This window comes from Schistocerca cancellata, chromosome 1 (assembly GCF_023864275.1).
Source record: "Schistocerca cancellata isolate TAMUIC-IGC-003103 chromosome 1, iqSchCanc2.1, whole genome shotgun sequence".
Taxonomy (NCBI): domain Eukaryota; kingdom Metazoa; phylum Arthropoda; class Insecta; order Orthoptera; family Acrididae; genus Schistocerca; species Schistocerca cancellata.
In genome coordinates, this window is record NC_064626.1 from 911,972,734 (window position 1) to 912,261,091 (window position 288,358).

The 288,358-nt window shown below is 39.7% G+C and overlaps 1 protein-coding gene across 1 annotated transcript; it reads right to left on the reverse strand.

Annotated features, from left to right (window-relative positions):
• Positions 1-3,883: 3,883 nt before the first annotated feature.
• On the reverse strand, positions 3,884-205,791 carry LOC126191255 (venom carboxylesterase-6-like). The gene is made up of 10 exons (XM_049932068.1): positions 205,572-205,791; positions 150,086-150,235; positions 110,767-110,923; positions 61,488-61,673; positions 58,192-58,382; positions 49,115-49,280; positions 25,710-25,894; positions 15,172-15,322; positions 14,872-15,007; positions 3,884-4,220 (listed from the first exon to the last, which is right to left on the reverse strand). Exons 1-10 carry the CDS (start codon positions 205,779-205,781, stop codon positions 4,019-4,021), a joined length of 1,734 nt encoding a protein of 577 aa, XP_049788025.1. The 5' UTR covers positions 205,782-205,791; the 3' UTR covers positions 3,884-4,018.
• Positions 205,792-288,358: the final 82,567 nt, after the last annotated feature.

The following is a 288,358-nucleotide window of genomic DNA, read 5'->3' on the forward strand; positions in this document are numbered from 1 at the left end:
TTTCTGAGGCTGCATGTGGACAACTTCATTATTCAACAAGATGGGTCACAGCCTTATTGTAGTCGCCAAGTGCGTGAATATCTGAATGAAACTCTACCAAACATTTGGATTGGTCATCAAGGAGCTAGCGACTTAGTATGTATCAGCTGGGCTCCATGGTCATTGGATTTGACACACTCTGACTTCTTCCTGAGGGATTTCATTAAAGACAATGTTCATGTACCACCACTCCCACAGAACCTGGAAGACTTGAAGAACCGGATTCATACTGCCATAACATCAGTGATGAAGGATATGCTAGTCTGAGTATGGGAGGAATTTGAGTATCAATGTTACATTGTTCGTGTCACTGACAGAAGACACATTGAATATCTGTAATCTGAACTTGAGAGATTCGTAAATATGTGTATAAAGTTTCATATTCATATGTCATAAAGTTTAATAAATACATTAATTCAAAATATGTATATTCTTTTTGAAACATCCTGTATTAATCAGTTGCTTTGACAGGGCCATGATTTCCTAAAACCATGCCCTGAAATGAGATTTATTCTGTCTGCAATCTCACCCTCCCAATCTCTGCAGTAGTCTTGTCTTTCCCAACCCTCTCCCTACTATATGGCTCCTACACCTGTGACCATCCTCATTGCAAGACTTGCCCTATGCACCCTCCTACCACCACCTATAGCAGCCCTATATCTGGTAAAAAATATACTACAAAGGGAGAACCATATGTGAAACAACACATTATATACCAGCTGTTATGTAAACACTGTTTGGCCTTTTACATTGACATGACTCCCACCAAATTATCAATTAGGATAAATGGACACAGGCAGCAAGTATATACTGGCAACACCCAATATCCTGTTGCACAGCATGCTCTACAACATCATGATAACTGTGACCACAAGCATCATCTGGATTCCTCTCCCAGACACCCTTTTCTCAGAACTCTGCAGGTGGGAATTAGCTCTACAGCATGTTCTTGGTTCTTGCCACTCACCTGGCCTTAATTGATATTAATTTCGTTTGTTCTCAGCATTTCTTCACAGTAACTATTCTTTTCTTCACACCATTTTAGTTTTCTACATCTTTTATTGTCTTACCTATCTATTTTTCACTGCCCCTCCCACCTCTGTTATGTGCAATGCACTTAGCTTTTCACTCGTATTAACTCCTGCATGATGTTTAAGCAATAATATCTGTCTTGAATATTACCCTGTCTTCCACCTTTAAGTTCTCAGGTTTTCAAATCTCAACCGATGCAGTCCCCAACAATCAGTCTTTCCTTCTCATCCCAAGTGGTACGTTACTTCTGACCCGCAGTTCTGGGTGACTTTCCCAAAATCTACCCCTTTTCCTACACCTCTCCAGTCCATTTCCTTCACCCCTCTTCCTTTCCCTTCAACCCATCTGCCTGAAGAAGGAGCCAGTGGCTCTGAAAGCTTCCCTAATTTTAATCCTCTTTTATGCATGCATTCTGCTGCCGCTTGGTGAGTAAATTTTTTATCTATCCAATTAAATTACACCCAGGTATTTGGATGACTTGGCCTATACCAATAGTAACTCACTGATATTATAATCATAGGATAGTATGTTTCTTTTGTGAAGTGCACAGTTTTTCATTTTTAAACATTTAAAGCAATTTACCAATATTTGCACTGGTTTGAAATCTTATCAAGATATGATTGAATATTTAAGCAGCTTCTTTCAGACAGTACTTCATTGTAAATAATGTCATGATCCTCCAAATTTATGAGATTATTATTCATATTGTCTGCAAGGTCATTAATATACAACATGAACAACAAGGATCCCAAAACACTTCTCTGGGGGACAGCTGAAGTTACTTCTACATCTGATATGACTATCCAAGAAAGATAAAATGCTGCATCTTCCATACCATAAAGTTCTCAATCCAGTCACAAATTTCATTTGAGACACCATATGATCATATTTCTGACAATAAGATAGGTGTGATACTGAACCAAGTACTTTTGGGTAATAAAGAACTGCAGCATCTACCTGAATGGCCTTAATCCAAAGCTTTCAGTATGTCACATGAGAAAAATGCAAATTTGGATCCACATGATCAATGTTTTAAGAATCTGTGCTGTTTGGCACAGAGGATGATGATGATGATGATGATGATGATGATGATGATGATGTTTGGATTGTGGGGCACTCAACTGCATGGTTATCAGCGTCCCTACAAACTCCCAACCTTTACTCAGTCCATTATCACCACTTGCATGAATGATGATGAAATGATGAGGACAACACAAACACCTTGAGGCAGGCACAGAGGGGGTCATTCTGTTGAAGGTACCTTATTATGTTTGAGCTCAGAATATCTTCTAAGATTCTACAACCAATTGATGTTGAGGATACTGGACAGTAGTTTTGTGCATCACTTCCACTAACCTTCTTGTAGACAGATATGACTTGTGCTTTTTTCCAAGAACTGGACACAATTCCTTGTTGGAGGAATCTTTGACAGATTATAGTTAGAACAGGGGCTTACTCAGCCACAAATTCAGTATAGAATCTGACAGGGATTCTATCAGGCCATGGAGCTTTGATCAATTTTAGTGATTTCAGCTGTTCTTCAACACCACTGACACTCATGCTTATTCCACTCATCTTTTTAGTGGTATGAGGATTAAATCTGTCAATTTTCCTATATTTTTCTTTGTAAATGAAAATGTGAAAACAGAGTTAAGCATTTCAGCTTTTACTTCTCTACCCTCAATTTCAGTTCCTGTCTCATTCGCTACAGACTGGAAACTAACTTTGGTGCCTGTAATAGCCTTACATTTGACTAGAATTCCTTTGGGTTTTATGAAAGATCATGGGACAATACTCTGCTACAGTAGTTATTGAAGGCTTCATGCACATTTTTTTTGACAGCCAACTGTGTTTCATTCAGTGTCTCTCTTTCTATAGCCCTATGCTTTGTTTTACACCTATTATACAGTAGTCTCTGTTTCTTTAGTACACAGTGACTGTGTACCATGGAGATTCCCTCCAGTTATGAACTGTTCTGTTGGGTACGTATCTATCCAGTGCATAGTCCGTTATTCTTTTAAACTTGACCCATAGTTCCTCTACATGCTCCTGCTGAACTTTCATGCTGATCATGGAGATATGGCACAACTGATTTTTTTATCTAGTTTACTGAACATATATATCTTTTTGCTTGTTTTAGTTATCCTTCGTACTATGGTAATCACTGTTGTCACAACCAAGTCATGTTCAGTGAAACCAGTTTTGATTTGGATATCCTCAAAGAGGTCAGGTCTGTTTGGTGCCATTAGATCCAATATATTTCCGTAATGAGTGGGGTTCTGAACTATCTGTTCTAGGTAGTTTTCAGAGAAGGCATTTAGTAATGTTTCACAGGATGCCATATCATGCCCACCACTAACAAAACTGTAATTTTCCCAATTGATTGTTGGATGACTATAAAGTCTCCATCAATGATTACAGTATGATTTGGGAACTTAAGTACAAATGAACTGAAGTTTTACCAAAAGTTTTAGGTAGTATGAGGAGATTACTACTGGCTGATAGAAGGAACACAAGAGCAACACCTCTGAGAATCTTGAAGTGAGACCCACATGGTAAAATTATTATTAGGCAAATGTGTTTTGTGGCTTGTCCTTTACTGAGGTGAAAGAAGCCTATCAGTCAGGAAAGTAGCACTGCAAAACATTTGTTTGTGCACACATGCATGTACTCACAATACTGCCCCCTCTCATCTTTCCCACTGAACACACACACACACACACACACACACACACACACAGAGAGAGAGAGAGAGAGAGAGAGAGAGAGAGAGAGAGAGAGACGTGCATACAAGCAAAGGCTGCTCTGCCACTGAGTTTGTATGAAACACCTTTATTGCAAAATAACATGCTTACACATTTTTTTCAAATGTTTACACAGATATAATTAGAAGCTGTTAATATTTTTCACTTGCACTATTAATTAATGGAACATGCATGGCAAACATTCATAGTTCATCTTGTGGCTGTTTGATTTTAAGCTGTATTTGTGGTTCTTGGATACCAAGAGAGTCCCAGAACTCACGATTTCCAAGATCAGCACTTGAATCTGGAATAATACTTTCGCTGCTTGATATTCTGATGAAAGGAATGTTCTTGGAACCATGCTTAACAGTTGGCCATTTCAGATTCTTCACTGGAGCTGGATTTCTGTTCAGAGAGGTAACAAATTTAAAAAAATGAGTTACCAAACATACACTGTTTTTATAAAGTATGCAGTCCTTAGCATATAAATTACACTCTTTTTTAGAAAAATAAGGAAATAAAAATTACAAAACAAATGTTAGTTTCCATATGATATACAGATATCAGTATGCACTATATTAATCATGTATATGCAGTCAGACAGGATTTACACAGACAGGACATACTGCCTACACTGCCTTCAGGGAACACAGTGTAGCAATAGTGTAAATGAAACTCTTTTATTATGCATCTCAGACTTTGATTATGAAAATGTATCATAGCTGGTTTTGACTTCTCAGCATGTCACCATCATATGACCTGTCTAAAGAGAAATAAAAAGATGAATACTGAAATACTAGGGTAAAAATTACAAAGTCAAACAAACTTCTATTCACAGCTACACAGATTTGAATATGTTACAAAGTACAACTGAACACTCTAGTAGAGACCCTCAAATTGTAAACATGTGTGTGTTCTGATTGTTTGAATTAAAGTACACAGTTAACAGCGCAATAGAATAAGTTGTAAGGTCAGTATTGCATCACTTGGTCCTATGTTTCTCTGGAAATTAACCTGATCTTTCCTGAGGTTGGCTTCCCACAGTTTTCCCAGTTGTCAGTAAATAACTCATGTTACTACTCGCAACCATGATTTATTAATCTGATGGTTTAGTAATATTGATAGCTGTCAGCAAAAGCCATCTTCAAAATTGGAATTATTAGATTCTTTGTGAAGTTCAAGCGTATTTTGCCTGTCTTGTATACCTTGCATACTAATTGGAGTAGTTTTGTCATGGATGGCTCTCTCAAGTATCTCAATAATTTTCTGGGGGAATGTCATCTCCTCCAGGGACCTGGTTTCGACTTTGGTATTTCAGTGCATATCTCTCATCCCATCTTCATCTACTTTCTCTTCCCTGTGCACAACATTGGCTTCGAGTTTGTCTCCACTGCGTTGACTCTCTATGTATTCCTTCCACCTTCCACCTTTCATCAGCTAGTCACTTGAGCTCTGAGCTCTCGCTATTCATACAGCTGCTCCTCTTTTCTCCAACAGTTTCTTTAATTTTTCTAGAGGTGGCATCTATCTTAACAATTGTCATGGATGTTTCTACACTTTTCCATGTGTCTTATAGCTATTTCTACTTTGCACTTCCTCTCAATATCATTTTTCAGATGCCTACATTTCCTTTTGCCTGCTTCACTTGCTGTGTTTTTGTATTTCCTTCTATGATCAGTTAAATACAATATCTTGCAGATTATTTACAACAAGCTTAGAGAGAGAATAAATATACAAATTTATTAAGTCTGTGATTGTACTCATCCTGATGCTGAGATAAACTGTGAAATCTGTCAGTCATACACCACAAATGTGCTACTCACATTTTAGGTGCTGCATAGATTTCTGAATGATGGTAGCATTTTGTACATCTACATCTACATTTATACTCCGCAAGCCACCCAACGGTGTGTGGCGGAGGGCACTTTACGTGCCACTGTCATTACCTCCCTTTCCTGTTCCAGTCACGTATGGTTCGCGGGAAGAACAACTGTCTGAAAGCCTCCGTGCGTGCTCTAATCTCTCTAATTTTACATTCGTGATCTCCTCGGGAGGTATAAGTAGGGGGAAGCAATATATTCGATACCTCATCCAGAAACGCATCCTCTCGAAACCTGACGAGCAAGCTACACCGCGATGCTGAGCGCCTCTCTTGCAGAGTCTGCCACTTGAGTTTGTTAAACATCTCCGTAACGCTATCACGGTTACCAAATAACCCTGTGACGAAACGCGCCACTCTTCTTTGGATCTTCTCTATCTCCTCCATCAACCCGATCTGGTAGGGATCCCACACTGATGAGCAATACTCAAGTATAGGTCGAACGAGTGTTTTGTAAGCCACCTCCTTTGTTGATGGACTACATTTTCTAAGGACTCTCCCAATGAATCTCAACCTGGTACCCGCCTTACCAACAATTAATTTTATATGATCATTCCACTTCAAATCGTTCCGCATGCATACTCCCAGATATTTTACAGAAGTAACTGCTACCAGTGTTTGTCCCGCTATCATATAATCATACAATAAAGGATCCTTCTTTCTATGTATTCGCAATACATTACATTTGTCTATGTTAGGGGTCAGTTGCCACACCCTGCACCAAGTGCCTATCCGCTGCAGATCTTCCCGCATTTCGCTACAATTTTCTAATGCTGCAACTTCTCTGTATACTACAGCATCATCCGCGAAAAGCCGCATGGAACTTCTGACACTATCTTAATAGGTCATCTTACAGTAGACAGCAAACTTGTGTTTCACAATAAAATTCCGTTGACCACGCAAATATATTATTATTTTGCTTCATCAGCTTTGACAAATTAATTGTTGTCTTCAAAAGATTACTGAATTAGGGATGTTATAAATCTTTAGTGTATAAAATGCATGTTTGACTGTCAGCTGCTTTCATTTTAAACCCAAATATCAGCTGGTTTCCATCAAGAACCATCTTCAAGGATAAGGGTTAAAATGGTTCAAGCCACAATTTCACATTTGTCATTGCTTAAATAATGTGTAGAGCATGTCATATACTGATATTCATGACATGCTCTACACAGTATTTAAGTAATGATAAATGTAATATTGTGGCATGAACCATTTTAACCCTTATTTGTGAAGATGGTCCTTGACTGAAACACATTGATGCTTAGGTTTAAATTAAAAGCAGCTGATGGGCATGCATTTTATACATTACTTGACAGCTGTTGATAGTCACCTTCCAGAAATGTATAAATCTTTAGACCTTGGCTACACATTTACGTAAAGTCCAAAAATGTACATACTGTATGTGACTATTGTAAACATATATTGACAGAATAATAATTTACAGTAATGGAGTCATATCCATTTGTATGTCAAGCTGTTGTGTCAGCATGTGGAAAGTATACTAAGGTACATTAGGAAGAAATATGCTCATTTTGTCAGAAAATTTCCAGGACATGCTTTCTTAAAAATAAAAGATTTCACGCACCAAGTAATGATCCTAACTCCTATCGAGGCAGTCTCGTTGGCTATCTATGAACAGTTGCCAATGCTTCTGGAGGTGCTGGGAGCAAGCAGAGAAATTTCAGCTGTGATGGTTGTAAGCTCATTTGTCACAGCCCATTGGATGTCTGCAATATCTCAATGAAGCTTTCCTTCCAGTCGCATTTTCACTCACAGAAACAAGAAAACCTCACAAGATAAGAGGCTAGGCAAATGTGGTGGATATAGGATGGCAACAAAAGAGTGTTTGATCAGATACCAGTATTCAGTAACAGATAAAGCTGTGTGGGGTCTTGCATTGTCATGCAATAAGAAAAAGTCCTGAGAATGCACAAATCAGGACAGTGACACTGCATTGCTAGTCACAAACATTTCAAGTCTTTGATGTAAAGTGTTTGGTTCACTGTTCAACCTGGAGGAATATACTTATGAGGCCCTAATCTTTTACTCTCAAAGAATGTGGTCAAAATTGTCTTTGTTCTCAAAGGTTGTCATTTGACTTTTTTTGAGACTTGGGATCCAGGACTCCGCCATTCAGCACTTTGACACTTTGGGGGAGAGTCATACTGGTAGCATCAACTTTCATCCCCAACAATAATCTTTGACAGAAATGAGAGATCATGTCTGGCTGTATCCAGTAGTTCAGCAGAACTTCTTTGTCTTTCCTCTTTCTATTTGTCACTTAGTGTGTGAGGAATGAGTTTTGCATTAAGTTTCTATTTCCCTAAATCTCCTTGTAAAATCCTGTGACATAAATCATAATTGAAAATAAGTTCTTCTGATATCACATGCACAGTTACATAACAGTCTTCTTGCAGTAACTGGCTTAAGCACTACATGCTTGCACCAGTATGTGCTGTGACTGGTTACCAGCCAGTCAAAAAAATGACTTCTTCAAAGTTCCTCAGCTGCATATGCTTGCTGAATCACTACCCATGTTTCACTAGAGATTTTCCTGTGCTTAATATAGATCTTAATGTTCATTCTTTGCTAACAATCAGCAGCCATTGTGTCATCTTAACTAATGTGCTGAACAGGCTAAGCACAGCCCTGTCACCTAGTGAGTTTGCATGAAAACATGGCCAAGGTCATTTAAAAGATGCACACATACCAGGTAACATAAAAAACATTTGTTCTTTTTTATTATTGCAAACTCAGAAAAAAAACCTGCCCTGGAACTTTTCTGACAAAGGGAGTATAATACATCTGAGAAAAACAGGGCACATATTTCTAATATTTCTAGGGAATGGGCTAATTTCCACATTTTATAAGAGATGCTATTCAATCAAAATAGAGTCTGTTTTTTAATGCAAGTTGATCAAAATCCTCTAAAGCAGTCAACACAGTTTCTTTTAAAGAACTGTGCCTTCTGCAAAATCTCATTCATAAATGTGTGTCAGTTATGAAGAAATGTGTGTCTTTCTTGATTAATAATGAGCTTTAAGAACTACATATTAAGGAAGGCTCTGTTACCTGTAAAGCTAATCTGTCACATTCAAAACTTAGTAAATTATTACATGCCACACAATTTGACATTATTTTAAGAGGCATTTATGAGTGGTTAATTGTAGAGCAAGAGCTGATCATTCAATTACACCATGAAAAACTCTTAAAGCTTGAACATGCTCCAAAAGTCATTGTTATAAAAAGAAACCGATTTACAGTTCTCCTTGCTTTCCTTTCTATGAGTGCGTTATTAACAATATGAACATGTCCTTTGATGCAGCAGAACTTGGCATTTTAAATAAAGGCCTTTAATATAACATGAAAGTTTCTCTAGGTCAAAATATTGCCCTGAGCTGATTATTGATGTGAAAATTGCCAATGGTACTGCCAAACTTGACAGATGTGAATAATATAAGATAGGTTGTAAGGTTAATAAGATAATAACAAAAGAAACTACAAAGAAAAATTGTTATATTTTTACAGTAAAGTCTATTAACAGAAACTTGAAGAAGATACTGCTCTCATCATAAAATCAGGTGAAGGCAATTCTTTTGTTATCTTGTACAAAAAGACAATGTAAATAAAACATTAGAATTCTTTCCTGATAACAAAATTCATACCATTAGCAAGGACCCCACCACTAACTTCACCAAATAGCTTAAAGAGGCTATTGATTTCAGTAAGTCTCTCTTTCCTCCCAAAGACTGTGTTAGATTACAAAGCATGAATCCTAAGACACCAACTTTATGTTTGCAAGTTAAGATTCATAATAATATTTGGCCTATTCGTCCAATCATTAATGGAATTGGTAGCCTGGTGTCCAAGAAATTACTGGTCATTTTCATGAAATACTATACATACACAACATCATTCTCTGTGAAAAATAGGAGTGGGTTATTAAATCCTTAAAAAATGTCACTTTTCATCCTAGCCATATACTTGCATCTTTTGATATTACACGTTCTACCCCAACATTCCTGTAGACAAAACAACCCATATTATTGAAAACAATTTCAGTATGTACAAGAAATTGAATTCAAATTAAATTAAAGAATTTATATGATTTTTAAGAATCATTCTAAAGTGCAAATACTTCAGTTCCAATGGTCAGCTACAAAGACCTTGCTATGGGGAAGTGCCTTGCTGGATTTCTAGCAGCCATCTTCATTAGTAAATTTGAAATACATTTTTTTAATTCCCAACTCATCTAGCCAATAGCATTTCTTTCTTTGGACAATATGTTGATGATACCATCAATCTATTAAAACGAGATGTGAAGGGTATTAAATTGCTTAGTTAGTCACTGAACTGTTTTCACACTAAAATTAAATTTACTATGAAATAGAAAATCAGCATAATGAAGTTAGTTTCCTGGACCAGAAAAAATGTTTAGTAGGTGGTAAAATTAACTTCAACATTTACAGGAAACCTCACAATGGATAACATCATAATACCTCTTCTTGCTAACTCTTTAAGTGCTATTTGGCATTCTTTCACACTATGATCAACTGTATTATTGAGGTTCCCCTAGGACCCCTCTACTATTTTTGCTAAAGATTTGTACAAAAACTTTATAAAAATAAAACTAACGAGAATATATATTCCTCTACACTCAATAAAATGACCTTATTGCCAAGAAATACACTACAACCTTTCTCTTCACCTTTCTTTGTGCCATCGTTGCCCACGCAAGACTAGGTTCTGACATTACATATACCACATGAACACTATAAGATTCATGCCAGACAAGCAATACAGAAAGGAATACTCTTGTGGTATGTCTCGTTGGCAAAAATGGTAACATTTGCTGTAAGCAGAGACAGACACAGTGTCATCAAGGACTGACAGACTGCAGCATCTTAACTCAATGTAAATTAGCAGAATAAATATTATAATTAAAAAGAATACACTGGAGGGAAAGAATAATATTTTAGTGGGCTTCAATCTGTGAAGATAAAGGAAATGAACAATTTAATAAAAAATATATAGATATATTTATTGATTTTTAATGTAGAATGGATGAAGGTCTACATTTTGCCTTCTTATCTGGTGTAATATTATGAAGGAGGTATGTAATTATCAGTAGTAATTGAGTTTTAAAGAAAATATAAAAGAAGGAATTGAATAATGGTGTTTACATAAAACACACGCCTTCCTTATAGTGTTTGGTATGCTACTGATTTGCACAGTAGAGTTTGGAGAAATACCCTTCTGGAATTATTTTATGTTATGCTCTTGCAACCATTATTTAAGAAACAAGTGGTAATATGCATTAGCACTGGTCACAAAGATAATTTGTTTCAGATGACGATAGTACTACACCACGCCACTGCTCTGTTTTCTTTATTCCTAGCAGTAAAATCTTTCGACTTTATATGAAAAACAACCTTTCCACATTGCACATTCATGTGACTTAGGAGACACTCCCACCTGGAGTTGAGCCACAAATGTGAAATTACATGAACTGGTCTCACAATATCATCAAATGTCATTCACAACTCAGATGTAGTTACTAATAAATGAAATAAGAGTCCAGTTAAATAATAATGCATTCATCCACCAAAAGGCAAGAGGTTTATTAATCAGCACTAGTTTTCTTTCTACTGAGCCTAATACCATGCACAATGTAGCCAGCTTTAGCTTATATAATATTCTGTTCCTTGTTGCATAGGCAATATGTCAAACTTATAAATCTGCATGGCAGTTTGTGAGAATTCCGAATGGAATTTACATTCTCTAACTGAATATTTGAAGGAGTACTTAATGGAAGCACAAGAAATCGAAAGTATAGTACTCCCATAATTTAAACTAATAGACAATTTTTCAAGAAAAAATTACAAAAGTGGGGATAGTTTCATATTTGCAAGGGAATGCATTGCAGCTGATCCACTCCAAATATGCTGTTCTTGCAGTGTTTAAAAGGATATAGAATTACCTGGGATTTAACTTACTAACCTCAATTTACTCTTAATAACTGTCTATAGATCACCCTCTGGTAACATACGGTCATTCTTTAAAAACTTTACTTCCCTTCTTGAAACTCTAACAACGAGAAGCATTCCAAATATCTTACTCTGTGGCGATTTTAATACTGACTTGTTGAATGATAGCAGCACCCAGACAACCTTTATAAATTTGATGAATTCTTTCAACCTTCATTTGAAATTAAAATCTGCAACTAGAATCATATCCCATAGTAGTAGCTGTATTGACCAAGTAGCCACTAATATAGAATGTGTTGCAAACTCTGTACACTTACAGTTCTCAGGCCACAATGCTATAATTATAAATGCAAAGTTACCATATAGGGATGCCTTAGTCAAAAAAGTAGTAAGAGAAAGCAGAAACTTTTCAGAAAACAATATTCTAAATTTTATATCCCGCACAGTAAAGCAAACTGGCAGACAGTCTTCCAGTCACAAACAGTAGGTGATAAGTATGAAGCCTTCCTAAATATTTTCTCTTATTACTTCAATTACCATTTCCTTTTAAAACTGAAAAAAGTTGTTCCTGGTTATTCCAGAAAGTGGATCACTTCAGGCATTATTTTTCCTCCAAAAGAAAGAGGTAGCTTTTCTCGCTGAGCAAAACAAACATTGGCAGGAGTGTTCAGTTTAAGAAATACGTAAAAAGACATTCAGAAATGTTGTCAAGGCAGCCAAAAACCTTCATTATGACATACTTCTGAAAAACTCAACTAACAAAAATAAATGCGTTTGGCAGATATTTAACACTAATACAGGTAGGACTAAAAACATTACAAATAGCAGTAACCTAGAAATAAATGGAAGATTGATTACTAGCAAAAAGAAATGGCTCATGAAATAAACTTCTTCTACACAAATTCAGTTGAAAACCCTACTAGTCTCTTAAAGAATAACCCTATGCCAGCCTCTCTTGTGAGCAATCCTACTGCTTCACTGTTCTTTTCGCCAACCCCAGAAGCAGAAATCGAAAATCAGCCAAAAAATAAAAAAGGTTCCTTCTTCTGGACAGGATGAAATCCCTTGTTTCCTTGTTCACACATGTTCAAGGCCTCTATGACATATCATTAATTCTTCATTTATGGAAGGCATATTCACTAAATTACTTACCATAGCAAAAATTATACTGATACACAAAAAATACTATAAACAATATCCCAATAATTATCAGCCTTTAGCAGTCCTCTCTGTGTTTAGTATATTTGTAGTGGCTGACAGACTAAAAGCATTTCTGAATAGGTATAGTATCCTTTCTCCAGCTCAATAAGGATTCCAGGAGGGGAAAATAACAATAGATGCTGTTTATAAATTTCTAGATACCACTCTCACGCTTGACGATAAGAAACAGCCAGTTGTGTTGTTGTACCTTGATGTTATAGAGGCATTCTATATAGTAGACCACAGAATACTATTACAAAAACTATATAACTACCTACGATTGGTTTGTAAGCTACCTACTGAACAGAAAGCAGTATGTGCAGTTATGTGAGGTCGCCCCTTCAGGAAAATCCACAGTTTCATGTTCTGATATGCAAACTGTAAAACATGATGTTCCTCATGGATCAGTTTTAGGCCTCATCCTATTTCTCCTGTTTATTAATGACCTTCCTCTTCACTATCGACTTGCAACACCTTCCTTTTTGCCAATGACACTGATAGCTGACTCAAATGAACACAATGAAGCCGCAGACAACCAATGTACAGCTCTACTAGATTCATGGCTTGCAGCTAATAGGCTACTTCTTAATGCAAAAATGACTGTAGGCCTAATATTTCATGAAGTCCAGAACAGAAATCCCATTGTCCCAACTATACAAATAGGTAGAAATAGTATTGAACTGGAAAATGTAACTAAATTCCTTGGAATGCCTCTGACACTCTAGGCTGGAAAAGGCACACTCACAGCATAGCAACGAAGCTAAGTAAAGTATGTTTTATGCTTCTGTCAGTCAGGGAAGTGCCAAGTATAAATATGCAAACATCAGTGTACCATGCTCTTTTTCACTCAGTCGTATTCCGGGGCTACAGTTCTGAGTCCAAGAGAAAGCTGTCAGTATAAAAATTATTTAAAAAGCAGAGAGACTTGTGTAAACAACTATCCTAAAAACTAGGTATTCTTCCACTTCCATGCCAGTACATATTGGAGACACTAAGTTTTACCAAGCCAAATACTGGCAGCCTGAAGCAGAATTGGGACTGTCACCAGCACGACACTAGAGGGAAATAAATGTTGACACAGTTTCCCCATTCTACCAAATTATTTGCTGATAGTGTAAAATGCATGGGGATTAAACTTTACAATCATCTACCACTAAACATAAAAAACATCAACAATCCAGCACATTTAAAAAGAATGCCTAAATTGATATTATTGAAATACTCCTTTTATAACTTACATGAATATTTTGTATGTGATTTTTCTATGTAATATATTTGCACACTTATCTTTCTGTATCATAATTTATCTTCAAAATGTAAATTTCATACCGACTAATAAAAATTGATCTACTTGTATGTACTTATTATATTTATCTAGTAAATCTTAAACATTGTATAAATTATGTAATGCTTATCTGTACTTAACTTGATTTTAAATGTATCCACAAATTTTAATATTAATTAGGCCTTAGTGACCTGAATTTTGGACAACTTGTGAGTATACTAATACTATATCCTGTAATTTATAACTATCATAGAATTGTGTACATGTAGGTGTATTTAATTAAGTGTAATGTATTTTTTAAATGTTTAACTACTATAATGACTTGTCCCATATCATATAATGCTCTGTGTATGCAGAATGATGCAGTGGATCAGTAAAGAAAGAAAGAAAGAAAGAATGAATGAATGAATGAAGAGGGTAGCCAACAGAATGATACAAACACCAATAACTAATTAATCAATAGAGTGCACATCTAAAACCAAGATTATTTGCTGCCTAGGTATTCATATTTATTACCAAGATGTCTTCATTACTAAATGTATATGACTAGACACATGACAAATAAAAATATTTTATTTTTGTTTCCTTTTTAGAGTGTTATTTTTCAAACAAATTCGTGTGTAAGTTTCTCTCACTGAAACCATTGTCTGTATTTTGGACATACCAAGAACATTTTCAGAAAGATGCAATATTCAGACTCACCCAGTTTTGCTAAAATTGATGCACATATCCAGCATAATATTCATCATCTTTCTATCTTCTTCAGTTTCAAGTGGTGTTAAGCCAAACTTGTCATTGACATTCATAATATAAGCTGTGTCATCTGCATGAGATACTCCTAATAACCAGATATTGAAATAGGGATTACAAATGTAAAATTTGTGAACATATTGTTACAAATTACTTTGTAAATGTCATTTATGAACAATTAATTATTTCTGCTGATAGCATGTTTTGATGGCAATAAAATTTGCTTTGAAGAAGATGGATACAGCCACTTACCAAGGTTAACATCAGTTTCTGCCATACTTTCTGAGAAACTATATTTGCCACGGTACCCAAATACATAGAAATAAACAGGTGACTTATTGATACTAGCCTGAAATCTTGCTGCACGTTCAACTTCTACCACAAAAATTCGATCACCAAATAACTGAAAATTAAAAAAAGACAATATACATTACATGACACATACACTACCTGAGCCACAGATAAAGATACTCATAGTTCAAGCCTGGGAAAACCAACCAAAACTTAAAAGATTCGATTCTCTTGTGTATTACATATGGAACATGAAATGATGTATAAAGAGTTGTAAGAGTGAATTATTCTAGAACAGGTTGAAAAACAAATACAATTTGGGAAATATCAGATGAAGTAATTGTTCCAAAGTGAAATTAGAGATGAAGAACTGTATTTATCTGTTCAGAAAGTATAGATACAAAAATGTTGCCCACTATTAATTCAGAAAGGTTAACCTAAAAGAAAACATACTTTTTTAGTATTTTCTTCTACTTTCTTTGTAGTCATATGGAATTATCTTTTGGGAGACACAGCTAATGTTTAGAAAGCATTTGTTTGGAAAAAAAATGCCTTGAAAAAAAAAAAAAAAAAAAGGACCCTCTGTTTCACATTTCACAGTGTCTCCCAAAGAGAAGATTCTCAAAGTCAGCCTTGGAACAGAGTAGAGAACATAGAGTACAATCAAAGTTGTTGATCATGGAACATAGCATTAACACAGTAAGCAAGACTTTCATTACAAGTGTGTTGGGTCACTGCCATCTGTATTGCAGGTTCCCAGCATTTGGAATGGTGGGTAAGTATGCTGAGTCACTGCCTTCATGAGAGTTAGTTAGTTAGTTAGTTGGTTGCATGTTCCATTGATCAATTGCACGGTACAGTAGCCGATATGTTGTGGAATGTGTCAAGTGCACAAGAAATGCACATATGAAACAAATTTTTTTAAAGATTAATATTTCTATTATTTACCCCATTCCCTTAAATGGCACAAAATGTATATACTATATTTATAGATTTATTTATTCCTATTCAAGAATTCATCTATGGTCTAGAAGGAGTTGTCAAGGAGATATGATTTCAATTTATTTTTGAAGCTATTACTGCTGTCTGTCAGACACTTTATTTCATCTGGTAATTTGAGAATCATAATTCAACAATACTGACTCTAGTAACAACCTTCTTTCTGCTCATTGCACTGTATTATAACAGCTTTAATTTAATCTCAAAGTCACGCATACAAATCAACAGGACGTTTGAAAACAGCCATTCTACAATGGGCACCTTCAGGAAATTTCAACCCGTTTATAATCGGTCTTGAAGATTTATTGTCTTGTCTAAAACTAGAAGAACTAGTGGTTGCTGCTGATTTTAATATAGATGTCCTGAAAAACACTGACAGTGAACAATTACTGAAACCAGTTACATCGGCATTCAGTTTAATTTCTACTGTAAATTTCCCAACTAGGGTATACAAATGTTCTAAGTCTGCCATTGATAATATCTTTATAGACAATTCTATGCAACTAAGCCACATTACAAAACCAGTAGTAAATGGGCTATCTGACCATGACACGCAACACCTAACATTAAATTTTGAAAATTGCCAGGGTAAAACATCTATCAGAACTGAGTACAGAAGACCAGTAAAACAGTCAAAAACTGAGAAATTTAGAAGATTGCTCAAAGAAATTAATTAGATGGATATTTACAGCATCTAAGACACAAGTGGAAAATACAAAACATTCATTAATAAAGTTAGCATCTTATTTAAAAATTGTTTTCCTCTGAAGGTAACTCAAATTAAGCAGAAGTCTAATAAGAAACCATGGATCACACAAGGGATAAAGATATCATGTGAGACAAAAAGGAAACTCTATCTGATATGTAGGGACACCTTTGATACTAGCATTATAGCTCATTACCAAAATTACTGCAAAATATGGAAGAAGGTTACCCAGAAATCTAAACATCTGCATTATGAAAAGAAGATAAATACGTCCAGCAATAAAATAAAAACAATATGGGATATAGTTAAGTCAGAGACAGGTAGGACCATAAATGAGGAGGAACAAATAGCTCTAACAATAAATGAAACCCTGGTAACAAACACATGTTGTGTTGCAAACCATTTAAACAAGTATTTTGTCTCTGTTACCAATAGCATGGGGTTTCCAGGTTCAGTAAATAATGCAATGGAATATCTAAGACTAGTGCACACAAGCAATCTCAGTAAAATGGAATTGATGCTTACTTCACCCAAAGAAATAGAATCCATCATAAAGTCCTTGAAATCAAAGCAGTCTAGTGGTTATGATAACACATAAACAAAGTTAATAAAATAGTGTTCATGTGAGCTTAGTCATATCTTAAGTTATTTGTGTAATCAATCACTTATCACAGGAACATTCCCAGACGGACTTAAATATTCTGAAGTTATACCTCTCCACAAGAAAGGGGACAAAGTAATGCTGTAAAATTACTGACCAATCTCCACTTTTGCCAGCTTTTTCAAAAATCTTTGAAAAGGTTATGTTCAAGCATCTACTTAAACACCTTAGTGAAAATAACATACTGTCAAAGTCACAGTTTGGGTTGCTTAAGAGTTCTAATATTGAGAAGGTTATTTACACTTACAGTGAAAATGTCCTTAATTCATCAGACAAGAAATTAGAGGCAACTGCCATATTCTGTGACCTGTCAAAGGCTTTTAACTGTGTGAATCACAGCATTCTTTTAAGTAAATTAAAATATTATGGTATCACTGGTAGTGCTGCAAAGTGGTTTCAGTCATATCTTACTAATAGAAAACAAAGGGCATCATTAAGTAACACTTCAGCAGAATGCAGTCAGACATCATCTGACTGGGAAGAAATTACATATGATGCTCCCTAAGGTTCCATAGTATGTCCACTACTTTTTCTTGTGTATATCAATGACGTGTCATCTGTTACATTACCAGATGCCACGTTTGTCTTATTTGCAGATGATCCAAACATTGCAATAAATAGTAAATCAAATATAAATTTAGAAAGGGCAGCTAATCAATTTTTTACTGACATTAATAAGTGGTTCATAGCCAATTCACTGTCATTAAACTTGGAAAAGACCCACTATAAGCAGTTCAGTACTTCCAGGAGATTTCCTTCTAGTGTGTGCATAAAATATGATGACATGGAAATAGGAGAAGTTGAGAGTGTAAAATTCTTGGGATTACAACTTGATAATAAATTCAGTTGGGAGCGACATACTAACGAACTGCGAACTGCTAAAGCGCCTAAACACATCTGTGTTTGCAATGCGAATGATGTCAGACGTAGGAGATATAAACATAAAAAACTGGCATATTTTGCTCATTTTCACTCCATTATGTCATATAGTATCAGATTTTGGGATAACTCTACAAACTGAGAAAAAATTTTTAGAGTACAGAAGTGTATAATAAAAGTAATGTATAGTGTAAATCCAAGAACATCATGTCGAAACCTATTCAAAGAATTGGGCATACTAACCACAGCTTCTCAGTATATTTATTCCTTAATGAAGTTTGTTGTAAATAATACATATCTTTTTCCAACTAACTGCTTAGTACACAGTATCAATACTAGGAATAAGAACAATATACATAAAGATTTTAAATCACTTACTCTTGCTCAGAAAGGAGTCCAGTATTCAGCAACGCATATTTCCAGTAAGTTACCAGCAACCATTAAGAGTTTAGTTTCAGACAAGACACAATTTAAACCTAATGTAAAAGAAGTTTTGGTGGCAAATTCCTTCTATTCCATCCATGAATTTTTCAACAAGTGCAGTAGACCATTTTAATGAAAATTTATTATATTTTAATTTTTGACAATACTTGATTGTAACAGCCAAGTAGCTACCTACTGTGTGAATGATGGATGTATGGAAAGCAGATGTAAGTCTTAAGTCTGTAAATAGTGGAAGTTTAATTTTTAATCTTGTAAATAATTTGACTGTCTTAACTGAGGATCACTGAAATGAATAATTTACTTTAATTTTTGACGGTACTTGGCTGTAATGGCCAAGAAGCTAGCTACTGTGTGAATGATGGATTTAATGAAAGCAGATGTAAGTATTAAACCTGTAAATATTAGAAGTTTAAATTTAATTAATGTACATAATTTTACTGTTTATTGACTGAGGATAATTAAAATTAATGAAACTCAAGTTTTTTAAATTACATTTTTGTAATGTGTTTGTTTATCTGACATGTTCCACATCCAGGAGGATCTCCTATTATGTGGGTCTATGGAAAGAATAATTAATCTAATCTGATCTTATCTAATCTTTCACATGAAGTAAGCTAATCTGAACTAGGAACAGTCTTAGGTTGGTACAACCTGATGTCAGATGTAAACATTCCTCCTCAAGATGTTCCATAACATGCTGAAATTTTTGAACTCTTTCTCACCCAGGATGCTAACATACAAAGACATTTCCTTCTTTGTTCGAATCATATTCAATTGTGTAAATAAAACATGGGTGCAAAAGTGTTTTGAGAAACCATACTAAAAAGATATTTGTATTATAATGAGAGACTTATTGATAATTGTTATTAAATTATGGTAAATAAAACTTGCAACACAATATCAGTTGAAAAACTTAAGTTGGAATTCTGTCTTTGTAAGCAGAGAACAACAGGCACAAAATCTACAGCTTGTTGCCAACGAGGAGTCACTTGGCTCAGGAATGTCCTGGATAAGAAAGAGGGTGGAAATTGTCATCATTTTATGGAGCATGTCAAGGAGAAAGCCTATTATAGAGATAGTCATCTTCAAAAGCAGTGTTTATTTGCATAAATGACTCTGAATTTACATGAAAGCTGTTACAAAATGATGCAATGAGCAGAATGAAGGTTGCTGCTAGTGTCATTACCATCAGATTATTTACCATATTTACTCAAATCTAAGCCGCACTCGAATCTAAGCCGCACCTGAAAAATGAGACTCGAAATCAAGAAAAAAAATTTTCCCGTATCTAAGCCGCACCAGAAATTTGAGACTCGAAATTCAATGGGAGAGAAAAGTTTTAGGCCGCACCTCCAAATCGAAACAAAGTTGGTCCATTGTAATATGAGACACAATTTAGGTCGAATGAATGACGATACAGCTACAGTAGTTTGGTTCGAGTTGTAAGCTTAGCAGTTAAGCTTTACCAGGTAGCCATTGCTATGCATCAGGCGCTCCATCCGTATTTATACGGGTACCCTTCCTTTTACACTTGCTTTGTCTGGTTTGAATCGATTGCTTATTTTGCTTTGATCTGATAAGTGCCGTTTTCTCTCTTATAGGTGTTTACGTCACTCTAAGTTGAAAATGCATCACTGTACTGTGTCATGCATTGTTTGTCGCATTCTGATAGTGCGTGTTTACGGCCTGTCGCCGCTCACGGCATGGCTTGCTTTTGTGCACGCTAGCGCCGCTTACAACTAAAAAGAGGCGAATCGTCTCATTAGCGAAGCAATGTCAAGTTGTTACTTACACTGCTGCTTTCTTTGAGAATGATCAACAAAAACCAAATAATAGGCTGCGTATGATAGAACAAGTTCTGAACGAGAGTTAGGCGAAAATTTTTCTCCGTTTGAAAATCTTTGCGGGCGCTTCTTTAGTACATCAAATTCTGCACAGAAATTAGAGTCATCTTAGATTTAAAACCTAGTCAGTTGCCGTGCTTCATTTCTGACTGTATCACTATTAGGCATAAGAATAATACGAATATAAACATGACACGATACGTATATTCTTCCACGTTTGCCGTTGTCTCACTCTAGTTTCGTAGTTTATTAGGCAGACAGGATAGCAACAAACACGGAAGAATACATGGCAAAATGTTTATATTCGTATTATTCTTATGGTGAATGGTGAAGAGAATATGGCTTGTGATTCACATTACATCAGGTTATTATTAGCAACCATTTCTTCTCACAGTTAGGAAACAATTCAGAACGTAGAGATGGCCATATTGAAAAACATCCCAGTCTTGCCAGTTGGATTTTCGTAGTACATTGAAATTCTACTACATTCGGAGATGAACAATACGGAATTTGTATTTACTTCGTTGGATAATGTATGAAAATGCAGTGGTCTAAACTCGGGGTGGAGAAAAAAAAGCTATTCTTCCACTTTTTTATTTTTAACTGACGCAGAGGTTTTGGCACCAGTATTTATCTTTGTCCCTACAAAGCATGCCTGTGTAGCGCTACATATATTCGACGGCAGAAGTTAGTTGTGGCGGCACCTACCAACATTTTTCAGAACTTCCGCTTGCTTTGCACTCGATTCTAAGCCGCAGGCGGTTTTTTGGATTACAAAAACCAGAAAAAAAGTGCGGCTTAGATTCGAGTAAATACGGTAAGTTGCCAGAGCTGAAAAAAGAAGACAGTCAGCAGGAGATGTTCAAAATTGTGCCAACATATCATAAAAAGAGCTTCTTGCTGCTAAGCAATAAAAAGGATTACTGCATATTTAATTAAGAATTCTGAAACAAAATGTGCCATTAGGTTCAACTTCACTAACAGTAGTTGTAAAATTTATATTCTACCTTTTCCATATAGTCACTGCTTTACTGATAATACTGTACCAGTAATAATAAGCTCACAAATCTAGTGTAAAAGTCACATTGTAGTAGTTTGAATCATTGCCTATGTGTGAAATGATTGAATAAAATACAAATTTTTTTGAAAGAGTTTGTGAAACTTCAGCTGCCATTCTCTTTATTTCATGTACATTTTGTAAAATTTCAGCCTTAGGCCATTTACAAGTATCTAAATATCTATGTACAGGGTGTTTCAAAAATGACCGGTATATTTGAAACGGCAATAAAAACTAAACGAGCAGCGATAGAAATACACCGTTTGTTGCAATATGCTTGGGACAACAGTACATTTTCAGGCAGACAAACTTTCTAAATTACAGTAGTTACAATTTTCAACAACAGATGGCGCTGCAAGTGATGTGAAAGATATAGAAGACAACACAGTCTGTGGGTGCGCCATTCTGTACGTCGTCTTTCTGCTGTAAGCGTGTGCTGTTCACAACGTGCAAGTGTGCTGTAGACAACATGGTTTATTCCTTAGAACAGAGGATTTTTCTGGTGTTGGAATTCCACCGCCTAGAACACAGTGTTGTTGCAACAAGACGAAGTTTTCAACGGAGGTTTAATGTAACCAAAGGACCGAAAAGCGATACAATAAAGGATCTGTTTGAAAAATTTCAACGGACTGGGAACGTGACGGATGAACATGCTGGAAAGGTAGGGCGACCGCGTACGGCAACCACAGAGGGCAACGCGCAGCTAGTGCAGCAGGTGATCCATCAGCGGCCTCGGGTTTCCGTTCGCCATGTTGCAGCTGCGGTCCATATGACGCCAACGTCCACGTATCGTCTCATGTGCCAGAGTTTACACCTCTATCCATACATAATTCAAACGTGGCAACCCCTCAGCGCCGCTACCATTGCTGCACGAGAGACATTCGCTAACGATATAGTGCACAGGATTGATGACGGCGATATGCATGTGGGCAGCATTTGGTTTACTGACGAAGCTTATTTTTACCTGGACGGCTTTGTCAATAAACAGAACTGGTGCATATGGGGAACCGAAAAGCCCCATGTTGCAGTGCCATTGTCCCTGCATCCTCAAAAAGTACTGGTCTGGGCCGCCATTTCTTCCAAAGGAATCATTGGCCCATTTTTCAGATCCGAAACGATTACTGCATCACGCTATCTGGACATTCTTCGTGAATTTGTGGCGGTACAAACTGCCTTAGATGACACTGCGAACACCTCGTGGTTTATGCAAGATGGTGCCCGGCCACATCACACGGCCGACATCTTTAATTTCCTGAATCAATATTTCGATGATCGTGTGATTGCTTTGGGCTATCCGAAACATACAGAGAGGCGGCTTGGATTGGCCTCCCTATTCGCCAGACATGAACCCCTGTGACTTCTTTCTGTGGGGACACTTGAAAGACCAGTTGTACCGCCAGAATCCAGAAACAATTGAACAGCTGAAGCAGTACATCTCATCTGCATGTGAAGCCATTCCGCCAGACACGTTGTCAAAGGTTTCGGGTAATTTCATTCAGAGACTACGCCATATTATTGCTACGCATGGTGGATATGTGGAAAATATCATACTACAGAGTTTCCCAGACCGCAGCGCCATCTGTTGTTGAAAATTGTAACTACTGTAATTTCGAAAGTTTGTCTGCCTGAAAATGTACTGTTGTCCCAAGCATATTGCAACAAATGGTGTATTTCTATCACTGCTCGTTTAGATTTTATTGCCGTTTCAAATATACTGGTCATTTTTGAAACACCCTGTATCTAAACTGTACAATCACACATGAAATAAAGGGAATGGCAGCTCAAGACATCATGACATCTTTCAAAAAATTCTTCGCAGCTGCAAACCCTATCGCATTGAAAATTATAAAACAGGAAATGGAGTTCTAAATTATGATTCTTCAACATATAGATTTGCAAGTTCTAGTAGCAAAGGACCTAGAACTTTCACCTTACACTACGAACACAATTATAAGAACCTGGCCCAACATCAAAGCCTGGTTCCTTGGCAGAACGGCCTAATACATTTGGCCATCAGCATGTGATCATTTGGATAAACACACTGGAGAGTGGTTTGTTAGCACAAGAGCATTGGCAATTCCAACTTCAGTTTGCTGCAGAAATGGAGATCACCAACTTCATTGCGTTGAATGGTTGGATCGATCAATTTAAAACTCATCATAACATTGTTTACAACCAACTGTATGGTGAAAGTGCTGATGGTGGAATTGTGGAACAATGAAAAGAACAATGGCAAAATAAGTTTAAAAGATTGTGATCAAAATAATTTTTTTTTAATTTTGATGAAACTGGTCTTTTTTTTTATAACATATTACCAAGTAGGACCTTATGTTTTAAGAAATGCTGCAGTGGGAAACTGAATAAGCAGAGGATAACTGTTTTACTTATGGTCAATGCTGATGGGTCTGAAAAATTGCCTCCTTTGGTAATTGATAAATTTAAAAAGTCAAGATGTTTAAAAAAATGTGAGAACTTTGTCCACTAATTATGATTCCAGCAGCACTGCATGGATGACCAGCTGTAGAAGCTATGGGAGCTATTCACATTTTGATGCAGTACATTGGTAGTGTATCAAGTGATGATAATGCATTTGATGCTTCCTATATCATGTTGTGACAAGTAGAGCTAACTGTTGTTAGAAAAAAAATCATTTAATTATTTCAGTTTTTCACTTAGATAAAATTTAAATTGTTTTAATTTCTTATTTTGAACAATATAAAGAGAAGGACAGTAAGAGTAATTTATTCATTTTTGCTTATTGCATTTCTTATGCTTTCTGGGTATTTTACACTTTTCTGGATTTTACACTGTTGTGGGTAGATCTGCTAAAAAGTGTAAAAAAGAACTTTTACTGCAGCTACAGAATTTGCAATCGTGAATTTGTTACAATCATTGTAAAATCCTCTTAAGTCTTAATAGTATTTGCTGTTAATAATAGAAAACATAATTCAGATTGGGATTTTGTATTTTTGAGGAAATGTTTTCAGTGATACATAAAACAAGAAATTAAGAATATCTAAAGTTTTAAAAGATAATTAAAGATATACCTTACTAACCATGCATTCCATAAATTACTGAAATATTTAGAACAATGTTGGAAGCTGAAGAAGTGAATTAAAATTTGTGCTGCAGCTGGAACCCAAACCCAGGTCTTCTTGCAGATATGCTAGTAAGCAAGAAGACCTGGGTTCATGTCCTGGACACAGCACAAATTTTAATTCACTTCCTCAGCTTCCGTTATCATAGATAAATTAGAGACTTAAATGTCTCACGGAAAATTTAATTTAAGGTGAAATATTTAGATTCAAGACAAAACATTTCTGTTAGCTTGTAACAATCAGTGACAGTCATTTTTAAACGATACCTGTCCTTATGGCACATAAATAATGACTGATCTATAAAGAATGAATATCAATGTGACCATGCAGATATTATACTAGGCCTATCTGTACGGAAAAATGGATGAATTTAATTTAGCTTATAGGAACAGAAATAGTTCACAACAGCATCATGAAAGGTAATTGTCAATACTTTTAAACAGCTGCAGGAGGTAACAAAATATCTCCTGATTTTGGTAATTTAACTGAAGAAATAAAGTGTAAACTCAGAATGTAAATAACCTTCAGCCAACCTCTCCAAAAATACATGGAGACAAATGATTTGTCATGAATATCAAAATAAGTGGTGTTCTCATAAACAGTAACAATAATAAACAAACTACTGTAGCATGCAAAGTAAAAGTAGTTACTAATTTCCAACATGTTTATTATGAAGAAACAATTCTCAGCACACAGATGAAAAAATCAAACATTAAGGTTTGATGATATAAGGTATAATTAATTTAACTTAATTTTAATAATTCTCCAACACAGTTTTATACAAAAATAAACTCTCGTTGCTTCTTTTTACCTGTGTTACTTCAGCAGCAGTACTTGTTGATATTTTTTTCTCTCCCAAGTAATGTTTCCGAACTTTCTTCCCTATTTCATGGTGTATTTCTTGTGGCGCTGTATAATTGTAGTCCAAGAGGTATGCGGACACTTCCTCAAACCGAGCATCCAGTTCCTTCATTACATCATGTTTGGTCACAAAATCTATCATAATAAGAAGAATGAAAGTGAGACATATATCTGAGTACCCAGAGATATGGAATTGATATACAACTTGATTATAATTTATATTTTCATAAAAAATGTAACCAATTACACTTTAAGACTAATGACACAACTGGAAATTGTATATACTTTGGACCTATTGAAAAAATGGTACAAACTTTATGCAGGGCAGAAACATACAAGACTGTTGGAGGTATACAAATAGTCATTTTTTCCTTGCGCCACAGATATATTGAATAGGACAGTGAGTGGCAACAGATTCTGGGGAATGTATGTACATGTGCCATTGTTATCCAAATAGAAATGATATTGGAGGCCAAAACTGTATTTTTGCTTAATGAGTGAGATTTGGTGTATGTAGCATATTGCCACAGTCATATTACATTAGTGGTATATCTAATAATCAAAAGAAATTTGCATAGGTAGGCACACAGTAGAAAAAATTATTAACCCCCAGGAGACATCACATTAATACCATGAAACACTGCCTGCATCCTTTATAATGGCCTCAATGCATTAGAGAAGAGAGTTCACAAGTTTATTCTGATGTCCTAACAAAACCTGAGGATCTTAATTTCTATGTTTGACCTACTTTTCTAAATCCTGCTAGACATGTTCTATGGGATACTTATCAAGTGATTTGGCAGATCTGTCAAGTTGCAATAGGGTGCTTGAGTGACTGTAAATTGCATGCAGACCTTGGAGATGACTGATGCCACTTTGCATGATTGTAGTGTCCACAGCATACTCATTATGCATATGTAGGATAAAGGGCAACACTTGGTCATGGTGATTGTTGAAATAAATATCCTGATTCGTGACTCAGTAACCTGAATGAGTCATCCCACACCGTAGTACAAATAACAGACCCAAAACATCACAGTGAATCACTTATTGTCTGAACTACATTCTCCATACATTGCAGTTTAAAAGCCTCTTTGGGCCATTGGTGTACTTGACACCTTGCATCATTTGCAAACAGGCAGATCATAACTCATCAGAGCACACACCTGCAGTCAGCTAATGTCCAGTTTCTGTGTTGTTTGGTCCATGGAATACGTGCAGCTTTATTTGCCACTGTGAGAAATGGCTTTTTGTGAGGCACCCAATTCCATAAGTCCACTGCATGCAATTCTCTTCATAATGTTCCCTAAGAAACTGGTTGAGATGCAACTGAATTCACTGACAGCAGCAAATGCTGTTGATATATCAACAAATTGAATAACTTCAGTCATGGTGTGGTCATGAGTGCATCAAGAGGCAGTAGCTCCTGGTCATTCTCTCTCCCCTACACTTAAACACAAGTTTTTGTTTTCAAACAACTGACTGCCACATACACACTATTTCCGTTCCTTGACTTAACCCAGTGTTGGAGGATTATGTGACCATCTGGTATCAGTTCTACAGAATATACAGTACTCTAAAGCAGCCAGCATGCTCTTTTAAGGGGGTAATGAATGTTTTGTCAGGTAAGACTACACCAAACACACAACCTTTCCTGTTAAGTAGCAATTTCTATTCAGTAGCACACTTTTTGTTTCAAGAGAGACACAATAAAATGTAACACAATTCATTTTCTAACAACAGGAAGCCTCACAGCATGGACTCTCCACAACATAAATTTATCCACTATAATTTGATACCAAATAAGAAGAGTTATCTCAGCTGTTTCCAAGAGCAAAGCATTGCTCAGTATTGAAGGCACCTCTATGAGACAGATTTTAACACAGAAATACTGTATTTTGAGCACGAAGTTGATCCTACAGTGATAAAAGATTGCACCGTCAAAACAACAATCAAAAAATATTGTATCATGTCAATGAGCACTTAAAATGGATGAAACACATCTTGGAGTTTACACTTATTTAAATTACTTTTTCATAAAAGCTTGAATAATGGGGTAATTTTTTATTCCTGTTTATTGTTTCTTCTTATTTAGAAATGTGTAGCATAAGGAGTGTATAACCAGTATAAATTTTAGCATTTACTAAGCTCTAATACTTTTTCTTGATGTATTTACTTACACAATTATTTTATTGACCTTGAAGACTACATGCTGAGCTTACAGTCCACCTCCATTAACCCTTTGCATCAAGTTATCTTTGGCCTTTAACCGCCATAGATCTTTCAGGATTTCATTCTCTCGTTGCTTCCATGGTCCATCTAGCATGCATGTTCCATCATGCATTGCTACCATCACAGCTTTGGGTTGAAGGTGTTCAGGCATCTGAGGTACATGTTTAATCCTTTCAGATCTTTTTGCTTTCATTTTCTTACCAATATTAGATTGTTGCATCATTTCCAATATATTCTGGTCCTTCCTTCTTCTCTACCCATCAGTAGCATCTTGCCCTAGGCCAGAGGCCTTCCTGGAGATTTAGCAGGATACCAACATGAGTGGTGATGATGGATACAGACTCTTATCATCATGGTGCCAGCAGCACCCTCCCTACAAGCCAACAGCTTTCATGAGGTTGCACCATCAGGCACAGTGGCTGATGGCATATAACTCACTGAATTTTGATAGCTACCACTGGGCACCCCGGCGGCAAAACACTATCTTATTGTACTGGCTTGCCCTTCATTCATTGCCACCAGTTAATAACAATGAAAATAAAAACTGTTATCAATAAATGTTGTCAGTCCTCACCTCCCCACTCCTGTCATCCAATCAAAACAGAGTTCAGTGATGCCCCTAACAAAGTGTTACATGTAGTATGAAATTACATACTTGTATCAGTAGCCTAAACAGTGGTTTTATCTGCATTTACATACATACTCTGCAAGCCACTGTATGGTGCACATCCAGTGGAGGGTACATTGTACCACTATTAGTCATTTCCTTTTCTGTTCCACTCATAAATGGAGTAAGGGAAAAATGAATATCTATGTGATTCCACACAAACACAAATTGCTCTTGCCTTGTTTTCACAGTCCTTATACAAAATATACATTGGCAACAGTAGAATTGCTCAGCAGTCAGCTGAAGATGCTGGTTCTCTAAATTTTCTATCTGGCAGCACATCTCTGAATTGCTTCAATGTCTTCCTTTAATCTGACCTGGTGGGAATCCCAAGCACTCAAGCAGTCCTCAAGAATGGGTTGCACTAATGTTTTACATGTGGTCTGCTTTACAGATGAGCTACACTTTCCTAAAATTCTATCAGTAACCTCCATCCAATCACTTGCGTTTCCTACTGTGGTCCTCATATGCTAGTTCCATTCCATTTCATATCAGTATCCAAAGTTCTACCTAGATATTTAATTGACATTACTGTAGCGAGCAACATACCAGTAATATTGTATTCAAACATTAGAGGCTTGTTTTTCTCACTCATCTGCATTAACTTATTTTTTCTACATTTAGAGCAAGCTGCCATCTATCACAGCAAATAGAAATTACATGTAAGACATCCTATATCCTTCTACAGTAACTCAACAATGATACTTCCCTGTATAGAACAGTGTCATCAGCAAATGGTCACATATTGTAGCACACCTTTTCAGTCAGGTTATTTATGTATATAGAGAACATGAGGAGTCCTATCACCCTTCTACATCTACATTTATACTCCGCAAGCCACCCAACGGTGTGTGGCGGAGGGCACTCCTGATGATACCCTCATTACTGAGAATAATGTACTGCATTCTATTACTTAAAAACTCTGCAAGCCAGTCACATATGTGGGAAACTATTCTGTGTGCTTGGATCTTTGTTAACAGTCTGCCATAGGGCATTATGTCAAATGCTTCCTGTAAATCTTGGAAAATGGATTACACCTGTTGTCCTTCATTCATAGTTCACAGAACATAATAAGGAAAAAGGACAACCTGAGTTTTGCATGAGTAATGCTTTCTGAACCCTAGCTGACTTGTGGACAGAAGCTTTTTTGTCTGAATGAAATTTACTGTATTCAAACTTAGATTATGCTCAAGAACTTTGCGCTATATTGTTGTTAAGATATTGGTTTGTAATTTTGTGGGTCTGTTCTTTTACTCTTCTTATATACAGGAGTCAGCAGTGCTTTCTTCCAGTCACTTAGGAGTTTGTGCTGCATTGACGGATTCACAATAAATGCAAGGTACTAAGGGAACAAAGACATAGAGTACTCTATGTAGGACTGAGTTGAAATTCCATTTGCTCCTGACAACTTACATGTTTCCCACATTATGATTTAGTCACATAACCATCAACATGTACTGAAGGAACCAGTAAATGTTATCAAAGCAGATTTGTTAATCTCACTATACTACTCAGCTGCCACATAATAAACACCAGATCTATGACTGCTTTCCCTACCTGAAACTGTATCAGATAATTTCTGATTAGTTTAAAATTTCTTCAGTCACTCACTGATTTGAGAACAAAATCTTTTGCAGCAGCACTGTTGTATAAAACATTCTTGGACTTCTTCCTTTGTCAGTTCAGGGTAAAACCTCAAGCTTTCAATGATTATACTCATCATCTTCATCTTCATCAGGAGCAGCTAATCATCAAAACTGCTGCTGTGACGCCCCTATATAGCTCAAAGATGGCTTCTGATTGGTCTGTAATTACATCATGCTGTTGCAGATGGTGTCAATGTCTGCACTGGTGGTGCCACTGCTCCCACCATAGTGTAAACATTGCGACAAATATCTCTGGCTCTTCTCTGCATTGACAGCTTCCTTCCATGCCCCGCTAATGTTACACTACTAGCCATTAAAATTGCTACACCAAGAAGAAATGCAGATGATAAACGGGTATTCATTGGATAAATATATTATACTAGAACTGACATGTGATTACATTTTCATGCATTTTTGGGTGCATAGATCGTGAGAAATCAGTACCCAGAACAACCACTTCTGGCCGTAATAACGGTCTTGATACGCCTGGGCATTGAGTCAAACAGAGCTTGGATGGCATGTACAGGTACAGCATTCCATGCAGCTTCAACACGATACCACAGTTCATCAAGAGTAGTGACTGGCATATTGTGATGAGCCAGTTGCTCAGCCACCAGTGACCAGACGTTTTCAGTTGGTGAGAGATCTGGAGAATGTGCTCGCCAGGGCAGCAGTCAAACATTTTCCGTATCCAGAAAGGCCCATAAAGGACCTGCAACATATGGTCATGCATTATCCTGCTGAAATGTAGGGTTTCGCAGGGATCGAATGAAGTATAGAGCCATGGGTTGCACCACATCTGAAATGTAATGTCCACTGTTCAAAGTGCCATCAATGCGAACAAGAAGTGACCAACACGTGTAACCAGTGGCACCCCATACCATCACGCCGGGTGATACACCAGTACGGCAATGGCAAATATACGCGTCCAATGTGCGTTCACCACGATGTCGCCAAACACGGATGCTACCATCTTGATGCTGTAAACAGAACCTGGATTCATCCGAAAAAATGACGTTTTGCCATTCATGCACCCAGGTTCGTCATTGAGTACACCATCGCAGGCGCTCCTGTCTGTGATGCAGTGTCAAGGGTAATTGCAGCCATGGTCTCCAAGCTGATAGTCCATGCTGCTGCAACCATCGTCGAACTGTTCGTGCAGATGGTTGTTGTCATGCAAATTTCCCCATCTGTTAATTCATGGATTGAGACGTGGCTGCACGATCTGTTACAGCCATGTGGATAAGATGCTTGTCATCTCAACTGCTAGTGATACGATGCTGTTGAGATCCAGCACGGTGTTCTGTATTACCCTCCTGAACCCACTGATTCCATATTCTGCTAACAGTCATTGGATCTCAACCAACGTGAGCAGCAATGTTGCGATACGATAAACCACAATCGCGATAGGCTACAATCCAACCTTTATCAAAATCGGAAACGTGATGGCACGCATTTCTCCTCCTTACACAAGGCATCACAACAACATTTCACCAGGCAACGTCGGTCAACTGCTGTTTGTGTATGGGAAATCGGTTGGAAAATTTCCTCATGTCAGCACATTGTAGGTGTCGCCACCGGCGCCAACCTTGTGTGAATGCTCTGAAAAGCTAATCATTTGCATATCACAATATCTTCTTCCTGTCGGTTAAATTTCACTTCTGTAGCACGTCATCTTCATGGTGTAGCAATTTTAATGGCCAGCAGTGTATATCCAGCATCACAGTTGAAGACTTTCGCACACAATCTCATTTCTTCAACTCTTTAATTGTAGAATCCCAGTATGTGTGAGCCTGGGGCAAAATGTTTGTTTCATCAAACAGAATTTTATGTTTGTTTGTGAGTCTGTGCTCAACAGCTGCAGATTTCTTCAGTTTTCAAATTTTCTTATCCCATTGATGTTCTGCACAATGGTCAGAGATGGTGGACTAACCAATGTAATTGCTTCTGCACTTAGAAAACATGTAAATCCCAGTGATCCTGAGGCTGAGACTATCCTTAACAGGGTGCAGCAGCTGCTTTATTTTCTTAGGAGGTCAGAAAATAGATCTAATACCTTGTCTTTCCAGGATGCTGGCTATTTTGCTGGATGTAGCACTGCAGAAGGTGGCTCATCATGTGAATTTTCAACATTTTCATGCTTCCTTTTCTTAAAGAATACTGACTTCATATCATATGGCCAATAGCTGTTTTTTTTTGGAACACATACTTGAGATTATTAATTCTGGAAGCTAAGTGGTCTCATCAGAAACAGTTTTCACTCTCTTTAAAAGTGTATTTAAAGCTACTGTCTTCTGGACTAGTAGGTGAAAACTCTGGCATTAAGATATAAATCAGTGAGCATTGGCTTGTGGTACACCAAGTGCCCAAGACATCCAGCTATCTTTTGTTGTACCAAAACACCTAAAAATGGCAGCCTTCCCTTTTTTTCTATTTTGATGGTGAACCAGATGGTTGGATGCATACTGTTCATATATTCATGGAAGTGTTCAAGAAATTCTGTGTCATAAGACCAGAACACAAATGTGTGTCAACATAATGATAAAATGAAGATGGGTGAAGGGGAGCCAAATTTTATGCATGTTCCTCAACATATTCCATAAAAAAGTTGGCCAGTGCTGGAGATGACAAAGTACCCATAGCCATACTGTCCATCATTTCACAAAATTTACCAACGTACAAGAAGTAATGGGTGTAAATGATATTTTAGTCAGCCTATATGTGGTCTCGCTAGTACAAAAGTTCCCATGGATGCCACACTGAAACTTCTGGCAAAGCATTTTCCTAGTAAAATGATAAAGTTGTCTGACATGTTATAATGCCCATGTACAGCAGTAAATTTTCTGAAATAATGGGTGGAATGGCTATGGGTTGTCCATTGTCTCCACAAATTGACAACTCTTCTACAGAAAATTTTCAGGAACTTGCATAAATTTGGCTCCTCTTTGCCAATCTTCATTTTATCATTATGTTGGCAACATTGCCACATGGCATAGAAGCTCTTGAACACTTCCATAAACATATGAACAGTATGCACTGTAATAAATCTGGTTACAGTGAGATAAATGTACTAACTGGTCTTCAAGGATTATATGAAATGACCGATTCCCAAGCTGAAGACTCAAAACCCAGAAATCCAATACCATGTAGCTATAAGAAAATGTAAAAACATCAACATAAATAAACACTTAATGTTATTATAATGATGATTATGGACTTCTTAGAAAGATAATCAATGATAAACAATTATTTACACTTTGTTTTTGAAATGTATGCTTCAAAGATGATTTTGCACAAATAAATCACTATATGGTACTATTTTCTATGTTTCATGTTGTTAGAGGTAAATCTGTGTCTTTCAGTAGTGAGTAGCACAAATTCAAAGACTGAGGATGTATTACAAGTTACGTGTGTTGCGATAGTATTGTAGTTGACACTGATTTGTACTGTGAAGTGAAATGACTGAAAATATGTGTGTTCAGTGCATATTATTATTACACAAATTCTACCATTGCTAACTCCCTCTTCAGTGTGTCGCTATCTCAGAGTGCGAAGTGCTGTAAAAGTGTGACGTGCTGCCCAAATTATTAACTTACTTCAAAATTAATACACCAACTTTGGGTTACAAGAGGGTGGTGATGGTCACAATATGGTGGAGTAATCGGAGATTTTTTGAAAGTGAAATGTGAATGTTTTGTTGGATTATTTTTCTTATTGCATATTAAAAATGTGTACACTTTGGAAATTTTATAGGAATAATTGGCCAGATATGACCCACAGTTACAAAACAGCCACAACAACAGGAAAAGGAATTCACAATCAAGAAGAAGAAAAAGATGAAAAATAAAAAGTGAGGTGAATAATTAACAATGTCAATGTCCAACAACAAAGTTAAGTACTGGAAATAATTACTTCATTTTTTTTTTCTTTTAGTATGAAGTGCTCCTTGAATAATTATTAACAATGACAATTGTTGAACAGGAATCTGAAATAATGAGGGGTAATACAGACATGGGAGACTTAAGACATTAACCAGCGCGTACTATGCTTACATACAAGCCCACCTAAAATATGGTGTGATATTCTGGGGAAATTCTCCAACTGCCCTGAGCACATTCAAAATCCAGAAGAGATCAATGAGGACTTTTACTGGGAGCAAACCCAGAGACTCCTGCAAACCCATCTTCAGAAAGTTGGAAATCCTTACACTGCCTTGCCTATACATTCTCAAGACTCTAAAATTTTTCAGAAACCACATAGTGCCATCTGACTCCAGAGTCATAAAAAATAATGAAATACATAAACACACCACCAGGAAAAACTCAAATTTGTATGTTTTACATACAAACACTCAACTGTGTAAAAAGGGACCTTTCCACATGGGCCTTCCCACTAATATTAAGTCCATCGAAGATAACATAAAATTTAGCAAAGCTGTGAAGTCATATTTGTTGTGTCACTGTTTTTAATCTATGAATGAATACTTAGAACAGTAATCTTGCTATTTATGTTAAATTGAAAACACTGACCAACATTAACCAATCTTTGCAATATAATACATTAGGATACTACATGTTAATATGTGTTAACAATGTTAACTGATATTTTCCAACACCTGCAAAACACTGTGTAAGATCAGATCACATGGAATAAATACATAAATAAAAATAAACAAGTAGTGTGTGAAACAAGAACAGAAAAACAAACAGATGAATTATGTAAATTATTAAAATGAGATGATAAAAATGATGTAAGTACAACATTGGCATTGTTAATAAAAATAAGTAATAATAATAAGAAGCAATTAACAAAAATGTGTAATGATAATAAGGATCAGTTAATAAAAATTAATAGTGACCAGTCTGCCAAAATTAATGAGCAACTTTAAAATCATAAACATGAAAGTAAGAAACAGTTCACAGAATTTGGTCATTGAATAGCAGCATTATTTGATGGTATTGGTAAAAATACAGCTCAAATAAATAATATCAATCAAAAAATTGTTAGATTAGATGTTCAAGTATAGTCTGTTGAATCTAAAATGAAATAAATTGAACTTAAAGTTAACACTGAAGTCAAAAATGTCAAAGATGGATCAGAATCAAACAATAGAAAATCCAGGCTGGAACGTAACAATATGCTGAGAAGGGCTTTTGACCATTAAAGCCTTTGTCAAAAATAGACACACACACACACACACACACACACACACCCCACACACACAGTCAGTCAACTGGAACAAAACTGCGAGCAGCAGCACAAGTGCATGATGGGAGTGGCAATTGTGGGGGGGGGGGGGGGGGGGGGGAGGGGTAATGAGGAAGTTGGGGGTGGGAAAAGAGGGATAATGGTAGTTGGGGTGGCAGATAGTGAAATGCTGCAGATTAGACAGTGGGCTGGTGAGAGCTGGAGGGGGGGGGGGGGGGGGTGAGAAGGAATGGAAAAGGAAATAAATAAAAAGACTGGGTGTGGTGGTAGAATGACGACTGTGTAGTGTTATTTCCATGCTTTTTCCAGTCATTATATTTGTGTTAAAAGACTTGGCATCTGAAAAATGACCATTACAGCATTTCATTTTGCTTTCTAGAATTATTTGTCTTCTAATGAAACTTTGATATTGCTTGTGTACTAGTCTTGGGAATATGTGTAGTATTACAGAATTGGCCCGTCAACTCAAATGGTAATCACTGAAGATAACAAGACGTTCTTTATGTGAAACATTATTGAGAAAGTGTAGGGAATTGGCATCTGCGACCTATAGGAGAACTATACTGCTTCCAACGTACGTCTCGCGTAAGGACCGTTGAGGAAAGATAAGAGAATCAGGGCTTGTGCGAAAGCATAAGGGCAGTTGTTTTTCCCTCGCTCCATCTGCGAGTGGAAAATGAAAGGGAATGACTACCAGTGATGATGACATGTTTCGTTTGTGGGGCATTCAACTGCGAGGTTATTGCCTCCTGTACAGTTCCTATTCTTTACACAGTCCACATCACCACTTTCACGAATGATGATGAAATGAGGACAACACTAACACCCAGCCATCGAGCAGAGAAAATTCCCAACCCATAAATAGCAGTTACGATGTACCCTCCAGCATATGGAATATGTATATAGATGTAGAAGTGCTGACTGGAGTAGCAAATGAATCACAGGTCCACTGCATCTTTTTGTTGCTTTTCCACCGTCGCGTCTCAGTTCTGTTTTCAGTCAATGGAAATCGGCATAAATCGGTAGCCTCAGGTCAGGTAGGATAATTACTTGCTTCAGCACCCGCTCGGCGACCTTGAGATCCAACAATACCACGGTGAAGCAGCAGCAAGAAATCCACTGTTGGACATGAGCCAGTTGTATAGGTGGCAGTTTAGTGAACGAAGCGCAGCTGACACATCAACCATGCTAGGGAACTATGTTTGTTCAGTAATGGTCGTGTCATTATTATGCTACGTGGACTAACTGACACTGTGGCTACATTTTGTCTTTACGGCAGCGGGCCGGGGGAAAGGCTTGTTGTACACACGTCATAGGAATGGGAGAGTAGTGCTAAAGCGCAAAAACTGACGTTGGAGAGCTCTAATTTTCATGGTAAGTTGTCGGTGTTCAAGGGTTGCAAGTAGATTAGCGTACATTATGTAGCCACAGGCAGCAGATCAGCTACTTTCTATTTTTATTAAAGCCTTGAATGAATTGTTAAGCTTTTAATTTATTTCTGTTGCCACAACTTCCTTTCTCTTTTATTATTTCATAGAACTGACAGACAAATAATACGTTTTAGTGTAAAATTTGTAGTGTTCTTTTTATTTTATTATTACAAATGAAAAATTCTTCCGCAATTGGAGTACAACTGATTTTTTGCATACAAAAGAAGAAATTCTCTTTCTATAAATTAAATGAACAATTCAGCTAGATGCCAAAATATAACATTTAATACGAACAATTACAAGACAATAGTTACAATTTCGACAATGAGTAAAGCCTCTGGTCAATAGTTATTCACTACTCTCTTCATAAACACTCATTCTATAATATGTGGATCTGTTAGTTGCTCCTTTCATCCTTTCATTCAAATCCTTCAGACAAACTCATTTCTTTCAAAGGTTTTATTTAAAAGCAAAACAAAAAAATTAGCAACACTGCTATGGCAAAGTGATGTATTGGTTTTACACTCAGCTATCAGTAAAACATAAAAATAGCTGTTATAACCGAGACAATAAAAAATACTGAAAATTATCGGTCATTAATAACAAAAATACCATTGTCGGTATTAGTAGACAGTTATTCTCATCCCTGTATCTCACAAAATATAAACAAGAAATTATTAATAACTTCTACAAAATTACTTAGAAAATGGTGATAATAAAATGTAGTTATTCACACTGGTATCACTCTTAAGTCGCACATGCTCCTGGATGATCATAAATGAGTAACAGAAGAATGCAAGTGCCGGCAGCTGTGGAGGGGCGGTTATAGGCGCTTCAGTCCAGAACTGCGCTGTTGCTACAGTCACAGGTTCAAATCCTGCCTTGGGCATGGCACCACACCATTTCCCACAAAAAGCTGCAATTTCTTGTACCGCATACAATTTACTTGTACTTGTTATGATAGATATATTAGCTAGTGTTCAATATTATTTTTGTACTTGTATTGAATTTTCATCTTGCCCTACTGAATCAATATACTTTATGTAGATGTAAAAGAAGAATTTAAATATGTCAGTGACACATAGTTAGCAAAAAGGACATTAAAGCAAATTTCACTGTTGTCAAATTTTGGGCGTAAATTATGACCAATTTTGCTAGATATGTTACAAAACAACTCAGATTTTAGAAAGAAAATGTAAGAAGGAGCGAGCTGTTTTTTCTTGTAACAAGATTTGAAAGACTTGGAAAGCAGTTTTTGTATGTTGATATAATCCATTATGTGACATGAGAACTAATGAATCCAAAATGTTTGTAGCAACCAGAAACTAAAGGACAAAATGAGTGATAAAACTGCTAGACTAGCACAAGGAAGAAATGACCTAAAATCTCTTGAATATTACTTTGCAAAGAGACATACCTAAGGATGATGTAAGGTATTGTGAAAGCCAAAAAGATATTAGTGAAAAATGTAAAAGGCATTGTAAAATATTGTTTCAAAAAGATTTCATTTGTGTTCTAAGCCAAAGGAGTAAGTTCCTACCAAAGTACTTTAATTTTGTTCTGTAATCTAAATTATTTTGCTGTATTTTCTTTATAGCATTGCAAATAACTCGACATGGACTTAGATGTTTTCTTTTGGCCATAGGGAAGTACCAGTCAATAGTAATTTCACTAACCGAAGACAGATTTATAAATGTTGGTATATGAAGGAGTATAAAGAAAATGTTTATGTGTAGTGGTTATTACAGAGGTTGGTGACGGTCAGAGGACCCAAACATTCAGACATGTCAGAGAAAGAGGGAAGGCTGCCAGTTTTAGATGTTTTGGTACAACAAAAGATGGATGAACATTTCAATCAGTATACCACAAGTCAATGCACACTGATTTATATCATAATGCCCAGAGTTTTCACCAACCAGTCCAAAAGAGAGCAGCTTTAAGTACATTGGTACACAGAGTGAAAAATGTTTCTGACATCAATCACTTGGGTTCTGAAATGAATCATTTGAAGTATGTGTTCCAAAACAACAACTATGGGTCACATGATATGACATCAGCATGTGCCAAGGGAAGAAAATATGAAAATATTAAATATTCACATGGTGAGTCAATGACTCCATTCCTTCCCTTCTGTAGCACCACATCCAGCAAAACTGGCAGAGTACTGGGAAGACAAGGTACCAGATTTATTTTGTGACCTCCTATGAAGATAAAGGAGATGCTATGCCCTGTTAAAGACAGTCTCAGTCTTGGGATCCCTGGGATTTACAACATCTCTAGTGAGTGTGGAAGCAATTCCATCAGTCAGTTCATGTGCACCATTTCTGACCACTGTGCAGAACATTGGCAGCATATTAAAAATCAAGAACTGGAGAATTTTCCATTTGCTGAGGACAGACTCACAAACAAACATAAAATACTGTTTAATGAAACAGAAGTTTTGTCTCAGACTATTGTGTACTGGGGTTCCATAATTAATGAGGCTATAGAAATTTAGGGTAAGTGAGAAAATCTTTAACTGTGATAGTGGATATAATCTTAGCAGGGCATGGAAGGGAGCTCTCAATACAGAGAAGAGCCAGAGTTATTCACTGCAATGTTTATGCTGTGGCGGGAGTGGTGGAACCACCAGCACTGATGCTGACATCATTTACAACCGCATGACATAATTACCAATCAGTCAGAATCTGTCTTTGTGCTATATAAGTCCATCACCACAGCAGTTAAGATAGTAAGCTGCTCCTGACAAAGACAATGGAGATAATTGTTGAAAACTTGAGATTTTACCCTGAAATGATCCAACAAGAAGTCTGAGAATGTTTTATATGCTTACTCATTTGTTCATTGTGTTGCATAGATTCATCTAATAAATGCCTTAGATTTTTTCCTAATAGGATTAATAAAAGTACATTCTGAGATAAATTTAGTAGTGAACTCTCTTTGCAGTTTTTGCAGTTCCTTCTGTTCTGCTTGTATATATGATAACTGTAAGTAATATCCATTCTTCTGATATTACCCTCTCATGTCCATTTTGCCAAAAATAAGTTTATGCAGTCTCTCTACAGTCTTGACTTCTGTTTGCAACATACTGGAATGCAAGAGCATATAAAACACATTCTGCTGTAATATAGTATATATAGGTAAGACCAACTACACTTTGGAAGAAGGCTCTGTGGAACATCAACACTACACTCACCTTTAGCAACATACGAAGTCTGTCATTGCTGAACACTGTTTTTCTGCTGGTTATAAAATGGAATGCAATAAGCCAACAATTCTGACCGACACTAACACATTTTGGGATACCATTATTAAAGTTCCATTGAGATAAGCATGGTGGAAAACCACAGTAACTGAGACAGTGGCTTATCAATTGGGTATTTGCATGGGATACCATTATTTCCATGATTTGCTCTCAGCAAAAACAACAGAGTAAACTGAGGCCCATGGTAACCCTGTGCTAACATTCAGTCCCCAGAGCCTAGGTCCCAGAGCAGAACAATGCCATACTTTAAACAAATGCTTTCAAAAAACTTCTTCTTATTTTAGGGGTGTTACTTTTTGAGGATAATGTCTTATTCTTTGGCACTTTTAGTTTGTGCAGTCCTCCTTTTGATTTCTTATTTGCTCCTTCAATAGGTAGTGATAATGTTTCCCAAATAAGTAAATGCCTGTCAAATACATGTACTCAAACCCTGACTTTCCCTTACTCAAGACATATTGTCGCCCCTGTTTTAGACTCACTTATTTTTATTTTATATTATCTTCACATAAATTGTTGATCCATTTTATTTAATATCATTGAAATGTCTTCTTCATTTTCAGATAAACTAGCTTTGTCATCATCACATTTGTTCTTTTGCCATCTATTACTACATGTTTCTGTTTTCTGAATTTTTAAGTGCCTCCTCTATGTGTAAATTAAAAATAATTGGTGATAGTGCTCATCTTTGCTGGACTCCTCCCCAGATCTGTGCTACTTCTTATGTTGAATCCAAGCATATCATTTTAGAGGTTCTATATTAGTCGTTTGTCTCTGTTACATATTGCTACTTTCTTCAGTAACTCAAGACTTTTTCCCTTATTATTACGCTACCTGTGGTTCTACAAAAGTTATGTATGTTGTTAAATAACTTTCTGTATAATTTCTGTAAATAATTTTAAAGGTAATATTTTGTCTCTGGTTTCTCATTGTTTTTGGAAGCCAAATAGAGCTTCTGTGAGGTGGATACATCTTTCTGCTGCACTTGGTTGAGAATAATGTTCGTTATTATTTTCAATCCACGTATGACTAAGCAAAGCATCTGATAATTTTTTTACTTCTAGGCATTTACCCATTAGGGATGGGCATTATGAAGTTTCTCTCAACATCAGTGGGTAGTTTTCCCTTTTCATATATGTTACACATAAGAGTATCAAACAGTGGAAATTCCAGGTAGAAATAGCAACAATGTAGGAAAAGACAGATTGCTGCTTACCATGAAGAAGACACATCGAATAGTAGACAGGCACAATTAAAAGACATTCACATATTGCAAATGGCCACAGCCTTCATCTGTAAGAGAAACACACACACGCACTGAGGAAGGGGAAGGGGAAGGTGAAGTGGAAGGGGAAGATATAGTAGTGTGTGGGTGGGAAGAGAGATGAATGCTGTCTGGTGCAGTGTGCAGGGACTAGACTGCCAACAGGCACAGCATCAGAAGATTGTGGGGCAGGGAGGTGGGGAAGAAAGGATCAAAAAAGAAGAGGAGTGTGGAAAGATGGATGGGTGTGTTGGTAGAGTGTTGCACATAAACATGGTGGGAGTCAAGAATGGGGAGAAGGTGGTAGGACAGAAGGGGTGAAAACTGTAGGTGAAGGGTGTGGAGACAGTGTGCACTTGTGAGCACAAGTGTGTGTGTGTGTGAATCTCTGTGTCTAGAACTGGTAGAAAAATATATTTTTTCTAGCAGATGTTTTTCAACCTTTTAGTTGCTTTAAATTCTCTCACCTTACCATCTTGAACCCCCCCATGAACCATGGACCTTGCCATTGGTGGCGAGGCTTGCGTGCCTCAGCGATACAGATAGCCATAACGTAGGTGCAACCACAACGGAGGGGTATCTGTTGAGAGGCCAGACAAACATGTGGTTCCTGAAGAGGGGCAGCAGCCTTTTCAGTAGTTGCAGGGGCAACAGTCTGGATGATTGACTGATCTGGCCTTGTAACACTAACCAAAACGTTCTTGCTGTGCTGGTACTGCGAACAGCTAAAAGCAAGGGGAAACTACAGCCGTAATTTTTCCTGAGGGCATGCAGCTTTACTGTATGGTTAAATGATGATGGCGTCCTCTTGGGTAAAATATTCCGGAGGTGAAATAGCCCCCATTCGGATCTCCGGGCGGGGACTACTCAGGAGGATGTCGTTATCAGGAGAAAGAAAACTGGCGTTCTACGGATCGGAGCGTGGAATGTCAGATCCCTTAATCGGGCAGGTAGGTTAGAAAATTTAAAAAGGGAAATGGATAGGTTAAAGTTAGATATAGTGGGAATTAGTGAAGTTCGGTGGCAGGAGGAACAAGACTTCTGGTCAGACGACTACAGGGTTATAAACGCAAAATCAAATAGGGGTAATCCAGGAGTAGGTTTAATAATGAATAGGAAAATAAGAATGCGGGTAAGCTACTATAAACAGCATAGTGAATGCATTGTTGTGGCCAAGATAGATACGAAGCCCACACTTACCACAGTAGTACAAGTTTTTATGCCAACTAGCTCTGCAGATGACGAAGAAATTGAAGAAATGTATGATGAAATAAAAGAAATTATTCAGATAGTGAAGGGAGATGAAAATTTAATAGTCATGGGTGACTGGAATTGGTCAGTAGGAAAAGGGAGAGAAGAAAACGTAGTAGGTGAATATGGATTGGGGGGAAGAAATAAAAGAGGAAGCCGCCTGGTAGAGTTTTGCACAGAGCACAACTTAATCATAGCTAACACTTGGTTCAAGAATCATAAATAAAGACTGTATACATGGAAGAAGTCTGGAGATATGACAGGTTTCAGATAGATTATATAATGGGAGGACAGAGATTTAGGAACCAGGTTTTAAATTGTAAGACATTTCCAGGGGCAGATGTGGACTCTGACCACAATCTATTTATTATGAACTACAGATTAAAACTGAAGAAACTGCAAAAAGGTGGGAATTTAAGGAGATGGGACCTGGGTAAATTGAAAGAACCAGAGGTTGTAGAGAGTTTCAGGGAGAGCATAAGGGAACAATTGACAAGAATGGGGGAAAGAAATACAGTAGAAGAAGAATGGGTAGCTTTGAGGGATGAAGTAGCGAAGGCAGCAGAGGATCAAGTAGGTAAAAAGACGAGGGCTAGTAGAAATCCTTGGGTAACAGAGGAAATATAGAATTTAACTGATGAAAGGAGAAAATATAAAAATACAGTAAATGAAGCAGACAAAAAGGAATACAAACGTCTCAAAAATGAGATCGACAGAAAGGGCAAAATGGCTAAGCAGGGATGGCTAGAGGACAAATGTAAGGCTGTAGAGGCTTACCTCACTAGGGGTAAGATAGATACTGCCTACAGGAAAATTAAAGAGAGCTTTGGAGAAAAGAGAACCACTTGTATGAATATCAAGAGCTCAGATGGAAACCCAGTTCTAAGCAAAGAAGGGAAAGCAGAAAGGTGGAAGGAGTATATAGAGGATCTATACAAGGGTGATGTACTTGAGGACAATATTATGGAAATGGAAGAGGATTAGATGAAGATGAAATGCGAGATATGATACTGCGTGAAGAGTTCGACAGAGCACTGAAAGACCTGAGCCGAAACAAAGCCCCGGGAGTAGACAACATTCCATTAGAACTACTAACAGCCTTGGGAGAGCCAGTCATGACAAAACTCTACCATCTGCTGAGCAAGATGTATGAAACAGGCGAAATACCCTCAGACTTCAAGAAGAATATAATAATTCCAATCCCAAAGAAAGCATGTGTTGGCAAATGTGAAAATTACCAAACTATCAATTTAATAAGTCACGGCTGCAAAATACTAACGCGAATTCTTTACAGACAAATGGAAAAACTAGTAGAAGCCGACCTCGGGGAAGATCAGTTTGGATTCTGTAGAAATATCGGAACACGTGATGCAATACTGACCCTACGACTTATCTTAGAAGCTAGATTAAGAAAAAGCAAACCTATGTTTCTAGTATTTGTAGACCTAGAGAAAGCTTTTGACAATGTTGACTGGAATACTCTCTTTCAAATTCTGAAGGTGGCAGGTGTAAAATACAGGGAGCGAAAGGCTATTTACAATTTGTACAGAAACCAGATGGCAGTTATAAGAGTCGAGGGACATCAAATGGAAGCAGTGGTTGGGAAGGGAGAGAGACAGGCTGGTAGCCTCTCCCCAATGTTATTCAATCTCTATATTGAGCAAGCAGTGAAGGAAACAAAAGAAAAATTTGGAGTAGGTATTAAAATCCATGGAGAAGAAATAAAAGCTTTGAGGTTCGCCGATGACATTGTAATTCTGTCAGAGACAGCAAAGAACTTGGAAGAGCAGTTCAACGGAATGGATAGTGTCTTGAAAGGGGGATATAAGATGAACATCAACAAAAGCAACATGAGGATAATGAAATGTAGTCGAATTAAGTCAGGTGATGCTGAGGGAATTAGATTAGGAAATGAGACACTTAAATTAGTAAAGGAGTTTTGCTATTCAGGGAGCAAAATAACTGATGATAGAGAGGATATAAAATGTAGACTGGCAATGGCAAGGAAAGCATTTCTGAAGAAGAGGAATTTGTTAACATCGAGTATAGATTTAAGTGTCAGGAAGTCATTTCTGAAAGTATTTGTATGGAGTGTAGCCATGTATGGAAGTGAAACATGGACAATAAATATTTTGGACAAGAAGAGAACAGAATCTTTCGAAATGTGGTGCTACAGAAGAATGCTGAAGATTAGATGAGTAGATCACATAACTAATGAGGAAGTGTTGAACAGGATTGGGGAGAAGAGATGTTTGTGGCACAACTTGACTAGAAGAAGGGACCAGTTAGTAGGACATGTTCTGTGGCATCAAGGGATCACCAATTTAGTATTGGAGGGCAGCGTGGAGGGTAAAAATCATAGAGTGAGACCAAGAGACGAATACACTAAGCAGATTCAGAAGGATGTAGGTTGCAGTAGATACTGGGAGATGAAGAAGCTTGCACAGGATAGAGTAGCATGGAGAGCTGCATCAAACCAGTCTCAGGACTGAAGACCACAACAACAACAATCATCTTGAACCAAAAGAGTCCTATCATCATACCTAATAATCATAAGAACAAAACTGTTGGTACAAAAAGTTTTAAGTCATAGTTCAAAATCTACAGTTGACTCACAAAAGTTACCCGCTGGCAAGCTGCTATTTTCTACTGTCTGCAAACTTCATAAATTACAGTACGCTTTAATATGAAAAAGTACTCTCTGAATACAACTGAAATAGAACACTTTTTGGCATATTCCTTTTAATGAAATACGAGTTGCAAATAAATCATAGGTGCTACTTTACAGTTTGAAATTTCCAGATAGGAAACAAGGTAACCAAATGTTCATGTCACAATCAATGTTAACTCTTTCATGACTAAATTAATTAAAATTTCACATATTACTGTAAAAACTGGTTTTCTGCTTTTGGAATGGATGCTGAGGAAGGCAACATTTCTGTATTATTGTTGTTTATAGTTTTATAATTATTTTAAATGGGACATATGTGTCCCATTGAAATCGAGGAGGAACAAACAGTTCCCTAAATTTATTCCTCCTGGAGTACAGAGAGAAATTTATGTCCCACTTAATATTTTCTTTAACTAGGGATTCTGTAAAAAGAAGAAAGTAAGTACCATTATTACATCACATAAATTCCAAGACAGTAAGCCAAGATAATAAGCATTGTCAGTTGCTCTCCAGCTGAAATATATAAGATTCATCACAACAGAGATTGAGATAGTACAACCTCAGCTATAGCCTGCTCTGCATGCACAGAAGAACAGAGTATCTGACTGCAAATAATATAGTGTCCAAGTCACAGTATGGGTTTCTTAAGGTTTCTGATATACAGAAAGCTATTTATACTTACAGTGACAATGTACTTACTTCATTAGATAATAAGTTAGAGGCTACTGGCATTTTCTGTGACCTGTCAAAAGCCATTGACTGTATGAACCACAGCATTGTCTTAAGTAAATTAGAATATTGTGCTCTTGCCAGCAATGCTGTGAAATGGTTGGAATTTTAACTAACTAACAGGAAACAAAGTGTGTCATTGCAAAATACCTGTGTAGTAAGCAGTCGGTCTTCAACTGGTTGGAAATGAATTACATGTGTTTTTTCTCAAGGTTCTATCTTGGGTCCACTGCTTTTTCTTGTATACAATAATGACCTCTCATCTGTTACATTGCCAAATGCTAAGTTTGTTTTGTTTGTAGATGATACAAATATTGCAATAAGTAGCAAGTTGAGTACAGTTTTACAAATAGTGCCAATCAAATTTTCACAGACATTAATAAATGGTTAAAAGCTAATTCACTGTCATTAAACTTTGAAAAGACCCACTATATGCAGTTCAGAACCTATAACAGGTTTCCTTCCAGCATGTGTACAACATATGAAGACATGCGGATTGAAGAGGCTGACAGTGTTAAATTTGCAGGATTACAACTCAATAATAAAATCATTTGGGAAGGGCATAGCACAGAATCGCTGAAGTGCCTAAATAAGTCTGTATTTGCAGTGAGAATGATGTCACATGTAGAAGATATAAATATAAAAAACTTACATACATTTCTTACTTTCATTCTGTTATGTCATAAAGGATCATATTCTGGGGTAACGCATCAAATGAGAAAAAGTTTTTGGCGTGAAAAAGTGTGTAATAAGAATCATTTGTGGTGTAAAATCAAGCTGGCCAGAATGGCCGTGCAGTTCTAGGCACTACAGTCTGGAACCGCGTGACTGCTATGGTCACAGGTTCGAACCCTGCTTCGGGCATGGATGTGTGTGATGTCCTTAGGTTAGTTAGGTTTAAGTAGTTCTAAGTTCTAGGGGACTGATGACCACAGCAGTTCAGTCCCATAGTGCTCAGAGCCATTTGAACCATTTTTGTAAATTCAAGAATGTCACACGGAAACCTGTTCAAGGAACTTGGCATTCTAACCACTGCTTCTCAGTACATATATTCCTTAATGCTTTTACACAGTAAATGAATAAATACAAAAAAAAAAGTTTGTATGTTAAACCAATGTAGTCTCATACAGAAGAAAATTTGTATATTATCTCTTGGTGTATAATGTAACAAAATTTTTTATTTAAGTATTCATCATTAACTGAGATATTAATTTGTGTTATTATGTACAAAGGCATAATTATATAAAAACTGTTAATACTACCATAAAAATCCAAATATCTCTTGTGCATTGTGCAGCTGTAGATGAAAATGAAATCAAATGGAATGAATTTTGTTGCAAATGATATATCTCTATTTCCATCCAATAGCTCAATTCAAAATATCAGTACTAGAAATAAGAGCAATCTACATAAAGACCTAAAATCACTTACCTTGGTCCAAAAAGTGGTTATATATTCAGGAACACACATTTTCAATAAATTTCCAACAACCATTACTAACTTGGTTTCAGATAAAGCAAGGTTCAAAGAAAGTTTGAAAGAGTTTTTGATAGGCAACTTCTTTTACTCTACAGATGAATATCTTAGCAGGAAATTAGACCAGCTTAAGTAAAAATGACTGTTAGATTTCAGTTTAGACATCTCTTTGTCACAACAGTCAATATTAGGTATTTTGTGCATGATAAAGTTATTAAAAATGCAGAACAATATTTCATTCTGACAGTGTCGTAATTCTGTAAATAGTAACAATTCCAGTTAACTGTAATGTATTCACCTATTTTGATAATCTTCTGACAAATGATCAGAGTATTAGATATTGTATTCAAATGTTTTATGTTTTTTATATTATCACAAATCACCACAAGTTTTTAGAGTTTTCTGTTTCATATCAAATGAAGGCAAATAAAATAAGATTACAGAACTGAATAAAATATATTAATGTAAAAATTTTGACACAACTATGAACAGAAGGCACTAATAGAAATTCTGTACACACACACACGTCATAAGGCAAACCCACTTAACAAATTTAAAATTGTTCTACCAATAAATAGGTGCACAAATCTAAGAGTTTCTTGCAAACAGAGTAAAAAAAGCAATAAATACCTTTATAGAGTTTAGCTATTGCAGTAATGTAAAAAAATTACACAAAACTGCCAGAACACAAGGCACTGAACATGCAACTGGAACAATCAAGCAATATCTCATGAATTAGGTGCCACACAACGAGCCTGTTGGTTCCAAACAGTTGATACATTCAATGCTAGATTGCAGTACCGAACAGATGTGGGACTTTCGTATCCCTGTGAACTTAGAGAAATAAATTTCTGTGTGGGACACATGTCCCCCTGGTCAGGAAATATGAAAACATGGTATTAAGGTATATGTGTTTGTATTATTTAATGCTGTGTGCCTGATCTTTATCATGGTTTCCAGATTTATAAGTGTCAATTCTTATTAATTAAGTTAAGAAAAATTTAAATGTTTAATCTCCCTGATTTACACTAAATAATTAAGGAAATTGCTTCTTCACAGGGCTTCTTAGGGGATCAGTCAATTTCATACCTTACACTGCCTGATTCTCAAGCTTTCTGAATTCATTACTGACTCCATTTATTCTTAGAAAAAAAATATAAAACTATGGCTGGCCTTCACAACAGAAATTACTATTAGGCTTAATACTGCAGTACCAGTTAAAGCTGTACAAATACAAGTAACTGGAAAGTATGTCTCTGAAACAAAGTAAATATCTCCATATTCACAGTGAGAAGAAAAATAATTTTTGATGCAAATTAGCATAAAAATAGCGTTTACTTTGGTATAGCTAAATGAGAAAACCAAAATAGCAAAAAAGTCAAATTAAATTTTAATATTTTGGTATTGTTAGATTCTAATATTGTTAATTTATTAAATATATTTTGTAATTCAACTTAAATTATTAAGAATTGATGGCTTCATTTGTTTCACTCTGTTAACTATGTGAATTGAACATTACCTGCTGCAGGGTAGAGCCCTTCTTCAGTGGTGACACTTGTCAGCCAAGGCAAGTCTTGTACAGAACCTTCAGTTATTAAGTGTGCTGGGTGTTTACTCAAGAATGGCTTTTTCCCTGCAGTTTCCACTGTTGGTCCAAAGGGAGTGAATGGGTTGTATCGCCACACCTATCAAAAGCAGATTACTGTAACAATTTTTGCTAGTCTAACCACTCATGGAAAATGCAGTTCAGCACAACAGTTATGAAGAGAAGGAATTTCGTTGATGATTGGTATCTGAATGATGTTTCTTATTTTGTCATGTTACTGCATTTTCTGAGGCCCTCAACTCATACATACATTCAAATGTGGTCTTTTGGAAATCCCATAATAAAGCACACCCTGGAGGGATGTGTGTAATATAGCTCAACACAATACAAGAAGGAGGAGTTGTAATTTTTCCTTTTGTTTTGATGATTAACTTTCTTATCCTATAACAGCTTATCTTTCTTTTGTTTTTAGCTTCTGCACGTAACAGTGCTCTGTAATAAAAGTGCTTACGTGGAAAATATAATTGCCAACATTGTTAAAAGCAAAAGTTTCTTACTTATTTCTCTGTGAAACTATGAGGAAAAATTATTGGCGTACAAAATTCGGAGCCCAGCAGAATACAAAATTCTGCCCAATCACTGAATCTAGGCTACACAGAAACAATATGACATGTTGAGCAAACCACAATTAACTGACAGGAACTGAAATATGATAAACTGTAAAGGTAAAAGCTGATCTTCACTATTTTCAAAGCCATAGGCACCAACATTTGTCGAGAAAAGACGGATATCTAAATGTTAACACTGTATTACAAAAGGATTTGTAAAACTTTTATATAATGTTTCTATTGTTATTAACAATATTTCATATATTTTTCTAATTCATTAGACTGGTAACCTTAAAGGGCCTGTGCCTATGGGATGTTGTAAGTACTATTGTTCATACTATTGTGCAGAAGTCGAACTCTAAGCTACCAGTAGTATATAATTCTCAGAAAAATCATTTAGTACTGTTTCTTGTCTGAACATGTCCACCACTTGCAAAACTTTATTCATCCCACTCAAATGTTGGATTATTGAAGTCCTCTGGAATGATTAGGAGATTTGTAGTAGTGAGATAGGATTCTCTCCAAAGGTTTTAGTTACTTATGGAGGTAAGTCTAGTCATCATTATAAGGGTGCAGTGATAAATGTATGCCATCCTTGATACTGAAACTTGCCTTAACAATTCTGCATGGAGCCTCAATTTCTATTTCAATAGAGCTGAGTTTTTTGTCTACTATGAATATCTGACCTCCATTTCCCTTTTGAATATATACTTAGATTTACTCCAAAAATATCACTACTGTCAATTTTGGGTTTTAGCTAGCTGTAAGTACTTGGTATTATATGGGTTTCACTACTTTTTAGGAGTGATTTAAATTCTGTCATTTTGTTTTTAATGCTTCAGCAGTCTGTACCCAATGTTATAATATTTTTTGTGTGATCAGTGAGTGTGAATGGCAGGAGGGAGGGGAGCAGACAACTCGTTTGGATCTTACATTAATACTTCAGGGTCTCTATCTGGATCATATGCAGAACTGCTTTGTTGCCCTTTTTACTTTGCTAATCATTGCTGCTACAACTGTTTTGCAGTCACTGACACAATTTTCAGTTTAATCATCTTCAAAAATGTCAGGTCTGTTTGTTTCTGTTAGATTAAAATATTTCAATTCTAAATGGGACTCTAAGCTACTAGTAGTATGTAGTTCTCAGGAAAAGCATATAGCACTGTTTCATGTCTGGACAACACCACCACTTACAAAACTTTAAGTATCCCACTCAAATGCTGGATGGTTGAAGTCTGCTTGAATGATGGGAACATTTGTAGTAGTGGGGTAGGATTTTCTCTAAAGGTTTCTGTTACATCTTGAGGTGAGTCTAGTCATCACCATAAGTGTGCAGTCATAAATGTATGCCACCCTTGATACTGAAACTTGCATAAACAATTTTGCATGGAGCTTCAATTTCTCAAGTTTTTTGTCTATTGTATGTGGCCTCAATTTCCCTTTTGATACATACTTACATTTACTCCAAAACTATCACTGCTGTCAATTTCAAGTTTTAGCCAGCTTCACATACTTGGTATTATATGGGTTCCATTACTTTCTAGGAGTGATTCAAACACTGTCATTTTGTTTTTAATGCTTCAGCAGTTGATAACTAAAGTTATAATACTTTTTTATGTGTTTGGAGAAAGAGGGTTGGTGGGAGGGGGGGGGGGGGGGGGGCATACACATTATTTGGATCTGAAATTAATACTTCAGGCTCTCACTCAGCTATCATTCATTACTGGATCATATGGAGAGCTACTTTGTTGCCCTTTTTACTTTGCTAACCATTGTTGCTATAACTGTTTTGCAGTCACTGACACAAGTTTCAATGTGAACATCTTCAAAAATGACATGTCTATTTGTTTCCGTTAAACTAAAATATTTCTAATCTGAGTGGAATTCTAAGTTACCAGTAGTATGTAATTCTCAGAAAAAGCACTGATTCATGCCTGGACATGTCCACCACTGGCAAAACTTTGTTTATCCCTCTCAAATGTTGGATTATTGAAGTTCTCTTGAATGATGAGAACATTTATAGTAACGAGATAGGATTTTATCCAAAGGTTTCAATTACTTTTGGAGGTAAGTCTAGTCATCATTATAAGGGTGCAGTAATAAATGTATGCCACCCTTGATAATGAAACTTGCCTAAACAGTTTTGCATGGAGCCTCAATTTCTATTTCAGTAGCAGAGCTTAGTTTTTTGTCTATTGTCAGCATGTGACCTCCATTTCCCTTTTGAATATATACTTAGATTTACTCCAAAAATATCACTACTGTCAATTTTGGGTTTTAGCCAGCTTCACATACTTGGTATTATATGGGTTCCACTACTTTTTAGGAGTGATTCAAATCCTGTCATTTTGTTTTTAATGCATCAGCATTTGATAACTAAAGTTATAATATTTTTTGTGCATGCTGAGGGCGTGCATGGGAGGGGGGAAGGGAGCAGGCAACTCGTTCGGATCTTACATTAATACTTCAGGATCCCAAATAGCTATCATTATCTGGATCATATGCAAAGCTACTTAACCTAAAAATCCCATGTATGCTTCCCACAAACAGTCAGCTACCTTGGTAGCAGACTATAATAAGTAGTACATCCCTGACCCATTTATCAGTAATCTATAATGGCGTGCATTTAGGACACTGCAGCTTGTCACAGAAACTTCACAGTCTTTGGTCCAAGCATTACAGTCAATGCATGGGTCACTATCAATGCTGGGGAACACTAGAAATTGTGTACTTCATTGAAATTCCATGTGCTAGGCTGGATGTTTCAGCCTTTCTTACCATGCATTGAAAGGATCCAAGTTTTGACTTTGTGATAGATCTTACTTTGGTTTAGCCATAAAGTATGTGTCTTGTAATAAATACTGAAACACTGTGCAGGGCAAATACAAAATAAAAAATGCCTGTGCCAAAAAAGATATGCATGAAAAGAAAAATGAACATGTATCTCTATTCTTATGTTTCCTTAAGTTTATGTCAAATTTTTCACTCTTCATCTATCTGTCTCTTTTCGTCAGTGATTCTGGGTGGACGTATTACATGTATATCAGACAACAATATGTATTTGTGTAGAAATTTTTCAACATATCTTCTGGAAAGGGAGGCAGTTTCTTTAATTTTTTAATTGTTTCAGTCTGAAAATGATACCTGGATACAGTGTAGTCTGCAGACTTATGGCAACATTATTTATGATTGTATTATACTGAATTCTTTATCATGGAGATGGATGCTGTGTCTTCCTCTCCAAGAAAGAAGAGGAAGATATCACTCTGTTCAAAGTACAGTTAATATATTGATCAATTTAGACTGTTATTGTGGCAATCATGGCTAGAAACTGTGAAGGTCTGAACTTAGATGTGTGAATTGCTGCTGGTGAAAGTATCCATCAGCCACACACCTTGAAATAATCCACATCATTCTCACCTCCTTACAGCACCAGTGCTTAAATTTTAAGTATAACTTAGAGACCAGATGACAAGAATTCTACAGCTGGTTGCACTCTGCTCCTTCAATGGCTCCTAGAACCGCCTCTTGAATATGTTGAATGAAGCTTCCAAGAATACACACTGAATACATAAGTTCACGCTTCTTATCCCTTGCTTCTTTCTTCCTAAAAATACTATTACTCACCAAACAAACTTCTGATGGTTAACAGACATATTTCTTTTAATGCCTGCTTCTCCCTGTTTTGCAATACAATAGGTTTCCCGACAAGTGAAAGGTATTGCTCTGGTTCAGTATGAATGAAAGACTGCACCTCATAGTTCTTGGTTACAGGGATGATTATCATACTCGAAGTTCTTCCTGGTCCCTACTTCTGTACTGGGCCTCTAAATCTACCACTGCCACTGCCATTTCTAGCATAGAGTGAACAGCACCAGTTACTGACCTCTGGGACCTCTGGATCCTTTGAACTTGTCAACAGCCTATCTGCAACACCCCCTCCCCCCACTTGAATCCACTGATGAAAGCAGTGCCCTTCACAATGCTTCTCCTTACACAATTGCACAAGTCAACATCATCTGTGTGAATGGGTTGACTGTATGTGACATAAAAGTGTGTAGATAGAGAAGTGATTCAAAGCAGAATAATCATTAGTTTCAAGTGCAGTGCCACCAGCGACATCTGTGCTTACTCTCTTCCTCTCTTCTCTTTTTTGTTTGCCTGATGTTTGCTCTGTGTAAAACTCATCTGAAGGTATTTTGCAATTTTTTTCATGTAAGTGCTTATTTGCAAGTCTGTGCCATTTCCCTTTTCTTTATGATTTCATTTGCTGCATTTGAAGTATTCTATTTACAGTTATTTATTGTATGGTGTTTATATGGTCTGTGTTGTTATACAAAGATACTGGGCTTGGAAGTATTTTTCTATTAGAATTAGTAGACTGCTGATCAACAGGGATCCAATATTAAGGATTAGTTTTCAACATTTTTGATTATTCTCTTCAACCTGACATGTAAAGGCTTGAGTCTTGTGAGCAGGGCATTTTAAGATCAGGTACATGCTGAGGATATTGTGCAGTTGGATGGCATTATGATTACCTATATATTTGTATGTGTGTGGGACATTCAATAATTTATTCTGAAATTCTGTGTTTTCATGGCAGACACAGATATTTTTCATGTCTGCTCTATCATTTGCATCAAATGGGTTATATTAAATGGATATTAAATAGTTATTTCTCCAAATGAGTCAACATCTGTTGATGTAGCATCAAAGAACTGGCTTCTTTTGATATCTACAGCTACATATCTACTCTGCCAGCCACCATATGGTGCACAGCAGAGAGTACACATGCCAGTACTAGTCATTTCCTTCCCTACTCCACTCATGAATAGAGCGACAGAAAAACTGCTGCCTGTACATCTCTGTGTTAGTTCTAATTTCTCATATCTTATCTAAATCATTCTTCAGTCTGCTTCGAATGCTGGTTCTCTAAATTTTTCTCATTGGTAATCCTAGTTTGCAGAGACTGCACCTTTACATAAAACAGTTTGTTTTCATTTGAACATTCTCTATTGTGAATTAATAATTATTGTTGTAAAATATTTTCTCTTTAGATTGGAAATAATTATTCCTTGCAGACACTGTACTTTACAACTTTTTATTCTTTTTTTGGGAATTTTGCACTTAATATTTTATATTGTCATAAAAATTCCACACTATGATTTCTTAATTTGATAAGGGGCTGCTATTCTCAAGACTTGCTTTAGTGGATGTAATAATAATTATTATTAGTTTATATTGCTTCAGTGTATACATTTGTTGTTATTGCTATTATTGACAATATTATGCAAAGTAAAGTTTCTACTCGCCATATAGCGGAGATGCTGAGTCGCAGATAGGCACAACAAAAAGACTGTTACAAATAAATAAATAAAGTTTTCGGCCACTAAGGCCTTCATCAACAATTGATGTAGACACACACACACACACACACACACACACACACACACACACACACACACACAGACACACACACACAAATTCAACTCACACACATGACCGCAACTGAAACCACACTTCAGTGTGACAGTCTTTTTGTTGTGCCTATCTGCGACTCAGCGCCTCTGCTATATGGTGAGTAGCAACTTTCCTTTTCATAATATTGTTACATTCCATCCTGGATTTTCCATTGTTTGATTGTTCCTATTATTTCTTTTATCCACAGACTGGTAATATTTCACAGGTATCTGAGTTTTTAAAGAGGATCTGCACACTGGTACAAGTGAAAGGTTACGCCTGCTAGCTACAATGAGCGAAACTGGAACACTTTTCACTATTACTATGCTTGTCTTGTCTTGACTGACTCTTGAGGAGACTAACTTCCATTTTGGCATACCCTGTTGCACGGACTTGTCATCCTTCACTTTAAATTTATATTTATGTAAGAATTAACTTGTGTTTCAGCATTACCATGAGTGTAGTTAGAATTAAGGTTTTTACTGTACATAGGATTGAAAGAAAATTGTGTTGGTTTATAATTCTTATAAAAAGAATTATAGTATCCATTGCAAACATTAAGTCAGTTTTCAAATGATTGCTTGATCACTTGCACATCAATGTCTGCATTTTGAAGAAAACCTATGGTATAAATTGTCAATATGGAAGAAGGAAGATTTCTTCTATCCTTAGTAGATGTACAAGTTTGTGTATGCTGCTCACTTTGTCAACATGCCTAAAATGATAATTTCAAGTTTAAAATGTGAGCACAATGTCACTTTAGAGCATCAAGGTTTGTCAAAGTGGGATGCTGCCCACCCAATTAGCATGACGACAGCTAAGTGATTTGAACATCCTACTTTTCTGGTGAGATGCAAAATACTGAAATCTGCTCCATTGTTGTTACCTGGTCAACAACACCAACTGATAACCACTAACTACAAATTATGGTTCATAGGTACCCTGAAGAGAATACAGGATAACTATGTACTGCCTTTTTTGAGCAACCTGGGGCAGTTGTAAGTGTGGGGGAAGTGGGGGAGGGGGGGGGGATGAAAGAGCGGGAGGGAGTGTCGAAAGAATCTCAGGCAGTATGCAACTATCTTCACACATTCAATGTAGTCTCTAGGTTATGAACAATAGATAAAACCCTCACAGCACCATGCTGTGTAAAGAAGGTGGGTAAGGGAACATCTGAAATGGAATCTGTATCAGTGTCACTGAATTCTGTTCATGAGTGTAGGATTTGTCCAATGTGTGATGATCATTACAGAAGAATGAGGAGGTGGTCAGTTACCAATGAATGTCTCCACTATGCAATCCCATAGGTTCAGCAGGGATGTTCGTCAATCATGTTATGGGTAATGGATATTTAAAAATGTCAGATGACTCTTATTGGTAATAAAGGTAATTAATTATGGAGACAGGACCCTACAATTTCAGAAATTGCTTCAATATTCAAGACGCCATTCCGTAAGCACTCCATGGCCATCTTGGAAATATATTCTTTCAGCTGGCGGTACTCAAATGAATGGAATTGTTTGTTGCATCTGCTGAGATGGATTCAACTGAGCATGCTTGGGATCACTTGAAATTTACAGTGTGCTGTTGCAGGAATCATCTCACATACTGGATAACCTTGTGAGAGCTGCTGTTGAGAGTGGGAGAGATTTGAGTAGTAATGTTTTGATCACCCTTAGGATCAAGAAAAGTCCAAGAGTCTTACAATGCATGGGGTAAAGGAACATGTTATCCAGTGACAGATTCTGATTTCACAGATATGCAAAGCTATGCATATTTCAACAGATTAAGTGCCTTTTTGTTCTTCGTTTGCTTTTATTTCAGAAGAGGGTTTTTCACGTTCATAAAGCTATTATTTCATTCTCTGCTTCCCTTGAATGTAAACCTAAACATGTTCACATATATGCAAGTGCTGCAAAACTAGTTTTAGCAGTTGATTCTTGATTTATACAATATTAGTTTTTAATTAATATTACAACAGACTTATTAAAGATTTTACTTTTAATTTAGACATTGTATTTATATTCATAAAAAAATTGTAGATAAACTGACTGTTTTTATACTATAGACATTAAATTCCTTTCCCCATCTAATGTAGACTGGGATAAATACAAAACTAAGCAATGTAAAGTGACTAACTATAAAAGATAAAATGATATGCAACCTGTATTTTGACTTCACTTATTCGAACAAGGGTATTTATCTTTACGTTAAAAACTAAGCAGTAATGTCATTAATACAATACAGTGGTCTGTAGAATGTAAAATTGGAGAATTTTTCATGTTTCCAAGTCATGGGAGAAGCACCAGCTTTTCATAATTAGCGATGGCTTTATTTATATTTGTAACACCTCCTAGTACTATATGGATGATTATTCCAACTTGGACTATATCAGATCACATATGTAAAGACATGTTTTTCATGGATCCCACTTTCTTCATAAAGTAAATTCTAATACTACTGCAAAGCTAGATGTAGGATTTGTTGTTTGCATAGCTTAGGCCTTGTGAAGTATATCAAGTACAGGTGTAAGTTCTTTCTGAGGATGTCATTCACATCTTCCTGTGACATCATAGTTTATTATTCACAGTGCATTGCAAATACCTGTGGCCTCATCAGAATTTTTTCTTTGATGTAATTCACATCCTCACCTACAGTTTTTGATCTACCAAAGTGGAAAGCATCATACATTGTTACGTACTCAATTATGTTGTGGGAATATCATGGATGTATTGAGTCTAACATATGATTTTTGTTTCAGTAATACCACTCTCTTAAGTTAAATTAAATAAGTAACAGAATCTGTATCTATCTGTGAGTTTTTATAATTAAATGAAAAAAAAAAAAATACTCAGACTAGCATATGACAGTTATTGGATAACAACAATATGTAGAGATATACATACAAAAATCTGATGATAATGAAAGATGACACACACACATTCACTTATACAAATACATCCTATTTTGTTTTTCTAGTACCTGGAAGTGTTTAGTCATCTCAACAAGTTGCCTTGCTGGTCTTGACTTAAGACATTTCAGAATATCCTTGTGAGCAGCAGCTTCACACCCAACAAGACTGACTAACTTATCTGACTTCTCCCTTGAGCCTTCAGTTATTGCCCATGGTACAATGCTTGATCCACTAAATGACATCCCCTTCTGAAACAAACCTGTTACAAATTATGGCAGTAGAAAATGAGATGTTATATACATAAGAATAACAAATATATTATTGGTTTGAACTGCCCGTAACACTAAAATAAATATTCATGTTAGAGAATATTATAAGGGGCAGCACAAAAATGACACTCACTGAAAACTATGCACTGTATTCAACAGGAAAGCAAATAAATAAATATTCTCAAATGTGCAACTGTATGATTTGTTTACATTTACATAAACTTCAAGTCAAATACACTTCAACCATTGTCAAATGGTGATTGAATCTCACTTGTTTATAGCACTGTCACACTGCTGGCTATAATGTAACTGATGCCACTGTTCATCACGAAATAAGGTAATATTTACATCCAACATATGCTGCACCAACTTCAACCTCATAATGGTCAGCTCTTGCTCTGTACATGGTTGTAAGCTGCCATCTTTACTGAAGATGTTTTCTAACACATTATGTGTATTGTAAGTGTAGGGCAAAGAGTGCACATGTGCAAAAAACACCAGAAAGAACACATGAGGTTATATGCTTGTTCTACCCTAAGAAATCAGTCATGGCAAAATACATTTTACAAAATGGACACTTCTTTTTTACATGAGTACATGGTTTCCATTACATTATAACATAAGAAGTGACTGAAATTAAAACCATAAAAAACACCCCTTAATAAAGATGACAGCTTGTAACTCAGTACAGCATGGAATCTGGCCATCATGACACTGAAGAGAGTATGTCAGATATATGATGCAAATACTATCTTCTTTGATGATTGAGCAATATTATTATCACAGCTGAGAACAGGAATGAGGCCATTCGTGATACAGCTGTTAGTGACTGAAATTAAAACCATAAAAAACACCACTTAATAAAGATGACAGCTTGTAACTCGGTACAGCATGGAAAGTGGCCATCATGACACTGAAGAGAGTATGTCAGATATATGATGTAAATACTATCTTCTTTGATGATTGAGCAATAGTATTATCACAGCTGAGAACAGGAATGAGGCCATTCGTGATACAGCTGTTAATTACCTCTTTGACAATGGCTGGGGAGAAAACTGCTTGGTCAAAAGCTCATGGGAATTTAAGCATGTAATGCAGCTGAAATCTTGGGAATATTTTATTACTTAATATTGCCATGAGACCATTAAACTAAATACTCTATAAAATACATGATCCCAGTGTTATAAAATATAACAACAAAAATAATCAGTTATTGATAATACAATGTAAATGAAAAGATTAAAAAAGTTATACAGCCTTAGCAATCAAGGCAAATGCATTTGCTCATATGCAGAATCCTCACAATTATACACAACCACTCTCACTTCAGCCTTCACCGGATGTAATTATCCCAACAGCCTAGTTCAAAAGAAGATTTATTGGGCCATCACATCCAATCCTGGTACTGCTGATCCCTCCAAAAAACAACTTCAGGACACACCCCTTGTCATGTAGTATTATCCTAGTCTTGTATTCATCAATCAGCGGGAACGATAGGAAGATGGGAGAGATAGGAAGTGGAAGCGAGTGAGAACCCAGATTATGAGAGGCACAGCTACTTCGACAAGGCCATGACTTCCTAAAACCATGTCCTGAAATGAGAACCATCCTGTCTGAGATTTTCCCACCACACCTAGAATAGCTTTTTGTCGACCTTCCAATCTCAGCAATATCCTTGTCAGACCCTACACTTCTTCTGCACCCATCTCCATACCCTCAGGTTCCTACCCCTGTGACTGTCCCTACTGCAAGACTTGTCCTGTATAGTCTCCTACAACCATCTATTCCAGCCATGCAATTGGCAAAACATATACTATCAAAGGGAGAGCCACCTGTGAAAAGACACATGTCATATACCAGTTGTTATGTAAAGACTGTTCAGCCCTTTACATTGGCATGACTACCACCAAATTATCAATTAGGATGAATGGGCATTGGCAGAGGTACATAATGGCAACACGCAATATCCTGTTGCAAAGCATGCTCTACAACATGACAATTGTGACCTCAGTGCCTGTTTCACCACATGCACCATCTGGAGTCTTCCCCCAGACACCAATTTTTCAGAACTCTGCAAGGTGGGAACTAGCGTTACAACATGTCCTTGGTTCTCACCAGCCACCTGGCTTTAATTGATGTCAGTTTCTTTTGACTCAGCATTTATTCACAGTAACTACTCTTTTCTTCACTCCATTTTAGTTTTCTACATATTTCATTGTCTTACCCACCTATTTTTCACAGCCCCTCTCCCACCCCTGTTACATACTATGCACTTAGCTTTTCACTCTTATTAGCTTGTGAATGATGTTTTAGTAGTAATCTCTGTCTAGCACATTACCATGTCTTCCACCTTTTTTTCAAATCTCATCCGATGCAGTGCCCAAAATCAGTTTTTCGTTCTCATCCCCTCTGGCAATATTTCCCTGACCCATGGTTCTGGGTGACTTTTCTAAGCTGTACCATTTTCCCTAAACCTCTCCAGTCCTTTTCCTTCACCCCTCTTCCTTCCCCTTCAATGCTTCTGCTTGAAGAAGGAGTTACTGGCTCCAAAAGCTTGTAAAAGTTAAATCGTGCCTGCTTGGTGAGTAGACTTTTTTTTTTAAATCAATAATGTTATAAAATGATTTAACTGTCTGGCTCACAGCAAGCTAATATTTTCACTTCCAAATTCTTACTGTAATGTGTTTGCTACGACTTGGTGATGGATAGGTGTACCTGTCTCTAGAGAAGAAATGACACCAAAATGTTAGGTCAATATTTCAAGGACTTTTCACATGGGCAGAATAAAAATACAACAAGACAACAGTTATTACATGCAGTAGATAATTAACTGCATTAATCATGTATGCTACTCTCTATATTGATCAACAATACCACCATCATTTGCAAATAATAGAATCAGTATATAATACTTGATATTATTAAGACTGGAGCAAAGGAAAGACAGGAAGATGCTGGGCAACAGTACATAATGGAGAGCTTTTGTTCCAAATAGACTTGGTCACTAGTTGGAAACTACACAAGATGATGATGGGTTGCAAAAAGAAAAGAAAATGTTACTTTTTCTAAGGCTTAAACAAAGTTCCATCACTTACCTTTAGAATATGGAGATAAATAGTGGAAATGTACACTGGCTCCTCCAGCTGACGTCCCTGAAATAGTAATACTTTCAGGGTTACCCCCAAATCTTTCAATGTTTTTCTTGATCCATGATAAAGCCATTGACTGATCTTTAAGACCATTATTTCCTGGAAGCAATTCATGTTCCATGCTTAGAAAACCTGAAAATAAAAGAACAATGTCAATCTTTTTCCTTCTACTGTTAACTTCTGTATTCAGTACAGAAATTCCAAATAAAGAAATAAAAACATTTCAATAAATTGGGTAATTTTACAGCACTTAATTTGCCAATTATTGCACTGGAAATAACTTAACTTCTGTATTCAGTACAGAAATTCCAAATAAAGAAATAAAAACATTTCAATAAATTGGGTAATTTTACAGCACTTAATATGCCAATTATTACACTGGAAATAACTACACTATGCTAGGAATGTTGTTGGGTAATTTTACAGCACTTAATATGCCAATTATTACACTGGAAATAACTACACCATGTTAGGAATGTTGTTAATTTAATTTTTCATCCTGGATAATGTAAAAAGACAGAACATTTTAGGATAGTCTCTTGCTCATATCTGAGTCATATACTGGGTGTCCCTCCGAAGAGCTCAATCAGCGAAAACAAACACTGTTCATCATGTCTTTCTACCCAATGTCAATGGAAAGTGTCAGTTCATTTTCCATTACAAACAAAATGTTTTGAACAGGAATTTTGTGTGCCCATTCAATAGTGTGCTCCCAGGTTAGTTTAGTGTCATATATGTTTTAAAAGAAACAGTAAAGCACAAAGAGTAACCAGCACTCCAGCAGCAACATGTGTGCTGCCCTACCCCAGCTGTTTCCTACCATCATACAGCAGAGCTATTTCACATTCAAAATAATTTTATTTATTAGACAAAACAAACCAATGCATTCATTTGATATCAGATGTTCCATGAAAGAGGTGATAAGGAGCATTCGTTGGGGCTGACTCCAGGTACACATTCTTAAAACAAAGTTTAAATACTGCTGAAACACCACAGGAAATGTGCCTGATGATATTAGGGGAAACACCTTGTACCATATAAATGTATATGTAATGTAATTATGTTTGCATGTTCCATGTCTTCTTCTAAACACCTGGATTGATTTAAACAAAATTGGTACATGTAACACTTATCACCTGGAAAGAAGCACTATGGGGGTAAGGACCACCTAGCTCCCACTGGGGAGCTCCATCATACAAGAAATATGATGACATCAGAGTGTGCTTGAATAAACCACAACACTGTTGTCAAATAACTGAGAGAGCAGATCTATAGAGTCTTTAATGGGAACATGCATGAACAATGACACTATATCAAATCTGAGCATAATATCCCCTTCTCCAAGACCCAGGCATTTAATTTGACTGATGAAGTCAGCTGTATTCTTTATGTGGTGCACACAGTGACCAATGTGTGGGGTAAGGAGGTTGGCCAGATGTTTCACAAGTCTGTAAGTCGCTGATGGAATGACGCTCATGATGGAGTGTACAGGAGTGTTCTTCTTGTGAACCTTTGGAAGACCAACAATTTAGGTGATGAATGTGCCCAAGGAAGGAGGTTTTTGACTCTTCCAGTGAAGACCTCTTGAGAAGCTCTGACTTCTTCCTCATTATTCTTGAAGTTGGGTCCTTTGGCAGTTTTTGATATGTCTCCTCCCCAGCATCAACCGAATCTTTGCATTATAGTCGGATTGTTCCATAATGATGGCTGCATTGCCCTTGTCAGCTGGCAGTACTATGAGTTGTGGATCATTGCAGGGTTCAAAAAGATCATTATGCTCAGATCTTGTCATGTTTGATGTCAACAGCTTGGATTTAGAATGAACACGTCTCGTTTCTCGGTGAATTTCTTTTGCCGTTTCACTGGGCATCTTGTGAACTGCCTGTTCCATACCATTTATTACGTCAGCAAAAGGGATGCTCTGCAGCAATGGTGTGTAATTAAGTCCCTTCTTGAGAGCTGACATGGCATCCGTATTGATGATTCTTGTCGTCATGTTGATAACGATGAGTTCTGTTGTTTTCCCGCTCTGGTCCATGCTGTTGTTGTGAAAGCCAGCCGAATTTCCCTTTCTGCCTTTCTGCGGTTGCCCTCTGTGATGACATTTGTTGTGCTACTGTGGCTGCATCAATCCGTTCCCAATCCAAAGCCAAGAAACGAGCTGCATTCTTTCTAAATACAAGTCACATTCCCGTTAAAGACTCTATAGATCTGCGCTCCCAGTTATTTGACAACAGTGTTGTGGATTTATTCAAGCATACTCTGATGTCATCATATTTCTTGTATGATGGAGAATACTTTAACCAGACAGACAGCATTGCAATGGAAAGCAATTAGCTCCAGTTGTAGCCAGTCTATTCATGGAGTACTTTGGAGACATCACCCTGGACATGGCTCCAGAAAAGCCTAGTTGCTTTCATCATTACGTTGATGACACATTTGTTGTCTGGTCTCACGGACATGAAAAGCTAGGAGAATTCTTGGACCACATCAACAACATCCATGACAACATCAAGTTCACAATGGAGATAGAGACTGATGGTGCCTTGCCATTCTTTGATATCCTCATCAGCCGCAAAGCAAATGGGTGTCTCAGCCACAGCATTTACCAGAAAGCCACCCACACAGACTGATATCTGCACGCTAACAGCTATCACCATTCATCACAGAAAAGTTCTGTTCTGAGGACCCTCGTGCATTGAGCCAAAACTGTCTCAGATTCTGAAAACTTGCCGAAGCAACTGAGCCATTTACGGAAAGTATTTAAGGAAAATGACTACAGCAACCACCAGATTTCACAAGCTATTGTTCTGAAAACATGTAAACAGAAAGACTCGAAGGAGGACTCAAAGAATTTTGTGTTCTTGCCGTTCAATAAAAGGAAAGATAAGCCAGCTCCTAAAGAGACAGAGGAATCCGCAGTAGCAGAGTATGAATTAGAAAATGGTCATCACATAGCATTCAACAAGACATTATCACATGGATTAACAGGTTTTGGAATAGCATAATAAAAGAAGCAATTGAAATAAAAATTTGTGACAACATGTTCAATAAAGACGGCAGCGTGCAGCTAAGCACAGTATGGGACCCGGTCGTTGGAAGACTGAAGCGGGTGCGTTGGCCACACAACGTAAACATTACCATATATGGTGATGGAGCAGGTACCAGTGATGTTACCGAATGCAGCGTGGCTATATAAGGATGACAGGAGCAACCAGAAGACAGTCAACACTTGACAATGGCCAAGGAGTACTTGGCTGGAAGATCATGGATTTTAAACTACTTGACATGGCTGTAAGCCCGAGAAGCCTTTATTACTAATGGGAATGTTACTTCTATCAGGAAGTGTTTTCAGTAAACCACAGTACTGTAAAAATATGTGCAGAGGTGGATTGTTGCCTGATAGCTTGGTCAAATAGAAAGGATTACAGATCTCTGGTGGATACAGGGGCACATGCATTGTTTGTGAGTCTGGATCTCATGGATGAGAGGAAACTGTAAACCCCAAGTTACAGATTGCATGCGATACAGGATAATAGTATAGATTCAGTAGGGGCAACACAGCTCAAGTTCAAGGTAGGAAACATATATTTTTGTGGGCAAATGGAAGTGTTGCTGGCTGCGGGACAGGGACTTTCTGCAATACCTGGTTTTCAATTTCTGGTTAGGCATCATGCCAAAATCGACCTTTAACATAAAACAATTGAACTCAACAGGAATGCATTTCTAATGCATACAACAGATGTAAATATGTTTCTATGTCGCAAGGTACACCCATTGCTAAGGTAGCACCAAATAAAATGTGTACAAGGACATTAAAAGTTGTTTTGTGTTACAGAATACCAGTAGGTATAGGAATGCTAATTTTGGTTACAATAGATCTCGATATACCACAACAAGTTTTATGTTTCATAGAACCATTGTCTATTAGTGGCTCTTTGGATGAACAGTATTGTTTAATGCGAAGTAGAAGAGACATGCTAGGGACATAAATGGCCAATAAACCTGAATGGTTCCGGAATGGATGAAATGAGTCTTCCAAAGGGATCGGTAATAGCTACAATTGAAGTACTTGATGAAAAACACATCACTATGTCAATGGTAGATAACAGTATCAAGCAAACCATCAGTATATCTGTATTGTAGTAAAGTCAGTCATTTAGAGGGTAACACTCAATTGATCATGGAGTTGTTGTTAATTAAGTACAAAGATTTCCTTAATTCAGAAGGTCCATTACCAACCATACTCATTACTCAGTACTGGATTTCAATGGTAATCACACACCAGTTACCAAGGCACCCACAGTCATTGATAGAACAGTTCATGGATCAGCAGCTTGAGAAAGGCACAATAGGATGCAATTGTGCTGTGATTACAGATTTTGAAATGAACTTACAGTAACTGATGTGTTCCCAATTTCTAATGTAACCAAGATTTTGGATAACCTGAGGTGATGTAAATTCTTTTCCACAATATATTTAAGAAGTGGTTATTGCCAAATTGGAGTATGTCTGGAAGATAGGCCTAAGTCAACGTTTACAGCACCACCCACTCTCTATCAATATTCCAGATTGCCTTTGGGTTAAAGAACGCACTTGCAACATTCCAGATCTTGTTAGAAGGAGTCCTTTAGGGTTAGAAAATGCATGGTCTATTTGGATGACACCATAGTCAATCCTAAAGATTTAGATTAACATGTGAAATGCCTAAGAATAGGTTAAGAACAGCTCATCTCAGGCTGAGCATTGACAAATATCATTTTGCATAGTTACAAGTTAATTACCTTGAACATATTATTAGCCAAGATGGGGTGAGGATAGATTCTCATCTCACTTCATCTGTGTGTGATTTTGTGATTTCACAAACAGTAAAACAGTTACAATCATTAGTTGACTTTGCAAATTATTACTAAAAACTCATTGAAGGGTTTACAGAAATTGCATAGCCACTGACCAGATTATTGAAAAAGGGGGCTATGTTTCATTTGATATCAGAGTGTCAGATAGCATTTCAAAATTTAAAAGTGATACCAACTTCAGATCCTTTGTTAGTTATTCCTGATTTTACCAAAGAAATTATACTATCATGTGATGCAAACATTACTGCTTTAGGAGCCATTTTAAATCAAAATGTAGATGGTCAGGAACATGAAGTAGCATTTGCATCTCATCAGCTAAATATGGCTGAGTGCTATGGTTTCACTACAGAAAAAGAGATGCTAGCTTTAATATGTGGTATTTCATATTTCTGTTGTTATTTATATGGTTGCAAACTTAAAGCAGTTACAGACCATGCTTGCTACAAGTGGTTATTGGTGCTTCAAGTCAACTAACAACATAAGCACTGAAATTAAGTGAATTTCAATATGAAGTAGTTCACAAGCCTGCTGTTAAACACACAAATGCAGACAAACTTAGTAGGACAATTGTGGTGTTATAAGAATCTGCATTAAGTTGATGAACTGGAAGAAGGCACAAGAAGCTGACAAAGAATGCCAACTGTATTACAAACAACCACAATTTCTTATGCACGAAGGTTTAGATCAACAAAACGCAGTCCACGTGTCATCGTTCTGGCAGCTCTACAAACTGAAGTGTTACAACAAGCACATTACCATGTACTGTCAGAAGATGGAGGTAAAAGAGCTACCAACAGACAGATTGAAGAGTGATTTTGGTGGATAACATGACTTAGTGACATGGAACAATACATTAAAAGAAGTATGGCAGTGAGTAAAACATCATAACACAAAAGCATTTGAGCATCAATAATGCACTGGGCAGGGTACAAGTAAGTTACCAGAGTATGTAGTATGACTGTGGGTCCTACTGGCCAATCCTTGTGCTCCAAAGGGTAAAACTAAGAAATTCTTGACAATGTTTCAAGAACTGTATCAGGTACTGGAGATGACTTCACTGGACAGTTTCAAGTTGCAGTTGCCAATGAAAACATCAATAGTACATGTTAACCAGATAAGATCTTTTAAGTGTACCATTGGTGCATTGCCACAAGTACCCTCACCATTACCACAAAATAATAAGTTACTATGCAACATAAAATTAGCAAAAAATGTGCCATATAGACATATGTTTGGGGACATGGGACAGAGTAACAGTACGAGGGTCGGTCAAAAAGTAATGCCTCCCATTTTTTTTCTACTTAAAGAAATTAAGTTAAGTGAAAAATTTGAATTTGGCGCCATTCCTCAAACCTTCTTCTGCAATCCACTGCAGTAGTAACTTTCTGTGTCAACAGGTGGCAGCACAGCAGAAGTTTGTAAGATGGCCGACATCGATGTTCATGTGAGACAGCGTTGTGTGATTGAATTCTTGAATGCAGAAGGTGAAACGCCCATACGCATTCATGAAAGACTGAAGAAGGTGTATGGTGTTGTGACAGTGGATGTCAGCACTGTTAGACGATGGGTTCGTCGTTGTAAGGAAGCTGAAGGGCAAACACCGTTGACTGACGAAAAGCGGAGCGGCAGGCCGGTGAGTGCAGTGACTCCACACAACATTCAGCAAGTTGATGACATCATTCGTGGTGACCGTCGGGTGACTGCAGATGAAGTGTGTCGCATTATTTCTCTTAGTAAAGGCAGTGTGATCACGATTATTAAACAATTGGGGTACTCAAAAGTTTGTGCACGGTGGGTTCCAAGAATGTTAACCGATCAGAATAAAGAGGCAAGGAAAACAATAGCCTCCCAACACTTGCAGCGCTTCCGTTTGGAGGGAGATGAGTTTCTGAAAAAAATTGTGACCGGGGACGAAACATGGGTGCATTTTTTTGAACCCGAATCAAAGAGGCAGTCAATGGAGTGGCGTCACACAAGCTCGCCGAGGAAGAAAAAATTCAAAACTGTGCGATCGGCAGGGAAAGTTATGGCAACAGTTTTCTGGGATACAGAGGGTGTGATTCTGGTTGATTTTTTGGAGCAGGGATGCACAATAAATTCTGTTCAATACGTCACAACCCTCAACAAACTTAAAGCACGTCTTCAGCGAGTTCGCCCAACAAAATCAATGGCAGATGTTCTTCTTTTGCATGACAATGCAAGACCACACACCAGTCGTCACACCTCTGACGAGATTGTCAAAATTGGATGGGAAGTTTTGCCTCATCCCCCATACAGCCCTGACCTGGCACCATCAGACTTCCATCTGTTCAGGCCACTAAAAGAAGCTCATCGTGGGATTCATTTTGAAGATGAGGAGGCCGTCAAAACATCCGTGCGTCAATGGCTTAGGAAGCAGAGCTGTGATTTTTACCGTGCTGGGATACATGCCCTTGTTCAAAGATGGACCAAAACTGTAGAGATGGGCGGAGATTACATTGAAAAATGACAAAATGATCCTCAATGTTGTGGTTTTCAACCTATGTAATTGCATTTAAATTTCCTGACAATTAAACGTAGAAAAAAAAATAGGAGGCATTACTTTTTGACTGACCCTCGTATATTGTGTATGACGTCATCTTGCATTACCTAGGTTAATGTTATCTCATTTAGTTTGCTGTAGTACATGTAGTTTTGTGTGAGGTACACCTTCATTCCAAGGAGGGAGGGGATTCATGATAATTCCTTTCTCCTAGGTAGTGCTGAAGATGATGGCAAAATATATTATCATGAGCATGGTATTTTTACACATATGTGAAGCCTCTGTAATTAAGATCCAGCCATTGGAAAATGGAATCTTATTCTTGTTATAACCTTTAATGTACTAATAAACTGCGTGGATACACAAACGTAGAACAATAGTGGGTTTCATGCTACCAACTCCGTAGCTGTCACTCAACTCCATGCCGTGACATGCGGCCGGCGCCGTTCATAGCCAGGTGGCGCTCCCGTGCTCAGCCGAGCTGCGGAGCGCCTCTATCACCATGTTTGCGTACTGACGTAGAGGCACTTTTAAATCTCGTGGCACTGTCACAACACTTTTCCCCCCTTGAAAAAAAAAACACTCACTTCCTTGGAGACACGGACAGTGCGGAGACATCCATGGCCTCTTGGGAGACCCCGAGAAGATCCCGCGGAGAAACACGAGAATATGGTCGAAAATGTCCAGGACGGAAGCTTGTGCGTGGAACGCGCCTCCTGGACGAGATGATGGGTGAAAACTCCGGAGCAGCGTCCATAGGTGTCGTGGACCTGGGGGTGTGCTCCAGCGAGATGGGTCCCGGAGGAGGCGGCGTCGCGACTGGGACCGGTTCAGGCGTACTCGGAAGCGGCAGCGACGGCAGCTGCAGCGACACGCACGGGAGACCGGCAGCAGCGACAGGACTGGCTTCTCGGGCTGGTGGAGGCGAAAGAAGGGGCGGTGGCACCGGCGTGGCCACCACTCGTGGGCACATCTGGTCGTAATGACGAACAACCGTGCCGTCGTCCGTACGTATTTCACAAAGCCGGCGGCTGCGAAGAGCCTTGACCACCCCTGGAATCCATTTAGGGCGAGATCCATACCCTCGTGCCCACACGTCGGCGCCTACTGAGTATTTTCCCGCACTAGGGGACACAGGACTAGGCCTGACAGGGTGAAGCAGGTGCAGTAGAGTGCGCGGTTGGCGGCCATGCAAGAGTTCAGCGGGGCTGCGATCACCCAGAGGCGTGAAGCGATAAGAACTCAGAAATTGCAACAGAGCGTCATCGGTAGAAAAATCAGTAAGGAATTTTTTCATCTGGCTTTTGAAAGTGCGGACAAGGCGCTCGACCTCCCCATTCGATTGGGGATGGAAAGGCGGTGCTGTAACATGATGAATCCCTTGTCCAGTACAAAAATCACGGAAGGCCTGCGAAGAGAACTGAGGGCCATTGTCCGTGACGATCGTGGAGGGAAGACCTTCTAGCGCAAAAATTTTGGACAAAGCCAGCGTCGTCGCCGCAGTGGTGGGCGACAGACATTGAACCACAAATGGAAACTTCGAGAAGGCGTCAATCAACAGGAGCCAATAAGCGCCGAGGAAGGGGCCGGCAAAGTCAGCGTGCACCCGTTCCCATGGCTGCACCGGATCAGGCCACGGAGAGGGCATTGCACGGGGTGCAGCCAGTTGTTGAGCACACTGACCACACGCAGCGACCATATGGGAGATGTCCGAATTGATACCGGGCCAATAAACATGCCGGCGGGCCAGGGACTTAGTCCGAGAGATCCCCCAATGGCCCTCATGCAATAGTTTGAGAACATCTTTGCGAAGAGAAGCTGGCACCACGACCCGTGGAGATGCACCATCCGTGGCCAAAAGAACAACACCCTCACGAACAGACAGACGAAGGCGCAAGGCATGGTAGTTGCGAAGGGGATCCGACACCCGGCCCTTGGTCCTGTCCGGCCAACCCTGTTGAACAAAACCGATCACCCGACGCAGGACCGGGTCCCGCGCAGTAGCCGACGCGACCTGCGAACCTGTAAGCGGAAAACCCTCAACCGCACGACGTTCTTCCTCATCAATGTGGAAACAGAGCAGCTCATCTCGATCAAAAACCGGGTCGGGGCCCATTGGCAAACGCGACAACGCATCAGCGTTGGCGTGCTGGGCCGTGGGGCGATAGTGAATCTCATAGTGAAAACGAGACAAGTATAAGGCCCAACGTTGCAGGCGGTGAGCCACCTTATCCGGAAGCGACGCCGAAGGGCTGAACAGAGAGACCAGCGGCTTGTGGTCGGTGATGAGGTGAAACTTAGAACCATACAAAAAAACGCTGAACTTTTTTAACGCATAAATGATAGCGAGCGCCTCCTTTTCGATTTGAGAGTAACGCCGTTGGGCATCGTTGAGGGTCTTTGAAGCATAGGCGATGGGTCGTTCTGACCCATCCTCATACCGATGGGCGAGAACAGCCCCTAGGCCATACTGTGACGCGTCAGTCGCCAGAACCAAGTGCTGACCCGGATGGAAGGTGGCAAGACAAGGCGCCGACTGCAAATGAGCCTTCAGGCGAACAAAAGCCTGCTCACACTCGTCGGACCAACAGAAAGGAACGTTTTTGCGTAACAGCTGATGCAGAGGATGAGCCACCGCCGCCGCAGATGGAATGAATTTGTGATAATAAGCAATCTTGCCTAGAAACGCCTGAAGTTCTTTGACCGTAGACGGCCGGGGGAGAGCGGTGATGGCCGCAACGTGCTGACGTAGAGGACGTATACCTTCACGGGACAGGTGGAAACCAAGATACACAATGGAGGGTTGGAAGAACTGTGACTTGTCCAGATTGCACTTCAACCCAGCCGAATGCAGAACCCGAAATAATGAACGCAAATTGCGAAGGTGCTCCTCAGTGGAGGCCCCCGTGACAACAATGTCATCCAGGTAGTTGATGCAGCCAGGAACGGAAGCCGTGAGCTGTTCCAAAAACCGCTGAAAAATGGCCGGCGCACTAGTGACACCAAATGGTAACCGCTGGTACTGATACAACCCACAAGGAGTGTTGATGACGAGAAATTCCTTGGAAGACGCATCCAACGGCAACTGATGGTACGCCTCCGATAAGTCAAGTTTGGAAAAGAACTGGCCCCCAGCGAGCTTGGTAAATAACTCCTCAGGACGGGGAAGAGGATAAGTGTCAATGAGGCTCTGAGCGTTGACAGTGGCTTTAAAATTGCCACACAATCGCAGACTCCCATTGGGTTTAGAAACCACCACGATGGGCAATGCCCATTCGCTGGAGGTAACAGGAAGGAGAATCCCTGAAGCTGTTAACCTGTCTATCTCAGCCTTGACAGGTGCACGCAGCGCCATCGGAATAGGGCGTGCCCGGAAAAACTTAGGGCGAGCTGTAGGTTTAAGAGTAATGTGGGCTTCAAAATCCTTGGCACGACCCAGACCAGCAGAGAACATGGACGAGAATTCAGAACACAATCCATCCAGCTGTTGATACAGAATATCCTCAGATATGAGGTGCACATCATCATCAATGGAGAACCCAAACAACTGGAAAGCATCATAACCGAACAGATTTTCAGTGCCCGCATGATCCACCACATAAAATGTGAGGGGCCGAACAACAGACTTGTAAGCAGTGGAAGCATCAAACTGGCCAACGATAGGAATTTTCTGTTTATTATAAGTTCTCAGTTTCGCGTAACTGGAGACAAGGGAGGGGAGCCCAACTCCAAATACGTGCGAGAATTAATGAGAGTTACTGCAGAGCCAGTGTCCACTTGCATGCGAATGTCTTTATCCAGAACACGAACAGTAACAAACAACTTATTTGTTTGAGAAAGCACACAGTTAACATCCATGTCCGATGCCTCGTCATCGGCGACAGGAACGTGAGGGGATTGACACACAGAAGCAATGTGGCCTTTTTTCCTACATGAATTACACGTGGCCCAACGTTTTGGGCATGCGGCCCTGTCATGCTGTACGAAACAACGTGGACAAGAAGGAAGGGCGGAACGAACCTGTTTCTGTGGTTGCTGTTTTCGCTGCGAGCGTTGCGGCCCAACGCGATGTTGTTTACGCGAGTGAACCGCCGCCACATCATCGTCCTCCTGGGAAACTGGCAAATTGTCCGTGTCAAAAGTTGACTGTACAGCGCCCACATCACACCACGCGTCTATTTGCGCGCCAGCAGCGTGAGACACTTCAAAGGATTGGGCGATGCTTAGAACTTCCGACAACGACGGGTTTGGCAGTTGTAGGGCACGTTGCCGAACTTCTTTATCAGGAGCAAGCCGTAGAATAGCATCCCTAACCATTGAATCAGCATAAGACTCATGATGAGTGTCCGTGACAAACTGACATTTCCTACTCAGACCGTATAGTTCCGCCGCCCAAGCCCGGTAAGATTGATGGGGCTGTTTATGACACCGGTAGAACGCCACGCGGGCGGCAACAACGTGGGTGTTTTTTCGGTAATAGTTAGACAATAAGTCACACATTTCTTGGAAGGACAGAGAGGCAGGTTCCTGCAGAGGGGCTAACTGAGATAGCAGCTGATAGATCCATGGTGAAATCCAAGATAGAAATAACGACTTACACATCGGGGCGTCGACAACGCCGAAAGCCAAGAAGTGTTGCCGCAAACGCTTCTCATAATCCTCCCAGTCCTCAGCGGCTTCGTCGTAAGGAGGGAACGGAGGCGGAGAAGAGGACGACAGACGATGAGTAAGCGACATCGACAACGCCTGAATAGCAGCCGTCAGCTGTGTTTGTTGTTCAATGAGCGCTTGCATAAGCTGTTCCATGTCTGCCCAGACACGAACGCGCAATACTCCAACGCTGGAAAAAAATATCCGACCTCGTCGCCAAAAAGTGTTATAACCTTTAATGTACTAATAAACTGCGTGGATACACAAACGTAGAACAATAGTGGGTTTCATGCTACCAACTCCGTAGCTGTCACTCAACTCCGTGCCGTGACATGCGGCCGGCGCCGTTCATAGCCAGGTGGCGCTCCCGCGCTCAGCCGAGCTGCGGAGTGCCTCTATCGCCATGTTTGCGTACTGACGTAGCGGCACTTTTAAATCTCGTGGCACTGTCACAACAATTCTCACGGAAAACAGACAAGTTTCTCAAAAATCACAAATGGTCATTAAACCTCACCACATTTGACATCTAGGAGGTAATAAATGAAATCTAATGGTTACAGGATATGTTCATAGACTTTATCTACTGAAGCAACCAAAGGGAAGATGCTAAGAGAAGGAATGAGTATCAAGAGTTTAAGTTTTCCTATGAAAAACTTGGGGCTCAGTTACAACAACTGACATGGATAGTTCCAAAAATGCTAGCGTGAAACAAGAGAGGATGGCTAGATGCTGCTGGAGAACTGTTAAAAACAATATTGGGGACAGTAGATAATGAGGGCATCACAGATTTAAATAGTAGAATAGGGACAATACAGGAAATGGCCATAAACACATAAACAGCTGTAAGTTGGCATACAACACAGAACACTAACATGGAACAGGGAATGTTGAACATAACAAAACTATGCAAAGAAGAACAACCAAGTTGAAGCAGTATACAGAAGAAACAATGGGAATGGTAAACAAACATGTGAAAGAGATCCAAAATCATTTGAGGATGCCAGATGAGAAATTAGTAGTAGCCAGATTGCTACAGGAACTAGCTAACAGCTTGGAAGATACCAGAATGGAAGAAGAAAGGGTACAAGAAACAGTTCACATGCCACACAAGGACAAAGAAGTACAACACTGTTATCACCACAGCAGTGCTTATTAGAACTACAGTGAGCAGAAAAAGAACCTCTGACAGGGTTACAACAAGTTGCACCTATAGTAAAAAGTAATATGGCATTTTTATTTTATGTTTCTACAGCTAAGGTTTATTTGGATCAGGCTATGGTATACATTAAGATACAATCCCCAGTAGTAGGGTTACATTCTCATTACTTGTGTTTTATGATCCATTCATATACAGTCGAATTCAAACTTATCAATATAAGGTTGAAACTGGTGAAGTTTACATCTTTTGGAACAATGGGATACACATGATGTTATGTCAGTGAGGGATCTTAGCAACTGTGTCAAGGCGTTAGTCACCATTTGTTCAGTTTGTGTGGTATATACCGACAAGTGATCATGTGAAATGCAGTTATTCCTAAGAAATATTGAAGCACCAGAGGGCAAAGGGTAGTATCAATGCCACACTATACTTACAGCAGGTTGGCAGTCACTTAATATATTCTATGTTCTTACCAAACACAGTAATAGTAAATTGCTACAACGATAACACATTTAATGGTATGAAGAAACTAGAGTTAAGACAGAGTGAGTTGTTACTTAATGGACCACATGTGATCTAGCTAGAACTCAGTTCCACCTTCCGGTTACAATTACAGGTACCATGATAACTATAGGAACTTGACCAATGTTGTACTGGCTGAAGAAATCTTTAAATGAGTTACCCAAACGAAACCTAACCTTTCTGAACAGTACCTTCAATCCCACTTAACTACAGACAATAGATGAATTAATCATTTCAGAGAAAGGACAAATTTCATCAGATGAAATGTTATAGCATATGTGGTAATATCAAGAGAAACACAGATGGAATATCATTTCTATCAATGTATCAAATGCTAGTGTTACTGGGATATTAGCATTTATTTGTGCAGTTTATTTTTGTCTAGTAAGGGAAAGCAATCATGCAAAAGACAAAGCTCTTCATGAAATTTCCATAGAGTGGAATCATACAAGTAACTAATAGATTTGAGAGACATAATCTGTGAAGAAGCAAACTAGGAAGACAATATTAAATTAGGATAAGATTTTTCTGTGGTTAAAGGATCCAAATATTAAGAGAAAGTTTAAATAAATAAGATAGTTTACTAGAAGGCTAAGAAAGAGTAAAATTTGGGATGACTTTTATTTAAGTGGAGAGGAGTATTACACATCAAGGAAGTAAGGAAAAATGAGAGTGAAATTTTCTAAGTGCAAATGGAATAGCCTTGTTCAAGCACAAGGAAGGCTACTAGGTGTAAACATTTCAACAGAATTAGTTCGTCACTGGAAAGCATCATTAATATGTCTGCATGGCTGTGGTGAGTACAAGCAAGCTCAGCAGAAAATTGTTAGATGAATGCAGACTAACCTGCCTCTGTTACTCTCATAACATAATGTAAGAAATGCTAAGGAGGATGCAACAATGCATATCAGAGGTTTGACAAAGCAATTAAGACACTGAAACAAATTGGTTAAGCAAATGTAGCAAACAGAAGACTGCTGACAACTTGTAGAGAGTGGAACCAATTCAGCCATGATGAATGACATGGAAAAGAGCGTCTCCTCAATGCCATGAGTACTCCATTTCACTTGGCTAGGGTTTGTCAATCAGTAAGATTGATGGTTTTCATCTCATTGTAATCAATTCTCTAATTATCATATTTTGACGTCTTGTTTACAAGATTGTTCCAATACTGGTCATTCTCCTGCCTCCTTATGAGATGACCACTGATCCACACCCATAGGTAACAGAAGACAGCCTCTACTACCAGCTGCCACTGATGGGTAGTAAAGGCACTCACCAACACCGTTCCAACCTGGTGTACAAACTACTCTAAACTCCAGGCTTGCTTGGGGCAGACGGCCTACTAAATCACAGGGTCAGGATCAGTATTCAACACAACCTCACACCATATGACATCACAGTCCATCTCCTGGGACAACACAGGTAGTCACCTGGGAGGGACAGTGTACTCCCAGAACAGTGTGTGAGAGACAACATACATGCTCTGTGGTCACTGTCATCTCCATGCAGATTCAGATTCAGATTCAGGTTCTTTATTGGTCATTCAGCATTATTAAATGCAACAGACTTCATCCGTTCACCTAACCTATTAATTTTACAAAATAAATTTTTACATATTTAAGTTAATATTGGGCATTTCTAAAAATTCTTCTAATGAATAAAATGGATTAGATAACAAGAAGTTATGTACATTTTCTTCAAATAATTTGTCAGGCTTGATTAATGCATTCTTAGACAATTTGTTATATATTTTAATTGACATATACTTGTGATTATTGTTAGTTTTAGCTAATCTATTTTGTGGCAACAGCAGAGAAGTACAGGTTCTTGTATAGTAGTCATGCCTTTGATTTGTTACACTTAAATTAAGTAGTTCAGCAAGTATGTAGAGTTCCATGTTATACTGTTGTCAAGTATAGTGACTAAAAACTTTGCCTTTTGTTTTTCTATTTTTGTAGTCTTTGATAGACTGAACCACATATTCTGGGTCTTTCCCTCATTTAATAGTAGACCATATGCATTAAACCATGATGTTGCATTTTCTTTTGCCAATTTCATACCACTTACAAGATTATCAAATACATGGTTTACAGATAGAAAAGTTGTATCATCTGCATACATATACGTCTTTACATCTATATTTCCTGGTAAGTCATTTATGTGTACAAGAAAGAGAAATGGTCCCAATTTAGATCCCTGCAGCACTCCGTGTTGAACCTAGAGTGTGTTTGACAGATGACTTCTTGAACTCACCACCTATTTCCTGTATTGAGGTATGATTTGACGAGTTTTAAACTTTTATCACATATTCCATAGTATTCAAATTTAGAAATCAAAAGTGAGTGGTCAACACAGTCAAAGGCTTTGCTCAGATCACATAAGGTTACCTGTGTGTGAGCATGGTCCTCGAACGCATGCTCCTTGAATGCTGCTAAAATGTCTCTGACTAAGAGCTCTATGGCATGTATAGCTGACCTTCCTTTTCTGTAACCAAACTGTGATGCACTTAACATTTCATTTAGTTCTAGGTACTCATACATCTGCTGATATATTATGCCCTCAAAGTCTTTTCCTAGTTCTGGAATTAATGAAATTGGTCTGTAGGTTGCGGGATCTGATTGATACCCTTCTTAAAGACTGGAGTCACCTTGGATAGTTTGAGAGGATCAGGAAAAACCCCTTCTATGAGACACAGGTTTATAGACTATGTTAATGGTGCTGCAATGCAATGTACGATTTCTTTCAACAGATTGTTTGACACATTAAAAATATCTGTACTGTATGAATTTTTTTTAAGAACTTCATGTTGGCATACCTTTTTAAAGTGTTTCAATGATGATCTGGCCCTATTATGATTTAGGTTTGCACTCTTAATATAATCTATATATGTTACATAGGGTTTACTGATCAACTTTTTGATATCATTAGCACAGCTTACAAAATATTTTTTGAATGTATCTGCTGGTATTGGGACTGTCTTGTCAAAGTTTCCAATGGTGCATGCCTTCCACAACACAGGCAGCAACCTACTTACTAGGAGTCATTGGCCTGTGCACATGGCTGATACTGTGAACTATGGCAGCCTGAAGTAGTCACTGTGTACAGCATATTTTTTCTCAACTTGCTACATGACCAGCCACCACTGCAGATATGGCAGCAAGTTGTACAAAGAGAAATAAATTAAGTAATATTTAATTCTTTATTATTGCATCTAGCGATGCCACACAAGTTTTAAGTTTCTCAGCCTTCATCCAGGCGAAACAGTAGTGAATTCCAGGCTGGGAATGGGCAACTCCCACTAAATGTATAGCTCGTGCTTTGTACCAATGAGTTGTGCTATCTTTGTAAAGTTTTCTTGTAATATAGTCTTTGTTCAGCTTTCAAGGAGGACTGTCTAGCCTTGTTGATGTTATGGAGTGGACTTCTATTTTTGACCTGATTATTGTGAACTCAGTGTGTTGCACAAATGTCATTTTTACCTCATTTCACAAATACTAATGACACATGGAACTGAAAGGCAATTTTGGAATCAATATTTATTTACCTGTGCCCTCTTTTGTGATGTTCATCAAGTTGAATATAAAAAGTTCATTGTTTAAAATTTTGGAACTGGAAATAAATCCTGGTGTCTATATCCAGTGAATTAATATCTCCACTGGTACTATACAAAACCAGACCTCAAGAATCATCCCTTGCAATACATCAAGATGATGAGCTGAGCCACAGATATTTCTACAAAATCAGTATGAGTGTTAATAAAATCTTCTTGGTTAATGCAAAAACCACTGTCCAATTAGTTATGTACACTGCTGTTCCTCATTACATTCTGCATAGCATTTATATGTCAGAGAGGTCTGATAAAGCAATGCAAAAACATCTTTCAAATTTTAGTAACAATGCTTGTTGATTGGACTGTGGGAACAGAAGCCGATTAGATGTGTGGTCTCATGCTGGCATCCTTTGTTGCTTGCAAAGATATAAATTTCCCATTGTCTTTCAGATAAAGATGATTTACAAAAGCGATTGTGTAGCAAGAAAATGTAAACATTTTGGAATTAACTTGAATTTGAATATTATGAACCAAATTTGTGTCTAGAGAAATTGTTAATCATGAAATAAAAAGGAAACAGAGAACTTCTAAACAACATGCCAGAATAAAAGAAAAGATAAATACATAAATTTCAAATAATGATATTTATGGATTAAGTGGCTTGTGATCAAGTTCATAAAAATTATAACAAACAAAGATATAGTGAGTCATAATTGGGGGGTGGAGGCTACTAGGAATCAGGATTTAGACAATTCTCCAGTTGATTTTAAAAAAAGAAAAGAAAAAAAGAAAAAAACAGCTCAGGGTGATTTATTGAGAGTGGCTTTACCCAATATGGGAGAGAAGGAATTGAAGCTGCAAGCTGAAAGAAAATCCAATAATGACGTTTTGAAATCTGAAATAATATTCTATAGCATTTTTTGTAATCTGAATTGCTATCTACAATAGAATCTACAATAAAATCCAATAATGACCTTTTACAAGTCTGAAATGCAGAACAAATGTGAGCAAATCAATAGTCACATCTCAGAATTAAAACATGCGCAGAAATCTGGCTTAAAGTGTATCCAGAAGAATTAAAATCTGAACAGAAATCAGTAGATGGAAAGTTTAATAATTGTTAGTATGTTAGCAGTCTGGCCTCATTTTTTTCTTTTTTTCCTTGTCCTCACTGTCTATGAGGTGTGAACCATCTTTGTGTAGAAGTTCCTATCTGTGTGTGTACCATGTAATATGTTCTCTCTCAATGCAAGTATTATTTATCTTTACCACCACAGACCTTGCTCTGCTAAAAAGTTTTGGTCCCACAACAGTATATCTGTGCAGTAAACTATGTAAGTGATGTGGTCAGGAAGATAAATAACTGAACAAGCATCTGAACTTTTGGTTTTTAAAAGAAATCAGTTATGTAATTTGTCTGTGAATTTGGATTTCAGAAAATATCTTCAAATGTAAGTTTAACCAAAACCACTACTCCAGTGGTACACAAACTAACAAAGAAGGATGATTACAATACATGGAAGTTTGGAATGAAACTCCTTGTAATGTGCAAAAAATTATGGAAGTATGCCATAGGTGCAGGAACTCTATGGATGTAGAGAAGGGTACAGATTGTAAAGGGACAACTTCCTCTAGCATTACTTCTCATCAACAGATGTAACCGATACCAAAAATATTTTTTTGTGTTTTGAATGGGTTAACACTGTCTCAGCTGTTTTTCTAAGAGAATTTCATATGATTTTGTATATGATGTGCTATAATTGAAACTAAAATCTGTATAAAGAAATTACTTTATTTTCTTTATTACAATCAATATGTACTAGCTCTGTAATTACAGTTATAATTACTCTTTTTTAGAAACATTTGAAATTGCAAATATTTAGCACACTTAAAATTTCTATTATTATTTATGCAGTTTGGCAGTATTTATAAAATAATAACATAAGTTAATAGAAATTCATTTGTCAAGAAAATTTGCAAACCCTTTGGAGTTTTTGTTAGTACCATAGAGTGAAGTAGTAGTGGGCATGCCTCCGATGTGATTGGACGTGTTTTTATTTTTGGGAAGAACAATGTAATCTTCAGCTTTGTTGATATGGAAATCGTAAAGACAGTCTGATATAGAAAAATGTGATAGAATAAAATTTTGAGTAAAACAAAAATTCAGTGCAGGATCACTTCAAATTTGTTACGTCCGTTGAAACTATGAGAACACATAATGACAAAAATTTTGGCTTCAAGAATCAGCCCTTAAAAGTGAAGAACTGGAGCCAACTACAACAAAAGAAAATAAGTAAAAAGTTTATTTTAAATCTTACTCCTCTCAAAACTTATGAGTTAACCATAAAGACAGTGACAATCAACAAATGGTGTGAGGGAGGGCTAGATTACAATTGGTGGCGTCGCCTGGGATAAATTGGCTAATAATGAAGTTTTTGTCTGTTGCAGTTTATATATGAATGGATTTCTGATCATGCAAAGGAAGAAGGCCGAGGGCTGCCCAACAAAGTTGTACCAACAGCTACGATGTACTACCAAGAATGATAGACTGGATCGAATGAAAGAGGACTTTACAACTAAAACCAAGGACATCAAAAAAGAAAGGTAAGTACAAACTATTAATTTGTTTGTGCACTCATGTGCTTGTAAACAAAATGAATAGAGATGAGGGCAGGAGTGAGATAGAAGGGAAACCTGTAGGATCCAGTCATGACATGTCTGAGCCGAGTGGAATTGTAGTCAGCAAAGAAACAGTACAAACTGACATTTTGCAGTTTATTTTGTGAAAACTAGAGGAAATGAAGACAGACAACAATAGTAAATTTAGTGCAGTTAATTATCAGTTAAGTTAAGTAAGAACTGAAAGCAATAGTAAAATGGACAGGGTCAAAGAGCAAATGTACCAACTTAGTAATCAGGTTGCAGAGCTAAAAATGGGTTGTCAGAGGGGTTAAAAAGTGTGAATGAAAAAGTTGATGTTTTAGAAAATAAATGTATTGTTTTCAAAAGTGAGGTAGTAAGTGAATTGGCAAGACAATTGAAGAATGTTAATGACATCAGAGTTGAACAGAAGGCCATAGTAGAAAGAATGGAACAAAACATCACCAGTTTAGGCCAAAAAATTTCAAATTTTGAAAACAATGTAACATAAATGCTTTAGATCAAAAAATTTCAGCAGATCAGTAAAACTGCATTCACAAAAATCTGTATTCAAACAATCCTATCAAACGTTTTCCATCAGACAATTTACGTTCAGGGGATTTTCTGCACCACTGTAGAGATAGTTTTGTCAGGCATGAATGACAATCAAAAAATTAAATTTCTTAAAAGATATCTTGAAGGTGAAGCTCTATTGTGGGTAAATTTAAATTTAAGTCAGTGGGAAACATATCAAAGTTTCAAAATAAGTTTTTTTATTAAATTTTTGTCGAAAACTGAATAGGGGAGAATTAAAAATGAATTTTTGAATGGTCCTAATTATAGGAATAGGGATGGTACTTTGAAAGAGTTTTGTAAGAATCCACTAAAAAATTAACACACCTTGGAAAACAATTTGATTAAATGGCCTTGACTGATGCACTTAAAAGGAGGTTCGAGAAAGGTTGCAATGAGATATAATACATGGCCCTAACAACTGTCTTGAACAGTTTTTATGATATGTTGACAAGACAGATAGGGCTGTAGAAAGAAGTATGTACCATAACAATCGGAATGATAGAAACCACAATGGGAAAAACTACATAAACTGAGATAATGGTAACTTCTATCAGGATCAAAATATCAACAGAGACAGATATTTTGAACACCAGCAGGATAGGAATAATGGGGATAACCTTGGGCAATTTAATAAAGGAAACAATCATAGTAATACTACTCAGGAAACGGCAGTCCGTCTCAATGGAGGTCCACAGTTTTGGAGCAAAGAACCACAGTTACCCTCGCAATTAGACAATAATAACAGTGTTAACGATATGGCACAGATATTTGAAATTGAACAAAAGTAATATCACACTTCTCATCTATGTTTTGATCAAAAATTTTGGGATATCACATTTAATTATGATGATGTAGGTGCTAATCACAAACCAGAATATGATAGTCATGAAAATTTTAATGTCATATGTATTAATGATTTCTTCTCATGGTCAGAAAACAGTGTTATTGATGTATGTAAATCAGGTGATGACTGAATTGGGTCTATGTGAATGAGAGCTGTGACATAACTGAGGTTGGTAAGTTTTGAGACTGGTGGCTTATTGCAAATGAATGAAGGTGAGGTAAGTGACTTCGATGGAGGTGAGACTTGTGTTGTTAGTGATGTTGTTGATGAAGTAATTTTGGAAGAACTTGATGATGATGATGATGATGATGATGATGATGATTTTGAAGAGTGTCAGGTATTTGTGGAGTTTAAGAATAATGAAGTTTCAGAGTTATTTGTGAATGCTGTTGACAATACAGGTAATATAAGTGATGTATGTGATATTGTAAGTGAGAGTCATGGGATACCAGTCCAGTCAAAACAGTTTTTCATTAATGTCATGCAGAGTAATAATCCAAACAGTAAAGGTGAGTTATCTGTGAGCCTAGAGAGTAAAGGTGAAAACTTTTTGAAGTTTGTTTTATACCAATTGATGATGATATAGATAAATTTGCATTCTGGAATAAGTTAGCTGTGGTTAGTCAAAATTTGTATCCAAACTTCCTGAATGAAGTGAAAGAAGATCTAAGCAGAAAGTGTAATTTTGACAGCAATGTGTTTTTTGTTCCTTCGTAACAAGTGATGTTAGTGGTGCCATGGAAGCCATCCACTGTACTCAATCTCTACCTGAAAATATGAGTAACAAAAGTAATTCTATGATACCAGAAAAGTTGATAAAACCCTATAAAAACAGTGTGGATATAGCATTTGATGAAATTGAAAGTGATCTTTTACATGAAGTATCTAACAACAGATACGATGATTCAGATTTTTGGTGTCATTACATTAAAATTAAGATTGATCTGTGAGAAGGCAACTGTTTGATTGATACAGATAGCCTGATTTGTGGTGTATCTGAGCAATTTAGAGATAAGATTAAGTACAGTAAGAATTTTGTTGAAATGCCCATTGTTGTTCTTGTTGTGGTCTTCAGTCCTGAGACTGGTTTGATGCAGCTCTCCATGCTACTCTATCCTGTGCAAGCTTCTTCATCTCCCAGTAACTACTGCAACCTACATTCTTCTGAATCTGCTAATTGTATTCATCTCCTGGTCTCCCTCTACGATTTTTACCCTCCACGCTGCCCTCCAATACTAAATTGGTGATCCCTCGATGTCTCAGAACATGTCCTACCAACCGATCCCTTCTTCTAGTCAAGTTGTGCCACAAGCTCCTCTTCTCCCCAATTCAATTCAATACCTCCTCATTAGTTATGTGATCTACCCATATAATCTTCAGCATTCTTCTGTAGCACCACATTTCGAAAGCTTCTATTCTCTTATTGTCCAAACTATTTATCGTCCATGTTTCACTTCCATACATGGCTACACTCCATACAAATACTTTCAGAAACGACTTCCTGACACTTAAATCTATACTCGATGTTAACAAATTTCTCTTCTTCAGAAACGCTTTCACTCCCATTGCCAGTCTACATTTTATGTCCTCTCTACTTCGACCATCATCAGTTCTTTTGCTCCCCAAATAGCAAAACTCCTTTACTACTTTAAGTGTCTCATTTCCTAATCTAATTCCCTCAGCATCACCCGAGTTAACTTGACTACATTCCATTATCCTCGTTTTGCTTTTGTTGATGTTCATCTTATATCCTCCTTTCAAGACACTATCCATTCCGTTCAACTGCTCTTCCAAGTCCTTGCTGTCTCTGACAGAATTACGAATGTCATCGTCAAACCTCAAAGTTTTTATTTCTTCTCCATGGATTTTAATACCTACTCCAAAATTTTCTTTTGTTTCCTTCACTGCTTGCTCAATATACAGATTGAATAACATCGGGGAGAGGCTACAACCCTGTCTCACTCCCTTCCCAACCACTGCTTCCCTTTCATGCCCCTCAACTCTTCTAACTGCCATCTGGTTTCTGTACAAATTGTAAATAGCCTTTCGCTCCCTGTATTTTACCCCTGCCACCTTCAGAATTTGAAAGAGAGCATTCCAGTCAACATTGTCAAAAGCTTTCTCTAAGTCTACAAATGCTACAAACGTAGGTTTGCCTTTCCTTAATCTAGCTTCTAAGATAAGCCGTAGGGTCAGTATTGCCTCACGTGTTCCAATATTTCTACTGAATCCAAACTGATCTTCCCCGAGGTCGGCTTCTACTAGTTTTTCCATTCATCTGTAAAGAATTCGCGTTAGTATTTTGCAGCCGTGACTTATTAAATTGATAGTTCGGTAATTTTCACATCTGTCAACACATGCTTTCTTTGGGATTGGAATTATTATATTCTTCTTGAAGTCTGAGGGTATTTCGCCTGTCTCATACATCTTGCTCAGCAGATGGTAGAGTTTTGTCATGACTGGCTCTCCCAAGGCTATCAGCAGTTCTAATGGAATGGTGTCTACTCCCGGGGCTTTGTTTCGACTCAGGTCTTTCAGTGCTCTGTCAAACTCTTCACACAGTATCATATCTCCCATTTCATCTTCATCTACATCCTCTTCCATTTCCATAATATTGTCCTCAAGTACATTGCCCCTGTATAGACCCTCTATATACTCCTTCCACCTTTCTGCTTTCCCTTCTTTGGTTAGAACTGGGTTTCCATCTGAGCTCTTGATATTCATACATGTGGTTCTATTTTCTGCAAAGGTCTCTTTAATTTTCCTGTAGGCAGTATCTATCTTACCCCTGGTGAGACAAGCCTCTACATACTTACATTTGTCCTCCAGCCATCCCTGCTTAGCCATTTTGCACTTCCTGTCAATCTCATTTTTGAGATGTTTTGATTCCTTTTTACCTGCTTCACTTATAGCATTTTTATATTTTCTCTTTTCATCAATTAAATTCAATATTTCTTCTGTTACCCAAGGATTTCTACTAGCCCTCGTCTTTTTACCTACTTGATCCTCTGCTGCCTTCGCTACTTCATCCCTCAAAGCTACCCGTTCTTCTTCTACTGTATTTCTTTCCCCCTTTCCTGTCAATTGTTCCCTTATGCTCTCCCTGAAACTCTCTACAACCTCTGGTTCTTTCAGTTTATCCAGGTCCCATCTCCTTAAGTTCCCACCTTTTTGTAGTTTCTTCAGTTTTGATCTACAGTTCATAACCAATAGATTGTGGTCAGGGTCCAGAACTGCCCCTGGAAATGTCTTACAATTTAAATCCGGTTCCTAAATCTCTGTCTTACCATTATATAATCTATCTGATACCTTTTAGTATCTCCAGGGTTCTTCCATGTATACAACCTTCTTTTATGATTCTTGAACAAAGTGTTAGCTATGATTAAGTTGTGCTCTGTGCAAAATTCTACCAGGCAGCTTCCTCTTTCATTTCTTCCCCCCAATCCACATTCACCTACTATGTTTCCTTCTCTCTCTTTTCCTACTATGAATTCCAGTCACCCATTACTATTAAACTTTCGTCTCCCTTCACTATCTGAATAATTTCTTTTATTTCATCATACATTTCTTCAATTTCTTCGTCACCTGCAGAGCTAGTTAGCATATAAACTTGTACTACTGTGGTAGGTGTGGGCTTCGTGTCTATCTTGGCCACAACAATGCATTCACTATGCTGTTTGTAGTAGCTTACCCGCATTCTTATTTTTCTATTTATTTGATTTTGCATTTATAACCCTGTAGTCATCTGACCAGAAGTCTTGTTCCTCCTGCCATCGAACTTCACTGATTCCCACTGTATCTAACTTTAACCTATCCACTTCTCTTTTTAAATTTTCTGACCTACCTGCCCGATTAAGGGATCTGACATTCCACGCTCCAATCCGTAGAACGCCAGTTCTCTTTCTCCTGATAACGACATCCTCCTGAGTAGTCCCCGCCCAGAGATCCAAATGGGGGACTATTTTACCTCCGGAATATTTTACCCAAGAGCATGCCATCATCGTTTAACCATACAGTAAAGCTGCATGCCCTCGGGAAAAATTACAGCCGTAGTTTCCCGTTGCTTTCAGCTGTTCTTAGTACCAGCACAGCAAGGCCGTTTTGGTTAGTGTTACAAGGCCAGATCAGTCAATCATCCAGGCTGTTGCCCCTGCAACTACTGAAAAGGCTGCTGCCCCTCTTCAGAAACCACACGTTTGTCTGGCCTCTCAACAGATACCCCTCCGTTGTGGTTGCACCTACGGTACAGGTATCTGTATCGCTGAGGCACACAAGCCTCCCCACCAACGGCAAGGTCCATGGTTCATGGGGGGGGGGGGGGGGGGTTGCCCATTGTATATGTAAAGATAAGTGGACTACTGGTAAGCAACAAAAACTGGTAAAATCTTAGGTACTCTTAACTTTTAATGTAGAAGACAAGAACTTTGAACACGTATGATTAGTGATCCGTAGTCAGGAAGAAAATATATACTAAATTTTCAGATTTATATGACTATATAAGTGTGTTTTGCTGATCAAGAATGTAGTATGTAAGATGATGTGATTTCCTTAGTTCTGCCTAATCTATTGATTGAATTTAAATCTATGATACACTATTTTTGCAGATTCATTTGACTGTATAGTTGCGCTTTGTTTGTCAGGAATGTAGTATGTAGGATGATGTGATTTCTGAAGTTTTGTCTTACATATTGGCTGAGTTTAAATCTATGATACACTATATTTATAGGTTCATACAACTATATAAATATGTTTTGTAATAGATTTGTGCTCTAGAATTTGATACATATATGCCATGAGACTAAATGAGTAAATCCTTTTACAGTTTTGAAATGGAACAATGCCATTAAATGTCTAGTAGTGAGTCCTCATATCTTGTACTGTAAAAATTAGAAATAATGTTTTAGTATATCTGTGTGTATCACCTTATTAATTCATTTTTTTTCATTGTATTTAGCTCTGTTTATTAAAATTTCATATGTGAACCATTTTAATCATATCTGGCATAAATCCTATATACCTGCTTTTGCAATATAAATAGGGAGAGCATATGCTGAGTGATGTGAGGGAGATATTGAACAGCGTCTTTAGTACACAAAACAATGTTTCAGAATGTTAAAAGAAAAGAAAAAATTACTTGACGTCTATATTTATGTGCTGCTCCATGACTCTGCTGTCAATATCTTTATTCTTGGCTTGTGTGTAACTTACAGTAAATGTGTTGTTTTTCCGTATCCAGGGTGTAATTACAAAGCTAATAAAATGTTTTCTTGCCTTTAAATAATATTTTTCATCAGGTTATGGGCCCAGTACACGTGTAAAGGCAAACAACACAGTTTAATTAAAACAATATTTTAAATGAGCGTATGTCTGTAAAGAAACATGACTGCTAGCGGCGATTATAAAGTCAGCATTGATAAGCTTGAAGAACCTGACGACTGGGCCAAATGGAAATGGCATATTTCTATGGTGCTACGTTCATATTGACTAGAAGATCTGATTAACGGTACACGTGAACGTGTAGAGTTGCCGCAAGATGCGACAAGTGAACAAAAAGAAGCGTATGTGGAATGGCTCAAGGACGACGCAAAGGCAGCAAGTCTTATTGCAAGTACGCTAAGTAAACCTGTAGCAGAACTCGTCTTAACGTGCAAGAATGCTAAAGAAATCTGGGACAAATTACGCGCCCGATTTGAACGTAGCAGTACTCAGCGTTTGAATATGTTGATTGAAACATTTTTCCGTGTTAAACGTGATGAATCGGAAGATATTAGTGCGCATGTGGCCAAACTGCAAAAGTTATTTGTGGACCTGAACGATGAATTAGCAAAACATGAAGAAAATACGCTATCTGAAAGAATCTTAAATGGTCGAATTTTGTCTACACTGGGAAAAGACTACGACAATTTTAAGGATCTCTGGGATACGATACCGACAGAAAAGCAAAGCTTGAATTTATTGATTGAAAAACTCTGTACTATTGAACTGCGTGAACAAGACGTTAATGGAAGTGCAGCTTTTGTCGTTTCTAAAACAAGAAAACGGCAAACAAGTAATCAGCAAGTAAAGATGACGAAGTCACAATTAAAACAGAAGTTTCCGTGTAATAAATGCAAACACTTAGGTCACTGGGCAGCAGAGTGTCCACAGAACACTCGTGACAGCAATAAAAGAAAAGAGAAGAAGCGAGACAGTGAACACGCTGCATTTACTTCATACGCTATGGGTGTGTGTACCAGTAATCACAGTGACCCAAATAAATGGTATTGCGACAGTGGCGCTACAAATCATATCACTCCCAACAAACAGTATTTTGTTTCGTATAGAGAATTTGATGTTCCTCAAGTAATTTCATTGGGAAAACAAGATGTCAAAATGTGAGCGTACGGTCAAGGAACAGTTTACATCCAAATCCGACGAAACAATAAATGGTACAATGCTAGAATGGACAATGTTTTGTACGTCCCTGATGCAAGTGCTAATCTGTTCTCTGTGAGAGCCATTGCCTGCAGAGGCTACAGTACTAATTTTAGTTATAATAATGTCTGTGTTCGAAAACAAGACAGTGGCAATATTGTTATGACAGGTTATGTGAAAAATGAACTTTATGTGTTGAACATGCGTGTTGTTAGAAATGCAAAAATGAATCGTATGAGCTTGATGACTTCATCCGAAACATTGCAAGTGTACCATGAAAGGTTTGGTCATCAGAATAAACAACATGTGAAGAATATTTTAAAAGGAATGAACATTAATGTGGAAGATGCCAAGAGTGAATTTTGTGACGGCTGTGCGGTTGGAAAGATGCATAGGCTGCCATTCAAAACACGAACAATACGCGCTACCAGTACTGGTGAATTAATCCACGCGGATGTAAATGGACCAATGAGCACGAAATCTTTTGGAGGCAAGCATTATTATGTATGTTTCAAAGACGATTTTAGTAAATTTCGTCGAATTTTCTTTTTAAGACACAAAAGTGAAGTGTGTACTGTGCTTAAGCAGGTTTTAAATGAAGCACGAACTAATGGACATGTTGTCAAACAATTTAGATGTGATGGTGGCAAAGAATTTAACAATAAGAATGTCAATGAACTGCTTGCAGACAGGGGAATAGAGCTACTGATTCCTTCTCCTTACACTCCTGAACAAAATGGTGTGGCTGAACGGGAAAATAGGACCATTGTTGAAGCTGCCCGGTCAATGCTAAATCCGAGTAAATTACCTAAAGAGTTGTGGGCAGAGGCATGTAACACAGCAGTCTACCTAATAAATCGTACTGGAAAATCTTCAGTTGAAAATAAAAACCCTTATGAACTATGGTTAAATCGACCAGTAGGACGACTTGATCATCTCAGAATTTTTGGTACAGGCTGCTATGTTCACATTAACAAACAATTCCGTTCCAAGTTTGATGATAAGGCAGTTTTTGGACGACTTGTTGGATATGTTAATGACAAAGATGGGTTCAGAGTTTGGATTCCATCTAAAAGAAAAGTGGTGTTGAGTCACGATGTAAAATTTAAGCCAGAAATTGTTTGTGATTTACATAGTGATCATGTTGAATTTGAAGTCCCTCAGGAAGAATTTAATGATCCGAATTCATCTAAAGATGACCAATGTAAATCTCCTAGGCTGTACACTTCTGGAGGAAGCCAAACTCAAGAAAAAATTGGCACACTCGATTCTAGAGAAAGTGAAGAGTCGAGTGAATCTGAAGAAAATAAACAATTAACAGAATTTCTAAAAGCAGAAGCTGCTGAATCTTCTAATGAAGAGAAACAGAAGAATAAAAGACAACGAAGAAAACCAACCTGGATGGAAAGTGGCCACGAGTGTGGAAGCAGATAATTTTAACACGAGAAATAGTTATAGTTATGTAGCTAAAAAGAAAACCTGTGAAAATTGTAAAGTTGAAATTACAACCCTAAACGAACGAATTTCAAGCCTACAATTCGTAGTCAATAATTTAAAAAGGGAAATAGCTGGACTGAAGAAAGAAATCGGCGAAGTACAAACAGTGGAAAATTCGTGTGAAGTGAAGCAAGATACACGTGATAAATCATCCAAGTGGATAGCAGTGTCGCAAAAAGTTCGGTCTCAAATCACGAAAACTGTTAAAAGTGTTACTTTCTTAGAGAAAAAAACAAATATGATGTATCATAACGAGTGTACAACTGATCGTGACGCTGTAAAAACCTGCAATCCGAACACCAACAGTAAACTTGGAAACAGTGATAAGGGCAAACACGAATCATTAAGGGAAAAGTGTGGTATTCTCTTGCTTGCCGACAGCCACGGCAGAAAGCTATCAAGCATGCTCCGGGAGAAAAATCGAGAAACGGCAGTGACTAGCATAGTGAAACCTGGAGCGGGAACACACCATGTCGTAGACATTGATCTTCAGATGAACACAATAGAGGATAATGAGTTTATTGTATGTATAGCGGGTTCGAATGACATAGCTAAAAATGAAGCCGATGCCTGCGTTAAAACGCTACAGAACTTTCTAGAAGTGAATAAATCTAGGAACATAATAGTAGCCACTGTGCCTCATAGACACGACCTAATTTACGATCGTGTGTTAATAAAGAAATCAGGAAAACTAACATCAAAATTAAGAAATTGTGTGCAGAATACCCAAAGTGCGATGTACTGGACGTAAGTAAACTACATCGAAACCTACACACCAAACACGGAATGCACCTTAATTATGACGGAAAAAGTATTATGTGCGATCACATCAGTGAAATAATTAAAAAAAGACTATTACGAAATAGATCAGTCTATCAGCTTCCTGAAAGACTTACAAGCAAAAATGAGGAAAGCAAATTCGACAAGAAAGAAGAAAGCAGGACAGAGGAGACATCAGAAGATCCACAAAGGATTCCAGCAGCTACACCTGTAAGAGTAAATTTAAGATCAAGGCGGAATATACCCAAGAAGGAGGATTTTTTCTATCCCCCTCTGAGAAAAGAAAAAACTTAGCATCATCAAACAAGTTAAAGATACACCATAAAACTGGCGAAGGACTCCATCAGCAAACTGTAGTAAATAAGGTAAAGTCTGAACCTCCTCACCAATGTGTAAAAAAATTAAACAAAAAAATTCTTGATCTAAAAGTATACATCCATAATGTACAAGGGCTCAAAAGCAAACTTAATGAATTAGAAATTTTGTTATCAAGTACAAGTGAACTGTCAGATACTCAGATATTATGTATTAATGAACATTTCTTGAGGTCTTTTGAAATAGAAAGTGTTGTGATACCAAATTTTAAACTCGTGGGTCACTTCTCAAGAACATCTTACAAAGGTGGAGGCAGTTGCATATTTGTAAAAGACAACATTACTGCTACACCTCTTGATATTTGCAATTCGTATAGTATTGAAAAAGATATAGAACTGTCAGGTGTAGAGCTTACAGATCTAAATGTTTATATAATAGCACTTTACAGGTCACCCTCTGGAAACATAGGGACTTTCTACAAAAATCTAGCACCAGTAATAGAAAATCTAAGTAAAAGAAAATCATATAATGTTCTAATATGTGGTGACTATAATATAGATTTTCTCTCAGAAAACCCCAGCCATCTAAGCATTAAAAATTTTATGAACAGCTACAACCTAGACCTAATGGTTAACACTCCAACCAGGATAACAAATCACAGTACCACTTGTCTGGATCAAGTAGCAAGCAATATAAATTGTACTGTATCCTCCGTCAAACTAGGATTTTCAGACCACAATGCATTAATTATGCAGGTCTGGTTGCAAAATAACAGTCATGAACACAATAAAATCACTGTACAGAGGAGAAACTTCAACAAAACCCACATGCATACTTTCCTCTTTGATATACAAAATGAAAACTGGCAAAATGTATACGAGGCTCAAACAGTAGACAGCAAGTATGAAGCATTCTTGGATATTTTTTGTTATTATTTTAATTGCCACTTTCCCTTACAAACAAAATGTATCACCAAAGATAGAAAACTCTCCAGCTGGATCACCCCAGGAATCATTAGATCATCACAAAGAAAAAGAGAACTTTTTTACATGAGCAAATCCAAACTAGGCAGTAGTGAAGCATTTAAGTCATACTTTACTCTATATAAAAAGATATTAAAGAACGTAGTAAATGCAGCCAAAAAGCTACAGAATGATAACTACCTCAAATTGTCATCAAATAAGAGCAAAAGCATGTGGCAACTCATTAATATGAATACTAATAGAGGAAAACAGTTACAAAGTGATATTAGCCTAAAAATAAATGGAAAATTAGTCTCCTGTGGGAAAGAAACAGCAGAGGAATTCAATAACTACTTTACAGAAACAGTAGAAAACCTGGCTAACCATCTTAAAAATAGCTGTCCCTTACAACTAGAACCAAACTTATGCTCAGAGACTCTATTTCTAAGGCCTACATCTGAAGTTGAAATAGAAAAGACACTTCATAGCAAAATAAAAAAAAAATCATCTGCTGGACAAGATCAAATCCCATGCTTCCTCCTTCATAATTGCAGTAACTCAATCAGTAAACCCCTCGCTCACATAATAAACTTCTCATTCCTGAATGGTACATTTCCTGGCATGCTCAAAATTGCAAAAATTATACCTGTCCACAAAAAAGGAAGCAAAGAGGATCCCAGTAATTATCGACCCATTGCACTGCTTTCAGCTTTTAGTAAAGTATTTGAATATATAATGGCCACCAGAATCATGTCCTTTCTAGACAAAGAAAATATCCTGTCACCTGCTCAGTTCAGCTTCCAAAGTAAGAAAGCTACAACAGATGCAATACAAGAATTTCTAGATCATGCACTGGAGCTTGTGGACAAAAAACTCCCAGCCATAGGTATATTCCTAGATCTAACAAAGGCATTCGACATGGTTAACCATAGTATACTTCTACAAAAGATGCATTCCTATGGAATAAGAGGAAATGCCTATGACTGGTTTAAAAGCTATCTGGAAGATCGACAGCAGTATGTCGAATTAAATGAAACTAAGCTCTCAGGTACAGCTAGCACAGTACATTCCTCCATACATACCATAAAGCAAGGCATTCCCTAAGGCTCCGTCCTGGGCCCTTTGCTGTTCTTACTTTACATAAATGACCTTCCTCACAGCCTACCAAACACAAAAACCCTTTTATTTGCTGACGACACCTCTATACTCATATCTGCTCCCGAACAAATTCTCCAATCCAATATAGATAGAACCACAGATCAAATAAGTCGATGGCTTCAAAGTAATAGGCTGCTGATTAATGCAAAAAAGACAATTGGAATAACCTTTCACACTGCCCAAAACAGAAATCCATCACAACCAACTATATCACTGGAAAAAAATAATGTTAAACTTGAAAATGAAATAAAATTTTTGGGGGTCACTATTACTGATACGCTCACATGGAAAAGGCACATTGACGTTACCAGCACAAAACTTAGCAAAGTATGCTTCATGATTAGATCAATAAGGAACGTCACTAACACAAGTACCCTAACCACAATGTACCATGCACTCTTTCACTCCGTACTTAACTACGGAATCATCTTCTGGGGCCAAAATTCTGAATCAATTAAGATATTCAAACTGCAAAAGAAGGTAGTCAGAACAATTATGTTCAAAAAACAAAGAGACACTAGTAAACCATTATTTAAGAAACTAAATATTTTGCCCCTCCCATGCCAATACATATTAGAATTATTATTCTTTACCAAAAAAAGTATCAACAAAATTAGCAAAAATATGGACTACCACGATTATGACACAAGATCAAAAACCTCTCTAAGAATACTTCCCCACTCAACAAAACTGTACAGTGATGGTGTCAAGTGCATGGGAATAAAATTATATAACCATCTTCCAACTTTTATACAAGAAATCCAAGAAATAAATAAATTCAAACAGACAGTGAAATCTCTTTTATTAAAAGAATGCTTTTATACCATCCAGGAATATTTGGAATCAAAATTGTCTTAGTGCATGATAAAGTATCAAAGCTGAATGTTGTTAAGTCAGTTTTGTCACATCATGTAACAATTCTCTGTAAAGCTGTAACTTTAAGTAACATAATTTTGTAGGTAATGTAAAATAATCTTTCCTCTGTATTCTTGTTTACTATTTTAGACTCCTGTAAACTGTATATTTGTATTGACTTATCCCATATCAGTTGTACAAGCCATTGTACTGATTTGATCCACGGGACAAATTATAAATAAATAAATAAATAAATAAATTTTGTATGGCAACAAAAGTTGATGCACTTGGATACAAAGATCCAAACTGTTTTTCAGAAATATTGCAGTCAAACGAGAAGGAAGAATGGATGCAAGCTATTAGTGAAGAACTTCAATCACTTAAGGAAAACAATACCTGGGTGCTGGTTGACCGTCCGAAGAATGCCAAAGTATTGCAAAACCGCTGGGTTCTACGGCGAAAGGTCGCAGTCAATGGAGGTACTCGCTTTAAAGCCAGATTGGTTGCAAAAGGCTTTATTCAGAAAGCAGGAATTGATTATGACGACGCCTTTAGCCCTGTGGCACGTTATGACACCATACGAACTCTGTAGCTGCTTCAAAGAAAATGCTGCTAGAACAATTCGATGTAAAGACAACTTTTTTGAATGGAATACTTGAAGATGAAGTATATATGGAACAACCAGAAGGTTTCGAAGATGGTACAGGCCGAGTATGTTCCTTAAAAAAAGGTCTTTATGGGTTGAAGCAAGCGCCACGTTGCTGGAACAAACGTTTTGTTGAGTTCATGAAGAAAGCTGGTTTTTCAAACAGTGATGCAGACCCATGCCTGTTTTATCGTAGACAAAATGGAAATAGCCTCTATGTGGCAATCTACGTTGATGATGGCCTGATTGTCGGCAGTAACAAGAAAGAAATTGCTGTTTTTATGGATGTTTTACAACATGAATTCGAAATAACAACTGGCAGTCTTGACAATTTTCTTGGCATAAAAATAAAGCAATATGAAGATGGAGCAATAATGATAAGTCAAGAGAAATACACAGAAGAAATTCTGCAAAGATTTCGAATGGCAGAATGTAATACAATCTCAACTCCTATTGGACGTGAGGACAATAAAACGAAGAAGTTTCGTCATCTGTACCCTACCGTGAAGCAATTGGTTGTCTCATGTACCTTTCAACAGTAACTCGTCCAGACATCACTTTTGCAGTCAATAAAGCTGCTCGAGCTATGGAGAAACCAACCACTGAAGACTGGAATAGAGTAAAGCGCATTTTCCGGTATTTGAAAGGGACCTTAAATTTTGGAATTGTATATAATAAAAAAGAAGAGTTAAAGATTTACGCAGATGCAGATTTCGCAGGTGATAACCGGACAAGGCGCTCAACAACTGGAATTCTTGCAAAGTACTCAGGTGGTGCAGTGTCATGGACAAGTCAGTTGCAGAAAGTAGTGGCCACATCCACAACCGAGGCGGAAATAATTGCAGCTAGTGAAGGAGCAAAAGAGTTAGTTTGGTTACGTCGTCTGCTATCAGAATTAGTGGAAATGTCGGGGCAGCCTCCAGTTCTTTACATTGACAATGCTAGTGCATTGAAGTTGGCAAAAAATCCAGAATATCATCGACGTTCTAAACATATAGAGGTCCGACATTTCTATGTTCGTGAAAGATATCTGAACGGTGAGATTTTCTTGGAACACATTGATGGACACAACCAGTTGGCAGATATTTTGACGAAACCTCTTGAACGAGTTCGATTTAATTTTCTATGTTCAGAAATTGGCATCCAAGAGACAAAGCAATAATTTCATGATCTTTTCTTTTGGAGGAAGTGTTAAAAGAAAAGAAAAAATTCCTTGACGTCTATATTTATGTGCTGCTCCATGACTCTGCTGTCAATATCTTTATTCTTGGCTTGCGTGTAACTTCTGTTTTTTTCTTACAGTAAATGTGTTGTTTTTCCGTATCCAGGGTGTAATTACAAAGCTAATAAAATGTTTTCTTGCCTTTAAATAATATTTTTCATCACAGAATTTGATGTGAATGCTGGATAGTAAGTCAACAGGAAGTTATCTATCCTTTGGACCGTGTGATGAGAAATCTAGGGAAGAAAAGGGTCACAATAACTGCTGATTTCAACATAGATATAGCCAGTGAAGCCAATAACTTAACAAAATTCATTGATATGATTCAAATATTGGGTTTCAGTGCAAATTTCACTGATTTTACTCAAGTAAACGCAATGTTTGCAACATATATAGTTAACATTTTAACCAATTACACTTACAATGAGGCAAATAAGTATTGTTTAGATTTAGGACTTTCTGATCATTGTGCTCTGTTTATGGAGTTACCTAAAACAATAGAAACCTGCTTGAAAAAAACCTACATCAAATGCCAGTTCAGCAAAGAAAATATGAAATTATTCTATAATAGATTAGATAACATGGAGTGGACTATAGATCATAGTATTTCCTGCTCTGAAAATTTTGCTACTTTCTTGGAAAACTTCCTACACGTTTTTATTCAAACTTTCCCCTCATACTGTGCATCATAAAAAAGTAGGAAATAAAGTAATGTGGGTTAGCTGAAGGAATAAAAATCTCTAGTGCAAGAAATAGACGGCTACATAGGGAACTGAAAGAGAACAAAAGTCCTGGTTTTGTTATTTATGTAAAAGATTACAAAAATATTTTTAAGAAAGTTGTAAAGGTGGCCAAAGAACTGGCAAATAATAGATTTACATTGGACAGTGAAAACAAATCAAAGGCATTATGGTCAGTGATCAAATCTGAAACAGGTACCACAGCTAGAGGCCATGATACTTCTGAAATCAAGATAGAGGATAAAATTATTATAAATCCTGTTCGATTTTCTGAATTATTTAATGAATTCTTTATAAATGTAAACAAATCTGACATCAATGCAGAAGATCACCCAGACAATGTAAATTTCTTCAACAGTGAGCATTTTGGAGTCAAATTTTCACTACATTCACCAAAACTACTGTAAAAAATATAGAAATTGTGATACTATCACTAAAATGTAAAACATCAGCAGGATGGGATGGGATACCCACGAAAGTGTTAAAAACAGTCTCTAAAATAATTGTGCAACCACTAACAACAATAGTTAACCAGCCCCTTCAAGAATTATTTTTGTATCATAAGTCATTTTGTACTGTGTAATATTATGAATATACTGTATCATAAGTCATTGTGTGTGTGTCTATATATATATATATATATATATATATATATATATATATATATATATATATATATATATATAGGGAAACATTCCACGTGGGAAAAATCTATCTAAAACCAAAGATGCTGTAACTTACCAAACAAAAGCATTGGTATGTTGATAGGAGACAATAAAAAACACACAAACACACACACAAATTTCGAGCTTTCGCAACCTAACGTTGCTTCATCAGGAAAGAGGGAAGGAGAGGGAAAGACGAAAGGATGTGGGTTTTAAGGGAGAGGGTAAGGAGTCATTCCAATCCCGGGAGTGGACAGGTATACACTCGCGCACACACACACACACACACACACACACACACACACACACACACACACATATCCATCCGCACATATACAGACACAGGCAGACAGTGCAAAGCAGTGGTCTACCATAGGTCTCTATAAGAGTGTAGCATTCCAAAGGATTGGGAAAGGGCACAGGTCATCCCCATTTTCATGAAGGGACGTCGAATAGATGTGCAGAACTATAGACCTATATCTCTAACGTCGATCAGTTGAAGAATTTTGGAACAAGTATTATGTTCGAGCATAATGACTTTTATGGAGACTATAAATCTACCTTGTAGGAATCAGCATGGGTTTCAAAAAAGATGATTGTGTGAAACCCAGCTTGCGCTATTCATCCATGAGACTCAGAGGGCCATAGACATGGGTTCCCAGGTAGATGCCATGTTTCTTGACTTCTGCAAGGCGTTCGATACAGTTCCCCACAGTCGTTTAATGAACAAAGTAAGAGCATATGGGCTACCAGACCAATTGTGAGATTAGATTGAAGAGTTCCTAGATAACAGAAAGCAGCATGTCATTCTCAATGGAGAGAAGATTTCTGAAGTAAGAGTGATTTCAGGTGGGCCGCAGGGGAGTGTCTTAGGACTGTTGCTATTCACAATACACATAAATGACCTTGTGGATAACGTTGAAAGTTCACTGAGGCTTTTTGCATATGATGCTGTGGTATATCGAGAGGTTGTAACAATGGAAAATTATACTGAAATGCAGGAGGATCTGCATTGACGCATGGTGCAGGGAATCAATGTAGACAACGTAGACAAGTATAATGTGCTGCGAATACATAGAAAGAAAGATCCTTTATCATTTAGCTACAGTATAGCAGGTCAGCAACTGGAAACAGTTAATTGCATGAATTATCTGGGAGTAGGCATTAGGAGTGATTTAAAATGGAATGATCATATAAAGTTGATCGTCGGTAAAGCAGATGCTAGACTGAGATTCATTGGAAGAATCCTAAGGAAATACAATCCGAAAACAAAGGAAGTAGGTTACAGTACGCTTGTTCGCCCACTGCTTGAATACTGCTCAACAGTGTGGGATCCATACCACATAGGATTGATAGAAGAGATAGAGAAGATCCAACGGAGAGCAGCGCGCTTCATTACAGGATCATTTAGTAATCACGAAAGCATTACAGAGATGATAGATAAACTCCAGTGGAAGACTCTGTAGGAGAGACACTCAGTAGCTCGGTACGGGTTTTTGTTGAAGTTTTGAGAACATACCCTCACCGAGGGGTCAAGCGGTATAGTGCTCCCTCCTATGTATATCTCATGAAGAGACCATGAGGATAAAATCAGAGAGATTAGCACCCACACAAAGCCTACCGACAATCTTTCTTTCCGCGAACAATACGAGACTGGAATAGAAGGGAGAACTGATAGAGGTACTCAAAGTACCCTCCACCACACACCATCAGGTGGCTTGTGGAGTATGGATGTAGATGAAGATGTGGATGTAATTCTACTAGATAGTATTTGAGCTGCTGCTCAAATTTGGGAAGCTCCTGGACAAATGGTTTCAGTGATGGTGGGAGAGCACTGAAAACCATTCAGTTTTTGAAATTGACTCCTTTTTGTACAATACTACGGTTTTTTAATTCAGAATGGAAGTCCATCTTCCTCCTGGTATTGTGGGTATGGTATGAATCATTGGCTTTGCATAGTTTCTCCTTTTTACCAAGGAAACATAACAGGGAGTAGATATATTGACAAGCAGTTGTCAGTATCCATAATTTTCTAAAAAATGTTTCTGCAAGAATATCTAGGCTGGACTCCACTCATTATCATCATAACTCTCTTTTCGGTAATGAATATTTTTTTGGAAAGTGGCTGATTACCCCAGAAAACTATGCCATACAAAAATAGCACATCATAGTAACTAAAACAAGCAGTTTTTGTGGTGTCTCAGTCACAGACAGTGGAAATGGTGTGAATAGCAAATGCTGCTGAGCTGAGTTTCTTGAGAAGTTGTAAAATATGTTCAGATGATTTTAGATTGCTGTCAATGTGTACACCTAGGAACTTGGATGACTCAACTTGTAGTAATCCACTACCATTACATTTAATACTTAATTGATCCTCCACTTTTTTACTTACTTGGAAATGAACAAACTGTGTCTTATTAACATTTAGTAATAATTCATTGCTTATGAACCACTTAAGTACTTCATTAAAGACAATACTAGCCAATTCCTCAAGATTGTGGCTGGGAGTTTTGTTGATGAGGATGGAGGTGTCGTCAATGAAAAGAATAAAATGAGTTTTGAAGCTATTACTCAAGGGAAGGTCATTGATAAAGATGTGGAAGAGAAGAGGGCCAAGTACAGAGCCCTGAGGAACATAACAGCCAGTAGAGCCCTAGCTAGATGGCACAGAGTGCCGCCCAGAATCGTTCAAAATGGCCTTCTGCTTTCTTCCTGTTAGGTGGGATTTAATCCATGAGTCAGCTGATCCACTTATGCCATAATATTCAGCCTTTGTTATGAGGATTTCATGGTTAACACTGTCAAAGGCCTTAGAAAGCTCACAAAAGATACCAGTTTATTATTAAAAGACTCTAAGATTTGATGGGTGAAGGAGAAAATATTCATATACCCTGTTGAAGTCCAGACTGGCTACTGTCTAATACCTTGTAATGAATGAAGTGGTCAACAAATCTTTCTCAAGAATTTTAGATAAGATTGTTAAAAGGGAAATAGGCCAATAGTTGGTAATGTCAGTTTTATCACCTTGCTATTGTGCCAGCATACTCTGAATGAGGCATGTTTAGTGCTATTGTATGCTAGAACATCCACAAGAAAATGATTCAGATATTTTAGCACCAATTAATGACCTTTTGGCACTTTTGGAAGATTACAAATTCGTTTTCTCTTGAACATATTTGAAGAGATATTTACTTTCACTGATGTGTTATACAACATCCTTTAGAACCAAACAAGCCATACGTTGCAATGTGAACAGAAAATCCAAAAAATTTGCCACTACATCGCCTTGATGACTGTGAACAAGTTTTCCAAGAAACCATGTTGCAAGTAGGAGAACCTTCAAACAAGAAAATATCAACTATAAACACATCTGTTGGGAAGCATTTGATAACCACTTGGATTTAAGATTTCAAGATCTTGGATTTAAGATTTCAAGATCTTGGATTTAAGATATCAAGACTATTCTAAATAAATTTTTTGCCATTTGAAAACTATGAACAATATTCTAAATAGTTCCCTGAAAACAACTACCAAAGTTTCTTAGATAAACATGGAAAGTTCTTTAATGCCATTCAATTGAAAAATGAGCAGATTGCAGGGTACAGTACTGAAGGGTTAGGAAATAAAACCTTGAGTGAAGCTGCAAAACCACAGAGCACTAATTCAATGCTAAACAAAAGTTTTCAGCAGTTTAATATGTTAATGTCATTACCGTATAGAATGCCTGAGAGCAGTGCTGTTTTTTGGGGGAACCCTGGAGGATGTGTATGCCTAAACATTTTCGTCGACAAAGTAATTTTTTTACAATCTTGAGAACTTGGAAGAGTGACAAAGATTTATGTCAAGGACGTAAATTTTTTATTTCACTTTCTCGTGTTGGTAATCACAATACAAACGATGCCAGTGAAGGTTTTGGTGGGAAAAGCAATGTCATTGACTGTTTCAAGCATTTTGAAGCTGCGGCAACCGTTCTCGACAACTGAATTGCTGGCAGCCAGTTCGACAAGCATCTAGTGCCATCGCCCGCTAATAGTGGGTGATGGTAGTGCTAAACAGATATGTGTACACTCAAATGCCGAGCTACCGATAGATGTCTCTACAGTCCTGCTACCATGATGATGTTGATGACTTCATGGCTAAAAGCAGACGGGTGGTATTCCATGCTTCAGTTATAAGTAATTTTCACTGCATTATATCCAATGTCAAACTACCCTCAAACTCTTTTTTTAGAAAAAAAGCACTGCCTGAGAGTATGTTTTGAATAGAAAAATATTTTGAGGTGATGAGCATTGATAGCTACTCTCAAAATTTTTCTTGAAAAGAGAGAATGTCTCATTTAGGAATTATTTAAATTGGAGCTCACTTGCTAGGAGAGAGAAGGAAAGAAAATTTCTTTCAGGAGATGGTTACCAAATCTGCCAATCTGTCAGGGGTGAGTTTAAGGCCAGAAACCATTTATTTTCTATGAAACTTTGCTTATGGTAGTCTAAATTGATATTAATTCCAATTGTTTCAATATTTATTCTTTCAATTTAAATTACTACCAGCTGTGACTTCACTCTTTAATATTTATTCTTCTAATTTAAAATAGTAGGGTACCAGCTGTGAATCATGATGAGCCTGTCCATTATTTACCATTTGATGGTAGCCACAAAATGCATGGCTACTCTGTACTGCCTGGCTCTTTCCACTGTCCAAATGAATGCATACACTCATTTCAAACGAAAGGTGTTCAAAATACATCATTGGTAAAATGGGACTGTGCATTTTAACACATTGCAAGACACAGTTACAGGTGCATCTGAATAGCTTGGCAATCATGGCCAGTCTCCCCTAGCTCTTCCCTGGTCTGGCTGTCCCATTATGTGGAAGGCCAGGTAGAAATTCTTACCTGCAGCGAATGTGCAGGTGCTGCAGCACTCTAGTGACACCTTGCACCAATACAGAACATTCTGCCCACCTAATTTATACAAATTACACCAACACAAATAATCACAATAAGTCAGATCAAATAACCAAACCAAGGAAATAAAATCACTGCAAAAATGATGTCCACTGAAAACAAAGGAAACATAAATTCAGTTAGTAACTGAATAGTTATGAACACTGAGGCCTATGTTCCTCATGAAACAACACAGATCTTTTAAGATGTAGGGGTCTGGTGAGTGTGGTCGATTCCAAGCACAAATGAAGCTATAATGTGTAATCTCTAACTTATTTACTTACTATCTGTCGTTTGATGACTCTGCATGTCTGGACTGGTATGAACATATTAAAAAGGAGAGATCTGTTCACTCAACATTATTGTGGTTCATGAGAAACATTAAACACACTTGAAAAGTCATTACATGATTTCGTAGCTAGCTGCCAGAGAATATTAACTTTCTCTTACTACCTTTGACCTGCTGCAATTCGAACTGAAGTCCCACAGTACAATTAGTGGCACTGCACTGCAGGATCACTGCATCAAGAAACAGCAAAAAAGTGACTGTAAGAAGACATTCAAGGTAAACAAAATTACAAATAGCATCATGAACTCTTTTCATGGAGGTACCCTCAGGAAGACAAATATAAATCTGAGTCAACCATGCAAATTTATTTTGGTGCCCTGAGGACATGGATAAGAGGTATGGAAAGAAGAGACTTTTATCAAAAATAAGAATTTTCAGAAATCAGTAGAAGAAAATATGGCATTGCCTCAGGCAACAAAATAAAAAAGTGAAGAATATACAACAAACACACACTTTAGAGTAACCCAAAGTAATTAAAATATGTAAAAAAGAGCAATTTTTGACTTGTTAAAAACCAAATAGGTCTTAATTATCACAACAGAATAAATAAAGGAGATTAATTGACAATAGCGACCAGGTTTATGTGTTGAAATAACTGTTGACATGTGAATCTCTGTGCTGTTTCTGGGACAACAAGTGCAGCCGGTACTGCTGACATCATTGGTGTCAGTCAACCTCCACAAGAGCAGAGCAATTCCACATTGTGGAAAGTTGGCCACTTTGCTGATTACACAATGACCAAACAGTGACTGACTGAAACATCACTGTGCACATACATGATGGCATCACAGCTGTTGCTGCAATGAATTAGGTGAGCTGTAATGTGTACCACCTCCAGAATTTCTGTAGTGTTTCATTTTATAACAATTTGTCAAAATACTTTTTACTAAGATTAATTCAAACAATGGAAAATCCAAGGTGGAATGTAACAATACCAGAGAAGGAAAGTTGCTACTCACCATATAGCAGAGATGCTGAGTCGCAATAGGCACAACAAAAAGATTCACACAATTAAAGCTTTCAGCCATTAAGGCCTTTGTCAGCAGTAGACTTACATACATATACGCAAACACACACACACACACACACACACACACACACACACACACACACACACACTCATGTAAACACAATTTGCACACGCGTCTGCAGTCTCAGAGAGCTGAAACCACACTGCGAACAGCAGCACCAGTGCATGATGGGAGTGCCGACTGGGTGGGGTTAAGGAGGAGGCTGGGGCGGGAAGGGGAGGGATAGTATGGTGGGACTGGCCGACAGTGAAGTGTTGCTGTTTAGATGGAGGGCAGGAGAGAAGATGCGGAAGGGGGAGGGGGTAAGTAGCGGAAAGGAGAGAAATAAAAAGAAATTAAAAGACTGTGTGTCGCGATGAAATGATGGTTGTGCAGTGCTGGAATGGGAACAGGGAGGGTGCTGGATGGGTGAGGACAGTGACTAACGAAGGTTGAGGCCAGGAGGGTTACGGGAATGTAGGATGTATTGCAGGGAAAGTTCCCACCTGCGCAATTCAGAAAAGCTGGTGTTGGTGGGAAGGATCCATATGGCACAGGCTGTAAAGCAGTCATTGAGATGAGGGGTATCATGTTTGGCAGCGTGTTCAGCAACAGGGTGGTCCACTTGTGTTTTGGCCACAGTTTGTCGGTGGCCGTTCATGCAGACAGACAGCTTGTTGGTTGGCATGCCTACATAGAATGCAGCACAGAGGTTGCAGCTTAGCTTGTAAATCACATGACTGGTTTCACAGGTAGTCCTGCCTTTGATGGGATAGGTGCTGTTAGTGACCGGACTGGAGTAGGTGGTGGTAGAAGGATGTATGGGACAGGTCTTGCATCTAGGTCTATTACAGAGGTATGAACTGTCCCACTGCCATTGTCTTTGTCCCATTCTTTTTCTCCCCCATTGCTACTGTCTCTTTCTTTCTCATTTATAGTCTGCTGTCTTTATCTTCAGTCACCACTGTCTCTTCTCCACAAATGTTCTTGAGGATGGTTTGTTTGGGGTTTTGACCCTTAGACTGGGAAATTTTAACAGCTGGGTTTAGGGGATGGGAGAAAGTGGACAAATTTTTTCCTGTTAAAGTTCACTGTTCTGTGGGGGAGGGATGGACAGGTGTGGAAGGGGAGGGCCAGACACACCCCCCCCCTTCCTCCCCGAGCCTATATATGGTTCCCACTCATCTCTTTCTTTCATTTCCACTGTCTCTTCTCTCTTTTTCTACCATTGCTACTACATCTACCTATTCAAAAAGGAATCATACACTTAAGTGGAAACAATTTACTTACCAGGTAACAGTTTAGAGTCCAGAAAAGCTGCTAGAATGAGAATGTCATTTATAAATTCACTCACCAAACAGTAGTGCCTTAAATAATAATGTATCATCAGCTGGTATTTTTGCGATCCTTCCAAGGTGTCCGTATAGATCATGATACTCTCTTAGAAGACTCAAGTCCTCTGGTATTGATGGTTTTATGCGCAGCTGGTTTGAATGATACTTGACAAACAGAATGTGGAAGGTCATGCTGAATAATTCTGACAGTGTCAGGAAGGTAGAAAATTTTAGTGACTGGGGGGAGAAATCACCGAGAGAGTCCCAAAGGATTCCTTTTTGGGTCCACTCCTATTCCTTATATATGTGAACGACCTTTCACTAAACATTCAACCAGCAAAACTGGTATTTTTCAGATGATACTAATGTTATAATAAATCTCATTACAGAAAAAGCAACAGAAAAGTTGGTGAATGATATTTTCCAAAGAATTATTAAGCAGTTCTCTGAGCGTGGACTCTCCTGAAATTTTGAAAAAAAAAGAAAAACACACTACGTTCAGTTCTGTGCAATGAGTAGAGTCGTATCAAAAATTGGTGTGGCACATTACCAGGAGTCAGTAAACAGAGTAGAATGCTCCATATTTCTGGGTGTACCTGGCAGAAGCATATTACTGAGCTTCTCAAACAGTTAAATTCAGTTACTTTTGCTCTTCGTGTAATTCCTAATCTTGGAAACACATGTATCAACCTCCTGACATATTCTGCATATTTTCACTCAGTAACGTTGTAGAGAATAATTTTATCAGATAACTTATCCCCTAGAAAGAAAGTATTGTTTGCACAAAAGCAAGCAGTAAGAATGATATGTCATGTTCACTCATGCATGTCATGTAGGTACCTTTTCAAGGAGCTGGGTATTTTAATTTCACCGTCACTATAAATATATTAAAAAATGAAATTTGTCATTCATAATCCATTACAATTTGAGGACAGTGATGTACATGCCAACAGTGCTAGAGGGAAAAATGATCTTTATTACCAATTGGTAAAACTGTGAGTGGCTCAGAAAGGAGTTCAATATACAGCAACAAAAGATTTTGATAATCTGGCCAATACAATAAAATGTCTGACAGGCAGTGAAGTAAGCTTTAAATCTAATTCAAATTCACTAATCCTGGACAACTCCTATTCCACTGACAAGTTTCTACTTAAAAACAGGTAGCCAGAAAAAAAATAAAAAAAATAAAAAATTAAGTGTAGATGCATGAGTAGGACTAAAAATAATAATGTGTTCATTAATACTGACACTAATCACGTATAAATAGCCTGTAAACTGACTCATTTCACATCATTTTGGTAAAAGAGTCATTCAAATGATCTATAGAACAAGTAACTAACTAAATAATTAAATAACCACCTCTCTTCCTTTTTTACTGCCACCATCAGTATCTCCTCTCTCTTTTAAGTCCACTATTATTGTCTTCATCCATTCTCTTTTCCTTCCACTGCCACTTTCTCTGACCCACCAGCATTGTCTCTGCTCTCTGTCTCTCCCACTAGTGCTGTCTCCTATCTCTTCCAACATCACTGTCTCTCTGCTACTCTCTTTTGCACAAAAAAGTGTGAATATGTTAAAATGCTGAAATTTTTGTGGAGGAAGGCACAATGAGGTTTGAGGCAGCTGGTTTCCCAGTTTTTTGTCAGAGTCTTTTAAAGAGAAACCTATTCACCCTATATGTGCTCTGACAGGAGCACTTTTCAGCAGTTTCCTTCTTTACCCTATTACAGCAGGGTGTGCTGCTTATATAAAATGAATTCTGTAGATCAGTAAAGTTTTTACCCTTTATTTGTATATTATGACACACTCACATACCTTGACGCTTATACACAACAAAGAAGTATGCACAATATAAGGGCAATAAAAAATTGTCTCCCATCTAATGCAACACTACTTTACATAAAATGCACAACATTTTAGGCCACACTTACAGTATACCAAACAATGCAATGTTTTCTTTGTAAGTACAATGAATTTCATACGATCACACGATAAAATCATTTCTTGTAAGGTGTTTACCCCATCTTGTGCCCATTATAGAGATAGAGTGCACTGTAAAATCTGATTGGTGAAATAACTGAAAACGAAAAACATAGTCTGGTGTCCTCAGAACCTTTCCATGACCCCAGAACCCTTGTAATGTGTTAACTAGATAAGTTAAAACTACCTTTATATGTCAGACTGGAGGCTGAAAGTCTGTAATTGATGATGGTATTGAGAAAGTTTTAAAGCACTTGAGAACATCATGTTAAGAATATATAGGAAAATTTTGATTATTTGGCATGAGCAGAAATCATACAAATGGCCTCCCTACAAACAGGTACTCTTGGTACCCAAAATTTCTGGTTTTTTTTTTTTTTTTTTTTTTTTTCCAGCAACTGCCAGTGAACAAATGGTGCATTTGTGAGCCAACTAAGCCAACCCTACACAACACAGAATGCACAAGAACCAACCATTTTTTTTTTTTTTCAATTTGCCCGGGCTAGAGGAAGTGTGTAATATTTAAATTTTGACCCTTTACTGAAGGGTAACTACAATATGCCTGTTCTCCCTACTGGTATACAAATGGCCACTAGCCCAAGGGGTACCCAAAACACTTGACCCTTTATCTCTATGATCAGTAGAACCTGAGATATGACCTCCTGATAAATTGCATTGTCACATATGGCATTTGGGAATATATTGGTGCTGTGCACTGTCATGCATGAACCAATGAGACAGAAGAACAAGCATTGTTGTGTTGCTGAAATACTGAAAAAATTCTTGAAGAACAAACAACATAATAATCACTTAGGAATAAAGGAGACAACTCACCAAAAGGTAGAGGTGCTGTATTGTCAGTAGCTACACAAACAGATGGTGCAGAGCATAGCTAGCTTTCAGTATGCACTTCCTTGTTCAAGCTCGGCGGGGGGGGGGGGGGGGGGGGGGGCATGTAGGGGCTTATCAGAGAGTGGGCAGCCATCTACGGACAAGCCATGGGTGCAGGTAGAGGGGGCAAGTGGCAGATAGGTGGGCACATGATTTTGTAGTCTAGGGTGTGAGATAACAGCATGCAACTAGCTGATGTGGGGGCACAAATAAATTCAGCGGCGGTAATGGGGCAGGGGACAGGGGATGGTGTACACACACACACACACACACACACACACATGATTGGGTGAGGGTGCGAGGGCAGCAAGTTGCCTTAGCTTTATGCCAGCAGGAGGTTACAAGAACAAAGGATGTGCTGTAAGAATGATAGCTCTCACCTGTGCAGGTCAGAAGAGCTGGTGGTGGTGGGGAGGATTCATGGGGCATGGATTGTGAAGCATTCACTGAAATCTCACATGTTGTGCTCTGCTGCATGTTGTGCCACTGAGTGGTCCACTTTGTTTTTGCCATCAGTTTGACAGTGGTCATTCATCCCAGTTGGCAGCTAGTTGGTTGTCATACCCCCACCAGCATCAGTTTTTCTGAGCTGCACAGATGGAAGCTATTCTTATAGCATATCCTTTGCTCCTGTAACCTTCCTGGCCTAAACCTAAGGTAACTTACTGCCCCCCACCCTCCACTCAATTGTGTGTGTGTGTGTGTGTGTGTCTGTGTGTGTGTGTGTGTGTGTGTATGTGTGTGTGTGTGTACACTGTCTCCTGCCCCAGAACCCCAGCCCAATTTAAGTCCCCACATCAGCTACTTGTTGCTGTTGTTTCATGCCCTAGTCTATGAGATCACATGTCCAACCATCTGCCACCTGCCTCCTCTGCCTGCACCTCTAACTAGCCAACAGATGGGTTCCCACTCTCCCATGAGCTGCTAGATGCTCCCCCCAATCCACTCCCTGCCTCCCTTCTCTCTCCATCCCTCATCCCATGCTACCACACACACACACACACACACACACACACACACACACACCTCACCCCAGCACACTCACAGTGGGCCAGGAAAGAGCTGGCAGTCAGCTGAGCACAATGAAGGGAGACAGGAGTGTGCATGTAGGTGACTGTGTATGTGTTTGTGTGTATATTTTTCCTGCATGCTTGAAAAAGTAAGTGCCTTCCGAAAGCAAGTCATGCTCTGCACCTTTTGTTTGTGTACCTATTGAAGTCACAGTGCTTCTGCCTTTTGTTGAGTTGTCTTCTTTATTCCTAAACAATTTGTAATTCTCTACCAGAACTTTCCATACATTATTAAACAAAATAATAAGATATTTCTACGTAATTCTGAGGTATTATATGATGAAAAGGGAGAGAGAAAGTAATATTGAATTGTTTTGGAGCTTATGGAAAATAAATAATAAACATCTACTAACTTGTTCTCTTGTTAAAAACTTTGGTGTGACATATTAAAGAAAAAATTAAGTGATATAAATCATATAGTTAAATGAAAAACATCTTAGTAACTTGTGCATGATAATAGATTATAGACAAAGGAGTTCTTTTATATATGTATTAAATGTGAATACCAAAATAAAACTATAGCCTAGTTGCATAAATCATGTTGCCTACCCAACTTCTGAAGTTTTGATAATAGACATTTATTTTATGTAACTGTAACACACCATCAAATTCTTCACAAATATCAAAAACTGATGTGGAGATACAGACAACCCATTCTTTCTGTAACAGACAGTTGGCCAAGTGTAGAATCACAAAATTTGCATGGAATGTTCGAAAGTAAGTTCTAGTATGTAGATATTGTTATAACATCAATTGGTTTTGAACTGAGAAAGGGAGCAAAACTGTAGCTGGTTGTAATTTAAGCTACAGTTTTGCTCCCGTTCTCAGTTCATGTGAAATTTCTCCTCCATCCACCATTTTACTTAAATTTTGCTGAATTTGAATTAAGTGAAAATACCACAATTAGTTGTTTGAACAGACTACATTAAATACTATGGCTCAAACAACATACTTTATAAAATAAAGTTTTGTTATTTCAGACAAACATATTTTATAATAATGTAGTGCATTTTTTTAATACAAGGGACTAAAATAAGAGATGTATTAAAATGGACATTTATTGGTTCTGACCTAAAATTCCGAGTCGATAGTTGATGGTAACAACAACAACATCTCGATCCATTAGATGTTCGGGTCCATAGTAGCTACCAGCTCCACTCATAAATCCACCACCATGTATATAGACAAATACATCAAATAAAGATGACGGATTGTCTGCTGATGTTAGCTGAAACAAATAAGAAGCTCATGGATTGTTAATTTTGACAGGATATATAATTTTAAATTCAATTTCTGATAAGCTTTTAAGGATTATTATGTGATAATTTTTGCTAGCGTGCAGGTACACAAACAAAATTCAATTTCAATGAATACTATGTGACCACAGTAAAATGGAATGGCAACCATAACTGATAAAATTACAAAAAGAAAGGCCACATAACAGAATCCAGTTGTACATCGTACACTTAAAAAAAAAATTATGAAAGGTGTACAACTTTGCTTCCACATCAGGCAGTTAGCTTGGACCTCGGTCTACATAACCTCATTCAAACATTAGTCAATTTGTGTCTGCCTCACAAAGTTGTTCTTAACTGAAAATGTCAGTTTATGAGCCTAATTCTCGTCATTTGTGGGAGGTGTTACTGTTTTGTTTCAATATGAAGAAGAAAACAGCAGCTGAGTCTCATTGAATGCTCTCAAGTATGTATGGTAAGGATGCTATTAGTGAAAGAACATGTTGTGAGTGGTTTCAACACATCAAGAACGGTGATTTTAACGTTGAAGACCAGCATAGTGGTGGAAGAGAGAATGTTTTCGAAGATGCAGAATTGGAGACATTGCTGAGTGAAGACTCACATCAAACTCAAGAAGAATTGGCACAATTAGAGGGAGTGACACAGCAAGCCATTTCAAAATGTCTAAAAGCTATGGGCATGATTCTGAAAGAAGGAACTTGGGTCCCGTGTGATCTGAAACCAAGAGACGTTGAATGGTGTTTGTGTGTTTGTGAACAGTTGCTTAAAGGCAAAAACGGAAGGGATTTATGCATTGCATTGTGACCAGGGATGAAAAATGGGTTCATTACGATAACCCTAAATGCAATAAATCATGGGATATCTCGGCCATGCTTCCACATCAATGGCCAAACCGAATATTCATGGCCCCAAGATCATGCTCTGCATTTGATGGGACCAGCTCGGCGTCATGTACGAGGGTCGGTCAAAAAGTAATGCCTCCCATTTTTTTTCTACTTAAAGAAATTAAGTTAAGTGAAAAATTTGAATTTGGCGCCATTCCTCAAACCTTCTTCTGCAATCCACTGCAGTAGTAACTTTCTGTGTCAACAGGTGGCAGCACAGCAGAAGTTTGTAAGATGGCCGACATCGATGTTCGTTTGAGACAGCGTTGTGTGATTGAATTCTTGAATGCAGAAGGTGAAACGCCCATACGCATTCATGAAAGACTGAAGAAGGTGTATGGTGTTGTGACAGTGGATGTCAGCACTGTTAGACGATGGGTTCGTCGTTGTAAGGAAGCTGAAGGGCAAACACCATTGACTGACAAAAAGCGGAGCGGCAGGCCGGTGAGTGCAGTGACTCCACACAACATTCAGCAAGTTGATGACATCATTCGTGGTGACCGTCGGGTGACTGCAGATAAAGTGTGTCGCATTATTTCTCTTAGTAAAGGCAGTGTGATCACGATTATTAAACAATTGGGGTACTCAAAAGTTTGTGCACGGTGGGTTCCAAGAATGTTAACCGATCAGAATAAAGAGGCAAGGAAAACAATAGCCTCCCAACACTTGCAGCGCTTCCGTTTGGAGGGAGATGAGTTTCTGAAAAAAATTGTGACTGGGGACGAAACATGGGTGCATTTTTTTGAACCCGAATCAAAGAGGCAGTCAATGGAGTGGCGTCACACAAGCTCGCCGAGGAAGAAAAAATTCAAAACTGTGCGATCGGCAGGGAAAGTTATGGCAACAGTTTTCTGGGATACAGAGGGTGTGATTCTGGTTGATTTTTTGGAGCAGGGATGCACAATAAATTCTGTTCAATACGTCACAACCCTCAACAAACTTAAAGCACGTCTTCAGCGAGTTCGCCCAACAAAATCAATGGCAGATGTTCTTCTTTTGCATGACAATGCAAGACCACACACCAGTCGTCACACCTCTGACGAGATTGTCAAAATTGGATGGGAAGTTTTGCCTCATCCCCCATACAGCCCTGACCTGGCACCATCAGACTTCCATCTGTTCGGGCCACTAAAAGAAGCTCATCGTGGGATTCATTTTGAAGATGAGGAGGCCGTCAAAACATCCGTGCGTCAATGGCTTAGGAAGCAGAGCTGTGATTTTTACCGTGCTGGGATACATGCCCTTGTTCAAAGATGGACCAAAACTGTAGAGATGGGCGGAGATTACATTGAAAAATGACAAAATGATCCTCAATGTTGTGGTTTTCAACCTATGTAATTGCATTTAAATTTCCTGACAATTAAACGTAGAAAAAAAAATAGGAGGCATTACTTTTTGACTGACCCTCGTACTATGAGGTGTTAAAACCAAGTGAAACAATCACAGATGCTCGTTATTGAATACAATTAATGTGTTTGAGCAGAGCATTAAAAGGCAAATGGCAGGAATACAGTGAGAGGCACGATAAAGTGATTTTGCAGAATGACAATGATCGACCCCACATTGCAAAAGAGGTCAATACGTACTTGGAAATGTTAAAATGGGAAGTCCTACTCCACCCACCATATTCTCCAGACATTGCTCCATCTGAATATCACCTGTTTAGATTAATGGGGCATGGCCTGGCTCACCAACACTTCCGTTCTGAACTCTAGAAGAAGTCACAAATTGGATAAATTCGTGGATCGCTTCAAAAGATGAAAATATTTTCGACGCAGGATTCGTACACTATCTGAAAGATGGGAGAAAGTAGTGGCCAGCAATGGAAAATACTTTGAATGATACGTGTTGTAACGGAACATATTAAAGGCTTTACTGTACTGAAGTATGCGATACCCTCCAAATTCAACCAGTTTAATGAGTATTTATGATTATAGCAAAGGTATTGTGTATGTTAACAATGATTGCATAACATGTCTCCATAAACAGTCAACCCATTAAATTATACTGAATAACTGACCCACACAAAAGTTTATATCACTTGATCACTGATACAGCAAATGTCATCATGTAAAAACACTAAGTTCATCTTAAATAATTAATATGAAGTACGAAAAATAGTGACCAACTTAGGTATTTTGGATCTCCTTAAATAAAAATCACCCAGTGAAACCTATTTGTCCACTAGGAGCGTTTTCACTCAGCATTCACGTAAGCAATCCTATTTTAGACGAAAACTAATGTAATTCTTAATAATTCATGTTATTTACTTATTTATGCAAATTAGAGAAGTCAATTGACAAACTTCTAAAAAACGGCCTTTTTGTAACAGAGAATTATTCTGTCAAGTCAACAAATCTGTCTGTCATTTTAATAACACGTTAAATTATGTCACTCGATGCAAATTAATAACTTTTCTGCACAAATTATGATAACAGATGTACATGTGACTTATAAACTATATCTCCTTTTAGAAGTTCTTTGACAATGTTATAAATACAAGCTGCAAGAAGGGTTGAAAGGCAGTCGGAATGTCACTTTGGTAAAGTGTGTTTGTGTGTTATTGTTTGAGGTGGATAAACAATGCAAAGAACATGTAACGGAAGTACTACTTTGTGTTGAGTCATGGTCTTTGGTGGACAGTGGAATTAAGATGGCCACCAGAGTAATAAATATTTGAAGTTTACATATTTGTTGGTTTCGCTCGTTCTTTATCATCAAAAGCACATAAAAAACACGGGACCTCATGTTTTTAACCCTAGACAACCAGATTTAGAGCCAGCATCAACATTGAGACACAGCAGCGATCCAGTAAGCAGCAGTGATTACTACAATGCATTATAATGGCGCCAACCTAACATCAAGTGCTAACAAGCTCCGTAAATGGGAGTGAAATAGTGCGATTATAGCAATTAGCAATATCTACGACCAGGCGACCATTACAAAAGTGGGGGCTCGTCCGGGATCTTTAAGTGCATCGATGATAATAGTGCAGCGATAAATTTCGTAAGTGCTTAGCATTCCAAAAAAGTTTATTTGTGCAGTGTGGCAACAGTGAAAATATGTCAAAGATAAATAAATTGTGTTTGTGCGACTACCAAAAACCATCATCACACCGCTCGGAAGACTAACGTCTGGATTATGTCAATGGAATTCATCAATCAAGACTTCAGCTTCTATAAAACCGAATAGAAGTGAAGAAAGCCAACAAGAACACCGATCACGACATCATAGCATAGCTACATAAAGCAAGGTATTTTGTTGTTGTCATTTAAAATAATTAATAGTTAACATGTCTCTACCTGAGAGTGATGAGATCGTAGGAAATGTAAAAATTGAACCAGGGGATGGTGAACAATTAAACTTAACAGAGTGGCTAGCAGAGTTTGCAACTCAAATAAGCTCACAAATTAAACAATCAAGTGAACAAGTAAGTTTGAAACTTAAAGAAAACACAGATAGACTGGATAAGTTAAGTTTGAATTTTGATCTATTAAATACTCATCTCAATGAGAAGTGTGAGGAAATTAAAACTACCCTCAGTACGGACACTAGAGAACAGTTGATACACTTCAGAAAAGAATTTCAAGTTGAAGTTGAAAGTTTAAATGAAAACATACAAGCTAACACAGACAGCATTGCTGTCATCTACAACAGAGTAGATACTGAAGTTGAAAGATTAGATCAGAGAATAGATAAAACTTCAGAAAACCTTAAACAAGAATACAACCTGTATACCACTAATGTAGATACAAATGTAGAAAATATACACACTAAATATACACAATTGGAAGATGCATTGATGTCAAAACAAATGTTTTACAATCAAAATACAATGTATGGGCACATCCAAGTGAAATGCTTTCCTGGTGAAAATCTGCACCCTATTGACTTTATTCACCAATGTAAGGATATGTTTGTTGTAGGAATGCCAGATAACATAAAAATTAAGTTAGTAAAACGGCTTCTAGAAGGGGAGGCCCTATCCTGGGCAAATGAGAATAATGATTCTTGGAATACTTTTGAAGAGTTTGAAGCTAAATTTATTTGCAAATTTTGGTCACAATCCATACAAGCCACATTAAAGTCAGAATTTCTAAATGGACCAGTGTATAGAGGGAAAGTAGGGGGAATGCAAAAATTTTGCAGAGATCAATTGAAAAAACTTGCTCACTTGAATAACTCTTTTGATATTATGACACAAATTGATGTTTTAAAAAGAAGGTTACCAGAGAGACTGCAGTGGGAATTGGTCCATGGACCAGACGATTCAATGGAAGAGTTCCTGAAATTTGTAGATAGATTAGATAGGGCCTTGGAAAGAGAAAATAACCAAAGTTTTGGCTCTGGCAACAACCAGTATGGGGGGTGGAACAGGAATGTAAACAGAGATTATTATGGGAGGAGAGACTTTGAAAATTCTGGAAATAATGCTCCAAATAGGGGAGATAGGAGATATGAAAATGATTTCAGAAACAATACTCAGGAGGGAGGATGGAGGAGAGATAACAGGAATGATAGAAATAGGTATTGGGGAAGAGAACAAGATAGAAGGGGGTTTGTTGAAACTAGTGAACAAAACGACAACTACAAATGGACAGACCGAGAGAACCAGCTGGGAAACGGTGGAAAGTCCCACTAGATGTCCGTAGTTTTGGGGCTAGACAATATTATGACAGGACAACACATAACCGAAACTGGAGAAGGAGAAGATACAATGTAAAGAGTAAGTACCATGAAAATACTGATGTTGTTAGAATGAATAAATTAGAATTTAATAAAAGGTTTTGGGATACTACGAGTAAAAGCGATACAGTTAATAAAAACAGTGTTCAAGCACAGGTAGTTAATGAAAGTGTAGAAGTTGAAGGTATTGCAGAGTTCCATAGTTGGGCTGAAAAAGATACTGGTGTTAATAACAAGTCAGACACACCACAAATAGAATCTATTTTGGGGGGTTTATTTGATAAGAAGGGGGATGACAAAGTGTTTAATGGAGCCAAAGACTCAATTGCAGAGATTCAGATACATAGGGGGGAAATTGAAGATGGGGTTGTTGTGGTGGAGGAGGAAGAAGTAATAGAGGGACATTTAAATAATGATCCTAAATCAAGTGATGTTATTGATGAGAGTGTGGAGGAAGAAATAAAAGTATTTGTAGAATTGAAAAGTGATTATGTGGTAAAGGTAAGTGATGTGACAAACATGGGTAATAATGAGGTTAATTTAAGTGAAATGCAGACTAGGGAATGTGTATCTGAGGACAAGCTATTGCCTATTGGGAACTATGAAACACTAATCTATGAGAATGGTAATAATAATAATATTAAAGAAAAATAAAGGGATGGAATGTAAATGTGTGTTTTCAAGAAAAAGGGGAAAAGATTTTAGAAGTTTTGTGGAACAACTATGGAAACTGTATAAACAAAGATGCCTTTTGGAAAGAATTAGCAAAGGTAAGTGCAACCTTGTATCCTACATGGTGGACAAGAATCCGTAGTGGACTTTATAAAAAAGGGGGTGAAAACAGTAGTTTGTTAAGTGACAACACGGTGTTAAAAGGAACAGATGAAAACAAAGGTTTATGTTTAAATGTCAATGCTTTGCAAACAGAGAGGGATGTGTCTAAGTGTAGGAAAGAGACATTAGACTTAGGAACTAAAGAAATTGAAAATGATCTATTGTTTGAAAATACTGAAATAGACAAAGATGTTGAGCTAGGTTGTCCATATGTTAAAGTAAACATTGACATTTGTCCATTTGAAATAAAAGAAAGCCCACATCCTAATGTGTATAGACTTATCTTTCCCGGATCAAGAAGGTTATTTGGATTAAGAAACATCACTGTATTGAAACCATATAAACATGATTAAGCACAATTCCCTGTTTGAATACAGTTACTTACACATTTTCCATAAAGCATGTTATCAGCAAAGATTTTTACTGGGTGTGTCAAATAGCAACTACCACTCATTCTACAGACCCTGGAAAAGTTCCAGATCTCTGAGAGAATGTTTTTATATTTTTATTGTCACTATTGAATATTAAATTTTGAGACATCTTCTTTACTTGCAACGGGCAAGAAGGTGACAAACGTTTATTACTTTCCTTTTGTATTGTTGAATATGGGACATACTTGCACCAAATAAAAGACAATGTAAAAATTGTTGTGCAAGACCCATCATTTTGTGACTATTGTGTTCTTAGGCATAAGATTTGTGTACAATTTTCTACAGCTAATCAGATGTTCACCAACTTTGATGTTTGTGTTATGTTGTGGCCAATTTAAGTGTCCAATTTTAATATTAATATGATCTTGTACTGTCTTGACTATGTGTCTCAATGGGAGACAAGTTTTCTAAATATTTCCTTTTTTTCAAATGCATATTATATTCATACATGTGACTTCTCTAGTGTTTGTGTTTATATATCATGTCCATACTTATAATTATGTTCTTTGTTTTCATTTCTTTTATGTGGCTCAAAAAGAGCAGACAATTGCAATATTTTCCTATGGACATATGAGCTGTCCATCTGTGTAATATATTTATGCTCCTTCTATTATCTTGATTAATCTGTGACTCAATGAGAACTGACTTTGAAATAATTTACATATATTTTTTATATATCTTAAAATCGCATGTGATATATTTGTGTCTGTTTTTGATCATTTTCCATGGGAGCAAAGATTAACATTTTTTTTTCTTTCATATATTACCAAATATTTTTATTATGTTGTCATACTGAGAGCCATAACACAAAGTGCATTTGAAACAACACAACTAAAATATTTGCAGGAAAAAGTCATTTTAAAACAGTGTAACGGTCATTGCATACATACACATTATGCATAGTAAAACAAAAAAAATTATTAAAGTAGTACTTTTCCAAATTTTAACCATTTGACACATTTGTCTTAGTCGGCTAATATCATTAACGTTCTGTAAATGATATTACCCGAGGGGGGTATTGTAACGGAACATATTAAAGGCTTTACTGTACCGAAGTATGCGATACCCTCCAAATTCAACCAGTTTAATGAGTATTTATGATTATAGCAAAGGTATTGTGTATGTTAACAATGATTGCATAACATGTCTCCATAAACAGTTAACCCATTAAATTATACTGAATAACTGACCCACACAAAAGTTTATATCACTTGATCACTGATACAGCAAATGTCATCATGTAAAAACACTAAGTTCATCTTAAATAATTAATATGAAGTACGAAAAATAGTGGCCAACTTAGGTATTTTGGATCTCCTTAAATAAAAATCACCCAGTGAAACCTATTTGTACACTAGGAGCGTTTTCACTCAGCATTCACGTAAGCAATCCTATTTTAGACGAAAACCAATGTAATTCTTAATAATTCATTTTATTTACTTATTTATGCAAATTAGAGAAGTCAATTGACAAACTTCTAAAAAATGGCCTTTTTGTAACAGAGAATTATTCTGTCAAGTCAACAAATCTGTCTGTCATTTTAATAACATGTTAAATTATGTCACTCGATGCAAATTAATAACTTTTCTGCACAAATTATGATAACAGATGTACATGTGACTTATAAACTATATCTCTTTTTAGTAGTTCTTTGACAATGTTATAAATACAAGCTGCAAGAAGGGTCGAAAGGCAGTCGGAATGTCACTTTGGTAAAGTGTGTTTGTGTGTTATTGTTTGAGGTGGATAAACAATGCAAAGAACATGTAACGGAAGTACTACTTTGTGTTGAGTCATGGTCTTTGGTGGACAGTGGAATTAAGATGGCCACCAGAGTAATAAATATTTGAAGTTTACATATTTGTTGGTTTCGCTCGTTCTTTATCATCAAAAGCACATAAAAAACACGGGACCTCATGTTTTTAACCATAGACAACCAGATTTAGAGCCAGCATCAACATTGAGACACAGCAGCGATCCAGCAAGCAGCAGTGATTACTACAATGCATTATAATGGCGCCAACCTAACATCAAGTGCTAACAAGCTCCGTAAATGGGAGTGAAATAGTGCGATTATAGCAATTAGCAATATCTACGACCAGGTGACCATTACAGTGTGTAACCAATTTGTTTCATTAAAGCCTCAAATGTTGGGTAAAAACAGTGGAAGCAAAGTTTTACACCTTGTACGTAATGTAAAGCTGAAATCAAATAAACATATACAAATAGAAAATGACAATATTAGCTCCTATACTCATTCCATAATTTCATAATTTCTTGATGATCTTGTGATATGTTTGAGGGGTTGAAAAAAGAAGTCTTGATAGGATAGCCAGATGCTTAGATCAGTTAACAATAAATAACTGTAATACAAAATCATATATTTAATTGAGTATCAGAATAGAAATGTTAACGGTGTAAACCTATTCAGATTTGATAATATCTTTGTTTCTTTATACCTATGTTTTATACATGGCCAAGGTGAAAGATGCTCATTCTGCAGTGAACAGATGCACCAAGGTGGAAAAAGTCATGGGATTCCTTCTAATATCATGTCAGACATCGTTTTGCTCAGCAGAGTGCAGAAATTTGACATGGCATGAATTCAACAATATGTTGGAAGTCCTCTGCAGAAATGATGTGCCAAACTGCCTCTACAGCCATGCATAATTGGATACTTAACTGTAGGAAGGTGGTAAGTGCCAAATTCATGAAAACTGTGATAAGTGGTTTGAAAGGACCAGGATACCATGGAGGATTACATATTAAAAGTGCTCTGTCCACCAAGAATTCCAAGTGGTTACACTTGCCACCGCTATATGGAAATGGTGCTAAATTGTCTGATTTCATAATAATGGAGCAATGTGCCACTCAGCTGTGCCTGTTTCACTTTGCTGCTATGGTAAGTGTATGCATAGACTGCTGTTCTGTCCTTTTTTGTGAATCATTGCTCTTCAGCTTATAAGATATATGTATAAACATTGCAGAATATTATGATCATATACAGTCATATAACATTGTCAATAAATGAAATATTATACACTTACATGTTATCTTCAAATCATTTTGTACATATATGATGTCCATATGTTAGGTTACGGTGGATGAAAGCCACATGGGTGGGAGACAGAGGAAGAATGGAAGCGGATCATTCAGAGATGAACAGAAGAAATTAAAGATGAAAGGTCTCCTGGATGAAACACACAAAGAGAGAGAGAGAAAAAGTTATACCAACTAGGAATCATCTCTCACCACAGGTACAGTTTTAAGCCCTTTAGTGGCTGTAAATCTATGTAAGGAAATGTACGGAATGATGGGTCTTCTTAGAGTCACATCAGTACAGCATCATTGGCATGGAACCTACAACAATGCTGCTGAAAGTTGCCGGCAGGGAACAGTTCGGTTTTCTATTCCAAATGGTACAGAGAATCTTGTTGCAGTTTTCAAAACCACTTTTATGAATATTTTTGCTGCTGGAAAGAAAAGGCTGAAAATATTTATTAAGAAGAAAAATCTTGGAGAGACAACATTGACCAACCACAGAACAATACACTCTCTATCACAATACAGAAATGAAGACAAAATGTGTATAAAACAGCTCATAAATGACTTTCCCTGGGAAGTTAGTCATTACAGCTGAGCAAGATCAAGCAAGAAATACCTCAGTCCTGACCTTAATATTTCAAGAATGCACTCCCACTTTAAAAATGTGTTTCCTGTAAGCACCATAAGTTCCAGTTATCATTGTAGAGTCTTTCTAAAAGAATTTCACAACCTTTCCTTCCACAGACCTAGGATAGATACCTGAAAGACATGTGACCCACTGAACATTAAAGCAAAAGCAGTCACACATGCGTTTAATGATTCACCATAGGAAGGCCGAGATGGCACAGAGTCTTCTGAAGAGTGACATCAGTTCTTCTCATTTCCCTGACAGTGACATCTGTTACATATCGATTGATATGCAGCATGTTATGTTTGTGCCCACACTAATGCATTCCGAGATGTTTTATCACCACCAGTTATCTTGTTACAACTTGGTAGTATCTGTGACACCCTTCAGTCTTACATGTGCATGTGGGATAAGAGTATCACTAGTGGGGATGGAAATGAAATGACGTCATGCATTCTGAAAGTATTAAACACCAGGATAACAATGAAGAAAAACCTTATTGTTTGGAGTGACAACTGCGCTACACAAAACAAGAATTGAAAGATGGCATTTTTTTTTCTTTTTCTTGTGGCAAATGGTTGTTCACATGAATAGAACAACTTCCTAGTTAGTGGGGCCCACTTCCTCCCCTATGACTCTGAGTTTGCCTTGATAGAAAGAGGAAATTCAGTGATGAAGGCATTTGTATCCAGTGACCTATGCTAAATGGTCAAGGAAGCAAAGGTTGTTAGACCTTTCAAAATAATGTCTATGAATACTTCCGATTTTTTAAATATTCAAGATGTGGCAGATGAGATACTCCCTACAGAAAAGCTGAACACTTCAAAAGCTGTCAGCATCACATTTGATTCAACAGATGTAGCACGTGTAGCAATAAAAGAATGTTACACTGGCACGGAAAGGATCCATAAGGTGAATGTGCTCAAAAAAGGAAAACATGCAAGAAACATTCAAACTGCTACCTTTGAATTTATTTCCTAAATCCATTCAATTACAGATGAAAATAAGAGAGATTTAAAGGCTGTGATACCTTACCTAGAAAAAAAAATTAGCAGAAAGAATATTATATGCTGATCTGTGAAGACTGACTAAGAACATAGCACCTAGAATAATTTGATGGGACTTAGCACTTTTCATAAATGTTTCTGTTTGAATTGCCTTCAGCACCAAACAGTTCCAACTGTGTCATGAAACCACCACTTCTTTATGACAAAATACTCTCATTTGTAATGTGGAAAAGTTTGAGGAATAAATAGTTAAAACACTGCACTACAGACAGTTCATTTGTAATAACATCAGTTCATAAATCTGGCACTCTGTACCTTTCTACAGTTAAGTATCAAATTGTGAAAGTGTTGCTGGTGCAGGAGTTTCTCCACAAACTGTCCTCTTGATCATGTCCCATAAATTTAGGTAGTTGTGTTGCCTCCAAAACACGTTAAAGGTTGGGGAAATTCAGGAAAATTTCGAAAAAACTGCATGTAAATGTATTCAAAGGACTGGTTATGTGCTGGCAGATTATGAAAATGAGGCTAACAATTGTCTGACGAAGAAATAATAACGTTTAAACCTGTGGGAATCTGCTTAAAAGTGATCGGTTATGCGGGAAAAAACGGGAATGGAAATAAAACGAAAGTTGTTGGAAATAGCTGAAAAGGTTGTTTAATGGGTGAAAGGAACTGAAGCTGTGAAATAGTATTCACGAGTTTACACGAAATATTTGTAAACTGGGAACAGTGGATTTTATAGCAGCGGTAATGTTGAAAGCGTTAAAAATTTTTAGGTTCTGATTTGGAAGTAAATTACGTATTATTAAGTATATTTAGGCAGGATAAAATGTATGGTAGATTACGGAAAAAGGGAAGGTGAATACAAAGTGAAACTACTTGTACAAACAAAAAGAGAAAGTAAGATGACAGAAAAGATTCCGAAATGCAACAGTGACAATAACAAACGTAATTGTTGGGTTCAAATTAATGATATAAATAAAATAGAAAGAAACATTCCACATGGGAAATATATATTAAAAACAAAGATTCCATGACTTACCAAACGGGAAAGCACTGGTAGATAGGCACAATAAAAAACACACAAACACACACACAAAATTTCGAGCTTTCGCAACCCCCGGTTGCTTCATCAGGAAAGAGGGAAGGAGAGGGAAAGATGAAAGGATGTGGGTTTTAAGGGAGAGGGTAAGGAGTCATTCCAATCCCGGGAGCGGAAAGACTTACTTTAGGGGGGAAAAAGAACAAGTATACATCCCTGCACGCTCCCCTGCAGCACTTCACTGTCACCCACCCCTATCCCACTATCCCTCCCCCTTCTCCTTACACCCACCCAGTTGCCGCTGGTGCTGCTGCTTGCAGTATCGCTGAATACGTTGAAAAATTGGTTCTTTTTAAGAGTTTCTTCTACTACAAAGGTTAAGCAAAAATATTTGTTTAAATCATGAAATTAACAAATATAGTTACGTAAACAATATGGTACTTTTGATGAAGCTGTTAATTACTTTGGAACTAATTAAGGTCTGATTTTGTTAATATATTTTAATAGAATTTAACTTATGAAGCAATTGCTAATTTCATCCTATAACAAAAGATACTAACTAGGAATAGTCAAAATAAATAAGAAAATCACTTACATACATAAAACTAAGCACAAAATTAGATCTGGTGTTATTTACTTTAAAACTGAAGGTCAGCCTTTCTCTATTATGAAAATACACATTATACTTGCATATATTAATGGTAATTAGTTAAAAGTGAAAAAACGAATATTAAGGAGGCAGATGGCAAAATAAGAGGAGGTATAAATATCCCAGCTTTTTTCGTCACACTAAGGCAGTTGTGGAAGACAACAGTGACTTCACTTCTCTCATACATCAGGGAGTGAGAGAAGAGGTACACATTTTATGGCATCCAGAACTGTCAGACCAACTAAGCAAGATGTAGCAGGCATAAATATTGAACTGACACATCAGGAGGTAGTAGAGGATGTTAATGAATAGGAGCGCTGATCTCTGCCACCAGCCAAATGCGCCATGAAGAAAGGACTTGGTCAACTTGGACTTATGCTGCAGCCAACAACCCAGCACCTGACCAACGTAAGTACTACCAAATTTGGTGCCAAGTGTGATGCCCCATGGAAAAACAGGCATTTGGAGGACAGGGACAACACACTGGTGTGTTTCCACTGTGGACACACAGAACATGTACTCTACTGCAGAGAAAGCATGCAAGTTTTTGCTGACTACTACACTGCCATATGTCAACCATCCTAACAGTTATATTCATGACTGTCAACTGCACACAGTTATAGTTCATCTGTGTTATGAAACCCATCATCTTACCCTGCAAGCTCGGCAACTTAGTATCATCAACAATAGATCATGTGTCACTACCACTACAGTAAATGCAGGGAAGGCAACTGTCAGTAGGCCCTATCTGACATTTGTGATACATAGCCAGTCTGCATCAATTTTTGAATGTTTTCAAATCCAGAGGAAAAACATAGAAAATGGCTCACAATAGAACACTGGGAATCATCCACCAATGAGCCAGCAATCTTATAAAGTGTCACTGGATGAATGACAGATAATCCAGGAAAAAGTGGTAAAGATGCTACATGATGACATCATTGAACCTTCAGAGTCCTAGGTCTTCTCCAATGCTTCTTGTAAAGAAGCAGGTTGGCACATAGCATTTCTGCATTGACTGTCAATGACTGTACAAAATTGTGAAGAAAGTTGTCTATCTATTGCCATGCATTGCTGACATTCTAGACTGTTTGAAAATAACAAAGTGTTTCTCAACTATGGGCATGCATTCAGGCTACTGGCAAATCAAAGTTGGCAAGGCTTACTGGGGAAAGACTGTCTTTATAATTCCTGATGGCATCTATCAGTTTAAAGCTATCCCATTTGGACTGTGTAACACTCTAGGAACTTTTGAACATATGATGAACAACCTACTTTGATACCTTCAATGGACTGCTTGTCTTTGCTATCTGGGTATCAGTGTTGTTTTTTGAAGACATTTGAAGAACATTTAAGTCAACTGAAAACCATGTTAAAGCATGTTCAGACCACTGGCTTCCACCTGAATCTAAAAAAGTGCCTGTACCCACCTGAGAAATAAAAACCTTGGTGCACCTAGTGAATGGCAATGGAGTCAGTCTTGATACAGAGAATTATGAAGAACATGTAGATCAACTGAGAACTGTGTTAAAGTGTGTTCAGACCGCAAGTCTCCACCTGAATCTGAAAAAGTGCCTGTTGCCCACCAAAGAAATAAAAATCTTTGGGCACATAGGGATTGGCAATGGAGTCTGTCCCAATCCAGAGGAATTAAGAGCACTCACAGATTTTTTAACACCTCAGCAAATTAATGATGTGAAAAGTTTTCTTGAAATGTACCCATTCTACTGGTGATTCAGAAAGAACCTCTGTACCCCTGTATCGTATCCAGGCACATCTCTTGCAAGAAGTACTGTGGGGAGACAGCAAATTTTCCTGAAATGAGTTGTAAGATCTTTCCTGTCCTTAAAGAGGTGCTAATGTCTAATCAAGTGCAAGCATTGTATGACGAGAATGATGAGACAGAACTTCTCACAACTGCTAGGAATTATGAGATAGTTGCAGTTCTAGTGAAGATTAAGAAAGTTGCTGAAATGATAATAACTTACGTTTCAAAAGTACTCTCACTTGAAGAGTACTCTCCAAGACTGAGAGGAACTTCTTGACAAACTGGAAAGAGAGTCTTGCAGTTGTTTTGACCATCAACTAGTTCTGGCAGTATTCATTTGACAAACTATTTACTGTTGCGATGACCACAATTCTCTGTGCTGGCTGGGTAGCTTGAAGGAGCCGTCATGTCAATTTTCAAGATGGATACAGAGGCTTTAGGAATATGACGTCACATTGGTGTAGAAAAGTTAACACAAAGACAAGGATGCTAACTGCTTTAAATAAGGAATCCCTTGGCAGAAAACAACTGTGCAGATGAAATCTCAGTCTCCACTGGATGAAATGACATTACTGCTTAACAGAAGGAAGTCCAGCTTTGCTGAAAGCCATAGAAGCCTTGTAGAAGGAGGTGCCAACCGAAAGAGAATTCCAATTATTAAACTGAGTATTGTACAAGAGGTCCAGTGGGATGGAAAGGGTTGCTCGCCATCCTAGCTCATCTATGGCCAGTATTTCCACATCGCTCCAAAATCTGGTCACCTGGGGTTTGTGAAGATGTTAGACAGAAGCAAATGCAGGCGTCTCCTGTTAGGTGTCTACTGAACCATTAGGAGAGCAACTGTAAGGAATCCCAATGATGGAAGCATATGTCACAGATTACCTCTGGGTCACCATTCCATCAAACTGGCCCAAAGTTGACAAATGAGACTTGATGGATAATATTCTGCACTGACTACCTTACCCACTATGCTGTCACTGGAGCTGTGCTGACTGCAGAGTACTGTTAATTGCTAAGTTCCTTGTGAAAATTATCGTTTTGAAACATGGAGCACCCCATGTGATGATCTCTGATTGTGGAAATGTTTTCCAGTTGAGACTAGTACCAGAGGTAATTTGACATTGTGACATCACCACGGAATGACAACTTCCTGCAATCCACAGACAAATGGACTCACAGAATACTTTAAGGTATACTCTCAATGTATGTTGATGTTGAACAGAGAGACTGAGATACAGTATCACCCATCATGATCTTTGCATGTAACACAGGGCAGCAAGACACTACAGGCTTCACTCCATTCTTTCTGCTCCAAAGTCATGAGGTTGAAGCAGCAATGGATTAATTATTTTCATTTCAGCCAGATGATACTCATGATGACTGTGTGAAACACCTAAACTCCAGGACTGAAGAAGACAGCTGGTTGGCATTAGATCCTGGACAGCCTGGAGAAAGAGCAAGAGTGATATAACAAAGAGCAATGGCCAGTGAAATACAGCCTAAGAGACCTGGTATGAATTTTAATGCCTATTCAGGAAGTGGAACTATCAGAAAAGTTACTAAAGCAATACTTTGGGCCATATCATATCCTACATCAGTTGTTGGATGTTAAGTCAAGGATTATGACCCTTCATCAAGAAGACAACAGTGCAGACATGTCATCTATGTCCTCTGTATGAAGCCCTACTGCAATCCAGAGGCACAATGGGAGCTTCAAGATAACTGAAGACCCACTCAACAATCATGAAGCTTTGATGGAAGAAGCTAAACAATGCTCATCATAGTGAAGAGGGTGAAACAACATGATGAGAATGCGAGGATCTGTCTGTGTCATCAGACAAGGAAGCATTGGTAAATCTAGATCCAGGCTGCTGCAGTCAGCTCTAATGAGAACTTTCATGAGGACAGGAAGCAATGCTGCAAGCTGTGATGCATGCAATGTAACATAGTGGTTAGCATAACGGGTTGGTTTTCTGTGGTCATCAGTTGAAACCAGACAACCATCAAATATTTGCTACAATGTAAAAATTGTTGTGCAAGACCCATCATTTTGTGACTATTGTGTTCTTAGGCATAAGATTTGTGTACAATTTTCTACAGCTAATCAGATGTTCACCAACTTTGATGTTTGTGTTATGTTGTGACCAATTTAAGTGTCCAATTTTAATATTAATATGTTCTTGTACTGTCTTGACTATGTGTCTCAATGGGAGACAAGTTTTTTAAATATTTCCTTTTTTTCAAATGCGTATTATATTCATACATGTGACTTCTCTAGTATTTGTGTTTATATATCATGTCCATACTTATAATTATGTTCTTTGTTTTCATTTCTTTTATGTGGCTCAAAAAGAGCAGACAATTGCAATATTTTCCTATGGACATATGAGCTGTCCATCTGTGTAATATATTTATGCTCCTTCTATTATCTTGATTAATCTGTGACTCAATGAGAACTGACTTTGAAATAATTTACATATATTTTTTATATATCTTAAAATCGCATGTGATATATTTGTGTCTGTTTTTGATCATTTTCCATGGGAGCAAAGATTAACATTTTTTTTTCTTTCATATATTACCAAATATTTTTATTATGTTGTCATACTGAGAGCCATAACACAAAGTGCATTTGAAACAACACAACTAAAATATTTGCAGGAAAAAGTCATTTTAAAACAGTGTAACGGTCATTGCATACATACACATTATGCATAGTAAAACAAAAAAAATTATTAAAGTAGTACTTTTCCAAATTTTAACCATTTGACACATTTGTCCTAGTCGGCTAATATCATTAATGTTCTGTAAATGATATTACCCGAGGGGGGTATTGTAACGGAACATATTAAAGGCTTTACTGTACCGAAGTATGCGATACCCTCCAAATTCAACCAGTTTAATGAGTATTTATGATTATAGCAAAGGTATTGTGTATGTTAACAATGATTGCATAACATGTCTCCATAAGCAGTTAACCCATTAAATTATACTGAATAACTGACCCACACAAAAGTTTATATCACTTGATCACTGATACAGCAAATGTCATCATGTAAAAACACTAAGTTCATCTTAAATAATTAATATGAAGTACGAAAAATAGTGGCCAACTTAGGTATTTTGGATCTCCTTAAATAAAAATCACCCAGTGAAACCTATTTGTACACTAGGAGCGTTTTCACTCAGCATTCACGTAAGCAATCCTATTTTAGACGAAAACCAATGTAATTCTTAATAATTCATGTTATTTACTTATTTATGCAAATTAGAGAAGTCAATTGACAAACTTCTAAAAAATGGCCTTTTTGTAACAGAGAATTATTCTGTCAAGTCAACAAATCTGTCTGTCATTTTAATAACACGTTAAATTATGTCACTCGATGCAAATTAATAACTTTTCTGCACAAATTATGATAACAGATGTACATGTGACTTATAAACTATATCTCTTTTTAGTAGTTCTTTGACAATGTTATAAATACAAGCTGCAAGAAGGGTCGAAAGGCAGTCGGAATGTCACTTTGGTAAAGTGTGTTTGTGTGTTATTGTTTGAGGTGGATAAACAATGCAAAGAACATGTAACGGAAGTACTACTTTGTGTTGAGTCATGGTCTTTGGTGGACAGTGGAATTAAGATGGCCACCAGAGTAATAAATATTTGAAGTTTACATATTTGTTGGTTTCGCTCGTTCTTTATCATCAAAAGCACATAAAAAACACGGGACCTCATGTTTTTAACCATAGACAACCAGATTTAGAGCCAGCATCAACATTGAGACACAGCAGCGATCCAGCAAGCAGCAGTGATTACTACAATGCATTATAATGGCGCCAACCTAACATCAAGTGCTAACAAGCTCCGTAAATGGGAGTGAAATAGTGCGATTATAGCAATTAGCAATATCTACGACCAGGTGACCATTACAGTGTGTAACCAATTTGTTTCATTAAAGCCTCAAATGTTGGGTAAAAACAGTGGAAGCAAAGTTTTACACCTTGTACGTAATGTAAAGCTGAAATCAAATAAACATATACAAATAGAAAATGACAATATTAGCTCCTATACTCATTCCATAATTTCATAATTTCTTGATGATCTTGTGATATGTTTGAGGGGTTGAAAAAAGAAGTCTTGATAGGATAGCCAGATGCTTAGATCAGTTAACAATAAATAACTGTAATACAAAATCATATATTTAATTGAGTATCAGAATAGAAATGTTAACGGCGTAAACCTATTCAGATTTGATAATATCTTTGTTTCTTTATACCTATGTTTTATACATGGCCAAGGTGAAAGATGCTCATTCTGCAGTGAACAGATGCACCAAGGTGGAAAAAGTCATGGGATTCCTTCTAATATCATGTCAGACATCGTTTTGCTCAGCAGAGTGCAGAAATTTGACATGGCATGAATTCAACAATATGTTGGAAGTCCTCTGCAGAAATGATGTGCCAAACTGCCTCTACAGCCATGCATAATTGGATACTTAACTGTAGGAAGGTGGTAAGTGCCAAATTCATGAAAACTGTGATAAGTGGTTTGAAAGGACCAGGATACCATGGAGGATTACATATTAAAAGTGCTCTGTCCACCAAGAATTCCAAGTGGTTACACTTGCCACCGCTATATGGAAATGGTGCTAAATTGTCTGAATTCATAATAATGGAGCAATGTGCCACTCAGCTGTGTCTGTTTCACTTTGCTGCTATGGTAAGTGTATGCATAGACTGCTGTTCTGTCCTTTTTTGTGAATCATTGCTCTTCAGCTTATAAGATATATGTATAAACATTGCAGAATATTATGATCATATACAGTCATATAACATTGTCAATAAACGAAATATTATACACTTACATGTTATCTTCAAATCATTTTGTACATATATGATGTCCATATGTTAGGTTACGGTGGATGAAAGCCACATGGGTAGGAGACAGAGGAAGAATGGAAGCGGATCATTCAGAGATGAACAGAAGAAATTAAAGATGAAAGGTCTCCTGGATGAAACACACAAAGAGAGAGAGAGAGAAAAAGTTATACCAACTAGGAATCATCTCTCACCACAGGTACAGTTTTAAGCCCTTTAGTGGCTGTAAATCTATGTAAGGAAATGTACGGAATGATGGGTCTTCTTAGAGTCACATCAGTACAGCATCATTGGCATGGAACCTACAACAATGCTGCTGAAAGTTGCCGGCAGGGAACAGTTCGGTTTTCTATTCCAAATGGTACAGAGAATCTTGTTGCAGTTTTCAAAACCACTTTTATGAATATTTTTGCTGCTGGAAAGAAAAGGCTGAAAATATTTATTAAGAAGAAAAATCTGGGAGAGACAACATTGACCAACCACAGAACAATACACACTCTATCACAATACAGAAATGAAGACAAAATGTGTATAAAACAGCTCATAAATGACTTTCCCTGGGAAGTTAGTCATTACAGCTGAGCAAGATCAAGCAAGAAATACCTCAGTCCTGATCTTAATATTTCAAGAATGCACTCCCACTTTAAAAATGTGTTTCCTGTAAGCACCATAAGTTCCAGTTATCATTGTAGAGTCTTTCTAAAAGAATTTCACAACCTTTCCTTCCACAGACCTAGGATAGATACCTGAAAGACATGTGACCTACTGAACATTAAAGCAAAAGCAGTCACACATGCGTTTAATGATTCACCATAGGAAGGCCGAGATGGCACAGAGTCTTCTGAAGAGTGACATCAGTTCTTCTCATTTCCCTGACAGTGACATCTGCTACATATCGATTGATATGCAGCATGTTATGTTTGTGCCCACACTAATGCATTCCGAGATGTTTTATCACCACCAGTTATCTTGTTACAACTTGGTAGTATCTGTGACACCCTTCAGTCTTACATGTGCATGTGGGATAAGAGTATCACTAGTGGGGATGGAAATGAAATGACGTCATGCATTCTGAAAGTATTAAACACCAGGATAACAATGAAGAAAAACCTTATTGTTTGGAGTGACAACTGCGCTACACAAAACAAGAATTGAAAGATGGCATTTTTTTTCTTTTTCTTGTGGCAAATGGTTGTTCACATGAATAGAACAACTTCCTAGTTAGTGGGGCCCACTTCCTCCCCTATGACTCTGAGTTTGCCTTGATAGAAAGAGGAAATTCAGTGATGAAGGCATTTGTATCCAGTGACCTATGCTAAATGGTCAAGGAAGCAAAGGTTGTTAGACCTTTCAAAATAATGTCTATGAATACTTCCGATTTTTTAAATATTCAAGATGTGGCAGATGAGATACTCCCTACAGAAAAGCTGAACACTTCAAAAGCTGTCAGCATCACATTTGATTCAACAGATGTAGCACGTGTAGCAATAAAAGAATGTTACACTGGCATGGAAAGGATCCATAAGGTGAATGTGCTCAAAAAAGGAAAACATGCAAGAAACATTCAATCTGCTACCTTTGAATTTATTTCCTAAATCCATTCAATTACAGATGAAAATAAGAAAGATTTAAAGGCTGTGATACCTTACCTAGAAAAAAAAATTAGCAGAAAGAATATTATATGCTGATCTGTGAAGACTGACTAAGAACATAGCACCTAGAATAATTTGATGGGACTTAGCACTTTTCATAAATGTTTCTGTTTGAATTGCCTTCAGCACCAAACAATTCCAACTGTGTCATGAAACCACCACTTCTTTATGACAAAATACTCTCATTTGTAATGTGGAAAAGTTTGAGGAATAAATAGTTAAAACACTGCACTACAGACAGTTCATTTGTAATAACATCAGTTCATAAATCTGGCACTCTGTACCTTTCTACAGTTAAGTATCAAATTGTGAAAGTGTTGCTGGTGCAGGAGTTTCTGCACAAACTGTCCTCTTGATCATGTCCCATAAATTTTTTATGGGATTCATGTTGGTGATCTGGGTGGCCAAATCATTTTTTTGAACTGTCCAGAATGTTCTTCCAAACCAATCATGAACAACTGTGGCCAGGTGACATGGCACACTGTAATCCATAAAGATTCCACTGTTCTTTGGGAACATGAAATCCACAAATAGCTGCAAATGGTCTCCAAGTAGCTGAACATAACTATTTCCAATGATTGATTCAGCTGGACGAGAGGACCCAGTCAATTCTGTGTACATACATCCCACAACATTATGGAGCCACTACCAGCCTCCACAATGCCTTGTTGACAACTTAGGTCCATGGCTTCATGGAGTCTGAGCCACACTCGAACCATGCCAACAGCTCTTCCTAACTGAAATCACGGCTCATCTGACCAGGTCACTGTTTTTAAGTCATCTAGGGTCAAACTGATATGGAAATAATCCCAAGAGAGTTGCTGCAGGTGATATCATGCTGTTAGCACAGGCACCTGCGTCGGTCATCTGCTGCCATAGTCCATTAATGCCAATTTCACTGCACTTTCCTAATGGGTACGAATTTCATATGTTCCACATTTATTTCTGCAGTTATTTTATGCAGTGTGATTTTCTGTTAGCACTGAAAAATCTACACAAATGCTGCTGCTTTTGATTGTTAAGGCCATCAGCCATTGTCCATGGTGAAAGATAGTGCCTGAAATCTGGTATTCTCAGTACACTCTTGATGCTGTGAATCTCGAAATACTGCATTCCCTAACAATTTTTGAAATGGAATGTCCCACGCATCTGGCTCTAACTACAATACTGCTTTCAAAGTTTAATTCTTGTTACGTGGCCATAGTCACATCAGAAACTTTATCGCATGAATCACTTGAGTACAAGTGACAGCTCCATCAATGCACTACCTTTATACCTTGTGTATACTATACTCCTGTCATCTGTATATGTGCATATCACCATCCCATGACCTTTGTCATCCCAGTGTGTATTTTATGGTCAACAGGCCCTTATTTTTTGGTTTAGTTTCCTTTTAAGCAAGTAATTTTGTCAAAAATTTATCCATAGGTAACATATTCATATATATCTCACAATCATTTCTATGGTGTCACCGTATTTTCCAGTTGACACAATGTAGTATCATAGGAGGTAGCCAAGGGTGTAAAATCAGATGAACAGTAAGACCAATCCATCAATTCATACTACAGATACACCAGTACTCGTCCTTTTTCAGCATCTTTGTGAACAGCTGTATGTTCCTGATAAAATATTATATTTTCCTATTGTAATCCAATTGCTCTAGAAGATATCTGTACTATTCAGCTGTTATTTTTTTACTCTATTCAAGATAAATAACAGGAGGAATCCCTTTCACAGCACATAAATCAGTGGTCAAACCCATTATGACAAATGAAATCAACTTCACCTTCATTGATGAAATTGAAAACTATATTTTGCATTTACACGCTGTTTTCATTTGTGGTAGTGGTTTTGGGACATCCTCCGTATGAGTTACCTTCAAAAGACTTTGACCACATTCATATAAAATTGTCCATTCCTTAACTGATAAAAATGAAAGAGTAAACACCTTTCAGATACTTGCTTGCCTTGCTGAGTACACTGTTCATTCATGTACAGCAAGGACTTTGATTGTAATCTCCTATGGATAGCTATTGTGTTCACTGGTTTCAGACTTTTTCTTCCTGCAGGAACTCTTGTTTTGCTCTTCACTACCTAGTTGGGCATGATCACAACCTGCTCACAACATGAGGACTGGGCCTTTTAGATGTGTTATTGCTGTAAACCATATCACTGTCAGTGCATTAATAAAAATTAGCATGGCAGCAACAAAGAATATAGTCTGTCATCATCAAACCAAACAAGTTTGCAAAATAATACTAAATTTGTTTTCCAACAACTACTTTCAACATCTAATCTGATAGCTTCCATGTAAGAGAAATACTGTATTTTAAACACGTCTACAAACAAAACTAACCTTCTGAGAATGCCATTAGGAATACTGAGGGCCACTTTCTTACAATAAACAGTAGTATCACAGCATAAACACACTAAAGTCCAAATCTAAAACCAGGGTTGACAGTTAAATATGAAAACAAGCAGTGAATGAATGTTTATTACGAATGTCAGCATGGAGGTAAGATAGAACTGAACTCCTGGATGGAAAATGGAGCTATTTATACAAATTATGAATATGCCAGATTGCTCTTATAATATTCCAGAATAAACATTATAAACATAATATACGTCATGAACCTTCCAGAAGTGATAAATAGTAAGTAGCAAATATTTGATGGTTGTCTGGTTTCAACTGATGACCACAGAAAACCAACCCGTTATGCTAACCACTATGTTACATTGCATGCATCACAGCTTGCAGCATTGCTTCCTGTCCTCATGAAAGTTCTCATTAGAGCTGACTGCAGCAGCCTGGATCTAGATTTACCAATGCTCCCTTGTCTGATGACACAGACAGATCCTCGCATTCTCATCATGTTGTTTCACCCTCTTCACTATGATGAGCATTGTTTAGCTTCTTCCATCAAAGCTTCATGATTGTTGAGTGGGTCTTCAGTTATCTTGAAGCTCCCATTGTGCCTCTGGATTGCAGTAGGGCTTCATACAGAGGACATAGATGACATGTCTGCACTGTTGTCTTCTTGATGAAGGGTCATAATCCTTGACTTAACATCCAACAACTGATGTAGGATATGATATGGCCCAAAGTATTGCTTTAGTAACTTTTCTGATAGTTCCACTTCCTGAATAGGCATTAAAATTCATACCAGGTCTCTTAGGCTGTATTTCACTGGCCATTGCTCTTTGTTATATCACTCTTGCTCTTTCTCCAGGCTGTCCAGGATCTAATGCCAACCAGCTGTCTTCTTCAGTCCTGGAGTTTAGGTGTTTCACACAGTCATCATGAGTATCATCTGGCTGAAATGAAAATAATTAATCCATTGCTGCTTCAACCTCATGACTTTGGAGCAGAAAGAATGGAGTGAAGCCTGTAGTGTCTTGCTGCCCTGTGTTACATGCAAAGATCATGATGGGTGATACTGTATCTCAGTCTCTCTGTTCAACATCAACATACATTGAGAGTATACCTTAAAGTATTCTGTGAGTCCATTTGTCTGTGGATTGCAGGAAGTTGTCATTCCGTGGTGATGTCACAATGTCAAATTACCTCTGGTACTAGTCTCAACTGGAAAACATTTCCACAATCAGAGATCATCACATGGGGTGCTCCATGTTTCAAAACGATAATTTTCACAAGGAACTTAGCAATTAACAGTACTCTGCAGTCAGCACAGCTCCAGTGACAGCATAGTGGGTAAGGTAGTCAGTGCAGAATATTATCCATCAAGTCTCATTTGTCAACTTTGGGCCAGTTTGATGGAATGGTGACCCAGAGGTAATCTGTGACATATGCTTCCATCATTGGGATTCCTTACAGTTGCTCTCCTAATGGTTCAGTAGACACCTAACAGGAGACGCCTGCATTTGCTTCTGTCTAACATCTTCACAAACCCCAGGTGACCAGATTTTGGAGCGATGTGGAAATACTGGCCATAGATGAGCTAGGATGGCGAGCAACCCTTTCCATCCCACTGGACCTCTTGTACAATACTCAGTTTAATAATTGGAATTCTCTTTCGGTTGGCACCTCCTTCTACAAGGCTTCTATGGCTTTCAGCAAAGCTGGACTTCCTTCTGTTAAGCAGTAATGTCATTTCATCCAGTGGAGACTGAGATTTCATCTGCACAGTTGTTTTCTGCCAAGGGATTCCTTATTTAAAGCAGTTAGCATCCTTGTCTTTGTGTTAACTTTTCTACACCAATGTGACGTCATATTCCTAAAGCCTCTGTATCCATCTTGAAAATTGACATGACGGCTCCTTCAAGCTACTCAGCCAGCACAGAGAATTGTGGTCATCGCAACAGTAAATAGTTTGTCAAATGAATACTGCCAGAACTAGTTGATGGTCAAAACAACTGCAAGACTCTCTTTCCAGTTTGTCAAGAAGTTCCTCTCAGTCTTGGAGAGTACTCTTCAAGTGAGAGTACTTTTGAAACGTAAGTTATTATCATTTCAGCAACTTTCTTAATCTTCACTAGAACTGCAACTATCTCATAATTCCTAGCAGTTGTGAGAAGTTCTGTCTCATCATTCTCGTCATACAATGCTTGCACTTGATTAGACATTAGCACCTCTTTAAGGACAGGAAAGATCTTACAACTCATTTCAGGAAAATTTGCTGTCTCCCCACAGTACTTCTTGCAAGAGATGTGCCTGGATACGATACAGGGGTACAGAGGTTCTTTCTGAATCACCAGTAGAATGGGTACATTTCAAGAAAACTTTTCACATCATTAATTTGCTGAGGTGTTAAAAAATCTGTGAGTGCTCTTAATTCCTCTGGATTGGGACAGACTCCATTGCCAATCCCTATGTGCCCAAAGATTTTTATTTCTTTGGTGGGCAACAGGCACTTTTTCAGATTCAGGTGGAGACTTGCGGTCTGAACACACTTTAACACAGTTCTCAGTTGATCTACATGTTCTTCATAATTCTCTGTATCAAGACTGACTCCATTGCCATTCACTAGGTGCACCAAGGTTTTTATTTCTCAGGTGGGTACAGGCACTTTTTTAGATTCAGGTGGAAGCCAGTGGTCTGAACATGCTTTAACATGGTTTTCAGTTGACTTAAATGTTCTTCAAATGTCTTCAAAAAACAACACTGATACCCAGATAGCAAAGACAAGCAGTCCATTGAAGGTATCAAAGTAGGTTGTTCATCATATGTTCAAAAGTTCCTAGAGTGTTACACAGTCCAAATGGGATAGCTTTAAACTGATAGATGCCATCAGGAATTATAAAGACAGTCTTTCCCCAGTAAGCCTTGCCAACTTTGATTTGCCAGTAGCCTGAATGCATGCCCATAGTTGAGAAACACTTTGTTATTTTCAAACAGTCTAGAATGTCAGCAATGCATGGCAATAGATAGACAACTTTCTTCACAATTTTGTACAGTCATTGACAGTCAATGCAGAAATGCTATGTGCCAACCTGCTTCTTTACAAGAAGCATTGGAGAAGACCTAGGACTCTGAAGGTTCAATGATGTCATCATGTAGCATCTTTACCACTTTTTCCTGGATTATCTGTCATTCATCCAGTGACACTTTATAAGATTGCTGGCTCATTGGTGGATGATTCCCAGTGTTCTATTGTGAGCCATTTTCTATGTTTTTCCTCTGGATTTGAAAACATTCAAAAATTGATGCAGACTGGCTATGTATCACAAATGTCAGATAGGGCCTACTGACAGTTGCCTTCCCTGCATTTACTGTAGTGGTAGTGACACATGATCTATTGTTGATGATACTAAGTTGCCGAGCTTGCAGGGTAAGATGATGGGTTTCATAACACAGATGAACTATAACTGTGTGCAGTTGACAGTCATGAATATAACTGTTAGGATGGTTGACATATGGCAGTGTAGTAGTCAGCAAAAACTTGCATGCTTTCTCTGCAGTAGAGTACATGTTCTGTGTGTCCACAGTGGAAACACACCAGTGTGTTGTCCCTGTCCTCCAAATGCCTGTTTTTCCATGGGGCATCACACTTGGCACCAAATTTGGTAGTACTTACGTTGGTCAGGTGCTGGGTTGTTGGCTGCAGCATAAGTCCAAGTTGACCAAGTCCTTTCTTCATGGCGCATTTGGCTGGTGGCAGAGATCAGCGCTCCTATTCATTAACATCCTCTACTACCTCCTGATGTGTCAGTTCAATATTTATGCCTGCTACATCTTGCTTAGTTGGTCTGACAGTTCTGGATGCCATAAAATGTGTACCTCTTCTCTCACTCCCTGATGTATGAGAGAAGTGAAGTCACTGTTGTCTTCCACAACTGCCTTAGTGTGACGAAAAAAGCTGGGATATTTATACCTCCTCTTATTTTGCCATCTGCCTCCTTAATATTCGTTTTTTCACTTTTAACTAATTACCATTAATATATGCAAGTATAATGTGTATTTTCATAATAGAGAAAGGCTGACCTTCAGTTTTAAAGTAAATAACACCAGATCTAATTTTGTGCTTAGTTTTATGTATGTAAGTGATTTTCTTATTTATTTTGACTATTCCTAGTTAGTATCTTTTGTTATAGGATGAAATTAGCAATTGCTTCATAAGTTAAATTCTATTAAAATATATTAACAAAATCAGACCTTAATTAGTTCCAAAGTAATTAACAGCTTCATCAAAAGTACCATATTGTTTACGTAACTATATTTGTTAATTTCATGATTTAAACAAATATTTTTGCTTAACCTTTGTAGTAGAAGAAACTCTTAAAAAGAACCAATTTTTCAACGTATTCAGCGATACTGCAAGCAGCAGCACCAGCGGCAACTGGGTGGGTGTAAGGAGAAGGGGGAGGGATAGTGGGATAGGGGTGGGTGACAGTGAAGTGCTGCAGGGGAGCGTGCAGGGATGTATACTTGTTCTTTTTCCCCCCTAAAGTAAGTCTTTCCGCTCCCGGGATTGGAATGACTCCTTACCCTCTCCCTTAAAACCCACATCCTTTCATCTTTCCCTCTCCTTCCCTCTTTCCTGATGAAGCAACCGGGGGTTGCGAAAGCTCGAAATTTTGTGTGTGTGTTTGTGTGTTTTTTATTGTGCCTATCTACCAGTGCTTTCCCGTTTGGTAAGTCATGGAATCTTTGTTTTTAATATATATTTCCCATGTGGAATGTTTCTTTCTATTTTATTTATATCATTAATTTGAACCCAACAATTACGTTTGTTATTGTCACTGTTGCATTTCGGAATCTTTTCTGTCATCTTACTTTCTCTTTTTGTTTGTACAAGTAGTTTCACTTTGTATTCACCTTCCCTTTTTCCGTAATCTACCATACATTTTATCCTGCCTAAATATACTTAATAATACGTAATTTACTTCCAAATCAGAACCTAAAAATTTTTAACGCTTTCAACATTACCGCTGCTATAAAATCCACTGTTCCCAGTTTACAAACATTTCGTGTAAACTCGTGAATACTATTACACAGCTTCAGTTCCTTTCACCCATTAAACAACCTTTTCAGCTATTTCCAACAACTTTCGTTTTATTTCCATTCCCGTTTTTTCCCGCATAACCGCTCACTTTTAAGCAGATTCCCACAGGTTTAAACGTTATTATTTCTTCGTCAGACAATTGTTAGCCTCATTTTCATAATCTGCCAGCACATAACCAGTCCTTTGAATACATTTACATGCAGTTTTTTCGAAATTTTCCTGAATTTCCCCAACCTTTAACGTGTTTTGGAGGCAACACAACTACCTAACCTTTGTACCCATCATTGTTCCCCAACCTAAGTTCAGCGCAGGATCAACATATCTCATCTCAAACCAACACTTTTTCGACTTTCTTCACACCTTTATCTCTGACTTTTTTCACACCTTTATCTCTCCCTATATACTTTTATTTTTTTATTTTCACTTTAGTCTCATGTTACCCTTTCCACCTTCTAATACCATGTCAACTTCACACCATCCCTACAATGACCCCATTAAATTTTATTTACATTCCCTCTGCAAACATGCCTTCACCCTAGCCAGATTATGCTCCCATATTTTATTTACTTAGGCTTGTCTGACATTTGGCATTACCCCCAAAGGCCTCACACTCAAAGTTCCCATCTCTGGCTGTAATCCTTCTTTCCATCAGTCCCTATACCAGTTCCAAACTGCACAATCCATAGCCCTCACCCGCCTAATCCTTCACCTATACATCGACTCAGCCAATGAACACACCCATCAACTCCTATCCTTAATCAAAGTCCTCAGTCTTTCCTCTCCCACATCCACACCGGCTGTTCATAGCATCCTCCTACAGGCCAACCGCAAATTAGAACAGCGTGCCGCCCTCCACCTCAAAACACTATCCAATCTCCTGGTTTCCCACCTCCGGAAAGGCAACTCACTCACCCTCCACAAACTTTCCAACAAACCTCAACCTCCTCTCATTGCACACAGACCCAGTCTCTCCCATCTACTCAATCTCCCACTTCCAGCTCCACTCCCCCAAACACCTCAAAATTCTAGCCAACACAATGTGGAACCACAACACCCCAATTCAGTAGTCAACCTTTCCTCCAAACCTCTCTCCCAATCCGAAACCTCTGTCCTATCCAAAGGCCTCACCTTCAGCCTCACTCCCAGATTCAACCAAACTGTCCTTGTCAAAGATTTACTGTCCTACACTCATAGTCTCTGCTGGAAATATCACTTTGCCACGAAGAAAAATAATCCTGATCCCACTCCTAATGATCCAACTCCCTAAGACACTATCCAAATTGAACCCTGCCTGGAACAGTTCCGTCCTCCATCACAGCGGGACCCACCTCCTCTTCCTCAAAATCACCCCTCAAAACCTTCCAGGAATTCCTCACTTCCAGCCTTGCCTCTCAATCTTTCTTGAAAAACCTTAATCCTACTCCCAACATCACCACAGCTGAAGCCCAGGCTATCCGTGATCTGAAAGCTGACTGATCTATCATCATTCTTCCAGCTGACAAGGGTTCCACGACCGTGGTACTTGATCGCCGGGAGTAGGTGGCTGAGGGACTGCGTCAGCTTTCAGACAACACTACATACAAAGTTTGCCAAGGTAATCCCATTCCTGATGTCCAGGCGGAGCTTCAAGGAATCCTCAGAACCTTAGGCCTTCACCTGACTCCATCAACCTCCTGACCCCACAGACACCTCGCACTCCTGCCTTCTACCTACTTCCTAAAATTCACAAACCCAAACATCCCGGCCACCCCATTGTAGCTGGTTACCAAGCCTCCACAGAACGTATCTCTGCCTATGTAGATCAACACCTACAACCCATTACATGCAGTCTCCCATCCTTCATCAAAGACACCAACCACTTTCTCGAACGCCTGGAATTCTTGCCCAGTGTGTTACCCCCGGAAACCATCCTTGTAACCATTGATGCCACTTCCCTATACACAAATATCCCGCACGTCCAGGGCCTCGCTGCAATGGAGCACTTCCTTTCACGCTGATCACCTGCCACCCTACCTAAAACCTCTTTCCTCATCACCTTAGCCAGCTTCATCCTGACTCACAACTTCTTCACTTTTGGAGGCCAGACATACCAACAATTAAAGGGAACAGCCATGGGTACCAGGATGGCCCCCTCGTATGCCAACCTATTTATGGGTCGCTTAGAGGAAGCCTTCTTGGTTACCCAAGCCTGCCAACCCAAAGTTTGGTACAGATTTATTGATGACATCTTCATGATCTGGACTCACAGTGAAGAAGAACTCCAGAATTTCCTCTCCAACCTCAACTGCTTTGGTTCCATCAGATTCACCTGGTCCTACTCCAAATCCCATGCCACTTTCCTTGACATTGACCTCCATCTGTCCAACGTCCAGCTTCACACATCCATCCACATCAAACCCACCAACAAGCAACAGTACCTCCATTATGACAGCTGCCACCCATTCCATATCAAACGGTCCCTTCCCTACAGCCTAGGCCTTCGTGGCAAACAAATCTGCTCCAGTCCTGAATCCCTGAACCATTACACCAACAACCTGAAAACAGCTTTCGCATCCCGCAACTACCCTCCTGACCTGGTACAGAAGCAAATAACCAGAGCCACTTCCTCATCCCCTCAAACCCAGAACCTCTCACAGAAGAACCCCAAAAGTGCCCCCCTTGTGACAGGATACTTCCCGGGACTGGATCAGACTCTGAATGTGGCTCTCCAGCAGGGATACGACTTCCTCAAATCCTGCCCCGAAATGAGATCCATCCTTCATGAAATCCTCCCCAGTCCACTAAGAGTGTCTTTCCGCCGTCCACCTAACCTTCGTAACCTCTTGGTTCATTCCTATGAAATCCCCAAACCACCTTCCCTACCCTCTGGCTCCTACCCTTGTAACTGCCCCTGGTGTAAAACCTGTCCCATGCACCCTCCCACCACCACCTACTCCAGTCCTGTAACCTGGAAGGTGTACACGATCAAAGGCAGAGCCACGAGTGAAGGCACTCGCGTGATTTACCAACTGACCTGCCTACACTGTGACGCTTTCTATGTGGGAATGACCAGCAACAAACTGTCCATTTGCATGAATGGACACAGGCAGACAGTGTTTGTTGGTAATGAGGATCACCCTGTGGCTAAACATGCCTTGGTGCACGGCCAGCACATCTTGGCACAGTGTTACACCGTCCGGGTTATCTGGATACTTCCCACTAACACCAACCTATCCGAACTCCGAAGATGGGAACTTGTCCTTCAATATATCCCCTCTTCCCATTATCCACCAGGCCTCAATCTCCGCTAATTTTAAGTTGCCGCCACTCATACCTCACCTGCCATTCAACAACATCTTTGCCTCTACACTTCCGCCTCGACTGACATCTCTGCCCAAACTCTTTGTCTTTAAATATGTATGCTTGTGTCTGTATATGTGTGGATGGATATGTGTGTGTGTGCGAATGTATACCTGTCCTTTTTTCCCCCTAAGGTAAGTCTTTCCACTCCCGGGATTGGAATGACTCCTTACCCTCTCCCTTAAAACCCACATCCTTTCATCTTTCCCTCTCCTTCCCTCTTTCCTGACGAAGCAACCAGGGGTTGCGAAAGCTCGAAATTTTGTGTGTGTGTTTGTGTGTTTTTTATTGTGCCTATCTACCAGCGCTTTCCCATTTGGTAAGTCATGGAATCTTTGTTTTTAATATATTTTTCCCATGTGGAATGTTTCTTCCAATTATATATATATATATATATATATATATATATATATATATATATATATATATATATATATATATATATATATATATATATATATCTGTGTGTGTGGGTGTGTTGTCAATTTCTGATGAAGGTCTTGCTGGCCGAAAGCTTGTTTGTGACAGTCTGTTTAGTGCAGGGCTTAACAACTGGCCGGTTTTGAGCGTGAGTACTCGCGTCTGCTCAGGCACATGCTCGCGAGCAGGTGCAAGGTTGCGGAGTAGGGAGGGAGGGGAGGGAGGGGAAATGCGCGCGCACGTATGAATAGGACCGCAGCGTGCCTATTGAATTCGCGCCGACTGTGTAATGTTAAAAGTACTACGAACAGCTCTAACAGTCACTTCGCTGGTTAAGAATCATGTCAAGTCGCCGTTGTGTAACCCCGACCATGCTTTCGCAGTTCTACCCCCATTGGGAGGAATTGTATCTGTTTACAGAAAAAGATGGTGTTGCAAAATGTTTAGTATGTCACAAAATGCTGAATTCTTTTAGGAAATTTAATTTGCAGCGACATTATATGTCGTACCACGCGAAAGACTACGGAAGTTGAAAATGTGATGGACCAGATCGTGCACAGGAAGTTATTAAACTTAAAAGGAAGCTATCCGAAGAAGATCTGGATGAGGAAGAAAAATCAACTGAGGCAGCTCTCAGAGTGAGCTACCAAATTGCTTTGTTTTTAGCAAAATCCCTGCGCCCCTTCACTGATGGCGATTTAATAAAAGATGTTTGTTAGTTGCAGCGCAACATTTGTGTCCATCTCAAGTTGAACAGTTTCCGATTGTGCCATTATCTGTCATGACCATTATGTGTCGCATACAGGACATGGCAGACGACGTCCAGAGCCAGCTTGCAAATATCTATAAAAATTTTATGGCGTATTCTCTAGCTCTGGACGAAAGTGTTGATATCACTGGAACAGCGCAGCTTTCCATATTTATTAGAGGTGTTAATAGAGATCTTCAGGTGAGGAAGGAGCTCCTCGATGTAGTAGCCATGAAGAACACTACAACCAGAGGTGATATTTTAAGTAGTGTTGAAGAAAGTGTTGAAAATATAGGATTGTTGTGGAATTCTTTAGTTTCAGTGTCTACAGACGGTGCACCAGCGATGACAGGGAAAAAATTAGGTTTCGTTGCGCTGTTGAAGGAGAAAATGAGAAAACTGACCGTGCCGAATGAAATAAGGGGCGTTCACTGTGTGATCCACCAGGAAAACGTATGTGCAAAGAGTATCACTCTAAAAAATGTGATGAGTGTTGTTGTTCGTACAATGAATTATATAAGGAAGCATGGGCTACAACACAGACAATTTAAAAGCTTTCTTGAGGATGTAGAAAGCCAGTACGGTAGCCTGCCTTATTACAGCAAGGTCCGCTGGCTTAGTCGTGGCGAATTATTAAATTGAATTTTTGCCTATTAGATGAGATAAATATGTTCATGGAAATAAATAACATGTGTGTTCCTGAATTGAAAGAGCCTTCATGGAAATGTGATCTTGCATTCTAAGCAGATTTAACTAGCCATCTGAATGCTTTGAACGTTTCACTACAAGGTAAAGATCTGCTAATTACTCATTTCATAGATCGAATACGAGCTTTTAAAATGAAATTGACACTTTGGGTGAGTCAGCTGGAAACAGGAAATCTAGCTCATTTTCCCAAATTATCATCCATGCAAGATGTTCACAAAGACTGTGAACGTTATTCACATAGTTTAGTTGCCCTTAAGGAAGAATCTGATCAACGCTTTCAAGATCTGACAGCACTAGACAGTGATTCTGATCTGTTCTCCTCTCCATATTCAGCGAATATTGAAGAGATTCGTCCTGAGCTGCAACTAGAAATTATTGACCTGCAGTGTGACAGAGAATACAGAGACAAATTTCAGAACAAGAAAAACATTTTGGAATTTTACAGACACTTCCCTCAGGATAGATTTCCTCATTTGCACAAGCTGGAAGCTACAATAATGTCAATGTTCGGTTCCATGTATGTTTGTGAATACCTGTTCTCTGCAATGAAATGTAACAAGACGCGCATGAGAAACGCATTGTCTGATCGAAATTTAAACTGCACGCTGCAATTACTCCAAACATAAATACAATTGTAAAGGGCAAAAAGTACAAGATAACAGAGAATCCCACCTTTTATTGTGTAACAGTTCACAAATTAACACGAATGTAGAGGCATACACTAAGCTAATAAAATTATGTGGCACGTGTACATTCTCCTGTATTTGTTTCATTTGTCACAGTAATATTTCGTGAGTGATATCCCTGCAGGTGGCCGCGGATTTACATTGACTGGCGGCAGCTGTTGTGTGCCCCATGTGACTCTCCCCACTCTCCGCTCTGGTCCGGTAGTGGGGGTAGCGTGCTCGCGCTGCTCCGTGCTCGCGCCTTGCTGCTCACAGCTTGCTCCGCGAGCACGTGTGTTGTGAAGCCCTGGTTTAGTGTCCTATCTACAAGTCAGCTTCTCCACTATATGGTGGGTAGCAACTTTCCTTTTCACTATATTGTTATATTCCATTCTGGATTTTCCACTGTCAAAAATTATAAACATACACTCCTGGAAATTGAAATAAGAACACCGTGAATTCATTGTCCCAGGAAGAGGAAACTTTATTGACACATTCCTGGGGTCAGATACATCACATGATCACACTGACAGAACCACAGGCACATAGACACAGGCAACAGAGCATGCACAATGTCGGCACTAGTACAGTGTATATCCACCTTTCGCAGCAATGCAGGCTGCTATTCTCCCATGGAGACGATCGTAGAGATGCTGGATGTAGTCCTGTGGAACGGCTTGCCATGCCATTTCCACCTGGCGCCTCAGTTGGACCAGCGTTCGTGCTGGACGTGCAGACCGTGTGAGACGACGCTTCATCCAGTCCCAAACATGATCAATGGGGGACAGATCCGGAGATCTTGCTGGCCAGGGTAGTTGACTTACACCTTCTAGAGCACGTTGGGTGGCACGGGATACATGCGGTCGTGCATTGTCCTGTTGGAACAGCAAGTTCCCTTGCCGGTCTAGGAATGGTAGAACGATGGGTTCGATGACGGTTTGGATGTACCGTGCACTATTCAGTGTCCCCTCGACGATCACCAGTGGTGTACGGCCAGTGTAAGAGATCGCTCCCCACACCATGATGCCGGGTGTTGGCCCTGTGTGCCTCGGTCGTATGCAGTCCTGGTTGTGGCGCTCACCTGCACGGCGCCAAACACGCATACGACCATCATTGGCACCAAGGCAGAAGCGACTCTCATCGCTGAAGACGACACGTCTCCATTCGTCCCTCCATTCACGCCTGTCGCGACACCACTGGAGGCGGGCTGCACGATGTTGGGGCGTGAGCGGAAGACGGCCTAACGGTGTGCGGGACCGTAGCCCAGCTTCATGGAGATGGTTGCGAATGGTCCTCGCCGATACCCCAGGAGCAACAGTGTCCCTAATTTGCTGGGAAGTGGCAGTGCGGTCCCCTACGGCACTGCATAGGATCCTACGGTCTTGGCGTGCATCCGTGCGTCGCTGCGGTCCGGTCCCAGGTCGACGGGCACGTGCACCTTCCGCCGACCACTGGCGACAACATCGATGTACTGTGGAGACCTCACGCCCCACGTGTTGAGCAATTCGGCGGTACATCCACCCAGCCTCCCGCATGCCCACTATACGCCCTCGCTCAAAGTCTGTCAACTGCATATACGGTTCACGTCCACGCTGTCGCGGCATGCTACCAGTGTTAAAGACTGCGATGGAGCTCCGTATGCCACGGCAAACTGGCTGACACTGACGGCGGCGGTGCACAAATGCTGCGCAGCTAGCGCCATTCGACGGCCAACACCGCGGTTCTTGGTGTGTCCGCTGTGCCGTGCGTGTGATCATTGCTTGTACAGCCCTCTCGCAGTGTCTGGAGCAAGTATGGTGGGTCTGACACACCGGTGTCAATGTGTTCTTTTTTCCATTTCCAGGAGTGTATGATACTTCAAGAACCTTCCAGAAATGAAAAATACTATGTAACACACAACCGCTGAAGATCAGGTTTGAACTGTTGACCAACATCGTGCCGGCTGGCGATGCTAACCACTAAAATGGCTCTGAATGCACAACAGTTCATGGCAATAGTAATAACACATGAACAAAGACTCTTTCAGCCTGTCTGCATTATGTCCATGTGTAATCATGAGTAATGTAAGTTTCTATAGCCTATAGTGGCATTTAATTAGACTGTTTACAATTTAAAATAAAATTAAAGAATAGCTAGTGCACAAAAAAATCTATCTACTTTTCAGATCCTAAATGGGAGCAACTAATTAAAGTAGAAGAATATCTAAATTTAGGAACATGATATGTTCCAAAGGTTCAAGAATAAGAAAAGAGAATTTTCATCAGTGTTAGACAGTAAACAGGAGAAAATTGGCAGAAGAAAAGTTGTTAAACAGTAGTGTAACATTTTTCCAAACACTGAGTAGTTATAAAGACAAGGAACAGTGCATGACTGTAAACATCAATAAATAATGTACCATGTTTCAGTTTCCAGAGCACTGCTGATTGTGGAATGTTGGTAACTAATTATTCAGAAATAACAGCTAAGCCCAAAAAAATAACATTGTATGTGTTGAAACGAAACACAAACAATGGCAAACAAGTAATAAAGATAGAATGGCAGGAGTGAACGAACAGGAAATCAATAAAATGAAGGTGTACGAACAGGAAATTAATAAAATATACACTAAAAGCACATGAGCATCTCTAAGACATTTCCTTATGGAATGAAGAAATGACAGAGGGTATTTAACACAATGATTAAAAATGAATCATTGTGGAGAGAGTTGAAACTATATACAAAGCCTGAAAATGCTGGTTAAAATTCTAGATGGTCCACCAGCAAGTGTATACTTCACTAGTCTTCCTCTCACCACTCATCTTTCTGTAATCACTACGCTGATGAAACGGGAAGGATGAACAGTGATGTGAACATATGCAATGTTAAAGAGGTGTGACAATTCCAATGAGCATATTTCTTGCATTACTCAATGTACCATCATATCTGCACCAAGTACCCTCTCCAGTATGATAAAAATGAAATGAGCATGTGGTATTGTTGGCTGGGAGGCCCCATCCGGGGAAGTTTGGCCACCGAATACAATTCTTATCTCAGTCGATGCCACAATGGGTGACTTGTGTGCCAGTGATGAGGATGAAATGATGATGAGGGCAACACAACATCCAGACCATGAGTGGAGATAATCTACAACCTGGCCGGGAATCAAACCCGGGCCCTCTGCTTAGCAAACACGTAACCACTCAGCTAAGCAGGTAGACTCCAGTATGATCACAATGTCTGTCTCCAAAGGAACATATATGGGACTTGATGGATCAGCATTTTTGTTGGGCTTATATTACAGGCAACACCTTTAACAACAGAAGGGAAGTAGCACCAAATATTATCTTTCAAAATGACACTTCATATTTCAATGATAATTAAGTATTATTGTAGAACTTAGTATTAACTCACAGCTGACTGAGTCCAGGATTATAAGCAGATGTGCTTACAACACAGATAATATAAGAATAATTTATGTTGGACCCCATTTTGTGCTATTTCTTGTTTCCCACTAGTATATCCAAACTTTTAAAGAACAGTAAGAAGAAAATATTGAAAAATGCGACAAACCCTAGACAAACATTAAGATATAATTTAAATAGATGACTTTTGGAGAAATGTGGAAAGCGGGAGAAAATAAATTAGTAAAAATTAAAACTAGTGGTATGGCAACAAACAAGAATACAATGCAGAGTAAGGTTTACCCTTCACTGTTCAAAATCACTGTTTCTGGGAGAGTGACTCAGTTCGACCCAAGTATCACAGAATAAGTATCTCCCTCTGTACTGTTATGGACCCATGACACACCACGTTGTAGAATATTTGCATAACAATCTTTTTCTACTCATTGTGATAGCCAGGCACTGTTAATGCCATATAAAATTCTGTGTGAAACTTCTACTGAGATGACAGATCACATACACTCTCTTATAAGTTATCCTATGCTTTACTGTGTTCTCTTTACCAACAGTGGGGATGGACCACAAGAGATTGTCTGTATGCACAGAACATTACACAATATCATCAGTACAAGAGCAACCCCATAATATTAGAAGCTAAGTTTAGGGGGCAACCTGGTAACTGTATTATGGAAGTCATTATTAATCTAATTCATTTACTCTCATGTGAGGGTAGTTTGTAGGTAAAGGCTCCTCTCTTGTCACAATTATTCTTCAGTAAAAATAGTCTTCAGTTCTTGATTTCATTAAAGAAATATATATTAGGTCACATCCTTTTCACAGGCAATAGGTTAAGCATCTAAACTGCAAAAAATGATAGAACATGAAACTCTCAGTTCTATTGCATATCTACCTTTGGAGTGAACACATTGAGATGGAGACAATCTTCATCACCAACAATCCGTGACTGCTTTGGATTAGCTATGAAAACATACTGGATGCAAGGACTACCATAATTCTCTGCATCCCATACACCCATCCATGACTTCATTGGCTCTGGCTCCTGCAACCAAACGACAGATAGTACACATATATGCTCACATTTAGTGTTTCGTTTTGTAGATACAAACAGTGTGTGAAAATGAAAAATCTTTTTATGTTGTGCAGTGTACTCACGAAAGATATTTTTATTCTGAAACCTATAGGTAACTATTAATGAATGCCATAGGAGTTGTTCAAATTGGAATGAAAAGTCTTACTCATGTATTTTACTGAAGACAGTTAAGTTACACAGATGATATTCAGCTGAGAACAGCAATATCTCAGTACATACTATAGATATAAAAGTACTGAAATATTTCAGGCAAAACACAACATTAGCAAAAGTAATTATTGAAATATCAAACTGAGGGGATGTACTTAGTATATTAACTGAAACAGGAGAAAGGTAAATGAAATTTTCAATCTGCTAACATTCATACGAGAATAAAAAACTTGCAATGCTAGGTCATCTTTATTTTACACAATTTATCAATTCGTAGATTAGATTAGATTAGATTAGATTAGATTAATACTAGTTCCATGCATCATGAATACGATATTTCGTAATGATGTGGAACGAGTCAAATTTTCCAATACATGACATAATTAAGTTAATTTAACAACATACTTAAGTTAATATAACAACTTTTTCATTTTTTGTGTTTTTTTATTTTTATTTTTTTATTTTTTAATATAGTTTTTTTAAATTTATATCTAAAAATTCCTCTATGGAGTAGAAGGAGTTGTCATTCAGAAATTCTTTTAATTTCTTCTTAAATACTTGTTGGTTATCTGTCAGACTTTTGATACTATTTGGTAAGTGACCAAAGACTTTAGTGCCAGTATAATTCACCCCTTTCTGTGCCAAAGTTAGATTTAATCTTGAATAGTGAAGATCATCCTTCCTCCTAGTATTGAAGTTATGCACACTGCTATTACTTTTGAATTGGGTTTGGTTGTTAATAACAAATTTCATAAGAGAGTATATATACTGAGAAGCTACTGTGAATATCCCTAGATCCTTAAATAAATGTCTGCAGGATGATCTTGGGTGGACTCCAGGTATTATTCTGATTACATGCTTTTGTGCAATAAATACTTTATTCCTCAGTGATGAATTACCCCAAAATATGATGCCATATGAAATCAACGAGTGAAAATAGGCGTAGTAAGCTAATTTACTAAGATGTTTATCACCAAAATTTGCAATGACCCCTATTGCATAAGTAGCTGAACTCAAACATTTCAGCAGATCATCAATGTCTTTCTTCCAATTTAATCTCTCATCAATGGACACACCTAAAAATTTGGAATATTCTACCTTAGCTATATGCTTCTGATTAAGGTCTATATTTATTAGTGAGACTTCAAAATGCAATAGCCATGCCAGCAATTGTTACAAGAGATATTCGCTCAGGACCTGTAGGGAAGCAGCCTACCCACGCCGTATAAAATTCACATCAGTCTTTCCATTGTGTGCCAGCCTAGTCTGCTGTAACTAGCTCTGACGTCATAAATCTTGCGCAATACTTTAAAAATCAGGTAAATAACCTGAAACGTTTCTAGAATGTCAGGAGTAATACAAAATCAATATGTGTGGAATATCAGTTCAATAACTTTAACCATTTTCGAAATTTGGACGTTTTTCTGTAAAAATCATTGGCGCAACAGAAAAGAGCTAGAAACTTAAAAATTTATATTTGGATTCCTTTTGCATAATAATTTAGTAGAAACAGTATTCTGGATCTCACAAATTAAAAGTGTAGTTGAAATTCATGATTTTCTGGTTTTTGTCTTAAAAGTTAAGGAAGCAAGATGGATTAAGTAGGCGAATAAATAAGGCTAGGATGTTTAAATTTAAGTAGAAGGGAGATCCGCTATAATCACAAAGATGTGAGAAGTTTTAACAGAACAACTATAAAACTATAGCTATAGCATATCTCCAAAGATCAAGTTCAGAGCTCGTCTACTGCGTGTAGTGTAATTAAATTAATTCTCTCGCCCAAAATATTTGACTTAGCCACGTCAGACTTTTATTATGATTACTTACCTGTGTGCTGAATGCACATTTAAATTGAGAGCTTCATCGGCCATCAGCAAAGGAAGCGATGATTTATTCAATAACTTGAAGTGGTGCATAGCCCAGCGGCTAGTCGGTAGAGCGGAATTGATCAGGCGTTCCCTTAGCCGTCCGCACCGCGGCTTTATATATAAGAACGCTGCGCGACAGAAAGGCCCCAGTTCTCTCCAGATGTTGAATAGCACACCACCTGTGCCGGGAGTCGCGTCTCGTCGGTATCATTGCTATAAACATCCTCAGATACCGTAATAAGTTACTCGGGATACGCGTAACCATGAAATCGTTTTCGAGTGAAGTGTTAATTCTGGGATGACTTTAATGATCTATCTTCAGTTTGCGTATGTCGTATTTTCACGTGCTGCCGCGGGACAGACATTCTACCATTATATAGCGTGGCGTTTGATGAACATTATCATCAAATTATGGCGAGCATTCACTTAGACATTTAATTTGAACAGTTATAATTGCATCAGCGCATTAGACTCTGAACTGCTCTGGTAGTTGCATTGTGTGGATTCTTTTTGGTCTGTGACTTTCAGAATATAGTGAACCTTTTATAGAGAATCGTTTTTGATTATGAATCCCAGATAATCTCCTAATTCCTCAGAGCTATAAGCTGTAGCTATAAGTGTATTTCTCAGATGAAGTGGGCACTAGGAATTCTAATTACAGGCTTCACGTTTTGCTAATCACTTTCTGGTTGCCAATATTGTAGTTAGAGAGCCAGTGTTGAGAACGGCAAAAGACTGCATAAATAATAGGAACATTTTTATAACAATTAATTCCACCTGCCGCCCCACATATGGTTAATCGGCCGGGGAATGCATCTTTTCTACATTATATTCTACATTCATTTAACAAAAATTATTTCTACCCACCTCCCCACAGACCGTGGGTTTTTACTTTTCATATACGCTCCTATTTACAAATCTAGTTACTAGAAACAATTTTAGAATGCTGTACTGCAACTGTCCTAAGAGACAACTTTATTACACAAAGATAATCAAGTACATTACAGCTATATTACTTTATGACAATGCTTATGTGATATAGACCCACAAAGAAACACTTTAATTGAAAATATACATGCAATTATTAAAATTGTTATAAGTGATACAGTTCACAGTTGACTTCTGGTTCATAGTCTCCAGCAGACACAATTTTTGGTGACATGTCACCGTCACAAGGAGCATGGTTGACTTATCTCCCCTCCTCCCCTGCAGAGTGCACCGTATGTGGTCTATGGCAGTGGTCATGCATCAGTCGCTGAAAAGGAAGTAGTTTGGTGGCTGTCCCCAGCTGTGCCAGAGTGGATGTGGGTACACTGCCCACCTTTGCTGGCAGCTCATTGTGTTTTTTGAGTGTCTTCTCTTTAATTACACCTAATGCTGGTTCCAAAGCCTTGCTGAGAGTATAGCCATACTCCCAGTCGACAAAATAGTCCCTAGTGCAAGTTTTGACGACCTCTCTCACAACACAGCCCCAGTATTTCAACGTCAATGTCAAAATCCCGGTGCTTATATATTCATGGTATGAGTCTTAGAAAAAGAGTACTCTGTGACCACTGACTTTTTACGACACATTAATGGAGGGTCCATAGTTGTTCTTAGCAGTGATATTGTAGTGATTCGAGAATTTCTGTGTAAATTCTAGAACCACTCAGATTTCTACCGTCTCGAAACACACGATATTCTAGATAAGAGTGTGGGATGGTAAAATCCTACCTTCTGCACGTCACATGTTTGTGTGTGCAGGTTTAGAATTAGTCACGGGAAGAAAGTAGAGGCGGCAGTCGAACGGCACCGACGAGTACCTGTCGGACATTCCATAGATGTATTAGTGAGTGTGTAATGAAGAGCCATGGAGTTTACATGCCACTCTGTGCTTATTGTGCCATTGACTATTGTTAATTATAACAAGAACAGTTGAAAAGGTACTCTTGTACACTCTTGACTCGGCCTTATTAGAGGCAAGACGAATTTTCAGACTCTTTTTCTGAAAGTCATGGTGTCTAAGCAGACTTTCTTTTGAATGCAAAATAATTTTTGTTTCTAACGACTGTACGAGAGACTTGCTAGAAGTTCTATATTTTGTTGAAAGTGAGAATTTGTTATTGTGCTCGAAAGTCAAATACATCGTTGATTGCATGGCTACTTCCAGTAGAAAGAGGCTTGGAAGTTCCTGTACCTAGCGTTATTCGAAGGAGAAGAGTCAAGAGAGTTTCCAGCAGCTGGCTATCCAGTAAAGAAGAGTGGCTGCAAACCCCAAGTAAGTCATCTGGTAAAGAAGTGGAATGCGATTTGGGGAAATAAATCAGTATAACACAGACTCACTCGCACACTTTTAAAGTCGTCAAAACGTTAGAATATGTAAGCCCTTATGAAGCACCTTGGTCTTGTTTGGGTCAGCATTGATTTTCCTATGAATCATCATCTAGCAGCTCCACATTTTCTCACTGTAGTTCTTGTGGCTCAGCATAACAATAGCGTTGCCTTTGTCAGCAGGGAAGACAACAATGCCAGAGGAGTCTCTAAGGTCCCGAACAGTTGCCCTCTCACTATTGGTGGCGTCTGATGTTGCAGGTTTAGTTGTTGTCTGAGAAAGACAAACTTTGTGACATATTTCTTCAGGTGCTTCACGCAAAGTCACTTTACAACTCATTCTGCTCTGCTGATGTCCACAATCTGTATGAACGTATGAGTGGGCCCTACCACTACAACCAATGGAGACAAACGATGTTATGGAGAAAGGGAGATCCACAGCATTTTTCACTCTGCAGCAGCATGCTATTGGGAAAAACTGGGAGCATCCTGAAAAAGTATTGAACAAAAACTATCTTCTACCCAACAAACAGTACATGGGCATTACTGTGGAGCATCATATCTGATCATGGTTTATGGGAGGCAGGAGTATACTAGATTCTGTGTTAATGTGACTCAACTAACACAGACAAAAAATGCGGCCTGTTTGCCAGATTCGCTTAATGGAATACGACTGTAACAGGATTTTTGTACGAGTGTCAAAATACTGGTACAGTGTTGTCAGAACGACCATTGAAATGCTTTCCAGGGTCAATTTTATTAACTAGGACTGCCGCTGCAGTCTCTGAATTAATATTTCTCGAAAGAAAACAAACGTTATTTATCATGATTTTCCGAAAGATGAGCACTTGGAACGAGAGTGTATAGTTCGATGCAAATGTGCGGACAATATGAATGTGAAAACTGTAAGTGTGTTCAATTCATCTTCGGCTTGAAGACTGCGAACGAGGTTTGAGAAATGAACTTGTAGGGTTACCCTCAAGAAAGAAGTTGTACCCACAGCAATCCATAGTGTAAACATTTCAAATTGGCATGGGGGAGAAATTACAGAAAACAGGGATGTAACATTCAAAATAATTATAACTCAAGAAGATCCTTAAAATAAATTGATTGACATCAATTTAATCCTGTTTTCGCCGGCCGGAGTGGCTGAGCGGTTCTAGGCGCTACAGTCTGGAACCGCGCGACCGCTACGGTCGCAGGTTCGAATCCTGCCTTGGCCATGGATGTGTGTGGTGTCGTTAGGTTAGGTAGGTTTAAGTAGTTCTAAGTTCTAGGGGACTGATGACCTCAGAAGTTAATTCAATAGTGCTCAGAATTTGAACCATTTTGAACCAATCCTGTTCTGAATTACTCTCTAACATCGAATGACTCGTTATATTGTGTAGAAAATAAATAATGATGCCCAGGCTTATTCTCTTTTGCTCCACGATATTGTAGTGTGTTTAACATTAGTTGGGACTTTTGACATTTGGCTGGCCGGAGGGAGACGTAGCACCATTGCCCAGGTAAAATCGCCGGTCGGAGGAGCCGAGCAGTTCTAGGTGCTGCAGTCTGGAGCCATGCGACCGCTACGGTCGCAGGTTCGAATCCTGCCTCGGGCATGGATGTGTGTGATGTCCTTAGGTTAGTTAGGTTTAAGTAGTTCTAAGTTCTAGTGGACTGATGACTTCAGAAGTTAAGTCCCATAGTGCTCAGAGCCATTTGAGCCATTTTGAACCAGGTAAAATCAATGGCGAGCCGGCTTTTCTTACGACGCCGCCAGCGGTTCGGTTGGTAAAGTGACCCTGTTGTAACACCTCACTCACACCATTAATAAACGGTACCACGTGGTGCCACACATTAGATGCTCTCGTTGTAAAATCGTATTGAAGTGCTCTGTGGTAGTTAAGTATTGTGAACAGTGCAGTACATATGAATACGAAATTTGCAATAAAAAATTCGTCCAAGAACGCGTTCACCGGCTGGAAAGATAACGTTCTGCTGCAAAATATTCTTCAGAATTCGACAATAGTAATGAAGAAAACGTCATGCCACTCTGTTGTGATGCATAAAGCCCCAACAGTGCAGTGGCAGAAAACGGATATTATTTCTGGATACAAAGAAATGTGCCATGAGATAAAGTTGTCAGGGTGCACTCAGCCTCGTGATGCCAATTGAGGAGCTACTCGACCGAATAGTAGCGGCTTTCGGTCAAGACTACCATCTTACGACTGGGAGTGCGGTATGATGACCCTATGCCCCTCCTATCCGCATCCTCCACTGATCATGACACGGCGGTCGGATGATCCTGGTATGCCACTCGTGCTCTGAAGACCGAGTGTTTTTTTTTTTGTTTTTGTTTTTTTTTTTTTTAGCATGTAAAAGGCGAAATTAATGGAACTTGTAGCGCTGTACAAGCCAAAACTTCATGGCTCTGAGCACTATGGGACTCAACATCTTAGGTCATAAGTCCCCTAGAACTTAGAACTACTTAAACCTAACTAACCTAAGGACATCACACACACCCATGCCCGAGGCAGGATTCGAACCTGCGACCGTAGCAGTCCCGCGCCAAAACTTCATGCTACCAGCCTTGCAAACTAGTTAACAGTAAAGGGAATAGTTAAATCAGGCTTACTCCATATCCTGTTCATTTTAACCTGACAGAGTATATGAGCCTAGGTGAAAAGTAATGTTGAAATGTTGACAAAAGAAGCCACTGCAAATGTTACACAACAGGAATGGTCTTGAGTTGTCAGATATACCGAGAAGGTAGTTGAAGAGGCATTGATTCATGAACTAACTGTGGCGCGCTTTGGGGAATAAGTAGCTTCTCTTGTTGCCATGTTGAAATATGCTTCTTTTGTCAAAACACAGCGGAGTATATTACTCGCGCAAACAAAGTTTTGACACTCGGCGCAGTGACTGACAGGAGCTACTGCTACCATTCTACTGTACTTGAAATTGCGACAATATCCTGAAGAAGCGTATTATTAAACTAACAACTCAGTGCAAGAGAAGTAAATATTTTATGAAACAGCCCATTCTCAGTATAAAAATAAACTTGTAACTTCATCACTTATATTGTTACAAATGCCACAGCAGTTCTCGTTTTACCAGCTATCGATGGCTCTCAATAATTACACTATTTAAATGAAAATATCTGTAGACGCATGAATATCGCAGTTGATATGGAAATTTCGTATATTAATCGTATGGCAAAACACTGTCATCTTTGCGCACTATCATTTGCCAAAATCTTGTTTCGATATCTACCATTTTGAGATGCGTCCTCGTAGAAATCGAAACAAGATTTTGGCAATGATAGTTCGCAAAGACGAGAGTGTTTTGTCACATGATTAATATGCGAAACTTCCATATCAATGGTGATATTAATACAAGGTGTAAAACTTTGCTTCCACTGTTTTTTCCCAACATTTGAGGCTTTAATGAAACAAATTGGTTACACATGTATCATTCAAAGTATTTTCCATTGCTGGCCACTACTTTTCCCATCTTTTGGTGGGCAGTGTACGAATCCCGCGTTGAAAAAATTGTTCATCTTTTGAAGCGATCCACGAATCGATCCAATTTGTGACTTCTTCATAAGATCAGAAGTGTTGGTCAACCAGGCCATGCGCCATTGATATTAACACCTGATTGTCAGAGGGAGCAATGTCTGGAGAATACGGCGGTGGGGTAGGACTTCCCATTTTAACATTTCCAAGTATGTTTTGACCTCTTTTGCAATGTGGGGTCAAGTGTTGTCGTGCTGCAAAATCATTTTATCTTGCCGCTCGCTGTATTGCTGCCGTTTGTCTTTTAATGCTCTGCTCAGACACATTAATTGCGTTTGATAACGAGCACCTGTGATTGTTTCACTTGGTTTTAACACCTCATAGTACACGACCCCGAGCTGGTCCCACCAAATGCAGAGCATGATCTTGGAGCTATGATTATTCGGTTTGGCCATCGACGTGAAAGCATGGCCGGGATATCCACATGATTTTTTGCGTTTAGGGTTATCGTAATGAAGCCATTTTTCGTCCCCGGTCACAATGTAATGCAGAAATCCCTTCCGTTTTTGCCTCTGAAGCAACTGTTCACAAACACACAAATGCTGTTCAACGTCTCTTGGTTTCATTTCACATGGGACCCAAGTTCCTTCTTTCTGAATCATGCCCATAGCCTTGAGACGTTTTGAAATGGCTTTCTGGGTCGCTCCCCCTAATCATGCCAATTCTTCTTGAGTTTAATGTGAGTCTTCACTCAACAACGTCTCCAATTCTGCATCTTCGAAAACATTCTCTCTTCCACCACTATGCCAGTCTACGACGTTAAAATCACCATTCTTGAAACGTTGAAACCACTCACGACACGTTCCTTCCCTAATACCATCCTTACCATACGTACGTGAGAGCATTCAATGAGACTCAGCCGCTGTTTTCTTCATATTGAAACAAAACAGTAGCGCCTCCCGCAAATGACGAGAATTATTCTCGTAAACTGACTTTTTCAATCAAGAACAACTTTATGATGCAGACACAAATCGACTAATATTTGAATGAGGTTATGTTGACTAAGGTCCAAGCTAACTGCCTGACGTCCGCGATCTGTTTCTTTCGACCGCTACTTACCGTTGTCCCCACCTACCGGCAAACGGCGGAAGCAAAGTTGTACACCTTTTATATATAGCAATGTATATAATTCATATGAAATATGAATATTTCAATCTAGTTTTTTCACTGATGCATGGGTTCGTGACTGTACATCCTATTTTCTCGAGTTTGGAAACAGACAGCGAAATCCTTCCAAGTTTAAAGAATAATTCAATATATTATTTACATTTACTCAGCAACATGTAATCTAACACGCACAAAACACAAATTTATATCGATACCTATTTTTCACTGCAATCTACGAATTCCTTGCAGTAGTTTACCTACTACCGAAGTATCACAATAACTATGACCATTAACGAAACGAGAGGCGATTCAGCATGAAGCTGACGAGTTAACCGTTAAGATGTGTGAGAATTAGAGTTTATTACAGAAAAGTTTCTTTAAAATCGTTTGAGAAAGATCGCAGATCGGAGCAAAGAGTTGTCAAAATGTTTTACACCGTGGAATATACGGTGTCTTTTAAACGAAAACAAAAGGGTAAAACGGAATTCAGAAGACATCGCCCATGCAGTGACTTTAAGAGCTCTCTCGCCAAAAGCACAATTAGGCCTATGCATATTTGCGAAAATGCCTTTGCCGCGCAGGGCAACATTTCAGAAATGGATGAAGGAATTAAAATGTAGACCAGGTATTCTCGAAGATATCCTGTGTTTATTGAAGGGCTAAGTCAAACACTTCTACTAACCAAAAGAGACTAGTAGTTTTGACATTTGACGAAATGAATGTTGATGGTAGCATATGGTATGTTGGAGGACAAGTAGTCGGTCCACATTCAGATGTTCAATTTTACATGATTCATGGGTTGTGTAGGCAGGGGCATCGATCACTTTATTAGGATTTCGACACAGTTATTACTAGTAGTGGGCTGCAGAGCATCATTAAGATACTTGAGGAAATGGAAATATATGTTGTAGCTGTGATACGGATGAAAAAAATAAATAAAAGTATGGAAGGAATTGTCTGTCAGTACAGGTAGAACATATTTCGTAAATCCAGCAGGAACAATTTTATTGACAGAGGAATTACGCTTCCTAATGGGTCCAAAATAAATAAGGTAGCTTTACAGGAATTTTTTAAACCTCAACCCACCGTGTTACTGAAGTTCACTTACATTTAAGTGGACAAACAAGGCAGAATGCAAGGATGGCAGCATGCCTATTTTCACGACAAATAGCTGAGGCCTTGAAATATGTTCTTCACAAATATATTGAAAGTGATTCTACTGAACTCGTTAATGACATCTTCGATGGCCTGCACTCTAGAATTCAAAAACATGACTGTTCATCTCTGCATAGGGGATGTGGAATGAATCTCACAATTGTGGAGAATACCCTAAAGAAATTCCTAGACTTTTGTTCAAGAATGTGAGTTGGCGACAGAGAAAGATTGTTGCCTTTCCAAAAAGGTTCTATCACATTAGTAAAATCCCTCTTTGGTCTTTTTGAAAGCGTAAAAAGTATGAAAGTCCAGATTAAATCAAGATTGGGCGGAAAATTTCTTTCTAGGGTACAACGATTAGATATATTTTACAATAACCCTATGCCATTCGAAGTAATTATTACCGTGCGTCTTCTTATATTGATGGGTAATGCAAGTGATATTTCTTTCTCAGGAAACACATCAGTCACTAAAAAATTAAACGCAGTCTTCACAGTGTGAAATCGACTCAGTTTCTGTGTCCCTAAGTTTCATTATCAGTGACCTGTGTGTAAATGTTGTTGATGTATAGCCAGAATGAGAAATCTCAGAATCTATGAATTTCGAAGGAAATTTATTAACGGATGTGGTATAAATGTGCGATGAGTCTGTAGTCCCAGATGTGGTGAAATACATTGCAGGTTGTAAGTGCCAAAACATTGATAAATCGTTAGGTTTTCCAGTAGGAAAAATTGAAGTAGGAGAGCATTATGCAGACTGGATATCAATTATATCTCATGGTGGTCTCTACTCTCAAACGCCAGCATGGACAAAGTATTGAAGTTTGAAAAAGAATTTGTTACTTTTCATGGAAATGGAGTGTGCGAACAAAAAAAAAATGTCGTAATGTCTCTGTGCTGTATTTTTAAACATGCATGCATGTCCAAAGGAATTTTGTTGCCATTTCATTCTACAGTTGATGGTTGTCCATATTCGCAATTGTGAATACACTGCCTGTTCGTTTGGAAATGCATGCATGTCCAGAGGAACTCTGCATCATAATTCAGAATAACACAGGCACTGCAATATTGTAAAAACATTAAGACTGAAGCCACTACCAAAGCCTTTATCGACACATGCATTCTGTACTTTGGTTGTCCCACATCCATAATGATCGATGTATTATAATAATAAAAATATATAATTAAAAGGAAAAATTAAAGGAATTGATTGATAATTGTCCTTTCGTTTGCAATGAAAAGAGAGTATTAGTACATCATATTATTATGAAATGTTCTGCGTGTATGAAATTGCGCTATGTTCATTTATTTTACCTTGCGTTGTTTCTTTTTCTGTGTTCATCACTATACATATTTTAATTATATTTGTCGCTTCTGAAAGCTTGTTTTTCTGTTAACTTTATGAAAATATGACCGTGGATTTCTTTCCCTCCATTTTAATTGTAGATGCAGGCAGCCGACTCCAGGGAACACCAGGTCCTCTCAAGATGATGTAAACATGACGGAATTCTTCTTAACTTGGCTCTATTTCACTTTAATAAAAATACTTAATACTGTTATTAAGTCTTCTCTTATTCAGAAACATATGACACATAACTCTCGTAGTGTGTCATACTCCCAGCAATACATCTTACCCAAACTTCTACATACGAGAGAGTGAAACAAAATCATGTACAAAAAAAGTGAACGACGTTTTATGCGCTTCACTACGCATTCATAATTAATGTCTTTGGCAACGCTTATATTCCGTCTTTGATTCTGTCGTTATCGCTGTTTCATTTTTTAATAAATTTTAACTTTATCATATCTGTGGGAGTCTTTCACCATGTACCTACACATCGATCAAGGACAGCAGTTCGAATGGGGCCTTTCCCTCTAGTAGTGCAACACAGGCAAAACCTTTTGATCTAGAATGACAGCATATAATACGCAGAGCAAAAGTCTCATCAAGCAATGGCATCGCATTTAAAAGCTGACTGTCATGTGCCACGACAGATGCTGATCAGAAGCCTACTGTGAGTACTCCTGGGAGTGCGTACGGTCCACAAACAAGACTTTGGAGCTGCGCTTGCTGAAATTTTGTATGACGAAATGGTTTCCTTGCCCACTGACTGTGTTCCCACAACAGATGACTATGCATTCTGATCTGCCCATGTGGGTTTGTGAGGAAAATGCCACGTCACCCACTTCTGTGTAGCTCCCCCTCCTCAGCAAACGTACATAACGTATTTCTCCACAAAGCTCTAAAAGATGGCGAGTTTGTGATATTGCAAAATGATACAATCTAACCAGCCTTCCAACCCGCCGTACTAAGTCCCTCATAAGGTACTTTGACAGTACGATTGCACTTTTGACATACTGTTACATGGGAAACTACAACAGTGTCTGTCAGTCGCCTTAAGACACCAAGGTCTCTGCAAGAACCTTTTCCAAGCGATGAACCTTCCAACCCTCTCTCCGTTACTCTGAGAGACAACTCACTCCCTTCTGATGCCATATCCTCAGCTTTCGAATTGTGCCTTGATGTTCACGAGTTTACTCTTGAATACATAAATATTAAGTTGATCGACAATGAACTCCTTGTCAAGGGGCAACATTGAAAGCACAAACGACTCTGTCGCCCGTCTCTTCAAGGAAATTATTACAACACCTCATGACATTGATTCATCTGCTCTTACCTCTTACTTCCTTGCTGATGGTCTCCTCACCATCACAGCTTCCCAACTGCCCTCTTCAGATCATGCACCTTCACCAATGACATTGATTCCTCTGCTCTTACCTCTCACTTCCTTGCTGATGGTCTCCTCACCATCGTAGCTTCCCAACTGCCCTCTTCAGATCATGCACCTTCACCAATGCCATCAATCCCTGGTGACCTCACCGCCACTCCTCCAACTTCCGACACCACCACGTAGTCATGCTTCAGCTGTCCCCACCATGTGCTGGTGCGTCTTCATAACTATCACCTGAACACCATGTGGTATCCATCACATCCCCTCTCTGACACTGCCAGAGATGACAACACATCCATCAAATCCAAATGGTGCCCTGCTGACCTCTCTGCCTACATGAAATGTATTCGGAGTTGCGATTATTGACAACCATCAGCTGTACAATGGAATGACAACAATGAAAATTTGTGCCAGACCAGGACTCGAACCTGGATTTCCTGCTTATCATGAGTGGTTGCCCTACCATTAGGCCATGTGAGCAATTTTCACAGACAGACTCAAACTTCCATATGTCATCAGCCATGTTTCTGCAACCTGCGCTCGTATATGTATCACATTTTAATTGAAAGTTGCTTACCTGGTGTCAGTGGATAAACACAATACTGCAGTGCCTGTATTGTTCAGAAATACTATGCAATGTTCTTTTGGAACAGGCATTGTGGTAACTCCACCCATTTTTAAATACATGATATGTATTTGCAGTTGCAAATATGGATAACTATCAACTGCATAATGGAATGACAATGAAAATTATACCACACCGGGATGTGATCACTTGTGATAAGCAGGAAATCCAGGTTAGAGTCCCATTCTGCCAAAGTTTTTCATTGTCATCATTCCATTATACAGCTGGTGTTGGTATATATTGGCAACTGTGAATACATTTCACATATTTCATAAAGGCTGCAGTCCCTGTATTGCACCATACTTCCGAACAACATAGGCGCTGCTATATGATACGTCTCTGCCTCCACAGGCTTTAGCAAGATGGCCACGAGTGTGGAAGTCGGAAATTTTAACACGAGAAATAGTTATAGTTATGTAGTTAAAAAGAAAAGCTGTGAAAATTGTAAAGCTGAAATTACAACCCTAAACGAACGAATTTCAAGCCTACAATTCATAGTCAATAATTTAAAAAGGGAAATAGCTGCACTGAAGAAAGAAATCGGCGAAGTACAAACAGTGGAAAACTCGTGTGAAGTGAAACAAGATACACGTGATAAATCATCCGAGTGGATAGCAGTGTCGCAAAAAGTTCGGTCTCACAACACGAAAACTGTTAAAAGAGTTACTTTCTTAGATAAAAACAAGTGTGACTTGTGTCATAACGAGTGTACAACTGATCGTGACGTTGTAAAAACCTGTAATTCGGACTCCAACAGTAAACTTGGAAACAGTGGTAAGGGCAAACACATATCATTAAGGAAAAAGTGTGGTATTCTCTTGCTTGCCGACAGCCATGGCAGAAAGCTATCAAGCATGCTCCGAGAGAAAAATCGAGAAACGGCAGTGCCTAGCATAGTGAAACCTGGAGCGGGAACACACCATGTCGTAGACACTGATCTTCAGATGAACACAATACAGGATAATGCCTTTATAGTATGTATAGCGGGTTCAAATGACATAGCTAAAAATGAAGCAGATGCCTGCATTAAAATGCTACAGAACTTTCTAGAAGTGAATAAATCTAGGAACACAATAGTAGCCACTGTGCCTCATAGACACGACCTAATTTACAGATTGTGTTAATAAAGAAATTAGGAAAACTAACACCAAAATTAAAAAATTGTGTGCAGAATATGCAAAGTGCGATGTACTGGACGTAAGTAAACTACATCGAAACCTACACACCAAACACGGAATGCACCTTAATTACGACGGAAAAAGTGTTCTGTGCGATCACATCAGTGAAATAATTAAAGAAAAACTATTACGAAATAGATCTGTCTATCAGCTTCCTGAAAGACTTGCAGGCAAAAATGAGGAAAGCAAATTCAACAAGAACGAAGAAAGCAGGAAAGAGGAGACATCAGAAGATCCACAAAGGACTGCAGCAGCTACACCTGTAAGAGTTAATTTAAGATCAAGGCGGAATATACCCAAGAAGGAGGATTTTTTCTATCCCCCTCTGAGAAAAGAAAAAACTTGGCATCACCAAACAAGTTAAAGATAGCATCATCAAACAAGTTAAAGATACACCATAAAACTTGCAAAGGACTCCATCAGCAAATTGTAGTAAATAAGGTAGAGTCTGAACCTCCTCACCAATGTATAAAAAAATTAAACAAAAAAATTTTTGATCTAAAAGTATACATCCATAATGTACAAGGGCTCAAAACCAAACTTAATGAATTAGAAATTTTGTTATCAAGTGCAAGTGAACTGTCAGATACACAGATATTATGTATTAATGAACATTTCACAAGGTCTTCTGAAATAGAAAGTGTTGTGATACTAAATTTTAAACTCGTAGGTCACTTCTCAAGAACATCTTACAAAGGTGGAGATAGTTGCTTATTTGTAAAAGACAACATTACTGCTACACCTCTTGATATTTGCAATTCGTATAGTATTGAAAAAGACATAGAACTGTCAGGTGCAGAGCTTACAGATCTAAATGTTTATATAATAGCACTTTACAGGTCACCCTCTGGTAACATAGGGACTTTCTACAAAAATCTAGCACCAGTAATAGAAAATCTAAGTAAAACAAAATCATATAATGTTCTAATATGTGGTGACTTTAATATAGATTAATGGTTAACACTCCAACCAGGATAACAAATCACAGTACCACTTGTCTGGATCAAGTAGCAAGCAATATAAATAGTACTGTATCCTCTGTCAAACTAGGATTTTCAGACCACAATGCATTAATTATGCAGTTCTGGTTGCAAAATAACAGTCACGAACACAATAAAATCACTGTACAGAGGAGAAACTTCAATAAAACCCACATGCATACTTTCCTCTTTGATATACGAAATGAAAACTGGCAAAATGTATATGAGGCTCAAACAGTAGACAGCAAATATGAAGCATTCTTGGATATTTTCTGTTATTATTTTAACTGCCACTTTCCCTTACAAACAAAATGTATCAACAAAGATAGAAAACTCTCCAGCTGGATCACCTCATTGGGCGCTAATGACCATAGAAGTTTTGCGCCCTAAAACCACAAAAAAAAAAAAAAAAATGGATCACCTCAGGAATCATTAGATTATCACAAAGAAAAAGAGAACTTTTATACATTAGCAAATAAAAACTAGGCAGTACTGAAGCATTTAAGTCATACTTTACTCTATATTGTTGTAGTTGTTGTGGTCTTCAGTCCTGAGACTGGTTTGATGCAGCTCTCCATGCTACTCTATCCTGTGCAAGCTTCTTCATCTTCCAGTACCTACTGCAACCTACATCCTTCTGAATCTGCTTAGTGTATTGCCGCTAAGTTTATAAAATATAAAGATATTCATGAAGCTGCATGAAGTCATGCAAATCCTCAGTGGCATAACTTTTCCAAATATTGAAGCCAACAACATAATATCAATAACAGAAGCTAAACATTTGTCAGTAAATTTATAGGTACATAATGCCACTGATGTCACGAATGAAGGAAACAGAAAAAATTATTTTATGTCGTAACAACTATAGTTTTTGTACAACAAGTGACATTGCCCTTTCCAGTATTTATTAAGTTTCAGAGTTGAGGCAGGGGATAATGTTTTGAGAAACTATTAGCAAATGAGTAGTAAAATATCAGTTATTGCTGTACAAGAATGCAGAATGAAATTATTGATACTTGTGGAAAGATTATTCATGACGTCTTACTGGATGCTGGTAGTTCATACAATAACTGTAGTCGGTGGCGACTCAATCTACCATCGATATGCTGGAAAAATTATAAGTTTAAAGCCGGCAGCAGGCATAAAACGTCATCAGAAACTGTGCTGAATGCTTTCTCAGAAAATTATTTTCAACAATTAGTTCGTGAGCCTACTCGAAGCGTAAATGCTTGCGAAAGCATACTTGACCTCTTAGAAACAAATAATCCTGGACAAATAGTGAGTATCATGACGAATACAGGGATTAGTGACCACAAGGCAGTTGCTGCTAGGCTGAATACCGAAACACCTACAACCATCTAAAAGAAATGCAAAGTATATCTATATTTAAAAAAGCTGATAAAAATGCTCTTAACGCCATTTAAGAGATAGTCTTCACTCCCTCCGATCTGATCATGTAAGTGTAGAAAAGTTGTGGAATGATTTCAAAGAGATAGTATCGACAGCAATTGAGAGATATATACCACATAAATTAATAAGTGATCGTACTGATCCGCCATGGTACACAAAACGTGTCAGATCACTGTTGCGGAAGCAGCGAAAAAAGCTTGCCAAATTTAAAAGAACGCATAATCCCCAAGACTGGTAAAGTTTTGCAGAAGTTCGATATACAGTTAATATAGTAATATAGTTAAGTAAACATGGCGGCGAGTATGCACATAGTCTCAAATTGCTCTGTTCAAAGCGGTTCAAATAGTTCTGAGCACTATGGGACTTAACTTCTGAGGTCATCAGTCCTCAAGAACTTAGAACTACTTAAACCTAACTAACCTAAGGACATCACACACATCCATGCCGGAGGCAGGATTCGAACATGCGACTGTAGTGGTCGCGCGGTTCCAGCGCCTAGAACCGCAAGGCCACCATGGCTGGCAATCGCTCTATAATTTGTGATCATATTTCGTCGGTGAAGTGTACCATATTCCATAAAATAGTGTTAAATGTATTAAGAATCTGCACGTTCAATCATAAGTGGTGTCACACACATTGTTTCTCACGATCGGAAGTTCTAAATAAGTGTGACTGTGGTATGGAATGCAACGGCGGTGGGAAAAGAATCAGAATCAGAAATGTCCCATAACATACAAAGTCAAATCACAGATCTGAAATAGTTGGGGACTCGTCAACATTACATTTACATTACTATTTCAGTTTGTATATACAGTATTACAAAAACAATATATCAACACTCCAGTTTACATGTATTACAAAGTAATATACAACAATAGCATTTAAGTAGTGAACATATTTTTACAATCATTTATTTGACACGAAACTGCTAAGCTTAAATTACAGGTGATGTTTCCTTGCTCAGACATCCACATCATCATTCATAAATTCTTCTGTGGAGTAATAACATTTCTCCACTAATAACTTGTGCAGCTTTGGTTTCAGTTGCCCTAGCTCCATGCTGTTTATTTGTTTCTTTTTTAGCATCTTGTAGACTTTCATGCCCATATATTCTGGGGTTTGTGCATATAACTTTAACCAGTGAGTAGGAAGCATGAAGTTTGTCTTTGTATTTATGCTTAAAATTGTTGTCTGTGAATAACAAAGGATTACTGTATACAAAAATAATCAGTTCATTGATGTACAAACAGGAGGCAATTAATATTTTTAGATTTCTTGACAGTGGGCGACAAGATTCTTTTGGTCTTGCGTTACACATTTCTAACAGTTGATTTTTGTAATTTTAATATTCTAATGATTTTGCCTGTATTACCCCAAAAGATAATGCCTTACCTCATAACAGCTTTAAAACAGCTGTGATAAACTACTTTTCTTATCTCCATGCTAGTTGAATATGACAAAATCTTCATAGCAAAGGTCAGACTGTTTAACTTATTTGCTAAGTATTCTATATGCGAAGACCTGGAAAAATTTTGGTCCAAATGTATTCCTAAAAATTTAACACAATCTTTTTCTTTCAGTTCCTAGTTTCTACAGATAATATGAATTTCATTTATCTTAGAGCTTCTAGTAATAAACTGTAGTAAATGTGTTTACCCATTTAGTTGGAAGCAGTTTCTAAACTCTCTAGCAGATTTGTGACACTTGAGGGAATTTGTTCTCAGTGATTTCTTTCGATGAGGGCTGATGTATCATCAGCAAATAAAACTGAGTGTGAATTTATGCTTAGTGGCAAGTCATTTATGTAAAGTAAGAATAGAACTGGACCCAGAATTGAACCTTGTGTAACACCTTGTGAAATAATCATCCATTCAGAGAAGAAATTTCCCTTGCTTGATAATATAACTACTCTTCGTTTTCTATTTGTGAGGTATGACCTGAACCAGTGTAAAACACGACCTCCAACTCGTACAGGGGATGTCAAATTGATTCCATATTTTTAGATCCAGAAGGCTTTGGACACCGTTCCTCACAAGTGTCTTCTAACCAAACTGTGTGCCTATGGAGTATCGCCTCAGTTGTGTGACTGGATTCGTGATTTCCTGTCAGAAAGGTTACAGTTCGTAGTAATAGACAGAAAGTCATCGAGCAAAACAGAAGTAATATACGGCATTCCCCACGGAAGTATTATAGGCCTTCTATTGTTCCTGATCTATATTAACGATGTAGGAGACAATTTGAGTAGCTGTCTTAGATTGTTTGCAGATGATGCTATGATTTATCGTCTTGTAAAGTCATCACGTGATCAAATCGAATTGTAAAACTATTTAGATAAGGTATCTGTATGGTGCGAAAAGTGGCAATTGACCCTGAACAGAGAAATGTTTGAGATTCTACGGAATCCAAACTGATCTTCCCCAAGGTCGGCTTTTACTAGCTTTTCCATTCGTCTGTAAAGAATTCGTGTTAGTATTTTGGAGCCGTGACTTATTAAACAGATAGTTCGGTAATTTTCAATCTGTCAACACCTGCTTTCTTTGGGATTGGGATTATTATATTCTTCTTGAAGTCTGAGGGTATTTCGCCTGTCTCGTACATCTTGCTCACCAGATGGTAGAGTTTTGTCAGGACTGGCTCTCCCAAGGCCGTCAGTAGTTCTAATGGAATGTAGTCTACTCCGGGGGGCTTGTTTCGACTCAGGTCTTTCAGTGCTCTGTACAACTCTTCACGAAGTATCATATCTCCCATTTCATCTACATCCTCTTCCATTTCCATAATATTGTCCTCAAGTACATCGCCCTTGTATAGACCCTCTATATACTCCTTCCACCTTTCTGCTTTCCCTTCTTTGCTTAGAACTGGTAAATATTACATGTTTTTAAAAAGAAATTATTTGCTATTTTCTACGATAATGATGGAAGGTTAAGAACTGAATTAAAATTTGTGCCCCGACTGGGACTCGAACCCAGGTCTTCTTGCTCACTAGGCAGAAATGTTAACCATTAGATTCTGCCAAATAAGCAAGAACAACCAGGTTTGAGACCCAGCTGTGGCACCCATTTTAATTCAATTATTCACATTCCATCATTATCATAGATAAAGATGAGACTTCAGTGTTGAGAAAAATTAAATTGTAAGATCTATAAGACCGCTATGTTCTATTTTTTAAAACTTAAAGACAAAATATCGGCCCAGTTTTGGTTAACGTCCTCTATTAAATTTCATCTTAAAACTAATGTAGTGGGCGCTCCCCCACCCCCTGAATTTTTCGAAATATGTATATAACATGCACCAAAATACTCGTCGAATACTTGTCCATTACATAATATAGCTTTCCTGAATTTATCTTTGGATTTACAATGTACGAGGGTGAGTCAAATGAAAACCTTAAATATTTTTTAAATATTACTTAGGCCTACTGTGCAGAAGTGGTACAAAGCTGTATCACTTTTCAACATAATCTCCCCCACGCTCAATGCAAGTCCTCCTGTGCTTACAAAGTGCATAAATTCCTTTAGAAAAATTCTTTTGGTAGCCCGCGCAACCACTCATGCACCGTGTGGCATACCTCTTCATCAGAATGGAATTCTTTCCTCCTATTGCGTCTTTGAGTGGCCCAAACATATGGAAATCACTTGGGACAACGTCTGAGTTGCTCGCTCTCTTCATTTCCGGTTAGTGGAAGTGAACCCAGGTTCGTTCCCAGAAACGATTCTTGCAAGGACGCCATCACCTTCACGTTCCAAGCACCAAAGAAGTTCTTCAGAAGCATCAACACGTCGTTCTCTCATTTCAGCAGTCACCTGCCGTGGCACCCACCTTGCAGACACTTTGTGAAACTGGAGCACATCATGCACAGTGTGGTGTGCTGACCAATGACTAATCTGTAAACATGCTTCAACGTCATTCATTGTCACTCGGCGGTTCTCCTTCATTATGGCTTCAACTGCTGCAATGTTCTGTAGTCACAACTCGTTGTGCCTGACCTGGACGAGGAGCATCTTCCACTGAAGTCACACCATTTGCGAACTTCCTACTCCATTCGTAGACTTGCATCTGTGACAGACATGCATCACCGTACTGAACCTTCATTCGTCGATGAATTTCAATAGGTTTCACACCTTTACTACGCAAAAACCGAATAACAGAACGCTGTTGTTCCCTGGTGCAAGTCGCAAGTGGGGGCGTCCATCTTTATACTGATACTGCGACGGTATGTGTACATCTGCACTATGCTGTCATCTACAGGCCATTCTGCACTCTGTTTGTAGCACGCTTACCAACTAACAGGATAACGGTACGAAATTTCGATTTGTTATTACAAATTTAAGATTTTCATTTGACTCACTCTCGTAAATTGACTCGTTGTCAACTTATTAGCAGCAGGAAAACACCACCATGACTGGCGCTGACCCCAATCTAGACATTAGCTGTAACTGAATAATTCATTGCCATACTCATCAGATCAGAGAGTGCAGGAACTATCACACTAAATTTTCAAGTAATGGAAATGCATTATCCCCCACTGGTATATAAGGTATTATTTTCCCTCAACCATTAGTATAATATGGTATACGCAATTCAACAGTTCCACTCTTTACATTTTCACTAATTGCAGTTGTAGTAAATCAATAGTTGGTGACAACTGTTGCCATAAGTGCAGCTGAAAATGGTAAAAAAGAAGAGGAAGGTCACTTTTAACAGGTCTGGTTAATGTCACGTGTTTGTCATTTAGGGCAGTACGAGGGTGTGGTAAGATAGGCCACCGCCAAGGGTGTAGCCATAGAGGGGGCGCAAAAAGAGAACGGAAAAAATAGAGGAAAGAAGACAGTTTGAGGACTAACTGGGAGAGGCACGTGTGTTCAATTCCTTGTGTTTGCATCTGCTGCATGTAAGTAAAAGCCTTATCGTCGATCCACTATTGTAAACGCATACTGTTGTCACAGGGCAATTCCGACAATGGTATTTCGTCCATGTGGCGTCATAAAAAACAGCTACTGACAAACAGACGTCCGTCGCTAAAATGATATATGTGGCAACAGTTCACTGGTTCACACAGCTGATGTCACATCTCGCTCATGTTCACAATTGCAGTTCATGCTGATACTTCGCTACGGAATTGTAGGATCTCAAAGGCTAATGAAATGTCGCTAAAGCAACCGTATAGCTGAAATGGTTAATTGGCAGCTTCAGGTGTCCATAGCAGTGCCTCAGTGTTGTCACAGCGCTACAGTCAACTATTGTTTTCGCTTGCAGCCATTTGCACGCTACGGTTGAAAGCTGGCAACAGTCAGGTCTACTGTCGCCTGGAAATGGGAAAAAGTGCTAAATAAATATTTTCTTGCGTGTAAAAAGACTCGAAGTGACAACAACACAAAATATAATAAACTAAGATACCATCGTGTCTGCAATGCAACAAAATCAAAGAAAATATAACGTTAATTGCTAACGCTGATGTGTAAAGACTGTGTTACTTTTAAAACTACTTCTGTGCGAGTCCTTGGAAGAATAAGACGCAAACTTGTACGCTAACATTTTGTTATGTGGATGGAAGGGTCTTTGATGTTGTAATTTCCGTTTCTTGTCTCACAATATAATTACTTTTCGTTAACATAAAATAAGGTAAAGGTTTTTATTTAATGTTCATTTGTGGGTAAGGCACCTTTCATCCGATTTATTGCCCTTTTCAGTGTAGCAGTTGTACGTTAATTGTTGGCCACCATTGCTGCAACATTCTCTACAATTATCAAAAACTAGGCACGGGGCCCACATATTCGCTAAAAACTGGCTTCATTAATCACGAGAAGTAAAATGTACAGGCATTGCAAGCACATGTGGACAGAATTTTAAATTATTTCAGGTACATCAAGATGCAGCCACCTGCGTATCTTAATACGAAGACGTAGCTTATTTTCAATTTTTCAGTTACGATTTTCAGCTACTTATAAATGTTTTCTAGGTTATCAGGAGCCGTACATGCAGAAACCACATTTACCCTGAAAATAAGGTAGCCTAGCTGTGTTCTCCTATTTAATCTGCTGTTTTAGATAATAGTCGTCGTCGCACTCCTATGAAGTTAGCCACATCTTTGAACAAACAGTAATTATCATGAGACCTTCGACTAATATTGCGTTAACTGTTACTTGTAATGGACATAATTCTCTTAATAGTGTTGCATACATCCAACTTCTACGAACCTCGTATGAAACGTAAAGAACGTTATGTTTTTCATCAAATTTACAGAATTTAACTTGCAACATTCCCCCCCCCCCCCCATTATTCATCAAATACATCTCATTTCTTTTTAATAAGTAAGGATATATTACAGTGGTGCCCAACGAGGGGCCCGAGAATCATAAGCTTTATGTATAAAATACTGGGTGATCAAAAAGTCATTGTAAATTTGAAAACTTGATAAACCACGGAATAATGTAGATAGGTAAAAATTGACACACATGCTTGGAATGACATGGGGTTTTATTAGAACAAAAAAAAAAAAAAAAAAAAAAAAAAACTATTGCTAGACGCGTGAAAGATCTCTTGCGCCCGTCGTTTGGTGATGATCGTGTGCTCAGCCGCCACTTTTGTCATGCTTGGCCTCCCAGGTCCTCTGATCTCAGTCCGTGCGATTATTGGCTTTGAGGTTACCTCGCAAGTGTATCGTGATCGACCGACATCTCTAGGGATGCTGAAAGACAACATCCGACGCCAATGCCTCACCATAGCTCTGGAAATGCTTTACAGTGCTGTTCACAACATTATTCCTCGACAACAGCTATTGTTGAGGAATGGGGGTGGACATATAGAGCATTGCTTTGTCTTACTTTGTTATGCTAATTATTGCTATTCTGATCAGATGAAGCGCCATCTGTCGGACATTTTTTGAACGTTTGTATTTTTTTGGTTCTAATAAAACCCCATGTCATTCCAAGCATGTGTGTCAATTTGTACATTATGAACAAAGGATTGTTTGTCGTTTTCCATATCAGTACGGGAACACACCTTTAGATACATCACCATTTTAAACTGTCTTTCATGAAGATGCAGGTTGGGGTGAGTCCATACTTCTCGAAGTGAACAGACTTACTACTATCTTAGACCCACTAGTACCAACATTTACCAGTCTGATGCAGGAGGAAAGCTTGATCAAGTACTGGCAATTCCAGGTATTTAGTGAGGACAAAAAGACAATTCACTATGTTGTATTTATAAAGAAGTTCACTAGCGTTTTGCTTCCGACGTGGACCGAGCGGCAAAAAATACAGTATTCAATATCGCAAATAACGGGAGAAGCCTCGCTTTGGGCACTACAAGTTGCGAAAAGTCGTCACACTTTCATGGGGTTCGAGAAATGTTTCCTAGGGCGATATTGGTCAAGTTCTGCATAAAAACGTTAACATAAACTGGTATGTAGTCCAGAAGTATATAACCCTAAACAGGGCCGTATTAGGAAATATATTGAGAAGTATCTAAATACACTCCTGGAAATTGAAATAAGAACACCGTGAATTCATTGTCCCAGGAAGGGGAAACTTTATTGACACATTCCTGGGGTCAGATACATCACATGATCACACTGACAGAACCACAGGCACATAGACACAGGCAACAGAGCATGCACAATGTCGGCACTAGTACAGTGTATATCCACCTTTCGCAGCAATGCAGGCTGCTATTCTCCCATGGAGACGATCGTAGAGATGCTGGATGTAGTCCTGTGGAACGGCTTGCCATGCCATTTCCACCTGGCGCCTCAGTTGGACCAGCGTTCGTGCTGGACGAGCAGACCGCGTGAGACGACGCTTCATCCAGTCCCAAACATGCTCAATGGGGGACAGATCCGGAGATCTTGCTGGCCAGGGTAGTTGACTTACACCTTCTAGAGCACGTTGGGTGGCACGGGATACATACGGACGTGCATTGTTCTGTTGGAACAGCAAGTTCCCTTGCCGGTCTAGGAATGGTAGAACGATGGGTTCGATGACGGTTTGGATGTACCGTGCACTATTCAGTGTCCCCTCGACGATCACCAGTGGTGTACGGCCAGTGTAGGAGATCGCTCCCCACACCATGATGCCGGGTGTTGGCCCTGTGTGCCTCGGTCGTATGCAGTCCTGATTGTGGTGCTCACCTGCACGGCGCCAAACACGCATACGACCATCATTGGCACCAAGGCAGAAGAGACTCTCATCGCTGAAGACGACACGTCTCCATTCGTCCCTCTATTCACGCCTGTCGCGACTCCACTGGAGGCGGGCTGCACGATGTTGGGGCGTGAGCGGAAGACGGCCTAACGGTGTGCGGGACCGTAGCCCAGCTTCATGGAGACGGTTGCGAATGGTCCTCGCCGATACCCCAGGAGCAACAGTGTCCCTAATTTGCTGGGAAGTGGCGGTGCGGTCCCCTACGGCACTGCGTAGGATCCTACGGTCTTGGCGTGCATCCGTGCGTCGCTGCGGTCCGGTCCTAGGTCGACGGGCACGTGCACCTTCCGCCGACCACTGGCGACAACATTGATGTACTGTGGAGACCTCACGCCCCACGTGTTGAGCAATTCGGCGGTACGTCCACTCGGCCTCCCGCATGCCCACTATACGCCCTCGCTCAAAGTCCGTCAACTGCACATACGGTTCACGTCCACGCTGTCGCGGCATGCTACCAGTGTTAAAGACTGCGATGGAGCTCCGTATGCCACGGCAAACTGGCTGACACTGACGGCGGCGGTGCACAAATGCTGCGCAGCTAGCGCCATTCGACGGCCAACACCGCGGTTCCTGGTGTGTCCGCTGTGCCGTGCGTGTGATCATTGCTTGTACAGCCCTCTCGCAGTGTCCGGAGCAAGTATGGTGGGTCTGACACACCGGTGTCAAAGTGTTCTTTTTTCCATTTCCAGGAGTGTATATATGGGATGAGCCAATATCATACAGAGATCTGTTAAAGAAGAATGCTGAAGATTAGATGGGTAGATCACATAACTAATGAGAAGGTATTGAATAGAATTGGAGAGAAGAGGAGTTTGTGGCACAACTTGACTAGAAGAAGGGATCGGTTGGTAGGGCATATTCTGAGACATTAAGGGATCACCAATTTAGTATTGGAGGGATTCATGGAGGGTAAAAATCGTAGAGGGAGACCAAGAGATGAATACACTAAACAGATTCAGAATGATGTAGGTTGCAGTATGTACTGGGAGATGAAGAAGCTTGCACAGGATAGAGTAACGTGGAGAGCTGCATCAAACCAGTCTCTGGACTGAAGACCACAACAACAACAAGCCTATCTCGATTAGAGAAAAATTAGTACATGTGCCAGACACAGATTTCGAAAACTTCCTCGCAGTGGTAGTGCTGTTAGGCCTCATATAAGAGGATGCCAAGAAGACAAATGAAAATAACAAATGAAACCACAGTAACGGGAAAGGGGGCAGAAACAACAATAATCATTGTAGAGATGGTAATCATAAAGGAGGTGGTTTCAGGCCATAACAACAATCGAGATGAACGACGGTTACAATACCATGATTCGGCCAACGATGTTAATCATAGAACCAGTAGAATGCAGTCTGGTAATCCTAATAATGGAACTATCAAAACAACTACAACAATCCGAATCGCATAAAGCGAGGTGACAATGGATTTAATTTCAACCAGAATGAACATGGGCACTTCAAACGGGTCTTGGCGAAATCCCAGACCCAATGCCTGGAACTTTAATCCACAACAACCATAACAATAACAAAATGTACTGCTAAACCATATTACCGCGATACCAGTGCTTGAGACCTGATATCAATCCAATGGCAGCCTTTGCACTGTAGAGAACAAAATCAAATACTGCCGCATAGTGTACATTTTGTGGAGGTAATGGAAACCAGTCAAAAGTCAACATTTCCAAGCATCAAACTATACGCGGCCACTGTAAGCCTTCGGCAGAAGGTTGTGGCACAAGGTGAAGGCACACAATATAATCTCGTAAACATTGTTGGATATAATGACAGTCAAGTCCTCAGGCAAGAGTCGTACGAGGAAAATCGCAAAAGCAAAAATGGATGTGTCGAAAAGGTACAAGCTGTGATATTTGGCAGTATAAATGGTATTCAAGTGCAGCTACTAATCTATACCAACACATTGGTTTCGGTTATGAGAAGCAAGTTAAGAGGTTACTCATCTTGCCGGTACAGAGTTGCAAAGTAATGAGTGACATTGGAGTGAAGAGTCAAATAATCAAGCACCAGATGCAGGCCAAGGTTGTTTTCCCGAAAGGAGCAATATTGTGCACTTTTCTTTTAGTGAATAATTTAGCGGTACCTGTCATTGTAAGTTGGGGTATTATACAAGAGAGGGACACACAAATTGACCTCTCCCGTGGACTCATTAGCTTCAGAGACTATGTTACACAATTGATACTGGAGATTATGAAAACCGTAGAAAGCCATGGCAAGTTCTGCCGGGCAGTTTATGCCCGGTATATTGTTGGTAGACGATAATCAATGATAGGAGGGTTATTGTCAGATTCGGAATGATCACACGCCAGAAGCACAGGGAAGAACGAACTTAATAGAAATGAAAGTTAAAGAATCTCAGTACCTAAGTCCGACAGAGCAAGGTGAATTATCACACCTTTTGAAACAATATGAACCCATATTCAGGGAGAAAACAGGCGTTACACGGCGATACATATATGACATGCAAGTTGAAGAGCATCAAATGTACTGTCGAGCTCTCTACTCGGTGCCGTGTACCTGAAAAGAAGCTGTCATGAAGGAGATACGTTGCTGGCTTGGGGTATAATAGAACCATCATTTTCCCCATATAGTAGCCCATTACTGGCTGCTATGAAGTCATATGGTAGCATTCATTTGTGCACTCAACGCTCAGGATATAACTAAAATAGTAATCCCGGTGCGGATTAGACTCTAGAATTTAGAGGAACAGCTATAAAAGTTTTTTGGTATGAAATATCTCACCTTGGTTGACATGCGGTCATCATACTGGCAAATAGCATTGTCTGAGTCATCCAGAAAATACACTGCTTTCATATTTGCTGGACGTAGTTACCAATTTAAGGTATTACCATTTGATGTAATGTAAGTGCGGGCATGTTTATTGCTGCACTTGACACAGTGTTAGGACCTGAGATGCTAGACCAAGCTACTGTCTTCGTTGATGACTTACTTGTTGCCACCAGTACTTGGCAAGAGCATGTAGGATTAGTGGAGAGAGTACTGAATAAGTTTGCAAATGCTGGAGCAACTGCCAGCCTGAAAAAATCTAAATTCAGTTTACAACAAATCTTAGGGCATATTATATCACCTGAAGGGATTGTACCTGAGCCAAGGAAGATGAGTGTGATTGCAAACTGTCCGTACCCTAAGAACAAAAGACAATTAAAAGTGTTCTTAGGGCTGGCTTTATTTTTTCACATCTTTGTACCAGCGCAACTGTTGAATAATGATTCCATGATGTGCCTCTTGAGAAGAAAGGCTCATTGGCACTGGACAGAAGAATGCAAGATCGCATTCGAAAATATTAAACAGGCACTAATAAATTCAGAGATGCTGCATCACCGAGATATGAGTAAGGACTACTGCCCTGCGATGGACGCTTCATTCTATGGTTAATGGCTTGCCTTTTCCAAAGAAATGAAACTTCTGGGAACACAGAGATTTGAATCATTGAATTTGCAAGCAGAGTCCTGTCAGGGTGTGAACGCTCATACTCAGCGACAGAGCTTGAGGCATTATCAGTTGTGTGGGACTTAAAGAACTACCATTTTTTACATTTACGAAAAACATCTAAAGGCATTCTGCGACCACCAGGCACTCAGTTTTCTGTTGTCATACATGTTAGTGCATGCTTGGTTGACTCCATGGACATTAGTCTTGCAATAATATGACCTTGAGATCCGTTAGATAAAGGGAGAGGATGCTGATGCTTTATCCATGTTGCCCCATGGTCTCTTGAAATTTGGTAACCTAGTAGAGAAGTCTATTGAGCTCAAGGTAGTACTGATAAAAGATCTTACTTATAGGCAGTGATATCTGAGTATACAGTATACAGTATACAGGGTAATTGCAAGACGCACATCCCACTTGGTCAAACGTTAAGGAAACGTCAAAGGGTGACCCTGAAGATGTCCTAAGTAGGCATTACCAGCTCCAGAACGAAGTATTGTTCTGTAAATACAGCCCTGACCAAGGTAAATGGTGTGCTTGTGTACCAACGAGCTCTGTAGAAGATTTTTTTTGGTATATCCATAATACCTGGAGACATTATGGGGTTAAAAAGTGTACTGACAAAACAGCGCAATATTTTCACAACCTGAACCTGAAGAAACAGGCACAACGGGTACTGAGGACTTGTGTCATTTGCCAAAAAGCAAAGCCAATGAACATTTGCAGCAAAACAGAATTACATCGGATATTACCTGTGAAGCCACTGCAAATCACCGCATTGGACGTAACGACGCCTCCCAGCAGCAAGAAGTGGTGTAAAGTAGATAGTGACTATGTATGACATATTCAACAAATACATAAAAATGTATCTAATAAAAGCTGCAATATCCACCTCAATTATAAATAAAATTGTCTCTACCTACCTACTGGTGGTAGGCAAACCCATATCCATCCTGTCAGATAACACTTCATAATTCACCAGCAAAAAGTGGAAAGAATTTATGCAAACACAGGACATAAAGCATATTTTAATATCACACTTCAGCCCGAGCAGCAGTAATCCAATTTAGGGGATGAGAATTATATTAATATCTTTAGCTGCTAACGGGCGTTGATATATATCAACGAGGTCAGGTGAAAATGTGTGTACCGACTGGGACTCGAACCCCGGTTCTCCTGCTTACATAGCAGACGCTCTATCCATCTGAGCCACCAAGGGCACAGAGGACAGCGCGACTGCAGGGACTATCTCACGCACGCCTCCCGCGAGACCCACATTCTCACCTTGTATGTCCACACACTACATTCGTAGTGTCCCACCCCAACACACTCATTGCTCGTGGAAGACAATCGTAGCAAGTCCCGTAAGAGTTCGGGGAATATGTGTGCATCCACACAGAAGAAGAAGGTCATGGCTGGTATTGCCAGAACTATATACTTATATGGATATGATGTCTGTTCTTTCGGATGTGAAGCTTTCGGCTCTGTTGACTGTGACTTTCTGCTAGCTAAGCTCACAAGTCAAAAATTTTCTTCAAGTGCTGTACAGTGGTTATCATCATACCTTACATCCCACTAACAGTAAATAATGATTTGAACTGTAATGGCTCAGCCTGGGGATGTTGTATCATGGTTCCCACAAGGCTCGGTATTGGGCCAATTAGCTTTCTCATTATATGTCAATGATGTGCCAAATATTCTCTCCCAATTCAAATGTCACCTATATGCGCGATCTTCAGTTGCATTTAAGTGCAAGTCCAAGAAACTTGTGCACAGCCGTTCAGCATGTAAAGTTCTTTTACTTTCCTTATCTGAATTGGTTCAGAACATAGGCTGGAGATTTAACCCAATTAAAATGCAAGTCGTCTTACTTGTTCACAAAAGAATTATTACCACGCAGTTCCGAGAATCTCTTCCACCCTGAATCCTAAGCGATACAGAAATTTGCTCTTCGTCTCCTACAGAGAATTTGGGGTCAATTCTGAACCATTAGTTAGGCTGGACAGGAAACACAACTGCAGTGCAAGAAGGTGTGGGCGTCACTTCATTCACTGCAGAAATATAAAAACATATCTCCTTTCTAACTTAGAAAGCAGCTCATAGAGTCACTAATACTCCCCATACCGGACTACAGTGGTTATATTCTCCAAGGACTTTCGTGTGAAAGCTCACACTGGCCAGAACTGTTAATGAAAGCTTGTTTGTAATACATTTGTCAAGCCATATACAGTATGCTTTGTTTTTATTTGCATCTTCCTCCCTTACTCTGTCATTCCACTAGGGTGTTTCTTTCCACCTTTTCTTATCACTGGTTCTTCTTGCACACTTTTTCCGCTGTTTCCATCATCATTATTTTGACCCTTCACCATTCCTCTTGTACTGACTGCGTTTCATCCCCTGGTGTGATGCCCTTTACTATTTTGTGAAATTCTTCTTTGTGTTTCTGCTCTTTCAACTTCCTTACATTTATCTTTCTTTCCTGTCTTTCTGTCTGATTTTCTCCTGTAATCCTCCTAAGCGTCACTACTAAAACATGGTGATCACTAACTATGCCTTTGGAAGGTATTACTTTGACATCTGTAACTGTCCTCTTTGTGACCTGGTTTTATATTATGGAATCTACCACAGATGTATTCAAGAGATGGTAGCTGTAGCATGTTACTTTTTCCTTCTTCCTAAGCCAGGTGCTGTGACTCCTAGTCCATCCCTTTCACAGAAATCGTAACACTTTTCGTCCTTCCTCATTTCTCCTTCCCCATCTACCACTCTCAGTGCTTCCTCCTACCTTTCTCTTTCCTTGCCCACACGTGTATTTAGATCTCTTATTATCACGATCTACTTAGCTAGTTGTCTCTGCATTTCCCCTTCAAAAGTCGTGTGCATGGTCGTTTATACAACGAAATCCAGGAAAAAAATTGATTGACATATTATTAGCTGCTACTTTCACAAGCACTTTCTTTGATTTGATTACCATTGGAACAAAATTTCCCCTTCTTTAAGGGTATTTTTAAAATTTAAGTATTTATGTGAAATACATGTGACTGCATCATTTTGTTGGATAAGTCAGTCCTTCTCTATTCTGTATCACTATTAAATCATCTATTTGTTTCACTTCTTCAGAGGTGAAAAACTCTTTGCCATATGTTCCACGAATTTTTTGAAGCACTATGTGCGAGAAAGAGCCTGATATGTAATGGAGTAATAACCAAGTATTTTTTCTCTGTTTCATCAACATCATTATCATCTACTACTAAGTTTAAAAGTTCTGATGCAGCTGTATCTTTTAAGTTTGGGATTCTACTACCAGTAACATCAACATCAGAGATCCTTATAGCAAAATCATTAAACATTTTATACTTCAAGATGAGAGAAAACATATTCTGTACCCTTAATTTTCCTTCTAATTCTAATGCCAGCCTTAAGGAACTGTAGTAATTTCTCTTATTTAGTTGGCAATATTTTCCAAACTTGTCCTCTAAACTGTATGTTTGTATTTTTCCAAGCATCAGGTACGTTCTAATTTCTTTACACAGCCAGTAAGTACCAAAAGCGATTAAGGCAGCAGCAGTGTATTGTAGAGCAAAGCATGTTTCTCCAGACAGGTTAAGAATATGTTGTGAACTGACAGTACAAGCTCCTGCAATCATTCCTTAACCTTGACCTTGTTTTAATATTAATAACACCCCAACGGTGATATAGTGTTTTTAAATGAGCATTACTCTCCCAGTTTTCAATTCCTTTCCTTAAGCCTAACTGGTGCAAAGCAACAACTGTCATCTTGTTAAAAATAGACAATACTAGGTTCACACTTTGCTGCTCAATTGAATTTGGATGTAGGGACTAAAGTGTGAAAGTGCTGCCATATTACAGCACTTAATTTTTTTTCTGCTACAGGTAGTTATTTCAGTGTTATGACACAAGTACTTGTAAGACCTCACTTCAAGTTATCAATGAAGTCAGCCAACCAAAGCTTGTGCTCCTTTTGTTTAAACCACTTGTTGCAGGTATATTTTAAAAGATGAACAGTATCCACAAAATAGTAATGATTCCACAGGATGTATACATTTTGTCTTTATATAAAGTGAGTCAGAAAAGTATGACATGGCTTTTTTATTAATTGTATTATTGTCAGCTACACCAAGAAACATAAAATAGTCGCGTGTTGTTTATCCATAACTTGTTTCAGTCACATTTATAAGAGAGGTCGCCATCCTGTGATTTTCCCGGAAACCCGACTAGTATTCATCTAAAAGGTTATTTCATGTTAAATAACTGATAAGCCGTTCGTAGACTACATATTCTAAAACCTTGGATAATGCTGGTAAAATACAAATCAACCTGTAGTCGGAAGGTTGTTTGGCAGATTCCTTCTAAGGTATTGGTTTTATGAGTCCTTATTGGGAAGACTCCAAAGGTCAGAGAATGGTTGAAAATGACCGTTATTATGGGCAGCAGAGAATCGACGACAACAATGATCATTCGTACTGTTATATTATCATGTTCTGCGGCTGCCGAACGAGGACACGCACCACCCTTACTGAATGTCAGGTCTTATCAGTTTCAGATAAAATATTTCTACAGGACGACGTGCTTTAAAAGTCCTCAGCGAGTGGGCGTACCTGAGTATTGTGCTTCTCACAGATTGGCTAACGCAGTTGCCTAACTGCTTTTAGGTGAGATATGGTTATGATAGAGATAGAGATATAATAGAGATATGATACTGCCTGAAGAGTTTGACAGAACACTGAAATACCTAAGTCGAAACAAGGCCCCGGGAGTAGACAACATTCCATTAGAACTACTGACAGCCTTGGGAGAGCCAGCCCTGACAGCACTTTACATCTGGTGAACAAGATGTATGAGACAGGCTAAATACCCTCAGACTTCAAGAAGAATATAATAATTCCAATCCCAAAGAAAGCAGGTGTTGACAGATGTGAAAATTACCGAACTATCAGTTTAATAATAACACGAATTCTTTACAGACGAATGGAAAGACTGGTAGAAGCCGACCTCAGGGAAGATCAGTTTGGATTCCGTAGAAATACTGGAACACGTGAGGCAGTACTGACCCTATGACTTATCTTAGAAGATAGATTAAAGAAAGGCAAACCTACATTTCTAGCATTTGTAGACTTAGAGAAAGCTTTTGACAATGTTGACTGGAATACTCTCTTTCAAATTCTGTAAGTGGCAGGGGTAAAATACAGGGAGCGAAAGGCTATTTATAATTTGTACAGAAACCAGATGGCAGTTATAAGAGTTGAGGAGCATGAAAGGGAAGCAGCGCTTGGGAAGGGAGTGAGACAGGGTTGTAGCCTATCCCCGTTGTTATTTAATCTGTATATTGAGCAAGCAGTAAAGGAAACAAAAGAAAAATTCGGAGTAGGTATTAAAATCCATGGCGAAGAAATAAAAACTTTGATGTTTACCGATGACATTGTAATTATGCCAGAGACAGCAAAGGACTTGGAAGAGCAGTTGAACGGAATGGACAGTGTCTTGAAAGGAGGATATAAGATGAACATCAACAAAAGCAAAACGAGGATAATGGAATGTAGTCGAATTAAGTCGGGTGATGCTGAGGGAATTAGATTAGGAAATGAGACACTTAAAGTAGTAAATGAGTTTTGTTATTTGGGGAGCAAAATAACTGATGATGGTCGAAGTAGAGACTATATAAAACGTTGACTGGCAATGGAAAGGAAAGCGTTTCTGAAGAAGAGAAATTTGTTAACATCGAGTATTGATTTAAGTGTCAAGAAGTCGTTTCTGAAAGTATTTGTATGGAGTGTAGCCATGTATGGAAGTGAAACATGGACGATAAATAGTTTGGACAAGAAGAGAATAGAAGCTTTCGAAATGTGGTACTACAAAAGAATGCTGAAGGTTAGATGGGTAGATCACATAACTAATGAGGAGGTATTGAATAGAATCGGGGAGAAGAGAAATTTGTGGCACAACTTAATTCTAAGAAGGGATCGGTTGATAGGACATATTCTGAGGCACCAAGAGATCACCAATTTATTAATGGAGGGCAGCTCGGAGGGTAAAAATCGTAGAGGGAGAGATGAATACACTAATCAGATTCAGAAGGATGTAGGTTGCAGTAGATACTGGGAGATGAGAAAGCTTGCACAGGATAGAGTAGCATGGAGAGCTGCATCAAGCCAGTCTCTGGCCTGAAGACCACAACAACAACATGTTTATGAGAAAACGGGTGCCGTTTGTATCTCCTGTGAGCTGCTTCTCGGACACTCATAAGGTGTTTCAGGTAGTCTGTAAGTCATTGTGCAGGTTTTCTCCTTATTCTTATAGTTTTTAGAGGAGTGTGATTACTGTATAAATTATTAAGGCTCTAGGTGAAATTAGATATTTCATTATTAATGGTGAAGCTATTTGGTGCCATTGTCTGCCAAGAAATATTATAGGCATCAGCTGTACGTTCTAAAAGCCGCTTCTTCCTGTTTCTTGTTTGGGCTTTGCGACATCAGGAGCGGAGAAGCCAGGTGCAATGATCTGAACCATAAGAATTACTCTATTTGGAGATTCAATTGTGAAAATATCCGTAAACGTATGAGAGTCAGCTATATGGTGCGTTGACCAAAGTGGAATCGGTGGCCGTAAATTGTAATTTAGTGGAATTTTGTCGGCTTAGAGAATACCTAATTCATTGTTTTCAACTTCTCCGAACTATCATAGTGAATTGTAATAAGCCCCACGTGAGGAGATTATTAACTGCATGCTTCCAACATGGATCAGCTGTTTTGTTGCATTTATACAACGCAAGTTCTTAGGCCAGTGGCGTTATTCTGTGTGGCTTTTGTACCACTTGTATTGGTACACTCGCAGTTGAGCAAGTTCTTTGAATTGTGATACTCGACATCTTCGATTTTGTTTCGATGTAATTGTGAATGCATAACCACTTATTTTGAGGCCTTGGGACTCACAATATAGATATGTTGTCCAGAATTGCCGGCCGGTGTGGTCGAGCGGTTCTAGACGCTACAGTCTGGAACCGCGCTACCGCTACGGTCGCAGGTTCGAATCCTGCCTCGGGCATGGATGTGTGTGGTGTTCTTAGGTTAGTTAGGTTCTAAGTTCCAGGGGACTGATGACCTTAGACGTTAAGTGCCATAGTGCTCAGAGCCATTTGAACCATTTTTTTTTATCCAGAATTAGTTTCTCTTTATTTGTAGGTGTACTGAAATTCTCGAAGTGTGGTTATCTTGAATTCTTAATTAACGGAAATTCACATGTTGGAGTACAGCATATTGGCATTCGCACTGGAGGTAAGGACAGCAAGTGTGTTTGACAGGTTGAGGAACTATGACTAGATTTCAAGAACAAGAACTCAGTACTGGAAGGTAGGTCAGTGTCAATATAGTATCATGCACCCCTGTAAACTGTCGCTTAGTGTTGACAGTGCGTTATGTCCAACAGTACATTGTGAAACAGGTTTGGATGTTATAAATTCTCTCAGAGTTGGACGAAGTAGTTTTGTTGTGCTCATCTGCAGCATAATTGTTAAATTCAGAGTAAGAATTTATCTGGCCATGGCAGAGGTGTATCTATGGGGGTACAAGGGGAGTCTATCATGCCGCAGGTGCCACTTGCAGAGGGGCACCAAATGGTCTCCAAGACAAACAAGATTTTCCAGAAAATGTGTTATTGTTAGAGTAAATTCTAATACTCCTTTTAGACTTTTAGAGGTTTCTATTTCACTCAATATTTATTTTGGTATCAGTGCAATGGAGCACATGAAATGACTACATTTACAGATCAATAGCACATGTGGTTCTGAAGTACCAGGTATCGAACCATATTAGTAAGTGGTGTAGCCCTCACAAGCAGCAATGCAGGCGTTGATTCTGACATATAGTCGATCGCGCAGATGGTGAATATTGTCCTGGGATACGATATGCCACCTCTGCTCGACCTGTTCACATAGTTGAGAATGTGTTGTTGGTTGACAATTCACATGTATTACTTCCAGCCCCATCACATCCCACACACTCTCTGTTGGAGACAAGTCAAGAGATCGTGCTGGTCAGGGAAGTTGTTGAGTATATTGCACAGCACGTTGGGTTTCACAGGCAGTGTGTGAACGAACATTTTCAAGTTGGAACAACATATTAATTTCTTTTTGCAGGAATGGAAAAAGAATGGGTCTAACAACATTCTACAAGTATCGAGCGCTGGTTAGCCTCCCCTCCAGAAACATCAAAGGTGAACGAGAGTTGTAGCTTATTGCATTCCAGGCCATAAGGCCTCAGGAGGGGCCAGTGTGTCTTCGACAGATGCACTCTACAAAACAGCACTCACCAGGGTGCATTGTACACACAAATGACCATCACTTGCATGCAGGCAGAATCTACTTTCATTACTGAGGACCACAGCACGCCATTCCATCCTCCAAATGATCCTTCGACAGGCACCAGACGACCCACGCAAATCGATGCTGTGGTATGAACGAAAGACACACTAGAGGTTTGCATGCCCACAGTCCCACTACTAATAACCAGTTTGCACCAGTTAATGTTGACTCATTTGGGCTCACAAGCCTTTTTATCTATGGTATCTGAACGATCTGTCACTGTTGCCCTTACAGTACGATGACTCTAATGGACCTCTGTGCTGCGGGGACATTCAGAACCTCGTCTACAGGTGTGAGAACGTTCACATGAGCACGGATACCAACATCATTGCGCAGCTGACGCAGCATGTTCAATTTGTGTGGCAATTCTCTGAAAGCACCACCTCGCCACTCGGACTGCCACAATTTGACGTCTTTCAAAGCCGCTCATTTAGTTGTAGGAAGCACGAAAGCATCTCCATCGGATGGTTGCCTCCTTGCCTCAGGCATTTGCCCTACACTAAGCCTTCTGGCTGTGAGCACTCCCTATTAATGGATAGATACAGATGGCACTGCGCTATTTTTTGGCGGACGACGTTGAAACCATTATCAGTACATTTACTACACCCCATGTGGCATACGCCACCATCAGATTAAAACGTACATCGTCTTTGCAAATATCTGTTTCTGGAGGGGATCGCCGATAAAGTGCAGTGTTGTAACTTGGGCGCCGGAGATGGTGGCGGTGGTGGGCGGCGGGGAGATGCCAATAAAGTGTTATGTCGAGGTGACCGATGGGGGGGGGGGGGGGGGGCGGCGGGAGAGCGGCAACAAAGTGTCATGTCCCAGGCGCCAGTTACGTTCGCTACGCGACTGGGCCACGGGAGATTATCAGAAATGTTTCAAAATGGTACATCGTGGTGCCAGGAAATGGCATGCAAGTGCGCAGAATCCGTATCCATAGTTCGATACTAATATCATAAATCCGAAAGTAACTCTCTGTTACGCTTTCACGACTAAATCGCTGAACCAATTGTGATAAAAATTTGTATGGAGATAGCTTGAAAGCTGAGGGAGAACATAGGCCACTTTAGAAAGTGTGTAATACAACAATTTTATTGATTTAAGAATATAACACAAAATATGGAACAACAATTACTCTTGAAAAAGCTTTTTATTCTTTGACGTTTCAACTTAATCAGATTTGTGAAAATGTTTTTTTTGTTCGACATGTTCTATGTAATATGATTCAACTTAATGAATAAAATATTTACACAATCCTTTACGTGTTTAATCCATACTTTCTTACTAATATCAGTCACAAACGTGTCACATTTTAGCCGCTGAACGTCTTGCGTCTCTTAGAACTTCTTTGTTGCGTTGAAAGTTGCGTGAACACGACGTGGACATAGCGTTGCTGTTCCACAATCTTGGGTTCCTGCATTCAATTCCCGCACATAAAAAGCTTTGTTTTTGTTCTGGTCACGTCTGGATGTGTACACTGTCCTCATCATCATCATCATCGATGTGCTAGTCACTGAAGTGGCGTCAAATAAAAACGCACCAAGCTCCAAAACTTTCCAACCGGGGTCTCCTGGCCAATAAAGCCAAATACATATATGATTTCATTTTACTGATATGCGAGTGTAGCCATGGGTAACAGCTTGTACAATCCTCAAGGTCTTTAATCCATACTAATATAATAAATGCGAAAGTAACTCTGTCTGTTACGTTTTCACGACTAAACCACCGACCTAATAACCATGAAATTTGGCGTGAGATAGCTTGAACCTTGGTGCAGAAGATAGGCTACTTTACAAAATGCGTAGTACAACACATTTATTGATTTGAAGAATATTACGCAAATTAAGGAAAAATATTTACTCTTTGAAAAAGCTATTTAGTCTTTCACTTTTGAACGTCATCATATTTGTGAAAATGCTTTTATAGGCTGATATGTTGTACATCATATGCTTCAACACAATAAATGCAATGCTTATTTAGTTCTCAATGTGCTTAATTAATATTTACATACTAAACAGCAGTATTATTAATTGCAAAAGTAGCCCACTCTGTTACATATTCACGACTCTATAGAACCGCTGAACCGATTCCGATGGTATTTGTTATGACGATAGCTTGAACAATCAGAAAAACCATAAGCTACTTTAGAAAGTTATATCTTTTTGAGTATTATTAACATTTTTAAATATGATAGACGTGAGCGGCTTGCAGACGACGCTGACGCGATGGTCAGCGAGTTTTAGTGTCTATAGATTTTTCCGTGACAGTGCAAATGCAGTGTTATTGTGCGTGTGGTTTATGATATTGGGTTCCTACACCACCTGGTGTAGCTGGAGAGTTTTGGTGGAGATACAACAATAAAATCGGACAGTGAGCCCGATACCAATATTTAATAATCTTCGCAGATGTAAATCTGATTTAATGCATAATTCTATGAGAGCTCAAGCTGTAAAAGGTTACTTGAATCCAACAAACCTCAGAGCAATCTCTAGTCCGCTGTAACTTGGATGCAGAACGTCAGGTGGCCTTCAGAGCTACAGAGTCATTGGAACAGTTACAAGCCCACCGCATTTTAGACATAGAGCGTCATGGGTCTCTTACAGCTTCCAAGACACTTGAAGATCCACAACAGCGTCGTTTAAAGGCTGTACAACAAATAGAGTAGTACCTTTACATGTGGAGTGAGGGAGGCTTACGGTGAGGCTGCATTTGATTATGATCTATTAACTGACTATGTTAATCATGCATTAGTCACCATAGCGGGATACATAACGCATTCAAATGGAAGGGAGAAACGGTTGGTATGTGTCTCTCTGGTGGCAAAGTCTCACATCCAGTATTAGGTGAGCCAGAAGAACACATTAGGAACCCTTGGAAGCGAAAAGTCAGATCACGATAAAGACCCAGTACACACCAATGTGCCAGTAAAGATGAAATGTTTGGTATGAAAACTAGTGAGAGAGAATTACGCAATTCCCTAAGAACTCTATTTCTGCATGAATGTAATGAATTGAGACATTTTAAAAATATAATTAGATAATATAAGGCATGCTTTCAGATTCGACATATAGCAAAATAATAGAAACACATTAATCAAGTATGGACATACTGGCACTGCATACAGTTTTATACATATGTCTCTACATCACCATATACACATACATCTCATAAAACTACTAGCTTACTTACTCAATATCATTCATCGTAACGAAACTATTGAATGCGAGTGAAACAGTGGGTAACAGCTATTACTTAATAATAGTGTATGTAAGTTTCGACAGATATTCTCGTAGTGTAAGTTAGGAATAAGCAAAATTTGCATTAAACAGCTGAGTTTGAGATGTTGGTTTGTTTGGGGAAGGAGACCAGACAGCGAGGTCATCGGTCTCATCGGATTAGAGAAGGATGGGGAAGGAAGTCGGTCGTGCCCTTTCAAAGGAACCATCCCGGCATTTGCCTGGAGCGATTTAGGGAAATCACGGAAAACCTAAATCAGGATGGCCAGACGCGGGATTGAACCGTCGTCCTCCCGAATGCGAGTCCAGTGTGTTCGAGATGTATCATGCTTTCCGCATACTGGGAAAGTGTTGTGGTGCCCGAACACTTCAGTGGGAACGGATAAGATCGAATGTCAGTAACAAAAATATAGTGGTAGTCAGTCCCACTTCAGCCGTGCGGGATTAGCCGAGCGGTCTAGGGCGCTGCAGTCGTGGACTGTGCGGCTGGTCCCGGCGGAGGTTCGAGTCCTCCCTCGGGTATGGGTGTGTGTGTTTGTCCTTAGGATAATTTAGGTTAAGTAGTGTGTAAGCTTAGGGACTGATGACCTTAGCAGTTGAGTCCCATAAGATTTCACACACGGTTGCACTTTTTTTTTTTAGTCCCACTTCAGGCAGGGAGTAGATGTACTAATGCCTAGCAGAGACAGCAGCAGGGACCCTTGCATATGAGCCAAGGGGTCAGTGCATAGTGACGGCATCGCAGTATGTACGCTGCGTACTAGAGGCCCACAGTTGCAACGAAAGCTAAGCTCACATACTCTTTACCAACTGTTTGGCACACTGGGAACCTTTGAAAGCAAAAATAATCAGACGAAAATAAAGACCCAGTAGACTCCAAAGTGGCAGTGAAGATGATGATATATTTGATATGGACACTAGTGAGAGAGAATTAAGTAATCTTGATCACATTGAGCACCACAGCTGATACTAATGGTAATGATTAATGAAAACCACCTCACTTGTATTATTACACATTTATTGTGTTACAACCAGTTTAGTTCATTGAACATATTGGCAATCCGATGATATTCAACATAATGAAACTGGTCATAACACAGTAAATTTGTAATAATACAGATTAATCATTAACAAGAGAAATAAGTGTTACGGAAGTTCATAGTTGAGATACAAATTCAACATAATTATTGCTTGACGAGGAGACAGTAGTAGAATCGCCCTGTGTTGAGTTGGTAGAAACAGATAGAGGAGAATCCTTGGAAGTCAATCTGAGTGAGTCAGTACCTGCGGGGATTGAGGAGACTGAGGTAATTACAAAATTGGTTGTGGAGTAGTTGGCTCCAGAGTTCCAGCAAAAGGTGCAAAATGTCTTGCTGTGGTCACTAATTGCAACAGAAGCTAATCTCAAGGAGAAATTACGAAAAGATAATGAAAACCTGAATATCAAAATAAAAAACGAGATTGATAAGGGTAATGGCAAGGTCATTTCAAATATACACACTGAAACTGAGGTAACCAATGCTAAAGTAAAATTGGAACTTTTGCAATTAAAACGGAAGTGAAGTGGGGTATTGATGAACAGTTTTCACAGTGTAAGTTGCAATTGATAACAAGTAGATACGTTATTAACAAAGATTGTTGCCAAGGTATATTCCGATACTGCTGCAGTGCTTAGAAATTGTGATGTATGCATTAAAGAATTAGTCGCAAAAATCTTGGAAAGTTTGTAAGAGAATGAGACTGTTTATCGCATCTTCACCGCAGCGATAGAGGTAAATCAAGTAGCTTATGGAGCTAAAATTAACAGCTATAACTACCATAAGTGATAAAATAAGTATGGAATAGTGTAATAATTTTAAAGTTCATGTGAAAGAGAAGATTCATGAGCTGGCTGCAGAGCGATCAGCACATGAATCATTTCAAACGGAACAGGTTGTGCATAATCGGACAATGGATGTGCAACTGATTGAAAATGAACAAGAAATCTCTCTAAATTGTCAAGAATGGGAGTACAGGTTTTGTATGGTGCTTCAGTGGAAGCAGCTTCTATTGATGTAGGAAATTTAATTTCTTCGATCCACATAGAAACGTGCTCCCAAAATGGTTCATACAGGAATTCCGATGCATTGCCTGTATCTTGGTCAGAGAAACAACAAATTTCTTTTTTGGTACGGCAGTTATGAGGGGATACCGTTAGATAGGCTAATGATGTACCCAGTAATTTACCGATTAAAGGGAATTTAAGGGCAAATTTTTAGAAGAATATAGATCTGCAGAAATTCAAATGGGGTTGTTGATCGATTCCTGGAATGGTAGCAAATATCAAGCAGATCACGGGATCATGAAGGAATTTTGTGAATTTTAGTGGAAGTGAATAAAATATCTTGACTCCGGTACGACTATCAAATTGTTTGTAGCACGCACAGAATGAATGCTGCTGTTCTAAATACATTGTGAATTGGTAGCTGCGCCTGGGGACAATTACGACCAGTACGTGAAATTCCTGGAATTGGTTGAACGCTTTCGTTGCTGAGGCAGCTGTCAGTAAAACATGGAACCGTGGCGAACAGAGGTGAGGACAGTACTGATCGTGTGCGGTAGGGGCCATATGCCGACCACATGTGACAGGCAACAGAACATTGTACAGTGTGAGGAAGAGATGGAATGTAGTAATCAGCCTGTTCCTGATGACCCATTAAACTAGACAGTATCTTGGTGCGGGATCAGACAGAGGTAGAGCAATCTGAGGTCACACTAGGTGTTGGAAATGTGATGAAGAATAGGTATGAAATGTGCATAAACACAGGACAACCAGCAGTTTCTGCAAATAACCTGAGGGGCGAGATGCAGCCACTGGTTGGACAGCATGCCGAGAAGCCAGCACACCAGAACAGTTAATAAGTCCTTCGAGCGAATTTGGCAAAGAAATGTAGCCTCCGAGTGAGCTGTCGCAAAACAAGACAGAGGCATTCACGAAATGGCATAAGGGGTGACCAACAAAGGCAGCACGCAAATGACCCTGACATAATAGAAAGGTCTGAAGGGTGGTGATGTGATTGGAATCTTGAGACTGTTTGAAGAGCAAAGACCAACAGTAGCGAAACAGTAAATGATAAATGTGAATTGACTAAGTGTGGGAATATGCGGTCTCAAAATTAGATACTCAAATTGGTAAGAACGAAAGTAATATGAACAACAAACCTGTGAATTTGCATAAGCAGAAAAAAGTAAAAGCACGAGTGTACAGAGAGAATAAAGCGATGTCATCCTTACGTTTGTGTTTAACGACAATTTTGAGTACGAACGAGCCTTAAAGTTAGAAACGACAAAACTGAGCTTCTAGACTCGCAGGATGAGTGGGCAGAGGCCTAGCACGTTTGTGAATTGATATATCACACCAGGCTGCTTAAGGAATTACAGTGTCTGCAGGTGGCAAGAGCAAAAGAAAAAACTACCCTAGTTAGACCAGATTCTGGTGTTGTGGTCTTCAGTCCAGAGACTGGTTTCATGTAGCTCTCCGTGCTACTCTATCCTGTGCAAGCCTCTTCGTCTCCGAGTAACTAGTGCAACCTACATCCTTCTGAATCTTCTCACCCTATTCATCCCTTTGTCTCCCTCTAAAACGGTCCTCCCCCCCCCCCCCCCCCCCACCCAATGGCTCAAATGGTTCAAATGGCTCTGAGCACTATGGATCTTAATATCTGAGGTCATCACTCCCCTAGAACTTAGAACTACATAAACCTAACTCACCTAAGGATATCACACACATCAATGCCCGAAGCGGGATTCGAACCTGCGTACGTAGCAGTCGCGCGGTTCCGGACTGTAGCGCCTAGAACCGCTCGGTTATCGCGACCGGCCCTCCCCCACCCCCCCATTCCACGCTTCCCTCCAGTACTAAATTGGAGATCCCTTAATGTTATAAACGTAGGTCTGCCTTTCCAGGCCATTACTGCCTCGCGTTTTCCTGCATTTCTCTGGAATCCAAGCTGATCTTCCCCGAGGTCGGCTTCTCTAGGTTTTTCCATTCTGTTGTAAAGGACTCGTGTTAGTATTTTGCAGCTGTGACTTATTAAACTGATAGTTCGGTTATTTTCACACCTGTCAGCACCTGATTTCATTGGAATTGGGATCATTATATTCTTCTTGAAGTATGAGGGTATTTCGCCTGTCTAACACATCTTGCTCACCAGATGGAAGAGTTTTGTCATGGCTGGCTCTCCCAAGGCCAATAGCTCTAACGGTATGTTGTCTACTCCCAGGGCTTGTATCGACTTAAGTCTTTCAGTGCTTTCTCAAATTGTTCTCTTATTTTCATATCTCCCTTCTCATCGTCTTCTATGTCCTCTTCCATTTCCATAATATTGCCCTCAAGGACTTCACCTTCCACCTTTCTGCTTTTCCTTCTTTGCTCAGGACTGGTTTTATTCATATAGGCGATTCTCTTTTCTCCAAAGGTCTCTTTAATTTTCCTGTAAGCAGTATCTATCTTACCCCTTGTGATATATGCTTCTATATCCTTACATTTGTTCTCTACCCATTCCTACTTAGCCATTTTGCACTTCCTGTCGATCTCATTTTTTTAGACTCCTCCCTTTCACCTGCTTCATTTATTACATTTTCATATACTGAAGAGCCAAGGAAACGATACACCTGCGTAATATCGTGTAGAACCCCCGCGAACACTCAGAAGTGTCGCAACTCGTCGTGTCACGTACTCCACTAATGTCTGAAGTAGTGCTGGAGGGATCTGACAGTATGAATCCTGCAGGGCAGTTCATAAATCCGTAAGAGTACGAGGGGATTGAGATCTCTTCTGAAGAGCACGTTGTAAGGCATCCCACATATGCTCAACAGCGTTCGTGTCTGGGGAGTTTGGTGGGCAACGGAAGTGTTTAAACTCAGAAGAATGTTCCTGGAGCCACTCCGGAGCAATTCGGGACGTTTGAGTGTTGTATTGTCCTGCTGGAATTGCCCAAGTCCGTCGGAATGCACAATGGACATGAATGGATGCCGGTGATCAGACAGGATGCTTACATACATGTCACCTGTCATAGTCAGGTCGCATATCACTCTAACCGCACACGCTCCACACCATTACAGAGCCTCCAGCAGCTTGCACAGTACCCTGCGGACATGCAGGATCCATGGATTAATACGGTTGTCTCCATACCCGTACACATCCATCTGCTCCATACAATTTGAAATGAGACTCGTCCGACCAGGCAACATGTTTCCACTCATCAACAGCTCACTGTCGGTGTTGATGGGCCAACGCTCTGTATCGTGCAGTCACCAAGGAACGTTTGTCTACAGTCGTCGTTGGCCCCGTTCTTGCAGGATCTTTGCCCGGGTGCAGAGACGTCGGAGATTTGATGTTCTACCGGATTCCTGATATTCACAGTACACTCGTGAAATGATCGTACGGGAAAAGCCCCACTTCATCGCTACCTGGGAAATGCTGTGTCCCATCGCTCGTGCGCCGATTATACCACCACGTTCCAACTACTTAAGTCTTGATAATTTGCCATTGTAGCAGCAGTAACCGATCTAACAACTGCGCCAGACACTTGTTGCCTTATATAGGCGTTGCCGACCGCAGCGCCGTATTCTGCTTGTTTACAAATCTCTGTATTTTGAATATGCAAGCCTATACCAGTTTCTTTGGCGCTTCAGTCTATTTTCTCCTTTCATCGATTAAATTCATTATCTCTTGTGTTACCCAAAGATTTCTACTAGCCCTCGTCTTTTTACCTACTTGATCCTTTGCTACCTTCACTATCTCATCTCTCAAAGCTACCGATTCTTCTTCTACTGTACTCCTTTCCCCCGTTCTTGTCTATCGTTCCCCAATGCTCCCTCTGACGCCTTCTACAACCTCTGGTTCTTTCATTTTATCCATGTCCCATCTTCTTAAATTGCTGCCGTTTTACAGTTCCTTCAATTTTAATCTGCAGTTCATAACGAATAAATTCTGGTCAGAGTCCACAACTGACCCTGGAAATGTCTTACAATTTAAAATCTGGTTCCTAAATTTCTGTCGAACTATTATATAAACAGTCTGAAACAGTCTGGTGTCTTCAGGTCTCTTCCACATTTACAACCTTCTCTCATGATTCTTAACCAAGTGTTAGTGTTCATTAAATTATGCTCTGTGCAAAATTCTACAAGGTGGCTTCCTTTTTCATTCCTTCTCCCCAGTCCATATTCACCTACTACTTTTCCTTCGCTTCCTTTTCCTACGATCTAATTCCATTCCCCCATGATTACTAAATTTTCGGCTCCCTTAACTATCTGAATAATTTCTTTTATCTCATGATACATTTTCTCAATCCTCTACTCATCTGCGGAGCTAGTTGGCATATAAACTTATACTACAATGGTAGGCGTGGGCTTCATGTCTATCTCGGCTACAACAATGCATTCACAATGCTGTTCATAGTAGCTTATCCGCATTCCTATTTTGTTATTCATTATTACACCTACTCCTGCATTACCCCTATCTGATTTTGTATTTATAACCCTGTATTCACCTTACCAGAAGTCCTGTTCCTCCTGCCACCGAATGTCACTAATTCCCACTATATCTAACTTTAACCTAACCATTTCCCTTTTAAAATTTTCCGAACCTAGCTGCCCGATTAAGGGATCTGACATTCCACGCTCCGATCCACGGAACGCCGTTTTTGTTTCTCCTGATAACGACGTCCTCCTGAGTAGTCCCCATCAGAGATTCGAATGGGGGATTATTTCACCTTTTCGAATATTTCACCCAAGAGCATGCCTTCACCGTTCAGCCAAACAGTAGAGTTGCATGCCCTCGAGAATAATTACAGCTGTAGTTTCCCCCTGCTTTCAGCCGTTCACGGTACCAGCACAGCCAGGCCGTTTTGGTTGATGTTACAAGGCCAGATCAGTCAATCATCCAGACTGTTGCCCCTCCAACTACTGAAAAGGCTGCTTCCCCTCTTCAGGAACCACATGTTTCTCTGGTATCTCAACAGAAATCCCTCCACCATGGGTGCACCTAAGGTATGGCTATCTTTATCACTGAGGCACGCAAGTCTCCCTACCAATGGCAAGGTCCGTCGTTCATGGAGGAGGGAGGGGGGGGGTAAATCTTGATAGGAGGGGCATAATTAACAGTCTCTTAGCAGAAGTTGAGACAGTTCCCCTTGCGTTCGATGTAGACCTATTGTTGCCATAACCATATGGTGTTTGAAAAGTATTTTATTAGTAGATAGTGGTTCTAAGGTTTTGGAATAAAAATGATATGGCACTGTCATCAGTCTCTGATGTGAAAATTTTGGAAAGATATCGAAAGATGTTCATCAGAAATGACACCTACGAAAATTGTGGACGTAGTGCTTGAACACGCATTCATAGTCACTCCAAAGCTGTGTGAACTTGATAGTTGGAGTAGATATTTTGAATATGTGTATCTGTGGAGCAAAGTTTGATTTGTCTGTTATGAAGTTGCATACACAAGGCATATCTATAATAGAATCTTTTATACAACAAAAGGGTTGTGGGAGGAGTGCACGAGGAGCCCAGTATCCCTAAGCCAAGGACAGTGAGTGTGGGGAGGGATCAGTTCTGGTACAGAGAACCAGTTGAGAAACACAGAACAGGACATGGTCATAAAAGCGCAGAAGCAAAGTAGAGAAGAGGTAATCTAGAATTATATGGATCTTCTCACTTTCTGAGAGACTTCACAGTATTGCAGCTGGGCACATCTCAACTGTCTAGAGAAATAGTTCTTTCCTTGTTCTAGCCTCTTCTGTGATCTATTCGCTGTCATTCTATCTAAGAAGTACAGGGAGTTAACATATCATGAATCTAGCTGGTGGTCTAAAGGTTAATATGGATATAAGGCAAGTAAACTTAGAAGGAAGGATATAAGGAATGGGTGATTGCCTTGAAATGTTAAAGTACAAAATTAGAAACCATATATGAGTAACATGAACAGAGCGATTGAACGTGTTAATAAGGTGGGGACTATATTTTAAAGCCATATGGTTGATGGCATTGTGAGGGAGTGAGAAAGTGTGGACGCTGAAATACGATGTGAGGAGTTGATGAGATGACAGCATTGGACATTTTTTGAGTGTAGTGATAAAAAGTTAGTAAAGACGTCCGATAAAGAAGCAAGTATGAAGCAGAAGTAGGTAACAGAAAACTGTGCTTTATATTGGGCCAGCTGATATTATGTTAAGCAAGTGAATAAAAAAGTGTGTGATTTGGACTGAGATGCCTTGATCTCCAGAGTAGTGTAAAATTTGCATGTTGAGAGAAACGTACAATTAAGGTTATGATAGGTGTCCACAAAGATTGAGCAGCCACGAGTGCCAGCAAAAGAATACTTTAAGCTAATATAGCATATATAAATACATGCGCTTACGTGTTTGTGTGTAAAGTTCCCAGCACTGTCAAAATCTTGCGTTTTTTTAATTTTCCACTTATGCTACCTTGGATTTTTGAATTTCCCACGGGTTCTATCATGGATCCAGTGACTGTGACACTGTCTAGCAGCGGCCATGTGAACTATGCACCAGAACAACATAGTCGTAATAATATCTGGTAAACCCTCCGAAAAGTGAAATTCGAAGTCTTGCTGTGAGTAGAATGAATGAAATATATCAAGGACGCGTGAGTTGTGTAAAATAGGAAGAGAGAAGAGAGACTAGTTTGGGCAGAAAAGGGAGGTTGAAGCAAGGGGTTGCAGTATCCCCTCTACTTTTCGTCGCTTTATGGTTGTGATAATGACAGGGGTGGCAGTGTGAACAGGAGATAAAAATATGAAAGCAATTGTTTTTGCGTATTATTTATTGACGTGGCGAAATGGAGGAGGAGAGTACAAAAGGCTGAATCTACAGCAGGGGGTGGATGGACAATATTAATTGAAATGAATGCAAAGCAGTGAGTAATGGTTACACTGATGAGTAAGAGGAGCGTAGTACCAGATGTAAGTAAGAGAGTGAAAGCACTAAAGAAAGTGGAAAACTTCGAACATCTGGAATGTATAACAGAAGACAGCACGAGGAATGACAGGGACATCAGTGAAAGGAGATGGCAACCCCATGTTTTCCCGCAGAGTGTAAGAAGCTTCATATGGAGCATGGAAAATTTTATATTGAGCGTTTTGTGCTCTAGTACTGACATAAGCATCAGAAACGTGGGTAATGAAGAAATGCAGGTGAGCAGGATACAGGCTTGCGAAATGAAATTTCAAAGAAGCAGATTGGGACTTAAACTGGAACACACAGAGTGAGGAATGTGACAGTGAGAGAAATAGTGGGAGAGAAGCCCATGCAAGAGACCATAAAAAAGATCAAAAGTAATATGGTACAGGCGTATTAAAAGAATGAGAGCTTGCAAATTCTGTAACGGGCTCATGAAATAACAATAGGAAGTGAGAGATCAAGAGGAAGACCGAAAAACAGACGGATTGTTTGAGTGAAGAAATGTGTGATGAAGAGAGGAGAAGACTGGGACAGAGTGGAGGAAGAAACGAGGTGAGAGGACAGAAAAAGATGGTGAGAACTCTGTTCTAAACAGAGGCTAGAAAATGTAGACGATGGTGATGATGACTTGATTCCATCAAAATTTAAACAACGGTGTGCTGTGCAAATATTTTCTTAAAAAACATTACAGAGAGAAAAAATGATGTATATGGCACAAAACATACAGTCATGTGCAAATGAATGAAAAAGTATTCATCTAGCAAATAAATAAACACAGTCTATTACGTAAATTACTTGTGTTATGAGGGGACTTCATAAAGAAAGTTACACTTTTTATGGCAGGCCAAGTAGCTTTAACTGAATTCTGTACTACGCTTCAAACTGACACAGATACATGACGCTGTTGCCATTCGAGAACCGCTGTAAGAACGTCCACATCGTTGGAAAATCTCTTTTCACTAGATGTTCTTGCAGCTTTCTGAAAAGATGGACACTGCATGGTGCAAGCTTTGGGCTGTTCGACGGATACATCCAAATCTCCTGTCGAAAATATTGAAGAAAACTTGCATTTGTGTGCTTTTTGGGATGTTGTATTGTCGTGTCGGATAACAGTTTCTTTGCTTAATTTTCTGTGCCTCTTACTCTTTATGGCGTTGCACAGCGACGTCAGTGTTGCTTAGTGCTCTTTGTCATAAACTCTATGTGTACCCAGCTCCTTCACAGTTGAAGAAACGGTGTTCATGACATTCTCCGCTGATGGCGCAACTTTGCATTTCTTCCGCAGAGATGAGGAGATGTGCCTCCATTCGACAGACACTCTCATTGTTGCTGATGAGAACTGATGGACCCATGTCTCATCGGCCTTAATGATTCAGCTTAGGAAGTCATTGCCTCCCACAGAGAAACCCCTGAAGACAATCCAGAACCGCCATAAGCCTTACGCCTTTGTGTGCAGGTGACAGCGATCACGGAACCCAAATTGAGTACAATTTCCGATACTCCGTACGACCGTGGACGATGGAATGAGCACTGCCTCTTGAGATGTGCGTCTGCTAAATAACGCACGCGATAGTTACACTGCAATTGCTGTGAATCATTTCCTAAATTGCCTAGGAATTGTGATCTGTGATCGATGTTAGTGGCCTTCCTCCGCAGTCAGCGTCACCAAAGTCTGTGCGGCCTTGGTCATATTGTTGGCACCATTTCACTACGGCTGGACGTGACATCGCATGCGGATCATATTCCGCCTTAATTTCACGGTGAGTGTGTGCAGTTTAGAAGTGTTTCCCACAATATCGGACTGTCCCGCGTACTTTAACTTTGGAGTACGTTTCCAGTTGTCACACCGTTACTCGCACACTGTGATGCACCTGTTAAAGGGTCATAATGGCGTCACGTGTGACATTACTAGCGTGCAGTAAGACCCTTATGCTGAAGATTAGATGGGTAGATCACATAACTAATGAGGAGGTATTGAATAGAATTGGGGAAAAGAGGAGTTTGTGGCACAACTTGACAAGAAGAAGGGACCGGTTGGTAGGACATGTTCTGAGGCATCAAGGGATCACCAATTTAGCTTTGGAGGGCAGCGTGGAGGGTAAAAATCGTAGAGGGAGACCAAGAGATGAATACACTAAGCAGATTCAGAAGGATGTAGGTTGCAGTAGGTACTGGGAGATGAAGAAGCTTGCACAGGATAGAGCAGCATGGAGAGCTGCATCAAACCAGTCTCAGGACTGAAGACCACAACAACAACAAAAAGACCCTTATCCGCACCGCAGCAGAGCTGTTTCTGATACAACTGGCTCATGTACTCTCTTCTAACAATGCGCCACTCCCGTTGCGTAATGGTCTTGCCGTGGGACGTCATGTATAAATTAATTTCTGAAGTCCCAATATATTTCATAATATGAAACGTTAATATTACGCACCAGTCTCTTCCCTCCCCCACTCCCCTCCCCCCTTCCATTGACCATGGTTCTCTCTCTCTCTCTCTCTCTCTCTCTCTCTCTCTCTCTCTCTCTCTCTCTCTCTCTCTTTCTCTGTCTCCTCTCGCTTCCTTATCTGTCTAGCAATGCGTATTTGTACACGTCAATAAGCTTTTACATTAAAAATGAGGATTATATTTATCTCCTCAAAAAGTGACAATATGGAATGGGCTCAGTACCATGACGATGAATTTTGGAGTAAATATTTTATAAGTTTCCGTAGCTGTAATGTTGTACGTCTTCGAGGAAAATTATTATCATTACATATGGAGTAAAGGTCTGACTTGGTTACTTAATTGTAAATTCGATTTGCACCAAGGATATTCCATAAGTGCCTGACTGATAAAACTTGGTATCTATAGATATTATGCTTCTAAAGATACAGGATCCAACTTGGTAATAACTCCAATTTTTTATGAGTTCTCTTAAGTTTTAGGAACTAACGCGACGGAATATGCAGTCCTCTGTTAGCTGTCGAAAGTTTCCGCATTTATGTACATGTGTATAAGAGAGAATCATGCAGCGATTACAATGTAGCCGACGCATCATGATGTCGCAGCATGTGCGCTAAGGTTTTGTTATTTAGGTGCCGTTGGTTGAATGAAAGCTACTGCTTGACTAAGAGCTTCTGACTCTTCCCGACTGAGGACTGTATCGAGACGCCAAGCTGGAAGAAGCAAGCGAACAAGGTACAATAGATGTAGGCCTGAATTAGTCCCCCCTCCAACCAGTACTTTTCCTGCTCATGATTTTCGGTCGGCACGATCTGCCACATAAATTGAAAAGAAAAAAGGAAGTCGGTAGTCGTTGTGCATGTAGAAGCTATACTCTTTTCCAATAAGCTGAACTCGCGTGTAAACAAATGTATAATCTCTTCCACAAAATTTCGGGCGAACTGCCGCATGTTTGTAACTTAACTGCCACAATATTTCGGCGCAGAGTCTTATGGCCATCTTCAGGTGATACTGGCGAAAACGCACTGAGCTCTGCTATTTAAGGCCTCGCCGCGCCGGCACATGCGTGGTGGATTCACTTGGCGTTGCGCGTGCGCTACTTGGGCGCTTTCGACTCTGCTGCGCCGCGCGCCATCTGTGGTGAAAACTTTCCGCATCGATATCAGTTCGATTGTCTTCCCGCGGTTCCATCTCAGGACTACTATGGGGGTCACGAAGTTTTTCAACGATGGGATTCCATGCCGAATTCAATTGAAATCCGCCGTCTCGATTAATAAGAGACTCACTGTCAGACAGTCGTATTTCCACGGATTCATTAATAACAGAAATCCAAAAGTTACACGTATGGGCCCCAATTTTGATCTCACTATAATTCATTACATGACCAGTGGAAATACCGTGTTCGGCGATGGCAGATTTACAAGGCTGAAGGAGGCGAGTATGCCGCTGATGTTCTGCAATGCGATCCAGAACAGTACGCGTCGTTTTCCCTATATAAGATTTGCCTCGTATGTTGACGACACTTGTATAGTTTGGCCTCATGGTTTGGATCGTCTACGAACTCTCGCATAACATCTGAACTCCATACACGAAAGCATAAAATTTGCTGTGGAGTTGGAGAAGGAGGGATGCCTGCCGTTTTTAGACGTGTTGGTGCAACGTAAGAGCGATGGCATACTTGGTCATTCAGTATATAGAAAGCCCACTTACACAGACCTTTACTTGCAACCCGCTAGTTGCCATCACCCGGCACAAACGATGGGTGTTTTGAAGACCTTGATTCACCGAGCTCATTTCTGACACGATAGTTTGCAAACGGAACTGGCGAATCTGCAGACTGTGTTTATGAAGAGTGGGTATTCGTCCCAGCAAGTGGAGAGAGCGCTGCAGGCCTGAAAGCGACAGAGCAAAGAAGAGGAAGAGGCCTTTAAAAACGACTGCCTATTTATCGTATATTGGCAATATCTCAGCGGAAATAGGCAGAATACTAAAAAATAGAAAGTGAAAGCAATCTTTCGCCCTCCTGAAAAAAATTTCGTCGCTGTTGGGATATGTCAAAGATGACCTAGAGTTGCGCAAGGCAGGCGTTCACAGGATTCCATGCGAATGCGGAAAATCTGATAGAGGGCAAACGACGCGTACTGTGCAGGATCGCATTGCAGAACATCAGCGGATAATCGCCTCCTTCAGCCTTGTAAATCTGTCATCGCCGAACACCGTATTTCCACTGGTCATGTAATGAAATACAGTGAGATCAAAATTGTGGCCCATACGTCTAATTTTTGGAATTCTGTTATTAATGAATCCGCGGAAATACGACTGTCTGACAGTGAGTCTCCTATTAATCGAGACGGCGGATTTCAATTGAATTCGGCACGGAATCCAATCGTTGAAAGACTTCGTGACCTCCGTAGCCAGCGTAGTCCTGAGATGGAACCGCGGGAAGGCAATCGAATTGATATCGATGTGGCGAGTTTTCACCTCGGAGGGCGCGCGGCGCAGCAGAATCGAACGCGCTCAAGTAGCGCACGCGCAACGCCAAGTGAATCCACTACGCATGTGCCGGCGAGGCCTTAAATACCAGAGCCCAGTGCGTTTTCGCCAGTATCACCTGACGTTGACCGGAAGACTCTGCGCCAAAATATTGTGGCAGGAAGTTACAAACATCCGGCAGTTCGCCCGAAATTTTGTGGAAAAATATGTACGCCGGGACTCACAAGTGTATAATCTGCCAATTGACATCGGACGTATTGTTCCGCACCTAGTGCCGGAAGACGTTTGGAAGTAGGCCTCGCTTATGTAGCCGACATTTCTTGTTATTCTAGTGTAAACGGAACTCTGACACTTGCTAAAGCACCAAAAGCCTGAAGTCTCTACTAAGTTCTGTGATAAACAAAAATGGTTCAAATGGCTCTGAGCACTATGGGACTTAACATCTACGGTCATCAGTCCCCTAGAACTTAGAACTACTTAAACCTAACTAACCTAAGGACAGCACACAACACCCAGCCATCACGAGGCAGAGAAAATCCCTGACCCCGCCGGGAATCGAACCCGGGAACCCGGGCGTGGGAAGCGAGAACGCTACCGCACGACCACGAGATGCGGGCTGTGATAAACGTTTAACCCACGTAGTTCTTGCAACAAACTTTACTGGACATTCGGTTTTGCTGTGACTTATTGTTATTAAACCTAATTACAAAAGCTTTGGCTGTTCTGCCGGGGGACCGAATCACCTAGGTACGGTTCTCTCGTCCTTTCTTGCACCAGCAAGGGTGTAATACCGCCACTGCTAGCTGGTTCGGAGACTCGTGCAGCGATTGTGGCCACTGTAGCTGCGCCAGCTGCCCGCTGCCGGTGTGCTTTTGCCCGTGTGCCGCCCTGCCTCGCGTTGTCCGACCTGCCTGTGCTACACTGCGCCATATACATCCAGCCTCACTCTCGCCGCTGCCGCTATTTATAGTGCTACCGTGTGTCTTGCATACAAAAATAGTGCCGGAACGGGACGAGAATACCTGGAAGCGTAGCTTGCCGACGGGAGGGCGGGCGTACGGTACGCCTCGGAAGGCGAAGAAGGGACGGCCGGAGGAGGATCGCAAGGTGACGCCGCGCAGAGCGCCCTGCTCTACTTGCACCACGGGCCGCGCCGAGGAAGCGGCCGCTGTCGTCAGCAGCGGCAGCAGCAGCAACACGGGAAGGCTGCAGCGCGACATGGCGGGCGACATAACCGAACTGTGGACCTGCTCGTCTGCTGCCAGCCGCCACAGGCTAAGAAGAAGGGGGAGGGGAGGGGGCAGCTGGCAAGGACGCGCTCACCTTGCCCAGTTGGACCAGGCGCCGCGGCATCGCCCAGGCAGCTGTAAAGCGGCGTGATAGCCGGGCTGCTACGCGTCGTATACGAGCATAACCCCCCCCCCCCCCCTTCAGACGAGCGACTAAACTCAACTGCTCGTGATAGGTGCATGCCACGTGCCTGCGTCCAAATCAACCGCCTACACTGTTGTGCTTGATGTCAGTCAATGAACAACTGATTGCGTCGAGTATGAATTTCTAAAATCTTGAGTAGGCTACAAGTAAACACATGATCCTTTAAGGAATCGAATTCCCGTGTATTAACCACCTAAAATCGTCTGATTGCTTCACAGATGTATTAATGCGATAAGTATACTGACGGAAAAAAATCGCAACACTAAGATAGATTTGTGCAATATAAACAAAGTTGAAAGGCGTGTTTCTACATCTCAAAGATGATACGAGGGTAATCCCAAAAGTAAGGTCTCCTACTTTTTTATAAGTACATACACCCGTTTATTTCTACAATGGTTTACAGCTTGAACATTTAGCTATTTTTCGACATAATCACCATTTCTGTCGATGCATTTTTGTAGACGCTGTGGCAGTTTTTGTATGCCCAAGTCATACCAGCTCGCCGCTATGCTGCTCAGAAAGTTATGAACCTCTTCTTCCGCCTCGTCGTCGAAGCTGAATCGCTGGGACTACAATTAACGCTGACAGGTACTGTGAGACTCTAAAAAAACTCAAACGGGCACTTCAGTACCGGAGAAGAGGAATGTTGAGCAAGGGCGTGCACATTCTCCATGACAACGCTCGCCCACACATCGCTCGGCAAACCGTTGCTCTCCTGCAACAGTTTCAGTGGAACATAATCACCCACCCACCCTACAGTCCTGACTTGACGCCCAGTGACTATCACCTGTTCCCTAGGTTAAAAGGACATTTGGCCGGAAAGCGATTCAGCTCCGACGACGAAGTGAAAGAAGAGGTTCATAACTTTCTGAACAGCATGGCGGCGAGTTGGTATGACGTGGACATACAAAAACTGCCACAGCGTCTACAAAAGTGCATCGGCAGAAACGGTGACTATGTCGAAAAATAGCTAAATGTTCAAGCTGTAAACTGATGTAAGCCATTGTAGAAATAAACGGATCTATGTACTTATAAAAAAATAGGAGACCTTACTTTCAGGATTACCCTCATATCTGTTCAAATTTCACGTTAGTCGCTTGAGAGTGACGTTAGCAGCTACAGTATGAGGATGAACTCAGATATGCCTTAAATACGAGCTGTAACGGTCGTGAACGTTACGCTTGAGATTGCACGTGGTAATTTGATGTTAGTCAAGAACGCCTTTAAGGTGACAAAGACACAATTATCAACACTTAACTGAGTTTGAACCTCGATATTTCTTCTGCGTTACTGCAGAAAAACTTGGCAGGAATGTAGCCACCTTACTTGGCTGCTGACGCAGTGGTCACGAGAATGTAAAGTCGCAAGAAGGCCGGGCTCTGAACGGCCACATCGCACTACCGCGAGGAAAAACTGTTGTGTTCGGTGTGTGGCTCTGGTGTATTCTACTACATCAGCGGCAGCAGTTTGAGCCGCAGTTGGCACCACAGTCACGCAACGAACTACGCGCATTACTAATAGTTTACTTCAAGGACAGCTCCGAGCCAGAAACTTAGCGTGCACTCCGCTGGCCCAAGTCCACCGTCGTTTGCAACTTTAAGTGGTCTCAAGCGAGAGCTAATTGGCGGGCAGGGTGGAGGTCTGTTGTCTCTTCTGATGAAAGCTGGTTCTGCTTCGGTGCCAATAATGGACGTTTGTTTTTGTAGAAAGAGGTCAGTTGAGGGCCTGCAACCAACCTGTCTGTTTGCTAAACACAGGACCTGCACCTGGAGTTATGGTCAGGGAGTGAGATTTCGTATGAAAGTGGGAGCACTCTCGCTGTTATCCCAGACGACTTGATTGCGACCGTGATCGCGGTCGCAGTTTCGAATCCTGCCTCGGGCATGGATGTGTGTGATGTCCTTAGGTTGGTTAGGTTTAAGTAGTTCTAAGTTCTAGGGGACTGATGACCGCAGAAGCTAAGTCCCATAGTGCTCAGAGCCATTTGAACCATTTTTTTGTAGCTCAGTCGACCTGTTGTGCTGCCATTCATGAACAGGCATTCCAGGGGATGTTTTCCAACAGGACAACGCTCGCCCACATGTCAGTGTTATAGCCCAACATGATCTACAGAGTGTTGATATATTGCCTTGGCCTGTTCGATCAGTAGATCGGTCTCCAGTTGAGCACATACAGGACATGATCGGACGACAACTCCAGCGCCATTCATAAACAATATTAACCGTTCTTATATCGACCGACAAAGCGCTACAGCCATGGGACTTACAATGAATCACCCTCCTCTAACATTACCTTTTTTTATAGAGATAACCGATATCATGTATACTATCGATTCTTGCATAGGTTAAATTATCTCAGCTGTTTCATTAAAAGAATTCATATGATTTTGTATGCGATGTATTATATTTCAGGCTAAATGTGTTACAATTGGTATGTTCTAACAGTTAAAATTACTCTTCTTTTAAAAATATTTGAATTTACGAAATTTCTGGTATACTTAAAATTCGTATTATTAATTGTACAATCTAGCTCTAATTACTACATTTATTTCTGAATTTATTTATAAAATAATGATATAATTTGGTGAAGAGTCTTCTTCGGTAAAGAAAGTTTGTAAACTCTTTTGGTTTGTAAATTCTTTGGATTAATGTGAGTACCGCAGAATGTAAGTAGTACTGGGCATGCCTCTGATGGAAGTATACGTTTGGTTCAAATGGCTCTGAGCACTATGGGACTTAACTTCTGAGGTCATCAGTCCCCTAGAACTTAGAACTACTTAAACCTAACTAACCTAAGGACATCACACACATCCATGCCCGAGGCAGAATTCGAACCTGCGACCGCGGTCGCGTGGTTCCAGACTGTAGCGCCTAGAACCGCTCGGCCACTCCGGCCGGCAAGTATATGTTTTCTAAGGTTGTCACCAACTATGTAATTATTGTTTTTTTTTGAACGTGGACAATGTAAAAACGGTGTGATGTTGAAAAATGTGACAAAGAATAAAATTGAAGAATTATACAGGCAAATCTTCATGAGTTGTTTAGTCTTCAAGAAGGTACAAAATCGAAATTTCAGCTGCAAGAATGTACCCCTAGACAATACTTTGAGCCATCGACCACAACAACGAGATAATGAAGATAAGTAAAAAGTTGTTCTTTTGTCTCTCGAAGCTTTCAAAATTTGTGCAAAGAATGAGGATTTTAATAACGATGTATGGAAGGGTAAGATTACAAACTCCATCCCACAAATTGATATCCAGAACCTGTAAAACAGAACACATGCAATATTGCGTGCTTGCATTCATCATTGTAGCGTTTACACCAGTTATTAATGTACCAGCATTTCACATTTGCTGTGACCTCGCACTTACATAAACCTATGATCTTGCAACGTTAATCACTCAAATGCGTTACCTAGAAAAATGTATTCCCGAAATTTCATTACTCTATAATTTTTTTTTTTTTGGGTTGCGAATTTTTTTCCACCTGTGTATTTACTTGATTTCAAGAATGTATGAAAAAAGTTTAAGAAAGATTTGAAAATACGTTTAAAGTTTGTTGGAAGTTGCTAAGTACTCACATTTCGAAATACTGAATGAATATAGTGTGGCTAATTTTCGCTCCATTTTAAGCAAAGGCTAGTTTTTCACGCATCTAAATCTGCTATTACTGGTAGCAAACCCGGTGTTATTCTTGTAATCTTGTTAGTGATGACTGGGAAAGAAAGGAAAGGGAGGAGCATAAGCCTCGTTAAGAAACCAGGGTTCCTCTGCCCCCGGATGTCATAGGGCTCGTTGCCACGGTTACGGTGAAGAACTCAAAGGTACCTGCGTCGGAGAAGGTGGACTTCGGTATGATGTCGGTGGCGTAAGAGCAAACCAGTAGCGCCTGCACTCCAGAGGAGTGGTACAAAAGGCGCCTGATTCCATTTTAGGGGCGGCGAAATTTAAACAGTGAAAGGCAACGGGAAACCACCCCTGTCATTTTTTCAAGAACATCTCATGGCTTAACTCAATCTTGAATTAGATTCCAGAGTAAGGCCCACTCCAACCTCTGAGGGGTTTGAGAGGAGCCTCACAATGCACAGACGAATCTAAACCATCCATGCGAATCATTAAAAGGATGTTGTTGTTGTTGTGGTCTTCAGTCCAGAGACTGGTTTGAGGCAGCTCTCCATGCTACTCTATCCTGTGCAAGCTTCTTCATCTCCCAGTACATTCTGCAACCTACATCCTTCCGAATCTGCTTAGTGTATTCATCTCTTGGTCTCCCTCTACGATTTTTACCCTCCGAGCTGCCCTCCAATACTAAACTGGTGATCCCTTGATGCCTCAGAACATGTCCTACCAACCGATCCCTTCTTCTAGTCAAGTTGTGACACAAATTTCTCTTCTCCCCAATTCTATTCAATGCCTCCTCATTAGTTATGTGATTTACCCATCTAACCTCCAGCATTCTTTTGTAGTACCACATTTCGAAAGCTATTCTTTGTCCAAACTATTTATCGTCCATGTTTCACTTCCATACATGGCTACACTCCAAACAAATACTTTCAGAAACGACTTTCTAACACTTAAATCTATACTCGATGTTAACAAATTTCTCTTCTTCAGAAACGCTTTCCTTTCCATGGCCAGTCAACGTTTCATATCGTCTCTACTTCGACCATCATCAGTTATTTTGCTCCCCAAATAGCAAAACTCATTTACTACTTTAAGCGTCTCATTTCCTAATCTAATATCCTCAGCATCACCCGATTTAATTCGACTACATTCCACTTTCCTTGTTGTATTCTCCAACAGTTTATTGAACGTAACTTCTACAATACAATAGCTGGCTGTACAATAGATGTAGACGTCCGTCGATCTAGCCGGAGATGTAGTTCCTCTCGGTCGGCTGGTACCTCGATCGGCGATGCAGTACAGCGGCTTCGGTGATATCTTCTCGGAGACTCTGCTGTAGCGGTTGCCACTAGCAGCGGACGAAGACTGGTCTGCCTTCGACAGGCCGGGCCTATATAATGAGCTGGAGCCAATAGAAACCCGGCGTAGGAATCCGTGGCCGGATATGTCGCGGCGTCCTCTGCAAGGAAAGGTTCCTATTAATCGACTGGGATCTTCGGCGTGTTTAGCAGATGTCTTCGCCTGTTTGGCTGTTGGTTTGTTTCCCTCATAGCTAGGGGTTATGCGGTGCTGCCTGCCATTTAGGGGAACCCGATGGCAGACAGTACAATCCTCGTTTTACTTTTGTTGATGTTCATCTTATATCCTCCTTTCAAGACACTGTCCATTCCGTTCAGCTGCTCTTTCAGGTCCTTTGCTGTCTCTGCCAGAATTACAACGTCATCGGCGATCCTCAAAGTTTTAATTTCTTCTGCATGGATTTTAATTCCTATTTCGAATTTTTCTTTTGTTTGCATTACTGCTTGCCCAATACACAAACTGAATAACATAAGGGTTAGGCTACAACCCTGTCTCACTCCCTTCCCAACCACTGCTTCCCTTTCATGCTGCTCGACTCTTATAACTGCCATTTGGTTTCTGTACGAATTGTAAATAGCCTTTCGCTCCCTGTATTTTACCCCTGCCACTTTCAGAATTTGAAAGAGAGTATTCCAGTCAACATTGTCAAAAGCTGTCTATAAGTTTACAAATGATAGAAACGTAGGTTTGCCTTTCCTTAATCTATTTTCTAAGATAAGTCGTAGGGTCAGTATTGCCTCACGTGTTCCAACACTTTTACGTAATCCAAACTGATCTTCCCCGAGGTCGGTTTCTACCAGTTTTTCCATTCGTCTGCAAAGAATTCGCGTTAGTATTTTGCAGCCGTGGCTTAAATTAAAAGGATAGCAACCTGGAATGTAAGAGCTATGAGGCAGTCAGGAAAGCTTGCTGTTGTGGAGAGACAAACGCATCTTCATGACCTAGACGTTCTTGGACTCAACGAGACACTCTGGAAACAATATGGCCATTTCGTGACTGAAGTAAAGAATATACCTAGTGTATATTTCTGAATGTGATCGAAATGGCATCGCTATAGTGATTCGTAAGATCCTTGGTAGTGCTGTCATGGATTATGAGCCCGTTTGTGATAGAATAACCTCCATTAAAATGTAAGCTTCTCCTTGCAATATCAACATCACTCAGGTTTATGATCCCAACGCAGCTTCATCGGACACAGAAGTTGTTGAATTTTATGAGTTGCTAGTAAAAATTTTGAGAAAGATATCTAAGTAGGAATTATTAGCCGTCCAGGGTAATTTTGATGCGAAGATAGGTGAAAATATGGACGGCGGGCACATGAGTTCTCTGGTAGGATTTTACGACCTGGGCGTGAGGAAAGGTTGCAGGATCGGTTACTGGAATTTTGTGTGAATAACAACTTATCCATCTTTAACACACTTTTTCAACGTCGTCCACGACGTCGCTACATATGGATTTATCTTGGGTATAGCGGCGGAAATCAGATTGATTTCATTTTGGTGAGGCAACATTGTCATACTTCAGTCCTACATCGCACGACCTGTTCCAGTGCAGAATACGCTTTCCATGAAAATCCAGATATAATTGAAGTTGATAAAGAAGACAAGAATAAGACAGATTTTTATTACAGAGAAAAACAGCCTCAAAGAGACTGGAGAAAGAATAAGACCCAAACTCGGGCAACTAACGGAGGAAGGATTAGTCCTCCAAACATGGGACAAAATGAAGGAAATAACCAGTTTGTGTCTTCCCGAACATGTTAAGATCCGTCAAGCAAAGAATCCCTGGATTTCGAACACTACTCAACTACTGATCGAAGAGAGAAGCACACTGAAGAAACGTGGCATACAATATGCTCAAGATGTAGAAGCATATCAAGTACGTGGTCGCAGAATACACCGCACCTGCTAAACTGACAACACACAGTATCTCACTCGTATTTGTAATGAAACTGACCAGCGTCCGAAGCTAAATGAAACGCATGACATCTTCAAGAAGATTGCCGGCCGGAGTGGCCGAGCGGTTCTAGGCGCTACAGTCTGGAACCGCAAGACCGCTACGGTCGCAGGTTCGAATCCTGCCTTGGGCATGGATGTGTGTGATGTCCTTAGGTTAGTTAGGTTTAAGTAGTTCTAAGTTCTAGGGGACTGATATTCTCGAATCAGAAACATACATATTTACAGTTGCCATACACATCAATAAATATATACACACAAATTGTGTTTATATTACATGTGCCCAGTACTTTGCAACCTCCAAGGCGCTTGGAGTGGCTTTCAGGAGATCAATCTTCGTGCAGGATGTAGGCACTGGAGCATGTGGCTTGGGGTTTGTTCTTGTCCACAATCACAGGACGTATCTTCTGTTCTGAAGCCTCATCTCTTCAGGTTGTCTCTGGATCGCCCAACTCCTGATCGCAATCTGTTTAAAGATTTCCACACCAGCGAGCTCTCGTTGTGTCCAGGTGGTAGTTCTTCAGCTTCTGGCGTCTGCAGGTGAGGCGTCGACTTCTTCCATAACTCCAGCCTTGCCTTCTCTGGTGAAATGGTGAGCTTCTCGGATGTTCTCAGGAAGCTCTTTCGCGATCTCAGCCGTTGCTGTGGTGGATTATGTCCGTGTAGTGGACTGATGACCACAGCAGTTAAGTCCCATAGCGCTCAGAGCCATTTGAACCATTTCAAGAAGATTGTCCAGCATCGATGCAAGGTGCCTCCCGGTGGCGCAGCAGCAACTGGACAGTCACTGCAGGTAAGGATATCTACCTGGCCTTCCACACAATGCTACGGCCGGACAAGGGTAGGTGTGGGGTAGACGAGTTTTGACCGCCAAACCGGACAGATGTACCTTTAACTGTGTCTCAATAGCCCACTTTTACCAACTATATACTTCATTTTCAATCTCCTTTCCCTAGCAACGAATGTATGCCTTTGTCTGGACTGTGGTAAGAGCGAGGCAGCACGGAATTAAACAAAATGGTTCAAATGGCTCTAAGCACTATGGGACTTACCATCTGAGGTCATCAATCCCCTAGAACTTAGAACAAATAATACAACCATCGCAAGAATACCCACCTCAAATGTAAACAAAATTAATATAAACATTTACAATGCCAATCCACTTTCTCCTTAGATAACTTGTGTACAAGCCTATATTTCTTTCAACCCTGATCAGGAGACCTCACTACCCGTGAGGCCATTTTCTAGGATGGCCTTCGGCTGTGCGTCTGAGGTATGACTTTTGAGGTTATCTTATTGAGGTTCTAATAATTGTACCACAGTGGCCTATAACGACCTTACCTAAAATCAAAGTACCTGTTCGCACACCTTATACCGTTGGGCATAAATACATATCTTCTATAGGCGTCCCTAAACTGACGAATTCAATCATCCAAATGAGGCTTATAATACCACAATTCTTCCAATACAATAACAGCTGCAGAATAATTAATCCTGTTGCCATAAAACGTTATAGCAAGTTCATCAATCCTCTGCTGGTTGTTAGCAACAAGGAAGGCCAGGCGTAGGTCGTCCGGATAATTTCGGAAATGGTCCCAGTTGGCATAAAAAAATTCCAACAGAGACATTAGCTGTAAACAAATACCTTTATTCAGAAAGTAACATTACCTTTCCTCTTACAAAATGTCACATGACTCTATTCCTTACAACAAAGGTAACATATTTAACTTCACTCTGAACATTATCGATTTTCTCAGGTTCATCACCAGCAATTTGAAGTCCAATATAAGATGGATTAGTACCTTGAAAAAGGCGATTCTTAACTTTACGCTCCTTCTCTAGATCTGTCCACGACTTAACTTTAGATATATCAGCACTTTGTTCAGGCTTAGAATACGTTACAAACTTAAATCTATTCCTTCTAGTATATTTACGCCAAGGAACACCAGTTGACCTTCGCGGATTCAAATCGAAAGCACCCATTTTGTTACTACAAGCTGTACGCACTTTCTCTAGTGCACCCTGATCTTCAAATATTTTTTTGCCAACTTTATCGTCCAACGTTAGTCGTTCAATCCTAACATTAACCTCATAAACATATGTTACAACTTTATTAATAATAACAGACCCATATTTGTTACCAAAAAACTTAAACTCATCGGTAATATCATAGCGTTGCAAAGTAGAAAAATTTTTGGCTTTTTCATCATGTTTCTCAAACGCTGCCATTTTCCCATACTCAAAGCGAACACCATCGGTTTGTGTAAATTCAGTACGCCATTTACACATCCGATCAAAAATTGGCCTAGTTAGATTCGTCCGTCGGCGTATCCAACGCCGAGGGCGTGCAGCACGAAACTTCCGGTACATCCTCATCCGACGATAAACAGACAATTTCTTGCGGGGCTTCCACATCCGACGAGTCCGACGTATCCACATCCTCCTTAAATGAACGACAATGAAGAACATGACAATCTGCATGCACGACCTCAAGACGGAAAATTAAAGCCTCATCTCCAATACTAAACTCATTCGATACAAGTATAACCAAGCCACGATGTGTAATAACCATGCCAGGCTTGTTTTTAACATTAATGGTAACTGGTCGACCTTGAACAATACGCTTCAAAAGAGAAGCATACTGACGCCATCTCGACCACTCGAACTCTTCAAACACAATTACCTTGTGAACTCGACTATCGTACCCACCAAATCCGAATTCGGAACAAAAGGGCAAATAAACATGCTGCTTTTTGGACAAAACCTTTTCAATCAAAGTCGACTTGCCAATATTTGTATCGCCAAATAAGTACAACTGTTTTTTACGAACCAACGTGGACCGAACGGCCTTGTTATACCACCGTACCACGCGCTCTTGTAACTTTAAATTTAAGAAAATTTGGCATAAAAGAGTTCAAAATGTTTCTCATCTACGTCTTGAAAAACTTAAAAGTTCTGCTTCAGTACAAAACTCCAAAACATCGTAATAAAGAAAACATCAAATTCAAAAAACTTCAAGGTTTTTTCAGAAAACCATATTTTCAATTTTCGAGGAACATATGTTCAAGTTTTCGATCGGCTGATTGCGTCAGTGAAGACTCGATACGACAATGACTCCGTAAAACTTTTTAAGCGCTGGAAAACATTAACTCTTGGATATCCTACTGACATTGATAAAATATGCAGAATTTTACAAACCTCATTTTGATGGGGAGAGATTGACAAGCGATAGTGACATATTTTTTCAACCTTGGGAGAGACGAAATGAGTACACAAAAACTGTTTCTAATGAACGAAGTTTTTCTTCCATACGTCGATTCAAAAGATTAAGATCAACAGTTTTGGAAGCTCGGCTCAAACGTATTGCTATTTTGCACGTTTACTGTGACTTTACCGATAAACTGTCTCTTAATTTATAATGGCTGCTGGAACAAAAATCAAGTCGCTCACTTCTTAGATCACAAAGTATGGCAGCAGCAAGGAGTTTGTAAGTTTGTCGATGCTAAGTTGTGCTTCTGCTTCTTAAGTGTTATCGGTAAATCTAGGTACACTTTGTGTCAATTGTCTTATGTTTATTTCTGCGGTAATCTTCAGTGATCTAACAGCTGTAGCACTATAGCAGCGTGGCGAACGCTTATTGTATGTGTCAACTGAAAAATATAGTGTAGCGAGTGTATTTGAATATAAACAACGTTATGGTATGCTTTCACAAAGCCTTATTACTTCCGTACGTAATTTATACCATAGCGGTAGCTATCTCCGCTAACGCGTGCTTAAAGCTGCGTCATTGTGTGGCAGACAGATAAAGTTGCCGCTCTTATTTTCCTCCTCAACGTGACGTAATAGCTAACCTATCTTTCCTGCTTCCTCCGCACCTCACACACTGCTGAGGTCGAAGCTTAACTTAGCACTGACAACTTACATCGACTTCTATCGATTTCTAGGGAGAAAATCTATTGCATGTGAGATTACCAAAACTTCAAACAAAAGAAACGTGGCCTAAACAAGAAAGTGATTACCAAAAACTTGAAAGTTTTTAATGTTTTAGTTTTAGAATGTCTCAGAGTTTCATCCGTAGCGCTGTAACAACAATATGCATTATACAAAAGTTGGACATGTTCTCAAGGCCGTAACAACACCCAGTCGCTGTGTCCTACGAACACTGACCCATCGCCGAGCGCATTTTTCTTTAGATGAGTATGTGGGTGGCAACCACACGGGCCCTTAGCTAAGTCTGGCATTGCTTCCACTTACTTGAGTCAGATTCCTGCTTTCTTCTTTCCTGTCGGCCTCTATTGGTCAACTCTTGCTGCTTCGACCCCGACGGTATTAGGTTGCGAGGCCTGGGGTGTCTTTCAATTTCATTTTCTTTTCTAACAAATGGCTGTTAACAGAATGGCTCCCGGTATAAGGAGACCAACCTTACGAAGTGCCAACGGCCAGTAAGGGGGGGATGAGCGGGTAAGGAAGGGGCACCCCGTTGTCCCAGGGATGAGAAATTGTCCCTAAAGCAGAGGAACCATTAACATGGACAACAGCAGGAGGGCGCAGAAGGCAACGGAAAACCACTGCAATCCCATACAGGATTTCCAAATGGAAATATGGCTACGTCCAGTCCAAAATTTTCCGGAGTTTCAATTCCCCCATTCGGATCTCCAGGGAGGTGGGGGGGGGGGGGAGGAATGTCTTGGGCAAGGCTGCAAGCAGTAAAGGAATAAAACAACGGATGAGAATTGGAACATGGGATGTCAGAACCCTATTAAACGCTGGGAAACTAGAAGAGGTTAAGATGCTGATGGAAAAGTCACAGTTGGACATATTAGGAATCTGTGAAACTAGATGTGGTGGTAATGGTGATTTTATGTCAGGGGATTCAGGATCATTCACAGTGGTAGTGCTCGAACAGGAAGAAATGGCGTCGCTATAATTTTGAGAGGAAAGTTGAAGAACAAGGTATTGAACAGATACCACTGCAGTGATAAGATAATGATGATTAAAATTAAAGCACAACCCACGGATTTGTGTGTAATTGCAGTTTACTTACCAACAACAAATAGCAAAGGATGAGGAAGTAGAAGTAGTATATGAGCAAATTGATGACTTAATGAAAAGTCTTAAAGAAAAGGACAATCTTATTGTAATTGGTGATTTCAGTGCATCGGTTGGTGAAGATAACAAAGGATTATGGAATGGGAAGTTCGAGCTAGGAAACATGAATGCTAGAGGAGAAAGGTTGCTAGATTTCTGTGAACAATATGAGATGATAGTCATCAACACGTGTTTTGAAATGCCCAAGAGAAAAAGATATACATCGAAAAGTCCAGCAGATGGCAAAAGGTATCATATAGATTATATCCTAGTCAAGAAGAAATTTTTCAATCAAATAAAGTCTAGCCACTAATACTCTGGATATGATATAGACAGTGGCTGCGGACATGAAAGAATTGACCGATAACCTGATAGGTAATAGGGAAGGATTCAAAGAGACCGTCGACGTAGCTGCTAAAGAACTAGTAGGATTAAGGAAACTACAACTGAGGAAACCATGGACGACCAAGGAAATACTAATCCATATTGAAGAACGAAACAGACTCAGGAAAAAAGATTTCGATAAGTACAAAAGAGTAAAAAATGCAATTACACAGAAATGTAGATTTGAAAAAGAAACGTGGATTCACGACAAATATAAGGAAATTCAACAAGATCTAAGTGGAGGTCAAATATGATAGACCCTACTCTAAAATTAAATCAAAGCAGATAAAGCCAAGAACAAAACCAAATATGGTCAAGAATAAAAACGGTGACCTACTTTTCGAATTAGAGGATGTATGCGAAAGATGGAAAGAGTATATTGAGGAACTATATTGCTAATGAGGGGGAAATTCTGGAAGAAGAGAGCAGTGAGGATATCGACATGATAGGGCCACTTATATCTAAAGAGGAATTCAACAGTGCCTTGAATGATCTAAGTAATGGCAAAGCGACAGGCACAGATAATATCCCAGCAGAAATACTGAAGCCAACTGGAGAATCAACAAAATAGTACTTACATGAACTTATTAAAGAGTAATAAGAAGATGGAAAAGAACCACCTACAGATTTGCTTAACAGCAAAACAGTAATAATCCCCAAAAAAGGAAATGCTCTGGACTGTGATAACTATAGAACTGCCTCCTTACTATCCCACCCTTCCAAAATAATGTTAAACATAATAAAAAATCGCATAAAAAAGAAAATTGAGGCAAACCTAGGAGAAGACCAATTTGGTTTTAGATCCGAAAAAGCAACTAGAGAGGCAATACTAGCTCTGAGGATGGTATTAGAAAGACGAATTGGAATTAATAGGAAAACCTACTTGACCTTTACAGATTTACAAAAAGTATTTGACATCGTTAATTGGAAATTGTTATTCCGAACAATGAAGGAAATAAATCTTGATTGGAGGGACAGAAGATTAAAGACAGGAAGCAGAGATAGAAGCGAATGGTGTGAAGAAGAAAGCATAAATAAGGAGGGGAGTAAGCCAAGGATGCCCATTATCACCATATTTGTTCAACTTATTTATTGAAAAAACCATTGAAAAATGGGGAACGAATACAATGTATCCGTTTTGCAGATGATATAGTAGTACTTGCTGACTCAGCAAAGGAAATGGAGTTTATGTTGCTAAAATTTGCCAAAATCCTAAGAGAATTTAATCTAAAAATAAATAAGAAAAAAACAAAAACTATGATAGTCGGGAAGACAAAAGAAAATGGTAAAGTTAATATTACACTAGAAGATGATGTTCTAGAGCAGGTTGAGAACTTCTGTTATTTAGGAAGCACAATCACTGACAACAATAAATGTATCACAGATATAAAGAGAAGAATAGCCTTGGCAAAGCAAGCTTTCCAAAATAAAAGGAATTTACTAACAGACAATCATATAAGCCTAGAAAGTAGAAAAAAGTTTGCCATAACTTTTGTCTGGAGTGTCTTAACAAGCGGGTGTGAAGCGTGGACTCTGGGAAAGGCAGAGAAAAAGAGACTGGAAGCAATGGAAATGTGGATATGGAGAAGACTAACGAAAACAAGCTGGGTAAATAGAAAATGTAATGAGCAGGTCTTAAGAGAAGTGAATGAGAACAGAACGCTGCTAAATTATATAGGAAGAAGAAAATCAAAAATGAGACACAACCAGTTACTAAAGAATGTATTTGGAGGAAAAGTTTTACGGAAAAAACCAAGAGGCAGGCCAAGAGCAACGTATTTTAATAACATCAAAGAAGATATGGGATAAAATCGTATGAAGAATTGAACAGGATGACAATGGAGAGAGGGACGTGGCTAAATTGACAAGGCATGGCTTTTAGTTTACGATGATGATGATGATGAGGGTTAAACGACGAATAGAGTCTGTGTAAGTTTTTAAGCGTTTCGTTCCACTGATAACGAGAAAGATTCGTGATTTTCTGACAGAGGGGTAGGAATTGACAGAAAGCCATCGAGTAAAACAGAAGGTGGTTTCTGGCGTTCCCCAAGGTAGTGTTATAGGCCCATTTCTTTTCCTTATCTGTATAAATGATTTAAAAGACAATATGAGGTTGTTTGCAGATGGTGCTGTCGTTTATCGTCTAGGAAAAGTCATCAGAAAATAAAAACAAATTGCAAAACGATTTAGAAAATATATCTGATGGTGCGAAAATTGGGAATTGACACTAAATAATGAAAAGCATGAGGTCATCCACATTAATACCAAAAGAAATTCGTTAAATTTCGGTTACACGATAAATCAACCAAATCTAAAGGCATAAAATCAACTAAATACCTGGGAATTACAATGTTGAACAACTTAAAACTGAAAGTACATACAGAAAGCGTTGCGGGGAAGGCGAACCAAAGGCTGTGTTTCATGGGCAGAACACTTAGAAGATGCAACAGATGTACTTAAAGCTACCTTCACCCTGAAAACCAACTCCAACAAACTCGGTTGACAACTGTTTACAACTGGAAGTTTGACTTAGTTTTCAACTGTTGTCAACAATTGTTTGAAGTCATGAGTCTGAACAACTAGTTGAGGGAAGTTTTGTATCGAGTTTGTAGTTTATGGTCAGTGAGCAAAAACACGGCGGAGTTGTGTGACTTGCACATGGGCATCTGCCATGTCGTCTGCTGTGTTTCTTTATTCGTTTGCTGTGTTTCTTTCGACAATGACAACTCACAAGTCGTCAACAGATCCAACAATTCAGTTTTTGTTAGAAATTGTGATGAGGAAACCTCTGTAGGATCCTTCTCATTCTGCATATAAAGACAGATATAAAAGGAAAGATTTGTTGAAAGAAGTTTCGGATAAAACTGGGGTACCGTTGGTGGAGTGTGAAAGGAAATGGACAAATATGAAAACACAGTACAATCTTGAGCATTGTAAAATGGTCAAAACTAAAAGTGGGGCTAGAACAAGTGAGATCTACATTACGAAATGGTTATTTTATGAGCATATGAAGTATTTGGAAGGCTTGAACAAGTCAGGAAGAAAAATATTTATACTCGTAAGTAAAATGTCATTCACTAGCGTAACTGAAGCTGTAAGACATTTGGTCGGAAATTTTGTAATTACAACTGCATTTTCACCAGAAATTTATTTCTTTTTCTTGTCATATTACTTTGTCAACATCTGATACAAACTAGTTTGCAAATTAATGGCTTACATTGTCAATAACTAATGTTATTAGGGTTTTATTCGAAAGTTTTAATTACGTTAGTCTTTTCACTCGATATTTATTTATTCATATTTCCCTTTCCATTTCACTTTACCATCATTCGATACAAAGTAGATTGCAAATTCATGCCTTATATTCTTTGCGGTTCTTCTTGCATTGCCTCCCTTTCTCTGAAGACATTTATTTTGCGGAGGCATCCTCCAACTGTCATCCAAAACCTTTAAACCCTGCCTGTTTCTGGGTCTTTCACATCAAAACTGCCAGGTAGTAAGTAAACTCTGGCACTTCCTTTATTTCTTCCAAGAAAACTGTGCAAAGACGCAGTTGCAGGAGTCAATAATGTTGTTGTTTCAGGACTTAAGTGCGTAGTTGTTCTAAGACATCGAAAAACTGCTTACAATATTGCAAAAAAATTCTCCACAATTCTTCTAGCGCGAGATATTCGGTAATTAAACATTCTAACCTGGCTGCCTTTCTCTTGCCATCCTGATTATGGTTTCATCTTGTACTCTGAAAGAGCAAAATCATCATTTCCCACCATACCAAACGGCAAATCTTCAGTCAGAATCCATTTCCATTGCTTTTCTGTAACAATAAATACACACGCGCAACGTGTGTTTACAAGAGTTTGAAACTGTTGTCGACATTTTTCAACAGTTGTCAACAGTTGTAAGTTTGCCAAACTCGCATCAGTTGCCAAGTTTGCCAAACATACAACAGTTATTTGTTGGAGTTGGTTTTCTGTGTGTAGGTGCCTTAAGAGACTGCCTATACTAAGTCATCTTTTGGAGTACTGCTGCGCCATATGGGATCCTTGTCAGACAGGATTAACGTAATACATCGAGAAAGTTCAAAGAATGGCAGCACGTTTTGTGTTATTGAGAAATAGAGGAGTGAGTGTCACGGACATCAAGGACGTAGCTCCCCCCCACCCCCACCCCTAACACTCAAATGAAATTACGCACGACACACGACCTTATTACTGTACAGTAAAATTGCAAAGCCGCGCGGAGTGGACGCGCGGTTTAGGGCGCCATGTCACCGATTGCGCGGCCTCTCCCTCCGGAGGTTCGAGTCCTCCCTCGGTCATAGGTGTGTGCGGATTGTTTTTAGCATGAGTTAGTTTAAGTAGTGTTTAAGTCTAGGGACCGATGACCTCAGCAGTTTGGTCCCTTAGGAATTCACACTCATTTAAACTTTTATTTTTTAATTCAAAGATAATTTGATTTTCCGTCATACGACGGGAGAGGGATACGAACTATCGATAGTCAGCAAGGCCAACAATAGACTGAAGCTATTTATGCATCCGTAGCACTGTCGGCTATCGCCCACCCCTATTTTAGCCAAGACCAATTGTTGATCTTGCTTCAGCTCAGTTATTGTTTTCTTAATCAGCTTATTTCTACCTTTCAGTTGTATTTTATGTAAGTGTTAACGTTTGTTGTTTTCGTAATGTCTGCTGTTATGATGGCTTCTAATTATGGATAAGACTGTAACAAGAAATAAGAGAAAAACTGAATTTGATTAACATTATGATAAGTCAAAAATATGTATGCACTACTATAAAGCTTATTTGCCTATCTACAGCAGTTTAATGTTAGCACTGAAGTCGTTATTTAGAGGCCGATAGAACTTTGTGACTGCAATATTTCCGTATTTCACATTAAATTAAAATCAGTGTATGAAAATACACTTAGTTTTGTCTGTATTGCCAAAAAATATGTTTGATTGATAAAAATATCACCCAAATGGCGATGGATGCATTTCCGTAAAAAATTTGCTCAATATTCTATCATCAGTAGCCAAAATGATAAAATATCGCCCGTTCTCGTCACCCGGACGGTACTCAAATATGAAAACCATTTCCGGTGCGGAACGATGGGTAGGGGTTTGCGGACAGCGGATTGGATGTGCCATAGCACATTCTATAGTTCGTTCGTTTCCAAACGATTTTTTTTTCTCAGTGGGCTGCTCAATTGCGCCCTGCATCCCTGCCCATAAATGTAGCCAGCAATGGTTTGAAAAGTTCTCGAAATCACCACAAGAGGTCAGCGCTATCGCAACGAGTTGTTCACGTTATATTCATTGGACTGGTACCTGTAAACACGTGCCACATCAGTGCTCTTTAGATGTGGGCAAAACTGTTCTTTTCAGAGATCGGATTAGAACTGTTCACTCCCTGAAATGAATTAGCTCTTTTTCATGACTCATTTACAATAGAAAATAAATGGAAGGCACATTGCCCTTTAAACTTGGTTTATTCCAGTACTATACCTGTATTTTGATCTTATTTGATCCTATTTTGAAGTAACACAGATAATGAGTAAGAATTTTGTATTGTTTATTGAAATTTCCACGATATGACAAAGTTTTTGATTATTGATTTATTTTGCACTATCGTGGTTTTTTGGGTGATCGGAAAATGTTGTAACTTGAGATTTACATTAACAATATATTTGGCTATAATGTATTAAAATTTCATTAACCTCATACAAATACATCACAAGCCATATATTTTTAAAGTGAACGTTTCCTTCCGAAGACGCCTAAAATCGCAAAATCCGTACCAGAATAAGAAAAGAAAATATAAATTTGACTGTAAAACGAAAATGCTGCATATAGCCTTACGCAGAATAAAACAAGGAAAATATTGGTGTATCACATTTTGCGATACGTTTATCGGTTCGCTCGTAATTAAAGCGTAAATTCGAGTGTCCATAATAAAAATCCTATAGTAAGAGGTCAGGAACCTAATCTGATCAGTTTAAACAAATAAAAATAAAATAAAAACAAATGATGTATACATAACATAACAATGTAATATACATAGCTGTATTACTACGAAGAACAATATCCAGTAGAGACGAACTCCGATGCAGAAGCACTGAGTCGAGCAGGTCGAGCCGCGAGCTGTATTACTGCGTGAGCTAAGACCGCAGAGACCAGAGTGACACCTGAGTTGCTTTGCTCAACGCTCTGGCTAGAGTCGAGAACGGTGGGGTGAGCGTTGAGCGGGCGAGTTCCGATGGTGGGGGAGCGGTGAACGGCCACCATTCACCCGCTCCGAGACAAATCGTCCGTTCCCTTGCGAGCAGGTTGTTTGTTGCAAGTAGTTCCTATGTTATCCGCTAGGTGGCTCTCTGTCCTGTTGCTCGCATCAACTGCCCAGAGGGCAGGACGTGCGACTGAAACGATCGCCGACAGAGTGCGATGTGGAGTTAAGCTGCGCCAGACACTGCACGCGGCAGATGACGCACAGAGACGGCACGGCATATGTGAAGCACAAAATCCAATGGGGCACTGCACAATGCAGGCAGCCAAGGTAGAAGCAGGGCAGAGGCCGGCGCTGGCTGTGTTGTGTGGCGTGCACTGTGCTGTGACCAGCAGAGGCGCTGCTGATATGCTCCGTCTCTCTCTCTCTCTCTCTCTCTCTCTCTCTCTCTCTGCTGTGGGAAACGTTTGGAGCTACCGTTCTTTTTTTCTGAATCACTGATTGTTCACTCCTTTGAAAGATTCAACTCTATGAATCAGTTCAAGAGCGGATCCCCCATCTCTAGTGCTCTTGGAAGAGAGCTGTGGCGGTGACGTTGCTCTGTTGTTGTTCCCACATAGTGATTTGCGAAGATGGAAAAAATCAAGATTCAAGCAGTGATTAAGTACTTTGTAAAGAAAGATATTAATGCAAAGGACATTCATGCCTATTTCCAGAATACACTGAGGGACTCTGCTCCTTCATATTAAACTGTTTCCAAGTGGATAAATGAATTAAAATTAGGTCGGGAGAGCTTAGATAGATGATGATCCACGCAGTGGTCGGCCTATCCAGAAATCATCGCAAAAGTGCACATAATGGTCATGGAGGATAGCCGACTGAAAGTGCGTGAAATTGCTCAAGCTTGCCAGATGTCATCTGAAAGGTATATCACAATTTTAACTGAAGAATTAGAAATGAAAGAATTATCTGCAAGGTGGGTGCCGCGATTCTTGAGGCGTGCCCGCACGCATGTGTCGTCGCTGTGGCAAAATTATACGAACTAAGGTATGAATTGTTGTCAACCCGTCTTATTCACCTGATATGGCTCCGTCAGACTGCCGTCTCTTCACAAACCTAAAAATTTTTCTTGGTGCATGAAGATTCACTTCAAACGAAGAATAGATAACCGAAGTTGACAACTATTTTGCAGGCCTGGAGGAACTTATTTTCGAGATGGAATCAAGCCACTGGAACATCGTTGGACCAAGTTTATTAATATACAAGGAGACTACATTGAAAAATAAAAAAAATCTGTGATCTATGTACTTTTTTTCTATTGTGTTCATGCGTGGAGTGGCCGTGCTGTTAGAGGCGCCATGTCACTAATCGTGCGGCCCCTCCCGCCAGAGGTTCCTCCCTTGGGCATGGATGTGAATGTTGTCCTTAGTTTTAAATTAGTTTAAGTAGTGTGTAAGTCTAGGGACCGATGACCTCAGCAGTTTGGTTCCTTAGGAATTCACATACGTTTGAACATTGAAACTCTTCCATTCAGAGAACTTTTCAAAACACCCGTAAAAACACTATTAAATGTTAAGATATGCATGCTCAGTTAAAGGAAATACATGCAGTGTCAAAATTCAATCTTTTGTTCTGATGCACATTGTTTTATTTTAAACAATCTGTGGTTTCCCATTTTAAATTTAGGCAAATGCTAGGACTGGTCCCTTACTATAGGCCACAGCCAATTCCTTCCAAATACCTTTCTTTCCTTTCAGATTCCAATTCCCTTATAGATGCAGAGCTCTACTTAATGAAAAGAGCTGCATCGGTGGCAAGCCGAACATCTCTTCACGGACTCCTGGCACTAAAAGCCATATGATAAATATTAATCTAAATCCTCCTCATTTAGTCTCATCTATTTGTCTGCACGGACATTCTTTAATGCTGAAAATGATATTTCTTACATTGCAAGAAGTGATAGATGCATACTTAAAAGAGCAAATTTCTGTAAGTGTTAGGCTGCTTAGTTCCAGATCCTTTCTATTTTCGCCACCAAAAATTTTTCTAGCTTTTCTGACGAACGGAGGTCTCTTTATTCCAACAGCCCTGTAGGTAATAACCACGGTGTCCCAAAAAATTAGTGCTTGTAGATTTCTTATCACTTCCTCCATCTATTCCAGACTGAAAGAAGAAGAGTGTAAAATGATCTTGGATGGCAAATGGGGATTGCGAAAATACAACACTCCCGAGCGTCGAGATTATACCTCCCTCTTGGTGAAAACTGCGAGATCGTTTTCAAATAAAATGGTTTACCATTTGTAAGGAAATTTTCAGAATGAAGACAAAACATGAGTCTTTTAAGGTCCTCTTGAACAAATCGCCCCCACCACCTCCTTTGACAAAACCCTGGCTATGTCCTTGGGGACATGATACAGGATTTGGAGTGGACATCATTAAATCAAAGACGTTTCTCGTTGTGGTGCGATCTTCTCACGAAATTTCCATCACCAACTTTCTCCTCCGAATGCGAAAATATTTTGTTGACGTCAGCCTACATAGGGAGAAACGATCATCATAATGAAACAAGGAAAATCAGAGCTCTCACGGAAAGATATAGGTGTTCGTTTCTTCCGCGCGCTTGTCGAGAGTGGAATAACAGAGAATTATTTATTTATTTATTTATTTATTGTTCCGTGGGACCAAATTAAGGAGAAGTCTCCATGGACATGGAACGAGTCAACACATGAAATTATAACACGATATTAGAAACAGATAAAATGAGATATAAAAAAACATATTCAGGTGACAAGTCTTAAGTTTAAATGAAGACAATCAACAATGTAACACTGGAATTTGCTTAATTTTTTAGCTCTTCCAGGAGCTCCTCGACAGAATAGAAGGAGTGAGCGATGAGGAAACTCTTCAGTTTAGACTTAAAAGAGTTTGGGCTACTGCTAAGATTTTTGAGTTCTTGTGGTAGCTTATTGAAAATGGATGCAGCAGAATACTGCACTACTTTCTGCACAAGAGCCAAGGAAGTGCATTCTATATGCAGATTTGATTTCTGCCTAGTATTAACTGAGTGAAAGCTGCTAACTCTTGGGAATAGGCTAATATTGCTAACAACAAACGACATTAAAGAAAATATATACTGTGAGGGCAATGTCAGAATTCCCAGATTTTTGAATAGGGGTCGACAAGAGGTTCTCGAACTTACACCACATATAGCTCGAACAGCCCGTTTTTGAGCCAAAAATACCCTTTTTGAATCAGAAGAATTACCCCAAAAATAATACCATATGACATAAGCGTATGAAAATATGCGAAGTAGACTACTTTTCGTGTTGAAGTGTCACTTATTTCAGATACTGTTCTAATGGTAAATAAAGCAGCATTTAGTTTCTGAGCAAGATCCTGGACATGGGCTTTCCACAACAGCTTACTATCTATCCGAACGCCTAGGACTTTGAACTGTTCCGTCTCGCTTATAATATGCCCATTCTGTCTGATCAAAATATTGGTTCTTGTTGAATTGTGAGTTAGAAACTGTAAAAACTGAGTCTTACTGTGATTTAGCATCAAATTATTTTCCACAAGCCACGAACTTATTTCATGAACTACATTATTTGTTACTGTTTCAATATTACACACAAGATCCTTCATTATCAAGCTGGTGTCATCAGCAAACAGAAATATTTTTGAATCACCTGTAATACTAGAAGGCATATCATTTATATAAATAAGAAACAGCAGTGGCCCCAGCACCGACCCTTGGGGAACGCCCCACTTAACAGTGCCCCATTGGGACTGAACATCACTACCACTCTCATTATTGCGGAGAATTACCCTCTGCTTTCTGTTCTTAAAGTAAGAGGCGAACCAATTGTAAGCTACTCCCCTTACTCCATAATGGTCCAACTTCTGCAGTAATATTTTGTGGTCAACACAGTCAAAAGCCTTCGTTAAATCAAAGAAAACACCTAGCGTTCGCAACCTTTTATTTAATCCGTCCAAAACCTCACAGAGAAAAGAGAATATAGCATTTTCAGTTGTTAAACCATTTCTAAAACCAAACTGAACATTTGACAGCAAATTATGTGAATTTAAGTGCTCCAGTAACCTTGTATATACAACCTTCTCGATAACTTTAGCAAACACCGATGGCATAGAAATAGGTCTAAAATTGTCAACATTATCAATGTCTCCCTTTTTATAAAGTGGCTTCACTACCGAGTACTTTAATCGGTCAGGAAACCGACCACTCCTAAAGGAAAAGTTACAGATATGGCTGAGAACTGGGCTAACATACATAGAACAATACTTCAGTATTCTGCTAGATACCCCGTCATATCCATGAGAGTTCTTGGTCTTTAGTGATTTAATTATTAACTCAATCTCCCTCTTGTCAGTATCATGGAGGAGCATTTCAGGTAACAGTCTCGGAACACTTTTTTCTAAGCTATATGATTCCCTGTTGGGACTAGGTTTCTATTTAGTTCACCTGCTATATTCAGAAAGTGATTATTAAATACTGTACATATATGCGACTTATCAATAACACGGACATTCCCACTACGCACTGATTCTATATCCTCGACCTGTCTCTGCAAACCAGCAACTTCCTTTACGACTGACCATATGGTTTTAATTTTATCCTGAGACTTAGCTATTCTATCTGCATACCACATACTTTTTGCCTTCCTAATAACATTTTTAAGCACCTTACAATACTGTTTGTAATGGGCTGCTGCATTTAGATTTTGACTGTTTCTAACGTTTTGATATAATTGCCACTGTGTTCTACAAGATATTCTTATCCCTCCAGTCAGCCACCCAGGCTGCCTGTTTGTGCTAGTACCCTGTTTTAAACGTTCTAACGGAAAGCAACTTTCAAAGAGCATGAGAAAAGTCTTGAGAAAAGCATTATATTTATCGTCTACTGTATCAGCGCTACAAACATCTTGCCACTCTTGTTCCTTTATAAGGTTTACAAAGGTCTCTACAGCAACTGGATCAGCTTTCCTGAACAGCTGATGACTATATTTAACACGTGTTGCAGCATAAAAATCTTTTAAAGTTAAAATTTGCGCATCATGATCTGAAAGGCCATTCACCTTTTTGCTAACAGGTGGCTCGATGAACCCTCTGCCAGGCACTTAAGTGTGATTTGCGGAGTACCCATATAGATGCAGATGAAGGGAGCTGCAGTACTTAGTGTAGGGCAGTGACCGGCGCCTTTACGTTACAGGACGTATTGTCCGGCTTTGATGGCACTGGGCCATTCACGAGTTGAGGATATCGCGTGCGTCAGTCTGGTGCCCACGTCATGTGTCGTTCTTGAGGTGAAGAGCTTTCATTGTCTGCCGTGGGGGAGGAATTCTTTAGCGTTTCTGTGGCACCAGCGTGGTCGCGACGCAATTGGAAGAGCGCCGTTGACGTCAGAACTAGTTGTAGGGGGAGGGGGGGGAGGCGGTGTGCGCAGTTTTTTGACGGCAAGCTTTTTGGGAGAATACTTTATGCTGTGTCTAGGAGGGAGATCTTTGCCGGTGTTAAACAGGGCGACAATTATTGAACTGTTTGAAATAAAATCGTCATTAAGTTCTGAATGGTTTGCGTTTGGACGTTCAAACTGCACGGTTGGTGGCGGGGCATAATGGGAATTAGTACGTGCATGCATGGTTTGGCTTAGCGACGAAGCCCACCTTCATTTGGGTGGGTTCGTCAATAAGCTAAATTGGCTCATTTCTGTGACTGAGAACGCGCATTTCGCGATTGAGAAATCTCTTCACCCTCAACAGGTGACTGTGTGATGTGCAATGTCCAGTCACGGAATAAACGGTGCGATATTCCTTGATGGCACGGTGACTACTGAATGGTACGTGAAGGTTTTGGAAGATGATTTCATCCCCATTATCCAAAGTGACCCTGATTTCTACAAGATATGGTTCATGCAAAACGGAGCTCGACCACATCGAAGCAGGAGAGTATTTGATGTCCTGGAGGAGCACTTTGGGGATCGCATTCTGGCTCTGGGATACCCAGAGGCCACTGATTTGGGCGTCGATTGGCCGTCATATTCTCCAGATATGAAAATATGTGACTGCTTTTTGTGGGGCTATATTAAAGAGAAGGTGTATAGCAATAATCCCAAAACCATTGCTGACAAGGGAACCTCCCCATCGCACCCCCCTCAGATTTAGTTATAAGTTGGCACCGCGGATAGGCCTTGAAAAACTGAACACAGATCAATCGATAAATCAGGAAGAAGTTGTGTGAAACTATGAAAAAATAACCAAAATATAAAAACTGAGTAGTCCATGCGCAAGATAAGTAACATCAAGGGAAATATGAATTCAGGAGCGCCGTGGTCCCGTGGTTAGCGTGAGCAGCTGTAGAATGAAAGGACCTTCGTTCAAGTCTTCCCTCAAGTGAAAATTTTAATTTTTTATTTTCAGACAATTATCAAAGTTCAGGCACTCACACATAATCTACTTCGCTCTCCAAATTCCAGGAGATGTTCAGATTTGCTTGGGGATATGCAGGATTTGATGGCCTACACACGGAAAAATTTGAAAACGTTAAAAACATATGTTTTGACAGAGCACAGGGAAAACTGTGCGACTGTGAAACTGTTGCATTCATTTGTTGCAGTTTATGTGACAAACTCTTACGTTTTCATCACTTTTTGGGAGTGATTATCACATACACAAGAAAACCTAAATCGGGCAAGGTAGAAGAATCTTTTTACCCATTTGCCAAGTGTACAAGTTAGGTGGGTCGACAACATATTCTGACATGTGACGCACATACCGTCACCAGTGTCGTATAGAATATATCAGAGGTGTTTTCCTGTGGAGGAATCGTTTGACCTATGACCTTACGATCAAATGTTTTCAGTTCCCATTGGAGAGGCACGTCCTTTCGTCTACTAATCGCACGGTTTTGCGATGCGGTCGCAAAACACAGACACTAAACTTATTACAGTGAACAGAGACGTCAATGAACGAACGGACAGATCATAACTTTGCGAAAATAAGGAAAGTAAACTTTTCATTCGAGGGGAGACTTGAACCAAAGACCTCTCGTTCGGCAGCTGCTCACGCTAACCACGGGACCACGGCGCTCCCGAGCTCACACTCTCCTTGATGTTGCTTATCTTGCGCATGGAGTACTCAGTTTGTATATTTTGCTTATTTTTTTCATAGCTCTGCACAACTTCTTCCTGTTTTCTCGATTGATCTGTGTTCAGTTTTTCAAGGCCTATCCACTGTGCCAACTTATAACTGAATCTGAGGGGGGTGCTATGGGGAGGTTCCCTTGTGATCTGAAAACAACCATTCGGGAAGTCATCGACAGCATCGATGTTCCGACACTTCAGCAGGTCATGCAGAATTTCATGTTCGCCTGCGACACATCATCGCCAATTATGGCAGGTATATCGAAAATGTCATAACCTAAATCTCAGTATCTATAGTGACGTTTAAATGTTGAATAAACTCTGTGCACACCATTGTTGTAACTAATTTACTTTTTTTCATATAGTTCAATAATTGTCACCCTGTAATTACGCCACTGACGCAAATTGTGCGAACCGCTTGACAATTGGAGACGGCAATTTTTGGTGGCGCTCCTCGCGGAGCGGTGGTGTTGACAATGAATGAAAGGAAAGATTTTTCGCGGCATTCGAAGAAAGTTCGGCAGAGAGAACAGTCTTGATTTTTCGGCTGTGACCATCCGTGATTCTCCACTAAAACTGGTGTAAGGGTGCAATGGTTGCGGTCTTAGTCAGCTGCATACCTTCGAAGAGACTCCACATCTCTAATTGAGCAGTATATTGGTGAGCAGATCAGTTTTTTTTGCATGGGGTGCAGTCTTCACTGCAGCGAGGCCACCTGACCTGCAGCACTTACAAAAATGGTTCAAATGGCTCTGAGCACTATGGGACTTAACATCTTAGGTCATCAGTCCCCTAGAACTTAGAACTACTTAAACCTAACTAACCTAAGGACATCACACAACACCCAGCCATCACGAGGCAGAGAAAATCCCTGACCCCGCCGGGAATCGAACCCGGGAACCCTAAAGCACTTACATTTCAGTCAATGTGTGCCGTATTGAACATCCATGTAGAGGTTCAGAACTTCTGTCTATGCAACATACATTAGTCAGATAGCGTTTGTTGCGATTATTTTGTGGACGGCGTCATGCTAACGTGACCAACCCATTCCTCTTAAATAACTTTGCCAACTGTCAGCATCATCCATTACCATGAATTTTGTTTCGTGTTTGTTTTTCATTTTTGACAAAGTATACGCAGATTTTATGTTATAATAAACTAAGTCTGAGAAAAGTCAGTATTTCATTTCCGTAGCTTTTGCTTCCTGACCATTTATAAATTTAATAATTTTTTGTGATTTGAGGATACGTTATGACGACAGGGTTCGTATACTGAAATACCTAGCTTAAGGGCGCTTCTGGGGGCCACAGATTCTGCATCTACATCATACTCCGCAAGCCACCTAATGGTGTGTGTCTCTGATCCCTCCAACCCTGTTCCAATCGCGAATAGTGCATGTGAAGAATGATTGCCGGTAAGCCTCTGTATTGGCTTTAATTTCTCGAATTTTCACCTCGTGGTCAATACGTGAAATCTGATCTGGGGGGGTGGGGGGCGGTGGGTGGGGGGGGGGGGGAAGTAATATATTGTCCGACTCCTCCTGAAAAGTGCTGCCCTGAAATTTCAATAGTAAATCTCTTTGTGATGTACAACGCCCCTCTTGTAACATCTGCCAGTGGAGTTTGTTTAGCATCTTCGTAACGTTCTCTCGCTGGCTAAACAATTCCGTGACGAAACGTGCCGCTCTTCGTTGGACCTTCTCTATCTCCTCTATCAGTCCTTTCTGATAGGGATCCCAGATAGATGAACAGGAATCGGGCGAACAAGCGCGTCTTATAAGCTTCTTCTTTCGTGGATGAGTTATACAGTATTTCCTTAAGATTCTTCCGATGAATCTGAGTCTGGTGTCTTCTTTCCCCAATATCTGTTTTATATGGTCATTCCACTTAAGGTCGCTCTGCATAATTACGCCTAGGTATTTTACGGCAGACGCTGTCTCCAGTTGTTTGTCATCAATAGTGTAGCGGTACAGTACTGGATTTCTTTTCCTATGTATGCGGAATATGTTACATTCATTTACGTTCAGGGTCAACTGCCAGAGCCTGCACCATTCATCAATTCTCTGCAGGTCGTTCTGCAAATTCTTGCTATCTTCTGGCGTTGCTACTTTGGTATAGACAACTGCATCTTCTGCGAATAGCCTTAAAGAGCATACGACGCTTTCTACTAGATCATTTATATATATTGTAAACAGAAACGATCCTATCACACTTCCCTGTGGTACTCAGGATATTACCGTTACATCTGTCGATTTAGTTCCGTTAAGAGCGACGTGTCGAGTTCTATCTGGAAGAAAGTCTTGAATCCAGTCGCAGGTCTGCTCCGATACTCCGTAAGCTCGCATTTTTTCTCATTAAGTGGCAATGCGGGACGGTGTCAAATGCCTTGTGAAATCAAGCAACACGGCATCAAGCTGAGCGCCGTTGTCCACTGCGCTGTGGATCTCATGGAGGAACAGAGCGAGCTGAGTTTCGCAGGATCTCTGTCTGCGGAATCCATATTGAGTTTTTTAGAGGAGCTGTTCATTTTCCAAAAACTTCGTAATTCTTGAGCATAAAAAATGTTCCATAATTATACAACAGATCGACGTCAACGATATAGGTCTATAATTGTGTGGATCTGTCTTACGGTCTTTCTCAAAAACGGGAATGACCAGCGCTTTTTCCAGTCGTTAGGTACCTTTCGTTGCTCAAGGGATCTACGATAAATTACTGCTAGAAGAGGAGCAAGTTCTATGGCATAATACGAGTATTTTTCGAATCTTATAGGCATCTCATCTAGTCCTGAAGCCTTTCCGCTACAAAGCTATTACAGCCGCTTTTCAATTCCGCGATCTGTTATCTCAATATCTGCCATTTCGATGTTCGTACGACGATTGAAAGGAAGGTCAGCGTTACAATCTTCTGCAGTGAAAGAACTTCGGAACACCGAATTCAGTATTTCGGCCTTCTCTCTATCATCTTCTGTTTCGGTGCCGGTATGGTCGCTAAGAGAATGAATCGATGATTTTCACCCACTTACTGATTTTACATACGACCAAAATCTCTTTGGGTTTTTACTCAGGTCGGTCGACAGAGTCTTACTTTCAAAATTAACGAACACTTCTCTCATTGCTCACCTTACGCTCATTTTCGCTTCGTTCAGCTTTTCTGTGTCAGCTAGGTTTTTACTTCTCTTGAATCTGAGATGAAGTACTCTTTGATTACGTAGCGCTTTTCTAACACGGCTATTAAACCATGATGGATCTTGTCCATCCCTTAAGACCTTACTCGTAACATAATTGAACAGAGCTTATTGAACGATGCCTTCGAATTTTTTTCCATTTGTTCTCCACATCTTCATCCTCATCACCGAACATTTGACGCTGGCTGCTGAGGTATTCTGAAATTGTATCCTGTCGCCCTTGCTGAGCAAATATATCTTCCTACCTTGCTTAACATTCCTTGTAGGACCCGCCGTCATAGATGCTGTCACAGCCTTATGACCACTGATACCTTCCTGTACGTTAACTGATTCGGTAAGTTCAGGTCTGTTTGTTGCCAGGAGGTCTAAGACATTACGATCCCGAGTTGGTTCTCAAACTATCTGCTCAAGGTAATTTTCGGACAAGACATCCAGAACAATGCCACACGATTCCCTGTCTCTGGCACCAGTTTTGCAGTTTTGATGGCATAATACTTCCAATCTATATCTGGGAAGTTGAAGTCACCCCCTATTACAACGGCATGATCAGGAAAATTACTAATGATATTCTGCACTGTTACTGTGAACAGTTCAGTGACCGGGTTGTTCTAAACAGAATCGAAGGCAGACCAACACCGACAACGATAGTTCAGGTATACATGCCGACGTCGCAAGCTGAAAATGAACAGATAGAGAAAGTGTATGAGGATATTGAAAGGGTAATGCAGTATGTAAAGGGGGACGAAAATCTAATAGTCATGGGCGACTGGAATGCAGTTGTAGGGGAAGGAGTAGAAGAAAAGGTTACAGGAGAATATGGGCTTGGGACAAGGAATGAAAGAGGAGAAAGACTAATTGAGTTCTATAACAAGTTTCAGCTAGTAATAGCGAATATCCTGTTCAAGAATCACAAGAGGAGGAGGTATACTTGGAAAAGGCCGGGAGATATGGGAAGATTTCAATTAGATTACATCATGGTCAGACAGAGATTCCGAAATCAGATACTGGATTATAAGGCGTACCCAGGAGCAGATATAGACTCAGATCACAATATAGTTGTGATGAAGAGTAGGCTGAAGTTCAAGACGTTAGTCAGGAAGCATCAGTACGCAAAGAAGTGGGATACGGAAGTACTAAGGAATGACGAGATACGTTTGAAGTTCTCTAACGCTATAGATACATCAATAAGGAATAGCGCAGTAGGCAGTACAGTTGAAGAGGAATGGACATCTCTAAAAAGGGCCATCACAGAAGTAGGGAAGGAAAACATAGGTACATAGAAGGTAGCTGCGAAGAAACCATGGGTAACAGAAGAAATACTTCAGTTGATTGATGAAAGGAGGAAGTACAAACATGTTCCGGGAAAATCAGGAATACATAAATACAAGTCGCTGAGGAATGAAATGCCGGCCAGGGTGGCCGAGCGGTTAAAGGCGCTACAGTCTGGAACCGCGCGACCGCTACGGTCGCAGGTTCGAATCCTGCCTCGGGCATGGATGTGTGTGATGTCCTTAGGTTAGTTAGGTTTAAGTAGTTCTAAGTTCTAGGGGACTGATGACCACAGCAGTTAAGTCCCATAGTGCTCAGAGCCATTTGAAGCCATTTTTGAGGAATGAAATAAATAGGAAGTGCAGGGAAGCTAAGACGAAATGGCTGCAGGAAAAATGTGAAGATATCGAAAAAGATATGATTGTCGGAAGGACAGACTCAGCATAAAGGAAAGTCAAAACAACCTTTGGTGACATTAAAAGCAACGGTGGTAACATTAAGAGTGCAACGGGAGTTCCACTGTTAAATGCAGAGGAGAGAGCAGATAGGTGGAAAGAATACATTGAAAGCCTCTATGAGGGTGAAGATTTGTCTGATGTGATAGAAGAAGAAACAGGAGTCGATTTAGAAGAGATAGGGGATCCAGTATTAGAATCGGAATTTAAAAGAGCTTTGGAGGACTTACGGTCAAATAAGGCAGAAGGGATAGATAACATTCCATCAGAATTTCTAAAATCATTGGGGGAAGTGGCAACAAAACGACTATTCACGTTGGTGAGTAGAATATATGAGTCTGGCGATATACCATCTGACTTTCGGAAAAGCATTATCCGCACAATTCTGAAGACGGCAAGAGCTGACAAGTGCGAGAATTATGGCACAATCAGCTTAACAGCTCATGGATCGAAGCTGCTTACAAGAATAATATACAGAAGAATGGAAAAGAAAATTGAGAATGCGCTAGGTGACGATCAGTTTGGCTTTAGGAAAAGTAAAGGGACGAGAGAGGCAATTGTGACGTTACGGCTAATAATGGAAGCAAGGCTAAAGAAAAATCAAGACACTTTCATAGGATTTGTCGACCTGGAAAAAGCGTTCGACAGTATAAAATGGTGCAAGCTGTTCGAGATTCTGAAAAAAGTAGGGGTAAGCTATAGGGAGAGACGGGTCATATACAATATGTACAACAACCAAGAGGGAATAATAAGAGTGGAAGACCAAGAACGAAGTGCTCGTATTAAGACGGGTGTAAGACAAGGCTGTAGCCTTTCGCCCCTACTCTTCAATCTGTACATCGAGGATGCAATGATGGAAATAAAAGAAAAGTTCAGGAGTGGAATTAAAATAAAAGGTGAAAGGATATCAATGATACGATTCGCTGGTGACATTGCTATCCTGAGTGAAAGTGAAGAAGAATTAAATGATCTGCTGAACGGAATGAACAGTCTAATGAGTACACAGTATGGTTTGAGAGTAAATCGGAGAAAGACGAAGGTAATGAGAAGTAGTAGAAATGAGAACAGCGAGAAACTTAACATTTGGATTGATGGTCGCGAAGTCAATGAAGTTAAGGAATTCTGCTACCTAGGCAGTAAAATAACCAATGACGTACGGAGCAAGGAGGACATCAAAAGCAGACTCGCTATGGCAAAAAAGGCATTTCTGGCCAAGAGAAGTCTACTAATATCAAATTCCGGCCTTAATTTGAGGAAGAAATTTCTGAGGATGTACGTCTGGAATACAGCATTGTATGGTAGTGAAACATGGAGTGTGGGAAAACCGGAACAGAAGAGAATCGAAGCATTTGAGATGTGGTGCTATAGACGAATGTTCAAAATTAGGTGGACTGATAAGGTAAGGAATGAGGAGGTTCTACGCAGAATCGGGGAGGAAAGGAATATGTGGAAAACACTGATAAGGAGAAGGGACAGGATGATAGGACATCTGCTAAGACATGAGGGAATGACTTCCATGGTACTAGAGGGAGCTGTAGAGGGCAAAAACTGTAGAGAAAGACTGAGATTGGAATACGTCAAGCAAATAATTGAGGACGTAGGTTGCAAGTGCTACTCTGAGATGAAGAGGTTAGCACAGGAAAGGAATTCGTGGCGGGCCGCATCAAACCAGTCAGTAGACTGATGACAAAAAAAAAATTCTACAAGTTCTGCCTGGAGCGCTCTACAGCTACAGATCCTGACCCAGGTGGTAGATAAAATCATCCGATCACCATTTTTGATCGTTCTTTGATACTGAATTTGTCACTGACGTCTAGTCTCAACCATCTTTCTGTTCCCAATGCTGTCTGTGCATTATAACCTTCGGTAAGCGATACTAATTCTGGGATCTTTCCTTGGATGCTCCTGCAGTTTTCTAAAACCATATTAATTTTTCTATCTCTGATCTGCGAGGACCAAGATTCTCTAAGGTCGCTGTGGCTGATTTAACAGGCGAATCGCCTTGATCCCAAGGGAGGGGTTCTCTAACCTAAAAAAGCCCCATTTGCACGCCACACGTACTCCACTATCCTAGTAGCCGCTTCTTGCGTGTAATGCACGCCTGACCTATTAAGGGAAACCCCTACAATTCTATACTCGATAGTGGCGGTCGAGAAATTCGCATCCGATACAATCGCAGAGTCGTCTGAGCCTCTGGTTTAGACCTTCCACTCTGCTCCAAACCAGAGGACCGCGATCAGCCCTGGATACGATGCTACAAACAGACACCCCTTGTGAGTTGCTAGTTACCTTCACCAAATCAGCCAGCTGCCGAAAGGAGCCGAGGATGGCCTCAGAAACGGCAAGCGTTATTCGTGCCGAAATGTGCCACTACATACACCCAGTTTCTTCTAGTGTATTCGATAGCCACCGGCAGGGCCTCCTCCACATCCCGGTTGAGACCTTCCGGCAAACATACCGAGTGCACACTGGATTTCTTTCCCGCCTTGCCTGCTATCTCCCTGAGGGCTGCTATCTCCCTGAGGGTCTCCAACACCTGCCTGACATGGGGCTCCCAATGACCAGCATATCCACCCTCTGTACTTGTCTGGACTGTGCAGGAAAATCGACCGCTGGCCCAACAGGAGAGGTATACCGTGCTGGCTCAGAGTTATCGCCAACACTGGGTAGCACCTCGTACCTGTTGCTCCCTGACGCTGGGAGCCAGCCGAACGGCCTGCTCCCTCTTTCGCCTTTGACCCAGAGACACGCGAACCCACGACTGCCTGCCACCCACTCTGGTGTGAAGACGGACCGGTCAGGTGTTGTGTATCAGAAGCCGCAGCGACGTCCGTGTCACCAGCGGATTCCAGTGGTACCAAATGTGTCGCAGGTCTCGTCACTGGCGCCCCAATGCCACCGCAACTTTCATTAGCTAGAAGCTTGTCGACGGTAGCCAGCGCAGTTTCCAGCTGTTTACAGACAGCAGCCAAGTCTCCTTGTGTGCGCTCAGAACAAGCACAGTCCCTAGTCATATCGTAATGTGCATTAAATATATATAAGGTCTCAAATGGCGCTACTGAGTTTGAAAATATACCGAAGGAGAATAAAGTAACACTAAAAGCTGCTGTGCAGGTTTCTCACTGTACTCTGAGACCGCAAGTTATTAAACAGAAATAAACTTCTCTACTGAAATTGATGTATTTACAATTGCCTGTTATTAGAAATCCTGGTTGCCGAAACGTTACTGCACGAGATAAATATTCAAACTAGAATGCAGTGATCTAAACTGTGTGCTGTCTACTAGCACAAATTAAAACTTAGTGGCATGACGGAGTTTCTGGCACCGGGAAAATATACACTAAGAAGTCGCCCTACACAAGGATGTTCACAAGACTTACGCAACTACAGAAACTACGATTAATTTTCTACCACTAGTCTACACACTAAAATAAACACGTACAGTTCACATCTTTACAGAAGCACGTGAACAAAAAACAAAGACTAAATTAATTTACTGTTTATCAGACAAGTACTGCTGCAGCTTGATGCGCGTCCTCTCGGCTCGACGTTTGCCGCTATACGGAGTGGTTCATTGTTACTGTTGTTCAGCCGGTTGCGCAATATTACCAGTGGTGAGCCTTGGGCTAATTCTGATGTGGGCAGGAGATTCCAGGTCTGGTATCCCAGTAATGTAAATTGTACTTTACCTCTTACGATTTGCAAATCACCGTGGGTATTTCGAACGTTTGTCCAGCTCACCTGAGGTTATATCTCACAGTAAGTTTTTCTTTTTCCTTTATTTACACTGATCAGTCAGAACATTACAACCACCGACCCACTTTCGATATAAACGCGCCCAGGCGACCGCAGCGTCACCTGGCGAGGAGTGACTGCCAGTCAGATATACGCACGGTGCGTGTAGTATCAGTGAAGGTGCTTTCTATCTGTAGAATGCGGTAGGCACGCGATCTATCCGTGTCAGACCGAGGGCGGATTGTGACGGCTCGGAGGCTCGCTATGCTGTAATGAATATTACTTGAAGATTGGTTCAAATGGCTCTGAGCACTATGCGACTTAACTTCTGAGGTCATCAGTTGTCTAGAACTTAGAACTACTTAAACCTAACTAACCTAAGGACATCACACACATCCATGCCCTAGGCAGGATTCGAACCTGCGACCGTAGCGGTCGGTCGGCTCCAGACTGTAGCGCCCAGAACCGCACGGCCACTCCGGCCGGCACTTGAAGATTCTCTGTGCTTTTCTTACTCGCATAAATTACGACAGTAATTTATTTCACGCATAAATATTTCTCTTTGGTTTTGCTCTTATTTATCTCAGTTATCTTCAGTTCGTTTAGATATAATTCGTGCCTAAGTAAATAATAGCCTCAATTGTTCTTGTAATTTTATGGTATGATAAATTCCTTTGTTTACGAATATCATCCGCTGCTTTCAAATATTACCTCTATCTAGCGTCCTTGCATCTGGTATGACGTCATTGCTCAAAGATGACGAGTGGAATCGGACACTAGAATTTATCCGAAATGTCTCTTCGCTCATTCTCAAATAATTTTCGTTGTTCTTTGTTCTCGCGCTGTAGTTCACTAAACAAATTCTGGTGAACACTTCGAGCTTCTCCACTCACTATTCATGGTTTCACACACAATCGTTTCCATTTCTGTCTTTTCCACAAATACCCTCGCCACCAGTAAATGCTGCTTCTAACTGTTTTACATCTGTTCCCGAACAACTATGATGAAAAATTTTACGATCGTGCAACGGTTCCAATGAAGTACTTTGGTCAAGGCCGTTCCACAAAATTTTTGACAATGCATGCATTTGTGTTGGCTGGCTGTTAACATCACATTGCTGGTGTCACACAGACGTGCCATTAGGCCTGTATTTATTGTAGGCCATGTTACTGAATAATGTGATGTAATATTTCTTGACAAACTCGTTGAAAAAATAAGTAACTCCAAGTATTTTTCTGTATTGTTTGATGAGACTGCCGATGTCAGTGGGATGGAACAGGCTTCTTTATGTGTTTGATACGTTGACTTGGAATCACAGTTGCCAATTGAAGACTTCCTACAATTCGTTCCCTTAGAAGATTTATCTGGAAAAGTTTTAGTATCTTCTCTGTTAGAAAAGCTGAAAGAAATTGGAGTAGATACTCGATATCTAAGAGAAAAAGGTTACGGTGGAGTTCCATCAGTGTCAGGAGAGCTGCAAGGAGTGCAAGCTGTAGTCACAGCACCACATCCTACTGCACTGTAAGTCTACTGGCCGCGCTGTCTATGGCGCCTTGTTACGGTTCGCACGGCTTGCCCCGTTGGAGGTTCGAGTCCTCCCTCAGGTATGGGCGTGTGTGTTGACCTTAGCGTGAGTTTAAGTTACATTAAGTAGCGTGTAAGCCTAGAGAACGATGACTTCAGCAGTTTGGTCCCATAGGAACTTACCACAAATTTCGAAAATACACACATCAAAAAAATTTTGTATCACCTCGGTTCCGAGAATTCCGCAACCTGTACAGAAAACTGGAACAGAGATCAACATAAACATCATTTCCGCTCTTTTTGTTGCTCATAAAAACCACGCATTGCATGTTGTACCACCATACAGCGAGAGCTTCAGAGGTGGTGGTCCAGATTGCTGTTCACACCAGTGCCTCTAATACACAGTAGCACGTCCTCTTGCATTGGTGCATGTCTGTATTCGTCGTGGCATATTATCCACAACTTCATCAGGGCACTGTTGGTCCAGATTGTTCCACTCCACAATTGCGATTCAGCGTTGATCCCTCAGAGTGGTTGGTGGTCACGTTGTTCATAAACAGCTCTTTTCAATTTATCACAGGCATGCTCGATAGGGCTCATGTCTGGAGAACGTGCTGGCCACTCTATTCGAGCGATGTCGTTATCCTGAAGGAAGTCATTCACAAGATGTGCACGATGGCAGTGAGAATTTTCGTCCATGAAGACGAATGCCTCGCCAATATGCTGCCGATATAATTGCACTATCGGTCGGAGGATGTCATTCACTTATCGTACAGCCGTTATGGTGCCTTTTATGACCACCAGCGGCGTACGTCGGCCCCACATAATGCCACCCCAACGCAGTAAGGGATCTCCACATTGCTGCACTCATTGCACAGTGTGTCTAAGGCATTCAGCCTGTTCGGGTTGCCTTCAAACACGTCCCCGACGAATGTCTGGTTGTAGGCATATGTGACACTCATCCTTGAAGACAATGTGATACCAATCCTAAGAGGTCCATTCGGCATGTTGGGCCCATCTGTACCGCGCTGCATGGTGTCGTGGTTGCAAAGATGGACCTCACGAAGGACGTCAGGTGTGAAGTTGCGCATCATGCAGTCTACTGTGCATAGTTTGAGTCGTAACACGACGTCCTGCGGCTGCACAAAAAACATTGTTCAACATTGTTGTGTTGTTGCTGTCAGGGTTCCTCCGAGCCATAATCCGTAGGTAGCGGCCATCCACTGCAGTAGAAGCCCTTGGGCGGCCTGAGCGAGGCATGTTATCGACAATTCCTGTCTCTGTGTATCTCCTCCATGTCCAAACAACATCGCTTTGGTTCACTCCGAGACGTCTGCACACTTACCTTGTTGAGGGCCCTTCCTGGCACGAAGTAACAATGCGGACGCGATCGAGCCACGGTATTGACCGTCTAGGCATGGTTGACCAATAGACAACACGAGCCGTGTACCTCCTTCCTGGTGGAATGACTAGAACTGATCGGCTGTCGGACCACCTCCATCTAATAGGCGCTGCTCATGCAAAGTTGTTTACATTTTTGGGCTGGTTTAGTGACATTTATGAACAGTCAAAGGGACTGTGTCTGTGATACAAATCCACAGTCAACGTCCAACTTCAGGAGTTCTGGGAATCGGGGTCATGCAAAACGTTTTTTGATGTGTCTATAAATCCACTGTTTGGCTCACTGTCTTAATTTTGTGGTATCTACAGCTGCTGAACTTCAGTTTATCAGGAACTCCATAGGGACTATTGGGACAGTTAATAAGCTTTTTAGGTATCCGAAAGGGATTGGTATTCTTTCACACTGCATTAAGAGTTGTGACAGATCACCTGGTGCAAAAACTCTGAAAAAGCTTTTTGCAACTCGGTGGATACACCGGTTTCTTGGAGCTGCTGGAGCCATTGATTGAAGCACTGACAGCTATATGAAACAAATAAAAACAAACACTGTCCAAACAGGCCATGAAGCCCCAGCGGTACCGACCGGCCGCCGTCTCATCCTCAGCCCTTAGGCGTCACTGGATGCGAATACAGAGATGCATGTGGTCAGTACACAGCTATTCTGGATATTGTCGGCTTTCGTGACTGGACACTTATACCAGGCTCGTCAAATGATTCCTCAGTCAAAGCTACGGAACAAATTCATCAACAGCTAGACATCTCAGTCTTGGTTCCCTGGGTGGTTAAGATCCAAAAGCAAGGACCAAACTACCTGATGTGTGACCCTCAAGAATATTAACGAGTGGCGATCTTAAGCCCATTTTTAAGTTCTTTTATAACATATTTGAAATTTGTAGAACATCAGAAAGTGCTGTCTGGATTTTCTTCACTGTTCCCAGTTTCAACCAGTGAAGATATCTTAAATAGTGAAGAATGCGAAGGGTTCAAGGTCTTAATTGAATTTTACATGGAAGATATGAAATGTGGAGTTGAAGATTTTCTTGCTGAATTGCATTTATGGAGAAGGAAATCAGTGAAAGAAGATTCATCTGCCATGTCAGGACTGCAGTTACACAACAAAGACATACTGGGTGATCAAAAAGTCAGTATAAATTTGAAAACTTACTAAACCACGGAATAATGTAGATAGAGAAGTAAAAATTGACACACATGCTTGGAATGACATGGGGTTTTATTAGAACCAATAAAAAACAAAGTTCACGAAATGTCCGACAGATGGCGCTGGACAGCAAATCGTCAATGACTGCCCATGACAATCGTGTATAAAAGGAGCTGTAATGAGAGAGAGAATCAGATGCGCCAGCAGTCGCAACATGTTGACATTACTTGAAAGGCGCTTTTAGTGAAGCTATATTATCAGAATGGGGAATGTGCTAGTTCAGCGTTACGATCCTGTCGCCATAGGAAGGGGATTCGAACGGGTAAAGGTCCGTTGACAAATGCAGCTGTGGCGAGAATGATTTCGAAGTTCGAAGCCACGGGTTGTTTAGACGATAGTCCCCGTAGTGGCAATGCTGCTGAGACAGTTCAGGAATAAATGGAGACTGTAGCGGGTTCGTCTATGCACGGGGAAGTCAGCGCTCTTGCAATCGCACGTCGACCCGGCATTCCATACACTACTGTTTCGTTGGCACTTAGGCGTACCCTTCGATGCTATCCGCACAAAATCCATCGGCATCACGAACTGTTAGCTGGCGATTTAGTGAAGCAGAGGGCATTTGCGGTGTGGGCGTTTCAAAAGATGGCGGAAGATGACGATTGTTTGAGTAACGTGTTGTGGACTGACGAAGCTCATTTCACGCTCCGAGGGTCTGTCAACGCCCACAACTGCAGAATTTGGGCTACTGAAAATCCTAGAACTGTCGTGGAAACTCCATTGCACGACGAGAAAGTCACGGTATGGGTTGGATTTACCACATCTACCGTTATCGGGCCTTTTTTTCTTCGAGGAAATGCGTGATTCAGGTTTTGTAACAGCTACCGTGACGGGTGAGACGTACGCCGATATGTTACAGAAACGCATCATCCTCAGCCTGGCTGATAAACACCTGTTGGAACGTACGATGTTTATGCAGGATGGTGCTCCACCCCATCTTGCTAGACACGTGAAACATCTCTAGCGCGCGTCGTCTGGCGATGATCGTGCGCTCAGCCGCCACTTTCGTCATGCTTGGCCTCCCATGTCCCCAGACCTCAGTCCGTGCGATTGTTGGCTTTGGGGTACCTGAAGTCGCAAGTGTATCGTGATCGACCGACATCTCTAGGGATGCTGAAAGACAACATGCGACGCCAATGCCTCACCATAACTGCGGACATGCTTTACTGTTCACAACATTATTCCTCGACAACAGCTATTGTTGAGGAATGATGGTGGACATATTGAGCATTTCCTGTAAAGAACATCATCTTTGCTTTGTCTTACTTTGTTATGCTAATTATTGCTATTGTGATCAGATGAAGCTCCATCTGTCGGACATTTTTTGAACTTCTGTATTTTTTTGGTTCTAATAAAACCCCATGTAATTCCAAGCATGTGTGTCAATTTGTACCTCTCTATCTACATTATTCCGTGATTTATTCAGTTTTCAAATTTATACTGACTTTTTGATCACCCGGTATATCCAAATGTCCACAGTCTTCTGATGATACTGGTCACACTTCCTGTAACTACAGCTACTGCAGGGAGGTCTTTCTCCACATTAAAGAGAATCAAGACATACCTGCGAAATTCAACCTGAGAGGCAACATTTGAAATTTATTGTTCCACATTATGTCAAATAACAATTATTAAATTGTCAATTATTAATCTTCAGAAAATAAATAATGTTTGCTGCTTTATCAGTGCAATTAAATTGATAATTTTGTTTTATCCTTTCAGAGAAGAAATGGGTTAGCCATCTTGTCCATGCATCCTTCAGTGCCAATTACACTGTTGGAGGTGACATATAACCTGGCCAACAGAAAGAAAAGGAAAATCCATATTATTTTCTGGTACCTTTGTTTGTGTTGTAATTATTTTAAGCCATGATTATTTATTTATTGATTCATCTATAGGAAAATATGCTTGGTATGGATGTCCTCAATAAATCGTACAAAGATTCTTATATTTAGTCCTAACACACTGCTAGGATAAAAATTTTTCAGGAACATTAATTTTCAGGCTCACTAATGATTTTTCCCTTTATTTATATGCCTTACATGTTTTACTTTTTTTCCACTACCACTAACTTGAGAAAGAAAATATTTTAAGTTGACTGTCGCATAACGTGCAATTTATAATGTTAAATGCTCGCCATTTACGTCAACACATGTGTCGCAATTTTTCTATTACAGTGCTTTCATTCACAGTGTGTTACATCCAGGATAGTGTTCAAAGGTAGATCCATCACATGTTATGTCTGGAGATGGGTCCTGTGCCTGAAGATGGATCCACCAGTGGGCAGACTTAGTCAGGTTTATGGAAGTCATCCGTGACACATGCTCAGTCATCTCACTGTTACTAGGTATTCATTTTCAGCTGCCGACGATCATTTTACAGGATTGTTGGTAAGATATCATAGTTCCCAAGCTGTAACCACGCTTGAACTTCATAAACAGCAGGCCTCATAGACCTGGTGAAACATATGTAGTGTCTGTGTTACAAAGAATGTATGTTTCCTTTGGTATGCAATGTAGTTGTTTTATCACCTTACAGTTTGTCACCATAATTCTTCGGAGAGAAAAGTGCAGGGAGAATGTATGTCATGCGCTAGAAATACATTTTTACACTGGAATTTTATTTATTTTATTTACACATCAAGTTGCGTAGGACCAAATTGAGGAGCAAATCTCCAAGGTCATGGAACGTGCCAGTACATGAAATTATAAAATAAAAGTAATAACAAATAAAAATGTGTTTTTATCCAGAAAAAATCCATAAGTTTAAGTAACAGCAATCAACAGTACAACAAGAATCAGATTAATTTTTTTTAATTTTTTTTTCCCATGAGGAAACTCTTCTGTTTCGATTTGAAAGCGCGTGGATCGCTGCTAAGATTTTTGAATTCGGATGGTAGCTTATTGAAAATTGATGCAGCAGTGTACTGCGCTCCTTTCTGCACAAGAGATAAGGAAGTGCGCTCCAAATGCAGGTTTGTTTTCTGCTGAGTATTAACTGAGCGAAATCTGCTAGTTCTTGGGAATAAGGTAATAATGTTAACAAGAAATGACGGTAAGGAATATATATATATATATATATATATATATATATATATATATATATATATTGAGAGGCCAAAGTCAAAATACCCAGACTCGTGAACAGAGGTCGACAATAGGTTCGTGACTCACACTACTAACTGCTCGAACCGCCCGTTTCTGAGCCAAAAATATCCATTTAGAATGAGAAGAGTTACCCCAAAATATAATACCATACGACATAAGCGAATGAAAATAAGCAAAGTAGACTAATTTTCGTGTCGAACAATCACTCACTTCACATACCGTTCGAATAGTAAAAATGGCATCATTAAGTCTTTGAACAAGGTCCTGAAAGTGGGCTTTCCACGACATTTGACTATCTATCTGAAAACCTAGAAATTTGAACAGTTCAGTTTCACTAATCATATGCCCATTCTGTGAAATTATAACGTCAGGTTTTGTTGAATTGTGTCTTAGAAACTGTAAAAGCTGAGTCTTACTGTGATTTAGCGTTAGTTTGTTTTCTACAGGACTTGTGGAGTAGATGTACGTGACGTGCTAGAAATACATTTCCACATGAATAATACATCGGAGGACCATACTGCTTTAATATTATAGTGAGTTTAGGTGCAGAATCTTTTAGCCTTAGGAATCTGTGTTTATGTTCTAAGCTCATTCCTCTCTTCCTGATAACTTCTCGGTGCAGACTTCAGACACTAGAACTATACTCATAAGCATAAACCACACGTTTCTTCTTATTTCTCCTAACCATCAGTTATAGCAGCACAACACTGTCAAATGTTTCGTCCTCATATGTGTTCTACACCAATAAGGAGTGCTAACCTTCTCAATCAGCACGCATCTACAGAGATCATGTGTTCTTGGATGGGTGCCATGAGTAGGAATGGTATGGAACAGTATTCACTGAACGTTAGTTACGATACTGGGATGAGAATGACAGTCAATATCACTGGCGTCTGTGTGTTGTGCCAGTGCGGATCACGCATTATGCTCTCTCGAAAGCAAAATATCGGAGTGTATTGATTATCTCTTCCAGTTTCCATACGCTGTAATTTCTTCCACATTTTGTCAACAAGAAACATAGCCTGTGTCTTTTTTTTCTACCACCCTGTGTGAGTTGTGCGAGCAGCTTACCTTGCGCAATGCAGTGCCCAGCTTTCTGTGATAGCCAATGAATCAAAATTTGTTAACCTCAGTTGAGAACATCGTATGAAATTTGATATGTAATTCCATTGCATGTCTAATTCCATTGGATCTGTAAATTAAAAGATTTCAATAATTACGACCGATGCTGCCACTTATCCAAAACATACTGATGTTGAAACTGCTAATGAAGATATAACACAAGAAAGCTCTATTGCGAATGTTAGTCTGTGGGATATGGTCTTCTTCCAGAGCAGGCGATGAATCTATACACAGGTGTGTGGGAGCGACTACGATCACTCGCCATCTGCTCCAGTGAATAAATATGTGTACATTTAATGGCATAACAACATACGCTCCATGCTAATATGTACACTGTATTTGTTTTCGATATATCAGAAGAGAGAGACACAGTAAAATCTCACCAAATTCTCTACCAGGTGACGTAAGCAAAGTGCTATTACAGTGCATGGTATGGAGATTAAAAGTTTGGTTGCACGTAGTTCGTAGTTTTTCTATGTTGGATGGTAAAAAATAATGAGAAGAGAGAGATGTTTGGATGACAGACAAGAGAGCAGCCTGGAAGACGCAGATCTCCTATGGACTGCACTACTTGTATGTTGTTTGGAAACGCACCACAATGCAGTAGCAAAATCCTCGTCCTCCTTTCATCTCCCGAAACTGCCTCGGGTTACATGAGTAAGCTTCGTTTGTCACTGGCCTTACACATTGTACACGACTGTTACAGCTATGACAACATGTTCCAATTTTCACTGTGTGGTCAAGACATGGTCTCGTCGCATTACCTCAGCTCTTCCTGTTTCTGCACAGGATGCAGAAGGTGGTAGATATAGCGCTCTCTGACTTCTGCCCAGTTCCAACTTAAATTAGAATGATCACGTGAACAAAGCTGCAGACAGGGTGGGGCAGAGACTGAGGAACACTTGTAAAATGCAGAGAGACTGTCCAAAACACACTGGAATTTTGCTGTATGTAGTCCTTAGCAGATACGTTCGAAGAATGAGAAATATCTAGCAGCTGCTTGGGGGAGTTGCGAAAGTCGGCTTAATACCACGTTCCTTAGCCGAATCACTTCCTAAACTCGGTGAGAAGGGTCATTTTGTTACGAGCTTATACTGATGGCTACGTGCACCCACACTTTCGGTATCTTAAAAAACACCCTGTGATCACCATCTATATTCTTTGTCAGGATATTTCTGTGGAGGACGATTTCATTCGGATGCAAAGCCCCATACCTTAATTTATAGAGGATGTATAGTTTTTAACATGAATTTTGTTAGCGATGCTTGTGTGTGTCTGTAGAATTCAAACTGTTTTTTATCTAGGGTGACAGTAACATAATCATCGCGGTTGTGTTTTTAATAGCTTATCTCTCATAAGACAATTACGTCTCTCATCCTAGATCAGTGATGCCACTTGCAAGAAAAACATATGGAGCATGTGCGTCCATCCCAGAATTTTCACTCGATATTGTTTGTGCCACTAGACATCAGTTACTGGCGAAGCATTATAGTTAGGAGGGGATGTGTGATAGATTCACCATAATAAGTAGTTTTATAAAGGATTTGTTGAGGTGTAAATTAGTGTAGTCAGTGTTCCTCCATGTGCAAAAAAATGACTATGTCTGGTCTTTAGGGAGGTATGGATTTGATGTGGAAAACTGCGATTTCAACGCATCTATAGCCATAAGGAGGATTAAAGATTTTAAGTGGATAATCATGTCTATTCATAACAAGGACATAGATCTATACGGAAATTTGATAATTCCAGAGCAACAGCCATCAGGAAGAGGTGAAAATGAAATGAAATTATGGTATGGCATTGTTGGCCGGGAGGCTCCATGTGGGGAAGTTCGGCCGCCGTATTGCAAGTAATTTTTAGTTGACGCCACTTCGGCGACTTGCGTGCGTCAATGATGATGAAGAACACACAGCACCCAGTCATCACGAGGCAGAGAAAATCCATGACCCCGCGGGGAATCGAACCTGGGACCCTGTGTGCAGGTAGCGAGAACGCTACCGCAAGACCACGAGCTGCACACTATCAAGAAGAGGTATTTCCAGTATTTAGTTTATTGTCAAATGTCACCAGATTTGGACTGCAATCGTAATATAAATATGTGGCTTGTTTCCTAGGACGACTCTGGTGGCCATCCGGGTGCATGGCGAGTGAGTGACCAAAACGAACTAACATTTCCAGCTTAAGCTGTGAGCCTTCGCTGAGTCTCCCAAACCAGTTAGGTGGGGAATGGGAATGTAGTTGACCTAATGGTGTAGCCCTCTCGGCTGGTGAATAGCGAACTTATACTCGGTATGTGTTGGGGAACCTTCGCGTGTGCTGCGAGTATTCTCCGGTTATTATGTTAACATTTTTGAAGATTCAGTATCAATAGCTGGCAAGTGTTGATGCTGGACGTATTGATAACATCTGAATTACTATCACTTGGGTCATCCAGGACGTCCTCTACGACCGGGCGGTCCTCTCTGGAAGGCTGAGTTCGGCTGCAGACCTGGCGCAAACGCTATGAAGCACGTCCATGGCAGCAACTAGTGGTGCGCCACATCTGAACTGGGGCACTGCGTGTGGACATTGGGACAAGGGCGCGTGGGGTGTGCGAGTGTTTCAATAATCTCTGACACGTAACTGTGAAAACTGCTATTATGGAATGGAATGTAGTTTAAGCATGTGGTATTTACTGCTTCTCAATACAGTCCGGTGGACTCTGTATTGCAGCGGAAGTGTGGGAGTGGTATTCGTTGTTATTATTATCCAATCACATGGTAGATCCTACCTTGTCCTCCTCCTCCTCGTCCTCATTCTTCGTTCCAGTGTAGTTGTGATAATTAGCTTAGCGATTATATAATGCTTTTAAATCCAGTCGCAACATCAAATTGCCAATTGATGAATTTATTGTTTCCGATAGTTGTATTGGGAGCACAGACGACACTCCACCCCCTCTGCAGTTTGTTTAACGATGTAGCAAGCAATTCAGCTGAATTTGGAAATTGTCAGCTATCTCCAACATAATGGACTTCCTACCAAATGTCCTAACTGTGCCAGTATAAATCTGGAAAGGGGAAGAGTAAAAGTTCGGAAATCAGGCATTTGATACCTGTCCTGGATTTCACTAATAGGATGCAAGGAAAAACTGCCCACACAAAGAGGGTATCGATCTAATTTATTAGTCAATCAATCTGATAGAGTGATGGAAAATTTCCAAGACACCCATGGTTGGAGACTTACCAGGTATCCACAGCTTTGTTCAGTGCAAATGAGGGGTTAGTGCAATATATGACTGACACTCGGTAGAGAAAGAGAGACAGTGAGAAACAGAGAGAGAGGGAGGGAGAGAGAGAGAGAGAGACAGAGAGAGAGAGAGAGAAAGAAAGAAAGAAGGAGAGAGAGTGGTCATATGTTTTGACAAGAATTTGTCAGGTATCAATATTAAAGAGTTGTCGCCACCTGATGCCTTGTTCAGGGATTAGCACAACTTCTGGTCTGTGCGCCTTAAGAGACAGCCCTGGGTGCGTGCCTCTCACCCACCTCTGTGTGGGAGAATATATGACGTTGCAGAATGTCTGTCTTGCCGTTGGTGTGGAGATATGAGCTGAAAAATTTAACAGTGTAATTATCTCACTAGGGGTAAGATAGATATTGCCTACAGGAAAATTAAATAGACCTTTGGAGAAAAGAGAGCCACTTGTATGAATAGCAAGAGCTCAGATCAGTTCTAAGCAAAGAAGGGAAAGCAGAAATGTGGAAGGAGCATATAGAGGGTCTATACAAGGGCGATGTACTTGAGGACAATATTATGGAAATGGAAGAGGATGTAGATGAAGATGAAATGGGAGATATGATACTGTTTGAAGAGTTCGACAGAGCACTGAAAGACCTGAGTCGAAACAAAGCCCCGGGAGTAGACACCATTCCATTAGAACTACTGATAGCCTTGGGAGAGCCAGTCATGACAAAACTCTACCATCTGCTGAGCAAGATGTATGAGACAGGCGAAATACCCTCAGACTTCAAGAAGAATATAATAATTCCAATCCCAAAGAAAGCATGTGTTGACAGATGTGAAAATTACCGAACTATCAATTTAATAAGTCACGGCTGCAAAATACTAACGCGAATTCTTTACAGATGAATGGAAAAACTAGTAGAAGCCGACCTCGGGGAAGATCAGTTTGGATTCAGTAGAAATATTGGAACACGTGAGGCAATACTGACCCTAAGGCTTATCTTAGAAGCTAGATTAAGGAAAGGCAAACCTACGTTTGTAGCATTTGTAGACTTAGAGAAAGCTTTTGACAATGTTGACTGGAATGCTCTCTTTCAAATTCTGAAGGTGGCAGGGGTAAAATACAGGGAGCGAAAGGCTATTTACAATTTGTACAGAAACCAGATGGCAGTTAGAAGAGTTGAGGGGCATGAAAGGGAAGCAGTGGTTGGGAAGGGAGTGAGACAGGGTTGTAGCCTCTCCCCGATGTTATTCAATCTGTATATTGAGCAAGCAGGAAATGGAAGGGAATGTAGATGAAGATGAAATGGGAGGTATGATGCTGCATGAAGAGTTCGACAGAGCACTGAAAGACCTGAGTCGAAACAAGGCCCCGGGAATAGACAACATTCCATTGGAACTAGTGACGGCCTTGGGAGAGCCAGTCCTGACAAAACTCTACCATCTGGTGAGGAAGATGTATGAGACAGGCGAAATACCCTCAGACTTCAAGAATAATATAATAATTCCAATCCCAAAGAAATCAGGTGTTGACAGATGTGAAAATTACTGAACTATCAGTTTAATAAGTCACAGCTGCAAAATACTAACGCGAATTCTTTACAGGCGAATGGAAAAACTGGTAGAAGCCGATCTCGGGGAATATCAGATTGGATTCCATAGAAACGTTGGAACACGTGAGGCAATACTGACCCTACGACTTATCTTAGAAAATAGATTACGGAAAGGCAAACCTACGTTTCTAGCTTTTGTAGACTTAGAGAAAGCTTTTGACAATGTTGACTGGAATACTCTCTTTCAAATTCTAAAGGTGGCAGGGGTAAAATACAGGGAGCGAAAGTCTATTTACAATTTGTACAGAGACCAGATGGCAGTTATTGGAGTCGAGGGGCATGAAAGGGAAGTAGTGGTTGGGAAGGGAGTGAGACAGGGTTGTAGCCTCTCCCCGATGTTATTCAATCTGTAAATTGAGCAAGCAGTAAAGGAAACAAAAGAAAAATTCGGAGTAGGTATTAAAATCCATGGAGAGGAAATAAAAACTTTGAGGTTCGCCGATGACATTGTAATTCTGTCAGAGACAGCAAAGGACTTGGAAGAGCAGTTGGACGGAATCTACAATGTCTTGAAAGGAGAATATAAGATGAACATCAACAAAAGCAAAACGAAGATAATGGAATACAGTCGAATTAAGCCGGGTGCTGCTGAAGGAATTAGATTAGGAAATGAGGCACTTAAAGTAGTAAAGGAGTTGTGCTATTTGGGGAACAAAATAACTGACGATGGTCGAGGTAGAGAGGATATAAAATGTAGACTGGCAATGGCAAGGAAAGCGTTCTGAAGAAGAGAAATTTGTTAACATCGAGTATAGATTTAAGTGTCAGGAAGTCGTTTCTGAAAGTATTTGTATGGAGTGTAGCCATGTATGGAAGTGAAACATGGACGAGAGAATAGAAGCTTTCTAAATGTGGTGCTACAGAAGAATGGTGAAGATGCATCACATAACTAATGAGGAGGTATTGCATAGAATTGGGGAGGAGTTTGTCGCACAACTTGACAAGAAGAACGGACCGGTTGGTAGGACATGTTCTGAGGCATCAAGTGATCACAAATTTAGCATTGGAGGGCAGCGTGGAGGGTGAAAATCGTAGAGGGAGACCAAGAGATGAATACACTAAGCAGATTCAGAAGGATGTAGGTTGCAGTAGGTAGTGGGAAATGAAGAAGCTTGCACAGGATAGAGTAGCATGGAGAGCTGCATCAAACCAGTCTCAGGACTGAGGACCACAACAACAACAATTATGTGTGGTAAGTATTTCATACGAGTATTCCTTGTACAACTGGAAAAAAGCGATCTGTTTAATTACTTTTTTCGATGTATTTTACAAGACCTGTATTGCCCACAGTGGCAGAGAATGATAAGGTTTTCCCACCAAATAAAAGAGAGATCTGTCTGCTGTAAATTTAATTTTATAAATAAACAATATATCCTTTGCTATGTAATTGACATTGATTTGAATTTACTGCCATGAGATCCTTCCCCTCCAGCATGGACTAAGCCTTTGTCCCACAAATTTCTGGGAAGGGGAGGATTTATTTCATCAGATGAGACACATTCTGTGTTAAGCTGAGTCTCTCAAATGAGCACGGTATCTCAAGTTAAATTTGGTCAGAAAGATGTTGTGACCACATTGTGTTGTAAGGTATTACGAGGGTGCGCTAACGGCACCAAAGATGATTTACGGAATGAGCTTGTCAATAGACGATATTTAAATAGTACCCATGATCTGAATTCAAAAGCCACTGAATGCCAGAGCCAAGTATCTTTAAAAGTTTAAAGCATTCTTCATTGGTTACAGAGAGATGAGGCATTTTCCAAATTAATTTCTCAAGCACAATCTTGTTCTCTTCTGGATTGATGGCTAATCCTTGGATGTTTGCGTAACCGGCTGTTCCACCTTGTACTAATATGTTACTGCTTAACGTTAGCTAGAACATGTCTCATATCCGCGAAGTATCCTCCATCAGCAACCTGAGAGGCATGTATGCACAAAGTTGCTTGTACACATCTGTTGACGGCAGTTTTTGTTTAAACCATCCTGCATTTTTTAAACCTTTCAACCCCAGTTTTGAGAGTGAAATGGATGTTTTTAACGTCGATGAGATACCTACTTTCTTAGTGTAGTTAATCTCAACCCCATCTAGCTTATAACTTGTTTCTTGAAACAGAAAAAAAACGAATGTGTTACGTGTAACATCGGATGTTACCATAGAATCTCCATTCTTTTTCGTGAATTTCCCTTCCAAGCATAGGCTACTGTCGTTTGAAATAGTCAACTCATCTTGGTGCTGGATCACTATGTGGAACACATCGTTGTTCTCGAATGCCACTGAAACAAAAGATTTGAGCGAGAAGTATTCCTGGCAAATTATTCGTTCATGATGTCCGATTGGAGTTTAGCGCCTTAAGATTTAAGGAATTTATGGTTTCGGTTGTGAAGCGAAAAGCTGTTGGTTGTGTGAGCTGGTTTTATACCATACGCCTTGGATTGTGATGTCTTAGAGACTGTCCCCTTATCTCCAGGCCAGCCATCTTGAATTCAGGCGTCGTAGAGACTGTCTTCATATTCCCAGGTCTCCATCTTGTATTTCCAACCAACAGGACGATGCTTCAGCTTTCACTCCCCCCCACCCCTCTTCCCCAGTTTACTCTTGGGAAAACTTCCCTGCTTCCACAGTTGAGTCATGGATTTGGGGAAACACACTGACTATTTAGAAATTCCCACCAATTTTTGATTTTCCAGGCAATTGGCCTGTCAGAGGAGTGGGGGAAGTCTGGCAACAATGAATGATGTCATCAATGACTTTATAGGGGAAGGGGGTGGTTGTGCCCTTGCACCTCCAACACACTCAGCTATACTACTAAGTACTGCATGTGAATGTATATTGTTGCAAGAACATATTTGGCTTCTTGTGAAATAATATCTCATCTATGACTTTTGTGAATATGGAGGTCATAACTGTTACAAGTAATTGTTTTTCTGTGACTTGTGCGCCCATAGTCTGATGAACTTTGAAATATCGATTGTACACAAATGTAGGATTATACAGAGAATGACCTCGAGAGTAGATTGGTAAAACAGACACATCTGAGTATTTTAAAATAATTTTTATACTATTTTAGCTGTTCGACTTGGAGTACTTCCCTTGTTAGTTCCATAGTGGTGTGTGGGAAGATGCAGACTTTTCCAGAGGATTCCAGAACGATCTCCTAAAGTGACCCCCTTAGCCTGATTTCTCTGAATATCATGCAAAACGTATGCTCGACGAATATGTTCCGGCGATATTGAGGATATGAGATTTTTTTGCGTGTAAAGCAATTATTCCAACATGTTGACCACAATGAGTTTATCGGTGGTGAAACGTGTACGTAAGTGTACAAATGTAAATGGTTTTCGTTTTACACACATTCTTCAAAAACATACTAAAAGAAATGAGCATTGTTTCATGTTCGATATTTTTTCTGTGTAAAAATGACGTAGCACACTGTATAAATATCAAAAAGAAGATATCTTTCGATTTTCATGTAAAATAATGAATTTTTAGTGTAAATTCTAATAATTATATCTCTAACAAGAAAGTGCGATCATTTGTTTGTTAGCCAGGCGACGCAAGTTTCCGAGGAGTGTGGCATAAAAATGAGGCATGCCGCTCAATCTAAAAATTCTGAATTTTTACCACAGAGATCTGCATTTCCGTCGCAAAGACTCCCATAATTGTATTTAAAGAATAGTTGAAGCCTTTACCTCTGTGACTGTAGAACTCCGAGAACGTGTTGGTTTATGTTTCATGTAACACCGTTCACTATTCATGTACGCGATAAGAGGTTATGGAAATATCTTTACAGAGTCAAAAGTTATTTGAAGTGAAAGAATTCAGCTTCTCACGCCGTAAAATTCCATTTAGTAAGATCCACTAAAATGTTCTGAGCAAAAAAATACCAACAACTGTGTGCATGAATGTAAATAAATCAACTTCAGTTTTTGCTTTCTTTGTCCCCAAAACTATCTTTTAAAATATGTTCCCCACTTTACATTTTTGTCAGTAGATACGCACATTAACAAACTTTCAATGCGTAGCAAAAGCTGATGACTTCTGATGCTATGCACAGGTTCCTTGAATATACTGTCACAATCTTTATGATGCGAATGTGATACATTGCTCATATACAAATCTCCTTTCTTCTTTACAAAATATTTTCGACCCCTTCAGGCAGCTGCAAGTTACTGTTAGTTGTTTTCTTTTCTTCAGTATTTGTGATGTGAACCGATCTGCTAATGATGCGAAATAGCTCATATGCGATGTGATATTTCTTTTTGTGTTGAGTTCACATGCCCATAGCGCCATGTATGCCTCGTATGAACTACTAGTCTGTCAGTCGTGGGAAGTATGTCCCCTGTTAATTGTTAAGTATCTATGTGTTTTGTTTTTGGGGCAGAGTTGATGAACCAACCCAGCATTCGCCTTGGTAACAAAATAGCCTCTAAACCACGTTCAGGGTAGGCAGTTAATCAGACAACGGTCGAATGTACTGTATTCGATTCGGGTCGTTCAGTCGGCATTCGCCTTGGCGAGAGTGACAAAATAGCCTGTAAACCATGTTCAAGTTGTGCGATTTTGTTCAATTTGTGCGATTTACCAGACAACGGTTGCATGTACTTTATCTGATTCCGGTCGCTCAGTATTGACCGTTGGGCTGCATAATCAGGTCACGATAATGGTTAACATCCAGTTCAATCATTTTATCCTCACTTTTGAATACGGCCATATGTTTTACTCTAAACGTATGTTCTCGTTGACTATAGTATTCTGCCGGTGCTCTTGAGACGTGTAGGTAGTAATGTTTCTTATCAGAGGTAATTGGGTAGTGGGGTCTAGTTGATCGTTCACAGCTGAGCTATAGGGGGTTACTTTTATCACAGATTAAAATGCCATCGTAAATGAAGCGGTCATTGTCTTTTGCACTTTGGACGGGCATTGTGAAACTAAGGGATATGACTACAGTAATATTTCAAGTTTTTTCCTCCTAACTCTGCAGAAACAGTTAACACCAAGTGAATTACAGGAGGCGGGGACAGTAGCAGTGGTATCAGTAGTGTTTGATATTCAAAGAGCTGCCAGAGACGTCTAGTAAACAGCTCTATCTGAAAGCAGCCGTGTTGAAGGAGGCTCTCTGTTATCTATGTTTACTCCGTCTCTTGGTCTTTAAATATCTGAAACTGAAAACAGCTTACTGGAGACCTCCCCCGCATACTTCGTGTCGAAAGACTAAAGTGTAAAAGTGCTTTGTTCAGAGACGATTTCTATCGCGCGTATCCAACGCTCTTAGAACGGCCTGGAAGACATCTTTGTAGAGAGAGAAATGAGGCTGGCTCCTCTTCTTCGCTGTCGTGTCGCGTGTTGAATCAAACCGATACCATTGTTTTAAGGTGGTCTATTGTAATGTGGTGGTAATATGGTTGGTTTTACGTGTGTTTTAATGTTTTATAATTAATTGGCTTACTATCGGGTATTAAACCGGAAGTTGGAGGTGTTGTTACTATGGTAACACTGCACAGGAAGGACTGCAATTAGCTAACTCCATCTGCACACTGTAGGCGACCCCATACTTGAGAGTAGAGGGCTGTCGGTACTGTAAGATGGAAAGAAAGGCCCTAGTTTGTCCAAGTTGGGTGATGAGTCTTATTGGCAGATAGAAAACAAGACGGACTCCGATAGACGTCATCAGGTTCATCCTTTTGTTGTTGCAATAATTCCTAAGCTTCTTTCATCGAGCAAGCTGGCAGAATGACTAATATAAGGGAGACGTGCGAAAGAGCAGAGTTAAAATCCACGGTCAGCCATCCAGCCTAAATCGCTTATGTCGAATACCATAATGGTTCCCCTGAAATTTGCACGACCGATTTACTTGTCCATTTTGGCATAATCTGTCGTAGTGGTCTGTCTTTGACGACCTAATCGTCGACTGGATGTTAAACCACAATATTATTTACTAATTTGGTATCTACAAGGTTCAGTCTAGGACGGCCATAAACTACAGTGGTAGAGAAGCACAATATTATTTATGCTTCTACGCGCTCGAAGAAATGGACCGCGATCCAGCCAACTACAATCTGCGTCTTCTGCAGCGAACATCGTGTGATACCATAGAGTACGTGCGCAGAAGGATTCATATGGGTGACAAGCTTAGCGCCCGTTGCTTCGCCCGCGTAAACTGCTTTGCACAGATTTTGTTTCTGTTCCCGTTACGGAATTGGTATATTGTTCACAAATTGCAACACCTTCTAAGCTTCTCATGCTAATTAAGGCCATAGAAGCATCGTCTATGCCGAATCTACTTCTGACGGAAAAGGGATTATGTTAGTCGCCCGGGTTCCCGGGTTCGATTCCCGGCGGGGTCAGGGATTTTCTCTGCCTCGTGATAACTGGGTGTTGTGTGATGTCCTTAGGTTAGTTAGGTTTAAGTAGCTATAAGTTCTAGGGGACTGATGACCAAAGATGTTAAGTCCCATAGCGCTCAGAGCCATTTTTATGTTAGTTGGAGTCCAAAGTTTTCGTTTATCATGCCTTTTGTGTTCTTGTGGTGATTTTTACGTGGAAACTTTCACCCCATATCACACATTTCTTTGAACCTAACCGAGGGGAGAAATACCAATTTTCATATATTTAGCTTCAAAAATATTTTAATACACTACTGGCCATTAAAATTGCTACACCAATAAGAAATGCAGATGATAAACGGGTATTCATTGAAACAAATATATTGTACTACAACTGACATGTGATTACATTTTCATGCAGTTTGGGTGCATAGATTCTGAGAAATCAGTACCCAGAACAACCACCTCTAGCCGTAATAACGGCCTTGATACCCCTGGGCATTGAGTCAAATAGAGCTTGGATAGCGTGTACATGTACAGCTGCCCATCCAGCTTCAACACGAGACCACAGTTCATCAAGAGTAGTGACTGGCTTATTATAACGACCCAGTTGCTCTGCCACCATTGACCAGACGTTTTCAATTGGTGAGAGATCTGGAGAATGAGCTGGCCAGGGCAGCAGTCGAACATTTTCTGCATCCAGAAAGGCACGTACAGGACCTGCAACATGCGGTCGTGCATGATCCTGCTGAAATGTAGGATTTCGCAGGGATCGAAAGAAGGGTAGAGCCATGGGTCGTAACACATCTGAAATGCAACGTCCACTGTTCAAAGTGCCGTCAGTGCGAACAAGAAGTGACCAAGACGTGTAACCAATGGCACCCCATACCATCACGCCGGGTGATACGCCAGTATGGCGATGACGAATACACGCTTCCAATGTGCCTTCACCGCGATGTCGCCAAACACGAATGCGACCATCATGATGCTGTAAACAGAACCTGGATTCATCCGAAATAATGACGTTTTGCCATTCGGGCAGTCTTTGAGGCGCTCCTGTCTGTGATACAGCGCCAAGGGTAACCGCAGCCATTGTCTCCGAGCTGATAGTCCACTCTGCTGCAAACGTCGTCGAACTGTTCGTGCAGATGGTTGTCGTCTTGCAAACTTCCCAATCTGTTGACTCAGGGATCGAGACGTGGCTGCACGATCCGTTACAGCCATGCGAATAAGATGCCTGTCATCTCGACTGCTAGTGATATGAGGCCGTTGGGATCCAGCACGGCGTTCCGTATTACCCTCCTAAACCAACCGATTCCATATTCTGCTAACAGTCATTGGATCTCGACTAACGCGAGCAGAAATTTCGCGATACGATAAACCGCAATAGCGATAGGCTACATTACGACCTTTATCAAAGTCGGAAACGTGATGGTACGCATTTCTCCTCCGTACACGAGGCATCACAACAACGTTTCACTAGGCAACGCCGGTCAACTGCTGTTTGTGTATGAGAAATCGGTTGCAAACTTTCCTCATGTCAGCACGTTGTAGATGTCGCCACCGGCACCAACCTTGTGTGAATGCGCTGAAAAGCTAATCATTTGCATGTCACAGCATCCTCTTCGTGTCGGTTAAATTTCGCGTCTGTAGCACGTCATCTTCGTGGTGTAGCAATTTGAATGGCCAGTAGTGTATAATGAGATATTTTCATAAATTTTTTCATGCCCTAGTTCACTCCCTTAGGGGTTGAATTTCCAAGAACAGTGAAACAGATACCTTTTTGTTTCTATCAAGAAACCAAATACAAATTTTCATAGATTTGGCTTTGAAAATGCTTTCACAATGAAATGATTTCATAATACTTTTCATCCCCTATTTCACTTCCTTAGGGAATTGAATTTCCTGAAACGATGAAACAAGTATTTTTATTTCTAACCAAAATTTCAAATACAATTTTCATATATGTAAATTTAAAACTGCTGTTGCAGTTCTTTAATAATGATTTATATTCAAAACACTTTCACCCACTGTTTCACCCACCTTAGTCGTTGAATTTCCAAAAATGCTGAAACACGTACTTTTTTATTTCTGACTGACAAGGAACCCCTTGAGCGCGTGGTCGCAAGTTCAGTATTTACTAAGGCTCATTTGAAAGTTCTGCGTTAACAATTATGACAGGAAAAACATTATCTCCTAATGATTCACCATGTGCATCAGGTGGGCGACGGAAACTGAGCGTCCAGGAGGTGCGGAGATCAACCTTCCATGAGATGTATATTTTACAATTCATAGATGAATATCATCGACATTCAAGAAACGTTCAAAACAAACCATTAACTTGCGCTATGAACACCGGAAATTGTGGCTCACCACAGTGATCACAAACGTTTGCACCATCAAGATCGAAGGCGACCGCCTTGGGCAGACCGTCCAGGACGTTCAGCTAGGTATCTACTCTTAAAGAATGCGTACAGAATCGTACTGACGTAATAGGATGATGATGAGAACTGATGGAATGTTATATCATGCAACTGAATTCGAAACAGTTTGTCATGGAGCTTGTCGCGAAACTGACTATCCTCTGAGTCGTAATTTCAGATAATGCGAAAATATGTTTTATAGGCTCGGAAGAAACGAACATCCAGAGGCTGAATTTGGCCAGTGGTTCCACGTGGCATGAATTGGATGTCACACACTTTTCAGGATGAATAGTTTGCTCTAAGGTAGTGCGATTTTTATATGCATACTAGGAATCAAGCAGAAGCGAGTTATTTTCACCAGCTATTGGCCAAAAGCAGTGCTCAACCGTCGTTGTAGTTCTCTTACGCCCATTTTCCCACTCTTGATTACTGTGACGTAAATATTCCATACTGCAACTTGCAAGATCACACAAGTAGTGGTGCAAAGTGCTGTGTTTCCAAATTTATTCAAGATGGTGGATACGAGATGGCGTCGGCAGATATGACAATGTCAGTCCAACATCATCCCCCATCTATTTTCCTACCCCCTCCACCCTACACCCTAGCACTTCCCCTCCCCATCTCCACTATCCCTCCCTCTCCCAGCTAGAAATAGGTGGGAAATGCTCAACATGTCTCTTTATTTCATCATTTTTGAGATGTGCAGGTGTTATCCTGTTGGAAAAAGCTTCCTAAAATTTTCTTATATGTGTGTTCTTGTTGGTGTGTGGAGACTGACTGGTCTGGTTCACAATACTGTCATCAGAGACCGCTACAAATTGGTGGGAAAGGCAACCTCACCCTACCCTGCTCAACCTGGAAACTGGCAGGTAAAGCTCGATCTGCACTGAGCTGTTGGTGGGGAAGCATGTAGGATTCATTTTGGAAGTCCAAGTGTAACCCTGTTGGAAGATGTCCTGTCAGACAACAACTACATGCCTTAATTACATAATTACACTGCTAAGCCTTACCACAGATCATCAGTGGTAACCCAACTAGATCAGTTAAAGTAATAATAAACATCTACCTGCACAGCTGTAAATCACATAAAGATCGAATACCCAGTGCTAAATACAGATCGTGAAACACTGAGAAAAAATGGTACCCCAACATAGCTATTGATTGTAAAAAAAACCTCTCATACACACTCCTAAACTTTACCTACAGATCATATAAAGATCTAATACACACAACAAACATATAGCAAAGATCATGAGATACCGCAAAAAATTGTGTCCCAACAAAGCTATTGATCATAAAAAGAGCTAAGCCAAGACATCCTAAACTTCATCTACAGATCATAATGCTCACTGATGGTGGCAGTAGCCCAATGGCATGAGCGCTATGTGCACTGCCTTGGAACAGCCGAGTGAGCACCATGTGGTGGCCGAGTGAGCTACTGCATTAGATGCTACGTGACACTACACTCCTGAGCCATCTAGCATCAGTCAGCTGTACCTCACCCAGCCAACTTCCAGTTACGACCAGTTGACCTCACAGGAGTTGCACATGGCTCGGCTTTCATTCCCATCAGCCGCGCCGGCTGCCTCTTGATGTAATTCCTTGAAGATGTGCATTGGCAGCAGCTTGGCTTGTACTGCACCGACCTCTAGGCCACCCCAACAACCTGTTTTGTTGATTTGTGTAATAGCAATCTGTACAGCCTGGGGGCTTGCACAGGTAGCTCATAATGCTCTTGGGACATCCATCGCTGACTGCATGCAACTCCATGGTTAATCAACAATGAACAAAGTGATTCCTGGAAGGTCAGGTGCACTCAAATGCCGCTGACCACCTGAAACAATGACAAAAAACGAAGTACTTCCTGTCTTCACACACAAGTGGGTGCTTTAGGTGGTTCAGACCCATTCATCAGGTTGTCGAGACTCGCAAAAAGCCATTTTATTCTTCTTGGATTGAGTGACGAACACCTGAGCACTTAAATGTCACTGAGCTCCAGAACTGAGGGAATTACAGGACATTTCTCTTGTAGTGAATAATATGCTTCCCATTACAAATTGTTAAGCGTATTTCTCAGAGACAAACGTTCTTTGCATGGGCCTAAAGATGTATTTTCGAGACATGTCTGAAAAGGCTGAAGGATGCTCTTTCCCTGTGAACAATAGTGAAATACCTGCCTTCAGACGACCGCATCCGAAATGTATCTGAGTTTGCAGATCTGAATTTTCCCCAGGGTACCATCCTGTAAAAGCATTGCCATCAGTTCCAGTGGAGCTTATTGAGGTGGCAAGTATTTATAAACCCCACCCCTCCCACAGTCCCTGTCATTTTGTTCTAATCTGCAGTTATGTTACCTCTGTGCCCCGGCATTTATTAAACATCAAGACTATATTTTAGTAGAACTTCTATAAGACAACGCCATCTAGGAGAGATACAGTACACTCATAAGCTGCCTCAAAGCATCTAATGTAAGATGACACTCTCGCATAGAGAAAGTTATGTTCACCGGCAGCGAGGATCGTAGTGTGTCATAGCAAGCCAGCCAGAGTTGCGACAATTGCACATACATAGCCTTTCCTCTGATACATCTCCTCCTAAAACTGGAGTGCTTGCACACACATACCATCAGATGTCTCCATAGGATCCAACTCAAGCGTGTGGTTGAATTAATATCTGCCAAACCTCTGCGAAAGACTTGATTCCAAGTCGCAGACAGCGCTATCAGACAACATTGCTGCTAGAAAGCATTACACTACAGGGTGAGTCACTAACTATTGCCACCAAGAATAATTCCGAAAGTATGTTAGCAGCTGAAAAGTATGTGGGACAAAGGCTGCATGGTACAACAGTGGCCATAAAATGGCATTGGATTTTTGTTGCTAGGTGGGGTCACTTTAGAGATATGAAGGTCAACTTTGTTTTTTTAAATGGGATGCTATAGTTTAGTACAGTGACTTTTGTCACCTCAGTTACTAGCGTCCGGCTCAACTTTGTATACAATGTAATATGCTTCTCCTTTTACCAATTTCTTGTGACTATCGTAAGTTGAATTTTCTTACCCCAATTACAATTTCTCCTTGTCTCGCCTGTCCACACATTTTCATTAACTTTATTATGTATGAGAGCAGCATTAATTATCTGAGAAGTTGTTTGTACGTCACATGCATCCTCCCCCTTCCTATACTCCATTGTCTCATCTGGATTGTGAAGCATCCATCTCAGATTGTTAGTCCGTTCCGTTTCGCATACTGGATGATTATTGGGAGAGGCCACATTCTGACCGCTCTCCCTACTAAACATTGCTCATCTCTGTTCCTTCCATTGTTCTAACCCATCGTACATCTGAACGAGTTGTGTTTGCCACTCCCTGTCTTCTACCAATTGAAGAGTAACTTTGACAGTTGGTTCTTTTGTTACCGGACAATATAATATGATTGACTAATATGCAGACTGGTCGTTGCTTCAACATAGCCTACACTTCCTTTCCATATCACATCTAAATGTTGTTTGTTCTCGAGATTCGTTGTTTCTGTGCTGTTCTTTAAACACATTCCTTTCTATGTGAAGATCCTATTCTCCTACCTGTGTCTACTCTGGCAAATCTCAAGGCATTTGCATTATTTCTGTTATTATTATTATTGTACCTGGGCCTGTTTTGATTATTATTATTATTATTATTATTATCATATTGGTCCTCATTATTCCTACACCATACATAAAGTTCGCCTTTTCGTCTCAAAAATTTAGTTCTATCACATTCTTCTAAACTGAACGCTTCAATGGACTTTTCTGTGCAGCACGTGTAACAGATGTTTTTCTGATACCAGACCTTTTACATATTCAGCCCGTTCGCACTGTTCTTCGCAGAAAGATCTCATATTCTTTTCTCCTCCTGGTCGATATGTAGGAGCTTTCACGAATTTCTGATACATTTCCCTCTGCTTACTGCGTGAGCCGAACTCAGTCTCAAATGCACCCAAAAATGCTTCTAAGGTTCCACAACCTTCCATTGCGCGAACAACCCATTTACATGCGTCAATGCTGAGGTTTATTTCCGCAGTTACCACGCGGTTCATTTCAAGGAGTTATGCAGGAATTAATTCCCTACACGCATTTATAGATGCCCATAGATGCCCCTAGATGGCTTTTTCCCTTCCGTTCGAACTTGTCTAGTTCAGCACTCGTGTGGCTGCGTCATGCCTCTCCTGCAGTTAATACTTTCTAAACCTTAAATATGCTCGTTGATTTTGTTCGTTTGGATTTCAGACTTTCTCAGTCTTTGTTTTTAAGCTCCATAATTTGTTGGTTTATGTTCATCTATAAGATTTGGGTTTTACTATGAAAGTCGGTACCAGTTGCTGTTAAAACATTGGCCAATTTGTTGTCAACTTTTACCTCGAAATATTGTAACAGCGTTTCTGTATTGGTTTGAATTTGCGCAGTCTGTCCCTTCAGAATGCCTACAGATTAATTCAGTTCACTAAGGCTGCAGTATCTGCTAGTTCACCATTTAGCATTTGAAACAATTTCATTATTGTGTCGCAACTGCACATCTGATTCGATCCTTATTCTGCTTTTGTTTGCATCTCGTCTGTATCACCTGTAACTGTCTCTTCCACATCTTCCTAGTAGGACTGTGTATCTTGCAGCTGCTGTCTGTATCTCCACTAAAAAGCATAAAAATCGTATAAGGACATTTAGTGTGGGCCTGAGCAGTGTTTGCAGCAGCGCTGGTAGCAGACAAGTGCGGGATGTTGCCACTGCAATAATTCAACAAGGCCAACTCAGCGTAGTCGGGCAGGTTAGTTTGCTGAAACAGCGAACTCAGCGGTTTTGCACAGACTATTGCAGCAACGGGTAAGAAAGATTTTCACCCTGACAGTGGCAGCTATGTTTCAGGATATGTGACTGGTAGTGGCGCACGTGCACAACAAGCGTGTCACTGCCTACTACAAGTACTGGACATTTTTGTAACGAAATTCGTCTGAGTATCACAGCCCAACCAGGTCGATGTGCTGGACGAGGGCGCCACACAGACCTGTCAATAGAAGTCACCGGTTTGAGGCCATGGCAGGGCAACAGTTCTACGCACTAAGTCCCTCTCCAGACGTAGTCCCTGTGGTGTCACCGCCAGACACCACACTTGCTAGGTGGTAGCTTTTAAATCGGCCGCGGTCCGCTAGTATACGACGGACCCGCGTGTCGCCACTGTCAGTGATGGCAGACCGAGCGCCACCACACGGCAGGTCTAGAGAGACGTACTAGCACTCGTCCCAGTTGTACAGCCGACATTGCAAGGAACGGTTCACTGACAACTACGCTCTCATTTGCCGAGACGATAGTTAGCATAGCCTTCAGCTACATTTGCTACGACCTAGCAAGGCGCCGTATTCAATTGATATTGAGTTTCTATTAATGTATCATCAAGAGCGATGTTCTACAAATGTGGATTAAAGTTAAGTATTCCAGAAGCTACGTTTCTTTATAGCATTCATTACGTATCCTGTTTCAGACCTCACGCCAGCCTGCGTGAGTTTAAGCGCGTGCTTTTCGGCTTCCTCTCATTGTGTCTAGGCTGTCTTGTCTAGACACAACAGTCCCACGGCACAGTTGTCCACACCAGGTCATCTCCAGCAGTGTTGCAGATTCCTTCTCAGGAGGCAGTGGGTCGTTCGCTGTGCACACCATCCACTGTCCGCCGCCGCGCGGGATTAGCCGAGCAGTCTGAGGCGCTGCAGTCCTGGACTGAGCGGCTGGTCCCGGAGGAGGTTCGAGTCCTCCCTCGGGCATGGGTGTGTGTGTTTGTCCTTAGGATAATTTAGGTTAAGTAGTGTGTAAGCTTAGGGACTGATAACCTTAGCAGTTAAGTCCCATAAGATTTCACACACACACACTGTCCGCCCTCACAGGATGAGCGTCTCCGCATGGTGGGCATCCCCCGCCATCACACAGCTGTGTGTCACCAGGGGCCGTAGCAGATCCACTATCGTCGAGAACACGCCACTGGCTCGTAAATTGCACGGCCGGCGTACGTAACGAGGCCGCCGGCGAGGTGGAGCACCGCCATCAGCATCGTGGGGCGCGCAGGTAGCCCGCCCAGCGGAATACAACGACCTGCCAGCCACAGACCCGGAGTATCAAGCAGCGCAAATGTGTAAATAAAAGAACCTGTTGTGTTTGCAGCTGACTTTCCCTGGAGCCTCCTGGCCTCCCTTCTCTCCTCCACCACCCACTCGCACCGTTCAGGCTCACAGCCACCTACCCTGTACTGGTGGCGCTATAGCTTTGTTTCAGAATTTGTGGCGTCTCCTTCACTCTGCGCAGCGTCTGGACCACGACCTACAGTGTCAACACGGGGTTGAATGATGAACCATTTGGTTATGTTTTCGAGGATGTAATAAACGTGGAAGTGAGGCGTGACTGTCATTGTAATCTGAAGGTTACCTTGTTTAGGGGGGAGGAGTCGACTGACTTAGCTGGGTTGGGCCATTGCACGAAGACGCAAGGAAGCGCTTGCACCGGTACAAAGTCACGCAGGCCCCCAAATTGTGAACACGGGCCAGTGGCAAAGAAGTAGGGGTCTTCCCAAGCCAGGAGACATGTGCCTCTACTTGCGTGTGGAGCAAACACAGCTGCTCAGTGACTAGCCACAAGGCGCGGAGGTGTAAATGCACATTAAGGTATACGCAATGTAACTTATTTGGGAATACTGCGCCTTGTAAGGAGTCAGTGTCTCTAACTTGCACATGTCGTCGTGTTGATAAAGTTGCAACACAGTGTATCGAAACTAGGTGGCTCACGACACGACTTTAAGACTAGTTTGCAGTCATCTTTTGGAGTTGTGTGGCAATAAGTCAGAAGTGTGGCAATAAGTCAGAGACGAAAGGTGTACCAGACATAGAAGAAGTAAGTATATTGTTGGAAAAGGTACATCATTTAACGTCGCCAGCTGACAATTATGGATTAACCGTTAGCAGTCCAGAGACTTCAGTATGAGGTGGTTCCACATGCTACAGGATTAATTGTTTCCTGTTCTGGAAAATCATGTGAGGATGTGCGGTCATTCCTAGAAGACCATACGATGTCAGCAGAGATGGGTGGTTGGGCCAATAGACACTTGTTGTGGGAATCAAAACTGCTATTAGTGAGAGAATCAGAAACGCACATGAAGCATTCAGAAGGATTAAAGAATGCGACAAGCTTTGAACAGTTGGAAAAGGGGATGTAGCAAAGACACCAAAACCAGAATAGTGTGAGGTATTTTCTTGAGCAGATGAGCACTGTTGTGATGAGGCATGGGAAAACTATAGAAGATTTCGCGGAAACGTACGAGTTGCGGCAGAGTGATGCAGAAAACACAGTTTTGTTGCAAGAAGCTAAGCAACGCGCGCTCGATGCTTTTCCGAGGGAACTGCGATTGAAAATGTGAAGAAGGATGTGTACAGGTACACTAAAGCATCCATATTCTGCGATAAGGTTAGCGATGAATGCAAAGAAATTGACGTCTCGACAGGGGTACAAGGTAGACATGGAGTACTTTCTGCGAACGTTAAGCATTACAGGAGTGGATAGAAGGGGAATTTGCAGATGCAATTTCACCAGCCACTGGCAAATAGAGGAAATGGGAGGTGTCGGAGGCAGAGTTTTGGTAAATGGACATAGGGGTGGACGAAGAGGTGGCAAGCAGAGGGAACCCGAAGTCCACCTAAAAGCATTCTCATTAAAATTAGATGCAATAAATGTGTATGCAGCACATGTGCAGTAATGGATGTTGCAAGAGGTAGAGAATAGGGGCTTTTGTTCGACACAGGAGCATATGTGGCGAGTAGAACTTAGTGCAATGACATTCCCACTAGGGGAAGCCATTGCCAGTGTAGAACTGTCGCGACAGGCATCTAGCAAATTAGACAAGTCAGTTGAACCATGTGCAATTGCAGTTGGCGTGATTCACACGACTGTGATGGAAGTCGCCTGGGTGAATGTGGAGCCAAATTTACCTGTGGGTATGTTATGTGTTGTGGAGCCTCTATAAGAGAACAATATACTGGATCCAACAACTTGTTGTACATATTAAGAGAAGTATTCTATGAATGCAAGAGAAGTGTGGTGGGAGAATGGTACCTGTACGCAAGTACAGATAATTTTGGGGCTGACGAAGTTAAGGAATGTTAAGGAATGGTATGTTGCCAACAAGTGTGGATATTGCAGGTAAAGATGAGTGGTGTACAAGGAGTGTGAACCACAGGTACTGCGAGCTTTGGTTAAGACTGAACTATGTAGGAAAGCGAAGCATTTAACGCAAGTAGAGAGAGGTATGGAATAACTGTTGTTCGAATTTTTTCCATGGAGTCCACTGCTGGCAATGCCCAGACTTAACACCGAATACCAAACCAGGGAATGAAGCAGTGGTGTATCGGAAGTCATAACGCATTCTTAGGTAGTTGCAACCGATTATGGAAGATTTTATTAACCAGCAGTTAGCTGGTGGGATAAGAGAAGAGAGGAATCATGGGTGTACCAAAAAATTCTACGGTTGAGTATGGACAATACGTGCGCTGCTGTAATTACTGTCACCAGAACAGCAAGATCGTAACGGATACATACCCCATCCTCAACATTACCGAAACCATCGATAACCTAGAGAATGTTGTAAGGTGTCAAGCAAATCCAACACCTTCCATGAAACCCTTGACATGATAGCAAATCCGGCAGTATGTCACATAGCTTTCAATAAATCCTGACATTAAATTAACCAACGTAATACGATCAACGAGTGAGCAAATGGAATACCACAGACTAACACAAGAACGCCTAAATGCATGTCATACCTTCCCACCGTGAAACAGACGCAGTTCCGAGGGGAGAAATGAGAATAGAAGCCGAGAGCAGAGTCGTGTAAGCTAGAAGACCCTACGATAAGGGACGGACACCCACATCGCCAAGAGCAGCCCCCCGCCCATGTTAAAAGATAGAGCCCTCTAGAAGAACAGCATAACACGAAAAGGGCCAAACATTAAAAACATTGCCCTACCACGAAAAGTATAATGTTTCTCATTGGATAGACAGAATTTTTGTAGGCGGAGCTTAAGGTTAATATTGAAACCCTGATTGGTCAATTGAAAACACAGCTAGATATTTTTTTCCTAAACCAGCTTCGGGAAATTGTAGTAAGGAGAGGTTAGAGAGAGTTGCTTCCGAGACGGCGATCCATTATAGAACTTGGAAACCCATTCAGGGAATATTCGTTCACATTTTTGTTGAATACAGTTGGTTTTTAACATCCTGTATTAAAATACTTTCTTTTATCAATAGTGCAATTTATAAACAACGTTTTGTGAGTAGAATAAAAATTCCAGTGGTAAACTGAAGTGCTTTTTCGACGTTATTTTACCAACTAACTAAAAATAGGAAAGCCTTGAACCCCTTCCACTAAATTTAGTTAGTATTAAGATTCTTTTACAGGAAGTGCAGTGCAGCTGACGCTGAAATCATTAAGTATTTGATTATATCATCGCTAGTCTCACTGAAATATTCTGAATTCTACATGTCATGTGTGGTCTGGCGTCTCCTTACCAGCAACAGGTCCCAGGTTCAAACTAGTCAATTCCCTAAAAAACACGCTCAGAGTGTCGTTGCGCAAAAGTGGTAGGGAGACACGACTTAGAACAAACAGACACCACACAGAATGTCAGAGAATGGCGACCCTGCCAGGATGGTAAAATATCATGATTGAAGGTCGACCACATGCCTAACTAGGTCAGAAAAATATCCTGTTGAAAAACTTTCGTGACGAATAACTTTTCTGAAAGTTATAAATAGTCGAAAACAGTAGCTGTAGCGATAGATAGGAAGAAAGTATTCAATAGAAAGTGAGACATTCTAGCAGAGACAATAGCACAATTAAGTTATGAATTTTAATATTGTTAGAATTAATTTTTCTCTGCAATGTAAGCACACAGGTGGCGGATACATCGTTGACAAGTTGGTTCTGACCCAACAAGTAAGTGAATGGATTGTCAGTCTTGGGTATAATAAGTGTCAAGTTGTGTGAGCAAAAAGTTTATGAAACGCGTGAGACCGTACGAGCGCATGTTAACGCGAAGTAGGGCGGGTGAATTGCTTTTAAAACAGAAAATAAGGGAATCGGAAAGATTAGCAATGGCAGATCGAGACCTTGACCGAATTGAGGTAGAGACCCAGCATGAAGACGGACAGAGAATAGAGGACAGTACAACAGACGATGCAGTATCGCGAGAAATAGGACAGATAACGCATCATAATGAGAATAATGTACGCCAAGGCACAGAAAACGTAGGTCAGCATACGACAGAGGAGCAGGAAAGTAGAGAGACAGTCGATGAGGATTCTAACTTGCGTCTTTAATACGTAGAACCCACAGTACAAGTAATCAGAGCTCCCTCACAACGGAGTACAAGGAACTCGAGCAGAAACGTGTCACCCCACAGTTCAATGCAATCGGTTGCAAACCAACACTTGGGCGAAAGTACAGAGCTTAGGACGTCGGAATAAAACGCAATAGGACCCACCAATTTGGCGGGATTATTACAACAAATGACGGAAACCATGACAAGGCAGCCGGCCGAAGTGGCCGCGCGGTTTTGGCGCTGCAGTCTGGAACCGCGAGACAACTATGGTCGCAGGTTCGAATCCTGCCTCGGGCATGGATGTTTGTGATGCCCTTAGGTTAGTTAGGTTTAACTAGTTCTAAGTTCTAGGGGACTAATGACCTCAGCAGTTGAGTCCCATAGTGCTCAGAGCCATTTGAGCCATGACAAGGCAAAATAAAGAAATTTCGAACCAAATTAAAATGCAGAATGTAGAATCGATGAAATAAATTGCAGAAACCACGAAACAAATGTGTGAAATTAAAGAACAAAACAAAAAAATTCAGTTACACCTCAGTCATATTGAAGACGAGACAAAAGAATCTCGAGAAGTGATAGGAAACTTAATAACAGGTCACAATCAATTGAGAACAGACATTGACAATATACAAGTGGACGTACAAACATTGAGTAATGACATTCAGAACGAGATCAAAACATTACGTAACAACACCCAGGGAGAAGTCAAGAAACTAGAGAAACAGATAAATGTAATTACTAGACAAGCATCAGGTACAGCGCTTGAAATTGTTGAAAACAGTGTGTTACACAAACGTATCACAAAAACAGCGCTGAAAAGATATGATAATCGCATAGTCAAAATACAAGCGCAAACGAAGCAACAGTTTCAGAAATTGCGAACAGAGTTGTTGCAAACCATTGAAGAGTGCAGTGAACAGGGTCGAACAAGCACTGAGTCTGCAACCATATCTGTATCTGTAACAGCACCGGATAAACAAGCAATTAACGAAGATATCATGCATTTGCGATTCCAATCACAGGCGGAAAGTAACATACGTGAAAGCAGACAGCCTGCACCGCAACAAACGCGTTTCGAAACTCTTGATGAGCAAACGGCACCACAAACATACGGCGCCACAAATGTATGTTTCAAGACAGTTTGGATCGTGCAATGAAGCGGCAAGGTTAGCCAGACAAGATACCGAACCAATACGTGAGAATGGAAAGCCAGGTCGCGAAGAGTACAGTGCAATGCATTCAGCTACACGTTCACAACCGATGGAAGAAAATTATTGCGCACCACTTGAACGATACCACGCAAGAGTAGGCGAAAGTTACAGTGGACAATATCCAATGGATCTACCACAACCGGAAAGAACGACGGGAGAAATGATCAGAAACAAAAGTGGCGAAGAATCGCGAATTTCATATGGAACCATGACGAAGAACGACAACGATCATTTCCTCACAGTCAGAAAATTTCAACACTTTAGAGAAGGAAACTCATTACATCCACGAACTTTTATTAATCAATTCCGAGTAGGATTACCAGAACACTGGACGCCAGCACACTAATTAGACTTTATATGTGCACACATGTCAGGAACAGTCGCAGAAACCATGCAGAATGTTGTAGCGACATGCCGATCTTACGAAGATTTCAGAGAGTAGTTTCTCTCACGATATTGGTCCAGCGAAGCACAGAACAGAGTGAAGTACGAATTATTACAGAACCCATATTTTGAAAATTCAGGAGAGAAGAGTCCCGTGAAATTTTTCGAAGTAATGGCAAAGAAAAGTCAATGCTTAGATCTCCCATACAGTGACGGAGAGTTGATTAAATTATGCGCGATGACGTTACCATTGAAATATCAGCAGTCATTAGTAGGTCGCGGAGGCAATGACGTCGAAGCATTTAAAGGAATTCTAAGGGAACTAGGGTTTATATTTTCGGATGATGACGCAAGAAAAAGACGAAGCGCACGTGAAAACGAAAGCAAAAAGCAGTGGAATCCACAAGACACAGTACGAAGAAACAATAATTACGAACCACGTGATAACTTCGCACCAAGAAACGACAACAGATTTCAACAAAGAAACGGTTATGGATTTAGAAGAGAATATGGCAATAACTATAATTAACCCAGGAACGGCAACAACTATTACAGAGGGAATAATGACAACTGGAACGGGTATTGGAGAGCCAATAGACAGACAAATTATCAACAAAGAAACCAATATCAACAAGCTGAACAAGAAAGAGAATACAGATAGAAGAGGTGGAGGTAAGACCACCAAACCCCTAAAAACGTTCGAATTGACAGCTAAGCGCCCAAGCCAAAGAGAATGACGCACCGACCCAGGATAATTGCAGCACCTTGAACAGAGAAGTAAATACCTTATCACGAGAAGAGATGAAGGAAGAAATAAAACCGCAGGGACCAGATGAAAACGAAGACAGGAAAATAACAATATCGTGTTGGGACGAAATTAATTGGGAAAATACTGACGAGGAAGATGAATTACCAGAGGCACGCACAACGAATGTAGGAGGAAAGGATGAAGTAATTAGTATTGCAGAACTATTTGAGATGGAAACCAGGGAAAGCGAATTCAATGAGGATAATGCGCAGTCGACAGAAGTTAAAAATAAGTTACTAGTGTGCACACAACCCAACGTATATAATGAAGGAAGTTATGAAGCGATAATTAGAGCATTTAGATGCGATTATGTGGAAGTAGCGACGAAGAAGGAGAAGATAGACGAGGATGAGGAAAACGTAGAGGATGCTGAAGAAAGCGTAAATGAAGGAAGAAATAGAGAAGAGGAAATAAAAGAGAGAGAAGTAGCAGTCGAAGCTTATCCTACAGAAAGTTCGAATTCACAGGGGAGAGTTCTGAAAAGACTCATGTATGATTCAGTGGAGGATTAGTTGATGCAAGAAGAAGAAGAACAGAACCAACCCTTTCAAATTCAACCATTTGTGAAGGCCATGGTAAAACAGATCCAAGTCAATATTGTAACTGATAGCGGAAGTGAACTGACCGCGATCTCAGAAAATTTATTCATGCAGTGTAATGCCAATGAGGAATTGCCAGTTCTGAAAACACGTAAGATTGAAGTAAGAGGTCCTATTAGAAACAATGCTGCGGAAGTTACGAGACAAACAAGGTTAACTCTTTTGTGCCAAGGTCAAAAGATCGAAGCCAACTTCATGATTATACCTATACTAACTGTAGATTTGATTATAGGTGCAGATTTTTTAAATGAGAGACGAGCGATAATAGATATGGGGAAAGGTAGCGTAACATTCGGGAATGTCACACTTCTCTTTGAGCAAAAGCTAAAATTAGAAGAAATACCAGTTACAAACAAACAATTAAGAATGATGCGAGATAAAGAGTATGAAGAATTAGAATGGTATGCACAAAATGGGGAATCGCCTCAACTCATGTTAGAAGTCCATAAAGAAATCGACGAAAAATTGCAAGAAGTTCAAGGTATTTCGGAACACAGTAAAAGAGAATTAGAGGGTATTTTACGAGATAAAGCATAGGTATTTTTACCTAAGACTGGCAGTATTAAATACTTTCAGTATAAGTTTGAAGTAAAACAGCACAAACCATTTAGAGTGCCACCCTATACAATCCCAGTAAGTTATAGGAATAAAGTATTCCAGGAGATATCTAAAATGTTAGATGATGATATTATTGAACCAGCTACCTCCACATATAACAGCCTGCTCCATATTGCACAAAAACGAGATGGGAGCATCAGGTTAGTGCTTGATTCCAGACAGATCAACAGAATCATAATCACTGAGACAGATCGCCCAGAAAAATTAGAGGAATTGATACAAAACTTCCACAGTGCTAAGATATTTTCATCAACTGATTTACGAAGTAGTTTCTGGCAAACAGAATTGGCCCCAGAATGTAGAAAATTTACAGCATTTATCGTATTCGGTAGATGTTACCAATTTAAACGATTGCCATTTGGTTTAAACATATCATCAGCAGCGTTTATTAGGGGATTTAATACTATATTCAGTCCTGAAATTTTACAAAAAATTAAATGTTATGTTGATGATGTGATTATAGCAGAACCCTCTTGGGAACATCACAATGACACATTAAATCAGTTTTTACAAATCATGAAAGAGCATGGGGTTACAGTAAATATTACAAAATCCAAATTTGGAAGGCGAGAGGTCAAATTTCTAAGACACATAATTTCAGAGAACGGGGTAATGCCCGACCCAGAAAAACTAACGGCAATCAAATAATTCTATACTCCATATAGTAAAAAATCTCTGAGAGGATTTCTAGGTCTCACCGGATTCTATAAAAATTTTATTTGGATCCACTCTCTCGCAACACCACGCCTATATGCAGTGACTGGAAAAAACACGCCATGGGTATGGGATCAGCAAGCCAATGAAGAATTTTTAAAAGTGAAAAACGCACTAACAATATCACCGATTTTAGCACATCCTGATCTAACACAAAATTTTTCTATGGTCACTGATAGCGCGAAAACAGGTTTAGGAGATGTTTTATTCCAAGAATACGAACAGGCAGGGCTAAAATCATACAGAACAATTGCATTTGCCAGTCGTGTACTCACAAAAAGCGAGAAAAACTATTCAGTCACGGAGCTGGAAGCATTGGCCATTGTATGGGGCTTCCAACGTTTTCGATACTTCCTATTTGGAAGAAAAACAAAAGTATACACCACAAAGCATTAGAATTTCTGTTATCCGCCAAACTAACTCATGGGAGGTTAGCCAGATCGATGTTAATACTACAAGAATTTGACTTCACTATTACACCCATACCAGGACCAGCGAATGTATTAGCAGATGCTTTATCACAATGTCCACAGGTTGCATCCAATAACATAGGTTTGGAAGCAGCAGAAGACCAGTTTACAATGTGCTATATGAAACAAGTACCTTTCGAAAACTACATTACGACAGCACTGAAAAACATAGGCAAAGAACAGGACAAGGATCCCGAAATACTAGGAATCAAACGCAAGTGGAGAAGTAAGGATTTTCCAGACATTAGACAGCACTATCTCCTAAAAAATAATGTTTTATCTTTTAGACGAAATGTTGCAACGAATGAATGGTTAATTTATGTCCCAGATGAACTAATTAATAAGTACATATGGTACACACATTTAAGTAATGGTCACTTTGGACCAAAGAAATGCTTTTTAAAAATAAAACAAACAAGCCATTTTCCTAATATGGAAAGACGAATTAGAACAGTATTAGTCAAATGCAAAAAATGTATCAGGGTAAACATGTCACTTTCCAAACCAAACCACCTATGTTTCCAATGACCCCTAAAAAATTAAAACAAATAGCTGCAAGGGATTTGATGGGGCCCCTCCCATGCACGAAAAATGGATATATTTTCATATTTGTTGTTTTGGAACTTACTTCTAAATATGTTACCTTGACACCATTAAAACGGGCAACAGGTCTTACTATAAGTAAAGTATTTAGACAAGATTTTCTCAGACAAGTAGGTCGAGTGGAACGAATAATTTGTGATAATGGCCCACAATACAAATCAATGCAAAGGCAGAACACGTTAAAACAACACAAAATAAAACCCATCTACATATCTAAGTGCAAACCTAGTGTAAATCCAGCAGAATGATCTATGAAGGACATAGGCACTTTATGCCGATTATATGCAGGCAAAAGACTCAACACTCAAAGATTTTCAAGAAGTAATAAATGAAATGCCACATAGCACTACACTACTGCCTCCAATTACTGTACTTAAAAATATTGAACCCCCAAACATAACCAGAGAAAATGTTAGATTTCCTATTGTACCACGTAGACAGCACAAACAAGTCATAGCAACAGCAGTCTCCAACACCAGAAAGGCAGTCATTAAAAGAAAAGAAAGAGGAGGTAGAACAGCAATTAAAAGAACATTCTCAGTAAGCCAGAAAGTATTTGTAAAAACACACCATATCTCCAGCAAACAGAAACACAAAATACATAAGTTTTATGCTGCATACAAAGGACCAGTCATAATTAGCCGAATTGCTCATGATAATGCTGTAGAACAAATGAACCCAAAAACAGGCAAAACGTTAGGACTTCCCAATGTGAGCCATATAAAAAAGTCTGAAGCTTAATTTTATTACTGGTAAATAATTAGCACAATATTTCAAGTTTATGTTGCAGATAAGATCGTCAGGAGAAAGAAGAATGAAGAGAGAGGAAGGTAAAAAAAGTACTTTCAATAAAAACAAAAACAAAAATAACACCAATAGTAGCATAGATTAAGGTGAAGGGATAAAGTGTAGATAGTCTAACAGCATGAAATACTAAAATGCTATACACCACGACACTACAAAAAAATTAAAAAAAAACAATTTGAGGATTCTTGTAGAAGTTAAGACACACTATATCTTAGAATTGTAACATGGAAAGGGCACCGAAATTTGTAAAGCTTTTTAAAAGGCGTAAAACAATGTAGGTACTAGACATATGTTAGATGATTATAAGTAAAACTTGTTGTAAGAACCATTGTAAAAAGCTCCAGCAAGAACCAGATGCAACGACCCACAAGTTGCAATGTGAGAAGTATCAAGAAAGAAAAGGACGTAATTAGCAAGGCACAATTCCTACAAAGCAGAAGCATCGAGAGAAGGGAAAGGACAGCGAGTCCAACGAAGGATACTTGTATCCGAAGTCGGCAGTAAATCTACTGCTAAGGGAACCCTGCAGAGACACGACACAGAAGGCTAGAAGGGCCCCGGGTTCCCCTGACTCAGCGGAGTGAGCAACAGACGGATCGACGAGAAGACTGCTTGGGCAAGCCACCACTGGCAAAAAATATGTGTAAATGTCACACTACTGCTATTAAACAAGCTGAAGCACGAAACTGAAGAAAACTTCCACAAAGTAGAAATGACATGTCCAAACAATCTATCAAACTGTTCCTAAGAGGAGAACTTCAAAGTGACTAGTTATCAATAAATATTTCCATATTCTGCCCAGAGAAAAACCAAGAATCAAGTAAGAAGCAGAGAAAAAGCAGGAAGAATAGAATTTGAAGATCCCTATCTTATTGTAAACTAGTCATATGCGAAGTATTACAACGAAAAACAACCGCCTTCAGCGACATATAACGATGGCTTTCACGCATACAAAGCCAGTAAACCACGAGATTCTGCACTCTCAGCTCCATTCCATTATGGGACCTCCAGAACAGCAATACGCCATTGCAAAGCCAACAAGGAACGACGAATGAAGCTGTACATCAAATACTTGCCCACATCCATCTTGCTCAAGTCCATCAACTTTGAACAAAAACATTCGTCAACCTTATGCATAAACATTCATAGGATCGTGAAAATGTGTGAAATCATGTGATTTAGGAATTGTGCAAAAGACACATGTTAAAAACTAAATAAGTAAAGCACACTAGGCAGCTAATAAACTACAAAATAACAATAATTGACTATGGACTTAAGTAAAAATAGACTATCGATAAAAATAAATCATTAGTTCTGAAATGGACAGCGTATAAAGAACAAAAGTAAGGCATAATAAACATTAAAACTATATGCTACTTATATTTTCCTCATAAGAATAAAAGAATAACTATTTTACTTATTTTCTCCTTATAAAAACAAAGAATAAAAAATTATCTTGTTGGATGTTTTCCCCTTTTTTAACATTTGTACCATTTGTTAGGATAATATCTCAGTACTTAAGTATTTATCTTTCTTTGTCAAAGCAATTCTTGGAAATAATTCCTAATTGTTAGTGTAATAATCACAGCTTCGGGAAATTGTAGTAAGGAGAGGTTAGAGAGAGTTGCTTCCGAGACGGCGATCCATTATAGAACTTGGAAACCCATTCAGGGAATATTCGTTCACATTTTTGCTGAACGCAGTTGGTTTTTATCATCCTGTATTAAAATATTTCCTTTTATCTATAGTGCAATTTATAGACAATGTTTTGTGAGTAGAGTAAAAATTCCAATGGTAAACTTAAGTGCTTTTTTGATGTTATTTTACCAACTAACTAAAATAGGAAAGCCTTGAACCCCTTCCACTAAATTTAGTAGTATTAATCTTCTTTTACAGGAAGTGTAGTGGAGCTGACGCTGAAATCATTAAGTATTTGATTATGTCATCGCTAGTCTCACTGAACTATTCTGAACTCTACATCTCATGTGTGGTCTGGCGTCTCCTTACCAGCAACAGGTCCCAGGTTCAAACTGGTCAATTCCCTAAAAAAACACGCTCAGAGCGTCGTTGCGCGAAAGTGGTAGGGAGGCACGACTTAGAACAAACAGACACAGAATGTTAGAATATCGATACTTTTTGACCACTGGTATGAAGAGTGGTTACCATCAACTAGAGGTTGTTCCCAAAGACTTGCCAAAGATAGCATTTTCAGTACTATGGGGGCACTTTCACTACAAGTAAATGTCGATTGGACTGGAAACTTCACTTGCAACGTTTCAGAGGTTATTGGACAGTGTGCTGAGAGGTTTAAAACTGCATTAGTGTCTAGCTGACCGAGATGATATCATTGTATTCTCGAAAGACATGGAACTTGCCACAATGTACGTTGCATTGGGTCAGAAGTAATGATGTGAGAAGAAAGTGTTTAAGAGATTGACATCTGGTCGCTTGACGTTGGGCAGAGACAAGTGCCATTAGAAGAGATAATGTGTTTAGGCCATGTAGCCAGTAAAGAGCCAATGGCCTTGCTGCAGTGGTAACATCAGGGTTTCCGTCAGATCACCGAAATAAAGCACTGTTGGGCTCGTCTAGCACTTTGATGGGTGACCATCTGGTCTGCCGAGTGCTGTTGGCAAGTGGGCTGCACTCAGACCTTGTGGAGCAAACTGAAGAGCTATTTGACTGAAAAGTAGCGGCTCTGGTTACGAAACTGATAACAGCTGGGAGAATGGTGCACTGACCACGTGCCCCTCCATATCCACATCCAGTAACGCCCATAGGTTGAGGATAACACGGCGGTTGGTCAGTACCATTGGGCCTTCTGAGGAATGTTCGGATGGAATTTTTAATTTTAATTAGTAAAGATGTAGTACCGAAAGACCCATTGCTAGTGCAAGCTGTACAAGAGTGGACTAAGGAATTGAAATTTTCTTTGGGGTTCTCAAATTACTACAGGTAATTCGTTTTGATAACATAGGTCGACGACTCACACAGCTGCTAAGGAAAGCTGTGAAATTCATATAGACAGAAGAGTGTGAGGAAATGTTTGAAAGATTAAAGACAGTCTTAAAATCCCACCCGGTACTAGTATTTCCAGACTTTCAGGAGGAGTTTAGCGTTTCGTGTAATGCATCTACTCATGCTTTGGGGTGTGTTCTAAGCCAGACGATTAACGGTGAAGAGCATCCTGTAGCCTACACGTTGAGACAGCTGAGTGCAGTGGAGAAGAACTATTCAACGATGGAGGAAAGAATGTTGAGCCTCATTTATAGTGTCACGTATTTTAGATATTACCTTTATGAGAAAAAATTCGGGTAGTGACCGATCACACTGAGTGAAGTGGTTATTGGCACTGAAGGACCTATCTATCAGGGTGACAAGATGGGCACTGAGACTTAGTGAATTCGACTACAAAATAGTTCACAAGCCAGGGAAGAAGCATGGGAATGCAGATGCATTGAAAGTTCAGTCCTAGGGAGTGGCAGGTAGTGCAGAGTGACTGTAAACAGTAAACGACACAATCACAGTGTAGCACATGTGACAAACTGTTGTGCAAGGAAACGAGGCTAGAACTCGGGTGGTACCAATAGATTTTAAAGGAAGCACATGGCCACGTGTTATCTGATCAACAAGGGTGCTGAGCACAAACAGGACAGTGGCCGAGAGATACTGTTGGAGTGAAGGAAACCAGATATGGATCAATACGTGAGGAGTTGCATTCAGTGAGTACAGCGAGCTATCTTCAGTCATAAAGGAGAACCATTGCAGAGGTTACTGGAACCTTCAAAATCGTTTTAAATGCTTGACGCTAACGTATTATAACCGTTCAGTGCTACTCCATCATGAAACCGATTCGTACTATCAATAACAGATCACTTTTCTCAGTACACGAAGGTTGTTGCAATGTCGAACCAGCAGGCAGTGATAGCTGCTAAGCAATGGTCAATGAGTGAATGTTGGCGTGCCAGATACGGTAATTATAAGATATTGAAGGAGCTGTGTCAGTTATTGCACGTGAAGAAATGAAGAACTTGTCCTCTTCATCGACAGGCCAATGGTTGAACGGAATGAGTAAATAGAACAATCAAAAAATGTTAAGTTGTGAATGCATATCATGTAGACAGAGAGAGATATATAACGTATGTTGCGTCAGCGAAAGTACACACAAATGATGAATTGTCCCCGTATGAGATGGTGTATGGTCAGGGAACGCCACACCATTCGATTTGATAAAGTCATAGCTGAGGAGTAATGGCATGAGTTTACAAAAACAGTACGAGAAATATGAAAGCGAGTACAGAAGCGAATATGAAGACATTAGAGAAGCAAAGGAATCAATGAAATGCATGGGAAGTTTACCGCAGTATAAATTAGGACGATGGGTGATGTAATCCAGTCTTCACCCGCCGAAAGGGAAGACGAAGAAACTCAAGGAATGCAGGAGCATATTAGGTGGTGGGGACTGCTTCACCAGTCAATTTGAAACTCCATTTACCAACATCAACGACGATAGTACATGTCGGGCATCCGCGAATTTTTCGAGGTAACCCAAAGTATAAAGGATGAAGGCAAAGAAGAACATGAGGAAGAGTCAGAGGAAGAGGCGAGAAAATGTGGTTGAACCTGTACACGATTTACTGTATGCATTAAGATAAAGAAGATAAGGGGTGTCTGTCAGGGATTCTTTTGTTTAAATGTTAACGTATGGATAAGATTTTAGTGAGTAAGTTAAGTCAGCATAGAGATTTTTCCTGTTATTTTGTTGATTGTGAATGGGCTTGCCAGTGACAGCAGTCATCTGAGGAGGGAGGAATGGTGATATCTGTCCCTGTCCTCAGGCTGTGATACGTCGAGGGCAAGAATGGAAAGAATATGAGTCATAGCAGTACTGCATTTCATGTGCGGGAAGTTCTTGAAAATTCGTGCAGTTGAGTATCTGTGGGATGTTTTTAATTTCAGAAGATAGTAGCAGACTTGCAGTAATGACAGAGGATTTGGAACGTTGTCGAAGATCACAGTGTGTCTTGTTCTTAGCTAGAGAAATGGGGCTAGACTGTTCGAGGAATACGGTGGAACTCAGGCTCATTTGCAGCAAACAGGTTTTCATTGGATTTACTTCACTTATAATGATTTGTTAATAGTGATAAGTTGTTATGACTAGGGGAAGCCCATGAAGGCTACACGGATGGAACTTAACGGAAGTGGGTTATTAATCAATGGGACTACACTAGACATAATGGGGCTTACATTCCCTCTGCCAGCCACGATTAAGAGGGATCAAGCAAGCGAAAATCTCGCAACCACGGATAACATTTCTGAATCAAACTTTGGAGGGTGACCTAATCCATTCCCTGGATCGATTCATTACTGTGGAAGTAGGGTGCATTTCAGCCAAGAAGTTAATGCAGCAGGTAAGAGCACTTCAGAGAAGGACAATGACACATGACAATGATTTTGAATACCGCAATACCAAGTGCCACAGTGGCTCTAACTCTGCTGTGCATAGCTTTCATTCTTTTGAGACAGAGAGCTGCTCCTCAGCGTAAACCACAAACAGTCCAGATTCTATTAGACTAGATCCCTAGAGCGTAAGACAGAGTGAGAGGTTTAGGAAAAGAAGCTCTTCCTCCAATTACGAGCCAAATATACTTGGCCACACAACACTCTTCTTCCATTAATAGGCCTACTCATAAAATTTTTCTCTAATAATTATTGTACTGTGGCCCACACCATTGAGTTCATTGTCTTCACAATGCCTTGCCTAATATTTTAACACTAGGAAGTTTCCACGCACATTATCTGTACACTTTTACAGTTACTCACATCCGACCTTATACACTGTTAACTTGCTTTCTTCTTGTACACACTCCTGTGTACCAACGATATTAGTGCCATGACAACAGTGTCTTTGCTTATAGATTGTTATTATACCTCGCAAAGACCCTGATTTTACGAGTGTGTACTATATTCCACACAACATTGTTTTTAAATAGTTTGTAGTAACTTTACGATCCTTGAAGTAATTAATATTATCAAGAAAATAACAAAACGTATAAATTTAGTGCCAGAAAATGATGTCGAAAATGCAAAAATAAATAATGTATAGATGGGAAGTATTGTGTTGTGGTGTTAGACACTGCCAACTATGTAATCGACTATGGCGTCTCCTAAGTTCTAGCATCTCACTGGCTAAGTTCCTCAGCATGAAGCAAAAATCTGATGTGACAGATTCTGCTTTTCACGTTTGTGAATGCTTCACAGCCTGAAAGTCCACGTTTCGATATCACAAAACTCGCCTACGTCCAGGCCCAGGTTCGTTTCCACGTCCCACATGAGGGCAGCATTAGCTTATGCCTGCATATGACGTGCACCACAATCCACTATAGCCACTAGTATCGCCTCGTGACAGAGATGAATAATAGTTGGAGGTCGACTAAATCTTCCTTGTGTTAAGCTAATAATTTTCTCCATAATAACTAATCCTTTCAGACATGCTGCATTTATTTGGATATGAAAGTCTGATCATCCAGGTGTATCCTTAGATACTTACAGCTAAGAATTCCGCAGGATTTCGATTGTAACTTAGCCTGCCTTTTAACATTACATGGGATAACTTTTCAGGCGCGATTGAAAGTTTATTTGCTCTGCGTCAATCATAAACTGTGTCAAGCATAACTTTCATATTCATTTTTAGATTTTAACTGCTATTACAGTTAGCTACTTGCAGGAGATCATCAGCATATTCAATTACAGCCAGAGCTTCTGTTTCTTTGTTATGGGCAATTCAAAAGGGAGCCAAGAAGAAGGTCTGTGAATATAGGCCCAAGGATTGAACTTTGATGGCAGTCTTTCATCACTGTTTTTGTCAGATTCTTGTTGTGATTCGACAGAATAACCTCTCTAAGCACACAGCGATTTAGTTCACATTTAAAAAGTTTACCTCAACAGTTAAGAAGTGTCAGATCACATACTGCACCTCTGAATTCTTCAACAACTCTAAAGCATCTCTAGTAGTGTCCTCGGTATATTTCCCTTTCCAAAGGAATTTTGAACACAATTCATTACTGTTTTGCTCCTGTGAAAGTGAATCCCGGTCCAATAAGCGTTCGCCATTCTTACATTAATTAATAAGCTCTGCCCAAACAGGTGCTGTCCACGTGAACATCATGCATCGTCCCCGCCAGTATCACATGATTTTCGAATGTTAACCAAAATACTGACGACTCACATTGTTGTCCTTCTTTCTGCGTCCCAAAATAAACCTCCCATTGCGTTCCTGACTGCTTCTGCAGAGTAGGTGTGGGTCTCACGCCCTGCATTTGCCAGGCTCATCTGAAATTTCTTTATGTCAAGCTGATGATACACCTTCTGTATTCTTACATTTCCACGTAAATGGAGGGACTGTGTACTCCTTTGAGACCACCAAAATGAATCCCCTGCTTTGTTAGGATGTTTACTTCAGCGCAGGTGTGCATCAGAAGAATCTTCCAACAATGACTCATTGTTGTGCTGTTATCTCCGCTAAAAATGCCAGGTGCGGTCTGTGCGTCATGTCCCTAATTGATCTCCCACGACAAGGGTTCACTGGTTTATGGCTTTCCTAAGTTGAGTTCCATGTAACTGTGCCCGGGTTGGCTGGGAAGCCACTTACACCTCAGTCTACTGTGACAGACATGCTACTTGTTCATCAACACGGAAATTAGGTGGATTTTGTTAGGTGAGTTCATGTGAGCCATAATGATTTAATTAGTCTTTGTGCTACGCAAATAACGTGATTCCAAGAAAAGTATGGCTTGTGGGGTATCAAATTCATCAGCTTGATGAGCAGAATCGATTTCTCGATACGAAAATTGTGTTAGGTGGTAAAATTATATTACGAGGTGCATTCAAGTTCTAAGGCCTCCGATTTTTTTTCTCCGGACTGGAAAGAGATAGAAACATGCACATTGTTTTAAAATGAGGCCGCGTTCATTGTCAATACGTCCCAGAGATGGCAGCACCGTATGGCAGATGCAATTTTACCGCCAGCGGCGAGAATGAGAACTGTTTTAAATACTTAAAATGGCGACGTTTTCCTTACTTGAACAGTGTGCAATCATTCGTTTTCTGAATTTGCGTGGTGTGAAACCAATTGAAATTCATCGACAGTTGAAGGAGACATGTGGTGATGCAGTTATGGATGTGTCGAAAGTGCATTCGTGGGTGCGACAGTTTAGAGATGCAGAACATCGTGTGACAACAAACTGAAACAACCTCGGGCTTGCACAAGCCGGTCTGACGACATGGTCGAGAAAGTGGAGAGAATTGTTTTGGGGGATCGCCGAATGACTGTTGAACAGATCGCCTCCAGAGTTGGCATTTCTGTGGGTTCTGTGCACACAGTCCTGCATGACGACCTGAAAATGCGAAAAGTGTCATCCAGGTGGGTGCCACGAATGCTGATGGACGACCACATGGCTGCCCGTGTGGCATGTTGCCAAGCAATGTTGACGCACAACGACAGCATGAATGGGACTTTCTTTTCGTCGGTTGTGACAATGGATGAGACGTGGATGCCATTTTTCAATCCAGAAACAAAGCGCCAGTCAGCTCAATGGAAGCAAGATTCACCGCCACCAAAAAAATTTCGGGTAACCGCCAGTGCTGAAAAAATGATGGTGTCCATGTTCTGGGACAGCGAGGGCGTAATCCTTACCCATTGCGTTCCAAAGGGCACTACGGTAACAGGTGCATCCTACGAAAATGTTTTGAAGAACAAATTCCTTCCTGCACTGCAACAAAAACGTCCGGGAAGGGCTGTGCGTGTGCTGTTTCACCAAGACAACGCACCCGCACATCGAGCTAACGTTACGCAACAGTTTCTTCGTGATAACAACTTTGAAGTGATTCCTCATGCTCCCTACTCACCTGACCTGGCTCCTAGTGACTTTTGGCTTTTTCCAACAATGAAAGACACTCTCCGTGGCCGCACATTCACCAGCCATGCTGCTATTGCCTCAGCGATTTTCCAGTGGTCAAAACAGACTCCTAAAGAAGCCTTCGCCGCTGCCATGGAATCATGGCGTCAGCGTTGTGAAAAATGTGTACGTCTGCAGGGCGATTACGTCGAGAAGTAACGCCAGTTTCATCGATTTCGGGTGAGTAGTTGATTACAAAAAAAAAAATCGGAGGCCTTAGAACTTGAATGCACCTTGTAGGTGGTAAACATTAATCTGTCACCTCACAACGTAAATACAGGAATATGATCTCGACCTGATGGCTTATTATTTTTCAGTGTGTTGTGGATCTCCGGAACCTCTCGATCATCAGATGGATTAACAGCCCACTTATTCTTGTACTCCTCAGTCACCTGTTTTCTTAACAACTCGTGGTAATGCCTGTCGTCTGGCAGTATTA

What these genes read in the sequence shown, in the direction of transcription:
- LOC126191255 (XM_049932068.1), bottom strand. Translation starts at nt 205,781, where the DNA reads ATGTCGCCCGCCATGTCGCGCTGCAGCCTTCCCGTGTTGCTGCTGCTG. An exon ending in TCGGCAAGCTACGCTTCCAG is followed by an intron (nt 150,236 to 205,571) that starts GTATTCTCGTCC and finishes GTTTGGTTGCAG; the next exon opens with GAGCCAGAGCCAATGAAGTC. An exon ending in AGGGCTCTACCCTGCAGCAG is followed by an intron (nt 25,895 to 49,114) that starts GTAATGTTCAAT and finishes TTATTATGATAG; the next exon opens with ATTTTGTGACCAAACATGAT.